Source organism: Sphaerodactylus townsendi, linkage group LG10, assembly GCF_021028975.2.
Source record: "Sphaerodactylus townsendi isolate TG3544 linkage group LG10, MPM_Stown_v2.3, whole genome shotgun sequence".
Taxonomy (NCBI): domain Eukaryota; kingdom Metazoa; phylum Chordata; class Lepidosauria; order Squamata; family Sphaerodactylidae; genus Sphaerodactylus; species Sphaerodactylus townsendi.
Genome location: NC_059434.1, coordinates 56,174,161 through 56,448,170, shown reverse-complemented (window position 1 = coordinate 56,448,170; position 274,010 = coordinate 56,174,161). Strand labels below are relative to the sequence as shown.

Here is a 274,010-nt window from a genome sequence, read left to right as displayed (position 1 = left end):
CCAGGATTCATGACTAACTGTTCAATGCATATACTTTTTTGCGAGCCAGTGATCATGATGTCTGGGGGAATGAAAGACAATCATATATCTGAAGCATTCCAAAGTGCTGAAGCATAATTTGCAACATATATATCAGCACACATTGTAAAATATGTTAAAACGTTACCTATGAAGAGAAAATATAGAGCTCCCACTTCTGTCGAGAAGCTTTGCATGTATCCAGTGAATGTTTATGGGCATGTGTTTTGCCTCATGGTTCTTGCAGCAAATATTACTCCATCTGTGGTAGATATGCATAGGAATTACAGTTTGGCAGCATTGTACTTGAATCTCCCTTCAAAATTCTCCTGTGGTCCTCTTCAGGGATTTTTTTATGCTGAGACAGGCTTGTGTAGTTTTGCTGTTGCTTGTGTGGCTGCTGCTGAGCTTCCACATATTAGGTTTTACCATAATTTCCTGCCCCAGTTTCCAGCAGCAGCCATTTTCCACTTCCTGCCAGCAGGGCTTTTCCATATTTTTTAAAACCAGCAATTGAATTTTTAAGTAGAACTAGCTTAGTTGGTGGAAGAACTCTGAAAGATTTCAGAAAACAGGGACAGAGCTGAAGTTCAGATACCTGAAGCAGAGAATTCCCTCAGGAGGTGGAAGAACATAAGAACAAGCCAGCTGGATCAGACCAGAGTCCATCTAGTCCAGCTCTCTGCTACTCGCAGTGGCCCACCAGGTGCCTTTGGGAGCTCACTTGCAGGATGTGAAAGCAATGGCCTTCTGCGGCTGTTGCTCCCGATCACCTGGTCTGTTAAGGCATTTGCAATCTCAGATCAAAGAGGATCAAGATTGGTAGCCATAAATCGACTTCTCCTCCATAAATCTGTCCAAGCCCCTTTTAAAGCTATCCAGGTTAGTGGCCATCACCACCTCCTGTGGCAGCATATTCCAAACACCAATCACACGTTGCGTGAAGAAGTGTTTCCTTTTATTAGTCCTAATTCTTCCCCCCAGCATTTTCAAGAAGCCTGAGAGCTGAGGAACCTGCAGACCAGGGAATGTTAAATAGTCACAGAGAGTGCTAAGCCTCATGAACTTGACTACAGCCAGTCTTAACGCAAAGTCCAGAAAGGGAGTGGGCGGAAATGGCGCCCAGGGTAAAATGGCACCCCCTGAACCTCCACACTCCAGTGGCTTGAGGGGCACACTGAACGCTCCAATGGAGGTGGGGTGGGGTGGGGTGGTCCACAAGCAGCCTGCTGTGGCCTGGCTGGGCACTCCTCAACTCGAGAGGTACCCAGCGGGCCTGCAGAAGACTGCTGGCATCCCACACTTCCATCAGAGCCTGCCGGGGGGGGGGTGGTCTCCCCCACTTCCATCAGAGCCTGCTGGGGGGGGGGGTCTGCTTTCCATCTTGCTGCAAATGCAAACCTGGCTGCTGTCACCATATATCTAAACAGTTCATTATACACTTTTGGTAAGTTTCAGTTTAATCTTTCTTTGCACGTTTTCTTTAATCTTTTTTGCAATTGTGTTTAAATAATGTGCCATTTTGACCGGTTAGGTTTATTCCCAAATAGTTGACTCAGTTTGATGTCACATCACAGCCAGTTACTCCACTAAAGCCTGCTCTGATGGAGGTGGGGTGGACTGGCCCAAGGAGGAGGCTGGAGCACCCCTATCTTTCTCTGAGAGGGATGCTCCAGCCTCCAGCCTGGGCATTTTTTTTAAAGCCAAGATTGGTCTCCAGCCTGGGTGCTTTTTTAAAAAAAGCTGAGTGAAGGACACTCTCTTGGCTTGGAAAAAAGCACCCAGGATGGAAACTGGAGTGCCCCTCTCTCTCTGAGAGCGAGGGACACTCCAGCCTCCAGCCTTGGTGCAGACCGGGCAGCCTGCTCGGAGTCAGCTGCAGCTGCGCCGCTTCCTGAAGCCTGAGCAGGCTTCTCAGCTTCCAGCTGGATAGAGATCAAGCAGTCTGCTTGCAGTGGAAAATGGCATGGCCATGGATGGAGCGCTCCAGCCGCGGCCATGCTGCTTCCACGTTGACTGATTGCCGTGTGTCTGGAGCAAATGACTCCATATGTACCCATGGCAGCTACGCCATTGATGCTGTACCATTCACTGTATATTTAGGTTTACTGTACATTTAGATTTACATTTCCAATGCTTCTGTATAACATGGAAAACCTTCGTGCACATAGAAAACTAGTATTTGGAGGGAAAGCTGAAACAGCAGCACATTTTTTATTTAACTACTTTGATTTCCACTTTTGCTAGAAGCACTTGTTCATGAAATACTAAAGTTATCATTGCCATTGTTTCTTTTTCAAAAAATAATACTGATTTCCTGAAGGTAATTGGAAAATCTATTATATATTCTGCAATGGCACTATTCGTCTTTTCAGAACTGTAACATTAATTATATCCCCCTAGGAGGCTGAAAGAATCAGAGATTGCTTACTATGTAGTGTAATGTCAACAAGTAGGATGGTATGTTGAAAACTGTTTTATTATTTAAAAATTGTTTTCCCACTAACAGATTTAAATGTTGTCTCTGATTAAAAAAAAGAAAAACAAAATAACACCCAATCCCAGTATGTTTTTTCTAGTTGTCAAGTGCATTGATTTTTTGTAAAAAAAAAATGACAATACAATAACATGACAATGATAAACTCTCCAAATAAACATATCTAATTGCCCTATTCTCTGCCCTTTCTAATCCTGCTCATTCCAATGCCTGATCAAAATGAGGGTGGAAAGGGGATTGTGGCTAAACCAGTATTACAAGTCACAACTGCAATTCCACTACGTTGAACCCTTATGGTTCAGAATTTTGTTTTGAGATATGAACATGCTTATCTAGGACGTTTAAGTATTGTATGTAATTTTGTTTTGTACCCACAAGTTTAGCATATATTCTGTTTAATGTTCTTATTAAGTTTCTTGACGTACAGAATAGAAAAGCTATTTAGTTAGCAAACCAGATGTAGAGGTCATATTTTGGAACTGTAAAATTAGATCTTTAAAAGAAATTTTTATGCAGATTGACAGAACCAAGTTGTGCCCTAGCCAAGTTGCATGCTATGTCTATGACTTATGCCCTTTCCAGCTTCATGCATGCAACCCAGGACTTCTCACGGCCTGAGAAAAGTTTAACTGTTCAACCCCATTCAGTTGTGTTAATTAAAACCAGCCCCTTTTATTAGTACTGAAACAGAGCTTGTTCAGACTCTGTCTAATCTAATAGACTTCAGAGATGAAACACGTATGGAGAAAGCCTCGGGAAAGACCTAAGCTGGTACACAGGCTCATTCTGGACCACCTACATGGTAGGTGACAAATTTGATCAATTGAGGGGAAAAACAGATCTTTTAATCAACAGTGAGTGAAACAGCCAATGGATAATGGAAAATTATCCAGTTGTAGTCTTTTTATTTATTACCTATGGGTGGTATGTGATGCATTTTCAGTTAACATTAAGATGGCTTAACTATTTCTTCCTTCCATGTATGGACTCAATCTAAATCGAAGCGAAACATGCTTGCAATTTCATTGTTATGACAAATGGAGATGTGTGATTTTTATCACATTTTTGTGGCATAAAGTACACAATGTCTAAGTTCAATTGCTGTCTCTAGCCTCCCAGGGGGGAAAATAAAACTTTGGGGGAGAACTAATCACTGTGATAGTGCAGAGCTAAAACCAGAGTGGCACATATATCAGAAGTCTCAGGAATTCATCCCACTCCATTTTCTTTTAGACAGCTTCCATCCAGACACAACTCTTTCACATTCATTTGGTTACTTTCCATTTAGCTGCTGGTTGGTTTTTATTTGATAAGATTCATGGATCAAAGTCTATTTTTTTAAAGTCAGACAACTTTTTCCCCTACAAAGTGGCTTTCTTTACAGCAGTCACTGAGAAAATTAGAAATAAGGAAAATGTTAATTTAATTGCTCTCTTGTGTTGCAGAGATCATTTGCATGAGTGTTGCAAAGTACTCTGGAGATTTTCTAATGAGTCTCCTATATTAGATAATGACCCCTTCATTTTTGTAATCGTACTGATATTCATGGATATATTAATGGAGATATTAATTTTACTTGCACATATTCTTGTAATATATATTTTTCTTCAGCATGTTCTTTACATGTGCTTTAAAACCTTTGTGATGAGTTTCGGTTGTAAACAGACACATATGACTGTCTTGCTGAAATCTGGCTGCTTTCCAGTAGCTGCTGGTTATTTTGTTATATTATAGGAGATTTGTTATCAATTTCTGGCTGTACCAGCCTCCCAGTAGCATTGGCACTTGGCTATTACACCAATATAAGTGACAAGGAGGATATTTAGTTGTTGATGACTTATCAGTCACTCTTACAGTAGCAAGGAGCACAGGGCAGGATATAGACTCTAAGCCCTTCTGTTGTGCGGCATGATGATGGGAAATCCAGTTCCTCCTGCTCATTGTGTCTCCCCCATCATAGAAACACCTGAGGTGAGACAGAAACTAGGGTAGATCGTCAGTTAACCATTGTCAGCATACTCGGGGTTGGTTAATATAGTTAGGCCCCTGAAGCACTTGCTTCCCAAGTAAAAGAGCAACTCATTTCTCTTCAGAGATCCAAACAAATTGTGTTCTTTAATATCAAACACCAACTCGATGACAGCAATAGAAAAATGCAGAACTGGATATAGGAGAATTGTCTTTGCGTTTTTTCTGTATTCATTCTAATTTACAATCTTCTGAGGCCTTTTCTGCCAACGTTCTCATGGGGAAGGGAATCTCCTGCTCCCAGGACTTTGATATCACAGCTCCCTTTCTGGACTTTGCCTTAAGACTGGCTGTAGTCAGGTTTGTGAGGCTTAGCACTCTCCGTGATTGTTTAACTCTCCCTGGTCTACAGGCTCCTCATCTCTCAGGCTCCTTCCACCTCCTGAGGGAATTCTCTGCTGCAGGTATCTGAACTTCAGCTCTGTCCCTGCTTTCTGAAATCTTTCAGAGTTCTTCCACCAACTAAGCTAGTTCTACTTAAAGGCTGAAGGGAGAGTGAAACATCTAACTTTTGATTGGTTCCTATTGTAGGTTGCTAAAGGAGCCAATAAGATTGCTACATTCTCCTGGTTTTCTGATTGCTTCTTCTCTTAGGCTAAAAGATCAATGCAACAGCTCTATTTTCCCTCCTTCTATATTTGATTAACTTTACAAACCCTAAATTTGCACAATTGTTCAATTTTCCAATACACATAAAGACTTTAAATTCATTCTGCTACATATACTTATCTGTTTAAAATTATATATACATACACACATATAGGGGTTTTATTTTTTCATAACCATCATAAGAATGGTTATACAGGACTAGCGGGCCCAGCCACGCGTTGCTGTGGCAATTGTCCTTCTCATCACAGTCCGCAACCCACACAGATGTCCGTGCAGGTCCAATGATCCCCAGCATAGCCTTTTGGGGTGATCAAATGGTATTCCTCTTTCCCTTTTCAATGCACATCGTTATATGGTGCTGTCTTGTTTTTTTTAGTATAAGGTAACCCTTCCCATTCCACAACGGAACTGTCCAGAGTGTGAATCCTGCTGTCCATGAGGCTGGTTGACACGCACAGTCCTGGCTTGGGTAAGGCAGAACTGGGGCAAGCAGGCTATCCCAGTCAGGCAGCAGAGGCAGGGTGGTGAGGCGCTCAGATCAAGGCCAGCTCCCTGGGTTCGTAAAGGGCCGTGTGCAAAAGAAGCGGAGCAGGTAGTGTTGGTTCGCCCCCACCCCGCGGATTTTCTTAGAAGAAAAAGGCAAACTCCAACTCGCTTTTAGTAAAAGAGAGCTGCGGCGAATATGGGTGAGGAAGTGGATAAGTGGTGGTTGGATGTGAGGGAGGGCAGAGTGAGGTGTGTGAGGATGAGCTGGATGTGTGTTGTGTGGTAGCAGTGAGTGAGGCACAGAGAGCGAAAGTTACCTGCGTGTGAGGTGGGGGAACCCCACCTGACGTCTCACACGGCAAAGTGTGTATGTGTTTCACTTCCACTCGTATTACCTAACAGTGTTACCTATTTACTGCTTTCACTGCTCATCTCTGCCCATCTGCACGAACATTCTAAGCCCTCAGGCCACAGACAGACAGGCTGCACGAACATTCTAAGGGTGACAATTAAACAGAGGCAGCTTCATGACCTGGTGCACCAGGAAAAAGACGTTTTACCTGGCTCAGGTATGGACTTTCGGCTGTTTGAAGGTCTGAGTACCTGCCAGCAACAGGGAGGGACGTCATGTGAAAATTTGGGGGCGATCCGATCAGCAGCTTCTGAGGGAGACCATCAGGGACAAACACACTGTTAGATTTTTATATCTATAGATAACAGGCAGAGCTTTTACTGAACCAAAGCAGTGGCAGAATAAGTTTTGAATGGAATGTTATTGCTGGCTTTTGCGTGTGTGTCCTCAAAGGGATTATTTGCCTTGGAAAACGAACATCAGACAGAGGAATAACAGAAACAGTTTACCCATCATTGCATTTCTGTTCTGAATATGGCTATATCTGTTACATTTCCATGTGCCATGCATTCTGAAAATGCCCAGGAGCCTTGGGAGGAAAATTGTTGCAACTAGAGTGGAACCTTTGGTTAATGGCTTACATGTCACAAAGTCTGGTGGTTTAAGTACATATTTCATTTCCCTCAAGGACATCGCTGAAATGGGTGGAGAGGCATGTTTAGGTAGACAAATGCAGCTTGTCTATCAGCTGTGTATTTGACTGAAGGACTAGCCATAGGAATTTTAGGTCTTTGCCTGATGAATCTTTGAAAAAATAATGCAGAAATCCTGTAGGGTAATCTTGATTATTTATAATTCAGGAAGGTGGAGAAACAGCATTCAGGAAAGTTTGAGGCCAATTAAAAGAGATGTGAGAGATGAAATGATAATGGTGTTAATGTTGCCTTGTCCCAGCCACATCACTCCTGTTTACCAAGGTCCTGTATTATGTCATTATAACACATTGCAATTTCCTCCTGCATTAAGGCCAGAGTGAAGGAAAGGCAGAACGTATGCATTGGTTACTGTGATTATTTATGTTCTTCCTAGAACTGGTACGTTTTCAGTTTGTATAAATTTAGCCAATGTTAGTATAATTAGCCTCATTCATACACAACCATGGCAGCTGCTTCTGTGTAGCAACCATACACCACTTCAGTAATCTGTGAACCAAGAGGGTGAAGGTAATTGTATGAGTCTTCTACTCAGTTGTTGGTCTAGCCCAGTGATGGCAAACCTATGGCGTGGGTGCCAGAGGTGGCACTCAGAGCCCTCTCTGTGAGCACGCGCAAACAGAGTGCCCCCTCCACGCATCTAGACTGGCCTGGGCCGCTGGGCTCAATTATCAGCATTAAACCTAAGACCTAGATTTGGGGAAGTAGTGTAGGTAACCCTGTTAAGCGCTGTTAAACTAAATCGCTATCCTTTACCTGGGATTAAGCTCAGTTGCTGGCAATGGGGCTTGCTTCTGAGTAAACCCTCCTAGGGTCCTGATTCACCCATTGGAAGAGTTGCATGGTTGCTTCAAAGCAAAGCCATCAACTACCACCAAGCTTGCTCCTGAGTAACGCACGCCTCGGAGCCAACTGTTTTTTCTAAACAAAAACCTCAGTATTCAGGTTATATTACCGTGTTGGCACTTTGCGGTAAATAAGTGGGTTTTGGGTTGCAATTTGGACACTTGGTCTCGATTTCGCCATCGCTGGTCTAGCCTGTTGCTTTCAAGAATATTTAGGGATAAATAAAATGCATATGGAGTATATGAGTTATTGTGGCTTGGGGAATATAGAAGACTACACACAGACTGCGTTTGAATGTTTTGGGTTGAAAAAAAAAGACTTCATGCTTGATGATAGCTAAAATGGAAGGTTTCAATCCTGCCTAGGTCTAGCACTTTCAGATTCCACTGATTTCCATTGGATCAAGTCAGGTATTTATATTTCAGCTAATAAAAGTTGTGTGGAAACCAGTCTGTCTTAGATTAGATCAGTAAATAACTACATAATAGCTACGACTACACTCATTCCTCCTGCTCTTTTAAAGAATATTGTTTATGACATGAAATAGAAAATGAATTAGAAACTTTCAGAGGATATAGCATAAAAAGCAGTGCCATACCATTTTATAATTGTGCACACAATTTGTTCAATGTATTTTGGTCTGTTTTTATCTAAATGAGGCTTGTGTGGCATCACAAAGACTTAATAGTTTTTATTGTGGAATATTATTAAGTGACCTTAAGTATGCACAACTTGTGCCCAGCAAGTCAGTCCCAGACAGGCTCCAAAACCAGAAGACTTATGCCAACCAGAAGACTTATACCAAGCAAGGTGACCAAGTTGATTTTGGTCACCACTAGTGTGGTATATTCAGCCAATCTGCTCAGTAGAGTTTGAAAACTTCCTCCAACGTAAGTGGCTCGGAAAGTGGCTGTTTGCCACTTTGGTTGGAGAAGGCTCCTTAGACTGGAAGAGGTCTTCAACCTTTGTTGAGCAGAATATCTGAATCCTTCCCAATAAATTAGTTAGCCTTTTATAGGTCACCTGTATCTTTTGTTGTTCTTGTTTACAATTGATTAAGGGTGCTTCCTTATTGGCCCCCAAGACTGCAAAGGATGTTATGTGTTAAGCTGGGTGACCTTGGGCTAGTCACAGCTCTTTGGAGCTCTCTCAGTCCCACCCACCTCACAGGGTGTTTGTTGTGGGGGGAGGGGAGGGGGAGGGAAAGGAGATTGTAAGCCCCTTTGAGTCTCCTTACAGGAGAGAAAGGGGGGTCTATAATCCAAACTACTCCTCCTCCTTCTTCTTCTTTTTCAGTGGCAGGTCCTGCCCTAACCACCAGCAGGGGATGGTGGGGACAGTTACCAGATTCAGGTTGGGAAACTCCTGGAGTTTTGAGGATGGAGCCTGAGGAGGACAGGGACCTCAGTGGGGTACAATGCCATACAGTCCATCTTCTAAACCATTTCCTCCAGAGGAACTGCTGGACATGAGGTATAATTTCTGGACAGTCTGGACATGAGGTATAATTTCAGTTCCCACCTGGAGGTTGGCATCTTACTGGCAGTTAACTATAGCTAAAACTTGGGTGTCACCGTGGGGAAGGCAGATACTGCAAGAGTTGCTTTGGGAGTGGTTTTACCAAGTGTTCCAAGAGTCTATTTATTTTTTCAATATTCTGTTGTCCAAATAAAACACAATATTCTGTAGTGTGTAAATAAAATGTACATTATAAAGTCATAAATCTTCATTTATCTTTCATCTAAAGGGAACTAAACCTTGTAATCCTGTTCATAGATTTTTTTTTCCCGCTCAGGGAATTGGAGATTTGATAATACTGACTTGGTGGGTGGGATTCTTTCTTTCTTAAATATGGAACTGGCAAGTGAACTATAATGGAAAAACAGGAAACACTCATGAAAGAAATCTGAGAGGTTCAACAGTTGTCTCTGTAGCAAATAGAGGACCTTAACATGTGTGGAAATCTCAGAAGTGCAGCTGAAGCACACCTATAATTGTACTGTGAGATGTGAGTTTTGTTCATCTGGCAGTCAACAGCAGTCAAAGCATCTTCATTTATTTATGTGTATCACTTTTCCTTAAAGGGTTTAAGGCAGCTTACTAGAAAGCATACTTGATGGTGTCCTCAGAACAATGTCACCCATATTATGCTGAAACCAAATAGGTTCAAAGCTAAAATACTTAATATCTGATACAAATGGATTATTAAAAATCCCTAAAATAGACATTTCTTACAAGCAACTTGTGAGCAACTATCAGTCTGCAAGCTGCTGCAGAGTAGCTTGCGCAGCTTCTAGAACACTCAAGAAAATATCACAAAAATATCTGCTCTAGGCCTTTCGTTAAGCTTTTATTTTATGGAGCCTTCTTCTGTGCTCCTTAACTGATAAGTTTCTGGTGTTCTTGCTAGTCCTTTTTCTAGGACAAAACAAAATTTGGTAACGTGGGGCAGGGATGTGTGAGTTCAAAGTAGTTATCATTACTACTCAGAAATACCACTCATTAAAGGAAAGGATTGCAGCCCCTGCCCTATTTGCACCTGTTCCTGAAAATCAGAACTGAAGGAATCCTTTTTACTTCCTGTTGTAGGTTGCTCCTTGGGGCAGATACAGATTCCAGCAGGCAAGAGCTGAACAACACTGCAAGGAGAGATGGCAGATAGTAGCCAGTTGGAACGATGCAACTGGCACACATACAAAGAGACTGTTCTTCAGGCATTTGGTTCCTATAAGAACCAGCACTCATAAATAATTGTAGAGATCCCAATCCAGTTCTTGAATGATGATGCAGCCAGTACCTGAGCACTATGTTCTTCCACAAGCCTGCTGGCAGTGATAAAAATGACACACGTGAAGAATGGCTCCAGGAACAGTGAAGGTGCTAGCAGTGAAGGTGATGGCAGTGATAATTCTCTATGTTCCTTTTGTCACTACTACAAATACAAAGGTATTTGCATTGGCATTCTTCACAAGAGCAGAGGCATGGTAGGGAAAATGGAGCCCGGTGCAAAATCTGAGTTTTGCTGGCCCCCATGTTCATTTGTGTTTTTTGTATTTTTTAGTGTTTTTCAGTTTTAGGCCTGTATGGGGTGCAGTTTTTAGGCTAGCAGCATCTGCATTTCAGGGTATCTTTAGGATACTATCCTGATGATACCAGCCAGGTTTGGTGAAGTTTGCTTCAGGGGGTCCAAAGTTATGGTGTCTCAAATGGTGTCCCCCATCTCCTATTAGCTCCCATTGGAAACAATGGGGGGTGGGGCACCCCCTTTGGGAGCCCATAACTTTGGACCCCCTGAACCGAACCTCACCTAACTTGGGTGGTATCATCAGGAAAGTCCCCCGAAAACTCCCTGAAATTTTGGTGCTGGTAGCCTAACAACTGCGCCCCCTGCAGGCCAAAAACTGGAAACACTAAAAAATGAAAAACCTGAAATTTTTGCTGCGCCCCCCCCCCGGCGAGCGCTTGGTGCAACGTGCACCCCCCAGTCCCCTTGTAGCTACGCCTCTTGCATTCATTTCAGCAGAAAAACTTGGCAGCCTAACAACTAATCTAAATCACTGTGATACAAAGCACAGCCCCTTGGGACAGGTACCCTCAGGCACCCTCAGCTAAGAAATCTGCTATTTCCATTGCCCACATTCTGTCATCTTGATTCCTGTGGGCTGTGTGATTTCAAACAAGTATTGCATTAGCAACTTAAAGAACGTTTGAGAAAGCATAAGAATTTGGTTTGGCATCTTTTTATTGGTCCTGCCGTTATGCCTTTTTTATATTATCAGTCTATCAGTGGCTTAAGTTACATTCAAATTACAAAGGCCTTTCTCCTGTAATAGCACAAGATGCCTTCCAGCCTAGATGGCAGTGAGTAGTTAGAGACTAGTCAAAGCGGACCTATCACCCAGTGCCCTAATGGTCCAAAATAATGCTCAGGCTAAGTGTTCTGTCAGCCAAAGGATACAAGACATTGAGCCACAGCAAGATCTGATGAAGTCATCTGACTTTATGTCTTCTCTGACATGAAGATTTTATATGGTTATGGCTCCATATCTAAAGTATCTAGATGTCCATCCCCTTTACCCTAGCTAGGTATGCAGCCATGCCAACTGCTATTCTGCAAGGCGGATATAAGAAGATCCCTAATTCTGAAAGATTATCCCCTCCTGCTGCAGGTGAAGTTGAGATGATGGGTCAGGCTTTCTTCCGCTGCCCTATCTATAAGGAAATACAGACAAAGATTGTTCTCCCACTCCTTGACAAGTTTCCAGCTTGTTCAGACAAGGTTCTCTTAGAAAAACTGTTAGCTGATGAAAAGCCAAATATCTCAAGGCAGGTAGCAAATTTCTGTGCCTATGTAATTAAAACTCACGGGTCATATTGCTTTTTAAAGCTGGGTCATATTGGTTTTTAAAATTAATATTGCTACCTTTTAAGAAATATTTTTGGATTTAAAATAGCTTTATTGTTCAACTATATTTTCCTTTTATTTCTCTAAATATTTCTATAATGAGTTTATAATTTTATTGTTTTTATTGTTTCCCTTGAACGTCTTCCATTGGATTATTCTGGAACTTGGCTTGGCTTTTCAATGGTGCTGGTCTGTGACTGCAAATAAATAAATACTGATACTCTTATGAGATTGAGCTACCTAGCAGAAATTAAGGATGTTTCCCCTGGCATGGAGAGACAGAGGAGGGAAACCACATCACCTGCTTAAATTCTGCTGATCAGGCTACTGTTAAAAGCCTTAGGAGTCCCATCTCTCACCTTCCAGAATAAAAGGGGCAATTCTAGTACTGCTGTAAAAAAAAAAGATGGCTCATTGGTACTAGACATGATTAAAGTAAATTCACAATAAATACTGCTGTAGTAAAAGATAAAGTATATGGTGTCCTTGCCATCTTTACCTGCTGAGAATGCTGCAACGTTTTCGCTCTGTTTCAAAGTCAGTATAACTTCCATTACCTAAATGCTAGTATTCTGTAATGCCCTTGAGAAGAATTAGCCCAACCAGAAATTTCAACTGATATGGAATGGGGTGGCTTAGCTGCTGGTAGCAGTGTGGTCTGAGTCGTGTGCACTGTACAAGTACTGTTGAGGCTAAACTGCACATTATGCCAGAGAAACCTCCTGGCATTTTTAAAAATAGATGCAATTGTGTGTGGGTACATATGCAAGCATACTGCAAATTGATTGGGAAGTGGCATGTAGACTTGAGGGATTTAATTGTTCCCCCAACATCATTTGTTTGTATCTAAATGCCCCCCCCCCACCCCGGGTTGGTTTGGTTTGGGTGGGGGGATACAGTTGCATGTGTTGTTCCTTTTTTAGCCTTCCAAAACAAATCTTCACTTGAGGAAGGCCTTCTATAGTGCAGTTCTATGAAAGTGTCAGTGTAGTCTAAGCCTTAGACTGGGTTAACTCTGCATAGGATTGCATTGTTAGAAAAGAAAAGTGATTCAGTTGGAAAAATCAGTCATAGGTCTCCTGATAGTTTAACCTTTGATCTGCATTCCCTGTTATCATATGACCATGATACAGTTTGTTTGTTTGAACTCATACAGTTTCATGACTTGGACTCTGCATATAGCTTCTTCTCTATGATCTCACCCACAGAGACCTGCTTGAAATGCTTCTTCTCAAGAACAGCCATGTGCCAAATACTTGCAAAACAGTTACTGTCTACGCAACTATGGATTTTTCTATCTCTGGAGACTTCCCCAGGCCTAAATCTGAAAGATTCTTCTGTTTCGACTGGTTTTGGTAATCAGAGTATTTCATGTATTTTTTATTTAGCTTGACACTTAACTGGTATTTCTTTACATTCACTTGTTATTAGAAATGTGCCCCAGAGAGCTGGTTGTACTCAGAATCCAATAAACAAGCGAACAAACCAGAACAGACATGTTTACCTTGCAACAAACTGCAGTACACACTATCCAAATAAACAGTGAATAAGTTGCCGGAATTCAAACCCTGGTGAGCAACATGTGTGGGCACACTGTGGAGTTGGAATAAGTGAAGGGCCTCATGATCAAAAATGCTTTATCACTTGTTTACGGGCTGAAGTATCCTGCTATCCAGCCTTTAACTCTTCCCTCCAGACCATACTATATGCTACTGAATAATATTCTAATGCTTGCCAGGGTTCTATGCAAACATCTACATATTTCTTTGTTTTTGAGTATAAATATTTTCCATTGCAAATCTCCTGTGGCATGTATGAACACTTTGGCTTAAACATTTCTATATAACATTTGCTTTGTCAAGCTCCATCCAGTGGCTATGTAGGCCAGATGCATCTATTTATATGCCTTAACTGATTATTCACCAAATGCTACACAGGATTCCACTTCTGCATTCATAATTAAATTGGAAATATCTCACATGTTTCTACTTAGACTATAAATTTCTCACAGTGGGGATCTTTTTGCTTATATACTAGATGTAAAATTCCTTGAGCAATAAACAAAATTAGTAAATGGGAACAAGAGTGTCCCATTTACAGAAACTGAGTTTAAATCTGGGTGTTATGATCTGGCCCTGTTCCGTCCGGATCCTGTCATTTCTCCCAGCTGCGATGTGGGGTCCTCTGCCTGGAACTGTTATCTCTTGCCTAGTTCTTAGTTTCACTTTTAGGCATGGGCTAATAAGCTCAGACATCGCTGCCTCTACACTTCAAATCAGTGGGGAGTATGGGTTATTTTGTTTTGGTGAAGGCCTGCTCTGCCTTCCCATGAGAATTGAGGGGCGCTGCTCCCCCTTGGAAACTGGTGGTGAAGGGTGGTGTCAAGTGACGTGGAAGGGAAAGAATGGAGTAAGGGTATAATGGAAACTGTTTTGGCACTTAATTCCTTGTCTGTCAATGGAAGTCTAAATGCTTAGTCGTGATGCTGTTTTCAATAAAAGAAATCGTTTGAACATGAAGTTTTGTTATTGAACAGTCAAAGCCGCATGACATGGGAAATGGAAGCCCTTTGCCTTCAGCTGTCTTTGGAAAACTGCTAAAATTCAAACACTGTCAATAATATTAATAGGAACCAAAATACAGAAAAAATTCTGAATGTGTTTGTCTTCCTTGCTTGTCTGTCACTTGTAAGCTTACAAAGCAGCCCTGAATTAAACATTAAGCATAATAAGCATCTTCTTAGGGTGCAAAGGGGAAAGGGGGCACCGCAGAAAGTTTAAAAGAAGCACCGGCGCCACAAAAAAATTACTGTGGCTAAAAGGATGTGTGAAAGTGGGGCACCACCATCACCAAAAAAGTTAGTTTAGATTCAGGGAAACTGGGATCCCATAATAAAGACCTCTATCATGTAAATGTATATCTTACAGACAGAAATGCAGCCAATACTTTTAACTAAATGCATCAAGATCGTCTTAGTGTCGCCACCTAGAGAATGTGAATATTGGCAGCTAAAGTTACTGACAGCTCATGCATTGATATCATAGCAACCACTGGGAGCAGCCAGTTTACATCACAGTATCAGTACAGGTATATAGGTAAACAGGCACCTAATACATGAATTATTATTCTTGCAAATAGAAGGGCTGGGGCGCCCAGGTTGGACTGTGCTTATGGCATTAGTTGGACTTAATCCAGCCCTATTTACAAGTACTGGTTTATTCTGAAAGTTGTTTTCAAAGTTGTCATATTTGCTCATAAATATGCACCCATGAGTATTCCCATGGCTATGTACAAGAAAACTATCCTGGCTAACTGCAGTGCAGGTGTGATTGTCCAATGTACTCCCATGAATGTAAATTAGTGAATGACTTGCTGCTTAGAATAGACATCAAGAAAGGAAATCCATCCTATATTTTCCATTAGCACACAAGTGTACATAGTTGGGCTAAATGACTGCAGAACCAGTATGACGTATGAACCTATGGACTTCCTGAAGGAATCTTATGTTAGTACAATAATATGAACTGGCATTATTATGATATTGTGCTGAACTATTGAGCTTTCAGGATTGCTGTGGATTAGCATTTTTAAAGCTTTATTAACATATGATCTGTGATTTTATTGCTCTTATGTTATTGTCTTATATTTTAAGTAATTTTCACTATGTTTGTGTACCAATTTGGTGTGTGTTATTGTTAATTTGGGTGATGAAAGAGTTTATGTACTTTTGTACAACTGCAGAAAAATTGATTTTATGCTATTTAACTATGATGCAAACTGCCTCAAAGACCTTTTAACGGAAAGAGCAGAATACAAGAGTTTAACAGTGCCATCCTAAATAGAGTTACACCCTTCTAAGTTAATTAAAGTCAGGTGTAACTGTGTTTAGGTCTATATAGTTGAATAAATAAATAGGGCAAAGAGGAGACAAGTTTGGGGCAGGTCTAGAACTCCCCCTCTTTTTTCTGAGTTGTTCTCATGCATTTTCTCAGGACTACCGCTCTTTAATATATGCTCTATTACAGGTTGGGTTCTCAAACTAGTGTTTTCCTTCATTATAGTTCAGGCATAGTGGAATGGAGGCTTGCACTGGGAACGCCCATCTCCCAACATGCTTATTAACTGCTTACCATGAGACACCAGTATGGAATTCCAAAGGCATTTCAGCCACAGAGTCAGTCAGCAATATCAGCATAATCCTTTACTTTTTTTCATATAAATATAAACAGAATAGACATTTAAAATAATCAAAAACAAATATTACAATTATATCAGAAGACAGAAAAAAGAATATTATACACAATAATCTGATAAACAATATTTACTTAATGTATTGTCGAAGGCTTTCACAGCTGGAATCACTTGGGTATTGTGCAGTTTTCAGGTTGTGTGGCCTGTTCTAGTAGCATTTTCTTCTGATGTTTCGCCTGCATCTGTGGCTGGCATCCTCAGAGGGTCTTCAGCCACAGATGCAGCAAAACATCAGGAGAAAAGGCTACTAGAACGCGGCCATACAACCCGGAAACCACACAACACTCCAATATACACATAATTATAGTAGTTTTTGCCAATAGCGAATGACATAATACTAGACATGAAATAATGCTTGTCATAATCATCTAACACAAATCATAAAATACCTTATGCAATATACAATAAACCAGATAATGATATTAGATAATGTTACAATATAAATTCAAATAGATTAAGTAGATAAAAATAACTATGTAATTCTCTCATATTAAACATTGAATATATATGTTTATTATCTATTCATAATATATTTAATGTGTCTCCTTCCCTTTAGACCCCTTTTCAATATTTAGCATATTGTGAGGATTATTGATAATTTATGTACAACATTTCAACAAACTTTTTCTCAATGTCATTTTTAAAGAATAATATACATAATATACTTTCCATTTATCTTGAAATTCTTTGATTGGTCTCTTATTCATACAATGAACTAATTTTGCCATTACTACATATGCAGCTAGTTTACTTTCCCAGACCTTCCAGCTTGGATATTCTTCTGCTTTCCATTTTGCTGCGAGTATAACTCTATACCCTTTCTCCGGAAAAGATGAGAGGAGACATGGATTAAACCATCATATCTTCTTCTCCTGCCACCCACGAGATTCTCTGTAAAGATTAAAGAAGCTTACTTATGCACCAGCTTTATCAGAGCTGTTATCCTTTGCAATGGTAAACACAGTGGTTTGATCAAAGAGCTTGTATAGTGCTCTGGACAGCTGTATAGCAACACTTTTGCTTTCTACAGTTGTACCCACCATTTTGTGGGCTCCATGCATGATGGTGCTGTGGGAAACAAAATGGCAGGTCCAACTGTGGAAAGCCAAAGTGTTGCTATATAGCTATACAAGCTCTTTTATCAAACCACTGCGTTTACCATTGCAAAGGATAATAGTTGTGACAAAGCCGGAGCATAAGTAAGCTTCTTTAATCTTTACAGAGAATCTGCCCTACTTCTCAATGTGGTTGTGAGCTGCTGCAACTTCTGATGCAGCACACACGACCACATTCTCATCTTTTCCAGAGAAAGGATACAGTTGCTGTTATCATATATCAAAACAGTTCTTCTAAATTTTTTGGAATGTTTCTTGACAAAATGCCTAATTACATGCTCTTGGCACAATCCTGAATGTCTAGCTCCTATATAAGGAAGGTTTTTAAACTGACACAGTTTAAAACTGTGCACTGTAGGAGGAACTTGCTTCCGTTGCCTTCTAGATGATATCAGTGGGGTTAGTTAAGGAAATGCCTGTATCACTTGTTTCTCCCATGATGAGCCCTAGAAAATATGGGGAAAACATGGAGCTGTTTGCACAAATCCTGGATGGAGTCAATGGCTGAGCATATTCTCTCTGCCTGTAAAAGAAGCCAAATTGGGAGAGGGAGCTGCCTGCCCATAATATAATTTATTTCTAAGAAACACTGAGGTCATTTCCCCACTGAGAAATTAAAGCTGGATACAACCAGGTTTCAAAAGAAACGGCACCTTTTCATTGCGGTTTCACCCTCCCCACTGCAGTGTGCGTATGATGAGGACATTGATGTCTATCACGGTTTCAAACAGTGCAGCACTCCCCACGATTGCGCGTTCTGCTCAGCAGCTCTTTCTCATCCTGATTGGCTGTTGCGCTGTGTTGGTGTGGGAATTTAAAAAAGTTTTTTTTGCACAGCCATGTCACCTTGTGCACACGTAGATAGAATGGTAGCTGTTTTTGCGCTAAGCTACGTTTATGCATGGCTTCGGCACTCTTTACCCATGCAGCTGCGCTGGCATGAAAGTCTAATTTTAGTTTACAGTTGGCACAGAAATCATGTTCCACACAGCCACATTTCAACGCAGCTGCCATCGGCGTGAAACAAAAAACCTGCGCTTTGATTGGCTGGAAGGCTCAATGTCACTCCCAACGATGGGAAAACAAACCTACATACAACCCCTGAACTTCTCCACCAATCCAGGTTCAGCGCATGTTTTTTAAAAAGGTGCACTTCCATGCAGGTTCTTTAAAAAACATATGATAAGGGGGAGAGGGAGCTCCAAAACCGGGATGAATCCATGTTTGGCAGTTAAGCAGTGGCGAGTTCTTGCTGAAACCTTGATATTTCGCATTAGTATCACGCGATTAATTGACCTTGGGGAATCGACCTGAAGCAGTAGCTTTAGCCACACCCCACATGTAAATATACTTGCTAATGGGAAACTGATGTACTTATTCACTGATTAATTGCTTTGCTTGGTCTGCCAGTGTCTCAGATTTCTTTCATTGCCATACTCTTTACCTGTATGTACTTTTAATACATGAAGAACAGCCCTGATACTATTACAGTATAAAGAAGAATGATACTATTGCAGTATAAAGATGGACATATGCTTGGGGATTGCAGGGCATGTCTTGATCTGTTGTCTAATGCTTTATGCTCTGTCATAGCTAGACATATCTATGGGCTTTTAGGGATTAATAATACTTTTCCTTCTATCTTGGAGCTTATTTTCAGAAAGGAAAGATGGATTTCAGGAATATCTTTGCTTCCTCACCTTGCTATATCCATGAAGATATATGAGTATGTGCTGTGTAGTGCCTATGTGGAGTTCTATATATTATCTGGGCATAGTTCTGATTAATTTATTGTTCATCTTGACTTGTCGTCATTAAGGTTGCGCTTGCAGTCTTCTGCCACATTTGCATCATTCCATACATATTTCTAGAGTCTAAGTTTTGCTGTTTGCAAGTCCAGCAATTGTTTGAAACTTGAAAAAAAAAGCATGTTTTTGTCAAGTGAATACTGAATACACAGTATTGTTGTATGTCCTTTAGGACAGCTTGAGATTCAACAAGTTGAATGTAGTCCACCACCAGTCAGGTACTGCAGCTCTTGAAGCTCAATAATCCTTTTCCTGCCTGTTTTGGATTGGAAAAAAAATGCTTTGGGGAGGAGTGCTGCTCAGCACCTGGCAGACCACAATACATATTGTGGACTGTGTTCCAGTTTCATGGGTTAAAACAACTTGATCAGCAATACAGTCGAAGAACTGATTTTTTTATAAGGTAGCTTGACAGTTTTGACATAGAACTGTAAAAAACCTTAACAAAACAAATGGTCATGCAACTTACCAACTATTTAACCTGCTGTGTTTGTTCCTTAAACTGCCTAAGTACATTTGTTTTAGCTCAGCAACCGCTCGTTGGCACAACTGATACAAAGCGAGCTTGGAGTTTCTGTGGCCACAATAATTTCACATTAATTTTTAGTGGAAGGAGATGAAATGCAGGGAGCAAGGAATGGAATCAAAATTCAGTTGAAATGAATGTCTACATGTACATTGAATACATATGTGCTTCTAAGTGCACAGGATTTAAATCAGAATAATTTAGAGGCAAAATTACAGTCCCAAAAGTACTTACTAAAAAGTAAAACTATTCAAACTGCTAAAAAGTAAACTCCATAGAACTCAGTGGAACTAATTTCTGAGTAAATGTTTTTAGGAATGAGATGTAATTTATTACATTTTTTCTAACCAATATTAATGCTTGCCTATACTGTATAAAATACCAGTGCTTGGATTCTGTGTTTATATTTTGACAGAGATTTATTCTGTCTGATTTTTTCTTTTAGGTTACAAAGGTCCAGGCTTGTTTTGCAAACTTTTTTGCCATGGAAATATACAATCTCTCTGCTTATTAGGAAAGTACCAATCAAGCAAGGAGCATGTGAGAACTGACTCATAACTTGGCCTAGATCCTCATCATTTTTGTTTGGGTGGAACATGCTGATTTCCTGTAGCTTTTATGTAGTTTCACAATTGCAGTCTTGCTCCCCAGTTAAATTCACCATTTTTAGTAATGCAAGAAATATTCAGACTATCATAGTTTCTATAATCCTCATAAATGGGTATTTGTTTCCCCTTCCCTTCATAAAAATGACATATGCATAAATGTGAATAAATAGAGACTGAAAAATGGGACTCAGGGATATATTTTGAGGAACAAGGGGTCTTCGACCTAGGAACCACTCACCTTGGTAATGTGGTAAGCACTTTTGGCCACCTGCCCCCTCCCTCCCCCTCACCCACAGGCCAGGAAAGAAAAGCACCAATGGTGAGATAGTGGGCGGCAGGCTGCCAATTGAACAAGAAAGGTGAGCATGGCCCATAGGCTCCTCTCTCATCCCACCCTCACGCCTACCAGCCTCTATGTCCCCTGCCAAGCGCTGCACTCCTCATCAAACTTCCAGCTTGCACTCTAGTGCATGTGCATGTTTAAGTGTTCATTTGGGTCCTTTTCATCCCTTACAGCAGCAAAGAGGCCCTGATTATTACTTTATTACTAAAGCCTTCTTAACAAGCCTACTTTTAATGTGGTTTCTGCTCTTTTCACTCTCTGATGAATGAGTGATATGTAAGTGTACCTGAGCTGAAAAGTCTGGTTGGCTCTTTCTTTGTGGGAAGCTTTAACCAATTTGTCACAAATATCTACTGATAATCTGTTCAGAAGCGCATAATTTTTCTCCCACTCCCAATCAGGACAATTACTGCCTGCTTAAGGCAATCTGACCCAAGCTACGCACAAGTAGCTTTACCTCTTAAACTGCACACTTCAGCCCTAAGAAATGAACATGCAATTGATTTTTGCATTCTTGTATTCCTTTATTGGGTCAGGACTTGAGATGTTTAGTATGTTTTATTCAGGGCTAAACAGAGCACAGTTATGACCAGCTAAACTAATTCAGAACTATGCAGTTAATGCCAGTTTAAGTTCATTGAAATCAATGGGCAATGCACAATATACAAACCATGCACAGGACTGCTGTGTATATTTGCTGAAATAAATAATAAGTTACATTCAGAATAAACTCACTGATTGCCCTCACTTTATTAAGATGAAGTACTGCTGGGTTTATTGGCTCTGATGCAGTTAAAAGTAGTTGTGACTTTGACCCCACTGAAAGCATTGGGATTAATTCATGACAGACATGTTTCATTGGATTCAGTGGGTCTCGGGCCAGTTAACTTTAATAGAGATAGATTGAGACTTTTGGCAAGGTATATTGACATTTCTATAACTTCAGTCTCTAAGCTGAATTTCTATATTTAAAAAACCAGATTTTCTGGTTACAATTTGTACTCAACATCATGCTTTGCACCTAAGAAAAAAATGATCAAGCAGACAAACAAAAAATGAGACAGGTTGTAAATATATTTTAAAGTTCTGCTGAGACCATAAACCACTCCAGTTTTACCTCCAGAAAGCCCTGATACATTTATCACTCTGCAATAATATAGAGTTATTTTTTTTCAGTTGCTCTGTATATCTATTGCTTTCTCAGGATATGAATGAAAGTCAAAATAGACTGATGTATACTTACAGTGATGTAGATTAGATTGTGGCCATGATCTACAATCATCTTAGAGCAAAACATATACCCCTAAGTGCCTCATAAGGCAGGATACATGACTGTAAAGTCAGGGCAAGAAAACTGTCTGCTGTGCCTAAGGGACATGAAAACCCTTAAAGTGAAATCTGGGAAGGTACCCTCAGTTATAATTTGCAATAACTTTGGATAAAAGGTTCATTTGTAATCATGAATACATAGCACAGATAGTCTGAGCTCTGCTCTGGCTTAGCACTTCTTTTGCTTAGTGCAACAGGGGCCCCAACAAGGACTCACAAGAGAAGAGGAACTCAATGTTTTGCTGGGGGTGATTTGTGAGAGATTTACATGCTTAATACCCACTTGCATTGGCTTGGAACTGTTTCTCAGGCTAACAACCTACCTCATAGGGTTGGTGTGAGGACAAAATTAGGAAAGAGAGTTGGTGGGGAGAGGGCCATGTATGTTTTGCTGGGGGAGGGAGGTGTTTTGTGAGCTAGTGCAAAAATCATTGTGTGGTCGTGGTGGGGGAGGGTGGCCGCCCATACGTGGTCGCCAAACTCAGGTTTTGTCTCCGGGCTCCAGTTTGCCTAGATATGCCTTTGGTTCCACCCTGCTTTTACCAGCACAATGGGTAGAGGGGTTACTTCTCAGTCTGTATGCAGCATGACCACATTAAGTGATAATAAAATAATGTTGCTGTTGTGTTTCCATTTTGTTGCTTTTCAAAGTGTACATTAAGACACAAACACATATTTACTAAGGCCTTTTGTTAATGCTTCAGTGAAATTTTCTGGTATATACTCTGTTCCACATAGATATTAGTAGGGTTGTATATTCCTCCTCCTCATGCTGGACCGTCTTTGTTGTAGAATGCTCTGCCTGGGTTCTAGTGCCTACCTAGCTCTGCTCTCTGCCTCCATTTGAAAGTTGAAATTCATTTTGGCATTCTGTTTAATTATATAACATTGGCATCCAACTCAGTTACCCACCTTTACTTCCAGCTGGCCTTCCTCATGCCAATGGTGCCCACCTGCTCCCCAAAATCAACTGGCTGCAAATCTCCCTCACCTGGATCCAATTTAATGGCCGTGAGCGACTGCCAGACGGACCCACAACCCAGCAGCACTGGAAAAGGGGACCTGCCTGTCTGGATTTAAAATAACAGCAAGGAGTGTTCGCTCCAGAAGTAAACATGCTTGCTCCTGCTCTGTCAGCCATTTTGCCAAGAAAAAGAATGATGTAGTTTGCATTCCTTCTCTCCCTATTGCTTTTTCTCACTGCACCCCCTCCGCCACGTCCAATTCCATGTTATCACTGAAGGTCCCTGATCTCCAGGAATAGAAGGGGCTGGTGAGGGTGCAGGGTGCGGACTGTAGTGAAAAATGGACATAAAAGGTGCCGAGTTCCACAAGGAAGGAAGGAAGGTAATAAATGTTTTAAATAAATAAATCCCCTTCCTTCTGCAAACTGGTTCCATTTGTGGTTCAATATGGTCTAACATTATGGCTCCTTCTTATAAAATCCAAGTAACAGGCATCCAAGATCTGACTACTGGATGCAGAACAGAAGAAAGTGGGGGGGGGGGGGGGATCCGTCTCGACCATCCTTTTCTGTACAGATTTAAATACCAAATCTAGTATCTGTCAGTTCAGGAACTCTGCACATTACAGCGCCATTAACATGTTTAAGAACACCTTGTTGCTTAAGTATCGCTGTAATTGACATTGACGTTAACGCAGTCATCCTTTCAAACTGTTAATGAAGAATTTTGAAGACAGGAAGATCTCTTCTCCTGAATTGCCATTTTCAGTTGATTTAATACATTGTTTTCCTTCCATTCGTTCCATATTGTCTCTCTGTGCTTTAGTGTCATCCCACCCCAAGAGATATTTAGGGTATTAGTCACAATCTTACGAAGGTGTTAGTCACACTAGTAACAACTCTGATATGGAGCTCTTGTAAGGCAGCAATTTTAAAAGTGCTCGCTTATCTCTGAGTAATAGCAGGGCAATCGAAACTAAAATGCTAATATAAATTAAAAATATTGATTCCTTCCCCTCCCGCACCCAAAGTTATTCAACAAAATCAGGAGTTCAATGAAAAGGGGAAAGAAGGTTAAAGGCCATGGAATGTTTAAAAATCGAAGATTCAACATTAAACATTTGTGTTCAGAAGTGCAGGGTGGGAAACCAGTCATGTTAAAGAATTGGTACTTGAATGTCTGAAGCTACTACCTATATATGGTAATCTAATTATTTTAACTCATGCAGAATGAGTCTAATTAATACTGACCCATACAAATTACATGAGCCAATCATATAAACAAACAACAGCTGAAAATGTGCACACAGAAAAGAATCATTGTGTTTTTCACTGTTCACTATTTCAGTCATTTCAGAATTTGCAGGAGTAGAATGGGAAAGTATGCACTGTACAAATGAAATAAGTGAAAGTACAGAATGGCACATGGTCAGTGGTGTACCTGCAGAAAATGGCACCTATGACAAGTATTGAAATTGTGCCTCCCCCAAAACTGCACCCCCAAGGACAGGTGAAGGGAAAGTGTGCCCTCAACCTCTTGCCTACTTCTTGAAGAGCAGCAGTATGAGTGCGGCAGGGCACTGGTGCCCTGCCCATCAGCAACAGTGCTGCCCAGCAGCTGATTGAGACCAGCCATAGCAGCACTGGCTTTGGCAAAGCCCACCTTACCAGCCAGGGAGCATGCCGGCTGGGGAAAAGGTGGGCTGGCGGGTGAAAGGAAGAAGGGGGCGATGGCAGCAACCTGAGGTAGCAGGTGGTGGGCAGGCTGAGGCTAATGGGTGGGGGTACAGGAGAGGCAGTGGCAGCAGGCAGTGCAAAGCAGTTCTCATGAGGGAAAGGGGCAGCCGAATGCACCACCCTATTACACTCGTAAGTGGCATCTGGGGCGTTGCCCCAGAAAGGATGAAGATACTAAACAGTATTCTACTTTTTATTTTTGTAGCGATTTTTATTGCATTTTTAACAACTATACACACAACTAAAAATACACTACAAAGCTGAATTCAGTGGTAATTATTCCCAACTAAATGTGTCTAGGATAACAGTCTAGAGTAGACTGAGCTTGTTGGGAATAGATATTTCTATCTCAGGTGAATCCTGAGAGCTGTTGGTGATACTGGTTTCCCAAGGTTAGATTAATAAAGGATACTCACCGTATACCCATTTTATGACATTTGGTTATAATCTTCAGATATTTATTGGACGATTTAGTCCAGAATGTTTATAGAATCCCACAGTAGCATTCAATTCGTTTCTACGGGTAATTGGTGAGTTTTATAGTTGTCTCTGTCAAAGCACTCCATTGGCATAAATTAATTTGAAATTAATAGTGCTTAATACAGCATTTTAAGGATTATAGCTTCTCCAGCTCAGTTATCAGGGCCTACTTGCATAACTATAGGGTACATAGTAGTAGTGGGAAAAGTGTCTACATAAACATTTAATGTTAGTTCACAGCCCACCATGGCAAATGAGTTTGGCACATCTGTCACCATGTACAAAAACAGCTGTTGCAAAAGCACTAGCTATAGACACAACACAATAAGCAGGTCCACCACATCTCACACAGAAATGCAAGAGCTGACCAGGGGTGGTGTGAAAGTTTCTTGTAATATGTCTGTATTAGTAAGTCAGCGCAAACATCTGAACATCAAAACACTGCCAGTTTTTGAATTAGCAGCAATAAAAGTATGGAAATTCCAGAAGGGTAACTGCATTACCCTGACAAAGCACTAAAAAGCAAAACAAACAAATAAACAGTAACAAAAAATCTTGCCCAGAGTCTTATGGTACCTTAAAATTTAACAAATCACAGGCCACTTTGTCAGATGTCTCTTGCTTGGCATGGGTATCTAGAAAAGATGGTGATAGCCAGGTATTCTCCACTCTTAGGTATGTTTTAGTGCCATAGGTTAATAGTTTTGTAGATTATTAATATTTTATTATTTTAAATGATAGTTATATTTAAATTGTATCAGTATGTGTTGGAAGCCCCTCTGAGCCCGCTTCAGTGGGGAGAGTGGGGTACCAAATTGAATACTACTACTACTGCAACAATACATAGCAGTATAAGAGATAGTTGTAGAACTCAGATGAAATGAGACCCAGTCAAAAGATCCACAGGGGGTTTGACCCATCTGGAATGGGAAGATGTCATGTTGAAATACCTAAAGATGGACAATTAATTTTGATAGTGAGCTTACGGTAGCTATTCTTGGTATCTGTTGAGCTCTTGTTTTACCGTGCCATATCTGCAAATGAAATCTAGTCCAGCAACAAGGTCAGAATCTCCTTTTAAAACTTGCATTGAACTTTTATCAGCATCCAAATATGTTATAGAGGTTCAGAGAGAATGAAATGCCTTCCCACAGTTTTTATATATTATTTTAAATTTCTGATTTGAATCTGTTTAATGTTTTGTTTACAGATAGTTTAGCTTATGAAGCACATTGCTGAGTCATAAAAGTAGAAGAACACTGCTGACACATAATGGCATAAGTCAATTAGAAGTTGAGCAAGTGAACAACCCCTTGATGCTTCAGACGATAATGTTGGATCCCATGGTTACCTGAAGCACTCCCTGTTGCTTGCAGGTGAAAGGGATTGTTTGATTGATTGATTTAATTTGCTGAAGCTGAGTCAGGTAAATGATAAAACTGGATTGTGTTAACCTTTCCTGCCCATCTAAGTTTTCTATAATTTGGTAGGTATTGTCTTTAGATTTGTGATTCATTGTTCGCCCCATATGGTTTATCTTATTTAACAAAATGCAATACATTCATCAGGTTATTTTGCTTTGTTAATGTTCGTTTTTCCAAAACATCGTTGTTAGCGTCTGGAACCTTTTTTACTCTTTCCAAAGCAGGACCCACACTGTATAAATATGTTTTTGCTAGCCATCTTGTACAAAACAATGCTGTTTTTCTCAAAGTGACCAAAAGGTGGCAGCTCTATGCACAGTAAGAATTTTCAGCGGCACATATCCATTCTGTAACGTTCAGCTTCTACTTTTTGCCGCCTAGATACTGGAAAACTAAACAAGGAAAAAATCCTACTATGACAGCACTGAATCCAGTGTCACTTTTTATTGGTTGAATGCTCACCACTTCAGATCTGCATCAAATGTGCCTTAGAATTATTAGATGCATGCCAATTTTCTGTAAATTACATTTCACTCACCAACCTTAGAAACTCCTGGAAAAATCTTTATCCTATCTTGCACTTTTCATTGCTGGCACACAAATAGACTTCCACAATCTGCCTACCTTCCCTTGCTAGTTCCAGGAATGGATTGCAGAGCAGACCTGCTGGCCTATGTATAAAAACGCCAACGAATAAAAACATTGGCACTGGCTCTAAGTCACCCTCACTTGAATTTGGCACAGCATGGCCACTTGCAGTCGTCTTTTGTTTAAAGAATTACAAAATTTAGTGGTCACAAAGAAAATTTTCAACTGAAGGAAGATGGTTTGAGATAGAACCAAATTTATGGGTTTTTTCTTGTTCCCTGACTACTATGTAATAACACCCATTTTAACTCCCATTCTTTTCCATAATGCAGATTCTAAATCAATCTCCAGCTTTACATATGTAAGGACTACCACATTTTTCTTCTTTTCTCAGTCGTTTAAGGACTAGTGTTGCCAACAAGCTTGGAGAAAAATGGCCGGTCTCTTTAATAAAGGCTTCGTGGGATGCTGTTCCCTTGCATGCTTTGAAAAGCTTCAGCTGCTCATTTTCGCACACGAAGCCTCTGTTAAAGACACAGGATATTGCTTTCTCTGGGGTGTTGACAACTCTATTAAGACCTGTGTATTCTAGTTAGAGCTGCCAGATCTCTTGCTATGGCAGGAGATAAAGATGCTAGTGTCCAGGTGGGGCCTGGAGATCTTTCAGAATTACAGCTTATTTCCAACTACAGAGATTAGTTCTGCTGGAGAGAATGGATGCTTTGGAGGGTGGATTCTATTGCACTGTATACAACTCTGTCATTTCCAGGCTCGATCTCCAAATCTCCAAGAGTTTCTCAACTTGGAGCTAGCAACTCTAACAACCCCCCCCACCCCACACACACACACATTTGTCAGTGGCCAGGTGGGATCTGGCAATCCTGGTTACAGCTTGTTTTGCCTTCTGTCATCCACAGTAGCAGTGGGAGAATTTTTTAAAAAAGAGGTTATGTCAGCTACATTATGGCATCCCTTCCTGGGAAAACCTGTATTGATGTAAGGTAGCTCTAGAAATTATTGGAAAATCTATGGTGACTTAGCAACATAGCAAGATGCAATGGAGGCTGACTTATCTGTAATGTCCTTTCTTCCCCCAGCTTTCTTTTTCATTCTTTAAACACTTTCTCTGCTCCATTGTTTTAATTTTATTGCCTTTGACTTTATAAAATGATATGGAACAATTTTCTCTGTAGTACCTCACGTACTAGTAACATAGTATAGCAACATAGCACGTATAGTATAGTATAGTATAGTATAGCATAGTATAGTATAGCATAGTATAGCATAGCATAGCATCATAGCACGTATAGCAACATAGCAGATATTGTGTGCCCCTTTCACCTTAACCCAATATACGTCCTGTATTATCAACAATTCTGAAAGTAAAATTCAACATGGAAATTAAAATTTGAAAGGAATTTTGTTTGAACTGGCCTGTGGATTTTTCTGTTATGTATGGAAATTCTGGTTGTACATGTTATAAATACCCAGGTGCAGTGATTTGTCAGCTCACCTTTGAAGTGATGTTCTGTAAGTATGTCAGTTTTAATAAAGTATATCTTCTTTCTGACAAGCAGGCATGAACATTTGCTAATTAGTGCTATGTAATGTTGCTATGCCTAACCTTTTATTGCAGATAAAGCTTCATTGTGCTTATAGATTATTGCCATTTTGGGCTAACGTGAGGTACTACAGAGAAAATTGTTCCATATCCATTTATAAAGTCAAAGGCGATAAAATTAAAACAGTGGAGCAGAGAAGGTGTTTAAAGAATGAAAAAGAAAGCTGGGGAAGAAAGGACATTACAGATAAGTCAGCCTCCATTGCATCCTGTCCTTGTATCTGAACACATTGTTTACTGTACTTCTCAAAACAAAAAAAGTAGCTTGTCAGCTTTTCTCCATGTTTAAAAAAATTAGACATGCATCCCAAAAGGTGTGCTGTGATATTAAAGTCCATTTTATATGCTCGGTAAAGTTTCCCCCTGTGGGTGATTGTAGCCACATGTATACTTGGAAAGTAACCAGCGATGTTGATTCCTTTGTAAGTTATATGAAGCTGACATGGCTGAAATCACTTGAAGAACTGGGAAAAGACTGGAAGATATATCTTAAGATTGGCTTCAAGCTGTGCTTATGAGTAAATAATATTAATCCCTTTAGATAGGTTTATTAAAACCATTTCCTGAAGACACACCTAACACAGTATTTAATGAAAGTGCCATTGCCATTGACTTATGAGTGTCTGCCTCCATGTTCAGAATAATTAGATGCTTCTTTATTTGTTATTCTGTAATATGAATATTGAAGTGGAACAGAGGCATGCAAAATGGGCTGCATGAAAACAGTGACAGTAAAATTTTTTTAGCAGAAATACCTCAAGACATAAACAGGGTTCTTGTAGAGACAACCCCCTGGAAAGCTAACCCACTCCCAGTAATCTCATCCAGAGGTATCATATAGAGATTATCAAGCATACCCGAGGTATCATATAGAGAGATATGATACCCAGAGGTATCATATAGAGATTATCAAGCATACCCGAAGCCTTTCACACTTCTCTTTTGCCTAGTTGCTCACTACAAAGGACATCCTCACACAAGTGAGGAGGCCACTGGTTCAAATGTGACTTTATTTTACTCCCAGCAGGACTGTAATATTTGCACACTCCAAGCGTGTAAATTTCTGGTTAGAACTGATAATAAGATACTGAGGTAGTGCTGAACTTCTGACTGACATACTTCTTGTTTTTAGGTTTAATTTTTTTGTATTGTCATACATTGCTTTGTGATGATGAACTGCCTTAGCGACCCACTCTGATGCAGAGGCAAGGCATCTTTAAATAAATAAATCAGGAAGACATTTTGGCTGAGTTGGAAACAGGATGATAGATTTGAAGTGTTACCGTAAATTCACAGGCAATGGCAGAGTTCATGAAACCGACAGTTATGCTTTGACTTAAAGATATGCTTTGAGAAAGGCAAGTGAGGGTATGATTGAGGCAATCTGAACATGTCTCCATGAGGCAAACAAAGGTGGTCACAGTTAAGGCTTTGATGTTGAAAATTCTTTTGTTCTTACTACATTTCTCTGTGCACATAGTTTCTCAGTGATCATCTGAGGGTTGATTCCACATCATTTTCCTTAGCCACACTGCCTGTGAGGCATTGCCTTGTCCATCTTATCTTTTCAGCTGTTTCTCAATTCATCTAACTGATGAAAAGTCTGGTTTCCCCCCTGACTGGATCTTGTGGACCAGCCCTAAGCTATGTTGGGCTCTTAATCACACACTTCTCTAACTTTATTCCTTCAAAGGCTTGATGGCAACGATTACAGAATTGCTCTGTAAGTGGCTCATTGATTTCTCCAAGGGCTTTGTTTTGTCAATATACACAGTGGGATATCAGTACAATTTTGCAACTTTTTGTCAGCTGCAGGTACTTTGTAACACGAGTAAATTCATGAATAATATATCACAATGAATAAAATTCTGTCTCCTACCAATGAAAGGGAAAGGGGGCATTTTTTTTCCTTCAGAAAAGAAAACAAAACCCCAACAAATTTCTACTCAGCATTGCATTTAGGACTCCAGTTAAAATGTCCCACTTATAGCTGTTTCCGTTTCCATTGAAACAGCTATAACCCAGTGGTGACATAAAGTTCAAAATTGCCAATTTTGGGGGAGATTTTTGTTGACTTTCAAGTAAAGAAACAATTGCAGTGAATTGACAAAACAGGAGATAGACTTGCCCCTCCTTCTTAATTGTTGTGATTATTTTTAGTATTAAAATCCCACATTAGTATGTAAAAAATTTATGAACAGCATTTGCTCATCTTTTCTGTTAATTTTTGTGTGGAAAATCTTGATGGATAGCTGTAAATGTTGACTGGTTGTAAAAATCTGCTGAGTTTTAGCATCTCCTTGGTGGTCTATTAACACCATCTTGGGCCTGCAAAACTTGATAGGCTACTTTTATGCCAGACTGCATACATGGTCATCAGAAATTGCTCCATATCAAGATATCCTGACTGGAACACTATCTCTCTCTCCAGCCCGAGCACAGCAGAGTATGCTACAGCTATATATTATTCAAATTGAGAATAATAGGAATAGAAATGCATTTGGAAAACTGCTGTAAGTCACTCTGAGTGGATGGAATAGAGTGGGATAGAAATCTAATGAATAAAATATATTGACTGGATTACTGGAGTGGGAAGCTAATTCTTGCTCTGTCATGCAGACAGCAAAACTGAGTCAACTTTATTCATGCCAGAATGTGCTGATATAACAGTTGTGCGTAGGCCTTAGCGATGATTAGTGGTGGATTAAATTTTATTTCATCACAAAATTGCAAGATACAGTTTTGTAAAGAGATTCCTTTTAATTTTAAAAAAATTAAGGGTGATATTATTGGCTAAACCCCAAGTTTATCCATTTCAATGAAAAATATTTTCATAAAGCAAACACCAGCCTGACCCTGCCCATTTCCAGAATTTAGGGCAGCCTTCTGAGTGGGAGGCAGAGGCTGGGGGTGGGGCGCAGAAAGAGGAATCAGCAGGGAGCTCAATGGTCCAACTCCTCACTCCTGGGGTGGGGTGAGGGAAGCAGGCTGGCGGCTGAATACAAAGCGCCCCATGTGATGCACAGAAGTTGCGCCCCTCCATCCCCCTCACAATTCCTATGGCCAAGAGGCAATATCAGAGGAAGGCTTTGACCTATGTGCTCTTTGGGTTGGTACAGTCACAACACCGGCTGTGGATCTGCAAACTCTTTGCAAGGTCTTTGTCCTTAGTTAAGAAAAGCTAAGGACTTGTAGACTTGTTCCCTTGTCCATTTCTACAAGGGTTATTTGCCTTGAATTTGATGCTATTTTCCCCCTGATTCCCATAGTATTGTGGTACATGCACCTCCTAGGGTTTCTCTTGGTTTTCTTCAATCTTTCCCAAACCTGTTTTGGGAAGGTTTGGGGAAAGGTTTCAGCAAATCCTGGGTGGCAGCTTTGTGAACAGGAAAGTTTGATCCCCCCCCCTCCTGCCCACACAACAGCTATTTTTCTATGCCTTTGTCCCTGCAGTGGCAATTCCACTCCCCATTATGGGGAGCTTTTTTTGTATTTTTTAAAATCACAAATTGAATATTGATATCATTAAAACAATCTGTTTGGATTGTCACCTGCAGGGTTTATAAATACCTGGAGATTTTAGGGGTGAAGCCTAAGGAGGCAGGGTTTGGAAGGGGCATCATGCCATAGAGTCCATTTTCAGTGGGGTATCATGCCATAGAGTCCATTTTCCAAAGCTGCCATTTTCTCCAAGTGAACTGATCTCTGTCACCCGGAGAGCTGTTGTAATAGCAGGAGAGCTCCAGCTGCTACCTGGAGGTTGGCAACACTACAATCTGTGCATCAGATTCTCTGCATTCCCAGCTTTCGTTCTTTAAAAACTGTGTCTTCAGTCACATTGCAGTGATGCAAGTGGGAAAGGACAGTTTTACTAGTCATTCCAGAACAAGTAATGCTCAGATCTCAGTTACCTAAGATGGGTTAGTATTTGGGAATGTGCAACGTACCCTCTGCCCACTAGCGCTCTCAGGAAATCCCCCCCCTAAAATTCCAACTGTCATTATGTGCAGTTTCTGAACAATTCTAACTGTCAGGTTATAAATAAAAATGTAGCGTGTGAGGGTTGACGTTTCTTAATATTCCCTTAGTTTTCCCACCTTAGTAATAACATTAATTAAATGGGCTTCTTCAATTCAGATTTTAGGTAGACAGCCGTACTTTATTTGAACAAATAAAGAACAGAAACCTTTTTCCTCAGGCAGAAATCAAAAAGAAGGCACCAGAGGCTTTTGTAACATTATAAAGATAAACTAGAATAAGCTTTTATTTATAACAATACAAATACATTTTGGCAAAGTAAAAAGTAACTTGAAAAGTAAAGCAGGCTTGTTTAGATATCATATACAAAAGCAGCTCATGTTGCTAACTTACTATTTTTTTTACAGTTCAGTCCAGTTCTTCAGATAAAGATATTGGCTTAAATCCATTCCTACTGTGTTACACTCAGGCCCCTTCTTCATGGGCCAATAAAAACGGGCTAACGACGGTGTAAAACCTGTTTTGGTGGGGAACTCCACACGGATCCTAATATGAGTCTGCCCCGTGTCCCCCGCCCCCAAGTTTTTCAAGAAGTGCACTATCTGCAATTCTTTTGTTTTAACGTGGCTTGCAGCCAAATGCGAGAAAATGGCTGCCTGGGAAACACTTTACTTGACTGCGCTTCCTTTTTCTTTTCTTTTTTACAGTCCCTGCCTTCAGCCACACAGGGGCACAGAGACATCAACATGGCTGTGGAGGTCCATGCCTGCCAGCTCATGTAGCTACGCAGTGGAGGGAGATGAGTGGGGGGGAAAACCCTACCTCCGTGCGAAGCACGATAGCAACCCGCATTGCTTCCGCCGTCTCTGGTCACTGCCTGCACGGAGGCATGAGAATATGGTCAGTAACCACTCTTCATTCCCTGCTTGCCCTTTCATTCCTTGTTCTACAGTGCTGCTGCACTGCTATATAATTCCAGAACTTGCAACTTCAGGAAGTCTCCCTAAATTTTAAGGCAAAATGAGGTGAAATTACCTTGAACATGTTGATGTTTGTGACTTCAGGTTGGGTGAGGGCTGCCAGCCTCCAGATTGGGCCTGGAGAGCTCCCAATATTACAACTGATCTCCGGTTAATAGAAATCAGTTCTCCTGGAGAAAATGGCTGCTTTGGAAGGTGGTCTCTATGGCATTATACCCTGATGAGGTCCCTCCCCTCTCTAAATACTGCCATACACAGCTCCACTCCCAAAATCTCCAGGAATTCCCTAATATAGAGAAAGTAACCCTAGGTTGGATACAGCTACATTGGCTCAAACAGCCAAAGAGAAATCTGGACTCTGCCTTCAAAACTTGGACTCCTGTTTATGCATTCTCACACTCAGGATCAAATTATTGTTCCATTAATTTTCATTGAATAAGGTGATGTTTGGTAGCAGTCAGCCTGTATGGGGTGCCAGAAAGATAGGTAGCTGGCTCAATTTTGTGTAGAACTCAGTGGTGAACTAGTGTTCAATCTGAGCTTTCTGTGCTACTATTATAAATACTTTTTTCTGGTAGTAGTTTCCAGTTTTCCAAAATTATACTAATAGGGAAGATACAATTAACCTATCCTGCAGAGAATAAGATATCTAAGTACAATTGTAGCCTGAGTTAAAATTTGTACTCCCATGTTGTCATCTTTCTTCCTTAAGTATCGATGACAAAGCTTCTTCCTGTTTCTTATCACAGAGAAGATGAACACATCTGTAATTTCACACAAACTTTATATGTGCCAAATTGATTAACCTAGACAAAGCTGTGGATAATTGGATTTAAAAAATTCGAAGTATCACTTGTGCTGAACTTGACTTTGAACTATAGCTATAATGATATACTGTGTATTATAAAAGTTGATCACCATGGGACAATAGGAAGTTTGTACTAGTATTAATTAAACATTTTCGTAGATTAATATTGCCTTTTCCAAATTACCAGACAAAATTTATTAGACATAATTTATCCGCTCTGCAAAATATATGTTCACAACTTGGGATCCTGTGAAAATTCCTGTAGGAAAGGAAGGGAATTACTCTTCTTCAAATTTCTCTTTTTGCAGTCTTTTATGTAGTTCTGGGACAGTATTCCTCTTTGCCTCACATCCTTGTGGGGGAGGAGTATCCTAAGAGAATATACACTATAGATCATACAGTCTCCAAGTCCATCCCCTTCCCTTTGAGCCAGGCTTGAAAAGTTGTATTATTTTGGCCCTGAACTGGCCTAGTTATAGCCTCCAACTTTGAACAGAATTAATTTCATACCCTGACTCTGTGTAGTTTGCCATTAGAATTTGTGACTTTTGCTGAGACTCCAACATTAACAGCGCTTGGTGACTGTTATGCCTTCCATGAAGAGCATCTACCTGCCAATAGCTGTGAACACTGGAACAACACTTCTTGATATTGAGATAAAGTGTTCACTAAGGGAGAGGGGCAACTTATCTAAAGCAACTTGTCGAAATGGAGTATGGCAACAGAAGATAGAAGACCTCAATGATGTTTGACCCTATATGATATTTTCAGGTAAGGAACCATAGATTGCTGCACATTTTATCTTATTTTGGCCTCTTCCACAAGCACAGTTTACCACAGGTTTACCCAGTGATCAAACTTTATGTCTGAAAAACATTTTCTGTGAAATCATTCCACACACCTCCATTCTTTCTGTCGTTTTCCTTCTTGTCTCTTTAGTTGCATTTGTTCCACATGCTACTGCTGAAAATGTAGTATTCCTAATGTTAGTGGAATGCCATCCATGGTGCAGAAGAATGACCCTCCCCCCTTTTTTCTTTTGCACCGACATTCTAATGTGCAGCAATTAAAAAATATCTCAGCCTCCATTTCTTCCACTGAAAACTACCTACACAAAATGGAAGCAAAAAACCCCCAACCACCTTCTGGAGCAGGAACCATTACCTGAAGAAACAGAAATATACCTCCTCCAGCCCTGCCCACAATTTCCAGCCAAATTAGAGCTGCAGTAAAGCACAATTGTTAATGTGGCAGTCCCCTGTCAATGTCCTCCTGCAAAAGCAACTTCCCTTGTCAATTTCACTGGCTTCTAATTGTGGACACAAAGTATATCTTTGCCTTAAAGTTACATCATTAATGCAACATGACAAAGAGAAAAAAATTAAAAATTATTTTGAAAATGGAGGAGGAGAGGGAAGTGAAAATGAGTGAAGGGGAGGTTGGGCAACTACATGGGGGTACAGAGTAATTTAGAGCACAGGGTAATGTAAGCGCTGGGTGATCACTTTGTCATTATGTTCTATCACTAATTCTATGTGACAAATAAAAATTCATTTGCAGTTGGAGGGGGAGGAGAAAATAGCTGAAGGGAGGTGACTACATGGGGCATGGATAAGAACCAAATGTTTGGTGGAGTTTCAACATGATCACACACTGAAGGAAAGCTGGCTTCAAAACAGATCTTTAAAAAACCCATTGCAGTACCAGTGCTCAGGAAAGCAGTAGAGGAAAAATGAAAGGAAAATTTTTCCAGAACCAAATGGAGGAAAAAATATGTGGAATTTAAAGGGGGTAAAGATATGTTGTAATCAACTTGTGCGGAAAAGGCCTTTTTGTGATTGTTACTGGGAGAATCTGTGGATTCACCTGGAGAAGCCCAGAATCTGGTGTGTTAAGTGGGATATTAACCTTGTCAACTATACTAAACCAGCTGCTGAAATATTATGAGAATCAGATGATACAGGACTGTGTTCCACACATAAGATGTAAGATATCTCCAACGGTTAGAATATGCAATCACGTTATGCAAGAGTACTTTTCCTTGAACCCTAGCCTGAAATTCATCATTGGAAGCTCCAGAATGGGCTGCTGACCTAGCATAAGACTTGACAAAAACACAGCTGACAAACACCTGCAACTCTGATGAACAAGATGACCAGTCCCATGAGTGACAAGTTGCATTTGCTGTTGCATTTGCAATCACATATACCCCACCACACAATCACTCATCACTGTGCTACAGAGAGAAACTCATCTCACCATGACGTGCCTCTGAAGATGTCAGCCAGAGATATGGGTGGAATGTTAGGAGCAGAAACTCCCAGACCACATCCACGAAGCATGGAAAACCCACAACAAGATTTCATTCCTTGTTTAGGGTGAATGTTGGTGCATATTTGATGGTAGGTTTGGTAGTGATAGAAAGTGTGGCCAAGTCACAGCTGATTTATGGGGACCCCTCATGGAGTTTTCAAGGCAAGAGATAAACAGAGGAGTTTTCCATTACTTGCCTCTGCATAGCAACTTTGGACTTTCTTGGTGTTCTCCCATTCGATTATTGACGAGGCCAACCCTGCTTAGCTTCTAAGATCTGATGACAGCAGGCTAGCCTGGCTCATGAGAGTTCTAGCTGATGTAAATTCTAGTATTGCAATGATAGTTGTCCCTGGATAATAACAAATAAAGTGTGTACCAAGCAGAAGCTACAGTAATACAATGACTGTGCAATTTTTCAATCTGTATGTTTACATTTTTTCTGTCAGCGAACTGTACTTGGCTATATCTGATTAACCTTATTTAGATAACATTGAATATAAAAAAACCATGCTCAAAGCACTGCTAACACTATGCTGCCTCAATGATCTTTTTCTCAGTCTGTTTTCTGTCACTGAAACTTGTTTTGCATAGTAAATATTTCAAGATCACATATTTCAACATAACACCAGTCTTTCAGATTTCCAAATATGTGTTTCCTTGCTAAGAAAATGTCGGTTTTTATGAAATGAAAAGCAAGGAGGAAACTTGATTTTATGGTTTTAAAAATAATTGCCTTGCCTTGCTATGTACCCAATATATTCAAGATGTTTAAACCACTCTCAGACTCTTTAGAATAATTGAACTGGCTGTATCATATGCTAAGTAATTTAAGAGATACTTTCAGAATGTCCACTTTTCGACTTCAGAGTGTGAATCAATTTAAGAATATGAAAGCACTAAACATTTGGAGCGAAAAAGACCTAAAGCTTTTGGACATGATAGGACAATAAAGTAAGAAATAAATCCATTAGGCAAAAAGTAGAAAACTCAGAGACTGCAGAATGGATACTCACTGAAGAAAGACAAATGGTTTGACACAAAAGACCATTTTATTTATTTAATCATTAAAAGATATATAGTTTCTGCTACTAGAATGACATATAATTGTAATCCCTTGAGTCACCAAGTGTCAGGTTCAAAGTCTAGGGTAATTCTAATAAACTCACAATGTAAATCCAATTTATTAAAATACAACAGACACCTTTTGTGCAACCATTCCCAAAAAGATTAACATTGGTTCACTAACTACTATTGTCTTATAGCAGAATCCTCTTCGCAGTCCTTTGCAAAAGGTACAAAGTGAGTGGGAGAGATTCACCTGTGGAACCAGTGCAGTGACAGTAGATTTGCCCTCCTGGAGGCCAGTGACGTAGGCATCGATTTTTTAGGAGGGGTTTGGGGGCGTGGCCACATTGGGGGCGTGGCCCCAGCCTCAGTGCTTATAAAAGCAGCTCCCCAAAGCCAGGGATGGCAGACTCCCCTGCCCCCCCACCCTTCCCCCCCACTGGCAGGGCTCTCAGCCAGTAACTGGCAGTCCCTTCTGCCTTCCCAGCCAGGCAGAGTTGTAGCTCAGGAAAATGGAGCCTGGTGCAAAATCTGAGTTTTGCGGGGGGGGGGGGGATGGGTGGCCACTGTGATGCTGGGATCCACCCCCAAACAGAATAACTTTCAATGGTGTTTAAACTAGAGAGCCCAGATTCTCCTTTTAAATCCACATTAAAGGGAGAATCCGGGGTCCCCAGTTAAAACAACATTTAAAGTGATACTGTTTTGGAGTGGATTCTCCCCCTTGGAGTGGATTCTCCCCTGGGGACCTCAGATTCTCCCTTTAAATCCATGCCGAAGGGGATGGATTTAAGAGGAGACTCGGGAGAAATTTGGGGGGTGCCTGCTATCAGGGTTGCAATTGTTAAGCTAGCAACACAAAACTTTTAGGGTATCTTTAGGAGACTCTCATGATGATATCACCCAGGTTTGGTGAAGTTTGGTTCAGGGGGTCCAAAGTTATGGACCCTCAAAGCTGTAGCCCCCATCTCCTATTAGCTCCCATTGGAAACAATGGGGGATGGGGCATCCCCTTTGGGAGTCCATAACTTTGGACCCCCTGAACCAAACCTCACCAGACCTGGGTGGTATCATCAGGAGAGTCTCCCAACAAATCCCTGAAATTTTGGTGCTGGTAGCCTAAAAGGTGCACCCCCTGCAGGCCAAAAACCAATTAAAAAAATACACAAAAACCACAAACAGGAAGCGGAGCTTCGGACATGTAATGGGGGGGAGGTTGAACCCAAGAAACCCCCCCTTACTTACGACCTTGCTGGAGGCACTTACCCATGGTGGGATGATTCAGGCAGTGTGTGGCTGCTGCCATCCTCCCTGGTGCTGGAACACCACACTGGACACCACGTCAGCCTCCTAGGGCCCCTGCCCATTACCCTGGTGGCCGGGGCTTTAGAATCACATCACCCAGAAGATGGTGTAACTCTATTAAGGTACAGGAGTTTTCAAGGAAGATAGTTCAGCTCTTCCAGTTAGCAAGTTTGACTTTTTGTTCAGATCTTTCTAGATCCAAAGCTTGAAAAAGAAGCTTTGCTCTTCAGGGAAGACCATTCTCAGTGCTCCTCAATCAACCCCCCTTTATTCTTTTAGTTAGCCTAGTCATGTTTTATGCCATCTTTTAGTGTTATGATGCTCATTTCAAAAGCATACTCCATGAACTTTTGCCAAATATGCAAATTAACATAAGTTCATGCACTCATCAGCTATCTGCTGGTCTGTTCTAGCCTAGGTTTGCAAACTACATTGTAAACAATGCCCTCTATCAAAATATTTTTACTCACCCTGTGAATTTAGACACAGGGTAAGTGAAAGCAGCAAATGGCAGACCCATAAAATACTATCAGTCAGAACAAGATTGAGACAAACACATAGTTCTAATCTGTAGCAAAAGAGATCCTTTCTTAGTAATATCATTAATGGTACTTTCAAAACAAACTTGTGGGTTCCATTTGCAGTTGATCTAATAATATGAACACATGGAACTCATAAATGGATTTGGAAGAAAATTTCACATGAGAAAAAACACAGATGCAAGGCTATAATCTCACACCTGGAAATCTCCCACACTTCAGTATTGCATATTTAAAAACCACAAAGGGATGTAAATGGCTCAAACAATTGATCATGTGATTGTGAGGAATACATTGACTCTGGCAGTGAAAGATCTGTCTGTATCAGGGGACGTTTTTGTTGAAATGTCCAGGAAGCACACCTGTGAAGTACTTGGTTCTCTTTTCTCTCTCCTGGAAGACATATTTGAAGTGCCTATTTGTAATACATAGAAAGAAGGCAATACTGCCTAAAAAGAAAAAAAAGGATGGATTTTGCTTGGAAAAAAATGGGATAGGTTTGACCCATCATTTCCTATGTAGTAAATGAGCTTCCTCAGTAGAGTTCAATGCACTCATGTGGGAAAGTAATACATAAAATGCTATCATGATAATGAGGAGGCAAACTTACTATAAAGAAGATGCATTAATCAATATTTCTGATAGACTTCACACACACAATGTGGAATATCTTGCTTTAGCTCAGGGGATTGGACCTGATCAGAATTACTCTACTTTGTTTAAGGTGGACCATACAGAAAAGAGCAGATAACTTGAGCAGAAGATAGAGGAGCTCCAGAAGTTTATGCTTTCGGTGGCTGATATATGTAGCATCTAAGGCTGCCTATTTTTAGTAAAGCTTCTGTCTGTTAGAGAATGTCTGCCTTGGCTTTTTAGACTGGCCATATCAGAGCTGTCAATCCCATAACAGCCAGAGCTGAACTGAAGCTATGCTAGAGCTGAGCTGAAGCTAGAGTTAATGCTTGAAGCTAAAGCAGTGACCTGAAGTCAGCAGGCACTTACTGTCTAGCTTCCTGTAAAGCCTTAAAGAGAAGCTTGGATTTCTAATGCAAAGGAGAGGCCCCAGGTGGCCAGCCATGCACTTCACCATCTGAGGTCAACTTCCATCTGGGCTTGCTACCTTCTGTGCTCCAGGGGTTCAGGAGTGACCTTACAGTCTGTGTCCATACAGTAATCTCCTCAATGGGTTCTTCATCTAGCATACTCATGAGTCACCTGAGTTTGTGGCCCAGAAGCCATGGCTGGCTGTGTTTCCTGGAGTTTGTTTATAGTCAAAGGACCCAAGAACCTTAGGGTGTGCCAGAGTTTTGACCTCATCAACTCACCTATCATGACATTCTCTTCTTCTGAGGTGGATCCATCTGGCTTAAACTTTAAAAGCTTGAAGTCTGAGACTTGAAGCAATTTTAAAAGCCAAAAACATATTACATTATTGTTGCAATATTGTTGCATCCTTCCTGGGTCCACTAGAAAGACTTCAGTTTTGGTGTGTCTTACAAAATCTGTGCTCAGAACTTGATTTCCATGTTTATTGGACCGCAACATGCAGCAAAGGGTATTTTCCCAGTCTGAAATAGCCCTGGGGAGTGGTTGTTTGCACTGTTAATGAAAGATACATGTAGCCATCAGTACAAATAAGTTTCCTCAGCAGTGACAATTTCAAGTAGGGAAACTGACTTGAGGGAGGGGGAGCTGAAGTCCTTTCCTGCAAGCTGTATTCCCCATCTATATCTCGCCTACCCATTCTTGGGAACTGGGAGCAGGGAACTCACAAGGACCTCTATTCAGATCCTTTTGAGGGATCTGGAAGGATGTGAAAGTAATGTAGTGTACAGAATCAAATAAGGATGAGTTGAAAACTTAATTGGATTAGATGGTCAGGGTGTAACAGTCTTTCCTTGGTGACATTCTTCCATCCCAAGCATGGAACAGATTTATATGCATGCTGTAAAACTAGTAAGCAGTTTGAAAAAGACAGAGAAATGGAAACAGCTGTGAGCTGACTGAAGGTCATGCTGAAGGTACTTTGGGTATTTCGGGTGGTACTTCGGGTGCTGAAGGTACTTTGGGTGCAATATCTCCCTCTGGGGATCTGCTATGGGATAGCGGACCTGCTGTCCTCCAGGTTTGCTCCCATGTACATGCTGTTTGTATAGTTGTAAGTAAAGCATAAAATGTAAACTGCATTAAGTTTCCAGAGATCTCTCAGGAAACTGAACCTGGTAAGCACTGTGCCTGGAACCTGTCACTGTTCGGGGAAGCAGGGAATGCATGATTAAAAAGGAAATAAGTGGTTTTTTAAATTCAAATAGTCTTTTAAAAGAAAAGGATATTCTATTGTTTCTCACAGTATGAGGACTATAAGATAATCAATAGATAGGCAGAAATATCAAGCTACTCTTGGTGTTTTGTAGAAACACCACTGAACTTAACTGGGTTGGGACCAGTAGTCGTTAAATATTCAATTATGTACACACAGCTTTGACTAAAGTTTCACATACAGCATAGTAGGAATCTGCTACCATTTGCACTTTTTGCTTGTTGGTGTCTCCTCTTCTCTCCTTGGTAAGAAAAAAAAAGGGATATGATTAATAAAGTTTTCCTAGGGGGAAAAACACTTTTTCAGACATTTGAGAGAGGAAAAGTAGCTTCAAGTTCGAAGAGCCTCCAGAGTCAGTTGGATAACATTTGGCCTGCCACCAAAGAAGAAAGCATTCCAGGGCCTGAGAGGAAATAAAAGTATTGACTACCAAAGCACAATGCAAAAAACAAAGAGCAATGAAGAACTGAGAGCCAAGTTTCTTAATTATAATGTAAGGGGAAACAAATTGATGACCTAGAGACCACAATATTTAGAACACCTGGATGAGGATGTGGGATATAAATTTAGAGTAGATAGAATACATTTTTTCATTCAGCAAGTATTTATTGCTGAATCAACTTTGAAGAAGATGAACAATATCTACAAAATTATATTTAATGATAGATGAAAACCAAATGTTCATTGACTGGGTTGGATCCTATCTAAACTCTGTGCATGGAAGTATTATTTCCTTCCTCCCCACTTTTTGGTCTGAAATACATCCTCCCCGGTTATACTATCCCTGTGGGACAGGGGATCCCTAGAAGCAGCATGAGGGGGCTTCAGAAGGTCTGCCATAGTAAGGAGGAAACTGGAAAAATCATCTTTCTCTTTGTATGCATGTGGCTCCAACCCACTGTAACCCACTAATATCAGGATGCAGTCAAGAAACTATTATCATATCATATCACACTGATTAAACACATTGCCAAGTAGGATATGCACAGTACATTCTTAAACAGAATTATTGACAGTATTGATTTCAATAGGCTTAGAAGGTTGTGACTCTGCTTAGGATAGCATTGTCAGGGGTGGAGGGGAAGAAACTGGTTTTAATTGTGACCTGGCCATTATGTTAAGATTTTTATATTCATGTGGCAAAAAGATCAATCAGATTATTTGATGAGATTCTTTGAGTGCTCCCAGAGGCTACATATCTCTGGAAACCACACTTCTAACACTGAATACCTATGGGCATGGCCTTAAAAGCCACCACAAAATCCCTCTCCCAGAAATTGCCCTTTTCTCGTACAACTACAATAAGGTAGAGAGTGTGCAAAGAAGCCGATGAAACTGTAGCTCACGTACTCAGCTGCTGCACAAAGATCGCCCAGAGTGAGTACAAACAGAGGCACAACTCAGTGGCCGAGATGATCCACTGGAATTTATGCAAGAATTATAACATCAGGAAGTCTAAAAACTGATGGGAACATTGTCAAGAGAAAATAACAGAAAATGAGAAGGTCAAGATTTTGTGGAACTTTCTAATCCAAACAGACAAAGTGTTGGTGCATAATATACCAGACATTACAGTGATAGAGGACATGAAAGTGGCCATCATCAACATAGCAATACCTGGTTGATGAAAAAGAACATTGTCACTAAATACCACAAGCATAGATAATGGTTTTGTTTTGGGAGGATTTAAACTCCCCCGATGTATTTTTAATATTATTAGATTTTTCTGCAAACCTTGCGGTTTGGAGAAAAATATTTCTTGCAGTATAGGCCCAATCTGCAGATTGTGGTATCTGCAGATCTACTCACACTGGAAAAATAGATTCTCATAGAATCTAACTGCAGTGGTTCTGGTGTTCCAGTCAGCTGATATCCCCCACCCTTATGTAGCTCTGCTTAGTTTGTGCTTATTTGATTATCTAGCAATTTTTCTGAAGTGACCTCTATAATGCTTAAGATTTATGATAAAGTGTACTTCAATTATGTATGTGTTGCCATGCAAAGTCACTACATCTTTGTCTCAGGAAGAATAGAATGCTTTTCAGAATAAGCCGTCAGCATTATTTTAGAACATAAGTTCTTGATTAACTAATATGAAGAAAAGTCTTAGGGTTTTTTTTTCCGATTCAGAGGTTTAAGTGACAGCTTTTCCAAAAACAGATTGCTGTAAATTGTAGGTTTATTTGACTGGCTATTGACTTGAAAATGAATAAGAAAACTGATAGTTTTCTTCTAATTACCTTATTCTGAAAATGGTTTTCCACAAACAATTAGTTTGAACACATCTGGAAAAGCATGAATAACAGAATACTACAGAGGATAAAGTTACTAGGGCTGCACCAGATGTGTGCCTGTTTCAGTTTTGGAGTAGAAAGTTGTGGGATTGTGGAGATATTTCTCCAAACTGCTTAATGGTGTGAATATTCACTATTCAAAATCTTGCCTGCTATAATTGTTTTCTCAATCTATTGTCAGATTGAGATTGGTCTTCTTCCTGGCAATAGTTACACAAGTGATCCAATCTTGAAGAAGATGATGTCACAATCCTGAGTAGCTGATCAGAGTTAGCTGCGTGATGATGCCACTGAGGACAAAAAAGTTCCAATGGAGAGTTATAGGAATACTTCCTGGAATAATCAAATGAATAATCCCAGCTAAATATGGATCACATATGGTGAAGGATATGTTATTAGAACTCCATGTAGCCAATCAGATTTAGCTATGTGACACCATTAAATTAAGGTAATTTAGAGAGAGCAGTGTTTCTTGAATTTGCAAACATTTTTGAATCCTTATGCAGAACTCAGAAAAAAGTTGATGAAAGGGGCATAAGTATTTGAAGCTACTGGGAAATTAGGGTTCCGTAGCATAATCTGAGGGCCCATTTCTTCCCTCGACCTCCACCTAGAGTTCAGTATTTCCCTGGACATCTCATTGTCTGGTTGATACTGTTCCCAACGCTTTGCTTTTGCTTTTCTTCTCCCACTTTTCAGCATAGGTCACTAGACTCTCATTAGATCATTCTGTTTCTAGATCAGGTAATTATAGCTTTTTATTCCCCAAAATCCTTACCTATTCCAAATCTCTACCCTCAACACTTTCAAAATTGTGGGACTGTGTAAATTTTCTGCTGCTTTGACTAATGTGCTTGTAAGTTTATTGTTTTCATCTTTTATTTTAAATAAAAAATGTTACTCTTTTATTCTTGCCTCCTGTGGATTCCTTGCAGAAACCCATCTTTGCAAATTTTGGTAACAAAGAGCTTCAGCTTACTTGTACTCTTGCTATACTAGGTCGTGCTAATTCCCCACTTTAAAAGGGCCAGACATCACCATTTCAGGGAACAATAGTGTGTGTGTGTGGGGGGGGGCGGTATTTTAGTGCTCCCTCATTGGAAAACTGTGAATTTTAAAAAAAATCAGCATACATCAGAGTTCTCCCCCTCCCCTTTTCTTCTTTTCCCCCCTGCAGCACTAGTTTTCCACGTACTGTATATACACGCATATAAGTCGACTCATATATAAGTCGAGGCACCCAATTTTACTTTAAAAAACTGGGAAATTTTATTGACTCGCGTATAAGTTGAGGGTGGGAAAGGTCCATTAGGAGACCGGGTGCTGAGCTGGCAAAGGAGCCACAGTTGGAGGAAAGGAGCGCCCCAGAAGCCTTTGGGAGGCTTTTTAAGGAGGGGCGAGGCAGGCTTGTGCGGGTCTGGGGAGAGGGAAACCCGCTGAAGGCAGGAGAAAGTGAAACAGAGAATGCCTCGTCCCCCTCACTAACTCACGCTTTCTTTCTTGCAGGCTCTAAGTCTAAGGCTTGGCTTCAGGGAAGCTGCCACTCGGGGCAGCCTGTCTCTATGGTTTTCTTAAAAGGGTAATGCTCCAGCATTGCCCAGAAAACCACAGAGACAGGCCGCCCAGAGCAGCAGCTTCCCTGAAGCCAAGCTTTAGACTTAGAGCCTGCAAAAAAGAAAGCGTGCATTAGTGAGGGGGACGAGGTTTCATGACTTGCGAGTAAGTGCTGCGGCTCCATGGGGGGAACTTGCGTATAAGTCGAGGGGGGCATTTTTCAGCCTAAAAAAGGGCTTAAAAACTCGACTTGTATGTGAGTATATACGGTACATGGAATTATTAATGTAGGGGAACTTTTTAAAAAATCAATTCTTCATCCACAGCATTGTATATTCTGCCATCTAATTTAGCTGTATGTATAGATCAGACCAATGACATGACTACTTCTACTCAGAGTGATCTAGTTACCAGTCTTCCCATTTATGCTCTAACTGCATGATTTCTCAGCAATGGCACCTTTAACCACACTCAAATTTGATATGTAACTATGTGGCAAGGAGACTGGTTGCAATATGTGCAATACATTCCCTACATTGGGAAGATAAAGAAGTTAGTCTGATTTCAGTTCATGCCTACATATGGTATACTGTGCAAAAACCGTTGTATGGAGCACAAAACTCCCCTGAAATTGAGCTCAGTTCTTCAGTTTTGTACATTTTTATACAAGGCAGTGAGTATACTTCCATAGCAACTTGAATTTTGAAATAATATCTGTCTGGACTTACCTCAAGCCTCTGCTGTGTCTTCATGTTTTGTTCTAGGAAATGCACATAGTTCTAGCAATGACAGAATCTTGGCTTGGATATTGAATTTTGTTCTAAAATTAGTATTCTTCCTTTCACTTCTTTCTGAAAATGGTTAGCCCTCTCATATTTTCTCCAGCTTATTTGGCTTGCTGTAGGCTCCCTGTTTTTGAATTCCTTTCCACGACCATGTTAAATACAGCTGCTGCTTTAAAAAATGACCTTCACTGAAAGTTGTCATACTTACAGGTGGAAGGCAAACAATAATAGCTGTGGATAGTACTAGGAACTCTGCTCATTGTTACCACCATTCTACCCAGTCTTATGCATGGTCATTTAGAAATTCAAGTGAGCGCAATGGAACTTGTTTCCAAGAGAAGTATACAAGATTGCAGCTTAATTAAACCAATGGAATTATTCCTGCTGTTTTCTGTGGATCGATTTCTGAAAGCAGACTCTCATGAAAGAACATGTTCCTGAGGCAAGGGTACCACTGTGGAATCTTCAGGTCTGTTATCAACAAAGCATTCAAATAACTTGCAAAACAGCTGCCAGGTAGATACAATATAAAGAGTGAACAACATATTTTCTTGTATAATGTCTTAATTCCTTGAAAGCAATGCCATTTACATTTTTCATCTGGCCTTTTACTAACACCCTTGACAGGCAGACATGTAATGCTAGCAAGTGAGTTTTATGTAATAAAACCTCTGTTCTGAGATCTAATGGTTAGATGGGTAGCATCTGGTCTGTGAATCAGATATGTATGGATGCTTAAATAAGTCTGATTCTACGGAAATATCAATGGATCCAATGGTTGTAGTTCTGTAGCAAATGTGTTTAGCGCTTAGCATAGCCAGTCTCCAGATGGAGACTGTAGAGCTCCTGGAATTATAACTACAGGCTATGGAGATCACCTGAAAAAAATGGCTGCTTTCGAGGATAGACTCAATGCTATTGTACAACTTCGAGATTCCTGCCCTCAAACCTCAACACCCTCAAGCTGTATCCCCAGATTAATGTCCAAACCTGGAATTGACAACCCTATAGCACTGCAATCTTGATATGGAACCATCAGTGTCCATGGTGTTTAACTTAGGCTGTTTCTGCACAGGTAAGCAAGCGGGGGTGCACCGACATAGTTGCAGTCGGTGCACCCCTGGGGCCATTTGCATGCCATTCTGCAAACGGCTCCAGTGCCCCAGGGGCCTGTGGGGCCACCTTCGCACGAGGCATGCTGCTTCCCCCCCCCCTTACCTCCCCTCAGCTGCTGTAGCGTAGAGGCCAGGGGACACGCCCCCCTGGCCATGGTGATGCCTCCAGGGACAGAGACCAGGAGTCGTGTCCCCTGCCCTCTCTACGCTACAGCAGCTGAGGGGAGGTAAGGGGGGGGGAAGCGGCGTGGGGAAAATGCTGCCTTCCTCCCGATGCGTTTCACTTGGCTATCTTGAAACTCTTGTGGTAAAAACATTGGGTATAAATGTTTGAAATCAATTGAATGAATAGAACCTTAGTCATCCCAGTTCAATATGGGATCCTAAAACCTAACTAATGTTTTTAGTCTCATAGCAATAGCAAGAAAAGACATATTTAAAATCCTCAGGAGCCCAACTGGACTTGGGACAGCTGGAGAAAATATGAGTGAATTATTCCACTCTGGCCATTTAAGCTTAGGAAAGCGGCTTGGATGGGGGGGGGGGGGTCAGGAGCCCTTCCTCCCGCAACACTCAGGGGCTTTAAAAATGCCTTTCTCTACCATATATACCGGCCTATAAGACGACTTTTTAATGCAGGAAAATCTTAACAAAAGCCGGGGGTCGTCTTATAGGCCGGGCACCCCCCACCCCCTGCTCGGACTTGCCACCGCCTAGCCCAAGGCTCTTTCCTGCTTGCTGTGCGGGTCTTGCCCGCCTGCCCACCGCTGCCGCCGCCGCCACCGGCCCCACACATCCCCCTCGGCTCAGGCTGGCTCCAGATTGCCCTTTAGGCAGTCAGCCTGAGCCTCTGTCTATGATTTTCTTAAAAGGGCAATTCCCCAAAGACTGCTTAAAGGGGAAAGTTTCCCCTTTAAGCAATCTTTGGGGAATTGCCCCTTTAAGAAATTCAGAGCAGAGGAAAAGACTGACGGGAGATCTGCCCTCTTCCCGGCCAGGCGGCCTAATTACCAGAGAGGAGCTCCCAACTAGCAGCTTCCATACGAGGACTGCAGGCTAGGGCACCCCTCGTTTCCACGGAGGCTGCCTGGCTGGATGGGGAAGCGCGGGCATCTCCCCTGTTCCCCAGCCCAGCCAGGCGGCCTCCGTGGAAACGTCGCCTGTCCCGTCCCCGCAACAATCAGCCGGACTCCACCGAGGCCAAGGAGAGCTCCCGCCGGGGAGTGCCACAGCTGCTCTGTCCCGCCCCCCCCCCGAGCGGTCGGTAAATCCGCCAGAACCAAGGAAGGCTGCCTGGGGTGCAGCCGCTTCTGCTCTGTCCCACCCCAGGACAATCAGCCGGCCTCATGAGGCCAAGGAAGGCCATCCGGGGTGCCGCTGCCGCCGGGGCTCTGTCCCACCCCTGCGATGATCGGCCTGCCTCTCCTGAGGCCGAGGCCACACAGGGTGTCGCCACTGCCTCTGCTGCAGGGGGTGATGCCTGTATGGCGAGTATGTGCCAAAATCTATATTTTAACTGGAAAAGTAGGGGGGAGTGGAATCTTATACCCCCAGTCGTCTTGTACGCCGGTATATCTGAGGTATATCTGCTGTGTGACTGGGGAATGTAATGTGTAGTTGGCTTTTATTTGTGGTGGATAGGCTGAGGCAGAGTGACTCACCTGTAGTCATCCATTGAGTTCAGGTCTCAGTGCTGGATATTGTCACCAGCTGGAGCAGACCTTGATTGAATCTTGGATTCTTATGCTGGTCAAGCTTAACTACTTGGTGCACATAACTGAGGTTGTGTTCAGGTCTCCTTTCATTCAAGTGTGCATTGGAAGTAGTTTATAGGAAATCAAGTGGTTTATGGGAAATCAGTCTCCAGGGCTCAAAGACCTAATTCAGTTTGGGATCTCTGTACCACTGTGTGCAAGGAGAAGATGCTTAAGTCTTGAATTGAAATGGCCCTGGATGGTGCTGTTTTTTCCATTGTAGAAGCCTGCAAGTGTCCCTTCAGTACACATAGTTTCCCCAATGGGGCAAGCAGCCCCTCAGGGCCATTTCAGGTTAGGGAAACGGTGCAGGAAGGCAAGACTTAAGCACCCTCTCTCTATATGAACTAGTGGTCCTGACTCAAACTGGACCTCCAGAATCCCTAAATAATTTCAAGAGGTGCTTGTTTATTGCAGCATGATTTTCAAGATTCAGCAGGGGTTAAGCAGTGAAACAAATATTCAGCGAAACACTTCTTGAAAAGGATACCTAGAATCAGATATTCTGTTTTGAATCATACTAATCTCTCATGTGAATTTTTAAAACATTAATATACAGCAACACCCCTGACATAAAAAGGTGATCTGATCTTGCAAATCTGAACCACATTTCTTGAAAGAAGCATGAGCGAAGAAGTATTTAAATTAAAACCAATAATTACCACTAATTTTTTCCTGATTGTTTACAACTGCTTATTTTCTTCAGAGAGGAATTAACTCCAGCTGAGTATCTGTTTTAGCGAGTCCTACACAGCCTGGGAAAGGGAAAAGAAAACACACTTCTTTGCTTATTATGTCAGTTGTTAGATGGTAGGCAAATGCATGCCCAGCTCAGTTAGCCTTTCAATCTAACAAGAAATATACTGATCATTAAGAGGAGAAACTGAAACCACATGATATGTTTTAGCATAAATCATGGCTTGTTTTGAAGCATTAATATTCATATTTGAATTTTAGTTAATGCTATGTAAAATACACAGTATTTGCACCCAAATTCCCCAGGTCCCTCATCTCGTTGGACAAGGAAGAGATCACTTCTGGTGTTTATTCAATAATGGCTGCATTTAATAATTGTATATTTACTATGTAAGTAGAGGAGGTGGAGCCGAAGAATCATTCTAGTAGGAAGCAAATGTACTACGTTACATTGGATCCACAGAGAAAGAGTGACTCCACTGCTAGGTTTTTCATTTTCATCCAACTCGGTTCTCTGGCTGCTTACTTTTCTTTCTGTCGTCGCAAAATGCTGTCCTGCCACACATGTTCCCACATCCATTTCCTTAATACCTTCTCTGATCAGACCTTCAACAAGAACATTAATATCAGGAGACAGGGTCACCAGTTCCGGGTTGGGAAATACCTGAAGAATTTGGGAGTGGTGCTGAAGGAGAGGGCATAACCTCAATGGAATATAATGGCACAGAGCCCAACTTTCAAAGCAGTCATTTTTTTCAGGTGAACTGATCTCTGTCACCTGGAGAACAGTTGTAATAGGAGGAGATAACCAGCCAACACCTGAAGACTGGCAATGCTACGAGGAGATCATCTCCTGGCAACTAGCCCCAATGAGGAAACATTGAAAGGAATTAGTGGCCTATTATACATGGAATGCTTATCTCGGGACTTTTCACTTCCGGTGGACTTGTAGTGGGGTATCCTTGTGTTTCTCTGTTTACTCACGAGGAGGCACTCACTCCTGCCTCGCAGTTTTTCTGCGGACAACTCTCTGGGACTTCTGCCTCTCCTGTTTCTCTTAACTCCACCCATCAACTCAGCCTGAAAGGTACAGATTTGATCACTCCCAGTACTGCCAAAATTTGGCTGGATTTGTACAAGCTTTTAAATCACTGTTATATTGATATTTCTGTTAATTCAGTTATATTGATACTGTAGCCCTTCCCCAAAATAATCCTTCCATCCAAAACGAAAAAGGCAAAGCAATTCCCTAGACCACATGCTGCTGAAGAAGGGGACTGTGTCTAGACCTGATAACGCAAGGGAATGTGAAGGGTGGATCTAGGTAGGCTGGCTGTGGGTGGAAGGAACATGTCTGGGGCAAAGCTGTGCTCACTGGCAAATCTGCCTGCTCTGGCGGCAAAGTAAATTAAAAGTCACTCTAGAAGTGGTGTCGCTTGCCACAGAGAGATTGGAAATATGTCCAAACAAGAACTGTTGCCACGATGGACATTTGCCCCCATTGTGCACCAGATACCTTGTTCATAATTAGCCAATTATGTTACTTTAGCAGATTTAGGCCAAACAATCAAAGCAATCAGACAGCAAACCAACAATAATACCTCTATATTGTGCTGTCCTGCTCCTCAAGTGCTCACATCCAACCAGGCTCACTTCCAGTATCAGACTCTTGGCTGAAAGCAAAGAACCTACAAGGAGGGGCTATGGGCAGGATGGCTCAACAGTCTGCCTCAGGATGGGATAATACTTTTAAAAATCTTATCCTTTCAACAATCCTGTATGTTCAGTCACTACTATTCATGTTGCACAAATTGAGAATAGAAGTTGTGGGAGGGTGAGCAGCACAAAGCTATCCAAAGAGTACACAAATGAGCTGACATTGAAACCCAGCACTAGCTCTGTTATCCACTGGGTCATCCCTGCACTCTTCTAATTATATTCTAATTACACTGCTAATTTCATTTCTTATCCTTCCAACCTAGACTTCTTATTAGCAATCTATTTTTTATGACAACAAACAGTTCATATGCTCAGAAGAAAATTCTTCTGAGTCTTCTTGACAAGACTAAATAATCCACTGAAAACCCTCTCTTTAGATGGTGGATACAATTAACAGAATGTAATGGACAAAACTGCGACTCTCTTGAAGTTGCAACAAAGTTCTACTACACTTCAACGGGGTCACGGTGTTATTTGGAGATACTCTGCTAAGAATACTTTTGGTTTGTTACTGACAGTATGATTTTATTTGTTATGCAATAGTGAGCAAAGTGTGGAGTTCTGTGACCTGTGAGAAACACAGCATATTGAATTAAGATATAACCCTGAGAAACTCAGAATCGCTTGCCTATTTAATAACTTGTAACACAAATTACTGATTCTTCCACAATAGAGTTTTCAACTGTTGTCCTGGAGAGAACAACTCTAACAAATAAGCCATTATGACATGGGAGTCAGAAAGAAAGAAAGAAAGAAAGAAAGAAAGAAAGAAAGAAAGAAAGAAAGAAAGAAAGAAAGAAAGAAAGAAAGAAAGAAAGACTGTCAAAAGATAGCCTATATTACCCTACTGTGTAGCTTATAGGATAAAAAGTACATTTGTAACTAACACTTGTTTCCCTTTCATCCTAGCCAAGTCAGATGATCTCATGGATTTATTACTCTCTGTCTAAATATTCAGGGCCAAACTACACAAGGTACTTTTTTAATGAGCAAGGTCCAGACCCAACCCGCTTTCCCTGCAGACACATAACATTTAGGGGAAGCACTGTTTTAAAAGTCCACAGGGCCCTAATATGGCTCACAACCATGGTGCAGTAGAAGAAAAGGCTCATGCCTCCCACCCTCAGTGCAGTTTTCTCAGCTGAAATGGCTCTGTACTGGGCCATAGTTATTTGCCTCTTATATGTAAGCATACACATAAATTTCTCTCCTAGATCCATCTAGGGTAATGGCTACCACCTAATAGGAATTGGGGACAGTGACATGGGGTTTGGTGCTGTTGGTTTCTGGAAAACCCAAAAATGATCACTTGCCTATCTAGAGTTTCTGGCAATTCCTAGACTGGTGTGACATCATTTCCAGGGTTTTTCCAAAAGTGTCAACAGTGATTTTTAAATTAATTGGAGCAGTGGTGGGAAGGAAGATGGCTCCTCTGACACCTGTAGTTTTCATGTTGTATTGTTGGACAGAATGGGAAGTTGCTTTTGAATTGAGTAGGTTTGGAAGTTCTGGGGCATGTGAAGATGTCAGGTTTGGAGTCCAAATATTTAGGGTTGCAAGTTTACACAAAGTCACCACCATGCCTAAATTTCACTGAAGTCAATGGCAGAGAAGCAGTCTAGGTACATGCATGGATTGCAACCAAAATCTTTAAAAACCAAATGCTGAAGACAACTTGGCTTGTTGGGGAAATGGAATTGTCAAACATTTCATTCCATATGCTAGCGAAGAAAATGTTCACCATAAAATAAAACTATTTAAAAAGCTTATGATTGTTTGCAGTTCAGATGCAGTCAAATCATTGCAGGAGTATATGTATGTTCTGGTTTCATAAGTAATTATTATTTTTATTCAGATATTGATGCCCCACTTTTCTCTCTAAAGTTGCACAGCTTTATATTTTGATAGAGAGAAAAAATTACACTGTACAATATTAAGCAAGATTCAGTTGTTTCAAATAGATATTTGACAGTGATATGAAAGGGTGATGAGAAATGAAGGAAAAACTGTTTTATACTTTGATACATTCATCATGCCTATGATGGTTTTCTGTGGGAGGCTGGTTTCTAGATTGTCCCCTGAAGTGTCTTGGTTACCATTCAGAGAATTTAGGAGTCCACTTTGAAAGCTAGGTTGTATACAAGGCATGTCTAAAAATAATCCATTTTTCAGTGCTGAAGTAGGGTAAGTGAAGTGAGTGGCAATTGCTCTATTATACATGACAGATTACAAGGAAGTTATCCCACACCATTTTATATATAAGGCTATTCACATAGGCTTTGTTTGGGCTGGCTATAAGGGAAACAAGTAAATTCAGTACATTTACCAAAGTGTACATGAGTGTTTTGTTTATGTGTGCTTTGGAGTGCTTATGTGTATTAATGTAAGACAAATATACTCGTTCCCTTTGCTGACAGTCCAAGAAAGCTTTCCCCAGTGAAGAAAGAAGCTGAACTAAAGGGCTGTAGCTGACATCCACTTGAGAGTTACTGATATGACAGTTCTGTGGCTGCTAATGACAGGATTACTGTGGCTGTTTTTACCCAGAAGGGTTTTTTGTGTTTTTAGCTGGCAGAATATACGAAAGGCAGGGCGAAGCGGAGGGGCTGTGGGTTGAAGGCTGCTGGCTTTGCTTGGTGTTGATTGCAAGGAGATCTTTTGTGTAAACTGAAGTTTGTCACTGTCACTGGGCTGCAGACAGCTTCCCTGTCTCTGAATAAAGAGCTATGTTTGATGTGAAAACTGTAGGTTTACATCACCTGGAGTGGGGGTTTTGTGCGTGTGTGTGGAGGGGGAGAGATCTTCTCATTGTGGGCGGCATGGAATCAGCATTTTTAATCATCTGAATCCAGAGAGGACACATTTGCAAGATGCAGGGTGGAACATTGTTTCCTTACAAGAAAGGAGGGTTCAATGTATTGTTGAATGATTTTATGACCGGAATCAAGTGGGGCTGTGGGTTTTCTGGACTGAGTGGCTGTGTTCTGGTAGTTTTTGCTCCTAACATATTTCCTGCATCTGTGGTTGGCATTAGAGCCACGTCCAGAGGTGGGATCCAACCAGTTCTCACCACTTCTCTAGAAGTGGTTACTAATTTTTTTCTGAGTGCCGAGAAGTGGTTACTAAAGCAACCTCCCTGCCCAATAGGGACTGGAGGTGCGTGTGTGCGGCTGCGCCACTGTTTGAATCCCACCACCATTGGAACCTGTTATTAAAATTTTTGGATCCCACCACTGTCCATGTCACTATAAGATGTGTTTCTATGAAGAGAAATACATCTTACTGTGACATACTTCTGAAAATGCCAGCCATAGCTGCAGGCCAAATGTTAGGGGAAAAACTGCTGGACCATGGCCACACAGCCTGGAAAACCTACAACACCCAAAGGAGAGATCCCTTAGATTGTCCATGCCTGTTGAGGTAGAAAGACTATGTTTGTCAACTGGACTTGGGGCATTCCTGGGGAAAGTGAATAATTTAGTTAGTTCCTCTGAGATAGGTTGAATTCTGAATTCTGATGGCAGGACCAACCTTGGGATCTTAACTGACAAGCAGAAATTCAGAGGTGATGCTTGTCTCACCATACTGGTGCAGTGATAGGGAAAGGGAAAGACTCAGGCTTTTTATGCACTTGTGGTCTGCCTTGCATTAAGCAGACATTCAGGTTGAATTCTTGATTTTGAACTCATTTTGGCTTCTTCAGAAGTCACCACACTGTCAGATCAGAGAAGTTCCATGGTTTCTGAAACCAGGCAAAGTGTGACTTTTCCTTTCATTTGCAAGGAAGACAAAGGAAATTAGGGTATGTTATGCTTCTACGGGTTTTCCTGTTCCTCCCCACCTTTCTCTTCCCCACAAGAATTCTTCCAGCCAGGATCAAAAGGGCTTTTTAAAAAAATGGACTGTAGGTCTATTGATAATATAAAAGACCTATGAAATTGACATAAAAGTGATAGATCCAAGACAGCACCACCAAAAAAAATGTGGCAGGCAACCTCTCCAAAAGGAGTTTAAATGGAGATGAAAAAGAAGTGGCAGGCAGGCAAAATGGTGATTCAGATTGGTGTAGTTAGGGATGTTTCGCAGAAGACTTCCCCTGCAAACAAAAAACCATGGGCAAACCACATTGCACAGCAAACAACTGTGCCACAACTAGTAGGTACACAAAAAGCCTATGTGGACTTTCAGGAAAGGGAAAGAGGAAATACTGGAGGAGGGGGAAGTGTGATGCCTCTTGATTATTTAATTTCTATCCCATCTTTTGATCTAGAAAGATTCCCCTTCTTTGACTCAGCAGCACTCTAGGTTGGTATCCTTCCCCAAACTGCAGTTCTCATTAAATCCTCTTGGTTGTTTACAACTCCTTTCATTTGTGGTCCTGGAGGACACTATTCAGCTCACTGGGTAAACCCATGTATACGCTCATGGATTTTAGCAGAAGGCCCATTAGCTGTCTCTGGGCCATTACTGGTTATGAAGGTGATACGGGAGGAAGAGTGAAACCCCTTCTCCATGAGCACCACAGTCAAGATCAGAATCAGAGACTGCATAGTAGGGAATCGAGGAGAATTCACAACTCATGTTTGAGTTAGACTTATTACACAGGACACAAGATCGGGACTCTATCCTGTGTAGAGACCCTGAGTAACTGCTGGCAATTACACGGTATGTTGTTAGGCTCTCTGTTTTTACTCACTATCCTTCAGGATTTCTGGTCTTTTCACTGGAGGAAGGAGCCAGGTAGTTTTGTGTCAGCTAAGGTGCTCAATGATAGGCATTGATAATCATGCTGTAAGATGCGTATTCATTTTCCACTCCCCAGGACTTTTGGCTCACTATCCCAAGATACAAAAAAGGATGAGAACCCCTTTGTTTCCCTTAAATGTAAAAATTTACAGGGCGTTTCTATTCTATTAAAAGTACATCAAGTAATTTTAGAAGGGAGTAGATCTGAAAGATTTCTCCTCTTAAAAACGTTACCTACTTTACAATGTGAGATGGCTTATAAAGATGTAAATGCCATTATCCTGCTGCATGGTTCAGCTCTTCCATAAAGTGAAAATAGAACAGTGACTAAATAAGTGTAATGACGTATTCTGATAGCAAAGTAACTGCTGAAGACCTTAGATGATCAGTGACAACAAAAAAGCATTGGAAGAAGTTGGAAAATAATACTGTTTATTATCATTTATCTGAATGGCACCCATTCACAGACCTAGAAAGCTACTATAGTAATGCTAGCATTATTATTCCTGCTGTTGACAATATGCAATTCTGGGTTATTTCTTTAGTATTTCAGTTATTTGGTTGAGGAAGGAAATCTAAGTAAAATTGACTGAAAATTTGGTTAATTTATAGATAGCTTAAAAATAGTTCATAGCTAAAAGCCTTCCTTCCTCTAGTCTACACCAACCTGTCAGGTAAGATCTTCCTATGAGACTCCTCTCTGTAGAAATCTTCTGAGGTGGCAGGTTATGGTCGGAGCAAGGACCTTTTCTGTAGTAGCACTTGAGTTTTGGAATGCTTTGTAAGTATGTGCACATGGTACTCTCATTATTAACAGTTTGAGCAATCAAGTATATCTATTTGGTAATAAGTCTCAAGTTATTCAGCAGGATTTAATTCCAGGAAAACTATTCTGAGGATTGTGGACTCAGGCACCAGGCAGCCTATCCCATTCTCTCCCACTTTTTAAATCCTTTTGTTTTGGTTTGCTGTTGCTTTTATCTATGGCATTCATTGCTGCTTTTAGTTGTATATACCTGGTTTACGGCCCAATCGGGGGGGGGGGGTAATTTGCTACTTGAATGCGGCATGGGACCACACCAGCGCATTTGTCTCATCTACTGGTGTAAGGGGCACCCCTGCTGGTGGAGAGGTCAAGGATGCTGGTGTCAGGGCGCCCCACACTAAGAGACAGCAAAACCTAGAAGTGGGTGCTGTTGTGGAGCAATGTTGGTGTCCATGTTACTTTATTATTTTATTTTCATTTATTTTTCATTTATTCTTTTACTCGTCCCTAAAACACTTTTTATAAATGGTTTTAAGGATTTTATGTCAAAAGGCAGAGTAGACCTTTTATATATAAATAGGATCTAAATGGAAGTAGCCAGTTCATATTTTCCTGCAGAGGCATGGGATTTCAGTATCAGGAATGAGTTCCCATACTATAGAGGTTAAAAACATTAGCTGTGCTCTAACCCCAACTGTGGCTTTCTTAAATAGCAGTGCTTTTGAAAGGCATGTGATTAGTTTTCCATCAGAGGTGATATCCTAAATGATTTTTTTCAAGACAGTCTCTGTGGGTATTATAGTCCTATTGACAACTGATCATGAAATGAGTATTTCCAATTTCATTTTATGTGTATGACTTAGTGAAAATCATTCCCAAAATTCCCAGGGAAGCAAATGCTAGTAAAAACTGTAAAAAGGGGGTGATTAATGACTTATTTTTCTTTTATGTGACATGTTTGTGAGAAATTATATACAAATGGTTATATAATGTACACCTATAGTTAAAGTTGTCTGAGAAATAAAGCTGTATATTTCAAAAAGCACATAATTGAATGATGATGAGAGTGGTTTTTAGGACCTCCAACTCTTCTGAGTAATTTTGTATATTTCTTGCAGCATTATTACATACTAAAAAGTGCATGCCGAAATTTCCTCTTTTACACAACTTTTAATGATACTGGGCGCCTGTTCTCTAGATTGCATTTGGTTGTCCCATTGCAAATGTATGACAGAAATCACTGTGGATTCCCTCATTCAGAGAAAGTGATATTGCGGCTACTTGGATTCCTGTCACTAAAAACCTAATATCTTGACCTTTTAATACTCTGTATTTTGTTTTATGTTCTCTATTTTATTATTACAATGAGATATTATATATCATATAAACATTTGAAGGTTTTTGGGAAAACGTCGTACAAATTAATAAACCCAATCAAGCAGATTTCAAGTAGTAGACATAGCCTCTGATTTGGTGCAGATGTAACTGTATAATCGCTTATTGTGACAAGAACAAACCTGAGGGAGACATGGGCTCATGCGTTGCCTCCTCCTGCTCTCTCATTTCCTGGGAAGGGACCTCAGTGAGGTACAATGCCATACAGTCCATTCTCCAGAGCAGCCATTTTCATCAGGGGAACTGATTTCTGTTGTCTGGAAATTAGCTGTCATTCCAGGAGAACTCCAATGCCTACCTGAAATCAACCTTTTTTCCAGAAAAATATCATTTGCCATGACATTCAAAGCAGCAAACTTGTATGTACTTAAACTAAGACTGAAATCCTGGAACAAACCTTGGGTTCTGCTTTACAGGCTATGGGCAAACCATAGTTGACAATGGCTAGCCGTGTTTGTCTGTAGCAGTAGAAAAAAATTGAGTCTTCAATGACTAACAACATTTCTGACAGGATTTGAGCTTCCATGAGTCACAGTCATGGTATTCTTCAGATCAGAGGCGTAGCTGGGCCAGAGTGCGCCCAGTGCGCACTCTGGCTTTTTCGCCCCCTCCCCCCGCAGCGCCCCCCCTGCGTTGGCACTCCCCCCACTCCCACTTACTTTAGAAAACTGAGCAGGCTGGAGAACAGGCCTTCCTGTTCTGCTGGGAACTACATTTCCCAGGGTCTCCTGGGAAGGCCTGTTCTACAGCCTGCTCGGTTTTCTAAAGTAAGTGTGTGTGTGTGGGGGGGGGGGGGTGCCGCGGGGGGGCTGGGGAAAGGGGGAGGGGCTGGGGGATTTTGAGCCCCCCACATGACCCAAATCCGTGCGCCCGGTGTGTCGTGCACCCCGCATCCCCTGGAAGCTTCGCCACTGCTTCAGATACCACCATAGTTGGTTCATTCAGATGTTTTAAGCATTTCACAGTTTTTCGTAAACTTGGAAGTAACTAATTAGCTTGTGCTGCATGATGAAAGTCTTAGTGTATGAGACCAAAGCATCTCCCCGCCCCTCAGCACATTCATGAAGGGTTGTGCCATGGTCTGGCATTATGTCTGAACCAAACCTCTGCTTCTGTAAGTGACTGCCCCAATCCTAAATACTAGGCATGAAAGATCTGTGTATGAGGATCAGTAGAGACTTGTATGCATATAAATATATTTAGAACTGGACCCAAATTTCATCTATTTTATTAGCTTTTTTGCATTCCATTTGGCAGCCTGTCCTTAAGCATCCATTTTAAAAACTCATGCTGAAAAGAAGTAACATATTGAAAATAAGTATTCTTTATTCAGTGTCTGTTCTGTAAATGTAACTGCTTTGTTTATAGCCATGGAGACATATGCCGGCTGCTAATGTTATACCATATGTGAAGAAACAAAATGCCTTTATGCAAATAGATGTCTCATTCTTGTTACAAGCTAAATGTTACATAGGACTCTGAGAAGCTGAAAGGGGTAAAAATCTGTATCTGTTTAGATTTGCTGGAATTTGAGACAACTGAACAACAGGGGGGAAATTAAATTTCTAATGACTGTTTCTAACAGTGACCAAGTAACATTTCCCTTTTGGTGAGACTAGTGGAAAGTAGTAAAGCCACTCGAAAGGAATTTGTAGCCAGCATCTTTGGTGCTAAAATAAGCAGGTGCTAGAGAAACAGTTTTCCAGTAATCACCACATTGAAAACTAATGTATTTACACTGAACAGTTGAGAGAGGCAGAAAAAGAGCTAGGTTTTTTTTTACAGATTTTCAAGCAAACAATGATGGGAAAGCATAACCTCGTAAGATCTGTTCCAATGGCTGGGCTGATTTTTTGGTTGCCAACTCTAGGTTGGGAATTTTCTGGAGATTTGGGAGTGGAGCCTAGGGAGGACAAGATTTGGGGAAGGGAGGGGCCTCATCAGGGTATAATGTCAGGGTATAACCTTCACCCTCCAAAGCAGCCATTTTCTCCAGGAAAACTGGGTGCTGTAGTCTGGAGACCAGTCGTGATTCTGGGAGATCTCCTGGAGGTTGGCAACCTTAGCTAATTTACTCACCGCCCAATCAGTTTATGAAAATTGGGATCCACCACTTACGCGAGAAGAACTGCAGTTTGTATTCTGAGAGAGGCTGTGTTGTGGAAAGCTTCTTCTACATATTTTGGCTGAGATTGAACAAAAAAGGAAATAAAACAAAAATGAAAAAATGGGAACTACCAAGTTAAGTCAATAACATACTTTGCTGTGCTTCTTGGCCTTTTGACTAAGATCAAATGTAGAATCTGTTCAAGTGTAATAGGGCATTATTTGTTTTATTTATTTCCATCCAATTCAGGGTCACCTAGGCTGTAGACATTAGAACACTTCAAGCATTAAAAGCATTTCACAGTGCAATCCTGCAAGGGAATGAAAGGGCTCTGGATGTGGCATGATCCCGTTATTGGAATAAGTGGCATCTACACCAGTGCTGGGGCACTCACACCAGCACCAGGGAGCCATGCAGCTATGCAATGGCTGAACACCAATGCAGCCACAGTGCGCCAGTGCTCCTCTGGCACAAGAGACTGCACAGGTGCTGATGGGGGATTCCTGAGGCAGAGCTGACTTTAGTTGACTTCCTGAACACATTCAGCCTGAGATTGTCCCTTTTTGCTGGCATGGACTTAAGTCAGCAAAAAGGGTGGTGGCACCCATTGACTACATAGGGGCTTTTCACTGCCGTTGTAGGAGGTTGCCTGTTTTCTTGCTGTATGTGGCTCTGCAAACCTCTTTGGAGGCAGCAAGGCTGCACCATGCCTAGCCACTGCGAACCTACCCCTCCCCTCAGGATTGGCTTGGACAACACACAAAAACACACACAGAGAATATTTAAAATAATTAAAGAATGTATATAAGCACATAATTAGAGTTAGTGAGGGAACACCAAACCAAACAAAGAAGTCTTCCCTGGCTGGTGGGACGTAACGCTAGAAGGGATAACACTGGGAAGGGAGATACAAATGTTCAGTGCTATAACCGAAAAGACTCTTTCTCAGGTTGTCACCCATCTAGCTTCAGTTGGTGGCAGTACCTGAAGCAGGACATATTTTGAGAAAAATGAAAGAACTGGATAATAAGAGAATGTGTACTTAAACACACACGAAAAATAGAAATAGGAAATAAGTACATGCTCATCACACTACTAAGGATGCCACTTTCTATACTGGTATAATGTGGAGGTACTGTGGCATAATGCCCCACCAACGCAACAACCTTGTGAGGCAGGTTAAGCTGAGTGGAAGAGCAATTGACTCAAGGTTAACCAGTAAATTTCATGGAGGAGTAGAGACTTATGCCAGAGTTTCCCAGCTCCTAGTCCAATACTCTGTTAATGTCAAATGTAGTGCTGGCTGTTCAATATCTTAGGTGGAAACAGAGATAATGGTTTGCCTACTTCAAGCGTGGTAAGAGGACAGCTGGCTTCCTTGGAAAAGGCCATGATGTACAAGAAGGAGATGTGACATTTCTATGTAGAACTCAAATATAATCAAATTAATCACAGCTGACCAGTTACAGCAGCAATAATTGGTAGTCACAGATAAGTTTGACAAGAAATGCTCACACCCTGTACTTCTTGCATTTCACCGTAACTTAACTCCATTGTTTACATTCTTTCTCTGTGTATGTGCAAAATGGAAACCCCCTTATGCGTTCCATGTACTGAATGAAGTGGGATCTAGTTTATGAAAGCATATGCCAAGGTACATCTGTAGGGGACATTAAAAGTCAGCTATGCAGAACTGGCTGAGGGAGATGACTTCCAGGTATATCTCCCTGCTGTCTGCTGTTCCCCAAACACAGTGACTTCCATTCAGGCAGGTAAATGAGAGTGTATTTTGCTACTAGTGTAATTGAGCCATGATGATCTTAGCTAGGTCATGGTGACCTGAAAGACAAATTTGCTGGACTTGGGACATGAGAAGAGGGAACATTTTGTGCTGCCCCTCAAAAAAACTGGACATGTTGTGGTCAGACTTATTATACCCCCTCTACACATAACAAGGCCAAATGCCCAGAGCCTGGGTCAGCAAAGTCAACTGAAGTGGAAGTATTTTAATTTTCCTCTTTACCTATCAGTCTGCAGTACTAAGAACACACACCTGGGAGTAAGCCCCACTGAATATAATTACTCCTGTGTAGATCTGCTTGGAACTATTGCAATTACAGCTGAGACTGCCACCCCAGGCAATGGAGGCAGGAATGACAGACAACATAGGCAAGAGAACCTTTCACCAGGTAGAAGGCAGACTTCCGATTAGGGAGAAGAAACATCTGAGTTCTCCTTTCTTACTTCAGCCCTCACTAAGGAAGTCCAGGCAATTTCTCCTGCTTTCACTCCCTTTTTATACCTCTACTATTCCCATAGTTCATAAATTCACCCAGGGAATTCCCATGGGGAAATTTCAAGCATGACCTGTAGCAAGGAGATCATAAGAGGGAGTAGCAGCATGATCCCCTGCAACCCTCAATTGAAAGCATCAAGACTGAAGGGGAGTGGGTTCTCCTCAGACACTCCTTGCTGGTCTAAAAGAATCTTCACCATATAGAAAAGGAGAGGCTGACTTAAGAGCTGAGCACTGATCCAGAAAATTCCATCAGGCCCTCAGCAAAAGGAGCAACCATGGTTGCAAATGGATTTGGGACAGGAACCCTGGTGCTGTTGCTTCTGCAGACACAGGTTGCCTTTATGGAGTGATGGAGGCAGCCCTACTCATTGCCATCAGGCGCCATCCCCTGCTAGTAATCAGAGGCCCCACTGCTGCCCACACTCGTCTGCACTTTGTGGCCCTAGAGAATAAAGCTTCTTGAAACAGGGAGTTGATGGTAGTAGAACACTACTAGAGGCATTCAGCTAAGCCTGCTTCTTGTTAACAGTGACCCTCTCGGTCAGAAGGCCACTGGGAACTTTCCTAGTAAGTTAAATGACTAGTCCTTCCAGTTTCTGAGTCCTTAGTAAGGACTCAGGCATCCTAGGAAATAAACAGTGTAGCCTTTTAGAATTGCCAGGTTCTGGTCCTTATTTCCTGCTTTCACTATAACAGCTGGCTGAAGAATTTTTTTTAAAAAAATTACTATTAACTGATGGTATTATATAGCATCCAGGGAGAACCATACAAGTTTCTGGCAATTCCTACAATGGACTGCTCTCACTTCTGAAGAGCACCCTAGGGTTAAAATTCCTAGGGGTTCTGATACCTATAATGCTGTTGAGCATATTTGCAGAATTGTCCCAGGCACCAAGATCCCTGGAAAATGAAGCAGTTGGTAAAAACCTAGAAGCTATGTTTTCCATGGGCCTTTGCAACCACTGTGCTACTGAAGCACTTCCTTTCATAGTTCCACTTGAGGAAAGTTAGCTGGAGCAGTGGGGAAGTCTGGTTCCATGTGAATCATGAGTTGAACCTAGACTTCAGAGAAAATTGGTATCAGGGCTGTAATGCTCAACTACATACCAAAAATGAGTATTAGAAACCTCCAACACTCATACTCTGAGCTCAGAAACTGTGAATTTTTGCAACAGTTCTAAGTTTTACTGTTTGTTTAATGATGTGAGCCACCACAAGGGTTTTGAGAAATCTTGTTCGGAAGGTTATACATTTTAAAATAAACAGGAAAGTCATAAAATTGTTTTTAAAAACCTTGAAAATACGCGAAACCATCCATTTTTCAATAATACATCCTTATATGTTACCACATGTGAATGTTGTTGGCTTTCTGCCCAGTTTTGAAAGAAATAATTTATTCTGAGAAGGTGTAATGCCAAACCCTTTGCCCGCAAGATATTACAGCACAACCTGATCTGAACAGGATCTTAGTGTGGTTTTCAGATTTATCTTCAACATTCCTAATGTAACAACTATTTTGTTTTGCTTTATCTGTCCTCTAACCTACAAAGAATCTATAATGTTGCAATGTTACTGGAGACTGACAAATTCTGCAGTCTTTTCCTTTCATTCAATCTCTGGCGAATGTGAAAGTTGAATCTGTGAATCTAAGCCAAACTCTGTAAGAAAATGAATTCCTCAGGCTCAAAGACTCTTGCCCCTTGTTTGTAAAAAGGACTGGAGAGGTTTTGAATAGTTTGTGCCTGTACCTTTAAAAAATTGCTCTGATCACCAAAGCCTGATGAATGATGTACAGTATTAATGTTTACTTGAAGTATTTTAGAGACTCACTTGCTCTATCATTCTGCACTGTTGAAAATGGCTGTATTTATAGCTGGCAAGTAGGAACATATAGGTCAAGATCTGCAGAATCAGCCCATTTTCATTCTGCAAATCTTTGCAAAGCTCGTTTTACCCCCTCATCCTTCATAATTCAGAGAAGAATTGTTATTACTTGTGAAAGCTGTGTCATCTGTTGTAGGAATTTTTTTTGTCATCCTTTATGGCCATGTTCATAGTGAAGCCACTTATGGTTGCAGGTTGTCAGTTAGTCATTGTGATTTAAGACTGGCAGAGGAAAAAAATAAATTACCTTTATGTCCCACACCTAGCACTGGCAAGTATGTCATATCTAGCACTGGCATAGCATGCCTTATCTACCAAGGGAAAAGTATACCGCCTTGTAAGTTGAAATATGCACCCAAGAATATTGGAGGTACTAATAAGGTGGTGACACAGCATTTGATAGGAATATTGGATTTATATTTGATATGCCTGTATGGGATGATTGCTTGTCTTTTCAGATAGTTAATAGGCACGCTATTTGAACACACATTAATAGGCACAGTAGCTGAACATACTGAATCAGATCACTTGTATACCTCTGGTTGGGTATCATCTGGATTGGCTGACTGTGGTTCTCCATGATCTCAAAAGTCTTTCACGTGGCTTTTACCTGATAATTTCAACTAAAGATGCTCATGATTATACCTTCTGCATGTGAAGCAGATGCTCTGCCACTGACATACAGCATCTCCCAAATTCATTTCTTTAGGCAAGGTTACCCTCTTTGCATTTAATTCTAGATTACAAATTCCACATTTACAGTGCAGTAGGTAAAAATGCCAATTCACGTGTATCGGTTTGAGGTCCAGTTACTTTATTCATATATTTATGTATTTATTTAAACATTTATATCTCACTTTTTTGTATGGTTTGAGACATCTTACAATAATAGTTAACAACATTTTCTGTTAAAACTAAAAATAAAATGTATTGTCGAAGGCTTTCATGGCTGGAATCACTGGAGTGTTGCGGGGTTTCTGGCTGTATGGCTGTGTTTCAGTAGCGGCTGCATCTGTGGCTGGCATCTTCAGATTAGATATGCAATGAGCTGTATTACATTTCCCTGCATTTCTACCTATACCAACATTCTTTCCACCACTACATCTTCCCATCCCATGCACACACACACCCTGTCTGAGACAGAACAACACACATGCTGGAAGGCAGCCAGGGCAACTTCCCTACCCCAGATTCTCAAGAACTACCACTATAAGGGGTGACACTGCCACCATACAATTCCAAGCATTAGATCCAATAAACAGTTCCACCAGCCATCAGAGTTCCCCAGGGGCGGAATGAGGGGGAACTGCAACCGGGGCATGGCACGCCCTGCGACCCTTCTGCAATGCCGCATGCCCCTGCCATGCCTCCCACCCCTGACACCGGTTGTCCGGGACATCGTGCACCCCTCGCCCAATTAGCGCTATGCCACTGGAGTTCCCTGCTGGACGGTCATGCCAGACACACCTCTGGTACTACTCTCAACAGCAGGGCTGTAATATAAAGGCTAGCTGAGCTGGAAGGGACTGGTTGCTGGTAGAGCAGAGTCAGCATGCTTCTCCAGATCCAGACAGTGTCACAATTATGTACCTCAGGATCCCTCTGTCTCTCACAGTCTCTTCAGCTATCCTCTCACTAACCAAGTGTAGCCCATAGCAACAGGAGGGTGGGAGGACAAGATTTATATTCTCTTTTTTCTTTCTCAAACTGCCTGGACAGCAACAAGCACTCCAAGGACTGAAACTCTGAACACTATAGTACTTGGAATCCAGTTTTTATGACACTGTAATATAAAGAGTGCAATGATATTTACATTTTTTAAAAATTGTATCTTCCTGGTAATAGGGAAGCTGGGCATTATTACTCTCATATTATGAGGATCCCTTGTGTGCATGTGTGTGTGGGATACTTTCATCTAGTTGTAATGTGACACTCTTTCAATGTTGTGGTTCTCTAATTTTAACAATAGGGATAATGATGATTCACCTCTTAGTGCTGTGTGAGAATACCACAAGGCATGTATTATAAAAAGGAATGAGTAGCTATTTGCAAAACAGGCATTTGGAAATCACCTGCTGCTCACAATTCAAAACAAACAGAACTGGGTAGTTTTGTGTCTGAATTGTGGCAGCATTTAGCATTGTGACTGGCTGAACAGAGCTCAGGTTGATGCATGCACATAATTTCCTGGTTTGTTTGGATTACCTATGACCCAAGGTCATCACTGGTAAGGTCATACATATTTTAGAATCAGCTGTGTTTAAGTGTATGTGCTGCATTTGCTCCTGCACAGTTGGTGACATTGACCATACTCAGAACGGTCTGCATCAAATTGCAGTTCCTGGGTAGAAGTGCAAGAGCACAGTACAGTTGAGACAAGCAAATATAGCTGCCATTGGGAGTCAGGCAGAGAGGTGAAATGGGCAAGGCCGGAACTCCAGACAGATATCACACAGCTCCCTTCCCACTGGCATGATTAAAATAACCAAGGGAAACACTTCTTTTGTGAGTTAATCTTTTTCCATTGGGTCAGTTGGATCAGACCAGAGTACTCATGTTACAAATGGTATCGCTAGACTAGAGACAGAAGACATGCAGTCCCACCCACCACACCCAAGCAGGATTAAAATCTAAAAAAGAAAAGTTTTTTCCCCAACATCCAGCAAACAGAATAGATGAGGGGCAGGAATGCAGAAAGCAGCATAAAAATGTGTAAAGACTGAGCATTTGCAGTGCAGTTTCAAACACTTTAAAAGAAGTAAGCTTTTTTAAAAGAAAAAACCCACCAAGATTTCTGTGCATAGTTCACAAACAGATTATGAGTTGAACAGAGGACTGATGTAATATTTATGATTACAAGTGATGTATTAGTACTGGCTCCAAACTTTCTATACTTTTTTTTAAAGGGACTAATATTTGGCTTAATTTTTTCATTTGTGAAGCTCCATTCACAGGAAGAGGGTCTGAACACTGAGAATAATTTGAATGTAGTCTGGCCTTAATTTTAAGACAATGCCTCTCAACTGACATTCTTTGTATTCACAGTTTGAAAGTGATCAGTCAGTTGTTTTACAGGAAAAAAAACCCCTAAGAACAGAAAAGAGCCTTGCTTTTGCCTTTTACCTAGTCTATTATTTTGGGTTTGCAATAGTAGCTAGCTAGACAGATGTTCTTTACCTCTCTCTTCAGATTTTCATGAAACCACCTATCATTCTTACTGCATTCCAGTGTAAATATTGAAATGCTGAGAAAATTCCTGTTGTTCTCCTAAAATGGTGCAGTTGTGAATGAATACTAATGAATGGGAGCAATGAGCATCTTCATAACAAGATGGATGATTCTGAACTTAAATGTAACTGGTTTTATTCAATATTAGTTTCTAACAATTCATAAACACTAAAACGCACATAAGCACTTGGATTTGGTGACAGGGTTATAGAAGCTGATTATGATTCCATTCATCTATTTAAAACTCCACCTGAAAATGGCAACTGTATCTAATAAGAAAGGCAGGCTACAGCCCTGGATATAATGATTAACTGGATAGCTATCCTTAAATGTAGTGGTCTTTAAAACCATCTTTAAAAGGTGTTATTTCACAAAATTATTGCCCTTTAGATAATTCTGCATTGCTACTAACCCTTTAAAGGGTAATATACCAATAATATTGTTCCTTCTTATCTGCGCTAATGGCCTGATATTTCATTATTTTTCTTTCTTTTCTTTTAAGTGGACTCCCTCACTCTGGTGCTTCAATACACCCTTCTCTAGATTTTCCAAAGAGGCAAAATATAGCACTAAAGCACTTGCCTATAGCACTGCCACGCTGTACCCATTACAACAAGGATACCACACACACTGGATATCTGGGCATGGGATATTCCACTTTTGGTGCTGGATTAAAGATAGCCCCATTAACAAGTGGATTTTAAAAATATCTGGAAAGCTCCCATATAGGAAGCAGGCTCTTCTACAATGAAGATTTAGTATTTCACACAGATGAGGTGGTGTAAAAGTTTGTGGCTTGGGGACATAATTGCAACTAAGGCAAGTTTTAACAGGCTAAAGAGTGAAAAAATGTTTAAAAGAGAATACTGAGAGAGAGAGAGAGAGTTAAAGTAGCACCTACTAAAATTAGAAAAAAGGAGTAAATGAGAAACACTCATTCCTTGCACAATAACATGGCCTCTCAGACACTGTTAGGCATGCAAGTTGCAACTTAGGAAGTCCTCTTTAGAGGCTGGGGGTGGGGAGAAAAAAATTTTCCCCTCAGAAAACTGATAAAAGTCTCTCAGTACTGACATGTAAAACTTTGGTATATATGTATAGATAGAACTTTTTGGAAAGGAGAGGAGGGAAAGGAGTGTCTATCCTTCAGTTCCCTCTGCTGCAATGGAGAGGTTACTATCCCTGTAGCTCTGTTTCCATCGTTTTAGCACTTTTTCTTTCAGGCCAAACTTTTCTCAGCATCCTTTGGAAAAGTGTTAAAAAGCTTCTCTTTGGTCTGCTATGGGTCAAAAATTCTTCTTTGAAAATGTATGATCTGCAGAAGTATTATAGTCATTCCACTGCTCCTTCTGGGGAAGGACATGATGTCTCTATGGCCTGTTAGCAGACAATTTACTCCCAAGTTAAGCTATGACAGGACTTCCCATTGTGGAAAAAGCCTCTCCAACTTGGCTTCCAAAGGATTTGTCCATTTATACTCTAGTGGGCCTCTTTAAAAGCAGATTTTACCAGTGTCATTTTCACTGGTGCTGAGATTGGTTCTGTTACCTGCTTCAAGCCCAACTGTGGTTCCCGATCTAACTGAAGCTCCCACACCATATCTAAAAATCTGAGCCCAAGCATAGGGAACTGTGCAAAGATTGCTGTTGCTGCTTCTATGCTGCTTTCTGACATGAGCACTCAGTTTTGGTGAACAGTTGTGGACACTCTTGGAAACAGGAAGGTAAGGTAACCATTTTCCAGAGATGCTCTCTCCCTTCCAGCATCTTTTAAAGAGCAACCAGTCCTTCCAATGTAGGAAGGGAAAGGTCGCTTATTTATTCCAAAGCTACAAGTTTGGTTCCTAGACCACTTGTGGCTCCTTGCTTGTTGGGGGCTTTTTTTCAGGCTCAGTCATCTCGGCAGTCTCAAAAATCCTACGGCAGTGGGTATAACTATCACGGGGATTCTCAGTCCGTTGCTGGGATTCTCAGTCCATTACTACCACCAGTGCCAGTGATATGACTGGCATCCATCTTACAAACCCAAAATAAAGAAAATGCACTCTAGGTACTCTCCATGGACTCATGAAGAGATGTGCTATTCAGATCCATAAGGAACCAAACATTTTGGTTCTACAGAGGCAACCACTTCTGACCTTGCTTGTCAATACCAAAAGGTACTCCTGGTTAAGGAATTCTTCCCCATCTCAGTCTACAACTCTGAACTTGAGATTGTCCAGACATACTACACCCAGTCTGAAGCGGATTGGGTTTCAGAGCCATCCTGAGAGGACATATCATGAAACACATTGGTTGTTTCAAGCAAGGACTTTCAACTTTATGAGAAGCAAAGTTTCTGGCAGAAGAAGCCACCTTCTTGAAGAAATAGGCATCAAGCAAATTAAACAATGTTTTAGCTTTCACTCTAGTTATTTTCTGGAGGGAGAAAAAAGCATAAAGGGGTGTGTGTGTGGTGGTGGTGGTGGGGGAGATGTTCTCAACCTCAGGAACCTATTTTTCCCTTTCTAATTAAAAAGTTCAGAATGATTTCAGTGCTCGGTATGCTTCTTATCTTGCTTCCAGTTGTTTGGTTTGTGACACTAGATTTCCTGGATACCTATTTTTATATCACATAAGGTGCAATTTCAGGAACTTCCTAAGCTTCTAATGCAATGAGTTCTTCCTCTAATTCACAGTTCTGCTTTTCAGCCTGGGTATTTGCCTCCAAGGTCTTTACAAAGATGATTGCTATGGTTGTGGGCTATTTAAGGAGATTGGGTTTCTGTATCCACCTTGACACCTAGTTGATAATTGCCACTTCAAAGCATTGGCTGCTCTTTCAGATTCATGTTATTCTACACACTGTAGAAGACCTTCATGTGCAAGTCAAGTTTGACAAGTCTAATCTAGAACACTCCCAAGCAGACATTATAGAGATAACAATACATTCTTTTCAAGCCAAAATTTATCTCCCTCAAGAAAGAATCCTTGTCATCCAGGCTTTAATTAACAGATTAAAGCGTTGGAGTCTGCAAGTGGCTTTCTTGAACCAGAAATTACTGGGCCTTGTAGCTACCAAAACAGTTGAAACCTTTCATGCTAGACTTCAAATGAGGCCCTTCCAGCTGTGCTTTATAAGGAAATCCAGTCCCTTCCTTCATGACTCAAACAGGAGGTTCAAAATTCTCAGAGCTGTTCTCTGCACTCTCCAATGTTAAAACTGAAGATAACAACCTGGTGAAGGGTAATCTTTTCAGAGTTTCACTCCCTGACATGAATCTGACCACAGATGTATCTCTTGCAGGATTGGAGGCCGGGGAGCATGCTGCAGTCACCTGATTGCCAGTGGCAATACTATGGTCCACGGGCCTTGCATTCACACCTAGTTGGGAGGGTAATTCAAGTAGCAACCAATAATTGAACTGCTCTGTGGGACAGCCCCTCTAGCTGTCCACCATGAAGTAGAAAGTATATGGGACATTTTAAACCACTCCATATCCCAAACCATTCACAGGCATTACGCTCTACCTAGCAAATTTTATCAGTTGTGACTCCATAGTTCCATATGAATTGCAAATTCATATGCCTTACCTCCATCCTGCATTCAGCAATTGGGGTCATCACATGGTGGACCATTTTGACATCAAGGCAAACAGAAACAGATCCTTTTGATCCCTAGTGGCTTGGGATCTGGAATCTCTGTGAATGCTGTTCATAATGTGTTCGTTGGTTACCTCATTTTACATTTCCTCCCCATTCTCTTATTATCTACAAGATAAGGGAAGAGAATGCCTAAGCCATAGTGATAGCTCCCTTTTGGCTCAGGGCAGTGTGGCCTTGGCAAACTACCAGGGTTAGTATCATCCTTTCCTCTGAAAGCAATCTTCTTTCCTAGTCTAGACTAATGGCCAAGCTTTAAAAACTAGGACTACTATTCCATTTGTTCATTATTAAACCTTTTCTAGTAGCAATATTTTTTTACCTGTAGATTCTGTGAATTGCAAGCCCTTCAGGATGCTGGGAAAATAGCAGCTCCATGAGGCCATTTTAGGTCTGGAAAATGGCATAGGGAAGAAGCTTTAGAGCCATTCCTTCCTGTGCCTCAGTCCTGATCCAGATTTGAACTCTACATGCTTGATTTTGAAAACAAGCAAATCAAAAATAAAACCTTTTCCCATTGGTGATAAATTCTGGAACTGTTTCAGATTTTGCCTAACAAGTAGCATGTGACATGTTGCTATCATGTTCTGTGTTTTCTTATTCCATTAATGTTAATTGGTTACCACTTATGGGAGAGAAGAGACTCTGAATACAATATTGTATCATGTTTTCTTTTATTAGAAGAGGTTTGAGTTGGCAAGCAACCACACATTCCATGCCATAAAATTAAGTAAATTAGGATGAGAAATGCACAGGAATTGTGAATTTCATAAGGTCAAAACACTCCATTGTTTTGAAGACATGTGAAGAACTAAGTATTAATAGCCTTCATAAATAAAAGAAATGGACATAAAACTGAAAAAAAATTAAATATGTGCTCCTAGATCATGGGGAGCATTAATTCATTCTGGAGTGTAACTTGAACTTTGGGGCCTTGGTTTGTCTCAGGAGGCAGCAGTACTTAAGGCACCAGACGTAAGGTCTTAGTTTTCATAGACAAGAAGCCAGTCAGAATGGTCAATATTGGTTAGCATTGGGCTAAGATTGAGGAGATTTGATTTTGAAACTGGATTATATTTAGCTAGTATCTCTTCCTCTCTCTAAGCCTGACCTCTCACCCAGGGTTTCTGTAGATAAAATATGGGAAGGAAAAATACCACTTCTCTGAGATCCTTGAAGGATGAGTGGGATAAAAATGTGATAGTGTGGCAGCTTAGCCATCAATGGAGACAGTTTCTTCACTCATCAGCCACAGTGCTACCCATGAGCTCTTAGCAATCACCTTGAGGATTCTTAGTTGCTATCTTGACATCTCTGATCAGCTCCGTCATTTAGTGGTAATGGGACTTCAGAGTTCATGCATCACCAGTAAAGGCCCCTGCCTCTAACCAGCCCAGTGTGGCCTTGCTGTTGCACTCCATATTTAAACAACAACCACCCTGCATCCATACATGTTTTTGAGTTTTCTCTGAATTAATTGGCATTTTAAATTCTCTGTTAGTATAGTGGAGAGGTAATTTTCAAAAGTCATCATGGACCCTACTCCTAAACTATGCCATTCCAAGTTACACTTCCAAGCAAATTAGCATGAATTAGCATGTGAGAAACAGAAGCTGCACATGTGTAGTAGATGATTTGATCATAGTGCCTTTTCAAAAAAAATTGTTACACAGAGATTATCACTGTGTAGCAAAAGACAGACACCATAAGTTATGAAAGTTCAATCAAGTATTTTTGAGTCTTGCATGCAAAGCTTGGGCAGCCATAGCATAGGGTGGCTGAATCAAGAATCCACAATCAAACGCAGTGAACAATGTGAACTATGGCAGGGAAGGGCTGGCTACATTCTTGTATCGCCTACTTAATAAACAAACAAACAGGCAAACAAACTAGAATCTCCATGGCTCACTGCTGTGCTTTACACCTGCAAATCAAACTCCAGATCTCTTAACCATTCTTGCACAATTGAGCTATGTTAAATGATCTTAAATCTACACTCGAGGATTATAAGAAGTGCCTTTTTCAGCCACACTAAAGTTTACCCAACTGAGCATTCTTTGCATCTTGACAACCAAAAGGTGTTAGGTAGCCCTTAGGAGACTGCCCAGTGTTTTGTCTTTCTTTCTGTGCCTGGCCTCTGGTGTTTCAAGACAGGGAAGCTTCAGCTGCAACTAGTGCTGTACTTTACGGCTTTATTTTCAAGGCATTTTTACATAAGTGAGCTTTTAACGTAAACATGAAACCTGCATTTAAAAAGATGTACATTTAGTTCTTCCTCTGTGTTCTTCCTACATTAACATTCAGATGTGACACAAAACTATGAGAGAAGCTCAAATACATTTTTGCACTGTATCTTTACTCCAAAGAAAGTCTCACTGGGTCTTACTCCCAAATAGGCACACACAGGATTTCAGTCTTTGGCTGCGATTACCCACTGCGGATCTTACGGGAAGATTCTACAGCTTCCCTGAATAAGATGCCTTTAAAGGGGAAAAAAGAGAGATGCTTTACATGTCAGTAAACCCTTCCCCTTCTGCACCTCCCAAGTAAATAAATGAGAAGAGACTGGGAGAAAAGATCTTCGCCAAATGCAGTTTGGCACATCAATTTGTTGTATAAGCAGTATTTTCTGTGTCACTTTTATTGTGTGCAATTAATCCAACAAGAATTTTATTAGAAACAATTAAAATGCCTATGGGTCAAATAACTACGTTGGATCACTTCCTTGCAATTGTGGAGGTAAGTTATGAAGTTTAGTGGAAGAATTAATGCCTCCAGTAAATTAAGGAGACTGTGCTTTGATTTTAATGTTCACTGATATATGTCACAACACCCTATTTTCTTGAAAATCTTGGAACTGTTCTGGTTGCAATGTAGTTTGGATTCTCAGTACTTATTTCCCTGTCAGCAAGGCCCATTGTTTAATTGTAACCATGATCAGGTGATATGCCTACCCTTCATGACATTTATTTTTCCATTTGGTTTTATGAAGAATAACAGTTTAACAGGCATAGACTCTTTCAATATAGATGAACAGTCGTGTGGTCTTTTCACTGGAGGACTCAAAATGTATAGAACAAGCCTGTAAAAGGAACATAAGAACATAAGAACATAAGAACAAGCCAAAGTCCATCTAGTCCAGCTCTCTGCTACTCGCAGTGGCCCACCAGGTGCCTTTGGGAGCTCACATGTAGGATGTGAACGCAATGGCCTTCTGCGGCTGTTGCTCCCGATCACCTGGTCTGTTAAGGCATTTGCAATCTCAGATCAAAGAGGATCAAGATTGGTAGCCATAAATCAACTTCTCCTCCATAAATCTGTCCAAGCCCCTTTTAAAGCTATCCAGGTTAGTGGCCATCACCACCTCCTGTGGCAGCATATTCCAAACACCAATCACACGTTGCGTGAAGAAGTGTTTCCTTTTATTAGTCCTAATTTTTGGTTTTGGTTATGCAAAACATTGTGTTTGGTTTTGGTTATGCAAAACATTGTGTTTGGTTTTACCGGGGCTCTCTGAAACACAAAGCCTCTAGATGGGAAAAACCTTGAATAACTTGGCATAAACACTTGCCATTCAAGATGGAAATCTTATACCCTAACTTTGCATCAAGATTTCTGTTTTGACCACTGCTCCACTTCAAAATACAGAAGTCAAATAAAGGAAGTCCTTTACAATTATTCCAGTATATGTGTAAACGAGCCAGTATGATAAGTGGTGGGGTTCAGCAGGTTCGCACCACTTTGGCAGAACCGGTTGTTAAAATGGTGCTTGTAAACAACCAGTTGTTAAATGATTTGAATCCCACCACTGAGTATGATGTAGTGTTTATTGTCAGACCGAGATCTGGGGAACCCAGGTTTGAATCCTCACACTGCTGTGGAAGCTCACTAGGTGATCTGGGGCAAGCCATTCTCTCTCAGCCCAACCCAGCTTACAAATGAAAAAAGGCAGAAGAATGCTTCCTGGTGAAGAAGATGTCCAAGGATCAGGTTTAAAAAGGCCTAACCTGCTCTTGTGCCTTCAGTGTAAGCCCAAAATCAATAGGTGAGGAATTTCAGGGTATGGAGCTAAAAAACTGTCTAATGTATGAAGTTAATTTATACCAGGTCAAATCACTGATCCATCTACCTCAGCATGGTCTTCTGTGGCTGTCAGTAGCTGTCCACAGTCTCTGTTAGGGAACAGTACCAACACTTACTGCCTTAGATTTTTTTTTGAATTGAATATTCCCAAGTTTTGTTTGCAAAGCAGGTACTCTGCAACTGAGCTTCAATCATAAGCAATTACTGAAGGCCATATTGTTGTTAAAAGACCACAGAGCCTATTCAGACATTGGTGCTCAGGAACAGCAGCAGCAGAAGGCCATTGCTTTCACATCCTGCATGTGAGCTCCCAAAGGCACCTGGTGGGCCACTGCGAGTAGCAGACTAGATGGATTTCTGGTCTGATCCAGCAGGCTCTTTGTTATGTTCTTATGGTGCACAAAATTGACAATGGAAGTGCTGACTCCTTCCCCAATGGAAGGTATTACCTCCTCGTTTGCATTAAGTGATTGAGTTGTAATTTGTTCTTACTTCCTTTGAATCATATTTAGTAACACGTTGATGCTCATTGTCTGAAAGGCAACAGATCTTCAAGGTCTTCAGCAGGGCTCTTTCACAACACCCAGAGACTGACTTTAACTGAAGATGTTAGAGATGGAACCATTGATCATCTGCCTACAAAACATGCATTCAACCTCTGAGCTTCTGTTCCTCGCTCTAACTCAATGTACCGTAGACCGCTTTTTGTTGTCTTCCAATTGTTGGTGATGCTGGGTGGGCTTTATAAGGGAGAGAAGGGTCACTATTTTATCAGAGGCTTCCATGGTACCTTGGGATCAAGCCAGGAACTAACATGATTCTGCTGTTTCGTTTTTATTCTAGTTGTTCAGCCTCCAGACCATATACGACTGCACAATGTTGACATTGTAAACTAATGGCAAATTGCATACTATGCTTGTAGTTGGAAACAGGAACTGAGAGCTCAAGATCACATCAGGAGGTAGAGAGGCTGCTTAAGTGTCTCTCTAATGTGTTGTAGTAGGTATCCTTGGAGATATAAGGAGCGCCACTAGGACAAAGTCCAGGAACTATTACCCCAGGTTGTTCACTTACCCTTCTCACTGCTAGAGTAGAAAATCGTGGAGCTTTATCTCATTAGAAGGAAGTATTCTTCCAGAAATCATCCATAGAATTCAGAATGGGGCACAGCAAAGTAATAATAGACTGTAGCTACCAAGGAGTGAAAGAGGAGCAATGACTGAGGGCCAGGGGCAGTGCCAGCAAGAAAGGAGCCTTGCAGATACCCTCCAGAAGAAGCTTTTGTTTACCATGATCTACTTTGGATGTAACGGTGGCAGATGTAAGAAGTGTGATACACTTGGGACTGTGATCTTGCTGAGAATAGATGCCATACCTAAATTTTCTAAATGCTAATGATATTATTAAGGGAGTAGCTTAGAAACAAAGTGTCATTCAGCTTGCCTCCTGTATTCATGGAAACGCATATTCATATGCACTATTTTCCCTTCTTAGATGACAAATCTGTGTGAGCATCTGATTCATAACTGACACCCTCTTACTATTTTTCTGTTTTATTTCTGGTGAAGTATAATAAACAGTGAACTCAAGTATAAACATCTATAAAACTGGAATGGAAATCAATAAATTGAACAAGTTTAAGAGTATATTCAGTTGACAACTGACAGTCTGTGGCATTTGCCATGTTCCTTAAATGTATCAGATCCCTAGAAAATGTAATAAATGCAAAAGTGTTAGTCACACTATGCCAGAAGAAAAGTGAATTAACTTCTGTGAGTTATATGGCTTTAGACAGTGCAACTGAAGGAAAAATGTTTGCCCATTACTAAAAAAAATCTGCCAATATGAACCGATCAAACATTTTCTTTGAAAGAAAGTACATGCTGGCTGCCAGGCTGTGTCTGTTTGCAATGCAAAAATATTACTTTGAACCAAAACAATGTAGGCCTGGGAATCTCACTGCCAGACGTGTAGCAGCAATGGGGACATCCGGGGCAGCTTGTCCTGGGTGCCGCCATTGCTGTCATGTGTCAGGGGCGGGGCATTTCCGGGGCAGGGCAGGGCGGGTGTGGGAGAGGGTGCGTGGGCAGCTCATGCCCCGGTTGCAGTTCCCCCACCTTTCGTCACTGCTCACTGCCTGCTCCTGAATGAAGTTGAAATTCTCCAGTGGGTATTCCTGCCTTGTGAGGCATATCCCTGGGCATGTTCCATTACAAACCCTCCACTCTGGCTCAAAGTGGACCTTCATAAACTTCAGCAACCTCAGAATGAGCAATAATAACAAAAGCCACTAAGTTCTGACCCCTGGCTGGCAGGTTCTCTGTAGCATAAAATCTCCCAGTTCCATCAACTCCTTGGCCTTGAGTTGTTACCCAAATTAGAGGAATCTGTCCCATTTTAGGTTGGGGAATTAGCAGGGACAAACCTTGCAATGCGAGAAGATAGGCTACGGGATCTCTACTAATTTACACCAGGGTTTTTCCCTTTAGAAATTCGCAGGAAACCAAAATTTGGAGAAGGTTAACAGTTTTATTGAAGAACACAATAAATATTACACACGCAGTCTGACAAAAAATACACATACACACAGAGGCTCATTCCGCACATGCAGAATAATGCACTTTCAAACTGCTTTCAGTGCTCTTTGAAGCTGTGCGGAATGGCAAAATCCACTTGCAAACAATTGTGAAAGTGGTTTGAAAACGCATTATTTTGTGTGTGCAGAAGAAGCAGAGAGAGATTCAAGAAGCCTAGGATTTAGATAGAAGTTAAAAATAGGGTTTGAATAGGAGAGGTTGTTGCAGGAAGGTTGATAATCATTTCATCTAGAAGAGGAAGGTTCAAGGAGGCAGAGTCCAATGCCTGCAGTGGACTAAGAAAAAGAGGGGCGACGTCAGGCACACAGCTTAACTGAACCAAAGGCAGTCCATAGAACAGTGGGCAAAGGGCCTTTTTTTGGTCAAGCTAGTTACAAGAAAATCTGATCCTCTGGCAATGCTAAGAGAGGCAATCTTCCTTGACAAAAAGGAGTTTCTGTTCTAAGCAGAGAACAAGGCAGTGGATGATGGCTCAGATGAATCAGAGCTGGGGATAGTCCGTTTTTTATTAGTTTTTAGGTAGAGTTGATGAATTTAGAACTCCAGGATACTCCAATTCAGAGTAAGGTTTGATGGTTCTCTAGTAGTTGCACAGGAAAGGCATGATAGGATCAGCTAGGGAAGAAAAGGACTCAGGAGAGCTAATTGAGTTAAGGTTGGTTGGTATTTGCATATCCTTTGTGGGCTAGAGAACAGGTGTGTCTTTTCCAGGGCTGGGCTTTTGTTATCGAGATGGCAACAGTCAAACCTGCAGGAAAGATGTTGCTAGCTACTACATATATTGATTGTGAGTGGGAAACATGTTCAGGCGAAACCCTTCTTTTGGTATTAATTAAGATTTGGCATCCATCTTAGCCTGAATTGTCTATGACAAGAAATACATGTCTGTAAACCAAGTTTACAGGATTCAGAATATAAGTTACATATCTTTTGCACATGGTTCCAGCTATTTAAAGTGATGGATGTGATGTATACAGCTAGAATGAAACAGAAGCCAACCTTCCATCTTATCAGATCACCAGCACATGCTACAATCTATTTAAAAACAACAAAATTGACAATGCATAATATAAAATCTATAGCTCAGTCTTTGATGATTAAAAACTAGCAGGCTCCTGCACATTATTACACAATTTTTTGATGCGTGGTAGGAAATTTGGAGCCTGATATTAAGTGCCATGGAACTTACTCCCACAGAAGATTGGAGTTCTACTTTCAAATTTGTATTGTCATGGAATCACTAGAGGGTCAAGTCATTATCTGACGACCTCAATTTCTTTTGACAAATCACTGCCAGAGTTGACAATGGTGCCATTACTCAGAAGCCATGTTTCTGAATAATGGCACCTGGTCTGTCACTTAATAAATGAAAGGTGAAAGAAGGGTGTGGAGACAAGTTATAAACTATTGAGGGGGGTTATCGTCCTTCTCATTTTTAAGTAGTCTTCTAGTTGCTTACAAGGACTCTAATATTTTTCTTATAGTACAAGTCTGTTGTGCAGAAGTCAGCCACAGTTTTGTTTTGATCGCATGTATTGCCATCTGCTACTTAAATGGTGGTCTGGATACCAAAATGTGTATTTCAAGTATAGGGCTCATCAGGCAGATTGGACAGTAAAACGCTAACAGCATATCAGTATTTGAATTTCTGTGAGACTATCAAAACAAAGAGTCCTGTCACCTTAAAAGATTAAGTCAGATGTTTAATTCAGATATTTGAGTTTGGGAGCTAACTCACAACTCAATCCTTTGGGGTGGGTGAATGGGCTTGTGGAACTGGTGCGGGACCACGCTAGCACATTTGCCCATCCCACCAATGTAAGTGGCCCTTATGATGATGGAGAGGGCAAACTGGGAGTATTTCCTCCCGGTCTTCACTGGATTCCTTCACAAAACAGGCAACCATGCGAAGGGAGAAACTAGGATACAACAGATCCAGATTGTAAGAAACCGGTTGTAGCCAGGTATGATTCTGCCATGCAGAAATGGCCTTTGAGAATCTGACATGAAGCAGTGGGTACACTTTTCTTATCGCAGTCTTATAAACCTCTATGTAGCTGTTTGTGCTCTGCTTTTATGGTTATAACTATAGTGACTTCTACAGAAATGTCACAAAATTCTAATATACTCTTTCCTTCAAAGTGGTGTCCCTGGAACACCACACTATTTGGAGAAGTAGGTGATGAGTTGCAATATATTTCCAGTGCCTGAGTTTGTTTACCCTGCTATTTATTGCATTCTCCAGAATTTATGTTGAAAGAAAAACAATTTTTCTTGCTATTTATCAGGTAGACATTGATCAAGTCCATGTAAGTGACTCTGATAATAAAGGGCTGGGTGACAATTTGTGAATATGGATAGGTGTAGGTATTTGATTTGCTAGGATAAATTACTTAGCTTATTGTGCTTTATAAAGAGCAGTTTCTTTGTTGAAATATAGGTCCTGCAAACTGCCTAGCCTCCCTTTCTTACATGAAAATCTGTTCTCAACCTTCTTTAGCACCTTTCGCAGGGCCTTCTGGCATCACTGTATTAAATAAGGTGTGATTTTTTGGGGACAGGGAGAAAAATGTATTGCCAGAGTGGGTATATTACCCTCTAATTAGTACACATTTGCTGTGCTAGAGTTTTTTTTCCCCACAGGCAAATTTATTTTTTCATTTCAAGATTATGATGAACCTTGAGCAATGAACTTCGTTAATTTTGCAAGAGATGCTTTGCAAAAGACACACACACTTTTTTGGCCAGGGGGAAAAAATGTAAATTCATTGATTACGGAAAAGTGTTTAAAGCTTGCCAGTTTTACATTCTATATTTTTTAATATGGGAACTATTGATGTTATGACATTGAGATAGGCTATATCTTGGAAGTGTACCATTAGAAGATGGCAATGTGATGCAACTTGGTTGCCAATGTTTTTACCACTCCTGTTTCTGTGTTTTTAACAGCTGTTAAATCTGCACATAATACATACATATATGTTGTCAAGCTGAAACTGACTTACAGCAATCCCAGCAAGGTGCTTTCAAGTCAAGTGAGAAGCAGAGGTACCTTCCCCTACAGAGTCTTCCTTGGTAAACTCCCATTCAAGTATTGACCCTATGTATATGACAAAATCGGGCTATATTATGCAATCTCTACCCCCCCCCCCTTTTAGTAGGTAATAAAGATTTTCATGGCATGGTGAGAGACATTGCTTTAGAATCCAGCAAATTTGCAGTCTTTGATAATGTTTATTGATTACTTTGTCACTCTTTTCTGTTTTAAAATATCATTTGTGTTGCATATAGTTCCTTTTATTCTATAAACCACCTTAAAGGTCTGTTTTGGTTGAGAGCAGAAAAGTGCAAGTTCCCAAAATAAACATAACTAATATATATGATGTATTATTTACTTTCAGAGCAAGAGAAAAATGGGAAAGCTTCCTTGCTTAATCTGAACCAGGGTTGCTAGTGTAGGCCTTTGGAATTTACTTCAGAAACTGGTTCTAAAGTCCCTGAATGTATTCTCTATTTCTTTTTGTTTGGAAAGTCAGATGAGTCTCCACATGTGCCCTACCCTTACTACTGAGTTACGATGTCGCCTATCTGAAGTTACGATATCGCCTATTTATCCACACTAGGGAGGTGGGGTATTGGGGCAGTGCAAGATGGGCTTCAACAGTGTTTAATTTCAAAAATGGAAGGAGAAGATGTCAGAACATGTGTAAATGTTTAGATGAGCAAAATCTAAATGACAGCTGGACCCTCCTTCTAACAGGTGCCGTGTGCAGATTAGTACCGAGTGCACAGCTTGTACCGTGTGCAAACCTGATAAGGTGAGGACACCTGATTGGTACCACTTTTGTATATAGTTAGCACAGACAGCAGTGTGATGTGTGCCTAAAAACACCTGTGGTCTGGCGAAGCACTTTGTTAGTAGATAGCAATAAATAGAACTGCACTGGTGACTGTGTCTACTACCAGTTCCCCAACTTTGTCTTTACATTCGTCCTACAAGAGTCGGGGTCGAATTACTCGAGGTGCAAATCCACTGCTTCAACAGAAGATGCCTGTCAGTTCCATACTCTGACCTTGGAGACTGTCTCCACAATTTTGGATTGGTGGAGGAGGAAGAGAAGGAGAAGAGGAAAAGGAAGAAGAGGAGTAGGAGTTGGTTTTTTATACCCAGCTTTTCTTATCTTTAAGGAGTCTCAAAGTGGCTTACAATCACTTTACCCTCACCACAGCAGACACATTGTGAAGCAGGTGAGGCTGAGAGAGTTAGAAGAGAACTGCAACTAGTCAAAAATCACCCAATAGGTTTCGTGTGGAGGAGCAGAAAAACAAATCTGGTTAACCAGTCTGCAGCTCTTAACCACTACGTCACACTGACTGTTAGTATGTACTGATCCAGGAGTGAGATATTTGGCACATGCTGGTTCTTCATATACCTGGGACTTAAAATATGTTGTGAGCCTTTATTAAATCTGAATTCTGAGCTCAGGCCCTAATACCTTTTCCCAACTTTTTTTTTTTTTGGGGGGGGGGGGGTCTAGCCTTGCAAATACTTTATTAGGAGGTGGTTGCACAGTTCTTCCCGTTTAACTAAGATACTCCTCCATATCCCTCACTGCCATGACCATTTATGTTCTTGCAAATTTATGCAAGGTCTCTCTCTAGTCTTAGAAGCAGGCACCAAGTCATGTGTGCATTCTCCATGGCTCTATGTGACGTGGTTCTCCATTATAGCACCTGTGAACAGGACTTTATCTCCCTCTCAGCCTTTATATATCAGGTCAGAAGGGAAAAAGAGAGTCTCCAGAGCACAGTCCTCTATCAAATGCTGGCTGGGTTGTTGAGAGTGGAGCTCTCTTTTTTCTCCATTAATCTCTCATGGACAAGTAGCTCTTTAGGTGGAAAGATGTGCAGTCATCACAGCACAGCCTTCCATAAATAAAGCACTATGGCAGCTGCCTTCATTGCTCTCTCCCTATGACAGCATGGAAATTCCAGTTTAGAGCTATTTATTTAAAAATAGGCAGGTATCTAATTACAAGTGTGCATATTCAACCCAACCAACTAGAAAAACACAGTGACAGAGTGAAACTTAGATTTATATTTGAGATTTATAATTTGCCACTGGTTTACTGTACAGATTTTTGCAGACCTTTTCATATACCTCTTTTACTGTCTTTAGGAAAAGGTGTTGTGTCTGTTCCATAGATATAATGAATCCCAAAAGAAATATAGGCAGAGGAAGCATATTATGATTGTTGATTATAAGATTTACCCAAGTTCTCAGTGTGCTATTATTGCATAAAGTGCTGGACTTGTATCAAAGGAATTATTGTTGGTTCTAGTAAAGTTTGTCCATCACTGGTAGTTACTTTCTATAAAATGGAAATAGTTTTACCAGATTGCCTTGATAGTAAATGAAATTAAATTGTGGAATTGTAGATGTGTTGTTGGCCAGTAGCATTGATGACTTTAAAAGGGGATTAGCAGTTTCATGGATGTTGGGTCCATCAATGGCTACTAGCCATGGTAACTAAATTTAATTCCCTCATTCAGGGCAACAAACCTCTGAATATTAGTGCCAGGAGGTAACATGACGGGAAGATCTTGGCCTCTATGCTTGATGTGTTGGGCTCCAGGGTGACTAGTTGGCAGTTGTGTGAAACTGCATGCTGTACTAGATGGATCACTGGTCTAATCCATTTGGACTCTTCTTATGTTGTTACATGGAAGTGTTGCTGTCTGTGAAATAACTTTTTACACTTCTAGTGGTTTTTTTTATTTTGAATTTAAAGGCTATAAAGACTACACTACCAACTCTACAAATTGCGCTGCCAAATTTAACCATCCCCACCCACCACATTATATTGTTATTATACTTGCTCCTAGAAGCAGGTCCAACTCCACACAGCAGATAGATCAAGCAGAGACTAATGGATTTCCCAAACCAAACTGAAAATTAAAAGACATATATTACTGTAGTATTTCTAACTCTATGCTTATTCCCACATTCCGCATCTAAATCCTGCCAGGACAGTGGGCATGCACACTGGTACTTCTCCTGAGGTAGAAGAGTTTGGTTTGTACCCCGCTTTCCTCAACCATAAGGAGTCTCAAAGCCATTCCCTTCTTCTCCTCACAACAAGCCCTTTGAGATAGATACCCTCTCCCCACAACATACCCTTTGAGATGGGTGGGGCTGAGAGAGTTGTGGCTGAGAGAGAACTGTGACTGGCGAAGGTCACCCAGCAGACTTCATGTGTAGGAGTGGTTCACCAGATTAGAGTCCAGCATTCATATATGGAGGACTGGAGAAAAACTGCACCCTTCCTGATTCTTTCTCACAGTAACATTTCACAGGCATACCAACAGTACGAGAGAAACCTGGTGATTATGTATGAAAAAGGCTTTATGGGCATGGCCACGGGGTGCTTCAGAGGTGCTTTAGAGGCAAGCTGGAGGGGGCACCTGAAGAAGTCACGATGTGGCACAAGGTTTCAAGCACTGACTTGTGCTGTACTATTCATCCCTCATATCAGCAGACGATCCATTCAGAATATGTATGGAACGCTTTGGAGAACAGATGTGCTAAATGAATGCGTGCAATACTTAACACCATACGTGGATGTTACTTTTGTGATGCAGTGGCTATATTATAAACGGAACAGACCAAAGATATGCCTGTTGCTTTTGAAATTAAACGTATTACCAGTGGGAATTGAAATAGGTATAAGGAAAATCACAGGGGAAGGCAGAATGGCTCATTCATACAACCGAATGAAAACCTGTTCGAATTAAAGGATTTCCCCCTGCATAAAAAGTATCTGTGAGCCACTCAGCTTATAGCACGCATCAAGCAGAGAATCGTGATCCAGCTCCCGATTCTCTATTGCTACTTTTAATAATGCTTTTTAGAGCAACGTCAGCCCAAAGGCAGCGACTCCTCCTTTGAAAAAGCTGACAGTTTGAGATCTGTGTTCAAAATCTACTGGCTGCTGCCCTTGGCGGGTGTGAAACGGGCTTCCTATCCAGAAAGGAGGTCCCTTGGAGCAAACCTCCGGAAAAGAGGGAACCTCCTCCCTGCCAGTGTAAGTGGAGCGTGACATCTCCCGCCTGGGCTGTAAAGAGTTAAAGCAGCCAGTTTCCAAGTGCAGTAGTCTCTCTCTCTCTCCCTCGCTCTCTTCCTTAGCCTCCTCCTCTCCACCCTGTTTCTCTCGCTCCCCCCCTTTCCCTAGTTTTGGCAGGGGATTAAAGTAGCTCCCCCCTGTGGCAGCAGTGACCCAGAAATGAGTTTGATTCACAGAGTCCTTCCTCCATAACAAGTAAAAACGTCAGTCAGAGTGAGAGTGTCTCTGTCTGTGTGTGTGTGTGTGTGTGAGAGAGAGAGTGTGTGTGTGTGAAGGGAGCCACAATCTGCTCCCCCTCGCCAGCGCTTGCCTGAACTCATGAGGCAGCGCGGAGCCCTTCGCGCCGAGAAACTCCAACCTCGCTGGCAACCATCGCAGCAGCAACAGCAGCAGGTAACTGCGCCCAGGCAGCTCCCGACTCGCCTCCTCGTCGCCGCAGAACGAGCCGCCTGCACAGCCATATTTGATGTGTGGGTTTGGTGTGTGTGGTTTCTCTCTCTCTCTCTTTGGTTGCTTAGCTTTGGAGTTCTCCAGAAGCAATTGAATGCCGAAGGTCGCTGCCTAGTGGAAATAATCTAGTACGTCATTAATATGGCGCCAAAAGATTTGCTTCTCGATAGGGAGCAAAAGGAGGAGGCAGTTGGAGTTGCTGCTTCGCTATCCCATAAGCAACTTGTGCATAGCTGGGGAGGAACGGGGTGGGGGCGAGGGGAGGAGAAAATAAGGCGAGAATTTGGGAGCTGGGCGAACCGATCCGAAATGGGAGGGAGCAAAGGCTGGGCTGCGTTGGCCATAGCTGCAGACTTTGCTTTTGGCAAACCGGGAGCTTTTTTAAAAAAGGTGAACTCCTGTAAGGAACCTAGTTGGGGTGTCCCCCCGCCCCCCAGTGTCCAGCCTGAAGTGCTATTTTGTTCTGTACCCAAATACTTTTGCCATAGTTTTCTTTGTCGGAAAAGGGGTGGTGGGGATCTCTACCCTAAAGTGCATCCATGCTGGATCGATCAGCCCTACTCGGAAAGTGAAGCATTGTAACAACTTAGGAGACAGATGGCAATGGCAGAGCGCAGGTCCTTTCCAGATAGAGCTCCAGCCAGGGGGAGGGGTGGCCAGCAACGAGGATCTGTCGCCGTGTCACCCCACATGCTCTAAATATCCATTGCATTAATTCAAGGGCAGGGAGCATAGGAGATAGGGAGCTGGAAGGGGGGGGGGAAGAGGGAGAGACGCGGCTTATCAAAATAAATGCACCCTCCCTTCTGGCACACGCTGCGCAGGTCTTAATGGGCACGGTGTGCTTAGCTTGGAGGACACGGCCGATTAGGTCGAAGTCTTATTTTACAGGCGTGCTCGGGCACTTGGTGCAGCGAGGGGGCATTGTGCAGCTGGAGGCTGGCATTTGGGAAGGCTGGCAGGGGGGCGCTTCGCTCCGTTTGATTGTCGCTTTTGAAAAACGAAGCGTAGGTTCTCTCCTGTCGGGGAGCAACTTGGGAGACCCCCCTGAAGTGCACGTGTTAGAGCAGTGTGAGCGTATGGATCCGATGGAAACAAGGGGTGTGTGTGTGTGAGGCAGGGAGCGCGCGCGGCGGAGCTTGTTGTTTGCCTGCTGTTCTGCTGGGTGGCAGCAGATTCTCTCAGCGCTCGACGCTGCTGCTACTGCTGCTGGCGCGGATGATTAATGCGGGGAAAGGATGGAATGTGGAATGTTGCCCTGGGATTCGAATCCCTTTGGAACGGCCTCATTTGCTACATGCGTCGGCTCCCCCTCCTTCCCCCCCTTAAGGAGGCGGGGTTTTCTCTTTGGGCTACCCATTGAGCCTGGAAGCCTGGGCGAGCAGGCAGGTGCACGACGTCGGCAAAAGCCTCCTGAACTTCTCCATTCTTTTCGGGCAACCTCCCCCCTCCCCCTGCTCCGGAAAGCGCAAATGCACACGCGGGTGCCGCCAAGCAGCAAACACTCGCAGGTGGTGGGTGCAAACTTTGCAAAGACTACAATCGAGGGGTCAGCATCTGCCCTCAATTTCCCTCTGTCACAGTCACGCGGAGAGGCCAGTTGGCTTTGAGGTGCGGGGTGGGGCGGGCAGGACACTTGGGCTTCTCCGAGTGCAAGGCTGGGTGTTGTAGAAGGAAGTCTGGCCAGTAGGCAGCTTCATGCCTCTTCCACTCGATCCAGCAAAACCTTTCGGCGGCAGGTGCGGTGATTATGTAATAATTTATATGAGCCATATCATAAGGTGCTCTTGGGGCTAAATATCACCAGGTGCTGACCGCTGCAGATAGGATGATAGGACAATGCTAGGAATGGGTGGCGGCGGCAGCGCTAAGTGTATATACATGGTGCTTACACGGGCGGAAGTAGGAATCGGTTGGGAGGTGAAGATCCGCTTTTCCTGCTCCGCATCAAGGCTAAGAAAAAGGGTGTCGGTGGTGGAGCTTTCAGTTAATCGCGTCATTGCCACCTAACGGTCCGTCCTGTGTATCCCCCCGCCCCCCGCGGAGGCGAGAGACTGTTATGCCCCCTTTCTGAAATAGACAAAGCCGCCCCGGCGCTTTTTCTTCCTGCCCAAATCGTTGGGCTTTCCACCTTCAGCCCTTTTGCAAGACGTTTAAATTGTTTGTCGTCATCTCTCCCATCCCTCCCCCTTTGTGGTGGGAGCCGGGATCGCTTTCCCGCCGGGTGGAGGCCGGAGGGCATTTGTTTGTTTGCAACCGCCGGCTGGATGGTTTCCTGTGACCAGAGGTGATCCAGTTTCCAGAACTGTCGAGGAGTGGGAGGAGAGAGGCAGATTGGGGGGGAGGGGGGAGGAGAGGAGCAGCTTCTCCAAGTCTCTGGTGCTGCTCAGTACTCTAACCCTCCCCTCCCCAGACATTACAACATGGAGATCGGGGGAGGGAAAGCAGGCGATGAGGAGGGTTGCAGAGCCGCTTTCAGCCACGCAACGAAAGGTGGATTTGGGAGAGAGCCGTACTGGGGGCACCAAGTTTGATTTGCAGCCGGGATGGAGCGGATTGGTGCAGCCGCGACGAGAGGGCGGAGCGGAGGGAGGGAGACAGGAGCAGGCGATGAGGAGGGCTGGTCAGTTTCAAATGGAGACAAGAAGCGGTGTTGCAGCTCGGGTTTTTGCTGTTGCACGGAAAGGGGCCATCGTCGGCTGCATTTATATGCTTATATCCATACTTGCAGATAATTATTACTGAGACCTTCTTGATCTGTGGCTTGCTAAGGAAATAAGGCAGCCCTCCTCCAGCATCTCACTCCCCCTTCCCCCTCCTGTAACCCGGTAGTCCTTTGCTGCTTTTTTGGATCTCGAAAAACAGGAACGGCTAAGCTTGCAATCCCTGGGTGATTGGATTGCCGGAGGTGCGACAGACGACTGCGCCTTTTGTGGATTGGGGAAAATGGGTGGGCGGGTTCAAGAAACATGACGGTACCCTTCTTAGCAGCTGTCACCCGTGCCGACTGGGCAGCTGAGGAAAGCATCAAAGGAGATTAATTTAGGTTTTTAAAATGGCATAGCTCATTGCCAGTTAAGACGAGGAACAAACTCCTGTTTTTGAAACAAGAGTCCCTATTAGTCTTTTTTTTTGGAGAAAAAGTCTTAGGGAGATGAATATATGGAAACATACAGTATGTACAAAATGGTTGCAGTTCAAAATTTGGTGGGACCTTCATTACAAAATACCCCCTCCCCTAATTTAGATGGGATATTCTCAGGCCCTTGTTTCTGGTGTAGTTCCATTGAAATGGACAATGCAAGGTATCTTGCGCTCAGATAAAGATGGGCATCTTAAGATGTGCGCATAGCATGGAGGAATTAAGTCTCTGCATTTTTGTGGCACCATATTCAATAGTAGGATATTTAAAGGGCAGGTTTCCCTCCTCTCGGACTTTCATACTTAGGCATAAAAAATTATTGGCTGCAGTATAGAACTTGAATATATAATCTTTAGTTATTGCAGGTTGACTGATGTGGAGTAGAAGGCTCTGTGTTTCACTGTGTGACATCACTATGGGTCTGTGTGAGAGAGAAATCTGTTCCTTGCCACCAGTTAACAATTTAACATAAAATGTGTAAAAGACGTTAGAAGTGACTGATTGGTTGGGTTTCACAGTTTTTTATTAGATGCTGAGGGATACCCTGAGTGTGTGGTTTGACATATGACAATACAACTTTGAATGAAACAGATGGTTAAATAGTTGTCAAAATAGGGCTGGTGACTCTAGCACAAAATCGTGCATGCCTTAAGTCTGTTTGCACAAATGCTCATAAACTGTTCATTGGACTGTGGTCTGTTAATGAAATAAACCATCTCCACCTTTTTCATGTGTTTCCTCCAGCGAAGCTATGACTTGAATTAACTTCTTTTGCAATAAGTGCTGTATGTGAAATAGACTGCCCAGATTTGTGTTATCCATTTGGTACTCTAAAATATTCCCAGTTCCTACAGTATCTTTGACACTTTGGGATATTATGCTACACAGGAAGAACTGTACCTGTTATGATAGGGCCTCTTTCCAGCTGCAGATTCCAGGTCAGTTCTTCTGAGATATTTGTTGACCCATATTTTTGAAATAAAAAAAATGCTGCTCTTCTCTCACAGTTGGAGATTTCCCTTCCACCTTCACTAGTTTTATTCCCGGATTGCAAAACTATTACACAGCAAAATTCAGTGCCTTCTCAATGCGGCTGCTGCTTCATCATGTGGCTATTTTCTGCTGAAATGGATTCAGGTGACATCTCCCTCCACACTGAGATTACCAAATAAGTCTGATGGGTGAAAGTTAAATGAACTTTGCAATCCTATACATGTTTACTCACAGTGAGTTGTATTTTACTCAGTGTGGCTTACTGCCAGGTAAGTGCTTTTAGGATTGCCTAACTTTGATAGCTGCTACAAGCAAAATAAATTGTCTACTTCACAGTAGAACTTTTGTTTTACAAATACACCTTTTATAGTGGTACAAACTTGGAAGGGAAAAAATCTACTTAAGTCAGCTGAGTGTAACCACAGGGCACTTTGCATCTATGAACCTGTAGGGCTATTTCATTAAAGTATGTCCCAAGTCTCTATATAGTGTACTTACCATGGATACAAAAATGTTCAAATTGATCTCTAGGATAGGCATGCTAATTAGTTCTCAGTATAGTCAGTATCTCTTCACCTCATGGACTGCTTTGGAGAGAAGCTAATTTCTCAGTCTTACTTCAGGGGGTGCATTTGCATTCTCCCTGGGCTGTCTCTGTGAGGTTGTGTGCAGTTTATTATAGTGGCACCCGTTAACACCGTTATAGTTAATGATCTGTCAGAACTGGAATTATAAATCCTGTTTACCTAAGGGTTTATGGAAGTCATTAAAAGTTCTCTGGAAGGAAACACAGGTTATAAAAGCTTTGACCTGGGGATGCACATTTAATGTCCATATGAAAATCTGTTTCTCTTCAGCTGTTAAAATAATAATTGCAGCCACTTTAAACTATGTTTTCTTCTTGTACTTTTCAATCTGCATCATGCTATGTTCAAGGCATATTAATAGCATCTGTTTTTTTGTATCCTTGTGAGGTAAAAATATTTAATTTTTATATGCAGGTTTACATGATGGTGCCTGCATTTCTGTTTAGTGGGTATTAGGTACCTTGTATAAAATGAAAAAAAAAGGGAGCAAGAGGCTGTCCCCGTAATGAATTACTGTTCTTTAATATAAGATTAACTGTATAGTGCCATGTCAAAGTGTTGTGACGTATTGTTGCTGTTTGTATTTGGTGCTGGACAGTGATGGCTAACCTTTTAGGCTTGGTGTGTCAAAAATGTGGAAAATGCCTACTTTGACTCTGCTGCTGTGTCAACCCCCCTCCCAAACAAAAGAGAAACAATTCTTTAAATATGCATTTATTTTTAAAAAGTACAGTCCAATTGTGTGGGGTGCTTTGTATAGTATAAAGAAACATCCAATAATTACAAAAATGATTCAGACAGGGAGAATAGTTGTTGTCAGGTATTTGTGAATGCTGGTGTGTCACCAAAAACATGGCATGTCACCGTTGACATGTGTGTCATCGGTTCGCCATCACTGGTATAGGATGTGGACGTACATTAGGATTCTCCATATGACATATGAGTTTTTAAGCTGAGCAGGTCACACTCAGCCTAATCTACCTCATAGGGGTTTGTGAGAACAATATAAGCTGCTTTGAGTTCCTATTGGAGCAACCCCCCCCCCCAACATGGGTATAAATCTCTAAAATAAATGTTGAGTAGGAGAAAACACTTTTGTTGGGCCAGTTTGTGTTTGTCAGTGTGAGTCTGTGCTAATTAATGTGGGATTTTAGTTGCCCCTTCATAGTGAATTCGGTATTCGGTAATTTGGTATATGCTTTCTTTAAGACTATCATGGCTGATTGATTATCATTGATATATCCATCTAGCCAATTCTGAAAACTATTTTAATTAGGTGTCACTATTATATCTCATGGCAGCAAGTTCCATAAATGAATAGTGATTTGTTATTAATAAATATTCACACAGTGGATGGCTGACTTGTGGAGCTCTTTGCCATGAGATGTGGTAGTGATTGTCATTCAGTTAGAAGAATTTAAAAGGAGAGTGGGTAGATATCTGTTGTTGACTTTAGGCACTGAAAGTCAAATAGGACTTCTGATTTTAGAGGCAAAATTCCTCTGATTTGTCCTATGCTGAGGGGTAGACAGAAGATAAAGGCTGTTGTAAGTGAGCCTGGTATGTGTGAGCCCTTTGCAACATCTGACTAACCAATGTTGGAAACAGGCTTCTGGATGCTGGACAATTGATCTGATCTGTTCTGGCTACCCTTTTGTTCTTAATAAATTGATAATGTGAGGTGTGAAGTACTTTCTTGTTGCCTGTCCCTGGTTCTCCAGCAGTCTTTGAGAAAAACAAAATGTTATCTCTGGCCGTTTCCGCACGGGCAGAATATGGCAGCCTGGGGATGGCAAAAACGCATAGGCCCCCAGGCTCTTCGCTTATTCGCAAGATACAGAGCGCTGCCACCGGACTGCATCACAGCCTGCGACCGCTTCTTATATGCGCCGCATGACCGGCGCCAAGCCCGGGCGCTTTCCGGAGTGCGCTCCGAAGCGCACTTTCCCGGGAACACCTAGCTTGAGACCGCTGCCGTGGTGGAACGTACAGCGGCTTCAAGGCTGCTCCCTAACACTCTCCCTCCTTGCCGTTTACCTTCGTTCCCCAGGCCTCCAACGTGTTGCCGAGGCCTGGGGACACGCCCCCCTGCCCTGCGATGCTGGAGCAGGCGCACAGGGCTGGGGGAACGTGTCCTCAGGCCTTGGCGATGTGCCGGAGGCCCGGGGACATGCCGGGTCAGCCGGGCGACGGCACTCTGCGGCGCCGTCGTCCCGCCTCTTTCTGGGACCGCCTCCGTGCGGAAACGGCCTCTGTCTGCTTTCTCTTCAGCTCCTTGTCTTTTAAACAGTATGTGAGTTGCAAAAAGATGTTTCATTTCTTAGCATGGTCATCTAAAAGACACAGGAAAAGCCTAAGATCCAGGATGACTAACATTTGATTCCAGTGTCTGGAAATCTGAGCTTTTTTCTGACTGAAGGTATCAGCAGTTTTCTGAAAATCCAAATACCGTACATTAACTGGGTTATTCTTTCCTACATAATTATTGACAGCATCAATATTTTAATAGATTTTTGCGTTATAATTTTGCTTTACATTATCTATGATTACTTTATCCCTCGGATAAAATGTTCAATTTCATTCTTAAACTACAGTTTTCTGCATTAAGAAAATTATAGTAACTAAAGTTACTCTTCAACAACAGGCACTCTATGAAAGCCAGTATGGTGTAACAGCTTCATAGAACAGTCTGGGACACCCATGTTTGAATTTCCATCTCTCTGTGGGTGCTTGCTTGGTGATTTTGTTCTTGTTGTGTACTTTCAACCTAACCTACAACTCAGGGTTGTTGTATATAAAAAATAAAAGAGAAGAATAATGCCAGTTGCTTTGGTCCCTGCTATGGAGAAAAGTGGGATGTAAATGAAGTAAATAAATGTATCTGAAAACAAGAGGCAGATAAAAGCTGTGTTGTTGAATGGTTGAGAGAATGAGGCTAGGAAAGCGGAAAGGAAATGGCAATTGCTGGAGAGGGGGATACATGGGAAAGTGAGACAATCCCTCCACAAGTGCTTGAGGATTGTCTACTATGCAAGGGAGGCTTGCTCAGTAGCTGACTCCACATAACTGGACCAGAGACTGAATGTGGGGAGAGATGGGAAGGAAAGCATAAGACAGAGGGACAGATGGAAGCATATTGACTGATGGTTGGTAAAGGACAAGGAAACTGGAAAAGAGAAGCTATGGATGCTTTCAGGAACAAGGAAGAGGAAATAGTGAGGAAGAGAAAAATGAGAGTCCTTGCAGGTTCCTGCTTGTCTTATTCTGAAAAAGAATTCAACCTTATGTCCGTTTCCTTGGAAATAAATCCCACTTTATTCAATGGGACATACTCTCAGAGAAGTAGGTTTAGTATTTCAACCATAGGATTTGACCCAGGCAGCATTTTCATTCAGTTGCATCTAATTTCCCTCCTCCTTACAGCTCCCATCACACTTGGCTTTCTTTTCATGCAGGGTCCACCATCCCTAGAATAGCCTTTTATAGGACAAAGGAGATCCTGTTATATCTTTTAGCAGTGAAGAAGCAGTTTGGATCCACCTCATAATTTCAGAGCACACCAAGGCTATCATTAATTGGGAATGTGGTCTTGAACTTTCTGTGTTCAAGTTGAGCTATAAAATTAGAAACATGTGAAGTAATATTTGATGTGTGCATGTTTTTGGATGATTTTCCATGTACAAATAAAAGTTGCCTACTGACAAGCGTTGCACCAAGGAGAAGACTACTCTTATAGTCCAGGGCTAGGTTTCCATAAGTTGGGTGTTTTTCTTCAGACTGGGGACTGCCTTCCTTGTGTGTATATTGCTTTTGGGCATCTATGTTATTCTCATTAGTATCAGTTACAAATTAATTGCAGAGTTAGAATATAAAGCCACATTAGAAAGCAAAGAAATTAAGAACTGAACAATTCAATAGCCAAAACAATCTAAGTACCCTCGCTGGGGAATAGATTTATATAAATGGGATGCAAGTGGCTAACAATTGCATAGATAACATACAATTGTAAAAATAACATACAATTATAAAATTTTTATAAAGATGGTACAAACAAATCTCGATTTAAAGATGGAAAAAGGGGCAGGAGGAAGGAGAGAGGGAGGCTAACTTGCTAGACATCTCAATTCCATTGCTGCCCTCAGCTCTACACAAACTAGCAGTAAAGCCTGTTGTGCGAAAAAATACAGTGGACTGTAAACTGCAGCATTCGGTGGGCCTTGCCCCTTTTACATTGCACAATGTATTTACATCTGTTCGCCTTACCCCTTTTGCTCACACACCTGTGCAGCTCTTTAAAATGTGAGTCGTCACCAATATGCCTTGGCTTTCATATAGATAAGTTATATATGTCTAATAACAATGTTTCACTTGACTGAAAACAAAAATCTTGGTTGCTGGCCTGAGATGTATATTCACAGTAAATCGTAGCCATTTCTTGGATTGGACAGTGTGTGTTGAATTTTTCTTTTAATATATTTATAGTTATATGGAAGTTATCTTGGTAATGATAAGCTGTAACAAGGTGTTTTATTTTTACGGGATGAATATGTGCTTATAATACAGTATTTGCTAAAACTGAGATGTGTATGAAGTAGCATATCAAATGTTTGCAGTTGTTGACTTAAAAAAAATTGACGCTAGGTGCAGAATAACACTCGGGTGACAGGTATAAAGATCCTTTTAAAAATGGCCTAGTAAATCTATAGACAGTTCATCATTGTCCAAAAGTGGTTCAAAAGTTTTACTCCGCTATCCTGTTTCCTTTACATCTCCATTTCTTGGTTGTGGCTAGTATTTTGCTTTATATCTGTGCACTGTGTTGTCAGTGATTTAAACACAGTGCTTTTCCATGCTTTCAGTTGGAACAATGGAGAGATGTAGGGAGTGGTGTCCCCCAGGGACCGTTTTGGGACCAGTGCTCTTTAACCTATTCATAAATGACCTGGAAGTAGGGGTGGGTACCGTGGTGGCCAAGTTTGCAGATGATACCAAATTATGTAGGGTGGTGAGAACCACAAAGGATTGCGAAGAGCTCCAAGCGGACCTTGATAAATTAGGTGAGTGGGCTAAGAAATGGCAAATGCAGTTCAATGTAGCAAAATGCAAAGTGATGCACATAGGGGCAAAAAATCCAAGCTTCACATACAAGCTACAAGGGTCAGTGCTGTCAGTCACAGACCAGGAAAGGGATTTGGGAGTCTTAGTTGATAGTTCCATGGGAATGTCAACTCAATGCATGGCAGCTGTGAAAAAGGCAAACTCTATGCTGGGGATCATTAGGAAAGGAATTGAGAATAAAACTGCAAAGATTGTCATGCCCTTATATATAAAAGCAGTGGATGCGCATCGCATCTCTGGAGTACTGTAATGTCCAGTTCTTGAATTCAGCTTTGCTATCTCAAAAAAAGCTGATATTGAGGAGATAGAAAGAAAAGTGCAGAGAAGGGCAACAAAGGATGATTGAGGGTGGGACTGGAGCACACCTTCCCTATGCGAGGAGGAGGCTGCAGCGTTTGGGGACTCTTTAGTTTGGAGATGGGGCCGGTTGAGGGGGATATGATTGAAGCCTATAAAATTATGCATGGGGTAGAAAATGTTGACAGAGAGAAATTTTTCTCTCTTTCTCACAATACTAGAACCAGGGGACATTCATTGAAAATGCTGGGGGGAAGAATTAGGACTAATAAAAGGAAACACTTCTTCACTTAGCTTAACTTATGTGATTGAGTGTTTGGGAATATGCTGCCACAGGAGGTGGTGATGGCCACTAACCTGGATAGCTTTAAAAGGGGCTTGGACAGATTTATGGAGGAGAAGTCGATTTATGGCTACCAATCTTGATCCTCTTTGATTTGAGATTGCAAATGCCTTAACAGTCCAGGTGCTCAGGAGCAACAGCCGCAGAAGGCCATTGCTTTCACATTCTGCATGTGAGCTCCCAAAGGCACCTGGTGGGCCACTGCGAGTAGCAGAGAGCTGGACTAGATGGACTCTGGTCTGATCCAGCTGGCTTGTTCTTATGTTCTTATGCTCTTATGAACCAGGGTTTATTTCCCATCAGGATCGGTACTTTCCTGCTTCAGCTGCAGTTGCTTCCTGAAGTGCTGGGGCTCCCAGATAGATCGCAAGAGATCCAGTTGGAGGTCTGCACTGGAAGGGGTTGAGGGAAACTGCAAAACTCAATCCCTCTCCCTTAGTGGAAATCCCTCTCCTTTAGTGGAAACCCCTTAAGCCTTCATATCATTGATGTACATTTCTCTTGTATTCTTAAAGTTCTGCTTAAGATAAGGCCCTGATTGGATACCTTCGGAACCGTACAATCTTGTCTACCTTTATCATTTGAGATACATAAAAACATCTGAATGATAAGAATTTCTGATAATAAACGCGAATTTCCACTCACTGACTGACTTATCAACAGAACTCAAAAACCACCGAAGCCACACACATGAAATTTGGCACACCTGTTCCTTATGTACTTCAGGTGCTAACTAAGAAAGGATTTCCCAAAATATTCACTTCCACTCGATTTATTACCATTTACTGTTTTCACTGCTCATCTCTGGCCATCTGCGCAGATATTCTAAGGGCAAACCAACCGCTCAGTCCACAGAAATGCTGCACGAACATTCTAAGGGTGACAGTTCAACACCACCAGCTTCATGTCCTTCACCATGGTGCGCCAACTGCACTCTAACATTGCCCGCCACAACGCATTCTAACCTATCCCTTCTGCTGAAACCGCTACAGGGAGAAGAGGAATTAAACGCAGAAAGCGCTTTGCACACTGCATTAGAAAAAGATTGATTACTGTGGAGACAAGTTTATTGCTCTCGGCTTCCGATCACCCTGTGCTTGGTGTCGTGCTCTGAAGTGGCGGTATGAGTCCCCAGGAATGTGCTGCAGTGGTGGTACAGTCCAGCTCCCTGCCCTTCAACCCTACCCTGAACCTCTTCACAGCCTTCTCACTCATCAGCATCCAATGGCAGAACACTTCCTTTCTGCATCCCGAAAATACAACGGCTGCTTCCACAAGACGTCTTTTGGAGCCCACCAGGTGAAAGAGAGCAATAACACATTGCATTATAAAAAGACTACAGGAATCTGCTGCAAAATATGTGAAAACAAACCCGTCATTCCACAGGCAGGGCTGTGAGGAAATATGCTGCATGTCACCCCAAAGTTCACAAACAGGCTGTAAAGAAGTATGCTGGTCACCCCGAAATTCACAGAAAGGCTGTGATGAAGTATGCAAAGTGAAGCACGGGCACTCTGCTAGTTTCTGATAATAGAAACTCCAGTTCCTTCAGCCACAAAGGAGAAAAAAGGACATAACAAAGAGTGTGGTGGGTCAGGACTGCTTATACTAATGTGTGTTCCATAATGGATGTATTTATGCATGCGTTCTGTCTTACATTTCTGTTTCTTTATGTAGACATCTCTCTCTTTGTTCAGTGATTGCATTACAATTAGGCATATTTTCCATATGTACTTGACTATGTGTCTGTGATGCAAAAGCTGGTGGAGCAGCCTATCAGAAGTTGCAACTTGTATGTATATCAAACTAGTTCAGTTTCTGTGCACCACACCAGATGCAAATCAGCTTGGCAGCTGATTTCTGAAACCGCACCTGGAAGGCATGCCTTGGGATTTTGCTGCTAATGGTTTGGCCAGCCCTCATTGTCACTGGAACTGAAACATGGCAAGCCAAAGCCTCATGAGATTTGATGCATGTCCTAGAGGACTTGTCACTTTAATTCACACTGAACATGCTCTGCTTTACTTGTTGTGTCACGTTGTTTCCGCTTTTTTGCTCCTTTCCTATCTGCCCCCCCCCCCCCCAAAAAAAAAAAATCCTGGCCTTATAGCTCTTGGATGCTCAGTGGCTATTTTTATTTTGTAACTGAGAGCCAGTATTTATTGCATAATTTAGTGCTTGGGAGTATCAGTTCTACAAAGGGGATTTGCATCAAGATAGAGAATTTTTCACCTGAAAGGACTCCTCCTCACAGTCATTTAGAATGTTATGATGTCAGCACACAGATACTTCAACAGATTTATAGCATTTTACTAAGCATAAAAACTGCCCTTATTCACTGAGCTCACTAGGGGAAGGGTGGGTAAAAATATTCCAGACAGAGAGTTCCCATTTAAAGCCTTCTAAATTAGTGGTAATCTCTATATCCTGTGCCACTGAATTTACAAGTTAATAACATGTTGAAGCATTACTTCCTTTTTTTTTGTCTGTCACATCAGTTTCACTGGGTACTCCTTATTTCTACTATTGGGGGAAAGGGAGAAAAAGTCCTGTCTATCCACTTTCTCTACTTCAGACATAATAGTCTATCATTTTCCTTCTTAGTTCCCCCCCCCCCCTTAAACTGAAAAATGCCAAACATCATATTGTTGTAGGTGCTCTTAATAATTTTAGTTGCCCTTTTCTGGCTGTTCAGGTTGCTATCAAGTTCCTAATAAATCCTTGGAATAGAATTTGCCTTTTTAGTTGCACTGAGTCAACATGTTCATAGATCTTTGCATTAGGAGCCCAAGATCTATTTTTCCTGATGTTCCGTGTTCATCCAGATTCCATCAGTATTCAAGTATTTTTGTTCTACCATGCCTGACTATTGTTTCACTGAATCTCATTAGATAGAACCTTTTTGGACCATAGTTTGGTTTGTTATTCAGCAGTCTGAGTGATTAGATACTGTTTACAAAGTTGGTCACTTCTCTGCTCACCTTCAATTGTATAAATACTGAATTGCTGTGGAGCAATATCAGTCCCTTAGGATGTCAGTGCTAGGTTTCTTTCATTGTGAGAAATGTCTATTTATTCTTAATTTGTATTATTTTATGTATACGTTTAGAATATTTACAACTCGCATTTTTGCCAGAGAGCTGAATCAGTTTGTAATGGACAAGAGAATTCTAAATACCCCATCACATTCTCAGTTTTGGGTCTACACCTTCTTTCCAAGATTTTTTGCCATATGGCGAATGCAAATGTAGACCTGAGCCCAAGTCTCACCTAGAAGTTGTGCAGGCATGTTGTGTGTGTGATTTTCAGTGATTCTCACCAGGTTATTTTTGGGGTTCCCCTTCTCTCTCTCTCTCTCTCTCTCTCTCTCTCTCTCTCTCTCTCTCTCTCTCTCTCTCTCTCTCTCAGATTTATATATATCAGATTTAATATACCACCCCATCCCCAAAGGGTTCTGGGCAGTGTACAACCAATAAAACCATCAACCTCCCTCTTAAAATCAGATGATAACATAAACAATGACAAACTCATCGGGCAGGAATCTCCTAGGAACAGCATTTTGGGGAAGTTACAGCCTGCTGTGGGAGGAAGAAATGGGCAAAAACTGTTCAATCTTCTTCTGTCCTCGGTTTACAGCATTTATGAGGAAGGTGAAGACATTATGCCGACTTAATCACTAAAACCACCTAGAAATATCAGTTGGTTGTATAAGTATCCTTACTTATCAGACTAATTGGAAACCAGACACACATTTATAGCATGTCTATACTGAGCTTGGCTGCTTTCCAAAGGTTATGTAACATTTATGTCGTTATTCCTAATAATTAAAATGCTACACCTGGAAAGAGCATTGCTGTTGCGTCTGTTGAAAAGAGCCTTAGCTGTGGTCTTCTCAAATGTTCAGAAATTCTTGGCAGAAGTCTGACTTGCCAACAGCTCTTTATAATGTTTATTTTTCTAAAATAACTCATTATCTGGTATTGTAAATTCCTGTAAAATTTGTGTTGATTGATTCAGTGGATACAGTTGTTAAAGATCCCAGTAGTTGTAGGAAATGATACAGGAAATATGATCATAGATATGTATGAGGATTGCCCTTGTAGCATTTTTTTTGACAAATCCAGAACAGCAGATCAAAAATACCCAAAGGTTGATAGATAGATGGTTGCCGTACGTTGCGATGTTATTCAGTGTTTATCACAAATTATGAATTTTTACTATGTTCTTTGCTCCTTGCCATGGCGACCTTCTTGGAACAGAGTGATGAAGAGGGCCCAGCATGGATCAATGTTGTGAGCCAGCTTGGTCATAGTGTGGAAATTTGAACTCATCTTCATTTATGGTATTGACTTTCACAGTTCAGATTCATGTGGATATAGGCTGAACAGCAGACTACAAAGTGAATGAACTATATTCAATATCTAAACCTCTCCTGTTTTCTGTTCCTGGAATCATGTTTTCTCCCTCTGAGGCAGGAAAACATCTTGATGATTCCCACCCTTTTACTCAGGGAGGTAGGAAATAAAATATTGAACTTCCTGTTTCCTTCAGTGGGAATCATCCCCTTTCAGTTTCTTTTCCTGCCACAGTCTGGGGGAGCAGCATTAGGCTCAGGTTCTGACTCCTGAGAGAGGAGGGGAAATCCTCTCAGATGAATTGCCAGAAGGGGTAACAGAACACTCTGTTAGGCTTTTGAACCTGAGGGTTATCAATGCCTCATGCCAAAATTGCCCCTCTGTTGGCACGGGGAATGCCCCGATGCAGTCGGGAGTTTTGCACTGCACTGCCCCCAGTGTGGCTGCCATGTTTCTGCCCCAGAGCTGCCCCGCGGCATTGGCTTTGCTCCTCAAATTTCCTTAACTGCAAAGGTTGAGGTCCTTTTGAAATGCCCCTTTGTTGCTCCAGAGGCTTCCACGGCTGTGCAAAACTCCTCCGTAGCAGAAACGGGCCCAGTTTTCCCGCCTCACCACTCTGGCCTGCCTCACCAGGCACTGAGAAGCAGTGCCCCCCTCCCTTGCAGTGAAAAAAAAAACCAGAGGGAGAAATCTTGATTTTTAGAAAGGAGGGAGAAACCTTGGGCAGAAAAGTAGCGTGTGCAAACGCCGCGAATGAGAGGATGGTGATTCTTTCGCACATGCAAGGATTTTAGATGGCACCATTGTCAGCACCTGTTTTGTGTTCAGAGTCATGTAAAACTAAAATAGTGAAAATGGGTGGAGGGAATGGGGCAAGATTCAGCCAATCCATATGCAGAAAATGGAGGCCTGTGCATGTGTGAAAGAGACTGCGGAAGAGCTTGCAGTGTGTATGGGAAGCCCCGGGCTTGTGGGGAACCATTCGGGGCTTTCTTCACCGGCCCTGACTCAAGCGAAGGAAAGAGCCGGGCAGCAGTGGGGAACTACAAGCAAGACGAGAAGCCCCGCAGCAAGTATGCTCCCTGGCTAAGCCACAGAGCATTTAGAAAGTTCAAAATCAGCCTTAGTTAAGTCAACGGTGGCCTTGGATCCTCAGGAGGTTTCCCTAAAGAAGCTTCAGTTTCTCCCACAGATATCACCAAAAATAGGCCTAAGGAAAACTCTCCCATGTACCAATCCCACAGAAAGAGTGTTCCCTTTCCCTATGTTCTTTGGAATGCAGCTAAAAAAGGAGCTAAAAAAGCAGTTTCCATTATTTGTTAATAAGCTGTATGTTTGAGCTGAATTTATTAATAAGCTTTCTCAAGTCCCTCTAGTACAGGGGTGGGCAATTATTTTTTCCATGGGGAAACAGAAAATATTCTTTTTTCCATAAGAAACAGAAAATATTGTGGAGGGCCGGGCCAAAAGGCAGGGGGGCGAGGAGCTTTTGAAAGCCCCGCAGAAGCCGGCAGCCATAAGACAACCCGGGCTCTCTAAGCCGGGCTTTCAACAGCGCCTCGCTCCCAGCTAGCCACGGCCAGGGCCAGTCAGGGTCATCTGGCTGAGGCCGGATGCGGCTGGCAACAGCCAAGGGCCGCAATGCCCAGGTCTGCTCTAGTAGGTGTCCTGGTATCTGCTCTACAGTGCAGTGATCTTGTATTTGAAGGATCCATCTGTGCTGCTCTGGACAAGACACAGTGTGTCCAGTGACACAGTGTGTAACAGACTTCCCTCTGTGATACACCTCTGAAGATGCCAGCCACAGATGCAGGCAAAACGTTAGGAACAAGATCTACCAGCCCATGGCCACACAGCCCGGAAAACCCACAACAACCAATTCCATTTTATGTCTTCTACGGAATGACAGGAGCCTGTTGATTGGGAATATTTGTATTTATGTTTCCTGCTTTGTGGATGGATGGCTAGACCTTAATCACCAGTCTTGTCCTTCTGATGCCTCCCAAAGCTGTAAACACCTCTCCAGGAACGAGCTACTAAATGTAAATATTTATTATGTGGTAGTCTTGTCGGATAGTATGACTGCAAAGCATACTGTTGAAGTGGCTCTAAAATTGCTAATATCAAAGGTACAAAACCCCATCTTCAGCAACCTTGGGACAAGCATGGCTTGTGGACTCAGCCATTCTCAGATACTTTTCTTTGGAGATGTGCGCTAAATTACACATCTCCAGGATATTTACTGTTTGTTTTTCATATGCTGCTTAATACTGCTTGCTTGAATTTGTGAGCTCAAAATCCTGGAATGCCACTCGATGACTGTGTGTTGTTATTGTGAGTTAACTCCTTTTGTATTGCTTCACAGGCTGCCTGCTGTTTCCCGGGAAGATCATGAAACGAAGTCGACTTCCCAGCAGCAGTGAGGATTCTGACGACAATGGCAGTAAGTGCTCCTTTTGTTTTGCTTGGATCACACCAGGGTTAGGAGTTTGGCTTTTTAAAACACCACTGTTTTTAATTTGATGCTTTGAATAACAGAGGTGATTTGCATATCAGTGGGCAGCATTAATATGGAGAAAGCTTTTTGGAAATCAGACAAGATTTTGTAAGGTGAACTGCAGGAAAGCATTACAAGGCTTTACTACTGATTACACAGCATGCAATAATCTCTCTCTCTGTATACACAAACTGAAGCTTTTTTTGTCACACAAAGTGCAAGAAAATTTACACAGCACTAGTTAGAAATGTTGTCAAGTCTTCAGCATGTAATAAAGGGATCAAAGTTTGATCTGGGGCTGCTTGTCAGGCTGTTCCGCCATACTGCCGTTGAGGTTCATAATGCTTCTCTTTCAGATGTTTACACTCAAACTCTCTGTCAAGAGGAAATCCCTTCCTTTACTGTTTAATAGTGTTCAAGTTTGTTTTAAGGCTCTGCTTCCTCAGTGACAGGTTGCAGGAAGTTGTTGGAGTAGCAACTTTTGCTGCAAATGATGAGACAGAGAGAGATTTTTGGTAGAAGAATTCACATTCTGGATCTTAATTTAAATTTGAGGAAATATTTTTAGCCTCCTAACTTTGATCTTCAAGTACAAGATGGATTTGAATTTGAAATACTTCAATTTATGCTCCAAAATTGCCATAAAAATGATCAGATTGTTTTGGTCATTTGGGGTCCCTGGATTGCAAAATAAAAGCTGAAGTTGAAAGCAAAATGGAGAGCAGTCTGTGTGTTTAGTTTTTAAAATATCACTAAAATACTTTTGGGTGTTCATACAAAAAAAATAAAAGTTTGTACATATAATATATAAATTTTCTTTAAATGGATTCATTCCAATGAGGGTTCATATTTAAATTAAGTTTGCAACTGTGAATTGTTGGTTTATCCCAACTCTTGATGGTATTTGAGTGTTGGGATAAATCTTCAAGAATGCGTGGGTAATATTTGTTGCAATAGGCTTTGCTTAGGGTGAGCGTATCACTAGAAGAAATTATTCCTCAGAGACTAGTTTTGTTTTCTGTCCAAGGAAATGATCTTATCTACAAGAGCTTTGGTTGGTGGTAGACTTTGACTGAAGAACAACCAGAAAGGGCAACAGCTGGCAGACACCCGCTATCCTTTTCCCTTACCTGTGCTGTCCTTCTCCCACCGTTGTATTTTCTCTGCCCCACACCTTATATTGTGACACTATCTGCTGCCCCATTCTGCTTTCCCCAAACAAATCTCTAACCAGCAGGTGACACCAGGAGAAACAACCACACTGAAACACTACATTCCAATTGCCAACTCTCACTTGGATCTAGACAAGACAAACAAATCCAGGGACACCTTCCATCTGGATCTGGTTAAGACAGAAATATAAAGACAATCAGCTCTCACTTGGTATATGACAAACAATAGAATGGCATACTTCCTCCCTTCTCTCCTGTACAGAGGCTCAGTTGTCTTCAGCCAGCTCGACTGTACATAAGAGCAGTAGGTAATAAAAGTTTATCCAAAGAATCTCAAGAATATTATCCATGTTCTAAAAATTATGCACATATTTTTGCCTTATTCTATTAAATAGCAGAGCAGCTAAATACTAGTGAACCTCCCAAGGACCATAATGACGAGTAAGAGGCTTTATTAAAGAGGAACTTTGAGGCTTGTACTACTCTATCTCATACTTTTACAACCTCCTTTTTTAATCAGAAAGACCTGTCCTTTTTTTCAGATGGTACAGGATCACATTTACAGAAAGGATTAGCCTTTACAGAGGCCTTCACTGCAGATTCCATGTTGGCTGCTATGCTACTAGAAGCTATACCTTTATATATGACTGGCACTGGCCGGCTGGGTGAATGAAGGAGCGGTGGGGTTCTTTAAAACTGTAGCAAGGATGTTTTAACGGGGCTTTTAACCCCATTATGTAAGCAGCCCTGGGACTTCGGCGTCGGGCAAGGTATATATAGAATGAATGAATAAATAAATAGATAAATAATGGACAGCCACCCAGCAGCCACAAGAAGGGGGCAGGGAATTCCCAAAGGCCACAGAGCCAGCCAGTATCTGCCTTGATTTCTCCTGAGCTTCTCTGGAGGAGGTGGGTTTTCTCAGGAAGAATGCACTACTGGTTATAAAGTGGACAAAACTGCAGCCTACGGAGGAAGGTGAGAAGCTCTTTTCTTGTTTCAAGAGAAGTGCCCTCAAAGAGGAAGAGGAATACAATGGCTACAATCCTGTCCAATCTCAGCTCTGAGGGCTAGCAGGTCCCCAAGATCAGTTAGTGGCTGGCACAACTAGAGCAGGGGTCTGCAACCTGTGGCTCTCTATTCTGGCAGGGGCTGATGGGATTTGTAGTCCATGAACATCTGGAGAGCCACAGGTTGCAGACCCCTGAACTAGAGGGTTGGTTGAAGGTTACCACACCACAACCCCTGAGAAGGGTGGGGTCGTGTTGGTGACCCACAATATAGAATGTAGTGAATAGGAGGAATCTCTGACTTAGGACCTAGCTAATTGATGCTAAAATCTGAAAGTTAAGTTCAGCTTTCCATTTCAGAGAACAAATGAAGAAAAGCCAGCTACAAAATCCTGAATGTTCTATTCCTCGTGTTCATTTACTTGTATTCTAGTTCCCATACGTGGAACACCATCAGATCCCACAGAACCGTGTTCTCCTTTTTTAAGGCAGTATGCCAGAAAGTTCCTTTTGTTGAAGCAAGACCTTATCTTCAGTGGCATGGTCAGTGGCAGAAACAGTCCTGTCCAGTTGAATCAGCTTGCTCCGGAAGGAATGATCTTCACTATTCAGAAGAGAAGAAATTTCATAGTCACTAGTACAATTGTCCAAACAATCCTGCTCAGACCTCTGGAAGTACTCAGCACTTTGGTCACTTGCATGAATGCCATTCTTGCCCTGACGGGGTGGGCATCTCCTAAGCTTGGTTTGGAATGCCAGTAGCAGACCTCTTTTTGTCAAAACTGAACCACCAACTGCCATGCTTCTTCTCCCAATACCATCACTCAGAAGAAGAAAAAGTGGACTCCTTGACATCACCATGACCACAACAAGTACTGTATGCCTTTCCTCCTTTAACCTTCATTCCCAAGATAATCAGAAATCAGGAAAGAACAGGCATTAGTCATTCTAGTACAGTGATGGTGAACCTTTTTGAGACCGAGTGCTCAAACTGCAACCCAAAACCCACTTATTTATCGCAAAGTGCCAACATGGCAATTTAACCTGAATACTGAGGTTTTATTTAGAAAAAATGGATGGCTCTGAGGCGTGCTTTACTCGGGAGTAAGCTTGGTGGTAGAAGGTGGCTTTGCTTTGAAGCAACCATGCAACTCTTTGAACGGGTGAATCATGACCCTAGAAGGGTTTACTCAGAAGCAAACCACGTTGCCAGCAACTGAGCTTACTCCCAGGTAAAGGATCACACTTTAGTTCTTTGCATGAAAATCAGTGAGGTTTAACAGCGCTTAACAGGGTTGCCTATACTGCTTCCCCAAAACTAGGTCTTAGGTTTAATGCTAATAATTGAGCCCAGCAGCCCAGGCCAGCCTAGATGTGTGTGTGTGTGGGGGGCGATTTCCCCCCACATGATGAACTCTGTTTGTGCGTGCCCACAGAGAGGGCACCCGTACCATAGGTTCGCCATCACTGTTCTAGTATTAAGGCAGGCACTCGCTATTCTTTCACAGAACACAAGAGATCCACATACCCTCATTCAGTCCTGACCCGGTCCATCAGAGGGAAAAGTCCTGGCATACCCTTGATCTGCTTAGGGCTCGGTCTGCTTAGGAGCAGCAGTGGCATAGTGGTTAAGAGCAGGTGCATTCTAATCTGGAGGAACCAGGTTTGATTCCCCGCTCTGCCGCTTGAGCTGTGGAGGCTTATCTTTGTCAAGCACTACAAACTAAACACCTGGTTATTCGTTGATGCAGCCTTTGGTTGCAGAATGTTACAGCAAGTGGTGGGTAAAGTCTCATTCCTCCTGAAACCATACTGGGAAGCTGCGTTTGGATGTCCCAAACTTAGAAGATGCCCTCCCTTTCAAAGCGAGAATGGAACCTTGGATTACTCACTGTGAAGGATGTAGAAGTTTTCTGTAGAGTTTCTGATTCTGTGCTTTGGTTTGATTTGTGTCTGTTTCTAAAGAATAGTGTAGGGGATGAATCTAAAGAATAGTGAGGCAAAAATAGAATAAAAGGCTCATTTCTCCTGAAGCCATACTGTGAAGCTGTGTTTGGATGTCCCAAACGAGGCTCGGGACCCTTGTATCTGCGGGACTGTCTTGCCCCATATGTCCCGAGTCAGCCTCTATGCTCAGCAGAGGCCAATTTGCTGGTTGTCCCTGGCCCCTCAATGATGTGGCTGGCCTCCGCTCGGGCCAGGGCCTTTACAGCCCTGGCCCCTGCCTGGTAGAACGCTCTTCCTCCTGCTGTCTGGGCCCTGCAGGATCTTAGTGAGTTCCGCAGGGCCTGTAAAACTGAGCTGTTCCACCGGGCCTTTGGGGAGGCCGGCCGCTGATTTGCCCCCCTTTCCTTCATAACATCAGTGGACCCTGCCGTCCCCCTCTTAGGGGGGTTTAGCTGTGGAATGCCATTCATTGTGTTTTGTAACTAGAACGCTGTGTTTTAATGGGGTTTAGTTTTAATATATACAGAGCCATAATTTAATTATTTCTGGTTGTTTGTTGATTTTATTTTGTGTACTGCTTGTATATTTTATGTGTTCACCGCCCTGAGCCTTTCGGGGGAGGGCGGTATACAAATGTCATCGTAATCGTAGTAATAATAATAAAGATCTGGCAGCTGTGAAATCTACCATAATAATAATAAAAAAGAGAGATGGTAAACAAGAAAGTGGAGTAAGTGCGACTTGTCCATGAAAAAGGCAGTCTAGAGGCAGTATACTCAAGAACTGGTACAATAGTACTGAGGAAGGATCTACTTTCCTAATAATACTTTTCATTACTTTTTCCTCTTGACTTGTGGTGCATGTTTCTTACTCTTGAGCTCTGCTGAACTCTTGATCCGGCAGCTTTGTAGCATGATAATACTCTTACAGAACTAATTGACAAACCTCTGTTGGCTTTTATGCAAGTGAGCTTCTAGCTTTTAAACTGTTTATTCTGAGGCTGGAAGGCTTTTCAGTTGTGTTTTTGTGGTCAGGAATTGTTGCATCAGACTAAACTCTGGTCATGCATAATTTTAACTTCCCTTGTAAATTAATGTGCAGCTTAATTCCATAAATCCCACTGTAAAAGCATTTATGAAGTGAGAAGTCATGCTGAAAATAAGGGAAGCTAAAGCCAAGTTGCTGAAATCCAGTATAATAAAATAATAAATGACCATTTATTATTATTATTATTATTATTATTATTATTATTATTATTATTATTATTATTATTATTATTATTATTATTAAATAGACTGCCCACCCCCAAAGGGCTCTACTATGACTATATAGATAATGTAAACAATTGTGTTTGGGTTCAATATGAAGGAACAGGCTTGTTTAAAGAGGGACATTCTGCTTAAAGAGAAATTCTATATCAGATGCTGTTTTGCAAAGGAGAATCAGCCTGGTGTGAAGAATAAAGTGTAATGTATTGAGCAATTTTCTAGTGAGACAGTATTAAAGAGCATGATCCCCAACATGGTGATTGTAGGTACCCTGATGCCTACGAGTGTATTTCCTGGTGACCTTTTGGTGCCCTACTTTCTGAACTCTTTCACATTCCTTCCTCATCCCTTTTAAGAATATAAAAATAACTTATTGGATTCAAATCAGTGCTCCATCTATTGAAGAAATGTGCACAAGCTAAACAAGGTGGGTGACCCCTGTTAAATATTAAGAGATTATCTCAGTTTGTAGGATTTAAGAATGTGAATTAAAGATTTTTTTTCTATTGTGGTCACCGGGTTAAATGTGTATCAGTTTTGAAATTTGTGTCATAGCTAGCAGGTTCTTTTTCCTTTTAGACTGGCAATCTAGAAATTTTGGTAGTATTCCAGTTTGAGAATTATGTTCTCAATTGAATTGTTAAATCCATATTTTGAGTATATGATAGTGACTGTCAGTATAACAGCTGGAACAGGATTGTGATTGTGCATTTTAGTTTTCTGTGTTCAGATATAAAGGTGTGCACGATCATTCTTTTAGTCCTCTATAGATGTAAACCAGAGCGCAGTAATACTGGCTTCTGCTTATGCAGCAGAATAGTTAACTTGACTATTGCAAGTACAAGCATACATAGCACACAAAAAGAACAAGATGACTTTAACATCTGAATTTGGTGTTTATTCAGATAGCCATCTCTGCACACTTTACACTTGGAATATCTGTCCATTTCCCCGCAAGCAGAATTTCTGATTGTGCCCATGCAGAACAGGTCTGTCAGGCCTCTCTGATTTACCAGGGGGAATTTACCCAGTTGGCCCAGGTCCCAAGGGACTAGACCAGTGGTTCTCAACCTTATTAATGCCACGACCCTTTAATACAGTTCCTCATGTTGTGGTGACCCCCAACCCTATCATTTATCCATTTTACAGATGGAGAACACTGATGCAGAGAGTCTTAGGGGACCCCGTGAAAGGGTCGTTTGACCCCCAAAAGGGTTGCAACCCCCAGGTTGAGAACCGCTGGACTAGATCATAACAAACAGTATATCTCTACAACCTTGTTCTACTACTCAGAATATGAACCAGGATTGAAAGACCTACTTGCACTAGCTCTTGAGCCCTGCGCAGAACCAAGTCCAAGATAACTACCCACTACCCCTCTTGTTGGCTCTGTAGTAACTGTTCCAGTGCACAGTCATTTGTGACGTTTAAGAATCTCATTTCTGCAACATGATTCAAGCACATGTGTATCCAGTCAACTTGAGGGGAGTTGAAGTCACCCACTATCTTAATATTATCTGCTTTAGTCACCTCCCTTATTTTCTTCATTTTGAGATCAGTGTCGAGGAATTGATCAAATGGGTGACAGTACATCCCCATTTTTAAATAACTCTTAGGACCTAGTGTCTCTGCACATAACGATTCTGCCAGGGAGTTCATTCTCCTGTTGCTTTCAAGCTTATTTGACTCTATGCCCTCTTTGATATAAAGCAATCAAATTTTAGACCAAAAGTTCCCAACCTTTTTGAACCTGTGGGGACTTTGGAATTCTGACACAGGGCAGTGGGTACAATCACAAACTAGCTGTCATAGGAGGCAGAGCATAGTACAGAATGGCTGCTGCAGGAGGCAGAGCCAATCACAAAATGTCAAGGAATGAGGTTATATATGATAGTACCTCTTCACAGTCAGCCAAAAGTCCCACTTGGCAAAAGCCCTCATAACTCTGATCACTTCCCAAGAGCACTTGAGAAACAGGAAAGGTGTTGGAGAATACCTCCAATGGGCAAAGAGAAAAAAAGGGCCACAGCAGCACAGGAGTTAAAAAAAAAACACCAAGGCTCATAGCTCAAAACAGGTAAAAATATGTTTTATTGCTCAGTAGTTTATTAGTCTTATACTCTTTTAAAAATAACTGCCAGACTGACAGATAACCCAGAAGAAGCACCTTGTGTGAAATGTGTAAGGAATTTTAACTAAAATATATTTTTTACCTATTTTGCAACACTGGCCTTGGCCTTCTATTTTATTTCATGGCACAGATGGGCACTGTGCTGGGGACCTATGCTATAGAGTTTATACCCAGGGATAACTGTATCCTTTTGGGTTTTTCTGTTCTGAAACTCCGCCTCAAAGTAGAAACACCGCCTCAATTCAGAGGATGTAGAAGGACTTCATAATTGACAAAGAGGGATGTCACTTGATTTTGACTAAAACGTAAGAAATGATTTACTGCTTTTTTCCTCTTACGGAATTATTGATGAACTTTGAAATTTTGTAATCTTGATTTTGTTTGATGAAATTTAATAAAAATGTATTTTAAATGATTTTTTCAACTCCACCATGTTTTTGAAACATCTGCTATATCTCAGTTGTCAGCACCAAGCTCTCCATGTTCCCTATCTTGAACAAAATCCAAAAAATACAAAAAAGTTAGAAACAAGATCCACCAGACCACGGCCACAGAGCCCGGAAAACCCACCAGAACCAGTTGAATCTGGCCATGAAAGCCTTCAACAATACATTTTCCCTATCTTGACTTTGAGGTTTCTGGCATTGGCACATAGAAATCTATAACACATTTCCTTAACCTATCCTCTCCTCCCTGTGCCCTTTTGTATCCACACATGATATTTTCTTGTCATCCTACCTACATTACCAAGTTCTGTTTTTGCGACTACACTGTTGTCCCTTCGGACTCCACATCTCCTGCTGTCTTCCTCTTGAGCTTAGTTTAAAAGCGACTCTGCCGCTTTTTTGATATTTCATGCCAGCAGTGTGATTCCTGTTTGGTTCTGGTGAAGCCATACAGGTTTGACTTGTGCTGGAAAGTTCTCTAGTGCCTAACAAAGTCAGACTCTCTTCTCAGCACCACTTTCTCATCTACTTCCTAATCTCAGAAAGTCTAATTGGCCCTGCAGGTAGAACTGGTATCAACTCTTAGAACACTACAGTTGAGGTCCTGGCCTGTAACTTTCTCCTGAGTAACCTAATATTTTCTCCAAAAAACACAGACCTTCATTTCACAATGTTGTAGATGTAAATGTGCTACTCAATTGCTGACTCCCTAGCACTGTCAACCTATTTAGACAGCACATGTCTGCAGTCTTTGCAACTGGAGTCATGTGGTCAAAATGCCTGACACAAACCTTGCTCTATATATTTCACCCATTACCAACTGCCCATCTTTCCCCAACCATAGAGCAGTATCCTCGGCACATGATAATATTGGTCTATCTTCTATGGAATGCTTCCCATCTTAGGAAACATGTCCTTCCTCCTTAGATTGACACTCTTCAACCTCAAGATCCTCAATTTCTTTGGCAGTTGAAGTTTCTGAAGTTCTCATCCACATGCTTTTTTCTCTCAGTTTTTTCAGTCTGGAAACCCTAGCTTCAAGGCAATCCCTTGAGGGCCCAGAATTTCATGCATTGAGCACACATCCACATTTTCCACCAATTGGACAGATAATCATATGTATGAGGCTCCCTTCAAAACACTGGATAGCCTCCCACTTGCTTTCTACTGTCCTTACTGGTTTGGTTGTTTAATGATGCTTTAGGGTTAAATTAGTGTGCTTATTGGAATCGGTGCAGATTTCCAGGTACACTGCCTTCTTTTTTGGGTGTGGAAATTGCATGTTCTCTTTTTTTGAGAAACTGACTTCAGTGTTCTTCTCCTTCTCCCCTTCCTGCTCAAACATCCCCACTGAACTTCCAAGCTCAAATGTCCTGTTAAGAAGCCTGTGTTCAAAAGCTCTGATGCAAGTCTGCAGTGCTTTCAAACGGGCTTCCAACAGGGGAGTTGAACAGGCCTCCAGGAAACCTGAGCGCCTTTGTAATTTTTGTGGTGGAACAGCTCCATGCTGAGGAGTGTAGACTTAGAAAGAAAGAAAGATATTTTATTTAAATTTTATTTATTTAAAACATTCTCTACCTTACAACCTTATAGGAGTTCCAATAAGCTTACAATGTACATAATAATAAAATACCATAAAATATATAAAAACTACTAATTGAAATCAATAATTTAAATCTGCCAGTAGGCAGAACTGATCAAACACCATTATTTATTTAAAACTACAGCTTTGTGACAGATTAATTATATCTATGCATATATACTACCTGGAAGTCATAAAGTTTTTAGAAGTGTAACAAACAGATAGAGAGTGGGAATCCTAGATTACAATGATAGCAGAAAAAAGCTTTCATCTGCTTAAAGATAGTGGTAATGCAATCTTTTCTGTTAAAATAGAGTGAGTATTATTATATTGTATCCTCCAGCCCTTGACAAGAGAAAACAGGTAGGTACTCTTGTTGAGTTAATTAACGAAGGCCTCTTAGTGTGGTTAGTGAATGAGCTGCTTCCAGGAGAGTTTGGCAGAATGCCCCACCTCTGAGAAGTTTGGAAACACTACATTCAAGATGTGCATGTTCTTTCAACATGTCTTAATGGTTTACATATTCAAAGTGTTGCTCAGCTCAAGATTCAAAGATAAAACAGCAATATTCTCTCATAGAACTGAAGGAGACAGGTGAGAGGAAGCGTTTTCCATCACTTTAACCCCAGACTTTGAAGATAAGACAATTCAGGAGCCTTTTCTTTCCATTGCCATTCCAATATGTAAAGTAGACAAGCCTTTCCCTCTCCCCAGGTCTCAGTGACCCTCACAGTGCTATTCTAATCTGAGTAACACCATTCTAAGCCCACTACTTTCAGTGGACAGGAAGCTACTTGCTTATGAATGCACTGTCAGTAGGGTAAGGGCAACTACAGATGTTGGTTGGACAAACGATCGCTGAAGAACCTCTAGAATTTTTGAAAGGTCAGTCTCTTGTGACAATAATGTGCTAGTAAGTGTAAGTTTAAGCAATAAACTTGAGCCTCTTCAGCCTGAGGAAGTGTGTATCATGAATGTCAAGACGTCCTCCTTCCTCTGCACATCCTCCACCCACCAAAACCCAAACTGTGCTACTAGAAGGATGGCAAGCTGCTCTCCCACTCGCCCTGCCAGAACTCCTCCAAATTCACTCGCAAACCTCCCCAAAACCCAAGCACCTACGGGCCCTGGCAGAAGCCCCCATCATTCCCTCCCGCATCTCCCCCTCAAACCAAGCTGGCCTCTCCACAAGCCCTCCCCATTCCCCCATTCCCCTACGCACTCTCAACCACCACCAAAAAAAAAAAAAAAGCCCAAGCCATGCTACTGGGACATGGGCAACAAGCCACTCTCTTGCTCGGCCCGCCATAGCCCCCCCTCCATTCATATGTGTACTCTCCGCCCATCCCAAACACCTGACCCAAGAAGCAGCACACAGTGCATTGTGGGGGGCCTGGGATAGGTTGCAGAAGCCCCAGGAGATGGTGGGTAGGGGACTTGTCTGGCGCTTTCCATCCCCCCCTTCCTAAAGCCTATTTTATGGCCTTCTAAAATGGGTTTTTACTGCTAGTATACCTGAATGGACCAAGTTTTGATCCTTGTGCGTGACTTCGGCAATCCTTTTCTTTCCAGTTGCCCTTCTCCTTCATACTCTCCAGCTCCTCAACCATTCAATTTTTCCCTAATGCCTTCTAGTTTTTCTTTGTAACCCTGTATCTTGTTTTTTCCACATTTCTTTGTTATTTGCACTTCCTCCTTTTTGAAAGATGTTTCATGTGGCTCTCAAATTGCTTTTTGAATTTCCTAGGTCTGTTAATTAGATGAACAATTTTCATTGGCCCCCAACATTCTTTTGATTTAAAATAGCTGACTACAGTGAATCACCATTCAGCAACGATGGGTGTGAAAGGGAAAGTGTTTTAATTGGGAAAATACTGCTTGTTGCATAGAATAGGAGAAGGGGCAAACACAAATCTCTATATTTTACTATCATGACTAAATCTACTGAATTGCCAGATGCCGCAGTTAAGTTCTTAACCACATATACACATGGGGGGAAAAGGCTAGTTACGGACTAGTGAAGCTCTGACTGGTGTCTTTACCACAGGCTTTCTGCCATATGGTTTTGGTCTACATGAGTATTTATGCAGACTGAGAAAACCAGGCCACACTTATCAGATAAGTAGAAAACACAGTGTAGTGTATAGAAACATATCCTGCTGTATAGAAACGTATCCTGCTGTGTAGCAGCAATTGAAATAGGAAGCTGTTGTGCTGTTGAACAAGTTTTCTTAGTCTCGTATAAGCCACATGCCTAGTGCTCTGTGACAAGTAAGAGTCTTTCACAAACAGCCAGTTCTGAAGGTTGGTGTAAATTTGACAAGACTGAGCTTCTCATTGCAGGCTGTCAAAGTGCCACAAATGTGTAAAGTGTAGGCATGAGTTGACAGGCATGCTAGTATCCTCTCTGGGTGTGTGTGTTTGGACCACTGGCTGGGTTCTCTCACTCTTTCTGCCTTCGTTGTTGCAAGAATTAGCTGATGAATAATAATGTTATATACTGCTTTAGAAGAGGCAAACTGATCGCAGATTTGCCAGTGGTAAAGGGCCTTGAATGTGTATCTGTATCCCGAGCCTTCTGGACATCAAGCAATTTATGGGCAAGCATATATGATATAGCTGCACATTATAGTAAGTGGAGTATTTACAGTAATCTTAGGTGCATTGAGGTCAACGCAATCCACGTTGGACTTCTGTCTTCTGGTTTGGAACTATTTATTTTGCAGGCCGTTTTTCACAGAGCACTTGCCCTTGGACTGTGGCGCATTGTGCTTTGCCTTGTGTGGGACCGATGGGTGGATTGTCTGTGATTCTGTGATCTTGGCAGGCTGAGGCATAAGTCTGAACTAAGGTTTTGTGATGAGAGGTTGGCAGCTTAGCCTGTTCTAACCACTTCAACTTTCTGCTCCAGCTGCATGGTTTTTCAACCCATTGTGCTGTTGGCAACTGTGCCCACTGTCACTCCAAGAGTGCCCAGAAAGAGTCTTGGCAGATGGAAATGTTAGCACTAAGAAGCAGCAGCAGCTAGGCGAGCATCTATGTTGGAAACTCTGTTGTGCTATCTGATTTAGCAGCGTTAGCAGCATTGTATTTACAGAAGGGGAAAATGTGTGCAGTCTCCAAGAGTGCTCAGGCTTTGAAGTGTCAATGAAATGATAGCAGCCTGAAGCTCTCTTGGGACATGGCTGGATGCTCTGTAGCTGGTTTGACAACAGTGTGCCGCATTATCCGCTCTGTAGCTAATCTTCTGCCATGCAGAGTAGCATATTGGTTGCTGGGTGTGCTCCCTGGGACACTGGATATGCTCTGGCAGCTCATGGAGACTTCTTCATTTTTAAAAATGTTGGATCTCTATCTCTGTGTCCTCTGGGAAAAGAAGTCTGTATAGAAATATTTGCAACAGAAAATATATAGAGTGATGATGTTCAGTATATGCTCAATTATGCATTAATGAGATGGAGTGATTTTTCTACTTGTACATAGTACAAGTGGCAGGTTATTAGTGATAATTAATTATGTTTGTAAACTTTCTTTCCTAGTGGAAACTCTCCCAAAATCAGCAGAATGAGCTGTTTTGTTGCTTTCTAAGCCAAATGTTATCAGTTGTTGTTTTCATTAGATGAGTTTAGTCTTTTGTGTGTGTATGTGATTGAAGTTTTTTAGATCTTTTATTATAAACCTTTTTTAATTTCTAAGTTAAATTAAATAGATTTGAACAATGTGTCATATTAAGGGCTACCTTCCCAAATCCATCCTTGCACACACAAAGTGAGGGACCTGCAAGAACTTGCAGTGGTGGGGAAAATCCCCCTCCCCAAATCTATGGACAGAAACATTACACATGAGGAAAAAGCAGACTTGAAGTCGGCTTCCAGAAAATGTTTGAAGCAGTATGAAGGGTTCATAACAAAGGCAGTATGCAGGGTGTCCATAACAGTGACTAGAAATTCAGTCTCCCTTAATGTCAATGTCCACCTAAAAGCGCAATGTCCCGTTTTCTTCCAGCCCCCCCTGCTTGATTCTCCATCTGTGATCTTTTGGCGTCTTAGTTTTAATTTTGGACACTCAGAGTTTTTCCTAATATCCTGTCCCTGCTGCTCACCAACAAGTGTCTGTGATGTGCTACTGCGGACCTTACCTGCCAGGGATTATCCATCAAAACCATAGTGATAAAATTAACTTCCAACAGTACTACTGTGGGGGTTTTTTTTAATGTCCTTAAAGCTCACAGTAGATGATAAATATAATTAAAGGATGCCTGTAACCGTATAAAGATCCTCCCTGGAAAAAGTGAGTGTCCTTAGAAAAACTGGGCTTTCCCCAGACAGGGACTGAGAACACTGGAAAATTGATTCTCTTGGAGCATCCTTTCAAAGGAAAAAGAAAGCCTGAGTCATATAATTTGGCAGTCTTGTAGTTTCGAGCATTATGAGAAGACACAGGGCAGTATTGCAGATCTAAGTCTGAAAATGTTATTGAAGCTAGCGTGCCTCTCTTCTAAAACTCTACAGTTTATTGTCTTGTAATTTCAACCATTATAGACCATTTTTAAAAAATTTATTTAAACCACAATTTAAATAACTCATCAGTGAAACTAGATTTAAATCATGGTTTTCTACATAAAGACTCATCCTTGCTGGTATGGATCTTAACATTTACAACCAGATGAAGGTATCATTTTTACAATAAGAACTTTTCAGATTAGTTTTACAATTATATCAAAAATACTGATTTGGTTATACTATTAGACATATACAGTTTACCTTGCAGTAGCTTCATAATTATCTATCTTCGGTTTCATTTGGGCTACCAGGCCTTGCATTTCTTTGTTTCACTGTTTGCGTTTTGCATACGTATATGCCTCACCCTTAGTGAGAGGAATTTCGTTAAAATATTCCCAAACTTTATCCACCCAGCTAAAGATAAAATCAGACATGATGGCCCCATAAAAATTTAAGGCAACAACAAAGCGACTCTTGCAGAGCTTCTGCTGTCCAACCTAAGAATGTACGTTTAGGTTAGAATAATTCTGCTGGATGGATTTCATTGTTATTTTCCTATCTGTACAAAAATTTGCTAGTAATCAAATATTTCAGCAGTTATAATTGATCCACATAGGGAATGTTTGCCAGAAGAGTTAGTTTTTGTACCCTGCTTTTCTCTACCTTTTAAAGGAAATTTAAAGCAGCTTGCCTTCCCTCTCTTCCCCACAGTGAGGTAGGTGGGGCTAAGAGAGTTTGAAGCAAACTGTGACTAGGCCACGGTTATCTAGCAGTCTTCATGTGAAGGAGTGGGAAATCAAACCTGGCTCTCCAGATTAGAGTCTACTGCTCTTAACCATCACACCATGCTGGCTCTTTTTACCTTTTAATTTAAACAATGATTCTTCCGCTATCTCTGAAACGGTGGCTAAGTACCTGTGCTATGACATTAAGTTGCAACCATGATTGTTTTACTCAGTTATTAGTACTAATCTGTATTGTTTATTATGCCAATAAAAGGTTTGATTTGATTACACCTTACAGGCTCTCCATGCTGACTCTCCTGACATGTCAAGTATGTAGCTTAACAACAGCTTATGTGCAACAACTTTCTTAAAGAAATAGAATCAAAGTTACTATCAACATACTTCCTTCTAGTGATTGAAACCTTCAATCATTGGAAAATAATTAAGACAAGTAATTTTCTATGTTAGAAGGATCACCGATAGCCAGATTTATTCTTTTTCCATGGAGAAGTCATCTAAGGTGAACATTTCTGAACATCATTGAGAGTCCATTAATCTACAGGATTAACTCTGGAAAATTCATTCACAATCTAGCACACTTGTTGAGGGAAAGGGGCTTATAGTTAGTTTGTTGTCCCAAAAAAATGTGTCCTGGGTGAGTCTGAGAAAAAACATCTGCAACTGTATTGCTTCAGAATGATTACAGTGGCAGCTAAATGTTAATATACAGATATTAGTGTTATATCAACAGTAGTCACATGAATTTACCAATTTGTGATACATGTTCTTGGTCACACAGATTCCTGATTTGGTACATAATCTGCATTAGCTGGAACCAGCTTCAAGACGTTTTTAAAGTACCGTAAATCTTTCTTTTTGACATGACAGTCACTGGCACAAAGTACAACAACAACAACGGCCTTTATTGGAATACAAAACCAAAACATTACAAAACAGATATGTATAATAAAGAAAAATTACAAGTGAGAAAAAACACGATTAGAAATTACTGATCTCAAGAATGAAATTTGCAACATTCTCACAAAAAAAGTGCATCAAAACTATTCAGGAGATATGGAATTTTATAACACTCTTGCCATTGGGAACACTGCAAAAAATGGAGTTCATGTATTTCATCCATATCTTATCATGTTTGGGGCATACAAACAAAGAATGATCAAGTGTTTCAACAGTATCTTCGGGACTGCCAGTATCTTTGGGACCACCTTACCCCATATGTCCCTACATGGCCTCTGCGTTTGCTGGTGGCCCCCGGCCCCTTAATGATGCGGCTGGCCTCCACCTGGGCCAGGGCCTCTACAGCCCTGGCCCCTGCCTGGTGGAACACTCTTCCTCCATCTGTCTGGGACCTGCGGGATCTTGGTGAGTTCCGCAGGGCCTGTAAGACCGAGTTGTTCCGCTGGGCTTTTGGGTGAGCTGGCTGCTGATTGGTGCGCCCCCCTCTTGGTTGTCCTGCCTACATATTGGGACTTTTATCATCTATGCAACCCACCATTCTTCCCGCCTCTCTGGGGAGGGTTTTTATTGAAATTTTAATGTCCGATGCCTGGAAGCTGTATGTAATGTTGTATTTATTGGAGTTTTAGTGATTTTAGGACTCATGGAGCCTATTATTTATCTATAATTTTATTCTATTTGTGCTCTATTTGTCTGTTTACTTTGTTGTTCACCGCCCAGAGCCCCTTGGGGAAGGGCGGTATATAAATTTAACAATAAATAAAATAATAAATAAAAATATAACCAAATCACAAGAACAAACCCTTTTAGAGCATTCCACATTTTTGTATCTCCCATCCAAAAGAGCTGATGGTAACACATTACATCATTCGATAGTCAAGGCTCTCCTCTGGGTGGGGTAAATCAAGATGTGGAGATATTCTGCCGTAACTCCTTGTTCACATGGAATTAATAATGTGGTAGGGCAGGGGTTGGGAACCTGCGGCTCCCCCACCCCTGCACAGCAGCTCCAGACACAACACAGCTGTCCGGGAGCAGAGAGTCTCTCCTCCCTGGACCTCACAGAGAACGCTGGCCCCAGCAAGTGAGAGCGGCTGGCAGCAGCCCTCATCCTTCTGCTAAGGTCGACAGCAGCGGCGGAGCGGCAGGCAGCTACCGAGCCTGGCCCCAGTCAGCTGGCTGGGACCAGAGGAAGGACAGGGCCTGCGGCGGCGTGGCGTGGAGCCTGCAGACTTGGCCAGGGTGGTGGGTGGCAAGGGGAGCTGCGCCCGCGCAGTGGGACGGCGGCCCCAGCCACAGAAGGCGCCAGCAGGCACTGGAACTGACACCCGGACGGGCGAGGAGGAGGGAAGCAGGAGGAGGAACCAGCGCCCAGACGGGGCCGAGGTGAAGAGAATTTGGCAAGCTCCGGAGGGGATAAAAGGTGGAGGGCTGCATGCGGAAGAGGGCGGTGTGCTGAGGAGTGAGACGAAGAAGGTGGAGGGCGTGAGAGACCAGGAGAAGGAAAAAGGACGAGGTGGGGGCAACGGAGGAGGAGGTGGTGCCAGGGAAAGTCAGAAAGAGGACAAAAGCAGGCAGGGAGCACTCTGTGCCAGACAACTCAGAGGTCCTGGTGTCCCAAACCTCAACCCAGCTGCCCAGGCAAGCTGTGGCCACAACGCCTGCCATAGCAGGCATTCAGCTGCCACCACTGAGCCATCCGCTACAAAAAAGGGTCTCCTGCACACCTTCTCTCCCCCCAGTGCACGTGCCCACGAGGCTCCACCCTTTCCCCGCACACCCCCACAAAAAATGTTCAAAATGTGTTCTCTAAACAAATAAAATAAATTTTTCTCTGTAGCACCCCATTGACTCCACAAGCAACACACTACAACTGTCTATACAAAGTGTAAAGGCAAAAAACCCAACATATACAGTGCTATCCTCATTTCAAATGTCAAAAAGTATCTGTGGCTCCAAGTGCCCTCTGCTCCATGGAAAACTGGTCCAAATGGCTCCCTGGGTGACAAAGGTTGCTGACTCCTGTGGTAGGGGAACAAGTTGTCTGAACTGCAAGGATTGAGTTATGAAAGTCAAGATCCTAGAGTCTGTTCTTGACTAATCTGCAGGCTTCCACATTCGTAAGCATGCAAAGTGATTCCGAAGGCAAACCAATTGCTTTCATCTTGCTGAGAATCAGAGTATACCACTCTGAAATAAAGTGATCTGATAACAGAAAGGAAATATAGCTATTAGCGCCTGCTTGAAAGTGTATAGGCAGCCAAAATTGTATGGCCCTCATCCATGCCAAAGTTTCAAGAGTAGTTTGGCCCTTCCCTATGCACAGCACAGTGTAAGTCACACATCTAGGGAGCCCCATTAGTTTCTGAAGAAACTTGGAATGTAATATATTAAGTGATTTATTTATTGCCGAAATCCAGATGGGGGAGCCATACAATAACAGGGAACCAATCCTAGCCTCAAAAACTTTCAGGACAGCAGGAATGTATTGGTTATCCTTACTATAGAAAAAGCGATATATTGCCGTAATGTTTGTATGTTCAGAAGTAATTACTGCATGTCGCTGTGAGAGCCATGACAAAGTATATCTAAAGCAAGATATCAAAAGTATTTGATCTGTTCTATTTAACATAGCTAATTTCCAATTTATTCACTTCACAGTAGTTGGCAAAGCAGTGTATTAAGCTTTTAAGGCCAATGCTGGACAAAGACAATAACACAGCATCGTCTGCATACTAAGGGAACATGGGTAGAATGTAGTTTAGGACTATGACCATTCACCAGTGCTAAAGCATGAGGTAGATTGTTCAAAAATAAATTAAATAAAGTAGGAGCCAATATGCAACCCTTCTTAACCCCGCATGTGGTACTAATTCTACTAGTTAGATGACCTTCATTAGAGCATCTAATTTGACAAGCAGTATTGATGTACATCTGTCTAATCAGAAATAGTCTGGGGTCAACATTCAATTGCCTCATCTTGTCCCACAAGAGATTTCTTGTTTCAGAATCAAAGGATCCTTTTTAGTTAATAAAGGCAGCAAATAACTTGGAAGCTTTAGGAGTAGAATATTTATTTGCCAAATGTGAAAGTACTAAGCAGTGGTCCAAGGTTGATTTATCCATACGGAATCCAGCTTGCTCAGGTCCGATAATTTTAGCCCGATCCAGCCAGGTTTGTAACCTAATTAATAAGAATTTTGAATAAAGCTTTCCAGTTACCGATAAAAGACTAATTGGCCAGTAATTGGAAGGATCGGCAAGGTCACACTTTTTATAGATAGGTACTGTAATGGCAAATCGCCAGCTATTTGGTAGGATACCCGTATTATTAATTATGGTGAGCACTGCCGCCAAGAGAGGATCCACAAATCTGGATCTAATTTCAAAATCTCTGGAATAATTAAGACAGATCCAGCTGCTTTTCCATTTTTTTAAACCAGCTGTCAAATCTGCAATTTCCTGTACTGAGACAGGAGGACTGGCAGAAGATGTAATTTCTACATTAATTACTCTGTTTTCCCTCCCCCTCAATTGTTATATGCCTTGAACCCAACAACAACAACCACCTTTATTAGGCATATAAAATAGGCTCTAGAGTGTTACCAGACATTTGAAGTACAAAACAAGAATACATTCAAAACACAGACAGAGAAACTGTATCTAGTGCTGTGAACCTTTAATTTGGGACAGAAGTTAAAACTGAAATGAAATTACATGGCAGAACTCAGCCATGGTTAAGCATTCTTAAGACCCACTCTTAAGACCCATTGGGGATTGGGGGAGGTTTAAGTACATGTGTATTCTTTCCCTTTTGAAATAATGTTATTAAATGGGTAATTTTAATTTATATTATGTCTATGAAAGTGGATACATTATTGTATGAATTGACAGAAAGGGGTTATTGTGAAGATATGGTATGAAAGGAATCCTTGCTATGGTGCTAACTTTAAGATAGCCTTATGTGAGAACAAAATGTAGTATTTTTTGACTGCGCTTATGGAACTCCATATGAGGAAACTCCTAACAAATTAAAATGTCTAAAGTTCTTGAGCAGCTTATAAAAACTATAGTCATCTGAGCAAATAGATTTGTTTTTTTTAAATCATTTTTAAAAAGTTTTTTTGTTCAAAAAGGAAGATTTTATAATGCTCAGGAGCCCTTTATCAGAGCACATGTTTTTGCAGCAGGAGGGAGGAAATTGGAAAGGTCTGCCGTGCATGTGGAGCTTCACTCACACTTCTTTGTCCCACCTGTTAGTAAGCAGCATTTTAAAAATAGGCCAGCTGCAGTGTACATAATATTTTTAGTTTGCTTGGAGAACAGCTTCCCCATGCTTTTCTTCAGTTTTTGGACTTTGCACCTAAGCTTAAAATTAACATCATAAGAATTACATAGAGATGCTTCAAGTATAGCACATCTGTGTTTATTGGGAAGCACACCAGCTAGGAGATGGTCATGCCCCAGTATTTGCCTAGTGTCCTTGTGTTTGGCTTATGGGTTGGTATTCAAAATATTTGACTTTCTGTGTGAATAGACCTGACTGTCGTTATGCACATTCCGCCTGGACATGTTGAATCAAAAGTCAAGTCCAGTAGCACCTAAGAGACCCACAAGATTTCCTGGTATCTGATGAAGGGAGCTTACAGCCAATTCCACATTGGGGGTGGGGTGGGGGGGTTGAGCTTGTCAGTGGCTGGGGATGGCGCAGCAAAGGCAGCACTGCACTCCCTCCATTGCAGCGCTAGGCGGCGCTGAAAGCTGCAGGGAAAAAACACCTGCTGCCACCTAAACAAACCCATTGAGGACAGAGATTTGTACTACCATGGCATAAATCTGAAGTCTACACCTAGGCCCACCCCCAGACGCATTGGCATCCATCTTTAGGCTGGTGCAGCTCTGCAGGCAGAAGCTGTTCCAGGTTGGACACTGCCGAGCTGTGCAGTGCCCATCTGCCACTCAGTTTGCTGTCCCTGCTGCTGTGGTGCCATGCAGCAGGCCGGGTGGGCAAATGTGCCAGTGTGGCCCCACACTGCTTCCAGGAGGTTCTCTCCCCCCCCCCCCCAAATTGGGCTGCCCAACTCTCAAAAACTTATATCCTGGAAATCTTTTTGGTCTGTTGGATTAGAACCTTACTTTTCTACTATAGCCCTACACTGACACCCACCTGAATTCATGTTGAACCAGATGGTTATGAAAACAGCCAACAACTATTTAATCCTGATGGCATTTCTTCCTGTTACCATGCTGATAGATGTTACTACATGTTGTATCTGTATAATCATTCAGGTTGTATGTTGTTTGCTTGAGCAGGAGTCCTTTTATGTAGAAGAAACCACCTTATATAAATTGGTCCAAAGAACACAATTTAGTAGACATTGATGAATAGGACATTTATTAATTGGGTTTCCTAGGTATCAAAACACTGCATTTGCAGCATGGGTAAAAATAATCCCATGTGATTTTACAAGCTTTTTTAATGAAATCTCTCTAAAAAAGATTTCCGGATTTGTGGTTATCATAATTAGTATAATTTAGTTGAGATGTGTGTAGTTCATTATCTTTTTGAGAAAGCCGTCTGTGAAGATGAGATATGTGTATGCATGTCTGCATAATGTATATGATATATATCTGTTGATTTGATTAAAAATAGCCTGTCTACCATTTAAAAGAAAAATGAAATGCATTGCACTTTCAAATATGGAGAAACACAAATTGTATTACCAATGATCCCTGGAATTTGGCTGGAAAATCCCCACCCCCTTTCAATGTATGTGTGTGCAGTCTGTCTCTCCCCACCTCATTTTCTTGAATTTATTTCTCAACCCCAAAACTGTCCGACCAGTTTTCTGTGGACTGGCTGAGAGTGTTTCCCTCAGTGCTAGCAAATTCCCAACTTTTTTGTGTCAAGTCCTGAAATGACTTCCTTCACCAATGCAAAGAAGTTCATCTAGTTATCTTCTGAGATACTGACAGGTTGCAAATAGGGTGTAGATTTTCTTTAATCCTGGTTCTAAAACATGTTAACTGTATCTGTGCAATGTCGCAAACTCCTCTCTCCAGTCCTCTTTTGTATTATCGCCATTTGTAGTTCTACCACAATATAAGCCATTTTTCCAGCTGTGCACATTTTTAATATTTCTGTTGTTGGTCTGCGTATTTTGCAGCATGCACTACTTGAGAAGCTAGGCACTGTACAATATATGAAGCTGTATGTGTTTGTCAGGGTTGGTTAAAGTAGTTAGACCTTAGGCGTGTTCTTCCCAAGTAAAAAAACAACAACAACTTGCTTCTCCTCAGATCCAATACAAATTCTATTCTTTTAACACAAGATTGACAAGAACAATAGAAAAATGCAGAACTGGGTCTTAATACCTGTAGTCATCTAAGCCTTTTATGTCAGCGTTCATATGGAGGGATGAGGGAATTTCCTCTCCCCTAGACCCTGATGTAGCACCTGCCTTTGTGGACAACGCCTTGAGAATGGCTGTTGTCAAGCTTCTGGGGCCTTGTTCTCTTCACAGCTCTCTAGTCTACCGTTCTTTCAGCCCTCAGCAGGATCTCAATTTCAGCTCTTTTCCTATTTCCTAAAGAGTGAGGTGTGGAATGAAAGCTCTTGCTTTAATGATATAATCCCATTGAAGTCTATTGAAATGGCACGTGTACTGGAAGATCTATGCAGAGTTCTCATGTATGTGTTTCTTCCCTCTCTCCTAGGCTTGTCAACCTGGTCCCAGCATTCTAGACACCAGAGGAGTTCATGCTCCACACATGAAGATCGAAAACCATCAGAGGTATTTACTTTGAAATGCTCTTGCATCTTGCTAAAACACACATGTGCCTCCTTTTCCTAATACTTGTTTTCTTTCCTTTTCTGCTCCGTCTCAGCTGGCAACCAGCAACCTTTCTTCTGGCCAGGAGATCAGGGAGCTCAGCTGCTGCCACAGTCCCTGCCAGCGTTAAGATAGAATTTAGCCATGAATAAGTTTAGTTTGGTAATCAAACCCAACCTTAGTTTTCTTCCCAAACGAAGGTTTATTTTATTTCTACGTGTATTGGGGAACCTGTCTCTCTGGACGGCGGTGAACGATGAAAATGTATTTTAGGCATGTTTTCTGTAGTTTCCTAGCCATTCATGTGGCATGAATGAATACTAGTCTTTGTTTGGAAAAGTGGTTAAACCAGAAATTTTGGTCTCGTTCAGTGCTTCATGTGCGTTGGTTTGAGAAATTCAGATCATAGGAGGAAATTCAAATCAGTTTGACCTTTTCGAGGTGGACAGCCAAGTGCAGCATGGCCCATGCCTTACAAATTGGCAGATGTCCCTTGGGCCACATAAGAAAGCTAGAAGAAAAGGAGCTTTAGAAGGCCGACTTTTTTGGACCATGTTTGGGGCTTCATAACCAGATAAAGATAACCAATGCTTGGGGTCTTGGTCTGTTCAGAACGGTTTCCCCCTATTTATCCACAGTTAGTCTGCTGCCCAGATGAAGAAACCCATGTGCACTCTTGAAAGTGTGAACTATTTCATTTTTTCCGTGGCTAAAGCAGACACACGTGTGTAAAGGAATGCATACAAAAGTGTGCTTTTTCCATTGAAATAAATGGGAGAGTGGTTGCTGATTGCACTCTCATGCCTGCCATATATCACTGAATAGGGTTGGTTTGGTTTCCTGCTCTAAGTGGTCTTTTTTCTCCTCTCCTACCTCACAATGCCCATTTTGAATTACCTTTCATTTACACTGAATGCTTCTCTTCTGATTCCAATACGTTGACTGTGAAATGTCACTTGCATAGCTCAGTATATGTGACGATCTGTGTGCCAGTCAGTCTTTCAAACATCAGTGATTCTGCAGTGTTGGCTCAAGGCAAGCTGATTGCATCTGCAGAGCAGCAGGGATGGCAGTACAAGGTGGTGATTCTTGGAAATTATATCCTTGATGTTCCATTAAATCCTTTGCCTTGTAGCCAAAGCAACTCACAGGGCGGGAGCCACCACAAATGTTCAGGCTCAAATATGCTCACACTCTGTTTTTCCCCAGACTTTTTGAAATCAGCAAGAAGTTTGGAATTACATGTTGCCATATAAGTACACATATCCAGTAGATGGTAATGTGTTTGTACTCCCACCACCCCAGTACAATGTTAAATCATGTTTTATTTCTTTTTCCTGAACATCTTTTTCTAGTTCATCTGGAATGGCTGTACAACTGTTCTCAATCTGTAAAGAAAATACGTTAAGGCTTTTGAGGTCTCTGGAATTATGAATCACCGATTATGATGCAGCTTCTGTAGAGAGACAAGAGTAGTTATTAAGGCCGCTGTGACCTTTGCCTTGATCTCTTTCAAGCCTTGTATGATGTGTCCTTTTTTTGCACAAGGAGGCATAATGAAAATCTACCAATCACAGCTGGACGAGTGACTTTGTGGTTCCCCTGTCCATCTCTTGAGTTTGATTGGTGATACTTAAAGCCAGTGAGTCTCTCTCCCTGTGACATTTTAAAAGGTTTATGCATCACAGTGCAAAATCTGTCCACCTCCCAGAATGAATCTGCCAGAAGGATTACTTGTATCTTTCTTCAGATATACAAGATGAAATGAACAAAATATATACATTCATACTTAGTGAGGCGATACTAATTGCAGATCCCAAATCTGCAGAAATCCATTAATCTTGAAGGAATAGAAATGTCTGTACCTGGAACATACCTGTGTGCAGGGCCAACATGTTTAGGGAAAGAAGGAACAAACGTGACCACCCCCTTCCACATATATTCGGCTGAATATGAGCACACTGTCTCCCCATGTGCAAGCTGTGCTCATATAGGTTCTGTCCTTATGATTGAGGTCAGATGTTCCTAGAATTTGTACTGAGACATTGTGTCCAGGTAGTGGGTTAACGTGTGCGGGAGGGGGCATGGCTGGTGCTTCCCCTGTATGCGTATTGTTCCTGTACTCAGATATGTCATGTCACAGGGCTGGAACTAATGCAGAAAGGCTGATGACACATAGTTGAGGAAAATGGATGGGATATATAGGACAAGATACATTAATCACATTTAAATTAGCAGCGGGATTTATAAAACCATGCACCACAGTCATAATTTATTCTGGACCAATTGCGCTGACTCACAGTAAGTGGTTTGAGGAAATGCATCCACACAAATCTGTTTTGCCCCTGTGGCTATCTTTTTCCAGTTGAACGGTGTGTGGAGTGGAGCTGGTTGTGTGCTTTGCTTGGCAGTGCCTGCTATAAACAGACGTCTTCATATGGGACTGTTTCAGAGCTAGTATCTGTCTTGTTTTCTTTGCTAGCTCTGCATGGGCAGATTTTGTGGCAAAATGACTGTGGCCTTCCCCGCTGCCTCCTTAAACTCTTGGTAAATACCCTGCATGTAGCATTTGGCAGGCAGTGTTCATGCAGAGCCTTGAAGAGCAGCGGTGTTAAGCATGCATTATAATTGTTGCTTTGTAGTCTTGCGTTGGGTGGAGTGTGTCTGGAGTAGAGGAAGATGGTTAGGCCTGCATGGTCTTGCCCCTTTAATACTTGCCACAGCGTGGGTTCTATTTTGCTTATGAGCAGTGACAAATCCGACCTGATCAAGTACATGCAAGAACAGTCTACTAGGTTTTCTTCAAAGATCCATTGGCTGTAGTTCACAGTGTATGCCAGGGTAAGCCTAACACCATCCCTGTTTGCTTGTGGCTGATACTTTCTTGAAACTTCCAAGATATTTTACTAGTTTCAGAAATTCTTCGTATTCAAAGCAAAGTTGAACTGTGGCTGCAGAACAGTTTTAAATCTGGATGGCAGATGGTGCTTTAGTGGTAAGCAATATAGAGCAGCAGCAAGAGTTTCTGGCCTCGATCTTCCCTGGCAGATATTCTGATTTTAAAAAGAGAAGCCACTACATGCAGCATGTCCTCTGGTGGTTGGTTTGGTATACAACATTGCAGTGGTGCTGTGCTGAAATTAATGCATTAGTTAATCAGGTATTAATTTGATGTACATTGTGAACGTGCTTCTACTTTGTGTCTACCTGAATAATATCCTCACTCTGTTTAGGGTTTTGCAGGGCTGCATGTGCTAATTCTACAATTCGGTGCAGAATTATTGCAGTCTTATCCCCTTCTGCGTTATATCTATTTAAGTGGGTACACATTTCTCTATCCCTAGCTGTGCAGCATAGGAATGTATCAAAATGCAGTTGATGAGATGTCAGTTAAGTTCTCATACTACTTTTTCAAAAGTCACCATGAGGTGATTTTTACCACACTTGATTCACAATGATAGCATTTTGTTTAGAGGTACCATTGCATGGTTAGAGCTGATATTTATGTCCTGAAGAGAGAATGCTGAAAATCAGACTTTCCCTTGATGTAAGAAATACCACTCTGACCACTTGAAGGTGCATTAAAATAATATATCCACCATGCAGAGTGTTTTCCGTTAGATATCAAGGCTTTAGTTTTGGGAAATGAGACATGCAAAACATCCTGTTTCTTTTGCAGCTCAGTCTTAGGAAGTGCAGGATTTGGTGGGTAGGACCAAAGAGCAGGAATGTGATTGCTTTTAATTGTCAAATTCTGTTGCCAAGTATGCAAATATAATGGATAAGCATTCGTGACACATTAGCTACCTGTGCTACTTGCAGCCCTTACTTATATCCTGAGACTCTTGAGTATGAATGGAGAAGTTAAAAATAATGACAATTGGGCCATGAGATCAGAATTCCCATAATAATTGAGCTGAGGGCTTGTAGAGATACATGTAGCTATCACCGACTGTTTCTGATCAGTGGCCCATTTGGCTCAAACTGGAATGCCTTGACTAGCAGTCTCCCTCAGGCAGTGAGTGACCTTTGCTAGTTTCTATAAATGTTGGGGATCAGATGCAGACTTAGGATGTGGACTGGATGTTTCTGCAGACACAAAAGTTTCCACTCACAGATTTCCCAGCTTCCACCTCCCACGGCAGTCAGGAATGCCTCCCAATTTTGTTATTGGAGGACAGGGAACTTTAGGAACAAGATTTTAGAAGGCATTTTCGGCTGCTCCAAGAATCAAAAGATGGGAAAACCATGTTCTGTGCATGGACAGTCTTGTGCCTATAGAAATAGCTGTCTGGATTCAATCCTGGGATGTGAAGTATAAAAAGCAAATAATGCTCTGCCATGTGTCTATAGTGGGCTCTGGTTTTGTGAAACCTGGAAGGCATCTTTGAAGGAAGATTTAAATAAGTAACCCACGATTCTAATAGTGCATGGTGTTTCTCTTCTCCTTTGTAATCCATTAGAGGTGCACATTCTGCAGACCTGGTAAAGTGTGCCTTCTCACACTGAAGAGTAGCTTGTTTCCAAATCATGCTTCTGAAATCTGGATTGAAAATGGTTCAAATCAATGATGAATTGTGCCAGGAAGGCAGATGATATAACTATGACCCTTGAAACTACGAGTGACTCCCACCCCTCTTTTACCATTCTGATGTGAAGTTAACTGTCTGGCCTCTTAATAGACCATGTTAGTTCTAGTGCTGATACAGTGACCTTGTTATGCACTGTGCTCCATGGTTACCTTGGAGCTATAAATCACAAAGTATAAATATCAAATGTCAGTGTCTCATCCCTTTTCCTTTCCATTTTTTTCTTTGCAGGTGTTCAGAACAGACTTGATCACTGCCATGAAGCTACCTGACTCTTACCAGCTGAATGCTGACGAGTACTATGTGCTGGCAGATCCCTGGAGACAGGAATGGGAGAAGGGAGTTCAGGTGCCGGTCAGTCCAGGGACCGTCCCAGAGCCAGTAGCCAGGTATACTTTGGTGCAGCCGTCAGCCCCATGGGGGAAACCTCTCACCAGCTGCACTTTAGAGCTACTTGGCTTGCACTTTTTCGGTTTATATCGAAGCAAACATGTTTTTTTTTCCTCCATCAAGGTTCTGTATGGTTGGAAATGCTTTGCAAGACCAGGTTTTTCTGAATCAAAAAGAGAAAAATATGTCATAGGTTTTTTCCAGTACTTCCATAAATTTCCCAATTTTTTCAGCGGAAAAAATGAAAAAGTCCTTTGGGGGAAAATGTCCCCCTGATATTTCCCATACCCCGAAGGGTGATTTTTATGTTGTTATTTATTGTTGTACAGGAAGGAGCTGTATGAGCTTAACTTACAAGTAAGCGCTACTTTTTATTATATGAAGCGCACATTTGTATTGTGACTGGGACTCCGGTCTTCTGCTTGAAATGAAGTCCTTCCCAGTCAGCTGGTTTACCAGGATGTACTGTGGATCAACTGTGGTTCAACTGTTAAAGACCTACGTATGAGTAAATTCTTCTTTTGGCAAGCTTAGGTGCTTGTGTGTGAGCCGGCATTTTGGCTAATGAAGAGTTCTTCACTGCCACATGAAATGAAACTCTTCCTAGCTTGCAACCGAGCTGATGTCTTGTGATGTTGCTCAGATGTTGGGGGAAGCATTCCAGGAAAATAGTTCGTAATGAGGATCTTGCTTTCCCACAACCAACGTGGAAGCTGGACAGTAGTTGGTGACTCTATGACAGATATGTTGTGAACTGAATGAGCTGATCCGTGAATGTATGAATGCATCCTTGAGTCATTACAATTCTTCCTTTAGGTTATAAAGCACAGAGATGTTTTCTGTCTTCATGGTTGCTGAGGAAAATAAGCACACATTGACTCTATGCTGGCAATTTCCTCTCAGGGTTTCCAAATATAGCAAGAAAGGAATAATGTTTCTGAAAAGGTTCTGGACTAAAGCAATATTTCACTCTGGTTCTCAATTCCTATGTCCCTACATAGCTGGTCGCTTTTTCTGTTGACCGGAGATCCCAGTGCTACTTACACACAGTTAACAAACTCCAAAGAAAGAAGTATTCTGTGATTTCTACATTTTCTAACATACAGCCAAAATAAAGTGATTGTGGAAAGCGTTCATAAGGATTCTTCCAATTTGTGTCATTTATTTAAACAGCAGGCTAGACTTCTCATTGTAGAACACGCAGTTTCTTTCTGGAAACGTTTGAGGCAATTGTATAGACAATCACTTTATTATGTCTGTGACCTCCAGCCTTCATTCATGAATGTTTCCATGACCTTTTCAGACCAGATTAGTGTAAATGTTGAAAATTTATCTTGCCTCATCGGTAAACTTTTTGGTCAAATCCATTTTGGTGTAAATCCCAACATTTTAATTTTGATTCAAGAGGAAAGAGTGCTTTACAAAAAATAGAAAAAAGATTTATGATTATAAAATCAAGTGACAGTTGTTACGTCTGCCTTTATCTCCTATCCTCACATTTGTACACTCTTGTGTTTATATGATGTTTTAGATAAAAGTTCCCCATCCAGCATTCCCTCACAGTTAGTGCCATTTTTCTCATATTACGAGAAGAAGAAAAGACTCCTTGGGAGCTGTCGATGCTGTTGAAGTGGACTGGATCATCCCTCAGTTTTTAGAGCCCTATTACACTTTCTCTTTTCTTGTCCTTCATAATTCTTAAGAGGAAAAAGGAGAATTAATTCTCAATCTTTGTCAAGAGCCAAAAAAAATCTGTCATCTGCTGATTCCTTCCCACTACCCAAGTATAGAGACCAGTGATAGCTAACCTTTTCGAGACTGAGTGCCCAAATTGCAACCCAAAACCCACGTATTTATCGCAAAGTGCCAACACGCCAATTGAACCTGAATACTGAAGTTTTAGTTTAGAAAAAATGGCTGGCTCAGAGGTGGGCGTTACTCGGGAGTAAGCTTGATGGTAGTCGGTGGCTTTGCTTTGAAGCAACCGTGCAACTCTTCAAACGGGTGAATCATGACCCTAGGAGGGTTTACTCAGAAGCAAGCCCCATTGCCAGCAACCAAGCTTACTCCCAGGTAAAGAATCACATTTTAGTTCTTCGCATGAAAATCAGTGGGGTTTAACAGTGCTTAACAGGGTTACCTACACGGCTTCCCCAAAACTAGGTGTTAGGTTTAATGGTAATAATTGAGCCCAGTGGCCTAGGCCAGCCAAGATGACAAACTCTGTTTGTGCGTGCCCACAGAGAGGACTCTGAGTGCCACCTCTGGCACCCGTGCCATAGGTGCGCCACCACTGATATAGACTGTAGCAGATTACTAACTTTGTGATTTCTGTAGCAAGTCGTAGAAAGTCACAGCTGGCTTATGGCGACCCTGTAGAGTTTTCAAGGCAAGAGCTGTTAGGAGGTGGCATGCCATTGTCTGCCTCCATGTGGACTGAGAGGGTTCTGAAAGAACTGTGACTGGCTGTAGGGTTACCAAGCAGACTTCATGTGGAGGAGTGGGGAATCAAACCCAGTTCTCCGGATTAGAATCTGCTTCTTTTGATCACTACACAAGCTAGCTCTCAACAACAGAATACTCCACCAGAATTAATCTATTTACTTTTTGGTATGGTATGCTCCCCCAGCAACAGGGCTTCTGTGGGGCAAAGTCATTAATCATATCCCAGCCCCATATTAAAATGATGTTCATGGTCTGAGCATTTAAGTCCTCTTGAATGATCTGAGCTTCTAAGTCCTGTCAAATGAGCATTGATGACTTTCAGTTTTCAAAGAATGCCTTTAAAGGGGTTGGAAGAATGTTACTCCAAAATAAACTGAATCTCTGTAGTGGTGGACTGTTTAACATCTTGATCAGTGTCTTCGATTAGTTTTTGGAGTGGAGGCCTGCAGGCAGGATTGAGTCCAGTGGTTAATTTCTACCAATTGAGAACTATTCTAGTATAGGAAGGCTTCTTTCACTGGAGTTGTTGAATGGAGTTTTCCTTCAAAGAAAGATTCTCACTACAGAAGGAAATTATTTAACCTAGCTTATCGTAATTTAGCTCCTGGTAAAACTTGGACTTTGTTTTAGAAAAAGTCAAAAGCATAGTTGCCCCATTTCAGAGCAATTTATGCAGACCTTCTACATGTGAGCAGCTCTTTAAAAATCGGTGTGTTGGGAGGAGAGGTCTCAAGCTAACTGAATCCATCATCCAGTTGTCCCTTCTCAACAGCTGATAGTTTGATGTTGACATTTTTAAAAGCTACATGCACATTGCACAGACTACAAAATTGGTTGTAATTGTACACACAAGACTGTATCACAGATAGCTTTCCCTGTGTACTACATGCACAGAAGCTGTCTGAGCACATGTATTGCATTGAAGCAAAGGTCTTTTGATATTTTTCACCAGACATATGAAGTAGGCATTGAAGCTGTTGGATATTACATCCATATTTAGAAATGTGGGGGAGGAGGAAGCTGGTAAATAATTATAGACGATAGGGCCGAAGGTTAAAGAACCATACAGACTAGCTATCAACAGCTCTGTACGCTTGAGGAATATTTTCTTTTCTTTTCTTTTTTCTTCGGTGGACTTGTGCTGTGTTTGTATAACATAGTGTGCGCTAAGCTTGTTAAACAGTAACGGTTTGTAGTCTTCATTTGTGTTGCATTTTTAATATTTCACTGGCCTTCTGCAACTGCAGTGATGATTTTCAGTCAATAAGTCTGATAAGAGACATCAGTTGAGGATTAACATTTTTTTAAAGCTGTGCAAGTTAATTTTAACATAAATATCTTTTTGATATTGTTCTCTGGGTACGTTTTTATTTCTCTAGCCATTCTTGCTTCACAACTGGAAGATCAGTGGGTCATTTTGTAGTGTTTTAATAGCAATCACGTAATCTGAAGCGACTGGCAGCAATTGCACAGCAAGAGGTTTTGAAATTTCAGGGAGGATTAAAACCTGGTATAATTAACGCTGCTTCTTTACTACACTTTCAGGGTTGTGTCGGAATCAAAAGCAGTTACATTTATGAGACCTCGGAAATACATCCTTTCCTCAGGTTCTGAGCCCCCTGAACTTGGTTACGTCGACATTCGAACGTTGGCGGAAAGTGTTTGTCGCTATGACCTTAATAACATGGATGTAGCTTGGTTGGAATTGGCCAATGAAGAATTTAAAGACATGGGTAAGGGCATAATCTAATTACAGTCAACCTTGTTGATCTATGAGAGAGGCTTAGTATTTACATAGGTCAGGCCAGCAGACAGCTGCAGCTTCATGTTCTGTATGACCAAGCTGAATTTTCTGGCTGGGAGGGGGGAACATGTGTATTCCTCTGTGTTTCTGAATGTGGAAATGTGGAGGGATTACTGGGATGCGGGGATTAGGTGTGTGGAAACAAAGATCAGCACAGATGGGCACAACTCCCCCACCTTGTAAGCAGTAGACACCTTTCCAAGCTACAATTCCTAGGATTAAATTGCGTGGTGAGAAGTTGTAGGAGAGTGACAGGAGAGATACGTGAAGTATAAACTGTCCCTGTTTAAATTTATCTGTACCATAATGGAATAGTTAGTGATCTTTTTGAGCCATTCTAAGTTGTTCAGAGACTGTACAACTTTCCAGATATTTATATTTCTCCAGAAATTGACACAAAATACTTATGAACTTAATTTTTTGGCCCTGCTAACTGTAGACACCAGACTTTGGACTACTGATAAAAGTTTCAACTGATCTTTTTGTACCTGTACCTTTTTGTTTCTTATGACCCAACAATCCATTGTTGAAACTAGTCATTTCTGAAGGCATCCAGAAGTATTTTTAAAATGTTACATGCAATTTTGAAGCCTGAAGGGGGAGCTGTGAAATTGTTGTGGTCCAGTAAACGGTTTGGAGTTCAGTCTCTTCTGTTTCAAAGCTTAGGGATAGAGACATATGACAGAGGTGTTTCTGAAGTAATAAAAGTTGGCAGAATAGTCCCCAAAACAGCAGGCTCTTCAGACAACTGAATAACTTGAAATAAACACTCTGTACTAGAAATTTAACAACCCATTAAAAAAAGGACAGTATAATGATTCTCAAGGGTTGTTTTGAGTTCTCTTCTTTCCAAGGCATTAGAAGTGAAACCTGCTGTATTGATCTATATTCTTCATGTATGTTTGCCATCAGCAGTTAATGACTATCTACCAACCATTTTTTTAAAAAAGGTGATCCATAGGGCTTGTCGAGTTAGCCATAGTCATGTTTCTTAATGCATATAATGCCTTTGGTATTTTAAACATGATAACCTTTGGATTAATTTCTCAGGGATGCCTGAATTGGATGAATACACCATGGAGAGAATTATGGAAGAATTTGAACAACGATGCTACGACAACATGAATCACGCTATTGAGACTGAAGAAGGACTTGGTATCGAGTACGATGAAGACGTTGTCTGTGATGTTTGCCAGTCTCCAGATGGTGAAGACGGCAATGAAATGGTGTTCTGTGACAAATGCAATATTTGCGTTCATCAGGTAGGCCAGTCCAGTAAAACAATGCTTGGCATTGGAATGAGCTTGTATAGATTCCTCATTGCTACAAGGTGGTAATGGGAATTTTATACTCATCTGGTGCATTTGCAAATGGTTGCGAGTCTTAGGTGAAATGTACACCATGACAGAGATGAGGGAAATAATTTGATAATTGAATAAAATACATTAAAGACATTTCTGTCTCCCAGATTTCTAAGTCATACCCCCAAATAATGTGCCTTTGATTTTTTTTTTGTAACTAAATAGGCTGGATACTTAAGATTTTAATAATTACCCTTGATTGTTAGAAACTGCCAAGCCTAATTAACAACTACATTTGTTTCTCTGTGCTTGAAAATATAAAGATTTCTAGATGCTTTCTTTAAAACTGATTTTATATGAAGGATTTATGGAGGAGAAGTCGATTTATGGCTACCAATCTTGATCCTCCTTGATCTGAGATTGCAAATGCCTTAACAGACCAGGTGCTCGGGAGCAACAGCCGCAGAAGGCCATTGCGTTCACATCCTACATGTGAGTTCCCAAAGGCACCTGGTGGGCCACTGCGAGTAGCAGAGAGCTGGACTAGATGGACTTTGGTCTGATCCAGCTGGCTTGTTCTTATGTTCTTAAGGTGAAATCATGAAACAATGAAAAATACTTGTCCGTTAAATGCTGCAGTCTTTTATTGGTTGATTGGATACCCTTTTATCTTTGCTTTGTACTTTTGGACATGTGCTTTGATAGTTTTATTGCGTTACCTGTTTATTCATTTTCATCATATTCCTGTTTATTTTCATCATATTCCTGTTTATTGGAAGACCTACTGCTGGGAATGTTCTGTTCCTACAGGCCTAAAAGAAATGCATTTCACTATTCAGAGTTCACCATTCAGAGATCAGTGATTTCTGGATGAGGTATCTTCACACATGCATCTTTCTTTGCTTTGGCAGTTATGTGGAGCAAGCTTCTGCATGTGAATTTTCCTAGACTGAGAAAGGAAAGATCCACATCACCAGCTTCTTCCACAAACTTTCCCATGAGCTCAGACTTGATTTACTTTAGTGCAAGTTTCAAGGCAGCATTGACATGTCAACCTAGAGCCGTCAAAGTGCCATGGTTAAGAGTGACAGAATCTAATCTGGTGAACCGGGTTTGATTCTGCACTCTTTCATGTGAAGCCTGCTGGGTGATTTTGGCCTAGTCAGATCTCTCTCACCCCACCAATCTCATAAGGTGCCTGTTGTGGGGAGCGGAAGGGATTGTGATTGTAGGCCACTTTGAGACTCCTTAAGGTAGAGAAAAGCAGGGTAATAAAAACCTACTCTTCTTCTGTAGAAACATGGCAAATACTTTTGGCGAGGAAGAAAAATGTCACTAGGTATTTTTAGCATATCAAATTTGTAACTGGCTGTTCAGGAAAATTTCTCCAAATAGCCCCCCTCCTCGCCCCCGGATGTTAAGCAGATCTTTTTGCAGCAAATCAAGTAGTCTGTGTTTTCTGAAAGTGTGAGAGAGGATATTTTTTTCTATTTTGGTACTCTGTTGGACAAAGATAAATGAATTATCAGATCATAGACTAGCACAAGGATAAAGGTGCATTAATGGATTTGCACATTCAATAGAATAGGCTCCCTTTTAGTCTCTTAAAACCTGCCATCTTGGTAAATAGTTTGCCATTCCTGTTGTACTGTGATTTCATTGGAACATACAAGGTTTCCAAAGGATCCAAACTAACAGCAGCTTGGATAGAGGCTTCTCTAGATGTCTCTGCTTCAGTAAGCAAAGCTACTAGGGTGAAAGTTGAGAGTTGAGAATAGGGAGAGTTCTCTTAGCAATAGAACTGTGCACTTGGAATACCTCCCTCTGCCGCCCCGCCCCCCCCCTTCTCGTCTTTCTGATGGACATGGATATAAATATGTTCTCTGCTGTTATTTTAGTTTCAGAGTCTTGGCTTAACTCCAGTTGAGATAATCATCAACCCATCTAGTAGTCTGCTGTTGCAGCAGGTTACGGTCATCCTCTTTACTTCCTGTTGCAGGCTCCTGCTGAGTGTAGTATTAGACTTTCTTTGTGTCTAGTAGAATTTGAAGGTTGATGAAAATGTCACGGTGACAGGATTGCCTACTGCTAAAAATGAGTTTTGCGTAGCTGTGGTGTTCTGGCTTGGTCAGGTCTCACCATGTCACATTTTTGGGTTCACTCTACATAATCCGGCTGGTACTTGGTGTTACCACAGCTGTGTGAAGTCTTGGCCACCTAGAATTCATTTCAGTGGTAACCATTCAACTGCAGTAATCTTTGAATTGACCCCAACTTAATTTAAGGAGAAGGCATGTGCTTGTAGGAAAGTAACATATGTATGGCCAAAGCTTTGCTTCGTTATTTGGCTGCAGCAATTTCTGCTGTCTAAGGAACGGGCCAGTTTCGTGTATGTCTTATCTCTTATGCAGTGGTAAAGGCAAAGTGTGGCTTTGTGACATTGCGAAGACACCGTTGATATGGCAGTGCTCACTACACTGAACCAGCATATCCATTTTTTAGGCTGATGTATTGACCTCCCTCTTTATCTACAAAGTCCTTGAGAGGTTTTGGTCAAATCAATCTCTTTCAGTTTCCTATCTGTGTTATGACTTGTGAAGATGAATAAGTAGATCATTGTGATAAAGTCTCATGCCGAGAAGATGGTACAGAAATATTAACAGTCACCTCATACATATTAAGTATCCCATTATGAAAATGTTGGTATTTTAACTAGATTTTTAAATCTCAATTTTCCTCTTGTACTGTGAGAACAGGCATGCTATGGAATCCTTAAGGTCCCAGAAGGCAGTTGGTTATGCCGAACCTGCGCTCTTGGTGTTCAGCCCAAGTGTTTGTTGTGTCCCAAGAAAGGTGGAGCCATGAAGCCAACTCGAAGTGGGACTAAATGGGTCCATGTTAGCTGTGCCCTTTGGATTCCTGAGGTGGGTGTTTTGAGAAATCTGCATTTATATTCCAAACTAGGTATGTCATCTTTTCACACCTTGTAGTAAGAGACATGTGAGGAACCACAGAGTAACACCAGAGACAGCATCACAGATTCACAGCAATAGGGGAGTATGTCTGTATTAACCTGGTGGCAGGTTGGATCTCTCTGGAAACGGGAGATGTGGCAAGGCAAGGAATGACATCCTGGTTTTCATGACATCAGGAGTGCTGCCCGACATTTTGTGGCTGGCAAACCTTATGAGACTTAAGCAGCAGCCCCTAAGTAGGTCTACTGAGCAGCAAGTTCCATTTTATTCAGTGGGGTTTGTTCCCCGGAAAGTGTTCTTAGATTGCAGTTGGTGTAAGATGCAAGTCACTGGCAAAATGCTTACCTGTGCAGAATGTCACATGATGTATTCTATTATTCACAATGGGGATTTTTTATGTATGTGCCAGTTTCATAAGGTGTACCCTTAGCACCACAGTGCATCTTCCCTCTACAGCTTGTTGGCATCATAATAATAATAACAACTTAAGAAACCAGTTGATGAGTCAAAAACATTTCTATGAATCCAGTATAGGCAATCACTTTTTTGGACCCTCCTTGCATAAGAAGCAGCAACTTGACTGGTTAAGGGAAGTACCTGAAAGGGGAAGGTTGCATATAAAGGCAGGTACACGGTGGCTTAATGAAGATTCTCCCGAAGCTTTGCTGCAGTAGCCAGTCAGACCTGAAAGGCAGAGAAAGACTTGGGTATAGTCGATCTCTTCCTTTCTCTCCATTCTAGGAGTCTCCAGACAGCCATCTTTATTTACAAGATGCACAAATGTAAGGAGATTCAGTACAGCACTTGCCATTAGGAAGTGGGTAAAAAAAGTGAAGAGAAATGTAGCTGCAGTGGAGATGGCAGTTCTGAGGCTTACAGTCTAGCAGTTTTTCAGACACTGGTAGGGGAGGACAGGATTCAGCATATAAAAAACAGTGCAGATTTACTTTTTGTTTGGAATCCAGAAAGATAGAGAATGGGCATAATGGATATTTTTATTGGTTTTGACACTCAAATACCAGTGTTGAATTCAGCAGACGGTCAGTGTTGTATGGTACTATGGATTGAAGTATGGTACTATGTTGGACTTGTATTGTGGAGATCTGTGTTCACATTTTTGATGAACCATGAAACTGATTGGATGACCTTGTACTACTTCTGTCTTCAGATTAACCTATTTTACAAGGTTGTTGGGAAGATAAAGTGGGGCATGTGGGAAAGAATCGTGTTTGCTGCTCCACATCTGTTATAGATCAAACACAATTTCTGAATACTTGTCTGTCTTTAAAATGACTTTGACACAGTTGTTTTCATTAACATCTGAATGTTGCGACAGTTAATTTAGCATTTACTTATAAGTAGTGAAAAAACTTCAGGATGTTTCTCCTGTTAGCATTTACTGATTGTTCTGTTTTATTTTTCACAGGTGAGCATTGGCAGCCCAGAAAAGATGGAGCCTATCACAAAGGTCTCCCATATTCCCAGCAGCAGATGGGCTCTGGTGTGCAGTCTTTGCAATGAAAAGGTTGGGGCATCGATACAGGTAAATGTCTTGACTTGGGTATTAAGAATATGTTGTTGCTTCCAAAAAGATCTGCTTTTCCCCAGCTGTTGCCACTGGACACTGTAGGGATGTTTCTTTTGTAACTTTGCTTCCTATAAAGAAATACAGTGTCACATATGGCAACCCATCATGCCTTTTTATGGGATCTTAATATTTTAATATTTAAGGGCCTGATCACCAAGTTTGTGTAACTTTGCCCAAAACAGGAACCTTGCTTTATGCTCTTAGTTGCAGACGCTTGCTCTTAGGTTCACAGTATGTGTATGTAAAGTTCACAGTATGTGTATGTAAAGTGCTGTTATGTTGCTGCCGACTTATGGCTACCCCATAGGATTTTCAAAGTAAGAGATGTATAGAGGTGGTTTGTCATTGTCTTCCTTAGCGTAGTGACCTTGGGTTTCCTTTGTGGTCTTGCATCCAAGTACTGACCAGGCCTGACCTTGCTTAGCTTTCAAAATCTGAAAAAATTGGACTGACCTAGACCATCAAGGTGAGATTCATAGGAGGCTAGGGCTCCAGTTTTGCTTTGGGATCCTCAAAGAAACCTGGTGCGCTTTATGGTGTCTTTTTTTACCTACTTCTGTCATGCTTTGACAGCAGTGGCGTAGGAGGTTAAAAGCTCGTGTATCTAATCTGGAGGAACCGGATTTGATTCCCAGCTCTGCTGCCTGAGCTGTGGAGGCTTCTCTGGGGAATTCACATTAGCCTGTGCACTCCCACACACGCCAGCTGGGTGACCTTGGGCTAGTCACAGCTTTTCGGAGCTCTCTCAGCCCCACCTACCTCACAGGGTGTTTGTTGTGAGGGGGAAAGGGCAAGGACATTGTTAAGCCCCTTTGAGTCTCCTTCAGGAGAGAAAGGGGGGATATAAATCCAAATTCTTCTTCTTCTTCTAAACTTCTTTGTCCTTTTCAAATGGTGCTGCGGTATGTCATGCATTCTCATCTCCAAGCTTCTTTGGGCTCATTAAAAACCATTCAGGATTTAGGAGCGATTTTCAGGTATCAGTTCCTACACTTCAAACTCCCTATCATCTGTCGGGTTGTTATTTTTAAAATCTTTTTTAAAAGTTACAATAAATCGTTGCATTTTCATGAATATTTTCAACCGAATGCCAGTGATTAAGGAATACTAGGCATCTCTGCTGTACCGCTAATAGATATTCATCGCAAAAAATTATATGGCATTGGTTTAGCTAAGACTTGCTTGAGTGTTTTCTGAGCCAAGTTTGGCCTGAGCTAATTTCTTAAAATAAATTTGGAGATCGGGTTAAGGCAGGCTGATCTTGTAAAATGAGGCCAATTCCAAGCCCAAGCACAGCTGCTATGAAGTTAGCTTGGTGCCCAGTTCCTGATGAAGATAAACCAACAAATCACCTTGATGAGATGTTTGATTTTTAATTTTTTGTGGGCAGGGGGTTGTATCACAGCTAATAGGTGCCATCCTTTCCAGGATTTTGTTCTTCAAAGCCAATAGACTTAGAAGGGTATAATTCTGCCTATCATGACCTATAAGCTTCTTTTACTTCAAGGCAGATCCTGTGGGAAGCTACTGAGGATGAAAAACCAAAGATTCAGTCTGTCCCAGTGAAATCAATAGGATTTGTATTTTTGAGTAGGTTTGCTTGGGAACAGAAGAGATTTGGGGGTGGGTTTGGCAGAAATTGTTAGGAGAATAATTTTAAAATGTTGGTAATGGTCTGAGATTCTTTTGGTCTCTCACTAGTATTTTAAGACTTGGGGAGTCTTTAACAATTATTCATGCCTCAAGATGCCTTTCTGGAAAGTTTTAATATACATCACTTCCTCTATGCGGACAATATTACCTTGGAAGTAGCTATGCAGAATCCACATCCAACTGACCTACCTTTGAGTAGTACAAACATTTTTCTAACATAATTTTTATAGGACATTTTCATACACAGTTGGTTCTGGCAGAGGGTTTCAGAATTAAAGACCAGATTTCAAGCAGTCATTCCTCTGTTGTAGTATTTTGTTCCCAAGTCTAAGTAACTTTGCCCCTTATGTTCTTTAATCTATCGATTTGGTTGTTATTGTTGATCAAATATTGTTTTCTGTTGTCTTTATGTTTTATGGGTGAATTGACCGCAACAACAAATAAATAAAATAAATACACAGCTGGTATGCAATCCTAAAATGTAGGAGATCAAGTAATTTTTACACAATCTGTCATTAAAAATAGTTGAAGAAGCTGATGAAGAATCTAATTTTGCGTGCTGATATACACTGATTTATGATATCTTGATCTGTGTTCCATTCCCAGTTTTTTTCTATAGAAGTTTGATCTTAACTATTTATCTTACCTTAGTATATTGTTACCTTAGTGTATTGTGATGTTGGTCCTAACAGAGGTGGGGGGAAGGGGTGCACTTTGCACCGAGTGCACCCCTAGGGGGGAATCCCCCCCCCACATTTACCTTAGTGAAACAGTGCAGGCTGGAGAAGCGACCTGTCCTCTTCAGGCTGAAAATGGCCTAGTGGGAGCTACACTTCCCAGGAGACCTTGCAAGCCCCAGGGCCTCATGGGAAGTTTAGTTCCCACCAGGCTGTTTTCAGCCTGAAGGGAACAGGCCACTTTTCCAGGCTGAACTAAAGTAAAGAGGGGTGGAGGGGCAGGGCGCCGCGGACGGGGGGGGCGGGGGCGGAAAACACAGAGTGCGCACCAGGCACACTCTGGTCCAGCTACGCCTCTGGGTCCTGATTACAAGTAATTTTCTCTGGTGGGGCAGACAGTGGATCTCCAGATCTGAGGCGGAAGGGTAACTTGTAGTCTTCGCCATTTAAAAAGTCCTTAAGATTCCTATACTCTTTTTGCATATCTTTATTCAGTTAGTTAAGTCAAAGTTATTATGAATGTGTACACAGGTATACTTGTATGTATTTCCTGTTTATTTATCATAGAAATTAAGAAAAGTTAATATGGACAAAAGAAAAATTGAAATAAGTACTTCAGATGATGCTGGTACAAACTTTAAAGGTAATTTTCTGAGGCTAGTGATGCCTTTGTCGTCCTGCAGAGCTAATACTGCCAGAGCACGTGATGCACTAACTGGTGCACATTTGGTGCGATTATAGAGTTTTGTGATTTTTACCAACCTCTCTTTATATTCATATTAGCCTTCCTGGCATCTTTTGCTTATGATGGGTTTATAGCACAAAGAAATCAGAATGCCGTGATGTTTTCTCACTTGTTCAGGTAGCATCTCTTTCATGTCTGTGCATAAAATAGTTGCTAATGTAGAGAAACCACTTTGCTGTGCTTGGCTTTTAAAACGCTAATAAATATTTTATGTATAAGCATGAAAGCACTGCTACCTGAAGAATGAGCAAACATTGCTGTATTCTTTTTATTAGCAGTATAAAAGAAGCCGTTGCTTACATGGAGAAAAGAAAATGTAGTCTTACAATGTCAGTCTTCTCCTATTTCGGGGAAGATAGGGGTGTTTTCTGGGCCTTGCCTGTGTGCCTAGGGTCCCTTCCTCACATGCAGAATAATGCACTTTCAATCCATTTTCAGCGCACTTTGCAGCTGGATTTTACTGTGCAAAATAGCAAAATCCACTTGCAAACAGTTGTGATCTTCTGAAGATGCTAGCCACAGATGCAGGTGAAATGTCAGGAGAAAATACTACTGGAACACGACCATACAACCTGAAAAATCCACAATATCCTAGTGATTCTGGCCGTGAAAGCCTTCGACAATAAATTGTGAAAGTGGATTGAAAGTGCATTATTTTGCATGTGCGGAAGGGGCCTGGGAAAAGGTGAACTCTGCTTTAGGGTGAGTCAATTGCTGGGTATTTAGATCCTTTGGCTGATGCTGCCCCCTCCTTTTTGCTTCTCTGCTTGCTCTGAATCATTGATAGGCCTGGGAGTCAGCAGAGAATCCCTGCAGCTTTGCAAGTGCTTTGCCAAAGGCTTTGTTTACTGCTCCCCCTCCCAGGGAAGTGTAAGACAAAAGCGTCGAATATGAATCATAGGAATCTAATTGGTGCCCCGTCCATTAATAAATAAATAGCACAAGCCCTTGCAGACCTCTCTGGACTCCCTCGAGTCCACGCTTATGTAACGGGTGAGATCACATCACTGATATTGCTCCTCCGACAATTGCTTGGAATAACTGTGTAACGGCTTCGTTCCAAGCGTAGACATCTGTGGGTGTTACTCATTGTTGCGTTTTCCGAATTGATACTTTGAATGCAAACAGATGAAAAGGATGCTGCTATCCCTTCGGAGAAGAACAAGTTGCTTAAAAACACACTGAAGAGAAAGGTCTTGGTCCCTGTTCTGTGGCATTTTTCATGCCCTGTTGGCTGAGTTTCAACATGATGCTCTGTTTTTATCTTGCGGGAAGTGAAAGCATATGCAGAGAATGGGACGATGTCTTAGTGCTTTCAATGTGTGTATTATTTGCGGCATACACTGATCAAGTAGCTTTTAATCAAGTAGTTCTGTTGTTCCCTGGATTACATCAGGAGGGTTTCATGTCATTTTAAAAAAATCTCTCAGGATGTTTATAATACTATGTCAGATCAAGATCAACTGGAGCTGTTGAAATGATTTTGTAGAATAATCAGATTATATGGGTGCCGATTGGCATATCCAAATCCTTCAACATTGAATAATGTAGGGATTGTTATACTTCAAAAGGAAAAAAGGAACATGTGATACAATTATCTGTATTCAATAACATTGTACCACATGTTATATCATGGTTTTCTGTGCTAGATGAAAGTTAACCTCCTGATCTGTGAGACCTCTGTGAGATGAAAGTTAACCTCCTGATCTCATTAGAAGAAGAAGAGTTTGGATTTATATCCCCCCTTTCTCTCCTGAAGGAGACTCAAAGGGGCTTTCAATCTCCTTGCCCTTCCCCCCTCACAACAAACACCCTGTGAGGTGGGTGGAGCGGAGAGAGCTCCGAAAAGCTGTGACTAGCCCAAGGTCACCCAGCTGGCATGTGTGGGAGTGCACAGGCTAATCTGAATTCCCCAGATAAGCCTCCATAACTCAAGCGGCAGAGCTGGGAATCAAACCTGGTTCCTCCAGATCAGAGTGCACCTGCTCTTAGCCATTACGCCACTGCTGCTTCGTAATGAAGGTTAGGAACCTTCCATTGTACAGGAATGCTATCTCCATTGTTTTATGCCCAGTATGCAATATAGGAAACTCACATATTTCTTTGCTATTTGTTTCCAAAGCTAATTGTAAACTATATAAATTCTCCTGTTCCTCCTGAAGCTGTGAACAGACCACCTCATCACAGCTTACAATGTATAAAGCATTTATCATTACAATTAACAGTTTTGCAGTGATAGTTTAAAAATCAGGAAGCTTGATTGTATAGTGTCCGTAACCTAAACAGGGCTGATATAGACACTCCATGTGTCTTTTAGGATTCTCACAACTGGACCATAGTTTCCTAGGTAAAGTGTGCTGAGGGGGTGGGGGTTTAGGGAGAGCTGTAGACAGAGGTGCAGCTAATAGTAGATTGACTATTGAGTAGGAAGAAGAGAATGAAGCGGGGGGGGGGGGCGGAGAGAAGAGGCTGTGGGGGCTTTCAGGAAAAGGAGAGAAGAAGCAGTGAGGAAGGAGGAAATGAGATGCCTCATTCAAGTCCTTGAAGGTTCATGCTTGTTGTGTATGAAATTCAAGCGTCTCATAAAAATGCTTGTACTCTCTCAATTTGTTGTTATAACCTGCTGAAGGTTTCAGTTTATATATTGAAAGTTTGTCATTTATCTCTCCCTCCAAGTGTTCGGTGAAAAATTGCCGCACAGCTTTCCACGTCACTTGTGCATTTGACCGTGGCTTAGAAATGAAAACTATTCTGGCTGACAATGATGAAGTTAAGTTCAAGTCCTACTGCCCAAAGCACAGTTCCACGAAGAAGCCGGAAGAGGAAAACCTCAATGAGTTCATCAGCCAGGAGAATGAGAATGGAGCACAGGACAGTTCTCCTCCTGCTCACCTGGAGCCATTTGACAACATGGATCAAAACCAGGAGGAGGCGCATAGGGTGAGCGTTCGTAAGCAGAAGCTTCAGCAGCTGGAGGACGAGTTCTATGCCTTTGTCAATGCTTCAGAAGTAGCCAAGACGCTGCAGCTTCCGGAAGACACTGTAGAATTCCTGTATCAGTACTGGAAGCTGAAGAGGAAATCTAATTTCAACAAACCTTTGATCACCCCAAAGAAAGATGAAGAGGACAATCTGGCCAAACGGGAACAGGATGTCCTGTTCAGGAGACTACAGCTTTTCACCCATCTCCGGCAGGACTTGGAAAGGGTAAGCAGCTGTGGAAGAGAAGATGTTGCTTTGGTTGCCAAACCGCTTGACAGTCCTGTTGGCCCCAGAGTACCTAAAATCAAGTTAATACTTACCTTATTGGTTCTGGGCAACAGAGGAGGTACATAGGATTATCTTCCTTAATCTTGCCTTATTGGCTCTGTTTCTACCAAGTGCATAGGGAAGAGGAGTTCACTGATAGAGCTCTGAATTGTATATACACCTGCATCATTGTCTCTTTCTGCCACTTTGTGTAACTGCATTCTGTGTACTAGAAGGTGAAAGAGACAACTCACATTATGTGAAGAGACAACTCACATTTCCTGCTCTCCCAAGAACTGCCTGAAAGGCAGTCATTCATGGCAAATTGTGAATAGGTTAGCAGTTGCAAGGATAAGATCATGAGTCTGCTCATGATCTCTAGAACCAGACTTGGTCGAAAGGAGCAGGCCTTCCAAGTTACTTCATAGTGGTGGGCATTCCCAAAACCTTGTTCCCTTGTTCAAGCAAGAGCTTCTTTAATAAATAGGGAAACCCTCCTGCGAAGAGGGCTGTGAGTGTGTGAAAGTTCCCGTGTTCACAAAGTCACTGTGCACCTTCTGTCTGTGTGTATATTTTTAGGTACGAAATCTTACGTACATGGTAACACGACGGGAAAAAATTAAAAGATCTGTTTGCAAAGTCCAAGAACAGATTTTCAATCTCTATACAAACCTTGTGGAACGTGAAAGAGTTTCAGGTGAGTTCTGTTTGATCCCTTTTTGTGTGCAGTACAACTTGAGAAACTGTAGGCCTGAGGTGTCAAACTCGCGGCCCTCCAGATGCTATGGACTACAGTTCCCATCATCCCCTGCCAGCATGATGCTGGCAGGGGGTGATGGGAACTGTAGTCCATAACATGAAGCTGGCAGGGGGTGATGGGAACTGTAGTCCATAACATCTGGAGGGCCGCAAGTTTGACACCTAATCTGTTGGCAGGTGGGGTCTGGGATTAAATTGAATTCTGTGATTTTATACTGCGCTATAATAAATATAACTGTCCCACATTTCTTGGTTCCTCCATGTAACACTTTCCACCTGCGGGCTGGGGGAAGAAAGTCTCCATAAATATTCGGTATATGAAAAGGCCTGATTCTTTCCTGGATTTAAAGGCCCTGAGGATGGTCAAAGTAGGTGTTCATTAAAAACCACTGCAAGCAGACCTATTATATAATTTGCTGCTTGTCATCTCTTTAAATATTTTTGACTGGGGATTATAACTTCATTGCCTGAAAAATGAGCACATTAAGTTTTAACCTCTTCCTCCAGCTCAGATCTATGCATTTGTGAAAAGTTAGCATGGCAACCTGACCTCTCCCCCAACCCTGGTTAACAACACTTTTTAAATTAAAAATTTAAAGCAAAATAATAATTAAATATTTGAGAGAGATCCTCAGGCTTCTTTCTGTCCCTAATACTGAGCATATGCTTGTCCCTCTGTAGATCTTGCAGTGTTTTGTTTATATAATAACTTTACAATCTGTTGCTGTTTATTTCTGCCCAGGACTGAATTCTACCAGTTTCCACTCTTTATTTTTCTCCATTATTTTAACCTCTTTTACTTTATGCTATCTTAGATCTTATTCCTTATTCTTTATAGTTCCTTGTTTTTGACTCACATCCTACTTAATTAGAGTCTGGAACTTTTTATGCTGCCCGCTAGTGTCCTGTTTGAGGTTGCTAAAAAGTAAACACTGTACTGTAAAACATTACAGATTATCAATGGGAAAAAAACCCAGAGTCATTAAAACCAAGGACTTATACTTGCACCATAAAATAACAACTGAACAACCTAAAAATGTTCAAAGAGGCCTCTGACCAGAAGCAGATCATAGAACAGTTTAAAGATAAAAGCCCCTTTGTCATAAGCCCTGGAGAAAAATAAATGTTCTAGCACTGAAAGACAATATGATAGGTGGCAGCCTCAGGTGTTTATGACATGTTTGATATGAAATTGCTGATAGCCCATGTCCTGTTGAATGCAGCTAGGCTTCTGCATTTATTACAGGGCGATCTTGTTCAGGGTCACACCAGTGTAAGCCTGTTGACCTTAATGCGCTGAAACAACTGTGCACAGGATCGCACTGCCTGTCCAGCCAGCCCTTTCTTAGAAACTTCTCCAACTTTGTAAAGTTCTGTCCTTTTGAAATTAAATACTTTAACTGCAGCATTTGCTCCAGTTGGCTCTGGATCTGAATTAAATGAAAATGATATCTAGTTACTGGTCAGAAATTCAAGCACCTATGTGCCAAAACATGAGAGCAAATTTTTAAAATATCCAGATAATTAAATATTGAAAACAGTTGTCTTGTATATATATGTGTGTGTGTAAACACATAGGAACGCTAGATTTTGTTCACATCTGTAATAATCTTTGCAGTTTATTAGTGGCAAATCCAGTACAGCTTTTCCTCTTTTAGGTTGAGTAGAAATTAGGGTAGGGTAATTCAAACAGTATTTTTATCTGAAGATCAGTTTAGACTTTGATTGTTAAATTTGCTTACTTTAAAATTGCCATGCTTGTTATGTTTAGTTTTGGGCATAAGGTGGATTTTCTTTTGTTGGCAATACAATAGTACAAACAGACTTCTATAAACGACAGCCCTTAAAAAGATACCCGCAGCATGCTCAGAGAAGGCATAATTCCAAAATTCAAAGGATCTCCGTTTGCAGAACTGAATAATCCAGTTCTGTTGGACAAAAGGAAAAAGAAAGAATTGATTAAATGTTTGTTTTCACATAGGCAACATTTCCTCATTTTGTGATCTGGATCATGAAGCAAGGTGTACTACTTCTTCTTTTCTAGTAATGTTCATTTTGGAAGGGATTTGTTGCTTCTTCATAAAGTTAAGTGACATAAGTGTCATCTTATAAACGATATATGGTGCTTACTGGCCTCTTCACAGCCTCTTACAAATGGTTGACACCCTGACTCTTCAGCCATAATCAAAATGCATCAAACACCCAAGGAAACAAAGTCTGTGGGAGGACTGAGTTTCATGTGTCTATTATGTTACAAATGAATTGAGCTAGAAAAGTCTGTCTTTTTATCACATTCTTTACACTGAGTGTTTTGCGCTGACAAGCTAAGTACTTCAGAGACCATCAGCAACTAAGTGGAACAACGACCTTTCTTTAATGCAGCTCGGCAGTCAGAAAGTGCTTTAGAAGCGTATAAACCCTGAAGAACTAACTAGCCAAGTTGTAACTATACATTTTCCAGAGACACTAGCACCCATTCAGCAGAAAAATGCTACAGCTGAATGACCTTCATGTTTCAACCATTAATCATCTGCCTGGATTTGGCAGCCTTTAAACCCCAATGATAAAATACTGAAGCTAGTGTAGCTATCTGAGGTGCTATTGAAACAACCCTTCATTGGTGAAACTATACTGGCATGGCTGATTGTCTTTCTGCTTTTCTTGCACAGTGATCTGGTCTCTGCTGAGCTATGAAGAGCGTAGTCAACCTACCAACTTAATTTCTGTGTTGTGTAGAGGGTTATAGGATAAGGCTGCCAGCTCAGTGTTTCACGTTCTTAGCTTGCTAGTACAAGCTTGTACATGCCATGACCATCAGCCTTCCATCTGCTAAGTACTTAATATGCCTTTGGTTTTGGCACCCCAAGGTCGGCAAAAGGAACTTAAGGCTGTAATACATAGCTGATGGGATTGTTCAGCTGGGGTCACAGGTTGTGTGCTGTGTGGTGTAGTGATTAAGGGTGTGTGGAGTCTAGTCTGGTGAACCACTCCTACCCATGATGACTCTCCGAAATCTATCAGCCCTACCTACCTCACAAGGTGTCTGTTGTGGGGACAGGAAGGGAAGGAATTTGTAAGCTGCTTTGAGACTCCTTAATACAGAAAAGCTGGGTATAAATCCAAACTCTTCCCTTCTATGTTAGAATGATGCTGACATAACTGTGTTTCTTTTCATCTCGCTAAAGTTGATTCTGTGCAAGTTGCATTCTGCTCAGCTTAGCTATGCTCAGGGCATATTTAAAAAGAGAACAAGATCTGCCGTCTACAGCTGTATTTGTTTACTTAAACAGCAACAGAAACACTTTTATTTATGTAATCAATCATTCATCCCACACAGTCAGCTATACTTGGCTCCCAAGGTGGCTTACATAAAAAATTAAAAACCTGCAGTTTAAAATAGTTAAACTATATAACAAACAAAAGCACTGAAAAGCAGCAAAAAAAATCATCAGAGTCTGCAGCGTCAGATAGTTGGTGCTAAATAAAAATATTATCAAATTGCAGGCAGCAGACCATTCCACAAGCTGAAGCTCCATAAAAGAAGCCCCCTTCCCACCAGCAGGTGGCCACACCTAACTTCAGAAGATAGGGGAAGATGGAATAGGGCTATATTAAATGCAGGATTTTGTCCCTTTTTATGAATTCTGAAATGTATGTAGTTAGCAAAGGGAATTCTTGGACTTGAAGGGTTCAGTTTGTGTTCTTAAAATATATGCATTAACAATAATGGATCCATAAATATGCTTCCGTTTATTTAACTGAAACTTAACATAGACTTTGATGAGCATTATCTAGCCAACAGTACGCTCTGAAAGCCCCATAGACTTCTGCACAATAGTTAAGCACATGTTTCACCCTGGCAAAAATCAGTAGGATTTAAAAACAATTGTTTCATTGGGTGGGACCTTTGTCCCACTGAAATTAATGTGAAAAACACACTGGTGAGTGCTTACAGGCTACAATTCTAAGTGTGCACACATAGATGCTAGTTTGATTTAAATTGACTACTTTCAAGCAGTTTGGACCGTACTCTTCCCTGGATTTTTTTTCTCCTATGGATTAAGTGTAAGTAGAGTTCTGCCTGCCCCAGTGCTGTTGGATTCTAGAAGTATTTAACAAGCATATCAGTTATGTCCAAATATACCAGTGTACAAAGCAAGGTCTGTACAAAGGCATAGTGTGGTGGATGCAGTCACAAAATGGCTGCCACAGCTTATCTTCAGTCTCACTGTGGAGTTCCTTGAGCCGTTTTGGCAGGGCTGCCAAAGTGACTTTTAAAAAAAATCTACACAGCCAACCAAATCTCCAGTGATCACTCAGAACCATTGCTGTGCAGAGATCCTATCTGGCCCCACCTAGTTTCTGAGAACACTCAGGTAGGCACCAGGAAAGTTCTGGGTGAGCTCTGGGGCATCATGTTGGGCATTCCTTATCTAACCCACAGCTTTATAAAAAGGTGGTATAAGATGTGAATCAAAGGTAGATGCAATCAGCTTTTGGGTAACTATCAAATGATTTCTGTCTTTCCAGGTATGCCCTCTTCCTTTTCTACCATGGAAAATATGGTGCTGTTCAACAGTTCACCTTCGGGACCAGATGCACCTAAGATAGAGGATCTGAAGTGGCATTCAGCTTTCTTTCGGAAGCAAATGGGCATGTCTTTGAGTCATTCACTGAAAAAGACACAGAAGAGAGAACGGATGAGGCATGATGACAAGCCTTTGCTCAAGCAGCCCAGCCAAAGGGAAGACCTTGCAACTCCAGCAAGCTTTTTCAGCTTTGAAAAGTCCTTTGCAGAAGCACAAATCGGATCAGCACAACAGAAGAATGGGGTTGTTACAGCAGACCACAGGAAGAGAAGAGACAATCATTCCCATTGTGACATGATGAAGGTAGGACTGAAGGAAAAACCTTCCAAACACATCCCCAAACCACTGAGATCTAATGAACTGACTCAGAGGCAATTGGAAAACAAGAAGGCAATGAACCACCCGAGTGGGAGGTCAGCGCCCGGAACCAGGAGGGATACGGTGCCTAAATACAATGGATCCTTTTGCAAAATAAACTATCACCCAGCTCCAGTAAAAGTGCCTACTACGCCAAGAAGCCCTGTAAAAAACTGGGGAGGATTCCGAATTCCAAAGAAAGGGGAGAAGCAACCGCAAGGGGAAGGGCAGGAGGACACATGCCGACAAAACTACCATTACTCGGGCTTGGGCCGAGTTTCGCCGAAGGACAGGGCAAAAAACAACCTAAAGGTGGACAGCGAGAATGACGGGTATGCCCCTGATGCCGAAATGAGTGACTCAGAAACTGAAGTGGCTGAGAACAAGTGCCGGCAGCAAAGGCTTGGTTCAAACAGTACTATTGCTAGGAGGACAGACATTATTAGGAGAAGCATCCTTGCCTCCTGACTGGAGGGTGAGACACAGTAGTAGCACTGGAATGATGTCAATGATGTACTCAGCCTGGGAAAAAAAATCCACTCTGCATTAGTTATTGGTGTGACGGAGAGGAAGGTTCTTTCAGATATGGCTACAAGATCAAACTGCAAACCAGTCCCTCTCCCCTCCGGCAGTAGAAACATGTTTACATGTACTTGACACTAAGAGTTTGCCCTCTGCTTATCCCCTTTTTGTGCGATTTGAGCCTCCTTTGTTTGCAACTGTTCTGCAGAAATCATCAGAAATTTTTTTTGACCCTATTAGATCAATAGGCTGAAGGCTTAAAAAAATAGCAAGGGGGGCAGATTTTGGGTAGGGGTGGGGGAATACTTGAGATGGATAGCACTGAGGGCTTTTTCCTCCCTGCCCTTAAAAGCACAAGCTGTTGGTAAATCAAGTGTACGATGAACGAAATAAGTTGGGTATTACCATCGCGTATTGCTTAACCCATTCTAAATTGTCACTTTTGTCAAGCTGTGCCAGGACTGGGTCTTAGCAGGCTAGTTTTTGTTGTTGTTGCTTTAAAATTTAAGGGATGTGGGCAGCTGCAGATCTTTGTAACTGCAGAAGGTTTCTCATATGAGGCCTGTCAAATAGGTAAGAAAATCTTATGGGGACTACTAGAGAAATCTAAAGGGACAGATCAAAGCTGCCTCATAGTAAAAGAACAGCAGCAAATAGTGCTACTCAGAAGGGACCCAGACTGAGACACAACTCCCCTAACTGGGTGAGTAAAAATGTATTTTAAAAACTTTATCTTATTCTAAGGAAAGCAGGTTTTTTAGCTTGCTGTCCTCTCCTGCCCATCCAGGTACCTTCCCAGCTAGAATATGAGAACAATTCAAGTGGGAAAGACTGAGGGCATGTCTGTACTGCAAATATAAATAGGTTTTGCTGTTGTGTTTCCGTTCTCTTTGCCACTCAAGGATCATGGGAATTGTAGTTCTGTAACGAGCAACAAAGTTTTTAGCAAATAATTATCTTCAACTTTCCCAAACTGCAGTTCCCATGTTTCCTTGGGAAAAGCCATGGCAGATTAACGGGTTGAAATTTCGTGAAGATATGCCCAAATTTCTAAAGGCACTGGTCAGTAGCCTTTCCCAATGTGCACTAATGGTATGTGTTGGATATGCAAATTTCTGACACATAAGGGTTACTTTAAATAAGAGAAGGATGTAATAAATATATATATATTTTTGAAAAAAAAATGGAAAGGCAATAAGATGTGGTAGCGCTTTACATTTAAGCCAGTTTAACAACATGATTTCAAGGATACAAATTAGATTTGAATAAGAAGGCGCTTGTGTTCTGATTACATAATTTCAAAAATATTGCAATAACTAGAGAGAATAAGCCATCAGCAATAAGTAGATCAACAGATCCTTAGGATTCTATTTTCCATACCCAAGGGGGTGCATTTATGGTACACAACACAACAACTGGTAGATTTAGGCTGCTGTGAGCTTTAGGACACAACTCTGCTATAAAATCAGACATAAACCAGTCACGTGAAAGTTTAAGTAACAGATTATTGAAAAGCTATGAACATCCCTCCTCCCAATCCAATAAAACATCATTATTCAGTCTTGCACTATTTTCTTTCTAAACCCTTTCCTAATGAGAAGTATGTTTCTGAAATCTTGCAATTTGACTCAAGTCTTCCAAGGGGGTTTCAGCTGAGAAAAACTGGATTGGTGATATTCCATCTTGCTATGCGAGCCACTAGATGGTTAGCAGTTGAGGCAGTTGACACAATACATTTTTTCCTTCTGTACATGTGTTCCTGAGTTTCTCAGGATTGAGAAATGTAATGTGTGAACTCGCAAATAATACTTAGTAGCAATTCCCATGAAATCATGTTATGTGTGAACCAGCCCCCTTGGTATTCATTCCCATTTGCCATTGGAACAGAGGTTGATCATCCTAAATACAGCAAGGGTGCAATTCAGACAGCCCTTTGAGCCACAGTTTAGGAATGACCTACGGGCTCTTGCCACCATCATCATTCTCTCCTCATTGCTTGTTTCCCTTTTGTTTCTTGCAGAGGCGTAGCTCCAAGGGGGTGCGGTAAGGGCGTTCCGGGGTCGTGGTGGGGTTGTTCCCGGACGGGGGCAGAGGATACACCAGTGCACCAGGCACTTTCCCCCCTTGCTACGCCTCTGGTTTCTTGTTTAGCATTAACTATTGTTTGGTCTGATTACAAATGATCCTGTTAAAGTACAGTTAGCTGTTGCCGTCCAAGCAAGAACAAGAAACCGTGGTGGGCCTGATGATTTTTTTGATACCATGACAAACTGATGAATATTATTAAATAGGGAACCAGAAGGAGAGATGCGAGGGCATGAGGCTGTGGCTTGATGATGATCCTTCAGTTTGAACATCTGTATAATAACCCTTGCACAGTAGCTGCTGTCACATGCTGGGACTTCAGTGTAATACACAAGACAGTTCTATGTGCTTCACTGCATGAGAAAGTCCCAGCATAAAATGGAGTTGCCCACCTGGTGACCTCTGTATTTTCGGTGGAGTCTTTCAGATCAGGATGAACAGGATTAGCAAGTATGTTAAGATCTTTGGGTCCCAACCGTTTTCGGATACCACTGGCGAAGAAAAATGGTGGCCCGCTTTTGATCAAGACTACGCATACCTTGCAAATTTGTTGAGCAGGTTTGCTGCTTGAAAAGCAGTCACATTCTTATTAAAGTAGAAGATTAAGGATATGAGAAATGTATTTGCTTTTTCATAGTTCATTTCAGGTGAGAATTGAATAACATGTTATCAGTTGGATTGCCCTATAGGGAGTTATTCATCAAGCCATAAGGAGGAATGAAACAAATTTGATTCTATTTGAAACATTATTCAATGTTACGACCAATTTTGAAAGAGTTATCAGATAACATTTGCACTATTAGGAATGCTAGCATTTGTGCAGAAAGAATGCCTTATCTGTTTTGCTCCCCACCATGTTTAGGTTCATAAGCTTTGTGATATTTTGAATAATGCTGAACCAAAAATAAAAAAAAATGAAAAGAAAAAAATAATGCTTTCCCCCAACCTCTATTTGCGAAAGTAGGGTAAAATATCAGTACAACCAGCTGTATAAGTTAGTTTCACGCCATACTTAGTACTCAACAAATGAAGGATCGTAAATAAATCAGTAATCTTTACCTATCACTGAGTTTGTTTAGTTAATATGGAAATGGTTGATGATTTCTTGTAACACTTTGCCTTTTCCTTATGCAGACTGCCCAAGCAATCACTTTGATTATAACTGGTGTACTACATTGAAATGTAGACTAACACACTTCTATAATGTGGACTGGAATGTGGTCTGTTAGGTACTGGGCATACACCAATATGACATGAATGAAAGATTATAAATGTCCCATGTGTAAAAAAAATCTTAATTATTTTAAAATTTTGGAAAAAAAATCATTGCATTTGTAAAACCTTGTACAGAGGATTTTTCACTATGTGCCTAGCTTTGGTGTCCATTTGCTCAAATCTGAAAACAGGTGCATGATGACAAAACAGATAGAATCAGATATAAAATATATGTAGAGATGACTATTTTATATTACATGGCCCAATCCTGTATTTATTTTCCTCCCCTTTTGAAGTATTTATAAAGACCTAGTTGAAGATGGCTGTATTTTTTGTTAAAATATTTAGTAGAATTGTGCCTTTGTCTGTATGTGAATAAATGCTGTACATTTTGCAATACACTCGAGTGCCCTGGACTGACATCTGTGCCGCCCTGACACTTTCGACCCAGACTTGTCCTTGAGTAAGTGCTTCTGGTCAAATGGGAAATGCAGACAGGCATTCATTTTTCCTCCTGATCCATAACCTCATGCCACATGATGCCTCCCCTCATGACCTGGAGCAAACTTAGATCATGCAGATGGCAGATTCTTCCAATTGCAGTTTCTTGGGTTCAGACCTAACAGCCCAATCCAGAGCCTTGGGGTGGTCAAGGACAGTGCCGCCCCACTGCCTCAGGAGAACTTTTTGGCAGTGTGGGGAAGCAAAATACAGAACACCCCCCCCCCCCGACCTGCTGATCAGTCCTCCATTGGGATCAGTGGGCTTATGCCACCCAAAAAGGGTGGCATTTTAAGTCTTTTCCTGGGCACCAGCATCCTGGTAGGCAAAACCATGGTGGAAGGTTGGGTCCACACCTCCAGAATGCCACTGCTGAGCCGGCAGGGGTGTAGGAGTGCTAACATGATTCTCTGTGCTGCGTCTGGCCATTATGGAAGGCGACAGCAGCTACCCACTGGCAGATCTGCCTCTCCGCTAGGGTAAGCACCCAGGGGAGGGCAAATTCGTTGGCTTAGGGACCCGCCACCTCCACAATTCTCTTTGGCTGTTCCTGGGCCATGAGTTTGGCAAGCAGCAACTGGTGTCAAACTTTTATGAGAATCTGTTGTGACTGAGAATAGGCCTGAGGGGCAGCAATGTTATAAGTGCCAGGTGAACACATCTGATTTTCTGATTTGTTTTCCAGTGAAATAATAACATGTGCACAAAAACCATTTAAAAGACACATTTATTCATAGTTGAAAATTATGTAAAACATAGACAAACCAGTTGTGCAGTAGTAACAGTTTCCAATCCAGCAGCAGGTATGTCTGCCTTTCCACTTTAAAACCATGGAACAGACAATATTGTGCAATGCAATGTTTAATATCATGTGCTGAGAAAGGGAAGCCAGCTTCCTTTTGGGCCCTGCTCTAATTCATTATGTATTTTTGTAGTTGTATTCATAGTATTTGAAGAAGTTGTAATCTCTGCCTTTCTGAGTTCAAGCAACATAAAATTGCCACAAAAACGCTATACTTTGTGCATGATAGGTCTTAATGGTCCAATGCGATTCTTCTGCAACAGCCTGAACTTGGAAATTGTACAAAAGAGATGAGCTTCATGTTTAAATATTTTCCAGCTCTATCAAGGAGGCAGCTTTTTTCCTCTGCATGTTAATAGTACTGAGCTGTAATAAAAAAACCACACTGATTATTAAACTAATTGGATTAAGCTACAACCTGAAGTACAGTGAAATGAAGGGATTATTTTATTCTACCCTTATGATCTATGAAGGTAACCCCAAATGGTCAAGACATTTTTGCGGATAGTTTACTACATGAAAACCAGTAAGGCGCTCAGTTTCAACAGAACCGTACCTTAACCCAGCAAATTCTTATTATTCCAATAGCAGCAAAGGTTCCCTGATTTTTTTTCCCATTTGCAACTTTTTTCCATTTTTTTCAATAGAGAAAGTTGATCTCTTTACACATGTGGGCAGATGTGGATCTACTCCTGCCAGAGTCTAGAATGTGTATAAATGGGGCCCAATGAACTTTTGCTTCTTTTTTAAAATCAAGCTTCAGCAATACTAATTTTCAGCATCCCCTATGGTAGATTTACAAGACTGGTTATGCTCTAATATCCATATGTGAATTCAATGTGTGGTAACTACAAAGATTTGCAGGCAATTCAGCTATTACCACATGCTGATAAAATTTGTATCATGTCTCTGTAACTAGAAGAACAGCTCTGGAAAGGCTGATTGGTTTTACAGCTGGATCTACAGGTGATTGACAGTTGCCATGTGATATGTATTTAACAAGAAGTGTTAGGGTACAAACAGTCTGAAATCACGATTTGGAATCCATAAGGCCTAGAAAGCTGTTCACGTAATTTGTAACTCTGTTTGTTACTATAATAGTTCCCATAACTATCTCTTCATCCTGAGAACCATATTTCCCATCTCTCAGCAAAAGAAAGATTAAAAGGCAAGATTGTCATTTCTAAAGATTTCTGATTATACAAATGTAATGAGGGCATTTCCTGATACATATTTAGATACCTGTTGAGATGCTGTGGCTGCCCTCTCTTCTGCCTGACTTAGCCGTCTTTGAAGCCTGTTGACTTTTTCTTGATGTTCCAGCATTAATTTTTCATTCTGCATAAATGAAACAGCTCATTACAAATGTAAGATTCTGTTATCAGATCATACATATTGCAGAAAGCAAGCTTTGAAAAATAAAATTAATCAATGCCAAATACAGAACGATGCACCAAAGGAAGACAAGACAGGCTGCTAAGCACACTGTTGTCTAACCTTGAAAGGAATTTCCAGCTTTCATTTTTTTGGTGACTCAATTTTGGTATGATATAAATACAAGTGTAAACTTTTCACGTGGCTGGTAGTGAAGCTGTGGTGGTGGGGAGATTGGCATAATTCTGCTGTAGTGCTTTTATCAGTCAACCCCTGGAAGAGAAGGGGCAGATGCTTAGATCTGAAAGAGCACTGCAAACATACAGTTTGATGTCATTGACGAGGCTGTATTCAGGTACCCAGTTTAACAGGTCAAATAACATGCATTACCATGGCTTGGGCCATGCTCACATCTCCATCTAGCTCTTATGCCTTCATCCATTTCCCCTGCCCTTTCAAATGGAATGCAATGGAAGAATGGTAGCTTGGTTAGCTGTGATATATTAATGCAAATGCATGGAATGACTTCAGCTAAACACATGTCTGCATTCAGTTATGTATAAGCCTTATTTCTTGAGATCCCATATGCATAATGAACAGAAATCACAAAGATGATGGATCTTGAAACCACGTTTCTTGGACACTATTGTGAAATAATCACAATCAATGGAGAGAAATCCCAATACAGAAGCAAAGAAACAGCAAGAATTTTGCTGAATAAGGATATTTAGGCTTCAGCCCAATCCAGGGTGGAGGGCGGGTGCCAGGGGAGGAGAAATGTTTTTCTCCCCTGGGAAAGCCCATCATAGAAAATAATTTATGCTATCTTTTTTTGGTGGCATAAGTCTGCTGCTGGGAAGCGGTGCTCCTGACCTAAAAATCTATTGGGAGCTGACTAAAGTTGGCCAGGCCTCCTGAATACCCTTCTCCATGCCAGCATGGACATTTGTGTGCTATGGTGGCTGACTACCAAGGTAAATTACTTGGCACTGGTATGCCTGCCAATTTGCACAGTGCAGGCACAATCCTTCCACCTCGTCCAGTGCGGCTTCAGTCCCTCCCCCACCCCCCTTTGGATTACATAGCAAATTACTTTAGCATGTACAAAAACATTTGATAAACCAGGTCTATTTATTTTATATTTAGAGACTGGATGCAGCTGAAACAAAGATGCCTCTTTTACTTTAATTGGACAATGGATGAAACAAATTCAGTTTCTACAAATAGAGGTTTACTGAAATTGTATATCTTACATACATAATAATCTTAGGCCATTTAGTGGCAAAAAAGTAATGAAGGATGTTTTTAGAACATCAGTTATACTATAAAAGAAATTATATGAAGTGCAATGAAAGTTAAAATCACAGCCAGCTTCTAACTAGGTTTAAAATCGCTGCCCCAAATCAGACATAACTAAAATATATATACTTGGGTTTTAAGAGTGAAGTACACTGACTTTTCTAGCATTTGTTTAACATACAAATCATAAACAGGATAGGCATTTCTAGCTGGGAGCTTATCGTAAGGAATCCCACAATCTTCTCAGCAATAAATGAACCAGTGATTCATACCAATATAGTTCAAGTACAATTACATGATTTTGAAGCATGGCATTTGAATGAAATTCAATCTCTTACCTCTATGGTCTTTTCATTTGCTCTTTCCAGCTGACAAAGTAACTCCTGTGTGTGCATTTTCTGGCGATTCAGCTCACTCCTATGAAATGAGATCAAAGAAACTCATTAAATTAATGCAGTGTATCCACTGCCCAGAATACCACTGGTCAAAAGAAAGTCAAAATGTTCATGCTCGAGCTTCCACACTTCCATTTACCTATAAAATGAGAACTGAAATGGACAGAATTTTTAAAAAGTGTAACAGCACATGTTGATTCTTAAGTGTCATACGGGCTAAATATGTTTACATTGTAAAATGTCAGAGCCTAAGCGTAACAAATGTAAATTCCAGATGTCAAGGCATATGAATAAAATAAAACAGTGACCTAAGAATAATCTCTACCTAATATCAACCTACTAAATTTTAGATAATTTCTTCCCATGCAGATTGGAAAAAAAGCCTTCAGTTTTCAAAACACCACCGTGCTTTTATCAAGAGTATCATGTTTCCATGACATTAAAAATGAGCAAACCTAGGGTAGCTCTAAGAATTCCTGGAAACTCTTTGGTGATTTCTAAAGCTACCTTTTGTCACCTGTGGATTTTCCCTGGAAGTGACACAGTGATGCAGTTGTGTACTCCCCCCCCCCCTCCACCAGTGGCAAGCAATTGAGGCTGCTAGAGCAACTAAGGCCATAGCAGGAAGCCCTAAAAGAAAACGATTAATTAGCACCTTCTAGGCGCAGCTGTATTTGATTGGGAGAAATGAAGGAATATATAGACAGAAAACTGCAGGAGGATGCAAATCCACAGAGTTTTTGTGTGCAAGAATACATTCACTGGGGGATTTTCTGACTTTGCCAAACAAAATTTCCCTCCTTCCTCAAAACAGATCAAAAGCAGTATTTTGAATCTGAGAGAGCTTTAAAAGCTTTTCATAACATGGCAGGAAGAGACTGCATTTTAGGAAAAATGAACTCTATGTGGATTTCTCAACATGCAGCTCTAGACTGAAGTAAGAAAGTGAAAAGCCAACAAAGAAAAGTTCTTTCTGCTGTGCTGTTTCTTCACTGGGTATTCTAGATTACTAAGAGACAATAAGTACAAATGATTTTAATGCTAGTGATTTCTAATTTATATTCCTGCTCTATATTCAAAGCTCAGAGAATCATGAGTGGGAAATCAAGAACAGAATTCATGTTAATGCTAAAACAGCATGGTGACTTCAGGCTAGGAATATCCACAGTACTAATGGCTTTGAGACTACATTTGTGTCTGTGAAATCATGTGTCCAAATGCTGTGTCAAGGATGCCATAGTGACAAAATGCTCACAAATGAAGGCCTTCTCCGGACAGGATAGTGTAGCTATGAGGCACTCAAGGATGAAGGCCTAACCGAGGCCCTTTCTGCAAGGGCCAATAAACACGGGTGAAAGGTGGGTTACATGAACAGATTCTCGCCCCAGCCAGTTTCCATGCGAGCGGGGTGCGCACATTTGCATGGAGGCGCGGGTTTTTTTGGTCCCTGACTCCCTCTGAAGCATAGCTTCAGGGGCTGGCATGACGGACCCCCAAAGCCATGAAACGGCCCTTTGTCCCTGCATGGCTCCGCAGATGGGAGCTGGAGTCTGCAATTCTCTTGTTCAATCACAGCCACCTAACGCGCCCCACAACCGCGGCCATTTGCTTGCCATGTCTGCGAGTTGCCTTAAAGCCAAAGAATAGCAAAAATCATGATTTCCAAATAACCTGCCCTGTGAGATATAGCACGAGGGCTTGTGTTAGGAGTGGGAACCGTGTGAAGTTCCCACCCACCATGGGTTTAATCGCACCTTTAAACGTTTATTGGCCCATGCTGAAAGGGCCAGAAAGATGTTTCCCTTCCAGCTGTGGTTGGGAGGTTGTGGCAACGAAGTGTTTATGGACAAAGGCCTTGACACAGCACATTCACTTCCATATAAATAGGAGAACAGAAGTCTGTAGTACGTGAAAACATCTTTCTTCTTTTAGAAGTTGTCCTTTACTTGAATCGCCTCCACTGCTTGACCCCTATACCTGTCTTCTTTTGGAGGCAGGCAAAAACTACTCGTTCTTCTCAGGCATATAAGCGAGACAGGTTTGAAATCTTATCTTGTTGCTGCTCTGCCTGTTCTAGAGTTTATCACTGTGGTATTACAATAGATATTTTCCATTTTAATGTAAACTACTTTGGAAACAAATTTGAAAGTAGCATACTATTTTTAGTAATCGTACTTGTAAGTGGGAAACAAAAAGTGAGCTGTTGAGTAATAAGGCAGAGGTGATAATAAATCTTGCAGCTGTGGAGAGTCATGTGATATATACAACATATTCCAGATGTTTTGCTGTTGAGTTATGCTGCAATATGCTTCAATTATTCTTAGTAATTATATATTTTGTATGTTGCCAGTACCTGCAGCTGTTTCTCATTCTGGTAACATTTTTAAACAATATCTTAAAATAAACAGTTATAGATGCCAAATGTTACAGAATTCTAGTAAAAAAACATGTGGCAGGTATAAAAGGAGCCCCCAAAATATGATGTAATATATTTAATAGACTAGATAGTGTATCAAAGAATGTTGTTCTGGCTAAGACAAAGGGTCACAACATGGTGCTCATGGGCATCATTGTATGATATTCTGACCTAATTGAAATCTGTGGTTACAATGCCACAAGTGGCTGGGGTGGAAAGTGCATAGGATTGACATCTTTTTTCAGGTCTGCCTCTCCCCCCCTTTCATCAGCAAGCTGAAGTGCAAAGCATGTCAGACATATTTTCTGCTCCAAACCTGACATCTGCATGCTTTCCACCCCAAGCCTCCTTTGTCACTGCTAGCCAGGTGATGGGGAGGGCAGGCAGACGGGGTAGTTTGGAACAGAAAGCACACCTTGTATACTTTCTACTTCAAGTCTAGCCGTCCATAACGTTGCTGGTATTTGCTTGGGAGAGGGGAAAGCCTGGAGAAGCGGATCCTGTGCACTTTCTGTTTCAAGCCATAGTTTATCATACCGCAGGGGCCCCAGGGGCTAGGGTGGGAAGGGTGAATAAAACGACTCCTCCCTTGTGAGACTTTGCTGGTCTCCTGCTCATTCCCTTCAATATTTAAATTGTTAAGTGCTTGCTGTTAGGCAAAGCTGTGCACAGACATAGTACATAAGAATGTAAGAAGAGTCATGCCTGACCAGACCAGTGATCCATCTAGTCCAGGAGTCTGCAACCTGCAACTCTCCAGATGTTCATGGACTACAAATTCCATCAGCCCCTGCCAGCATGGCCAATCACCACATTTAGCAGGTAGCTTCTACTCCAGAGCCAGCAGCAGTATACAGAAAAATGTTAAAGTTTGAAGATTTTTTTAAACCAAGGAAACAAAAAAAAAGTGTGGGTGCTGTGTGGTTTCCGGGCTGTATGGCCGTGTTCTAGCAGCATTCTGCTAGAACACGGCCATACAGCCCGGAAACCACACAGCACCCAAGTGATTCCGGCCGTGAAAGCCTTCGACAATACAAAAAAAAAGTGTGGTCATTGACTTTAACATAGAACAAAATCTCAAGGGCAGCTGAACATCCTTTAAGAGAAAGGGGGAAAAGGAAACAGGAGATGATGGTGAAATTATAGTGATGTGGATCCACTGTTTGCAGGCTCCAACCTGAAACTCAGCAATCCTAGACTCAAAAACTGGACTGTGAAGTCACAGATCATTCTTAGAAAAGGCTGCCCTGGAAGCCTTCTGGGAGTTTTTGAAGAGCAACAAAGTGACCATTAAAATAACCAGTTTTCATATACATATCCTTAGTAAAGTAAAACAATTTCCAACAGATACACAGAGGTCACTTTATAATATTATGGAGTGCGAACAGTAAGCATGCGCTGAATCAGCATTATCGAGATCTAAGCATCTTAAGATACTAACAGTAACTCCCTCAGAGACTTGTTAAAATTGAGTCTGGAAGTACTGCAAGATTTTCTTGTTTTAATGCCTGAGGCCATTTGACTATATACGCTTTAATGGGTATTTTATCTTGACTTTATCTTTTCATTTTAAATGTCGCAGACTCTAGGAATACTATGCATTACAAATTGAAGGGGTAGAATTATGGTGCAATTCTACACTGCATTATGATTGAGGGAAAGATTGCTAGTAAAACACTTGTTAGAATCAACTCCAAGTTGCAATATCTTTAGAAACAATGTTATGCCATTATAACTAAGTAAGTGTGACTGTTACGTTGTCAAAATGACAACAGAATAAGGAAAAAAAATCTGGGGTTGGGAAAGGGAGGTATGGGAAGGAAGAAAAATGGGAGCATGGCTAACCATAATGGGACAGATGGTTATCCAGAGCCCTTCGGGGGTTGGGCGGTATATAAGTTCGAAAAATAAAAATAAAATAATAATAACTTATTTAATAGTGCATCATCACCCGGGATTAGGTTCTGCCTCTCTACCAGGTGAAGTTATGGCAACAGAACTGCCAAATAATCAACATGTATAAATCAGCGGGGTGGTAATAGTAGAAGAGTTGGTTTCTATACCCTGCTTTTCTCTACCATAAGGAGTCTCAAAGAACATTACAACTATTTTATTAGATTTCTATACCGCACTTCCCCGTTTGGGCTTGGGCTGTTTCCAAAATAATATACATAAATACATATCAATTACAAATGTCTCCTATATTATAAAATACTTTTAAAAATGTACATCGATATACCAAAACCAGAAGGTCAAGTTTCTACTCTATTGAGCCCCTATACATCTTAAAGAAGGGGCAAACACAACAGCCTTGTTGCTTCAACATAAGGCATGCTCAGGGGGGCTGAAAGGGGGAGGCCCAAGATGGTGAGTGTTGCTGGCTTAACCATATGTCTGGTGGAAGAGCTCTGTCTTGCAGGCCCTATGGAACTCCATAAAATCTCACAGGGCCCTGGTCCATTAGATACAGCATTTTCCCAGGCCAGTTGAGGCCAGCTGCACTTCCCTCACATCAAGGACCATGGGCAAGTTTTTGCTAGATGATTGAAGTGTCCATCAAGGGACATAATGGGACAGATGGTTATCTTAGCCCCCCCCGCCCAGCACCTTGTGAGGTAGGTGGGACTAAGAGAGTTTTGAAAGAACTGTGCCCAAGGTCATCCAGCAGATTTCATGCATGGAACCGGGGAAGCAAACGTGATTCACTATATTACAGGCTGCTGCTCATGTGGTGGAGTGGAGCATTAAACCTGGTTCTCCAGATTTGACACCATCACTGTTTATGTTCAGAAATTGAATTATCATTTAATAAGCTACCCAAACCACCTAATCAGAGTGTGATGATGAGGGATTGCTGCTCCACCCCTTGGCCTCCAGCTTTTTAACATCTATGCAAAGCTGATGGGAAAGGTCATCCAGAGATCTGAACATATTGCCACCAACATAATTCTCAGCTTCATCTCATGCTTCCAGCATATCTCAAGGAGGCTGTAGACACCATGAACAGATACTTTAAGGCAATTTTAGAATGGATGAGGACAAACAAACTGAAGAATGGTTGTTGTGGGTTTTCTGGGCTGTGTGGCCGCGGTCTGGTAGATCTTGTTCCTAACATTTTGCCTGCATCTGTGGCTGGTATCTTCAGAGGTGTATCACAGAGAGAAAAATACAGCAGATGCTACGCTCAGCAAAGGATAAGAGAGACCCCGTCACTTCTGCAGGAGTCTATCGCATACCTTACAGCTGTGGAAAGGTCTACATTGGAACTATAAACCGCAGCATTCAGACTCGTATTAGGGAGCATGAAAGACACTGTCAGCTTAACCATCCTGAAAAATCTGCAGTAGCAGAATATGTTTTAAACAAAACTGGACATAACATTTTATACACTGACATTCTGGACAACTCGGACGGTTACTATGTCAGACTACACAGGGAGGCCATTGAAATCCACAAACACCTTCAACAAGAAGGGAGAAACTTTGAGAATTAACAAAACTTGGCTACCAGTACTTAAAAACACCAGAATCAAAAGCCAAGGGCATGCTGGGTTCATGGACAATGGACTCCACCCAGAGACAGGGTGTTTGCATTCACACAGGGTTGCATTCACTAAGACTGTTGCTGCTGCAGGGAATGCAAATGTGAATCACTCCCTGGACTGAAAAACCCCACCTGCATTACAATGCAGTCAACCACACCTTTGCATAGAAAGTCCCACCCAAACACTACTTATAGGTTTCCTACCCTGGGACATGGACAATATATACCCCACCAAACATTCTCTTCTCACTTGGCAGAGTGTATAACAGACTTCTCTCTGTGATACACCTCTGAAGATGTATTTCCTCAAGCCCCGTTTCCAATTTCCATTCTATCTGCGGCAAGTGACACCTCAAGGACTTTAAGCGTGACTTCAATTTTCTTTGCTGTCAGTGGGGAAGATCTGCCACTCTCACTCCCTTGCACACCTCCCAGATTTGTTATTACTTGAATTGTGATTTATTATATTGATATGTCGATATAATCAGAGAAGCACTGCAAAGTAGCTGTCTCATTGCATTTGAAAACGAGGAGAGAGAGAGAGAGAGGGAGAGAGAGAGAGAGAGATCAGGGTGGGGGGCAAGAGATCAGTTTCAGGATGTGTTCCCCTTCTTCAGTAGTGATTCAGGGTACTGCTTTGCCTCCTTAATTTAGGGGGCTATTATTGGAAAGAGGCTACAATAACAATATAACTACAATTTAAAGAGCTTTAACAAAGCCCCTTATTTTGCAGCTACTGGGTGTGATCAGATCAGTCCCTTTAAGAGGGAGGTGATGGGTGAAGTTAAGAGAACCAGGAAAAGCACAAGCCCACTGAAACTTCAGCAAGCAGCTGCGGGGCAGGTACTGGACTGCCTCCTCACATGTAAACAGAGAAATGCAAGGAGACCACACTCCAGCCCCACTGTGCAGCTAAGAGCCCTAAGGTAAGAATCTTCTGTATAAAAGGCCTCACTCTTATTGGCCCTCTTCCCTGGTTGTACTTGTATATATGCTTTTATTGAATTATTAAATGTTTTTTATGTGCATCTGAAATGCAGTTTTAGCAATTTAAATATTTTAATGTTTTTATGTTCACTACTTTGGGGACCCTATTTTGATGGAAGTGTAGCAGTGAAGTACTGTATATACTGCATATAAGCCGAGTTTTTCAGCCCTGTTTAAAGGCTGAGAAAAGCCCCCTCGGCTTATACGCGAGTCACCATTTTCTATTAATCACAAGGAGGCTGGGGGCGGGGCTGGGACAACCTTCCGGCCCGGAAGCCGCTTGTTGCTGCCCTCATGGAGAGTTAAGGGGGAACCCCGATGCACCCTGGCTGGCTGGGCTTGTAGAGGGAGTTCTTATTTGGGCAGTGGGGAGTCACTGCCCAACAGGAGCCTCTGCCTGCTGGCTAGCTGGCTTGGTCAGTCTCCAGTTAAATAGCAGGCAGAGGGAGCTCCTTATTTGGGCAGTGACTCCCTGATGTCACTGCCCAAATAAGGAGCTCCCTCTGCCTCCCGGCTTCCCACCCTTGGCTTATACCTGAGTCAATAAGTTTTCCCAGGTTTGGGCAGTAAAATTAGGTGCCTCAGCTTATACACGGGTTGGCTTATACACGAGTGTATACGGTATTTTAAATAAATAACCTCCCATCACGTACCAGCAAAGGAATTATAGAACAATGGAACCACCTTTGCTGGGGAATACCTAACACTCCACCAATTATCACTGCTTGTCATGATTCACTTTTCTATACCAGACAGATGAGGAAACTCTTCTACAGGTGAGTCACAAACCTGTGCAACACATTGTCCAATTCATCCCACACAGTGGAAATTCACAGATAAATATTGGTAAACAAGAAAAATAAAATAATCTAATAAGTTTCTGTCTTACTTGGAGCATGATAACCACCCAAGTGACAAGAATGTGCATTAGATTTATAGTTTTTAATAAGGAAGGAACAAAATCGTTTACTTCTGTTCATCAACGAAACCGTCTGAAACTCCTATTACACTAGGAAATAGGGTATTAAATCTCTACAAGTTATCTCCAGCTTTCATAGCATGGACAGTTTCAGATACAGAGGACATTTTGTTCTTAAAATAGTGTGCCATCATTCTCCACAAAGGTTCAAGGGCCAAAAGCAGACATGCCAGTCAGGTCTTCAGGTGTCATACCATTTTTGGCCCTATTTATTATAAGTGCGTAAAGAGAGGCAACAGTTCTCACAATTACTGAAACATCATGCCAACTCAAGCTGGCCTACAGAAGCAGCACTTCGGCACCCCTCCCTGGACTCTTCCTTAGAAAAAGGAGTAATGACAAGCACTTCACAGCAGTCATCCCCACCAGCACTAATGCCTTAGTTGGTTTGGTACTCCAAGCCACCCCTTGGTGGGGAAATGGCTCTGTATGACATGTATCCTACTACTGATGGGGTTCCCACCCTGAAAAGGAACCATTTTAAAAAGTACATCTTCCATTTAGCTCACAAGTGATTGAAAGCTGATCTCAAGAATCCAAAGGTTCAGCTGATAATTCATTTGAACCAGAAAGCATATCTAGCAAGCATTCCAGTTGTGACAAAGCCTTTCTAGTCAAGCTTTTACAAAAGACTTGGTGACAGTCAAAATAGTCATTATAGCAAAATTTTAAAAATCAGAAGCCCCCCCCCCCAAAAAAAAACAAAAAACAAAAAACAAAAAACAAACCCTGCCATGTTGTGTTGAAATATGTTCTGGGACATAGCTGAAATCTAAGTGTGTTCTACAATATAAAATTGGAAACCTTTTTTTTAAAAAAAAAACCATCCAAACATTGTTATCAGTTACACGTTCAGAACTGTGTACTAAAGCTTAAGTTCTCTAACCACAAAACCCAAATTTGGTTATTGGATTATGAAAGAACTAAATCTTCATACCAACAGTTATCTCCCACAGGTCCCTTCTACTGGTCCTATTTGATGATTGAGTCCAATCTACTGTTGAATAAGCTGCCACAATATCTCTGTAGTATGCAGATGAAGAGCTTCTCTTCCATGCGCGGGTGTATACTGTTATCATTACAGGAGATCGCCACACATTTGCATAAATTATCATCATGGGTGAATGCACACAAACATGAGAACATTCATGAATGAGTAAAGTACTTTCTGGTAACTGTTTTAACACAGTTCCATGAACAGACATAAGACACAATCACCATATACTGAATGAACTGACATGTAAGAGGAACATAAGTATTTGCCACAAGTAAGCAGATCATTGCCTGGTCCTGGCTTTTGGAAGTTCCAATGTTATAACATACCCAAGCCACTCTGTGATCAGAAGAGGTTCAGGCCGCATATCTAGTGATGCCAGTAGGGACCAGGGTCCCGAGAAAAAGGTCTGAGCTTTTCCACACCCATTTTGAGGCCAAACATTTCACCTGAGCTCCAAATCAATTAAACAAATACAAATAAAAATCCTACCACACCCCACTCTTATTCGAGCAAGACCACCCAAAAACACAACTTCATATTGAGGATTTCTTGTAGAAACGTGAGCAGATAGCACAATGCATTGAACGTAAAGCTTCAATGTTCAATTTTCATTAGTGTGTGATTATTTCCACATAAACTGTTCACCTCATTTATTCAATATATTCACTTATCTTACAGTAAATTATTACACAATTGTTTCCTCAGCGAGGTCTCCCAATTTGGGTTTTCCTGTTTGTTTTCAGAGAATATTTCATCAACTTCTCTTATACCAGCTCTGAACCTTGATGGTATGTTACAAGAAGAACAAACTCAACATGAATAAAAATACAGTGATGATTAGAAACATTCATGCTATAAAAGAACTGCAGTAAAAGAATTCAGAACTATATACTGATTAAACCAGAAGTGAATTCCCAATCTCTTTTTGTCAGCCAACTGATCCAGCATCTTTGTTTGATGCTATGCTTTGGCTCTTGTAGCAGAGCTGCACAAAAGACTGATATAGTTCCACAACATCTTTGATCACTGCTGTCTGAAACTTTTTCAACCACAGGCACTTTGAATGCCAATGAAAATGTGCCATGTTCTCATCTCAACTGATAAGAGGGACAGGTGGTTCTTCATCTGCCAGAAATAGAACTGCTCCTGCAGCTTTAACAGACTCAGATGATATTCTGTTGGCAAAAGGTTTTGAACTGAAGTGGAAGGAGAATTTTCAATGGAGATGCATTCTCTTTGAGTACTGGCTATCTGCTGGTAACATATTTGTCTTATTAAAATGATACACTCATTATTTTTCCACTTAACTGTCAAATAACTAAAAACTGAATGAAAGCCACACAGGAACAGTATCATAATACATTTTACACAATATTGCTATTGCTAGCTGTACTTTTCTAACGGACATATATCCCTGTCTGCTTCAATGAATGTGAAACAAAATTATATCCCTTACTTTAAATTATTTATTCTGCTTTCAGTATTTTCTGTAAGTTTCTTTGTCTCCTCTTTCCACCGGTTTGTTGCTTTCTGTTGAGCGATCAACAAGCGCCTCAGCTCAGAAGTGGAGCTTTGGTTCACCTCTTCCATCTCTTTCAGCCGAACTTCATACCCATGTTCTTTTATTAAAAGCTCATTCTCCATAGTGCTGATCTACACGAAAAGTAAAAATTCACATCTCCACAAGATTAACTTTTTGTCTTTTGACTGTATGATTGAAGCTGGCAAGCATGGACAGACCAACATTCAGTCTCTGTATCAATAAACAAGGATTGTGCAAGTTCTAGTAGTACTCTCAAAATGCTAATGGGGAAAAGTCATTTTTAGAAAGATTTTACCCATCATTTACTGTCTTCTTATACGGAGTCAAATCTACAAACTGGTTAAGTCAAACTGTTTTTATTTACATCCTACAATTCTACAGAGACATGCCAACTGACATGTTTGATTGCTTATGGTGAGTAATAATTGCTTTTAGAAAAGCACCAGATCTTTCATTATTAATTTCTTCTCTGAATTCTCAAAGCTTTACTTTTGAGACTCAGGAAATCACCATGCAACAATATGAGAACTAGGTGCGTGCATTCGGCAAAGCTGAACTGAACCTCCCACCCAACCAAACAATACCTTACCAATATTTTTGTGGGTTTTTTAACACCCCAAAAGACGACAGTTTAAAGGGAGCCAAAAAGTGGATCCCGAATCATGCTGAACCTTTTAGCATGATTTAGGCCATTTCAGCCCCACGGTTTTGTTTTTAAAAAGAATTATCTCACTTACCCGCTAGGCAGCTCCACTACATGGCCTCTGGAGTCCGTGTGGGATTCTGAGACAACAGCAGGTGCAGAATTCCACTGCTGTGGCCTCTGGGTTCCACATGGACTTGGAAGACCACAGAGCTCCATTGCTGCAGGATTAGGAACATCTGTAGAAACATTTGCTCAACTATAAAGCACACTTAATGACTACTCTCTCAACCTAATTTACCTCAGAGTTGCGGTAAGAATAAAAAGGAGAATAATGAAAGTCTTCCTAAGCTCCTTGCAGGAAGAGCAAGATAAAATGTGATAGATTTTATCTGTCTGCCTAACTGCTGTTTTCTCACATTTGCAGCGCCCCTGGTTGATTTTTAAGAAAAGGTTATTATTTCCAATATGCTAATGAAAGGCAAGCCAAAGGAATTTAGATAAATAGTAAAGACAATAGCATAAGGGGTTAAGAATATTAGAAGTGGGAAGCTACAACAAAAAGTTGTGGATTGCTTTCAGTTTGTTCAGCTTTCTCCTAACCACAGCCCCATAGGACAATTTCCTTGAAGTGCAGATTGAATTTTAGGACTTCAAAAGACAAGTTGCCATTTCTGAAGTCAAAATGCAGCAATCTGCCTTTTCATGCTCTGAAGCTCTAGAACTGAGACCTACAGAGAACCTTCCTTCTCATCAGTCTCCTCATGCACACTGGGAGGTGTTTTCCCGAGGAGGGAAAACAAGCATTTTACATATTTCCCATCCTCAACCCAGAGCTCCCCTTCCAGGATATTTTTGGAACAAGTACAATGTTCATTTTCTGTCTTTCTGCTTTCATAAAGCAACTGTCAAAACTTCGGGAGGGCAATCAACATACTCACTACTTATTAGATTTTGTTTTTTTGAATTTACAATGTTAATATTGTTCTACACATGGAAGAATCACTTGTGTTGGGGTGGTAGGAAAAAGTACACCATGGAGATTTTTATTTCCTTTTTCTATGACTTGCATCTTGACTTGCTTCTATGACTCTTGCATCAATTCATCTTGGTCAATGGTGTGAGGTAACCTTCCTACTCCTTACTACTGGCCCTAAAGTGGTGGCATTATGACCAGTGTGGAGCTCAGCCTTTTTACTCTTAGAGAGAATAACTGTTTTGGTGACAGTTGTGAGAAGAAGGTAGATACCATTTTCTTAGAAACTGAACTCCTTTCATTCATTTCCAAGAAATATTCAGTCAAATCTGAAATATTTAAAAAATACCTTTAATTTTGCAGTTTGTTGAGCTTCCATGGCCAGTTTTCTCAAACTCTCAATTTCTTTTTGCAATTGTTCATTTTCCTGCTGGATTTTTAACCTTTCTTCACTAACTGAGCCACAGTTCTCCCTTTCAGAATCCAGAATATTTTGCAACTTCCGAATCATTTCCTGGCAACGACCTTGCTCTTCTTCATGACTTAAAATGGGAGAGAAAAATCACGAATACCATTTGGTAATATTGCAAGCTAAATTACACCCATGTTATAAGGTTCCTTAACTATTTGCCTGAATATTCAACATATTATATAAACATGAATGCAGAATACTTACAACATTTACTCATACAGACTTCGCATATTCAGAAAGTTCTCCATAATTTGCTACTAACTGTTTTCTTTTTGTCAATGCAGATTCAACAATTAACTCCGAATTAATTAGCTAAATGTTTTTAAGGACCTTGAATTTCATTTTGATTTATTTTATCCTGTTCTACATTTTAGGATTAGGATTTTATGATTATCTAAACATGTGTTTTGGATACTACTACATAAGGTAATATATATGTGTATATGTAAGAACATAAGAACAAGCCAGCTGGATCAGACCAGAGTCCATCTAGTACAGCTCTCTGCTACTCGCAGTGGCCCACCAGGTGCCTTTGGGAGCTCACATGCAGGAGGTGAGAGCAATGGCCTTCTGCAGCTTTTGCTCCTGAGCACCTGGTCTGCTAAGGCATTTGCAATCTCAGATCAAAGAGGATCAAGATTGGTAGCCATAAATCGACTTCTCCTCCATAAATCTATCCAAGCCCCTTTTAAAACTATCCAGGTTAGTGGCCATCACCACCTCCTGTGGCAGCATATTCCAAACACCAATCACACGTTGTGTGAAGAAGTGTTTCCTTTTATTAGTCCTAATTCTTCCCCCCAGCATTTTCAATGTATGCCCCCTGGTTCTAGTATTGTGAGAAAGAGAGAAAAATATGTGTGTGTAAAATGGCTGCAGAGTGTTGGATAGAACAGAATACATGGTTCAAACTGAAACTCAGTATTCATGGAATGAACTGAAAGTCTGCAGGCTGACAAAATTATTTTTTGCAGTTCAAGCAGAAGTTTCCAGGTGAGCTGCAGGCCTAGCCTAAGGGATGTGAATATATTAGTGAAAATGCTATGGAGCTCAACATGAATCCTTCACCAAGATACAGGCAAAGGAAGGACCTTCTGTTTTCTAAAGTTACAGTGCTGCAGGGCCCCTCACAGAATAAGAGATGTATTGAAACCCCAGTAAGGATGTCATTCTTTTCTCTTCCAGTTCCAATAAAAAGAATACTTTGGTCTTCACAACATCTGCCTTCTTAGCTGATCTCAAGCTTGGTGCTGTCAGCAGCAATTAAATTCTAAGAAAAATGTCTGAAACACCCTCATCTCTCTCTCCCCACAGCTCCTCTCTTCTTCCAGTCTGTATGGAAATAGGAATCAGGTTCCACTGTGCTGTAGTTCTGTCATAAACATTTATTTGATGCGGACAGTTTGAATATTATACTGAACCCATTAATAAGAGCAGGTTTCAGAGGGATATGTTCTGCAGATCATTCTTGAAACACACCAACAATTATAATCGGAGCTATAACCTCACAGTTATGAACTCTAAGAATAGAAATGTTTTTCAACTTTTAAAATATTTGCTTATCTAGAAAGAGTGAATGTTTATTTAACTCCCATTTAATTATTTTCCAGTTTTGTTCAACACACGGGCTCTGTTACAAGGAGCCACATGGCGAGGGTCTTGCATTCAAGATGGCTGCCAAATCTTGCAAAAATTAGAATGACAAGCTTACACACACACACACACACTCCCCACAAGTCAGTGGAAGGTCAGCTGTGATCAGTCAAGCAGCAAGAGGTAGTACTTTAAAGAAAGCAATCTGCACAAAATGTGGAACAAATGTTCATGTTTTTGCTTATGCTCTTTAGGTTATTAGCACTGACTGTCCTAAATTACCCTAAGCCAAGCAAAACTCTTGGTTGCCAAATTCCAGCCCTGCCCCAAAGATGCAAACGAAGGGCCAACTAGTTTTGTAAGATAGGTTTAGTTGCTTAACTAGTAGTATGGTAGCAGATGGGTTCACTGAATGTGTATTGAAGCCACAAAACAGCAAGCAAATACTGATAAGTCATTAAACAGAGTGCAAGAATTTAGACGGAATACGCTTAAACAGCAAGAAAACAGATAACCTCACTAGCCTCAACAGAAGACCTTGTCTAACACACTAACACTTGTCTAATGACAGACAAATGACAAAGCTTTGTCGATAGTTACTAGTCCAGCTCATCTGAGCTTCATGACTGGCTTCACACAGCTCATGCCCCCGGCCCTTCAGTGAAAGGGAGAGCTCCTGGTGCCTCTGGACCGCTGTTGTAAGGTTTCACAGAGCACACCATATCCCATGTGAGGTAAGACCCCAGGGCCAATCACATCAGCTGTCTAATTTAAGTAAAGTTGTTGATGGCATTGTCTTAAGATACCTCTTCCCCCACAACTAGGCAAAATCAGGGATGTTTCCATAGGGCAAATGGCCCATTTCCTCCCCACACACACCTAATACCGGAATAACCAAATTATTTACATTATATGACTGGGAATAAAGCCAGCAGAGGGAAGTGAGAGGCCAGGCTGGACATATCTACATTGCAGTTTTATCACATCCAACAATTAAGTATATAGTAATGCAAGGTCACCCCTTTGCTGCTGTTAGCCTTTTGTTATCTCACAGAAGACAGGAAACGATTTTCAGCTTACACTAAAAAAATAACTTCACAATATCTTCCCAACCACCACCAACATAAAGGCAGTAGCATATAGCATGATCGTAATCAGAGGGGGAAGTGAAAACACGACACAAAGTCTCTTAGAAAAAAAGAGGCTTCATGACACTGACAGTGAAGAAAAAGAAGGCATTCAGTAGAGGATGAACTGTTTGGGCCTGTATGTTGATTTTATCTTGTTAGTGACGTATGGAAGTGTGTGTGTTTTTGTCCTTTATTATTTACGAAGATGCAGAAGGATATATTTTAAATAAAGTAATTATCCCGGGATGTCAGCTAGGCCCAGTACCAAGGCAGGCACTGCCACCCAGGACTTGGAGCCGCTGCTTGCCAGAAAGCCCCACTGGGTCCCACAGAGGCACCTCTGAAGGCGCAGGAAATGCCACCAGGCCTGATGTTCCTCACTCCCTCCCTCATTTCAAGCCCCGGGGAGACTCACGGCTTGTGGTCACCCAACCTTGGCAGGTGAGGACGGGCACCTGTAGGCGCACTGACTGCAGGCAGGAGGAGCAAGCTGTGGGCCCAGGCATGACTCCAGACGCAGCATCAAGCTGAGCAGCTTGGCACAGGGAAGGAGGGCCTCAGGCCAGCCAGAGACTTCAGGAAACACGGCCCAGTCAAGCACAAGCCTCATGACACCAGCAAGGCTTTGGTGTCAGCGTAAAGAAGGGGGGAGGGGAACAGGCAGGATAAAGCTGGGGCAGGAACAGCAGGAGAGGAACAGAGGGAACAGCCAGTGTGGCCAATAAGGGGTGGGCTTGGCCCCTATCCCAAGGCCCTGACTGGTGGGGAGTGCTCAAGGGATAGGCCAGCACGGTATAAAGGACTGGATGGCCATGGCCAAGGAGAAAGTTCTGTCTTCAATACCCAAGACTGGGGAACTGCGTAGACCGTGAGTGAGAGGCAGTTAGTGAGTCCTCCTCCCTCATTTCTGAGCCCAAACAGGGGGATGGAGAGCCAAGCAATTACACAGGCAATGGAGAATGCCCTGCCTCCACCAGGGGCACCACAGGAATCAACTATATGTATTGATTTCACCAGACAAGTGACAGCACAGAAAACTAGCTGGAAAGAGGTCCTTGCTCAAACGTTGCACACCATGGTTCAGCATGAAGAAATTATTTCCATACAGTTGTAACAAAAATGTTCTCTTTCTTACAATGCTTATTTAAAATATAAAATTGATTATTTTCAGTTGTCAGTGTGAACCACTTACTTCATGGCCAGTTGCCTAATTTTGTTTTGTGCTGTTTGCAGATTTAGCTGAAGATCATCTTTTGCACGTTCAGCCATCAGGCATCTTTGGTGAAGTTCTTCTAGTTTTCTATAATCACCTTCATTTCCTCTGCCTTCACGGTACACCTGATAATCAAGAAATCGCACGTTTTTAAACTTACGTTCCTAAAAATATTAGCTTTGCAATGTATGATAACGACTCTGCCTACCCAAATTTAAGTCCCAAAAAGTACAACTTCCACCAAGCGTACTTGAAATGATGCATTACATATTCTGTAGTACTCATAAAGGTCATCCATGCTACCACTACTACTATTATATTATAATTAAATTTTGTTCAATATCACAGCTGCCAGTTTTTTAGCTGGTTGTTGGCCTTTCATTTCAATTCAAGCCTCACCCAGAGGCCTAGGACATTGTAATGTATTGGCGTAGTATTCATGTGGATCCCAGCAGGGCTGCTTTCTATATCTGACCAATGTTGATTTTGTTGATTTGAAGATGTTTCAAGTGGCGCCCTAGTGTGTTTGGAATGGCACTCAGGGTGCCAATTACCACTGGGATGACCTCAGCTGGTTTGTGCCATAGTTGCTGAATCTCGATTTTCAAATTGTGGTATTTTGTGACCTTCTCATGTTCTTTTTCAATGACCCTGCTGCCACAAGGAATGCTATGTCAATGATGGTCACTTTCTTGTCCTCGATCACTGTGATGTCCAGTATATTATGTGCTCACAAGGTGTAGTGAACTGTCATAAGCTTCTGAGTTTTTCTATTCAGTGCATATTATTGTAGATTTCACAGCTGCCAGATCTTTGTGGTTGTTGGCCTTTCATTACAATCCGAGCCTCTTCCAGAGGCATAGGAAGTTGTAATGTATTGGCATAGTATTCATGCGGATCCCAGCAGGGCTGCCTTCTGAATTTGACAGAGGTTAATTTTGTCAATTCGAAGATGTTTCAAGTGCTGCCCTAGTGTTTTCAGAATGACGCCCAGCATGCCGATTACCACTGGGACGACCTCAGCTAGTTTGTGCCATAGATGCTGAAGCTCGATTTTCAAATTGTGGTATCTAGTGACCTTCTCGTGTTCTCTTTCAATGATCCTGCTGTCACCGGGTACTGCTATGTCAATGATGGTCACTTTCTTGGTGATGTCTGGTGTATATTATTATTATTATTATTATTATTATTATTATTATTATTATTATTATTATTATTATTATTATTATTATTATTATTAAATTTTGTTTAATATCACAGCTGCCAATTCTTTAGCTTGCTGTAGGCCTTTTGTTACAATTCGAGCCTCACCCAGAGGCCTAGGAAGTTGTATCGGTGTAGTATTTGTGCAGATCCCAGCAGGCATCATCATCATCGTCACTGTTGTTTTACATTTTGGTTGCTCTGCTCCCAGTTAGCTATCTTAAAGTTACTTCAAGTTTTTGCTTTCAGACATTAACTAGCTGATTCATTATCCACATGTTCACTTTCAGAGAATCAACTTATTTGGAGAACAATTGTTTTTCTCAAAGAGATAACTGCAAGCAAAATCAAACTGCACATATGCTCTGCATACGGAAAGCTGTTCTACATAGCGAAGTATGCTTGCACACGCGCATATGAAAATGCATGAGTAGTATTCTTCTTCCACTAACTGTAGTTGTTCTTTGACTGCAAGGCATACAAGGTGCTATGTAAAACTGCTGGTTTAACCAGTGAGCCCTGTATTTTCAAAGAGGATTATTTTATATTGGTTCAGAGGGAGAGCCAGGATGTTCCTAGGTCAAATCCAAACTCAACCATAAATACATAATGTGGGTAAGGCAAGTCAGTCACTCAGTCTCAACAATACCAGCTTACCTTACCAGGCTATTCTAGGATTTTTACTGAGACACCATGAAGCACATTTAACACTCAAAGATATCATGAAATTATTATTATTACTGACAAAACAACAAACACATTGTATCACAACCTCCAGATCACTGGTTGGTGTTGGCCTTCTATCTGCTTCGAGTTCTGCCCTGGAATATTATTGTTGTTGCTGCTGCTGTTGTTACAAACGGAGAACCCCAAGGACTTGCACAGACTCACTTCATCTTCCCTTGTAACCCTTTCCCACACTATTTCACCAATTAACCTTTTCATATGAATCCCCATGTTCAGTTTTATTTAATTACTTTTTTTATGTCCCACCTTTCACCTCAATTGGGACCTCAAAAGCAGCCTACATTGTTACCCTCTCCTCTATTTTATTCTTACAGCAACCCCATGAGATAAATTAGGCCGAGAGACTGGCCCAAGGTCACCCAGCAAGCTTCCATGGCAGAACTGAACTTGGCTTTCTCAGTTTTACAGTCAACCCACTATGACACAATGGATCTCAGACTTCCCTCCCCTGCCAGCATCTCCCTGGGAAAAGTCTGGCCAAGTTAAAAAAGCTAACCCTAACCCTAATTTACTAAAAACAGAATCCAGATGAAATTCTTCAATTTGTAACATAGCTCTGAAAATTTAGACTAAAATCTGTTTTATGTCCATTCATGAATAAGCCAAGAACATGATGTACATTCTACATTCTCCCAAATATTTGCATTCTTTCAGTGTTTCAAGCTTTTCATACTAAACCATCACCTTTAACCTCATCCTCACCATGCAGTGACAAATTCCTCAAATTAATATAACCTTGATGAAATAAAAATGTGCAGCTCAATGTTTTTGCACACTTCTGTGTTACAAGTCCTCCACTGTGCAATTCTGATGCACAGTATAGTCATATATACATCAACTTATTAGTCCATTGCCTCTGGATATACAACTCTACAAGATATTCCCGTCTCAGCAGTAACTGTCAATTTACTTCAGTGGTGTGAAGGCTCTGGTATTAGTAACTCCGGACAACAACTAGACTTGGATCCCAACTAGATTTTCCATCAGCAGAACAGGACTTCTCTGAAACTTGCCTCCCTCTGCGGCCTAACTGATCTCTGGGGGATCTGCTTCTGGGGGAAAGGGGTCACCCAGGAAAGACATGAGTAAGAAACCTCAAGCATATAATTCCACATAAATAAGTATGCTACAAGGTTATCCATGCATCATAGAAAAGATGACCCACCTTCTCAAGTTCTTCTTCCACAGCTCGCTTTTCTCTAACAGCCCGCTCAATTTGGGCTCGCTTATCTCCACATTCCTATCAAGGAAATAATTGGTAAACATTCAACATGTTTGCAAACCACAGCACCAATACAGCAAATGTCAGATATGATCACTGAGCGCACTGTTACAAACATGTACACAGTTTGGGGCTATGATGTAAGTACATATTCTACTCATTTCATCTTTCATCATCTTATACATACAGCCATGCCCTTGTCTGCGCATACAAACTCCCCCCCTCTCTAACACACACACACACACTTCCAAAAGGAACACAAATATCCTCCACTGTCCATTTCCTTTATATCCCATATTAGCTTTAATTCTATGATAACACTTCATCTTGCTTCCTTATCTATTTGTTGAAGAAACCAACAGTCAATAACGATTGGAGATTTGGAGTGGGCTGGTAGGAATTATGACATTTCCCTCCCATGCAAACCTTTAACTCAGGGGTAAACTGCCTAAAAATGTCCAGCAGAAGATGGATTGGGTTGCCAGGAGAGAATGCAGCATAGTGTGTGCCTTTTTGCCAACAACTCTCTGTTCTCCTCAACCGAAGGAAAATCAATGTGTTTTGTGCTTTTTTTAATGGTGTCAGAAGCACACTCTCACCTCTCCCTTCCCCCTCTGCTGCCCCCAGCTAGGGAGTGGGAAATAGGTCTGGGCTAGTGGGATTGTGTACTGAATTGAATCCAAAGACATTCCTGTTGGAATCAGGCATCAAAGTGAGCCATGGGGTCTTTCTATTGTCTGAGGAAAGCGAATGGCTACATTACTCAGCCAACATTAAAAGGAGAGTAAACAAACAGGATTCACACTCTGTATGGGGTGGGCTTGTCACTGAAAGCCTGTAATTTCGCTTTAATTTTCCATATCATACAGAATACTGTTTAACAAGCACACTTTATAAAGAAAAGGTGGGAACAATTCACTGAGAAACCATATATAAGAGATGAAAGAGTGACAGATTCCTTCTAAGAACAATCTTTTGAAGAAAAACCTGCAATTTTACAAAGTGAAGTGAAAGCTGTACTCAAAGCACTGGGAGGGGGTGAAATCATCAAGAGTAGATGGGATATCAACAGAGCTCTTTCAAGATTCTGAGTATACCAACAAACATGGAAAATAAAACAATGATCCACAGACTGGAAACACTCAAACTACTGTCCATTTTTTTTTAAAAAAGGAGATGTCAAAAACTGAAGCAACTATCGGACCATAACATTAGTTTCTCATATAAGTTAACAGATAAGTAAAGTGATGCGCAAACAAAGACTGTCACCATATAAGGATCAGGAAATGTCAGGTGTTCAAGCTGGATTCAGAAAATAAAGTCACTCTAGAAATTAGATTACAAATTTGCATTGCCTTGGAGCAAACAAGAGAATTTTTAAAATCAATTTGTGTTTCAAAGATTAAAGTAAAACTTTTGACTGCATGGATTATGAAAAGCTATGCTTGATTTAAAAAAATGGGTGTGCCTGACTGCTTGAAATATTTTTGAACATTGCCTGTAATAATGTTTTTGAAACACAGCAAAGTTTGAAACACTGGGCATATTTCAGCTCAAGAACTCCTAAAACTCATTTATTTTAGGGGAAGACATTTAAGCATGAGTTTAACTTTTCCACTGGAACCCCAGAGGACACAGCAATACTGAAGTCTGGCTGGATTGCACCTTTAGAACTCTGCCTATTCTAGTTATAACATGATTTATTTTCCCCACCAAAGTAATCTTATACAATAAACAAACATACCATTTGAAGTGCTGCAAGTTCTTCTGTTAACAGAGAGATTTGTAAATTGAATCTCTTCCTTTCATTTTCTACCTAAAATTTTAGAGTAAATGACATTTTTTTTGTTATGTGAGCACTAGTTTTTTTATAATAACAATATATTACTAGAGCGACTGTAATTCCTAGGTTTTTCTAGAAGATTTAAGTTGGAAAACTTTCTACTTCAAATTTAAATAAATTGTGCAAATGTTGAAATAATGTTAGCAAATTATGTGAGAGCAACAATAAAGCCCACTGTAAATGCGTTAAACTTAGCTCGGGTGAAACCCTAGATAGGAGGGACAGGGTGAGGGCAGGCAGGGGACTGATCAGCAGGCTGGTGGGCTTCCTGGAGATGTGGGGGAGGCAGGAGGGCTTGCTGGGGATGGGTGGGGGGAGGCAGGGAGGGCTTGCTCAGCCTGTGGATCCTCTGATCTACAGCAGGGAAGCTTGCTGGGGGTGGAGGGAAAGCGGAGGGGCCTTGCTCAGCCCGTGGATCAAGAGATCCACAGGCAGGTAAACTTGCTGGGGGTGGAGGGGGGAAGCAGGAAGGGCTTGCTGGGGGTGAAGGGAGGTGGGGAGAGCTTGCTCTGCCTATGGATCAGAGGATCCATGAGCAGGGAGGCTTTGTGGGGGAGGTGGGGAGAAGATTCGCAGGCAGGAAGGCTTGGTGGGGGTGAGAGTGGGGGAAGGCTGGGAGGGCTTGAACAGCCAAGGAGCAGCGGGATGGAATGCCCTCCACCAATGGGGGAACAAGACTCACTTTGCTCCCTAATTGGTGGAGGGTTCGTTGTTGAAAATTCCATCCCTTAGCGCGTTATTATTGGTAAAATGTTAGCAAAAAAAAGACAACTGTACACAAACAAGCTCTGAGGCTTCTTCGTGTTTCATATGTGGAACAGGAATTTTTACATGAAAAAATACAGCAGAAATTTTTCTACACTACATTATTGGCTTTCTTCTGCATGTTGTGGAGCTGTATGTCCTTCACTTCTGCTCATTAAAAATGCACTATTCCATAATGTTTTAAGTTGGGACGGCAGATATACATCACTGTTAACATTAATAAATCTTAAATATAATCTTGTCAATCCAGTTGTACCTACGATTATTCCACAACTCTTACCAACTACGGCTATAGCCTCATTTACAATGCAGTCAAATGTGATTTATTTGTATTAGCGTTCATTCGAGTGAGCAGAACTCATTCTTTAGAGGGAGCCATAAACTTTCCTGTGTTGTCTCAACCACTAAATAAAGCTATTTAAACTATTCTAACACCAGTCTTCCAGATGGAAATGAACACTGATTAAAATTGCTTTTGAAAGTGATATTCATATTATTCATGCTGCTAAATCTAGAACTGAAAGAAATGGCAGTAAACTATAAGCGTGATGACTCACTTCCTTTCTAGTTCTTGAAGCAGAATCTTGCCATAGCTGAGAAATTGATTCCTTCATATTGGCAATTTCCTCTTCTTTTTGTTTCTCACCTACCATTGCCTGCCATAAAATAAAAGCAGCATAAAATAAAATATCTTTCCATGAAAAACAAGGCAGAATACAATGCCTGGTAGCCAATAGTTGCTACTAAACAGTAAATAACATGACAGCTCCCTAAACGGCTCCATAAATACCATTCTTTCACAAATATATTCAATTACTATTGTCATTTTCTACACTTCTTCATGTGGATCACTATACTAGATCTGCGACAACCTAAGTTTTTTCCAACATTTTCTCCATCAAAAGATGACAGTAAAATACCACAGAAGAAACCCCAGAAGGGATTTCCATGCACATTCTGGTTATGTGCCAAGATAAATTTGGCATACCTGATTTTCTGAGCCTAACTAAATTTGGGCTTGAGATCAGAAAGTGTGTTGAAGCATTCATCCTCTTCCTAGAAACAACACATGTCGTTCCCAGATATAATCTCTTCACCTCACTTGTCAATTTTCTGGTTTTCTGTAGTTTTTAAAACACTATTGTGAGCATAGTTGTGATCCTCTTACAGTTGAGTGATCTAGTCTGACAAATGTCCCAGGTAGGTCGATTCTGCATGGCAAATGTATAGCGGGCTGCAGTCGTTACAAAGGAACCTGCTTTCCTTTTCCACGTTCACATGTGTGCCGTGCAGGCAGTGATTGGAGCCCAGGAAAACAAACTGGGTTGCTTTTGTGCCTTCGCATGGAGGCACTTGTCTTTTAAAAAATATTTCCTGCAACACGTGTAGCTGTGAATGAAAAAAGTATAAAATATTTCCTGCAACACGTGTAGCACAGAAATGAATCCCCACAGCCATGCCAATCATCCCACAATACGATCAACTGAACCTGTGTGCATATGCAACACGCAGAATTTAAAAAAGAAAAAATGGACCTCTCTGTAACGACTGGGCAATAATGAACATATTTGCTGTGGCAGGCAAATTCTCCCTGACTGTGAATGGCATAGTGGAAGGGAGGAAAATAGTGCCTCCTGCCTGGCCATTCACACAGGAGTAGCTCCAACCCAGGATTTTGCAAAAAGATTGCTGGTTTAGCGATTTTCAAAAATCTCCGGCTGAGGAAAATGAAATGGGGCAGACTTGTTTTGGGGACAGGATCTGAGCAAAATCACCCCTGCCAACAGCTTGTATTGTGTCCTACACCTGTTATATTTACCCTGTGTGGGATCCACCATAAGCAATTCAGATTATAATAATATGTGGGATGATCCAACCTCTTACCACATCCTTCCCCTCCTAAATGCTGGCTACTCTTTGCACATAATCCTCTCACTACTAACCTCCTTCCACTTTTAGAAAAAAATCTACAATAGATTAATGAAAAAATGTGATGGCAACAAATAGGCCAGCAGTACTTAACCTTCCTAATGCCGCGACCCTTTAATACAGTTCCTCATGTTGTGGTGACCCCCCAACCATAAAATTATTTGTGTCTCAGTTCCTAAGACCATCGGAAATATGTGTTTTCCGATGGTCTTAGGCGATTCCTGTGAAAGGGTCGTTCGACCCCCAAAGGGGTTGCGACCCACAGGTTGAGAGCCGCTAAAATAGGCACCATGATTCAGATTTTTTAAATGTCTGATAATGGATTGGATCCAACAGATTTGTTCAGTTATTAGAGTGGCACCATCCCCTGAAGTGTCTTGCAGTAGAGGAAACTTCCAATTTTAGCAGAAAGATTTTCAACCAACAAGTGATTTTCTCTCATTAAAATGCATGCTTTAAAGGAAATGGAAGCTGTATTTTGTTGAAATAATAACTTCTGACATGTTTTTGATCGCTCTGCGTAGAATCGTTCAACCTTTTCTGGAAATATGAATTACACCAAATTGAACAGAATTCTCATTTCAAGAAACTGCATAACAATTTTTCAGAAGTTGTAAAAAATACTCAACAATTAACATTTAATACAAGACACAACCATCATTACAATTTAAAAAGCATGAACTTGTAAGTCAGCAAAATGTCTATGTTCTATTTTTGTATGGTTTCATAACAGTGATCCCAAACATAAAAATGGCATAATACTGGTCATACTGCTTTATTTACCTGACTCTTTTGCAAATTGGCTTCTTCTAAGTGCTGCATGATTTCATGGACCTTAGTTACAGCATCATATTTTTCCTGTTCTATATTAGCACATTTCATTTGTAGCTCTGCAATTTCCTTTTCTAGGTTTGTTCTTTCTGTTCTTAGCTCTTGAGAATCTTTGGTAGTTACACGTAACCTGTATATCAAAATGAAGAACTTTTGACTAATTGAAGCGGAATCTGGACAAGACTAAAGCAACAGTTTTCACGTTCCTGTATTACAGTAAAGGAAAGAGGAGCATATCACTGATGCAGTTTATAGCTCCATCCCGGAACGGGCTGCTCATCTCATATAGTCATGCCACTAAACTCTCTAGGTGGAATGGATAATCTGCTTTGCTTCAAAATCCAAGGTGCAGTAATGGCCAGGGATGACATTCATTAACTCCTCCTAGCAAGGTCACATCTTCCCTTTTGATCCCAGATGAAGGGACTTGTCATTTTTACCTTTGCAGCTCTGAGTATTATAACTTGAAAGAAACTTGACATGGGCCTGTGTTTGCTGACTACTTTAAAGTACCAGATGGTATACAAAGCACTAGTCAGATTGCTGGGAACAATTAAACAAATTTAACAAATTAAATCAGCTACATTCACATATCTTCCAGATTCAATTCAAAATAACTGCCATCTTAAACGCCCAAAGTGCTTGGCCAAAATATTGATAAAGATCATCTTCAACGATGACCTTTCACAATATCAAAGGTTGATCAAGAATGGATTTCACATGTTCATCACCTGGGTAACAAGTTAGGACTGCAATAAGCACACAAAGGCCCTGGGATAATAGCTGTTGCTGTAAAGCCCCCAGGCATGAAAGTTCCATCTTAACACCAAGCAAATACAAAACAAGCTAATAATTTAACTAAGCAGTACAGCTGCAAGACCAATCTAAATGTGAATGCAACTTCGAGGTACAGATCGTCTTGGCCGATATAATAAGAGAAAGCGAAAGGATATTGGCAAAATAAAACCTTGTTCCCCATCACCAAAGCTGAATTCACGGTGAACTTCCTAGATTGGGACAGCTCATGTGCATGCTGAAACCCAGCACAACCAGAATTTGGGGTTAATATCTTTCAGTGGTGGACTGAATCCAGCCAACCTCTTCTGCTGCCATCTTTTCACTTTCCAACAGGTGAGCAATAAAATCAAAGCCTAGGCCCTGCAGATCAGTATTGTCTACTCAGACTACCACTGGCTTTTCTTGATCTCAAGCAGAGATTTTCACATCACCTCCTACCTGTTCCTGTTAACTGGAGATGTTTAGGATTAAACTCTGGACCTTCTGCATACAAAGCCAAAACTCACAGCCCCTAACAAAGCCAACTGTCGTCATGTAAACAGACATGTGGATAAGGGGGAACCAGTGGACACTGTCTACTTGGATTTCCAAAAGGCTTTTGACAAAGTTCCTCACCAGAGACTGTTGAGAAAACTCAGCAATGAAGGAATAAGAGGGGAAGTCCTCCTATGGATTAAAAACTGGTTGAGAAACAGGAAACAAAGAGTGGGTGTAAATGGGAAGTTCTCACAATGGAGAGATGTCGGGAGTGGTGTCCCCCAGGGATCCGCTTTGGGACCAGTGCTCTTTAACCTATTCATAAATGACCTGGAAGTAGGGGTGGGTAGCGTGGTGGCCAAGTTTGCAGATGATACCAAATTATGTAGGGTGGTGAGAACCACAAAGGATTGCGAAGAGCTTTAACCGGACCTTGGTAAATTAGGTGAGTGGGCCCAGAAATGGCAAATGCAGTTCAATGTAGCAAAATGTAAAGTGATGCACATAGGGGCAAAAAATCCAAACTTCACATACATGCTACAGGGGTCAGTGCTATCAGTCACAGACCAGGAAAGGGATTTAGGCGTCTTAGTTGATAGTTCCATGGGAACTCAATGCATGGCAGCTGTAAAAAAAGGCAAACTCTATGCTGGGGATCATTAGAAAAGAAATTGATAATAAAGAGCTGCAAAGATTGTCATGCCCTTATATAGAAAGCAGTAGATGCGACAGCACTTGGAGTCCTGTATCCAGTTCTGGTCGCAGCATCTCAAAAAGGATATTGAGGAGATAGAAAAGAGTGTAGAGAAGACAACAAGGATGATTGAGGGACTGGAGCACCTTCCCTATGAGGAGAGGCTGCGAAGCGTTTGGGACTCTTTAGTTTGGAGAGGAGGCGGCTGAGGGGGGATATGATTGAAGTCTACAAAATTATGCATGGGGTAGAAAATGTTGACAGAGAGAAATTTTTTCTCTCTTTCTCACAATACTAGAACCAGGGGGCATTCATTGAAAATGCTGGGGGGAAAAATTAGGACTAATAAAAGGAAACACTTCTTCACGCAACGTGTGATTGGTGTTTGGAATATGCTGCCACAGAGGAGGTGGTGACGGCCACTAACCTGGATAGCTTTAAAAGGGGCTTGGACAGAGTTATGGAGGAGAAGTCGATTTATGGCTACCAATCTTGATCCTCTTGATCTGAGATTGCAAATGCCTTAACAGACCAGGTGATCGGGAGCAACAGCCGCAGAAGGCCATTGCGTTCACATCCTACATGTGAGCTCCCAAAGGCACCTGGTGGGCCACTGTGAGTAGCAGAGAGCTGGACTAGATGGACTTTGGTCTGATCCAGCTGGCTTGTTCTTATGTTCTTATGTTCTTTTTGCTGGTATGTCTATGGATATGAGTGTAGAGACCATTGTATGTGCTGTGTCCCGTGATTTTTTAGATTACAGAGGTAAGAGGTCTTGCATTACAGCATCAAAGTAAAAAACAGAAGCTTACCTGAAAAAAGGTTAGAAACATGGTAATTTACGATAAGAAAAAACCACCACCAACCTAATAGACAAGCTTCTATTAAGCTCTGTTTGAGCACAGAGAACATATAAGCATACAAACAAGAGTACTTATCAGAAAGTTACTTTTTTTTAACAGAAGAACAGGATCTTTGCACTGCTTTTTTGGACTCCAAATCTCAGCCATACCTTGTTTCCAATTGTTTAATGCTAGACTGCAATTGCTGCAGCCGTTTATCTGATGCTTCCTCTCTTTCTTGAGCAGCTCGAACTTCTTCTTCCTGAAAGCCACAAAAATTATTCAAGATGCTTGGGAGATCTGTTGCTCAAATATATGGCACATGAGCCAACAAAATGAAGGCCAATTAATTATTTAAACCTGCAACAAGAGGAACAACCTTAACTTGTCCTGGAATACCTTTTTGTCCATCTGGGTCTGAAAATCCTCGATCAGCTTGGTCATTTCGTCAACTTTTGAAATGGCAGTTCTCAAGTCAAATCTGGATTGCCTGCACACAAATAACATAGATACGCGTCACTATATTTCCCGGATTGTAAGAATACCAGTAGATTCTTCAAACGATCAATCGCCAGAACTGCATCTCCCATTTTAACACTGCTAAGGTATTTGGAAAAAACCTTCAGTTGTACTCTGAAGTATATTCATATCACAAGCCACATTCCAGCATATATTGGCATAGTAAGTGTCCAATGCCAAAAACTATTTGTGGTGGCAAAAACATGGGGTTTTACTATACCCAAATACCCAGAATCTGAAAATGTTTTCACACGAGGCACTAAACATTTAACGTTAATAACTGTTAATGCTGATTGTGTCAGGGGTATTTTGCTATCCCAAGAATGTATCTTGTTATGACAAAGTAAGTGCTCTTCAGGCTATTAAAAAAGGCCATCAGGGAGCGCTGGATTCTTCCAGAGCACTTAATACCATTCCTAGATAAGTGGTTTTTTTCTTTTTAAACAACAAACTTAAAAACCCTTATGTGGATATTTTTGTACCCCAATATGATTTGGGGCTGGGGTAACAAAGAACCCTGATAACAAAAATCAATGGATTTTGGTAGTTGTTTCATACCATGGGGTGTTTTTTTTTTTGTTTACCATGAGAAAACTAAGTAGTTAATCACTATATCTTAGGGACAATATACTAAGAGGAAACATTTCTATAGTTGCTTCTTTATGCTCTTTATGTCACAAAAATACAGCTAAGATAGAAATTCACATTAGCAAGGATTTTAAAAGCAATTTTGTCATTAAAAAACCTGTTCCCAACATAAAGCAAAATATTTATACTGAATCAGTGAAAAGTCTATCACTAATCTATTTTGTTTCTGAGGGTCACCCGATATGCAGTGGTAGTAAGATTACTACTAGGAACTGTTGCTATGTGGCAGGAACTACATGTAAGTACTACGGTATTTGCAAGTGGCTTTTTTTGCTGTCAAGTCACAACTGACTTATGGCGTTCATGTAGGGTTTTCAAAGCAAGAGACATTTGAAGGTTTGCCATTGTCTGCCTCTGTGTCACGACCCTACTATTCCTTGGAGGTATCCCATCCAAATATTAGCCAGAATCAGGGCTGAGAGTACAATAGGACCAAGGACACCCTGCAAGTTTGCAAGTTTCCATAGCACAACTGGGAATGTGAACCTGGGTTTCCCTGGTCTTGGTCAGACACCACTATACACCATGCTGGTTCTCTTTGCAAGTGGCTCATCTCATAGAAAATCTTCCCTATAGCTTCTGTTGTTCACAGGGAAGCATAGCATGAATTTGGATATTTTCTGTCTAGCAAGCCCAGACATATATTAAAGTAGGTCTGAGCAATGTCAAAGAAAGCAGCTATCGACAGCTACCACTGCATAATATATGAAGCCTGCCTTGTTATTTGTGGGGGGGGAAAGCTGTACATACACAGCATGACAAAGGAAGGCATTCAGTTCTATTAGAAAGTGTTTACCAGAATGTATGGCCTTCAGCAAATATTTATTGTTGTTATTTGCATCCTTAAAGTATTATTTTCAAATATCTATACAATGCTTAATAGGGTTACATAATTTTATAGCAATTTCCATACATAGTTTAAAAAATCCATCAGATATGCACTAAGCCACTATGTTTCTGCACTTAACTTCATTGTATAAATAAAACCATTATACTAAAATATTTAAAATATTTATTCATTCTCCTTCAATGCTACTTATGCAACAAAAAGCTCCAAAGACGGTGGCGATCAATTATTTATGCATGTATTTTTCTGACTAATACAGAATATTCTAATTGCACTTTCAATTTCAAGTGTAATTTTAAAATCTACCTAAAGTCAACTCCAAAAGGACCGCAAAATGTAATTCTTCTATAAAGGTAAGAATTTTATTCTCAAAATTTATCACTGTGCAAATTTTCTTTGTTAAACCCCTCATACATGCAAAGCAGACAATAAAACGATAAGGAAATAACTATTATAAAATTATACAGCTGAATATATTGTAGTATTTTATGTGTACTAAAACACCGGCAGTTTTTGAAGAAAGAACAAAGGGACAGATATGCTCCTGTAACCTGAACACGCAGCAGACAATCTGAGTGCACACATATACGTTCCATACTTCACATACCACACATATAATACACTCTCAGGCACACCCATGAACAAGGATAGTAAAGAGGTCCTTTTCGTCCACTCTCAAAGGTGTAGGAAGATGTGTGTGTGTGTGCAAGCAAATATTTTAAACAATATGCTCATTTTGCAAGTTATCCTGTTACAGATTCTTTATCAAATAGGGTTAAAAGTAACTGGGGGAGCATTTTCAATATGAGAAAACCAGGAAAAAAGGATTAAACACTTCCATTTCCTAATCTACCCACAATTATTTAGTCTATGCTGGGAGTTCTAATCATCATGTATAGCTTAATGCCAAGGTCAGGACAATTATCTCCAGATACACTAATAACCATAATTGGTATACAATTGATGGCATGTAAATAATACTAGCTTAATGAAGCTAAGAATTATTACAAAATGCAAAGTTTTAGAAGTCTCATTTCTACCTCAGTTGCTTACGCTGTTGTTCCAGTTCTACATTCTGTTCCTTTACAGTCTTTAGAAATAGTTGATTTACCTACAAGAAAAAAAGTTTTAAAATACATTTCTTACCATATTATGTCAAAATAGGTCATATTTTATACTGCAACAAGCATATTCTTTGACACCAAGTCCAACTCCAGATGTTACTTTTTAATGGTCATGTATACACATCTGAGGCCCTTTCCGCATGGGCCAAAAACGACGGCCTGGGGGCGGTAAAAACGCCGCCCCTGGGCCGCCGTTCACACAGGTGGCACTGCTGCAACGCAGCAGCGCCAACCTGACTGCGCTTCCTTCCCCCCAGGGCGGCGTCAGGCCGCCCTAAACAACAACCCTTTAAAGGGTTGTTGTTGGGGGGAAAGCGTCTTCCCGGCGGTGCGGTGCGAACCGCGCCGCCGGGAACACGCTGTCTCCCTGGCCCGTCCCACTCACCTTGTCCCCGTCGTCGCCTGCTGGCCGTCGAAGCCCCGCCCACGCTGTCCTCCGACCCCTGGAGGTCGGAGGGCAGCGTGGGCGGGGCTTCGACGGCCAGCAGGCGACGACGGGGACAAGGTGAGTGGGACGGGCCAGGGAGAAGAGGCGGCTCCGTGCGGAGCCGCCTGCCGTTTGCCGGCCTCTGCTGCGGCCGCTCGCATGCGTGCATGCGAACGGCCTTCGCCTCCACGCCGGCGGAATTCTCGCCGGCGTGGAGGCGACAGGGAGGCCGTGCGGAAACGGCCTGAGTGTTTTGAAGCAATAATGTAACATTTAAAAATCTGCTCTATTTTGACTACTGATTCTTCTAAGACCTATGCTCAGCCTTTACCATTTGACAACTTGACTATGGCTATATCCACCTAACTAATATTTTTCATTTTAAGCCTCATATTTATCTCTAAAACCTAGCTGTTTGCATAATTTGGCCTACCCCTTGGAAATGTATCATTTTCTTCCTACTGCTTTTATATCCAAAATAAACAACTCCCTCCATGTATTGGTTTAATATGAACAGAACTGCCTTTATTCACTTTGGATAGTTCCACTCAAACTCTCTGTTCCCATTATACTAACTGAAGCTCATTCCGTAAAGCCCAGATCATCTAACATGCCTGTAGCAGGGGAGAGAAAGAGAACAAAAATTGTAAACCAATGCTATAGCATAAAAATTGTAAACCAATAAAATTATGTTCGACAATTATGGTGTTATTTCACATACAGAAGCAGTATGTCACATCCAGTGGTGGGATTCAGCAGGTTCGCACCACTTTGGTAGAACCGGTTGTTAAAATGGTGCTTGTAAACAACCAGTGGTTAAATTATTTGAATCCCACCACCAGAACCTATTGTTAAATTGTTTGAATCCCACCACGGGTCACATCCTGACTTTATCTTCTAGAGGAACTATCATGTCATACCAAGCAGTGTCCTGGTCAGGGTGTGAAGGGGAGGAACATAAGACAGCCCCAACAGTGGCTACACCACTGATGGCAAACCTTGTGGACTCAGTGTGTCAAAAAATCGGAAAATGTCTAACTTTACTGTGCTGGCATGTCACACCACCCCCTGAAAAAAACAGAGGCAATTCTTTACATATTCATGTAATCACCAATCATAAGTCTGAGGATGGCAGATCATGTGCTGATATGGATGGTGAGAATCTATTTTGGGTGGTGCAGAGTCGCATATTTCTTATATTTTTGTTTCTTCAGTTTCTTTTGTAATGCAGTCTTTTTTCCTTAAAGCTACAGGCATGGTTTCTATTATTTGAGGGTAATTCCAAATAATTTTTAATTTCCATATTTTTCAGTAAACTTGGGGCTTTCTCAGGTTTGTAGAAATATTTGTTTTGTCTATTCATTGCTCCACTCTCTGGATTTAATTATCCACAGATTTGGCCACATTGAGAGTCCCATATATTAATGGGATATTAGAAGTGTCCAGAATATGTTCTGGGAATGTCTGCAACTGCTTTGTCTTCCTCTAATGAGCATCTGGATGACCTAAGCTAAAAAAATCATATAATGTTCAGAATTTTTCACTTACTGACTCTGTTTTTTCATTGGCTAAATGCAGTTTCTTTGTTAGCTGCTGAAAGCTTGTCAATTGACCCTACAAAAGAAGATGCACAGCATGTAATTACAATGTAAAGAATGTATCACCCTATATAAATCTTTATGCTAAATATCTAAGTATGATTATTACAGATGAAACCATTAGACAGATATTTCAGAGAAAACACAACTGAGGCACATTCCATACAGAGTTGCTGTAGATTTTTATGGGTCTGAGCTTTGGAGGAGGGTGCCTATGGGCCCTTTCATCTTTGCTCACCTTTCTCTTGTGTACCTGAGACCAGTGGAAAGCAACTTAATTCTAACAGTACCAGCAAAGCTAAAGAGTCAGAGCTGTGTTCCATTCACTATGCTTCCTAGCAGGATTATCTCAAAAGCCCTAACAATATTGAAGGTGTGAGTCCCATTTCCTGATGGCTCATTGGAGATGGCAATAGAGGAGAACTGCCACATTTCTGTTAGACACACCACCACTGCTGTGGCTAAAAGGAATCCAAGAGTAATATTCTGCTTCTTTCAGTGTGGCTGTAATTTGGGTTGAGGCAAGACTACAGGGGCCTCTGGGCTAGGCACCTGTGCTTCAGGAGGCAACCCAGCTTATGGCAGTTGCTCCACACCTGCCTGACACTATACTGCCCTTGTATCTGCAGTGGAAGTGGGTTCTGTGTCAGTCAGTGCCATGCAGCCAACACTGGCCATGATTCCATCCCCCTACTGTTCAGAATGCAGGCATGTAGGCTTTGTGAAAAACTATTCAAAGGGAGGGGCTGGGACATAACCAATGTAATTCTTCAACTTCATGCATGTCAATTCCACCAGAACCAACAATTCTTGGACTTTTTTTAGATACTTAAAGAACTGAGTAAATCAACAGTGGAATCATATGACTACCCAAAGATGGACCAAAATCTGATGCTCTAAGATAACAAACATATGCCACTTCTAACATCTGGTTTTCAAAATGTATCAGATGCTTTATACATTTAAATGAAAGTTAGATAAAGATGCTGTACTGAAAAACAAAGATCAATAGAAATGGCATTACCTTTTGCTTCTGGCTTTCAGCAATATGGATTTGGGCTTCTGTCATTTGCTTATGGAATGTCTGCTGCAGCTGCTCCAGTTCCTGTGAAGCTGTGCGCCAAAGTTCTAATGCATGCTCCTTTTCCTGCAAAAATTAAAAACTAGTTGAGTATCCAAGAAAGCAACTTTACTTCCATTTTGTAATTACGTTCTTGTTCAGAAAGTGGGCAGCACAGACTTCCTTATTTATAGAATATACACTGACTTCAGAGAAAAATCACTCTGCTTCCTACAAAAATGATGTTTCTCTGCTTCCCATGCATGTACTGGCTATGTGTCCTCTTTAAGAAGCAGCAAAATATTAATCGTAAGAAACATTTCTATGCATTTGCATTTTTTAAATTTTTAGAATTTTGCCCATCTTTGCTGCCACTCAAGGGGAACCCAGAGTTTACTGTTCCATCTCCAAGACATTGAAGAACTTAGCTTGGGAGGTGTACTGAACTTCACAGACTTGACATTAGCTTGTAAGTCCTGCAATTAAAAGCTTGTTTAACCATTTTTTTAAAAGAAGCTATGCATATGACCTCTGGCAAAAAAAGGATGCTTTCACAGATAGAGGATTTAATAGAGCAATCTGGCATTCAAAAGAGACAGTCAAAGTAATAAGGAAATATAAATGTTTAACTCACTTTATTTGCAAGCTGTAACTGTTCTTGCAGGTTTTGTACTAGGTTTTCATCCATAAAAATAACATCTCTTGAAGGAGAACCAGATGGTAGAGTCTCTAAATGCCTTTCAACAGCCTCCTTCAGTTCTTCATGCAACCTGTAAGCAGAGGAATAATCAATTGCTTTCAACATAGTGAGCATAGCTTATTTGTATCTGCTAACTGAACATCAGCTACAAATGAAATACTTTTCAAGTTTATAATTATTGAAATTTTTTGTAAGTTATAAGCATATAGAGACATGCAGGAGGCATGTGCAAGAACTGAAAACATATTTATGACAGTATTATTGTAGAGATACCTGCAGATACCTTATTGACCATGATTTTAACATAGCACAGAAATAATTAATGTGCCTACAAGCAGCTATTTGAATATAGTAACTTCTACTGTGTGTCAAAGAAATAAGCTGAAAGTCATCCCAGTAGTAACAACTGTTCCTAGGGAAGTTGACGCAGAGGCACCAGGTCAGCACATGGATCTCATCCATATAGTCTGTGGAAATATAGCCCACAACCATAGGCACTGGATCATTTTTGCCTTTGCAAAACAATAGCAGAAGATTGTGCTGTCAAGAAAATGCTGAGGGCATCACAGTGCCAATTTTCTGTTCTGCTCTTACTGAAGTGAATTCCTCTTCTCTTACTATACTCAGATGCTGTGTGTTTTGCTGTTGGTTCCGAAAGCAGGATTCACTGTTAATAGCCAAAGGAAGACAAAAGCTATGGGAAGGGAGATTTCTCCAGGATAAAAGAGTGCTATTGGACTGTCATCTATTCATTCAGCTTGAAACAACTATTTTCAGTAGTGTGGTTTAAAAGCCAATGATCGTATGAACAAACTTACATTGGTTTTTAAACCACACTACTGCTTTTATGCCTACGTTTTATATGCTTGATTAAAAATTAAAGGTAAAGTTAAACCTGTTAAACTCCTATTTTTATGCAATGGAATATCTGAACTAAGGTGACATTTTATCAAATTCTTCTCAAAACAATATTTGTTTTACTTTAGATCACAGAACATGAGTAGAACATGTATTGATAAGTGAACCTACCTTTCATTTTCTTTGGTGACTTGTCCAAGTTTTAGTCTCATTTTGCCCATCTGTTCCTAAAGGGAGTCACACAGGACAGGTAAGCATTTTAATAGGTTCTAAGAGCTCGGATCACATACAGTAAAACGAAGAAGAGAACCAAAACCACAAAGATGCTTCAGTATCAATAAAAAAAGAGGACAATTTACAATGCAGTAGCAAGAAAACAAGATTTAGTATGTTTAACATTAAAAACACTTTCATTTGAAAAGATCCTAAACTTTTAGTCTTCACTGTCTTGCTGGTTTACTATTTCTATGTAGAACTCATACCTGACAGTACCGTAGTTGTTCGTTCATTTCTTCCAAATGTTTATCATATTGAATAAGCAGAGGGGATAATATGCTAAAAAGAAATATAAAATTAAGTTGTCAGTTATGCCAACTGAACCAATAACTGTTGATATTCAAAATAATGTGCTTTCTTGTACTAACTTTTACACAAAACAAGAATATGACAAGAAGAGTACAATATTTACGTTGCCTTGGCTTGGGATAGTCCAGGCTAATCTGATCTTGTCAGATCTCAAAGGGTAACCCAGGCACGTATTTGGATGGGAGACCTCTAAGGATAGAGGCAGGCATTGGCACACTGCCTTTGAATGTCTGTTATGTTGAAATCCAATCCAAGAAACAATGTTTACATACTAAGAACAATCCTACCAAATGTCGGTAACGTGTGGAAATATTTTACTAATCTGAGTCCATTGCTTATCTCTTCTTGGTGTGTTCATGGCAAGCCTCTTACTTTTCTAATATTTATTCCCCTTACAATAGGTATCACTCTTGCACCTGACATGTGATTTCCTTAGCAAACACCATGTATGTTTTCTAAGCAAATCCCACCCCCAGCCTTCAAAATGCAAGTGCTGAAAAGAAAACACTCAGGGCTGACTTTGCACTCTAACAGGAGTGGCAAGCTTAATGACTCCTCCTTTCCTCAGGGTGGAGACAAAGGGTGGTGCTAAGGGAGAAGGTATTGGTCAGGTATTCTCTTGAATTTGGGGCACTATATTTTCAGTTTCAATTACCAATTAAATTTTAATGGTCAATGACCAGAACAGTACACAAAACAGAAATAATAATAAATCAATTGCTATCAAGGAAACCAGCATTATACATTTCTAGAATAGTACAGTATATACAACCTTACCCACGCGTAACTGAATACTATGCAAATCAGACAATCTCTCAGATTTTAAAACCTGGAAGAAAATTGTAACATTCCCCCTTTTGGGAGAAATATTTTTCTAAAAACCTACAGAGCTGACAGAATACGTAGTGTGCTGCGGCCTAGAATCCAGCTGCCTCCCACATTTTCCTGTATTTACATACGAGTGCACAGAACCGAGCTACAATGCCTGTGATTTGGTGATCTCTGCCCAGTAGCAAATGGTCCAGTTTACACTAGTAATTTCTTCCAGACAATCTGGACAGCAGAAGGCATATACTTTTGTTGCGAAACTTTTGATAAAAAGAACATTTTAAAAAACATACGTTCAATTGTATCAATTTTTTAAAGGGCAGGCGCAAAGCATCTTCTCATATGGAAGAAGGCAAACAATTACTTCTAGCTAGGGCAAACACTCTCCCCATGGTGCTGACTTCCAGAAAATATAGATAAGCTGCTGAACTAACCTTATATCTTAAGTTGTCCAGAGACAAGTACCCTGGTGAGATCATTATGTCTGTTTGCTACTTTGTATCATAGACTACCTGTTTAACTAATGCTCTTGCCCACTCAAGTGCCAAATCTAAAATGGCGGGGGGGAGGGGGGAGTTCTCATTTTTTGAAGAACACACAATCTATGCCAGCTAGATTGTAAATTACCTTGGAGAATTAACAGAAACAGCCCTTAAGGGTTTACAGATTGAGAACCTGTAACTAGTCCAAGGTCCTCAAGTGAGCAGAGTGGTGATTCAAACGTAAGGCTCCCAGATCCCAGTCTGAAAATCTAACCACTACACTGCACTAGCTTTAATGGCCTGGACCCCATAAGTCTTCTCTAAAAGGCCCCAATACATCTAAAAATGTCCCTTTCCCCTACCTCTATCCTTTACTGACTGTAACCATGATTTGAATCTTGGCAAAACTGTTACGGTTGTCTAAAAATAGCCACAGAAGGCATCTGTTTCTTAAAAGCTACAGGAGCCTCACTGTATATTTTTAAAATTTCAAACTTATCTGAAAACCTGGGGCTTTTCTCAGGTTTGTAGAAAGATATGTATGGCCTATTCATGGTTCTAGTCTTTAGAGGTTATAGTCTTTAGATTGGAGTATCCACACACAGGGTCACACTGAGAAATAGATTTATTTATCTGGAGGATTACATAGATAAACTATTTATGCTTGCCAGTTTAGAATCAAGCTTTAACATTTGAACTGAACAGGTTTGCTTAGAAATACATTGATAAAGAATTTAGTTCTACTACAAGTCGTGAGACAGTCTCTTTTCAACAATGTAATTACACATTTATCATACTGCACATAGAAACTTCTTTCAGATACATATGGTTAGAATCAAAATGAAATATAACCAAATAGTTTTCAGGCATAAAAATGAAATCTAAGTTGCTGTTTGAACAAAAAATACATCAGTTAAACCATATTCATTGTAACCACATTCATATTTAACTGAAATTGAATTAGAATATCATGTAAACCTCTTTACCTTTGGTCTGTCAGCCAGGACTCCATGGTATTATCAGTTCCAAAGGTATTTTTCTAAAACAGAGCAAGCTTGATTTAATATACACATGCTGTCAAACTGAATAATTTTAACCTTTTACATTTAATTTCATATCTAAATATTTTGCCAAACAGCTCCATATGGACCAGATCAAATCCCTCGAACGCAAGTATACGTCCTGTTTTTTGCACAAAAAGATGCTGTTCCATGCTGATTCAATTCATCTTGGAATCTTTTTAAATTTACAAATACATTGACTCTTTTACAGTAAAAAAAATGCTTCCTCCTAATTTATGCATGAAGCGAGGATTATACACATGGTAAATTATCATCAGAAATCAAAACAGAGTATAATATATCAAGCAGTTTATTTGTTCATTTATACCATACTATTTTCCCCAATGGATACGCAAACCCTTTGAAGTAGATTAGGCTGGGTGTGTGACTGGACCAAGATTACCCAGTGAGCTTCCATAACAGACTAGAGATTCGAACGGATTGTAATCCAACATTCTAACCCAGTGATCCCAATGCAGTGTCTATTAGCACCATGGCACCAGTCAACACCTTTCCAGGGATCTGCCAATTGTTGTTAAAAAGTAGTCGGGGACAAATGCTTTTTGAGTATTTTACTGTTTATGGTACAACGTAGATAGTTACGTTATGTAAAGTACTCCACTTGTATAAAGAACAGACTGATTATCTAAAAACAGTGTGATTTGATAGAGATTAAACTTGATTGGGCTGCATGGCTAAAATGCTTATTGTACCTTACTGGAAATACCTTACTGGACATCATCAGATCTTCGTAATTTAAAAGTATGTTTTTAGTTCAGGTGGAAGTTGATAACATAATATACGCAAAACTTACTGTCCTACCAAACTAAACTAATTTTATAACTTAGCATATAAAATGGTAGTATTTGACATGCAGATGGAATACTTTAGTTTTGGACAAGCAAATTACAAATACACTCAAAACTTGAGTGAAAACTGCAACAGATGACCTCTATGCTATCACAGCACATGAACCTGATATTTAGTTAGAAAGAACTAAGTTCTCAATTAAACGATCAGTTTTTCTGAGGCTTTGATGCAATTTCTACCTCACCACCATCTGATCCTTTTTCTCCCCCCATAAGGTACAGCAATAAGCTATTTTCTCACCAAGTAAATGTGTCACAATAGTTTGAGGGAAAGTTGAAAAGGCCAATTGCATTAGGTCAAAAAATCAACAAATGGCATGCAACTGTTGAGAAGCGATGAAAGCCCTGCATGCTCCCCTTTATGAAAAGTAGATAATTCTTCTAGGTGCTGAAATACTTTTTGGATTCATGTCCGCAGCATGCCCACTTTCAGCTTAATCCAGAGTGGGCTGGAGGGAGGTGTGGGACGGTGCCATCCTGGGGCCGCCCCGCTCCCTCCAAAGGGCTTTCCCGCAGCGTGGGATGTCCAGAAAAGTAAACATAACATTGACCAGAAATCCCCCATGGGGGAAATAGAGATCCGAAAATCAGAGCTTGGCTTGAGGTTAGCTGGGAAGTGGAGGCCAATTTAAGGAGGTCTTTTCTTCCTCGGCTGTCTGAGCAGAACCATATTTTAAAAGGAGTTAGCTCCACCCCCCTGGGGAACACCATGGCCGAGATTCCCCCTTCCCTGGCGACCTCCTACTCGCCGACTTACCCGATGCGAGAGGAGCAGCCGCCGGGTCGGGAAACGGGCGGGCGGGCGGGCGGGCGGGGGACACAATTGACGCCGGCCACCAAGCCACAAGGGACAGAGCGACCGCGTCGGCAGTTCAGGCCCCCGCCCCGACGACAATGCGCGGAGGGGCGGAGCCGAGCAGCGCGGGGCTCAGGGGCGGAGGAAGACGGGCCCGGGGACCGCTACAAACGGCCGGACCGACGCTGGGCCTGAGTCGCAGGGCGTGGCCGGATCCGAGCGGGCCGGCTCAATGGCGGGCCGGGCCCGCGAAAGCTCAAGGGGGTGGGGCGCAGAGTGGGAGGCGGGCCTAACACACGGGAGGAAGGTGGTGGATGGGTACCAAAGGGAAGAGGCTGGAAGGTCGGGCGGTGGGTGTGTGGAAGGAGAGGAGAGGTGTGAGTTGGAGAGGAAGCAGAGGAGAGCGGAGCGGAGCTACAGTAGGAGGCCAGAAGAAGGGGGCGGAGGAAGAACGGACCGGGCCTGTACAGGAGGAGGAAGGGAAGGCCGGGGCGGAAGACTGGCAAGCAGATGCAGCAGTAGGGCTAGGCACATTTCCCACAAGCAAGCTGTGGGTCAAGAAGCTCAGCCCATCTGACCGTCCGCAGAGACCGAGGGCCAGGACGGGTCGACCAAAGCCCGGGTAAGGGACGGAGGGTTAGAACAGGCCTCCAACACCGAGGCCTTGCGGGACAAGCCGTCACAGTTCAGTTAGCCAGTTCCCCTTCATCCACTTTCCTCTCAATGCTCACCTTTCCCCAAAACCGTTCTATTTATCTCCCTTTCACTTGCCCTACTTTCCTTGGCTGCCTTGCCCCATCCTGCCTGCCTGTCTCCTCTGCCAGCACTCTCTCGCTAGAAGAACCGCTGGTTGTAGGAGAGGGGGACATGGCCACTTTTTGCTGCAGACTTGTCTGGCCTTGAGGCCCCAATCTGCCAGCTGGGAATGCAACCTGCCTGAAACGGTCGTTGATGTGCTCCCGGTTGTGTCCCACCCCCATTTGGAGGATGACGGTCAGACAATCTGGGTCTGTTGCAGCATGTCAACTCTCTCCATTCTGCTGCAAGTCCCTCAGGCTATCCCAACCCTCCAGCGGCGGCAGCTCCTCCTCCAGGTAATGAGACATACCTGGAGCACAATGGGTCTGAGCAGAGACACGCCCCAAACAAGTTGCTATTCCGGCAAAAAAAAAAGCCAAGTCAGTCTTTGAACCAAGTACTCTCTTTGGTCTGATGTAAACCAACTCCTCAATAACTTAATTGGATGCACCCTGTTTTCCTGTCCTGTTAGACAAAGGAAATAGGTTTTGTCTATTCACTTTTACAAGCTATGCATAATTTTAAACTCACATCACAGTTCCCCAACTTGAAAGCCTGTGCACTGTTTTGGGTTTCTCACTGTACTGCACTATATTTGCTGCTATTTTTACTCACTCAGCACACAAAACAAAATGGATTTTAATGTAAATTAATGAGCAACTTACTTTGATCCCTCGAAATAGCTGTTGTCAGTTGACAACTGTAGCTTACAAATTTCCTTTACACTAGCAGAAGTTCAAAATCTACAGAAATCAAATGTATATAACTTCAAATATAACATTAATTTTCTTGTATTATTTTTAACTTCAATTCTCTTCAGAATTTGGAAAAAATTCTGTTCTTAGCATGTAGTACAAAACAGCCCACCTCTTAAATATACACATTTCCATATATTCCATCAAAAGCTCTACAAAAAACTTTCTTGTGTGTACTTCAAAGTTCCAACCGTCTTAATTTATAAATTTACAATATTGGTGTTTTCTGTTCCTCATCTGGGCATTAATGGAAAATTCTACTGTCAAATTGTTTTAAAATGTTGCTAGAATAAGTAACTCAGAGTACAGACACAGTGGCAAGCCATATAATGTTAAAAAGTACATTCAAGAGCCACTAGCCAAAAAGACCTTGAAATAATTAAACAACATCCTTTTATGTTTTACTAAAGACTCAGACAGCAAAAATCATGACACTATTTTGACAGTTCTTGATATAACTATTCAGAGGGGCCTTAACTAACTATAAAAGACACCCCTTCCAAAGTCCAAATATACAGTGCAATCTTATGCAGTATTGAAATCAATGGATTTAGTTATATTGCATTATCATTATTCTGTTCATCACATCTCTACAGACAAAACCCAGTGCATTTAACTCTTCACTTCTCCCCTAGCATATTTTCTTTTTCCAGTAATAATGTAATCCTACCTAACAACTGTTCATTAAGTTATGTCTTCCTCCACCAAATCAAAATTACCCCAGTGTGGCATCCTGCCTCCCCAAGGGCAGTTTTGAGCCTGGGTCCCAGCCCACCCCGGGTGATAACCTGCCTGTCCTCGCTCCCGGTTGTTGAGGAGTGTTTGAGCTCGACCAGTTTTCTGAGCCACACGTTGGAGGACCCGTCTTACTATCCCTAGTACTGGGGGTCCTCTTCCGGCAGTACCTAATCTTCACCTAGTCCTAGGCCTGCCTTTCACCACTTCCCCTAGCTAAGGGGAAAGTTGGCAGCCAGAATCAAGAGCTATGGGGTTTTTGAGTTACATTGAGACAAGGGATAATAAGGAAGCGGTTTGGCTTATCACTGGTTTAAGCGAATTCAGAGCCTAATCAAAGGTAATGTGCCTATCAGTGAGGACAATAAAGATTCACTCATATTTCTCAAAGATGGTCCTGTCAGGGGTGCAGATCCCCCCATTCCCGATATTTCCACTGATTAAGATTAGGAAGAGAGCCTGCCTAGCATGAGTCTGTGTTGAAGGAGCATTTCTTCCAGTTTTCATCATCCACTCTGTTTTCATCCATTCTCCTTTTATGGGATGCTGAGGCAAGGTGGGAAAGTTAAGGTATGTGCCACCATTTTCCATGGGGGTCTTGCCGTGGGGTACAAGAATTGAGTATTTTATATTTTATGTCTATAAGTATTGGTCTATACAAGATTAAAATATTAGCTCAGTACAAATTAATATATTTAGCAGAACTTCCATAGAGGATTTTGGGAAACTTTTAAAAAGAGTGACCCGGTGTTTACCAACTAACAAGAACACTCATTGTATGGAATTAATAGATCACAGAATTATAGTGGGAAGGGACCATACTGGCCATCTAGTCCAGTGCAGGGTCAGTCTAGCCCTAGAGCATCCCTGACAAGCATTTGTTTAACCATTGCCGGAGAGGAGGAGCAACAAACAGCCTTTCAGATACTTCAAGAGGGCAAACTTCCTCAACTTCCTCTTTTTCAGATTATACATTCCCAAATTGCTCAGCCTTTCCTTGTAGGGCTTGGTTTCCATGTCCCTGATCATCCTTGTCCTAGACAACACTCAGTATGAGTTTTGCAACCGTTGATGGAAATGATGTGTGAAGGGGCTGTGGAATGTGGGGCTGGGGTTGTTTGACCCTAGAATTCAAATGAAGGTGAATCTTTTATGTTATGCACTAATTTGAACTTTTCAGCAGTGTGTAAAGACAGCCTTAATCACATGAGTTGGGAGTCTGTAACTGAATTTTTTGGGTATTTTTTTAAATTGCAAACTTGAACACAACCTTTCATCCTCTGGATTTGTTAACAGTTTTGTTTAATCCAAGGATAAAGTTCCCACCAGTATTTCTTGAGGAAATATGCCTTTCTTAGGAAGATGGCAATAAATTTGAATATTTGTAAGTTAGCTTTTTGATCACTGTGGACACCATGTGGTGAAACTGGGCAGGAACAGGCAGACACTTAAGAAAACTACAACAGCACAAGATATTTGTGAGGATAGCAGTGTGAGGATAGCAGTTAAATATGGAATCTGCCCATATGTGTCAGTTAGCCTCTAATGCAGTAATTCTGGAGATGTCAAGGTGTGAAAGGGAACATTTCCCCCTGATTTCCTGGTGTGTATCACTTTCTGTTTTTCTTCCGACCCCTGTTCAGTATTTTTAAAGATTCTTCAAGCCTTTTGCCCTGAGGGGGGAAGTGGAAGACTCACATCCCTAGTTGGGCCATTGTTTTGCTGACAGATTGTAAAACATTTTGGAGATCATAACATTTCAGTTAAAATACTATTTATACAGTCAAGATTTTTTCCTTGCATGTTGTATTTTGTTGCTGTGTCTAGCTGTGTAATATTTCTTTGCCATTGCAACAGTTCTATGATATATGAATAGAATTGATTTAGAAGTGATACAAATCTGTAAACTAGCATGATTACTGTAATAAAATATTTGTATTGGAAGTATGCAATGTCCAACTCTGGCAGTGGGTTTGCAGTTGATATTTTAAGAGATCATGAGGCAATGGTCATAAGAGTAAATATTACGGCAGAGCAAAGTAATCCACAAGCTTTGTTGCCAGACGTCTTAGTGGTATTTGTGGTAATGAAATCTAAAATGGTATGTTTACCTCCAAAATATTCAGATGGAGTTCAAAATTGAGCATACATGGAACGGCTTTCCGGTGTCTCTCGATCCAGTGACAATCAGGCTGGCTCCTGCCGATGCAGGACTCTTGATGAATATAACTGCTCCATTTTATAATGATCCTCCAGCTCCTCCCAGTGATCCTGGAAAACCATTCAGTGGGTTGTGGGATTATGAGGGTAAGTGAAATAGTTTATTGGAGTTTAAATTTAGGGTACTCTAGCCATAAATCCTTGCATAGAGGTTGGTATTACTGTCAATAAAAACGTCATCCTCACATTGCTTGAGTGGGTAAATACATGGACTAGTTGAGAATTCTGAACAGACACTTGCTTTTAAAGCACTTAGGGTAGAAGAGAGGGATTGATTTCCTTTTTATTAAGATGTTTGAGGTTATATAGCTCAAATAAACAAGCATCAAGCAGCGTTATGTATTGATCATTCTACTTCAATCAATCGTGAAACGTGTCCTGTTCTCATACAACCAATGTCCATTTTTATTGTCCTCTGTGCAGCTCTGCCTGTTTGGTAAAGGGACATATCAGTGTGGCTTTCGTGGCATTGTAGCGTAAATAATATCAGCTAATTATTCCATTCTGAATTTCAAATTATGTCATTACCGTAAGATTCCTTGTGAAAGTTGGCACACAGCTTGTGCTTCAGAAGTTCAAGAAAAATGAAGTGCTATGAGAACTGTAGTGACAACCTATGATACAGAAGAGAAAATGGATTAGCAAGCTGTTACATGGCATGTTAGTATGTTTAAAGTATATACTTATTAGCAAATGTGTAAATCGGAGCTCTCTCAGCCCCACCTACCTCACAGGGTGTTTGTTGTGAGGGGGAAGGGCAAGGAGATTGTAAGCTCCTTTGAGTCCCCTACAGGAGAGAAAGGGGGGGATATAAATCCAAACTCTTCTTCTTCTTCTTCTAAACTGAGGACCTCAGATTCTCCTTTTAAATCCATGCCGAAGGGGGTGGATTTAAAAGCAGAATCTGGGGAAATTTGGGGGGTACCTGCTGTCAGGGGTGCAATTGTTAAGCTAGAAGCACCAAACTTTCAGGGTATCTTTAGGAGACTCTCCTAATGATACCACCCAGGTTTGGTGAAGTTTGGTTCAGGGTGTCCAAAGTTATGGACCCTCAAAGGTGTAGCCCCCGTCTTCTATTAGCTCCCATTGGAAACAATGGAGGATGGGGCATCTCCTTTGGGAGTCCATAGCTTTGGATCCCCTGGACCAAACTTCACAAAACCTGGGTTGTATCAGTAAGAGACGCCCCTGATGATACCTCCCAGGTAGGTGAAGTTTGGTTCAGGGTGTCCAAAGTTATGGACCCTCACAGTTGGAGCCATCATCTTCTATTAGCCCCCATTGGAAACAATGGAGGATGGGGGCACCCCCTTTTGGAGTCCATAACTTTGGACTCCCTGACCCAAACCTTACCAAACCCATGTAGTATCATCAGAAGAGTCCCCTAAACAATCCCTGAAAGTTTGGTGCAGCTAGCCTAAATAATGCGCCCCCTGCAGGCCAAAAACCGAAAATACACTAAAAATGTTTTTAAAACCCACAAACGGGGGGAGGGGGGCAGAGCTTCGGACATGAATGGGGGGGGGGGTTGAACCCGAGAACCCCCCCTTACCTACGTCCTTGTCAGTTACCTTTCTATGATAGAACCAGAAGCCCAGACTTAAAATTCTGAAAGCGCAGATTCAGGCACAAACTTAATTTTTGAAAGGTTTGCCACTGAAATGCTCCAAGTATTTTTTTTTTTACAAACCATATTTTTTACAACTGATGACTGGAGTCTGCAAGAGTTTCAGCTGACTGCTTAACCACTGTTAGAGGAAATATAGAGGATTTTCCTTTGTAACTTTGTTTTTATGGGCAAAGAAGAAATGATTCTTTTGGAAGCTATTTGCATTGTATCGTTACTACATTACTCTTTCTGTTGACCCCTGCTGAACTGGAGCATAGTAAAAAGTAGCTTAAGTAGGTTTTTCATGAATGTGGATGAGATTCATTTCCCAGTTATTTCATATTCAGTCCATTGGTTTAGGGGTACATTACACCAGATTCCTGTAGTTAAGGTTTTTACTTCTGGTGATTACTCAGTTCTGCTCAATTTCACACTGCAGGCCTCCAATAAAGAGTTCCTAAGCTTCATATACCTTAGTGACAGCTTGCAATCCCTTCCCTTTTTCTATCATCTAGGTGGCAGAATTGATCTATTCTTTACTTTCTGTCAGTGGATTTGTTGTAAATGTAGTTTCAGCAATAGTAAAAGTAATTAGAGCTATGATAGTTAGTGGAATCTATATCTAGAATAGAAAGTAAAACTAAATAACTGGCACGTAAAAATAATTGGATGAAATAAGTACTTGTGGTTTATGTATTCTTAGTTGTAGAAGCATTCTTCCTGAATGGCCAAACTGAGCAGTATCTAGAAGTGGAGCTCTGTCCGTAAGTAAACATTTTAAAACTTACCAATATTTTCTGCAGTTATACATTGCAAGCTTATTGTTTAAGTGCTAACTTCAGAGAATTCCCAATTTGAACAAGTGAAACAAAAGGACCTAGTTCAAGGAATTTCTGTATCACTCCTGTTAATTCCCATATGTTTGGAGCTGGTCTGGAACTTTAGAACTTTAGAAAATAATAGTTGGTTCTATATTTTGAGTAGAAGGGAATGATGGGGTGTGTCTCTGTACATACGCTGTCCTTGTACGAAAGGGAAAAGGCTAGCAAATCAAAGCTGTAAGTACACGGTTGTACTTTGAGCAAAGAAGAATTACAGAATAGGTCAGTGGTGACGAACCTATGGCACTCCAGAAGTTCATGAACTACAATTCCCATCAGCCCCTGCCACCATGGCTAATTGGCCATGCTGGCAGGGGCTGATGGGAATTGTAGTCCATGAATATCTGGAGTGCCATAGGTTCGCCACCACGGGAATAGGTGATTAAAGCCAGATCCTTCAGTAGAGGAAAAGTTACACGTATTTACATTTTTCTTCTAGTTAAGATATCCGTTTCTGAAGGATATGGGGTAAGGACAGGCAAAAATGCTGTCATTATTGTCTTCAGTATTACTTACATGAAGTGAAAGAGTGATCAGTGTCTTTTACCAAGTTCCACATTGGACAGGATTCTTCTGTCTTTTATGACTGATGTGAACATGTTGGCAGGTAGAACTTCTCATGAGTTCTGCAATTGCTAAGATTTTGCTTTTAAATAGCTATCAGTGTTAATTTATCATTGAAAATACTCCTTATGTCCCACTGCACACTTCAGAGAGAACACACAAAGCTAAAATAATGGATTACTTTTTTCACACAGTTGTAAAGTAGAATGATTTAAGTCAGTGATTAGATCAAGGTTCTCCCATATTTATGTGGATACTTTCTAAACAAAAGGTAATTGGTTGCTATAATCAGAAACTCATATATTTATTTGCGTTATAACCCATCTATTTCATTGAGATTGATTACACAGAATAAGACAATGCGATCAAATAGCATTAGATATCAAGCAAACTAAGATTCACACAAGTAGAATCTTTATGTCATCTCAGAGCCTACACTAATAAAGCAATACAGTGTAAAGTTGGTCTCTGAAATATTAGTTATTACAGTAGGTTTAGACGAGAGTAACTGCATAGGATTGCACTGTGAGTTTTAAAAATATTTAATCTCAGTAAATGATATACCATATTGTAGGTATTGTAGACAGGTGCTGATGGAACACATGCTTTGCTTTATTTTAAAATTGGTGTCCCTTTCTACTGTAGTCTGCCTTCTGTTCCTTGACATATAGCTGCCCCACCCCACAAAAGAAAATAATCTTAACTAGAAATAAGTACTGTTACGTTACTAGTCTGATCACTGTTCTGCATGAGATTGAAGGTGATGTCTATGTTGCTTGCTATGGATAAAAAATATTTAGAGTAGTTCAGTATCTGCAAAGATTAAGCAGTGCCTGTGCATAAAACAGAAATAAAAGATCCCCCTGATGAATCAGTGGGAGACATATTTAGGGGGTTGCTATCCTTGACCCACATTATCAAGCCACAATATGTGCATGAATGTTGTAGTTACTAAGAGAAGAACTTATATATAAAAATGTTGTTTTCAGATGAAAACCCTGTTCTTACGTGGTTCAGACTGTGGCAAATGTAATCCTATATATTAGTTCTACGTAACTGATTTTTTTAGAAAATGTGTTTACATTTTGTTAAGTAAAATCATGTGCATCTAAGAGCAGTAATACATTACTGGCTTGCAGGTATGCTTGTAAACGAATTTGCAGTATGATTGTACCATGTTTTCATAGGCATGGGCAGTATCTCATTTTGTTACTTTGTGGCAGAAGGAAAGTGTTGAAAGTAAGTGACCACTTCGTTTTCCTTGATACCTAATCGTTGCCTACTGCTCGGAAAATCAGGCTCAATCTTTCTTTTCCTTTAAATACAGCAAGAGCTTCCGTTAAAATTTGAAGTCTCAAGAACCAGTACTCACTGGAATGGCAGAGCTCATGTTCCTTGGAGCTATTTCCCACCAGCTACTGACCAGTTTAATGCTTTTGCAATCCATGGGTCAGGTGAAGCTAGAACATATGAAGCCCTCTATCCTGTACCACAACATGAGATACAGAAAGATCAGCAACCTGATTTGTAAGTAGGTCTGAAAAACTGTTTTCTACTATGACAGCTGAAAGTCGTGATACTTTATTGGCTTTTTTTTTTAGAGTGAACTAAGAAGATAAAAATGACCCATGAAGATCAGTTTTATATTATAAATTATTATGACAAGCATTCACTTATCCCTTCTAGTCCATTAAACAGAATACTTCCTGTGGTTAGGGCCACTCTGTGTGTTTCAGGTGCATCCAAATCCGTGGAAGGAAAAGGCTTCACCAGTATGAGTTACTTGCAGTGTGCTCCTCCGTGTTAATTATGTGTTGCTTAAATGTCCACATTTTTTCAATAATCTACTAATTATTTTTGTACTCTTTGCCACCTAATCTGTTTTGTGGCACTAGATTTGGTTTAAATCAATTTTATATTAATTTCCAGTTTTTCTGCATGATTTTAAAAACATTTGGCTGGCTGCTTCTTACCCTCCCTTTCCCCTGAATAAGGGAACTATTAGAGCCTGGATTGTTGAGAGAAGAAAAAATTGTACATGAACTTTTAGGGCCAAGCAAAGTATAGGGCTAAGCTAGATGAGATGTTGGCAGTCCAACTGCAGACCTCTGATCCCTTTCAAAGTAACTATAGAGAACTTAGGCTGGAACTGTTGTGGTAGGGCAGTATATTTTTGATCAATTCTGTATCCCAGGTTTCCACTTTAAAAGGCAGGTACTAGCAAACCACTTCTGTTTGTCTTTTGCTTTGAAAATCCTAAGGGTCACCATGAGTTTTCTGCCACTTGATGACATTTTCCTCTACCACTAATCCCCCCCCCCCAATGCTGTTCCCTAGAAGGTGAAGTAGCACTAGAAGAAGGTTCGCACAGAAAAAACAGCATGGGATGGTGAGGGATAAACCAGTGTTAGTCTCTTAATTCGTTGGCCAAATCAAAAAATGGGAAATTCATCAGATTGCCCAAATATCTTGTCTAATTTCAGCCTGAGAAGTGATTGTTTACAAAATATTTTAGCTTTGTTTGGACAAGAATTTGTTATCTTTGGAGAAGCATTTTAGAATGAAAAAGTGCTTTTAAGGAGACAGTTTAGATTTTTTTAATGTCATGGAAGTTTAAATTAGACACTCAAAACGTTTAGTTCAAGAGATAGATTAGTTTGTAACAAATGGTAGAATACAGAATTGTAGATTATTTTATAAAAATTGAACCTATATATCTTCAATAAAAATAGAAAAAATCCCTCCAGCTTAATACTTTTAGTCCTCTTGTCAAAGAATATTGCCTCAATGTAAAACTATATGTAAAAATAATTTCATTTTCCATGCACATTTATGCCATGTACTTTTGTTTCAAAAGACTATCAGTCATTCCAGATATGAATGTAGGAAAGTATGGGATGTAATTATGCAATTGGTTTGGCTAACAATGAGCATATACATATAAAATAAGATGCCATGTCCAAAAGTGGTGAGGGACTGTAAAAGAATGCTAGTATTCAGTTGCCACTACAGATTATTGTTAAATATCCAACAAGAACAAAAAGGATAAAACATACATGTTTCTTATCCCTCCTAATGTTTTTGCCTCTTTTTTAAGTCATTGTCTAGAATATTTCAAATGCTTTAACTTGAAGATGTTAATGGGAGAAGACTGGAAGCAGCCGGCATCAGATTTCTGGGCCCCACGCAAAAAGGCCAGCTAGGTAAATAAGACAAGAGGGTAAGGTATCTAGAAGTTCAAAAGTGGCATGACTCAAACAGTTTCCATTATATTATGGTCTGTGCAAACATATAATCACTTTTAAAAGTGGGTAGGTGCTTAAAAGTTGAATTTACGCTCAAACAGTGTGACTTGTCATCAGCATGATATAGTGGCTAAAGCAGGGGTAGGGAACCTGCGGCTGGGTGGGGGGGGGGGGGGGTGGGGGGGGGGGGGGGTGGGGGGGGGGGGGGGTGGGGGGGGGGGGGGGTGGGGGGGGGGGGGGGTGGGGGGGGGGGGGGGTGGGGGGGGGGGGGGGTGGGGGGGGGGGGGGGTGGGGGGGGGGGGGGGTGGGGGGGGGGGGGGGTGGGGGGGGGGGGGGGTGGGGGGGGGGGGGGGTGGGGGGGGGGGGGGGTGGGGGGGGGGGGGGGTGGGGGGGGGGGGGGGTGGGGGGGGGGGGGGGTGGGGGGGGGGGGGGGTGGGGGGGGGGGGGGGTGGGGGGGGGGGGGGGTGGGGGGGGGGGGGGGTGGGGGGGGGGGGGGGTGGGGGGGGGGGGGGGTGGGGGGGGGGGGGGGTGGGGGGGGGGGGGGGTGGGGGGGGGGGGGGGTGGGGGGGGGGGGGGGTGGGGGGGGGGGGGGGTGGGGGGGGGGGGGGGTGGGGGGGGGGGGGGGTGGGGGGGGGGGGGGGTGGGGGGGGGGGGGGGTGGGGGGGGGGGGGGGTGGGGGGGGGGGGGGGTGGGGGGGGGGGGGGGTGGGGGGGGGGGGGGGTGGGGGGGGGGGGGGGTGGGGGGGGGGGGGGGTGGGGGGGGGGGGGGGTGGGGGGGGGGGGGGGTGGGGGGGGGGGGGGGTGGGGGGGGGGGGGGGTGGGGGGGGGGGGGGGTGGGGGGGGGGGGGGGTGGGGGGGGGGGGGGGTGGGGGGGGGGGGGGGTGGGGGGGGGGGGGGGTGGGGGGGGGGGGGGGTGGGGGGGGGGGGGGGTGGGGGGGGGGGGGGGTGGGGGGGGGGGGGGGTGGGGGGGGGGGGGGGTGGGGGGGGGGGGGGGTGGGGGGGGGGGGGGGTGGGGGGGGGGGGGGGTGGGGGGGGGGGGGGGTGGGGGGGGGGGGGGGTGGGGGGGGGGGGGGGTGGGGGGGGGGGGGGGTGGGGGGGGGGGGGGGTGGGGGGGGGGGGGGGTGGGGGGGGGGGGGGGTGGGGGGGGGGGGGGGTGGGGGGGGGGGGGGGTGGGGGGGGGGGGGGGTGGGGGGGGGGGGGGGTGGGGGGGGGGGGGGGTGGGGGGGGGGGGGGGTGGGGGGGGGGGGGGGTGGGGGGGGGGGGGGGTGGGGGGGGGGGGGGGTGGGGGGGGGGGGGGGTGGGGGGGGGGGGGGGTGGGGGGGGGGGGGGGTGGGGGGGGGGGGGGGTGGGGGGGGGGGGGGGTGGGGGGGGGGGGGGGTGGGGGGGGGGGGGGGTGGGGGGGGGGGGGGGTGGGGGGGGGGGGGGGTGGGGGGGGGGGGGGGTGGGGGGGGGGGGGGGTGGGGGGGGGGGGGGGTGGGGGGGGGGGGGGGTGGGGGGGGGGGGGGGTGGGGGGGGGGGGGGGTGGGGGGGGGGGGGGGTGGGGGGGGGGGGGGGTGGGGGGGGGGGGGGGTGGGGGGGGGGGGGGGTGGGGGGGGGGGGGGGTGGGGGGGGGGGGGGGTGGGGGGGGGGGGGGGTGGGGGGGGGGGGGGGTGGGGGGGGGGGGGGGTGGGGGGGGGGGGGGGTGGGGGGGGGGGGGGGTGGGGGGGGGGGGGGGTGGGGGGGGGGGGGGGTGGGGGGGGGGGGGGGTGGGGGGGGGGGGGGGTGGGGGGGGGGGGGGGTGGGGGGGGGGGGGGGTGGGGGGGGGGGGGGGTGGGGGGGGGGGGGGGTGGGGGGGGGGGGGGGTGGGGGGGGGGGGGGGTGGGGGGGGGGGGGGGTGGGGGGGGGGGGGGGTGGGGGGGGGGGGGGGTGGGGGGGGGGGGGGGTGGGGGGGGGGGGGGGTGGGGGGGGGGGGGGGTGGGGGGGGGGGGGGGTGGGGGGGGGGGGGGGTGGGGGGGGGGGGGGGTGGGGGGGGGGGGGGGTGGGGGGGGGGGGGGGTGGGGGGGGGGGGGGGTGGGGGGGGGGGGGGGTGGGGGGGGGGGGGGGTGGGGGGGGGGGGGGGTGGGGGGGGGGGGGGGTGGGGGGGGGGGGGGGTGGGGGGGGGGGGGGGTGGGGGGGGGGGGGGGTGGGGGGGGGGGGGGGTGGGGGGGGGGGGGGGTGGGGGGGGGGGGGGGTGGGGGGGGGGGGGGGTGGGGGGGGGGGGGGGTGGGGGGGGGGGGGGGTGGGGGGGGGGGGGGGTGGGGGGGGGGGGGGGTGGGGGGGGGGGGGGGTGGGGGGGGGGGGGGGTGGGGGGGGGGGGGGGTGGGGGGGGGGGGGGGTGGGGGGGGGGGGGGGTGGGGGGGGGGGGGGGTGGGGGGGGGGGGGGGTGGGGGGGGGGGGGGGTGGGGGGGGGGGGGGGTGGGGGGGGGGGGGGGTGGGGGGGGGGGGGGGTGGGGGGGGGGGGGGGTGGGGGGGGGGGGGGGTGGGGGGGGGGGGGGGTGGGGGGGGGGGGGGGTGGGGGGGGGGGGGGGTGGGGGGGGGGGGGGGTGGGGGGGGGGGGGGGTGGGGGGGGGGGGGGGTGGGGGGGGGGGGGGGTGGGGGGGGGGGGGGGTGGGGGGGGGGGGGGGTGGGGGGGGGGGGGGGTGGGGGGGGGGGGGGGTGGGGGGGGGGGGGGGTGGGGGGGGGGGGGGGTGGGGGGGGGGGGGGGTGGGGGGGGGGGGGGGTGGGGGGGGGGGGGGGTGGGGGGGGGGGGGGGTGGGGGGGGGGGGGGGTGGGGGGGGGGGGGGGTGGGGGGGGGGGGGGGTGGGGGGGGGGGGGGGTGGGGGGGGGGGGGGGTGGGGGGGGGGGGGGGTGGGGGGGGGGGGGGGTGGGGGGGGGGGGGGGTGGGGGGGGGGGGGGGTGGGGGGGGGGGGGGGTGGGGGGGGGGGGGGGTGGGGGGGGGGGGGGGTGGGGGGGGGGGGGGGTGGGGGGGGGGGGGGGTGGGGGGGGGGGGGGGTGGGGGGGGGGGGGGGTGGGGGGGGGGGGGGGTGGGGGGGGGGGGGGGTGGGGGGGGGGGGGGGTGGGGGGGGGGGGGGGTGGGGGGGGGGGGGGGTGGGGGGGGGGGGGGGTGGGGGGGGGGGGGGGTGGGGGGGGGGGGGGGTGGGGGGGGGGGGGGGTGGGGGGGGGGGGGGGTGGGGGGGGGGGGGGGTGGGGGGGGGGGGGGGTGGGGGGGGGGGGGGGTGGGGGGGGGGGGGGGTGGGGGGGGGGGGGGGTGGGGGGGGGGGGGGGTGGGGGGGGGGGGGGGTGGGGGGGGGGGGGGGTGGGGGGGGGGGGGGGTGGGGGGGGGGGGGGGTGGGGGGGGGGGGGGGTGGGGGGGGGGGGGGGTGGGGGGGGGGGGGGGTGGGGGGGGGGGGGGGTGGGGGGGGGGGGGGGTGGGGGGGGGGGGGGGTGGGGGGGGGGGGGGGTGGGGGGGGGGGGGGGTGGGGGGGGGGGGGGGTGGGGGGGGGGGGGGGTGGGGGGGGGGGGGGGTGGGGGGGGGGGGGGGTGGGGGGGGGGGGGGGTGGGGGGGGGGGGGGGTGGGGGGGGGGGGGGGTGGGGGGGGGGGGGGGTGGGGGGGGGGGGGGGTGGGGGGGGGGGGGGGTGGGGGGGGGGGGGGGTGGGGGGGGGGGGGGGTGGGGGGGGGGGGGGGTGGGGGGGGGGGGGGGTGGGGGGGGGGGGGGGTGGGGGGGGGGGGGGGTGGGGGGGGGGGGGGGTGGGGGGGGGGGGGGGTGGGGGGGGGGGGGGGTGGGGGGGGGGGGGGGTGGGGGGGGGGGGGGGTGGGGGGGGGGGGGGGTGGGGGGGGGGGGGGGTGGGGGGGGGGGGGGGTGGGGGGGGGGGGGGGTGGGGGGGGGGGGGGGTGGGGGGGGGGGGGGGTGGGGGGGGGGGGGGGTGGGGGGGGGGGGGGGTGGGGGGGGGGGGGGGTGGGGGGGGGGGGGGGTGGGGGGGGGGGGGGGTGGGGGGGGGGGGGGGTGGGGGGGGGGGGGGGTGGGGGGGGGGGGGGGTGGGGGGGGGGGGGGGTGGGGGGGGGGGGGGGTGGGGGGGGGGGGGGGTGGGGGGGGGGGGGGGTGGGGGGGGGGGGGGGTGGGGGGGGGGGGGGGTGGGGGGGGGGGGGGGTGGGGGGGGGGGGGGGTGGGGGGGGGGGGGGGTGGGGGGGGGGGGGGGTGGGGGGGGGGGGGGGTGGGGGGGGGGGGGGGTGGGGGGGGGGGGGGGTGGGGGGGGGGGGGGGTGGGGGGGGGGGGGGGTGGGGGGGGGGGGGGGTGGGGGGGGGGGGGGGTGGGGGGGGGGGGGGGTGGGGGGGGGGGGGGGTGGGGGGGGGGGGGGGTGGGGGGGGGGGGGGGTGGGGGGGGGGGGGGGTGGGGGGGGGGGGGGGTGGGGGGGGGGGGGGGTGGGGGGGGGGGGGGGTGGGGGGGGGGGGGGGTGGGGGGGGGGGGGGGTGGGGGGGGGGGGGGGTGGGGGGGGGGGGGGGTGGGGGGGGGGGGGGGTGGGGGGGGGGGGGGGTGGGGGGGGGGGGGGGTGGGGGGGGGGGGGGGTGGGGGGGGGGGGGGGTGGGGGGGGGGGGGGGTGGGGGGGGGGGGGGGTGGGGGGGGGGGGGGGTGGGGGGGGGGGGGGGTGGGGGGGGGGGGGGGTGGGGGGGGGGGGGGGTGGGGGGGGGGGGGGGTGGGGGGGGGGGGGGGTGGGGGGGGGGGGGGGTGGGGGGGGGGGGGGGTGGGGGGGGGGGGGGGTGGGGGGGGGGGGGGGTGGGGGGGGGGGGGGGTGGGGGGGGGGGGGGGTGGGGGGGGGGGGGGGTGGGGGGGGGGGGGGGTGGGGGGGGGGGGGGGTGGGGGGGGGGGGGGGTGGGGGGGGGGGGGGGTGGGGGGGGGGGGGGGTGGGGGGGGGGGGGGGTGGGGGGGGGGGGGGGTGGGGGGGGGGGGGGGTGGGGGGGGGGGGGGGTGGGGGGGGGGGGGGGTGGGGGGGGGGGGGGGTGGGGGGGGGGGGGGGTGGGGGGGGGGGGGGGTGGGGGGGGGGGGGGGTGGGGGGGGGGGGGGGTGGGGGGGGGGGGGGGTGGGGGGGGGGGGGGGTGGGGGGGGGGGGGGGTGGGGGGGGGGGGGGGTGGGGGGGGGGGGGGGTGGGGGGGGGGGGGGGTGGGGGGGGGGGGGGGTGGGGGGGGGGGGGGGTGGGGGGGGGGGGGGGTGGGGGGGGGGGGGGGTGGGGGGGGGGGGGGGTGGGGGGGGGGGGGGGTGGGGGGGGGGGGGGGTGGGGGGGGGGGGGGGTGGGGGGGGGGGGGGGTGGGGGGGGGGGGGGGTGGGGGGGGGGGGGGGTGGGGGGGGGGGGGGGTGGGGGGGGGGGGGGGTGGGGGGGGGGGGGGGTGGGGGGGGGGGGGGGTGGGGGGGGGGGGGGGTGGGGGGGGGGGGGGGTGGGGGGGGGGGGGGGTGGGGGGGGGGGGGGGTGGGGGGGGGGGGGGGTGGGGGGGGGGGGGGGTGGGGGGGGGGGGGGGTGGGGGGGGGGGGGGGTGGGGGGGGGGGGGGGTGGGGGGGGGGGGGGGTGGGGGGGGGGGGGGGTGGGGGGGGGGGGGGGTGGGGGGGGGGGGGGGTGGGGGGGGGGGGGGGTGGGGGGGGGGGGGGGTGGGGGGGGGGGGGGGTGGGGGGGGGGGGGGGTGGGGGGGGGGGGGGGTGGGGGGGGGGGGGGGTGGGGGGGGGGGGGGGTGGGGGGGGGGGGGGGTGGGGGGGGGGGGGGGTGGGGGGGGGGGGGGGTGGGGGGGGGGGGGGGTGGGGGGGGGGGGGGGTGGGGGGGGGGGGGGGTGGGGGGGGGGGGGGGTGGGGGGGGGGGGGGGTGGGGGGGGGGGGGGGTGGGGGGGGGGGGGGGTGGGGGGGGGGGGGGGTGGGGGGGGGGGGGGGTGGGGGGGGGGGGGGGTGGGGGGGGGGGGGGGTGGGGGGGGGGGGGGGTGGGGGGGGGGGGGGGTGGGGGGGGGGGGGGGTGGGGGGGGGGGGGGGTGGGGGGGGGGGGGGGTGGGGGGGGGGGGGGGTGGGGGGGGGGGGGGGTGGGGGGGGGGGGGGGTGGGGGGGGGGGGGGGTGGGGGGGGGGGGGGGTGGGGGGGGGGGGGGGTGGGGGGGGGGGGGGGTGGGGGGGGGGGGGGGTGGGGGGGGGGGGGGGTGGGGGGGGGGGGGGGTGGGGGGGGGGGGGGGTGGGGGGGGGGGGGGGTGGGGGGGGGGGGGGGTGGGGGGGGGGGGGGGTGGGGGGGGGGGGGGGTGGGGGGGGGGGGGGGTGGGGGGGGGGGGGGGTGGGGGGGGGGGGGGGTGGGGGGGGGGGGGGGTGGGGGGGGGGGGGGGTGGGGGGGGGGGGGGGTGGGGGGGGGGGGGGGTGGGGGGGGGGGGGGGTGGGGGGGGGGGGGGGTGGGGGGGGGGGGGGGTGGGGGGGGGGGGGGGTGGGGGGGGGGGGGGGTGGGGGGGGGGGGGGGTGGGGGGGGGGGGGGGTGGGGGGGGGGGGGGGTGGGGGGGGGGGGGGGTGGGGGGGGGGGGGGGTGGGGGGGGGGGGGGGTGGGGGGGGGGGGGGGTGGGGGGGGGGGGGGGTGGGGGGGGGGGGGGGTGGGGGGGGGGGGGGGTGGGGGGGGGGGGGGGTGGGGGGGGGGGGGGGTGGGGGGGGGGGGGGGTGGGGGGGGGGGGGGGTGGGGGGGGGGGGGGGTGGGGGGGGGGGGGGGTGGGGGGGGGGGGGGGTGGGGGGGGGGGGGGGTGGGGGGGGGGGGGGGTGGGGGGGGGGGGGGGTGGGGGGGGGGGGGGGTGGGGGGGGGGGGGGGTGGGGGGGGGGGGGGGTGGGGGGGGGGGGGGGTGGGGGGGGGGGGGGGTGGGGGGGGGGGGGGGTGGGGGGGGGGGGGGGTGGGGGGGGGGGGGGGTGGGGGGGGGGGGGGGTGGGGGGGGGGGGGGGTGGGGGGGGGGGGGGGTGGGGGGGGGGGGGGGTGGGGGGGGGGGGGGGTGGGGGGGGGGGGGGGTGGGGGGGGGGGGGGGTGGGGGGGGGGGGGGGTGGGGGGGGGGGGGGGTGGGGGGGGGGGGGGGTGGGGGGGGGGGGGGGTGGGGGGGGGGGGGGGTGGGGGGGGGGGGGGGTGGGGGGGGGGGGGGGTGGGGGGGGGGGGGGGTGGGGGGGGGGGGGGGTGGGGGGGGGGGGGGGTGGGGGGGGGGGGGGGTGGGGGGGGGGGGGGGTGGGGGGGGGGGGGGGTGGGGGGGGGGGGGGGTGGGGGGGGGGGGGGGTGGGGGGGGGGGGGGGTGGGGGGGGGGGGGGGTGGGGGGGGGGGGGGGTGGGGGGGGGGGGGGGTGGGGGGGGGGGGGGGTGGGGGGGGGGGGGGGTGGGGGGGGGGGGGGGTGGGGGGGGGGGGGGGTGGGGGGGGGGGGGGGTGGGGGGGGGGGGGGGTGGGGGGGGGGGGGGGTGGGGGGGGGGGGGGGTGGGGGGGGGGGGGGGTGGGGGGGGGGGGGGGTGGGGGGGGGGGGGGGTGGGGGGGGGGGGGGGTGGGGGGGGGGGGGGGTGGGGGGGGGGGGGGGTGGGGGGGGGGGGGGGTGGGGGGGGGGGGGGGTGGGGGGGGGGGGGGGTGGGGGGGGGGGGGGGTGGGGGGGGGGGGGGGTGGGGGGGGGGGGGGGTGGGGGGGGGGGGGGGTGGGGGGGGGGGGGGGTGGGGGGGGGGGGGGGTGGGGGGGGGGGGGGGTGGGGGGGGGGGGGGGTGGGGGGGGGGGGGGGTGGGGGGGGGGGGGGGTGGGGGGGGGGGGGGGTGGGGGGGGGGGGGGGTGGGGGGGGGGGGGGGTGGGGGGGGGGGGGGGTGGGGGGGGGGGGGGGTGGGGGGGGGGGGGGGTGGGGGGGGGGGGGGGTGGGGGGGGGGGGGGGTGGGGGGGGGGGGGGGTGGGGGGGGGGGGGGGTGGGGGGGGGGGGGGGTGGGGGGGGGGGGGGGTGGGGGGGGGGGGGGGTGGGGGGGGGGGGGGGTGGGGGGGGGGGGGGGTGGGGGGGGGGGGGGGTGGGGGGGGGGGGGGGTGGGGGGGGGGGGGGGTGGGGGGGGGGGGGGGTGGGGGGGGGGGGGGGTGGGGGGGGGGGGGGGTGGGGGGGGGGGGGGGTGGGGGGGGGGGGGGGTGGGGGGGGGGGGGGGTGGGGGGGGGGGGGGGTGGGGGGGGGGGGGGGTGGGGGGGGGGGGGGGTGGGGGGGGGGGGGGGTGGGGGGGGGGGGGGGTGGGGGGGGGGGGGGGTGGGGGGGGGGGGGGGTGGGGGGGGGGGGGGGTGGGGGGGGGGGGGGGTGGGGGGGGGGGGGGGTGGGGGGGGGGGGGGGTGGGGGGGGGGGGGGGTGGGGGGGGGGGGGGGTGGGGGGGGGGGGGGGTGGGGGGGGGGGGGGGTGGGGGGGGGGGGGGGTGGGGGGGGGGGGGGGTGGGGGGGGGGGGGGGTGGGGGGGGGGGGGGGTGGGGGGGGGGGGGGGTGGGGGGGGGGGGGGGTGGGGGGGGGGGGGGGTGGGGGGGGGGGGGGGTGGGGGGGGGGGGGGGTGGGGGGGGGGGGGGGTGGGGGGGGGGGGGGGTGGGGGGGGGGGGGGGTGGGGGGGGGGGGGGGTGGGGGGGGGGGGGGGTGGGGGGGGGGGGGGGTGGGGGGGGGGGGGGGTGGGGGGGGGGGGGGGTGGGGGGGGGGGGGGGTGGGGGGGGGGGGGGGTGGGGGGGGGGGGGGGTGGGGGGGGGGGGGGGTGGGGGGGGGGGGGGGTGGGGGGGGGGGGGGGTGGGGGGGGGGGGGGGTGGGGGGGGGGGGGGGTGGGGGGGGGGGGGGGTGGGGGGGGGGGGGGGTGGGGGGGGGGGGGGGTGGGGGGGGGGGGGGGTGGGGGGGGGGGGGGGTGGGGGGGGGGGGGGGTGGGGGGGGGGGGGGGTGGGGGGGGGGGGGGGTGGGGGGGGGGGGGGGTGGGGGGGGGGGGGGGTGGGGGGGGGGGGGGGTGGGGGGGGGGGGGGGTGGGGGGGGGGGGGGGTGGGGGGGGGGGGGGGTGGGGGGGGGGGGGGGTGGGGGGGGGGGGGGGTGGGGGGGGGGGGGGGTGGGGGGGGGGGGGGGTGGGGGGGGGGGGGGGTGGGGGGGGGGGGGGGTGGGGGGGGGGGGGGGTGGGGGGGGGGGGGGGTGGGGGGGGGGGGGGGTGGGGGGGGGGGGGGGTGGGGGGGGGGGGGGGTGGGGGGGGGGGGGGGTGGGGGGGGGGGGGGGTGGGGGGGGGGGGGGGTGGGGGGGGGGGGGGGTGGGGGGGGGGGGGGGTGGGGGGGGGGGGGGGTGGGGGGGGGGGGGGGTGGGGGGGGGGGGGGGTGGGGGGGGGGGGGGGTGGGGGGGGGGGGGGGTGGGGGGGGGGGGGGGTGGGGGGGGGGGGGGGTGGGGGGGGGGGGGGGTGGGGGGGGGGGGGGGTGGGGGGGGGGGGGGGTGGGGGGGGGGGGGGGTGGGGGGGGGGGGGGGTGGGGGGGGGGGGGGGTGGGGGGGGGGGGGGGTGGGGGGGGGGGGGGGTGGGGGGGGGGGGGGGTGGGGGGGGGGGGGGGTGGGGGGGGGGGGGGGTGGGGGGGGGGGGGGGTGGGGGGGGGGGGGGGTGGGGGGGGGGGGGGGTGGGGGGGGGGGGGGGTGGGGGGGGGGGGGGGTGGGGGGGGGGGGGGGTGGGGGGGGGGGGGGGTGGGGGGGGGGGGGGGTGGGGGGGGGGGGGGGTGGGGGGGGGGGGGGGTGGGGGGGGGGGGGGGTGGGGGGGGGGGGGGGTGGGGGGGGGGGGGGGTGGGGGGGGGGGGGGGTGGGGGGGGGGGGGGGTGGGGGGGGGGGGGGGTGGGGGGGGGGGGGGGTGGGGGGGGGGGGGGGTGGGGGGGGGGGGGGGTGGGGGGGGGGGGGGGTGGGGGGGGGGGGGGGTGGGGGGGGGGGGGGGTGGGGGGGGGGGGGGGTGGGGGGGGGGGGGGGTGGGGGGGGGGGGGGGTGGGGGGGGGGGGGGGTGGGGGGGGGGGGGGGTGGGGGGGGGGGGGGGTGGGGGGGGGGGGGGGTGGGGGGGGGGGGGGGTGGGGGGGGGGGGGGGTGGGGGGGGGGGGGGGTGGGGGGGGGGGGGGGTGGGGGGGGGGGGGGGTGGGGGGGGGGGGGGGTGGGGGGGGGGGGGGGTGGGGGGGGGGGGGGGTGGGGGGGGGGGGGGGTGGGGGGGGGGGATCCTCTTTGATCTGAGATTGCAAATGCCTTAACAGACCAGGTGATCGGGAGCAACAGCCGCAGAAGGCCATTGCGTTCACATCCTACATGTGAGCTCCCAAAGGCACCTGGTGGGCCACTGCGAGTAGCAGAGAGCTGGACTAGATGGACCTTGGTCTGATCCAGCTGGCTTGTTCTTATGTTCTTATGTTCTCCCTACCCCCACAGGTCATTTCAAGTGCTGAAATAGCTGTGGAATTTAGCGCTTGAAAAGGCATGGGCGGGGGGGGGGGATGGACAACAATAGCACCTCAGTCTACCACATTGAAGGGCCAATCACTTTGAAATGGTGGTAGAGTCCTCATGGCAGACGTGAGGGTGCTATCACATCTAGTTTAGCTCTGTGTTCAGCTGCTGGAGTGTCTTTCTACTCCTCTAATATCTGTAACTTGCTGTGCTGAGACACTTAGAGATTATTTATTTATTTATTTATTTTTTAAGCTTTTATACCGCCCCATCCCCGGAGGGCTCTGGGCGGTGTACAGCAGAGAGAAAACAATGTAAATAATTAAATTAAAACATTTAAAAGCAGCGACAACCATAAAACATTCCTAATAATATGTTAAACTACTGTAAAATAGATGGCGTTCGCTAATCTACTATAGTAATTTCGTCACCTCCCCCAAAAGGGGGGGCGTCCAGCATTCTAACCTAAAAATTCCCTCCCCCTTCCAAAAGGGAGGAATGGCGAGTCTGAGATGACAGCTGGCCCAGATGTCATGGGAGCTTGACCAAGTATCAGGAGCAGACCAGAGTGGGGGCACCATCAACGGCTGAGTCCTCCAAAGTATTTTTTTTTCCTCTGCAGTTTGAAATTTCTTAACCATTGTTTATTGTTTTAGTAAGAAAGAAATGATTTTAGTCTAAAGCTATTAAACTCTCCAGGTTATTGCAGCTAGCAAGTTTGCACTGGTTTAATGCTATCTTGAAAATACCCTTTGAAGTATTTTCTCAGGATGTTTTTGAGATGGCTCTAAGAGTATTTCCTCAAGAGGGCTTTTGACCTCTAATGATTTATATAGTAGGACATGGTTTGCACTGGTAACATGGTAGATATTAAATTTTAGGCTTATGTAATTAGTTTAGCATTCAAGTGCCCAGAAACTTTTTATTGAATTTCAGGTGTTCTAAAAATTCTGAAAATGACTGTCACCAATATTTGCTGAGTTGTTTGTTTGTGTAAAAACATTTATTGAAAGCTGTAATTCCTATTCATGATTATACAGATTAGAGAAATAATTCCACAGTAAAGCAATTTCTGAACACAGTAGCTATGTTCATAAAGCTGAGATGGGAAATTACTTTAACAGCCCTCCGTTTGATACCATTAGATGACTTTTTAACATCCCTTTCCACAACTCCTTTCAACTTCCTATTGCTTAAAAGATCTAAAACAACATAACCTAAAAATGTATGTACTTTATTATTTACTTAGAATGGATTGGATTCTACTGTTCTGTTTGGCTAAGTGTAGAATTCTCTGCCAGCAGAAAGAATCACCTTGCAGAGGAACGCTCTGCAAGAAGCAGAATCCAATTTTATATTGATAGACCACATTTTAGCCCTAAGGCGATTTGCAGTAATGCAAGTTAAAATGATTCACAATTTCAACACTCCAAATCCAAAAGCAAATTTAAAAGTTCATAGTCTTAAATGGAACATTTTAGGCAATGGAGCAGGATAAAGCTTGGCTCTTACAATCTTGCCATCTCCATGTGAAGTGAAGAGGGAAGGGGAAGTTTCTGGCCACCAGGAAACTTTTTTATCAGTGGACTTGAACTTCATGGGGTTTAAGCCCACATGTAAGAATTTCAGGCAAGATGAACTTGTATGGTCAATATTACAAGGCCCTCTTTTAGAGCAAATAACAATTCTGATCCAATTACAATTCTGATCCAGGAAAAGTTTCTACACTTCCTTTAAGAGAAGCCCATGTAAAGTACTTTGTAGTAATCTCATCAAGAAGTTGCTAAGGCATGAGTAACTGCAGCTAGATCCTAGTCTTCCAGTAAAAGGTGCAGTAAGAAAGTCTGGCCCCTTCTGCACACGCAAAATAATGCGTTTTCAAACCACTTTCACAACTGTTTGCAAGTGGATTTTGCCATTCCGCACAGCTTCAAAGAGCACTGAAAGCAGTTTGAAAGTGCATTATTCGGCATGTGCGGAATGAGCCTCTATAAGTTTTCTGAGCCACAATCATTTCCTGGATATTGAGGGGCAATGCTGAGTCCAAGTCTGTTTACAAACTACAAACTTGGCCTGTAATGGAGAACAAGAATTTACTAATTTATTGGAAACAGTTATAAGGTAGATAATTACACGGTTCCAACTTCCAGCTGATTTACTTACTTGTTGCTTGACTTGTGCTTTGCACTTTTAATGAGTGTATCAAGTCCCTTAACTATGTACTGTAAAGGAAGTCTCTTCAGAAAGCCTTGAGCATACAAGCCTTGTTCTTCTAAGCAATCTTTAGGGTTGTAGATCAGACTGATATGTAGTTCCTAATGTTATGTACCCCTTCCATCCCACACCTTAAAACACGCATCCAAGCCGGGATATTTATAAATACAAGGTATATGTGAGATATATTTCTGAGTTATATTAAGGCTAACAGATATATATGGTGTGGCGCAGGATAAAATGGGCTAACAGCAAGCCTAAGGAATAGCAAACAGTCAGTAGAAAATAAATCTACTCATTTGCTCCTTGATGTCCACACCCAAGCCAGAACTACAGTCAATAGAATTGTAAATGTGAACTATCCCTTGAATTGAGATGCTGCACCCTTCCTTCCCTTCAGCTGTTCCGAAAAGCTCCTAAGTGCTCCCATCCCTGATTTAATCTTGCTGCCTCAGCTAAATTACAATATCCAGAGACTCGCTCTTCCGACTACCTATTCAAGGTGTTGCTAATGTAATCAAGGAAACAATTGGCTACCAACCCCTGGGTTTAGGACAATAGATAGAGATGCTAATTAGCTCAGCCCCTGCAACCCAGCACAGTTGCAGGAAACGAAACCTAATGCAATAGGTCTCTTTTCCCGCCAAACTAGCGATCCATCCTATAAAAGCCCTGCTCACCTTAAGCTCATTGCTCATTTCTAACCTGAACCTCCCTTGTTCAAGTTGGTGTGAGACACGATATCGTCCTTCTCTGGAATCTCTGTGCTGGCATAGAGTCCCTGCCTTCTACTTCATTTGCTGCATTGGAACCATTAGGTAACGTAACCCTGCTGCCTTCCCAATTCTCTCTCTATCATCCAAACCTATTTTTCTCACCTTTTTATATCTCTAGGAACTTGTGTGTATGTGCCTCCATTATCTTCTTGTATGTGTGTTTGAAACCAAATTTATATAAACATTTTAAACTCGATTTGGACTCCTTGTGTTACTCTGCGGAATGCTCTATGCTATATTTCCCCATATACATAGTCTAAAAGATCCCCTCCCAGTCTGCCTCTCGCTTTGCCAAGCCGAGTTATTTTCCCCATCGCCATTTTAAAGATATTCGTGTGCTGTTACACGATTAGCAGCTGGTGGAGATTCCTTAAAAATACGTTCATAACCTGTTAAGCTGGGTAACACTAAAGTGAAAAGGGGAGTTTCTAAACTATCAGAATAATTGTCCTAACTGACTGTAACAGGTCACTGAAAAAATCTTTGTCAATTATTAAAACACTGTCAAGGCCAGTAGGTATTATTAATAACCTCTTTTTGATAAGTCACTGGGCTTTTGAGATACTTACTATCTAGCTGTGTTAATATGAGTCTATATATACAATGTGGTCAACTTGTGCTGCCCAGTACCTTCACAAAATGAAGCTTTGTTTTGTTTTAATACTTGCATCCTTTGTTGATTCTGCGCAGCAGTTCATACCAAGCAGGTACTGCAAAACTAATCTGGTATTTAAAATTTTTTTTAAAGAGGTTTTCTTTTCCTGTTTATTTTCTTTTCCTGTTTACTGTACAGTGTACAGTATTTGATTTTCCTTTTCATAGAAAACAAGTTGAAAAAAAACTAAGCCAATTGTATACGGGTAAAACAAATACTTTATATCATGGTCTGAGATGAGAAAGCTCTGACAGCAATACAAGCAACTATCCTGTAAAAACAAAACAAAAATGATTTTTGGTAGTGTTCTTTTAGATGAAAGATTACAGTACAGAGGGGGTGTGAAAAACTGCCCACTGAGGAGCCAAGCTTAACTTCAAAATATTGCAGATGACATCTCAGGTGTAGGTCATAAATATGATGGTGTTGAAGTTTGGACAGACATTTTTCATTCTCTTTATTCTTCCGGAGAATACTATCTATCAACAAGATCTTTTTCATTATTTTTAATTCACAGTTTAAATTGAGTACTAGTTGGAAAAGCTTTCACTAGCTTAAAGTGTAAATTGTCTTTAATTTTAAGCATTGTGGAGTTCTTTAGAGGGGTATTGTTTAATGAGCTGAAAAGTGTTTTTGAAATTTTATATGTGTGAAAATGTTATGGTGCAAACAGAAACAGTTGGTGTCATTCAAGTACAAAAGGTTTTGCATTTATAATTGAACTGCATAAGAACACATACTATAGGACATAGTAGTAAGAGCAGTTTTTACAGAGTTTTAGATGAATAAACTTATTTTCATCTCATTTTCCATTTTTTTTCAATTCCCACCCCTAGATGCTGTAATATCTAAGAAAGGGAGGAAACATTTCTCTTCCTGTAGTAGCTCCCATGCCTGATTTACTAGGTCCTTTCCACTCTCCAGTCTCAAAACACTGTATCTACAAAGAATGCATCCACCTCCTGGAAAACTGACTTATGCTGTTCTACCCTCCCCTCAATAGTATGGATTTTTCTTGTGTGAGTAGCATTTTAGATTTAGTCTGATAGATTCAAGTCCAGTAGACATTAGACACCAACAAGATTTTTTAGTCTATAAGCTTTCAACAGTACAAACTCCCTTCATCAGATACTGAGCTTTGATTCTTGAAACTTTATATACTGAAAATCTTTTTGGTCTCCAAGGTACCACTGGACTTGAATCTAGCTGTCCTTCTACAGACCAACATGTCTATCCTCTGAAACTAGATGTTTACTAGATTACTAAATCAGAATTGCAAAGGTACTGGATAGGGTAGTGGTAGATGAATGAGGATGTTTCTACTTAATAGGTACTATGGTTTTTTCAAGTTTAACATATTAACTTTGCTGTAAATTGAAAGATGATCTCTCAAAGGCTGATTTTCCATGGGTAAAAATGCCACGTTGTTAGCACAAAAAATACTCTGGTGCAGCCAGAAGTTCTCCATGGGTCCCGGTGCTGCACCATGTCTGCCACATTGTTGCCCTGGCGCTGCCCCAAAGCATTGGCTTTGCTCCGCGAATTTCCAGAAATGCCAAATTTGAAGTTCTTTTGAAATGCCCCCTTGTTGCTCCAGTGCCTTCTGGTGGAAAACTCCACGGCAGCAGAACCGGGGCCATTTTTCCCACCTCACCACTCTGGCTCTCCCCACTCCACCAATCAACAGGCCCACCCCCACCTTTTGCAGTGAAAAAAGTAAACACGGTGGGAGAAACCTTGGTTTTTAGAAAGAAAAGTGGCGTGTGCAGGCGCTGCAAACAGGAGGGTGGCAATTCTCTTGCACGTGCAAGGATTTTAGTCGGGAGGGTTGGAAGACAGCGATTCCCTCGCACATGCAAGGATTTTAGACGGGGGCACAAGGGCGCTGATTCTCAGAGCCTGTTTTGTGTTCAGAGTTATGTAAAACTAAAATAGTAAAAGTGAGTGGGGGGAACGGGGGAGATTCAGCCAATCAAATGCGGGAAACAGAGGTTATCCGTACATTGTGGAAGAGCTCACGCTGCAAATGGAGAAGCACCAGGGCTAGTGGAGAAACAGTTGGGGCATAACATGCTGGCCCTGCCTCAAACCCCAGGAAGAGCCAGAAAGCAGTGAAGAATAAAAAACAGGGCAAAAAGCGCAGCGGCAGGTGCACTCCCGGATCTACCATGGGGCATTTTGACCATGAAAAATCGGCCTGTGTGCCTTCAAGTGGTCCTTTGCTTCTTAAGTTAGCTATAAATGTGATACTGTTAGTGTGCTTCCATTGGCACAATTCTTTCTCCCTCTGAACTGCATATGCTGCAGGCTGTAAGAAGCAGTGTTTAACTTCATAGAGTTATGACCTGAAGAATAAAAAATAGTTACTTTTTTCACATGCCCTGTGCAGTGATCTCATAAGAGAAATCTGCACAAAAAGGCAAGCTTCTATTCATTGATCCTCTTTAAAGATTGAGAATCTCATGTGTGCTTCAACGGTCAAGTCAATCTTGCATTGTGAATGCGAATCCCCTTTCGCACCAACCGCCTCAGGTTAATAGGCTGTGAAGAACACTGCCGTTTCAGAAGCCTATTTCATTCTCAAAGTCTATACTATGGCTATGAAGAAGGATTCCTTTAATGTCAAGAAGTGCAGCATTATGTGCCAGAGAAATTACCTGTTTTCATGGTAGTGATTATTATTCACAGACAGACTGTTTTATTGTATACTGCAAAATGTAATTAATCTAAGTTTGGCCGAGTTGCTCTCTCACCCACCCTTTAGGTTTATAAAGATTGTGCTTTTTGGATTAGCTGTTTCTCATTTTTATTCTCTCAACAAGCTTTGGAGTTTGTATTTATAAACACTTTATGATCCCAGCAACATTGACTTTTACTGCTTCTTGCCACTAGATGGGAGAATAAAGTTATTCTTCTACATATCCCTAATTTTACAGTGAGTTTGTAAGCTAGTAAAGTATATATATATTTAAAATGCTGCAATATAGATTAATGCAAGCAGATTCTAGTTGTCTTCTAACCTTATTTACATTTTCTTCCTAAAGTAAAAGTGTACCCTTCAGAGATCATAAGTCAAAATTCTTGAAGGATGGAACAAGGGAAGTGAGTATTGGTATATATGTCTCATTATTCAAAATGTCTCCATTTTAAGAAAGGAAGGTAGCCTAGGAAATATTTTCAGAAATGTCCCTATCAATCAATGACATTATTCATAATATAATGGATAAATTCTTCTATAGTCATCAGGCTTTTTATGCCATTCGTAACCCAAAGAAGAATAAAGTGTTCAATGCAGTGATATCAAAAGGAAAAAAGAAGCTAGTTCACATTAGTTTTAGATATTTTTTTTTGCACTTTCTGGATTCCTTCACCTGGGTGAAGTGCTTATAGCAATGACTTCTTGACTTCAAAATAGTCTGTGAAAATTTGTGACTTTTAAATTAAAATATATATTCACTAGCATATTAGAAACTCTTGCTGAAATGGCACTCTGACTGTATTCAGCAATCAAAGAATAGTTTGACTTGTGTTCCAAGTTCTGATTAGAAAGGGAGAGCCTGTAGCTTAATGGTAGGGCATCTGCTTTCAAGGAGAAGATCCTTGGTTACTGACAACACTATTTAAAGGGTTAGGCAGGAGATATGAAAGGCATCTTCCTGAAATCCTAAAGAGCTGCTGCCGGGGTAGACACTTCCCTTGATAAGCCAGCGGTTTGGCACAATATAAGACAACTTCCCCAGTGACCTCCCAGACAAAAGGAATAAACCTGTTTTATGCAAACCCTGATTTGTCCTCTGTATACAGACATTTCTGTGTCAGCTGACTGTGAAGGACAGCACAATTCAACACACTGTGGATTGTGAGTTCAAACAATAACTAGTATAATGCTAACTACTAAAACTCAGTTTGTTTCAGCTAATCAGAGTTTGATCAGACTGATATCTGAATGCCGTTTATATTTAAAAGTTTAGACACATGGTCATAAATGTAAGGAAGAGAGCAGATGTGACCCTACAAATAAGCATTCATACACTGCTGGAATAAAGTAAAAACCAACCGCAATGTTCTAAGAAACATGTGTTATAGTAACAACTTCCATATTAATTGCAGCTTAATTTGTTGGTGCCAAATCACATAATTCTTTACTATTTCTTTTGTAGATTGAATATAAAATTTCAACTACCTGGGACAGCATGCAAGTTATGCATGCACCAGTGACAATCAAATTTAAACCAGGTGATCAAGGCTTAGTTATGGAAGTAAGCTCTTTGTTCTTTGATGATCCTCCTGCTCCACCTGGACAACCTGGGAAGCCCTTTGATGGACTTTGGGACTATGAAGGTGAGGTTTAGTGAAAGCTATACAACACAAAAAACCATAATAGGTTTTCAGTCCTAACGTCTGGGTAAGCAGTTGCTTGTTGGCATCCTTAAGAGGTAAGGTGGTCCCAAAGATATGTGGCCTCTGTGGAGAGGGGCTCTGGTTTTGGGAAGACCATGCAGTGGGTGGCGGCAGCAGCAACAGCTTTCCTGTGGCCCACCCTTTCCCTTTCCCCCATCCTGTTTCCTTCCTAATTCTCTCCATTCCCTTCATTTTGCTGCCCTTTCTATTTTCCTTTCTCTCCCTTTCCCCGATTCTCCCCTTTCTCTCATTCTACTGCCTTTTCTCCCCATCTCCCTTTCTCCCGATTCTGATTTTCCCCTATTTCTCTCTATTCCCCATATTCTTCCACCCCTTCTCTCTGTCCCCCTTTCCCCCTCATTCTGCCACCATTTGGTTCCCGAAGCCAGGTCTACCCAATGTTTTCAGTGGGCAGCAGACCCATGTTCTGAGCAGATAAGATTCTCTTATGTGTTTCTGCATACCTGCAAAGATAGCTTCTTGGAATCTCTCTCTCTCTCTCTCTCTCTTGCTGGAATTGGCAGGATGAGCTGAGTACAACTGTGTACTTTTAGGGCCAAAAAGGTGCCCAGGATCAGAGCCTGCAGATCAAACATTCCTCAGTAAATAGCAACTTGGAAGGGGAGGAATCTCTTCAGCTGCACCAGAGGCATAGCAAGGGGGGAAGGTGCCCAGTGCACTGGTGCGTTCTCCACCCCCGGAACACCCCCACAGGGGTGCATGCCTGGTGCGTTGCATGCCCCCCTTCCTCCCCCTTGAAGCCATGCCTCTGAGCTGCACACAAAATGTTGGGTGCAAGCTGAGAGTGAAACTGACCAGAGGACAAAACGGGGAAAAAATCTCTTTCCCCCCCTGACATCTTTGGTGTCGGGAAACAAACCAGCGGCCACTTCTCTTTAAGATGTAGAAAGAAGCAGTTGCCCACAGACATTTTTTTTTCTGCTGTTGCAGAACAGACCCTTCACAGATACATGGTTTGACTGAATAAAAGGCAGATTTGTGTATTGAAGTTTCCTTCCCTTAATGCGAACTTGATTTTTCATTACATGGGAATTGCCGTTATGTGGCCAAATTGGTGTATAAAATGGGAAACAGTTATGGCCAACTAAGAGGGAATATTTTTGATTTGTTCAAATATGAATACAATGCCATGATTGATTTTTTTCCTGTTCAACTGCACACAGAAGCATGTTGTCCTTTATATCTTTTACAGTGGTTGAATCTTTCTTTCTGAACAGTGCTACAAGCAACTACCTGGAAGTGGAACTTTGCCCGTAAGTTTTGACATGGAAAATATCTATCTTATTCAGCCTATACCAGAAAATTTCAGATACTCAAAATGGAATTTCCGACATCAAGGAAAGAATAATTTGAGTTTTCTTAGACCTATAACAATACATCTTACTTGACTGGTAGCACTTGCTGTTTGCTTTTGGTCATAGAATCAAGAAAGTTAAATGACTGCATTAAAGAAGGGTGTCAGGAAGACACATTTTTTAGCAAAAGGAAGTGTTGGCATTTAACTGGCCAGATTGGCAGTCATGGATGTAGAGCACAACCTGTTATGCTAAACTTACTTAGCAAGGAGTCATTATACCTTCTTCCTGAAAGGACATTAGGAGACCTCCCCTAGTGTGGGATGGGTTAAAATGTACCCACTCTAGGTATCTGCACTTTTCTAAAAGCCGCCTTAATAGCTGAGAACCCATATTTGGATAAAGAGGAGACTACGTGTGCCCTCTGGGACCAGTGACCAGAAAGCCAATGGTCATGTGGGACCTACTTTTGGTAAATTTATTTAGTGGGTAGTGGTCAGGGCAGGAGGCAACAAGTATGACAGCATTTAGGCAAGAATTTGATATTCTTATTTTTAAAACTCTCCCATTAAATGCCTTGTGGATAGTTCGAAATGAAAGACACCTACACACATGACTACTAAGGTATGAGACTTCCTGGGTAACTAAGGCCTGTTACTCTATTACTCTAGCCTGCCTTATGGGATTCTTTTGGTGACAAAATGGGATAACCCATATGAGTTCCTTAGAAAAAAGGCAAGATACAAATGAGAATTAGAGCTGATGCTATTATGAATTTACAAATACAGGGCAACTTAGGCTACCATGTATTTGCAAGGAGCCATCTGATCTTTTGAGTCTTATTAAGCCGTGTACAAAATGATGATTTGCCTTGATCATAACACTTTAAATGACTTTAAATTTCCTTTCAAAAAGGAAAAAAAATTACAAATGGAGATTGAGAGAGACAAAGAAAATGACAGGTGATAACTGACTGTGGAAGGCAATAGCAGGAGCAAAATGCATTTGTTTAGGATCAAGAAGGATCCTATGTAAGAGGGTTGTTATTTGAGAGTCCTTCCCTAAGGGAAATAGCTTCTGAGTAAAGGGAATGCCCCTAACCAATCATAAGGGAAATAGTTCCTAAGGGAAAGCAGGTTATCCTAAACCAGTTTTTAAAAAGAAAACTGGGAAAGTTGTGTGTTTGTTCCTAAGTCTTCCAACTAAATAAATATTGTTTCAAGAAGCTAATGCTTATTCAGTTAAGCAGTGATTGCCAAATGAACTCTGGTTGTTTCCCCACTTTTAAAATGACGTCGATACTCACCGGTTTTGTTTGCTCCAGGACTTTTTAGTGCAGAGTCATGTTCCCCACCGCAGCTTCCGCCCTTTCGTCCAATGAGCGCGGCAGCCACGCAGCAGCCACGCAGGACTCCTCACGGTCCGCTCAGGGGGTGTCCTGATTGGCTGCTGTGTTGTGCTGCGGCGGGAATTTTTTTAAATTTTCAGCTGGACGAATCAACGTCCCAACGAACCCACGACTATTTGTGAACACATCTATGCTTATGTGCTCTTAAAACGGCATGCAGACGTGGATCCCTTGTGTTAAAAATATTTTTTTAAACCAGCTGCGCGTGCATCGCGCATGCCCCACCATGCCCTGATTGGGTGGGAGGGTCCACGTCACCAAGTGGCGGGAAAATGGAACCTGGGGTAACCACCCGAGCTTCCCCACTATCCCGCACTCTGCACGGGGTCATCCAAAATGCGCTGTTTTGAACAGTGACAGAAATGACACACGCTGAGGGGGCGCGAGAGCTGCAGAGTCGGGGCGGCTGCGTTGTCGCCGCCCCTCTAGTGGGGAGTGCCGCTGGACCCTGTGTAACTTGGTGAGAGTAGCACGCAACAAACGGTGTGGGGAAACAGCCTCTGTCTCAGTTCTTGTCCAAAGCATTAACACCTTCAGTGAACTATATCAGATATTTCTTGATTACAAACTATCTTTGGAGTATAAATATTCTATGTTCTTTATTCCTGTTTTGTTACCAGCCAAGTTTACTTTCCAAAACCTCCTTGCTAACATGACTTTTCCATTTCCCCAAAGGAGACAAATAAATAAAACAGTTTTAGATTTTTATTTCAATAAGTCTCTCTTGTGTCATATTTTGATTTTTCTAAAAGGAAAGAGTTTTGACAGATTCCCGAAGCATTTTAAATGTGAGACAGCAAAACAACAAGAGACAAGGCCGTATGTCTCTGTAGTGATAGTGGTAGTTGCTGAGGAAAAATAGATAAAACAAAAGGAGATCCATCATAGGCAGTTATCTGAGTTTTATTACCTACAAGCTTTCCGTGACATTTTGTTCTTTCCATACTGTGCTCTGAAACTTGCTAAACATTTCCTTGACAATATTGTATTCCTATTAAACTTGTTTTGATAGTGTCACTGATTTTTGTTTTTTGTTTTTTAATTTTTTTTTGCTAGGCATGGTCAGCATCTTGTATTACGCCTTTCTGAAGGAGATTGTCTTGAAGTAAGTATTCATTTAACCATTATTATTATTATTATTATTATTATTATTATTATTATTATTAGTATTAGTAGTAGTAGTAGTAGTAGTAGTAGTAGTAGTAGTAGTAGTAGTAGTAGTAGTATTACTACTACATTTAATAGACCGTCCTACCTCCGAAGGGCTCAGTTTTGGTTATGGTTATTTCTCTGAATTTCTTGTATTATGTGTTGTAGTTATTTACAGATTATCTATGCCAACATTATTAAATATATATATTCACCAATAACTTTGCCCTTCTTTATCTGAGTGGATGAAGGCTTCTATATTTCCCAGCCAAAATGTTTTTTCCTGCATTAGCAGAAGTGTTCTTGTGCCAGAGCAATGCACAAATTCTGACAAAAGAAAATGCCAGTATTCAATCCACTGAATGCACGAAAGGTGTAATTATTTCAGTGTGATTCCTTTAAAACACTGATAGTGAGACTAGTGCAGTATTTAAGTTCATAGGAGCATTAAGTATGAAGACTAGAAAGCTGTAAAATGCCCTTCTTTTTAATGGAATGCATTTGCACTAAGTTATTTGATTATTCTTTGACAGTTGTTTAACTTATTAGGAGGTATGGTGCCCAGCATGATCCGAAATGTAATAACTACTAATTTTCAATGAACGTCCAATGGTAATTACATATGAGTAACTGTGGGAAATAAATGGCACCCATGTCTACTAGTTTCTCAAGTCATTTGGTTAAAGAATTCTGCAAGGGATTGCAAATCATGGCATAGTCAATTCACAGTTGCATTAAATTAATGAATTTCCATCTTTGCTTTGTGAGCAGTATTTAAATAGCCAATCTTCCCCTGACCCTCTTTTTTCCTCTGATTTTTTCCTGTTGTAGTAATTACAAACCATAAATTTCATTTCATCATCTGCATTAGTGTTTGCAACATAAATCATACTAATACAGTTAAGTAATTCCAGAACATCTGCAAATCACTGACAAATTGGTTCCATGGAGCTTGTTCTAACAAATTAATTGAAACCCTTACCTGTTGTCACATCCGGTGTGTTAAATCAAAGCTTTTATTAAACTATAAATTTATTTTGGACTATTTATTTTCCTATTTAATACTAAGTCAATACTTGAATTATACTTGAAACAATTATAAGCAATACATATCTATGTATTTCGATACAATGAAAAAAGGTTATTTTACATTTCAGAACCGAATTATGTTGGGATGTTATGGGAATACATAGCAAGCTATTTGCATATCAGCACTTTATTTGTGCATCATCATTTTAGAATTTTGTACAGCATCCATATGGTAGCATATTATCTCGCTAATGATACTTATTTTGGAAAAGCAGGACACTAGTTATATCCAATGTGATAGGAATTATATGGCATAAATTAAGACTCTAATACTTCTTTATTCAGTTGAGTATGATTTACTTGTCCTTTCAGAACAAGGATTAAGTCAGCTAGAAATAAGAATAGCTTATTCCAAAAACTCTTCAGGTTGTAAAAATGAAATCAATGCAAGTATTCTTTATCATTACAGGAAATATTACCAAGCAAATTTTAGAGCAGATGTTTCATATGGTATTGGACATTGGATTAGTTTCGCATTTTGGCTTATCCCTGAAGCTAGATATATTTATCAAATCACAATAGGTTGAACCTTTTCACCCTAACACTCAATTCACGTGCTTACAACACCCTCTGTCCCACATGGCTTTTTTCAATTCAGGTTTCATGATCCCCAGAATAACATTTTTGGTGGTCTCAAGTGACCTATTATGAGCTCTTCTCAAATGAACACTGTGATTCCTGCTGTTATTTATTTGAAGTAGTGTTGGCTTCTTCTGCGATTAGGCTCCTTTTTATATATATTCTGTTTGATTACCATATGGTGGACATATTGAAATGCTCCAAATAATGTGGTCCCCAGACAAAGTATTGAACAAACTAAGTCTGTTGGAAATCTACCTGCTTTATATCTGTACAGGCATATGATTCCATCTCCTGAAACTCAAATATATAATGCATTGGATCACATTTTAAAGCATTTTAAATGTTATGTCCCCATTGTGTTTCCATTCAAGGTGCTTCCATATCAAAAAGAAGTGGATAAAAAACCTTGCATTATAAACATTTATAAAACAGTAGATGACCTTTTTTAGCAGATGTATTAACAAAACAGAATTTGAACTACAGCAATTCTATGTGAACTTAATAATTAAACATTTGGCTGAAGTTTTATTTGAAGTGTTATTTAATGTGCTTTAGTGGCTCCCTATGTTCAGTTTGTTAAAATAATGAGGATGATATTTTTATAGTGCATTTTTTCACCCTGTGTATAGAAAGGACTTGAGCTGGCATTTAAAGCAGATATAAACTGGGGCAACTGGAATGGCACAGCAATTATTCCTTGGGACTATTTTCCCCCTGGTGTAGACAAAATGAATTCATATGCAATCCATGGATCTGGGATTGGCAGAATTTATGAGGCACTTTATCCAATACCACGGGAAGAGATTAAAGAGGGGCAAGGTCCTAATTTGTGAGTACAAAAACATCTTTCTTAATTTGATGTCTGTCTGTTGCTATAGCTTCTTTTAGTACTTGGCTGTAACTACTTACATGACAAACTTGGAAAATCTTTCATGCATTAGTGGAATGTGCTGAAATATTCTGTTTATGCATCTTTTATAGGGCTATAAAATTTCTGTGGCTTCAAATATTTCAGGAAAAATCTGTGGGTCCCCCCTTTTTTGAGTAGAGAATTAACAGAAATTTAGAGAAAAATTGAAAAAATACGCAATACTTTCTTATCAAAACTAAATATCTTTTAATGGCTGACCAACATAAAACAGTCAAAATATAAATCTGTATTGTTTGTGTGTGTGTGCCATCACGTAGATCGCTTCCCCCTTCTGTGGGCCTTCTGTGGGCCCACTGATCAGCTGAGAATTTCAAAGTAGATCCAGTAATTGGTGGGCAATTGTCTGCCAATGCCTGCTAACCGGGAATCTTACATGGCTCCCACCGTGTTGGATGGTTTGCCTGAGGAGGTCCCATAGTTCTCTCATTCTTAAGAATGTGCAAAACAGTCATGTTCAAGGAAGCATTTTAAAATAGGGATTAGAACTGCAGTAGAATGGACAGCGCAGGAAGACACCATTGAAGTGGAGTCCAAATGTTATCCACAACTATGATTAACGTATCATCTGTTTTGTATTTCACCTTAGAATCCACTTCTGTTATTGTTTATCGTATACCTTGCTTTAGACAGATTACTACTTGCATTGTTTCTAATTCTGTAATCCTAGTACTATCACAGTATACTGTCATTGTTTTATACTGTTTGTCTATACTGTTGGGGTTTTTTGAGGCAGGAAGGTGTTTGTTGATCCTGTAATCCACCTTGAGTCTCAGTGAGAAAGGTGGACTATAAACAAAGAAAAATAAATATTAGATAGAAAGATGGCAATCACTGATGGACACAGGCTTAGTTGTGACCTGAACTCATAAAACAAATTCTTCTACTTCCAAAAGAGCATAAGACATTTCACTAAATGAAAGCTCCCCTACCCTGACTTTGCCATAACTCTGATTCTGCAGGGAGAACATGATTACATCTACAGCTAGTGAACCCATCTAGCTTCATACCCTGTGGACTACTAACCATCACCACTTTAATTTTGAATGGTTGATCCTAATATACCCTAGCACAATTTTAAACATGTATTAAGAAATGTAGTAAAAGCACTTAGAAAAGTTTGTTGTTGCAAAGCAAATGGTTTTTCAATCTTTGGGTTATTAAACTATCCACTGTAATTCTATTAATTACAAAGCTATGCAATTCATGTGTGATGCTCCAGTTTTTTTAAAGCATGCAATAAAATAAGTTCTGTAAATTGTAGTTATAAGTTATTTCTATATTTAGGCATAAATAATAGTATGCCTCATTGATAGGGAAGGATAGGGCAGCTAGTTATAAGTTATTTCTATAGTTTTTTATGTTGTGTCCAAAATACTTTTTAAAAATTGTATCACTTTAAAAAACTTATGTGTTTTAATAATTTAAAGTTTTGTTTATATGTTGTTAATAGCCATCTTCTAGAATACTTCAAAGATTTCAACCTAAAGGACATAATGGGAGAAGACTGGAATCAACCTCCATCAGATCGATGGATATGACATCAAGACATCAAAGACATCAAGAAAAGAAAAGCTCAAAAATACACAATAAATTTCTAAACAATAGGTATGAAGACATTTAATGAGTTATCTGTCATGATTTAATGGCTTAGCTAATTAAAATAAATGCATGTATTACTCTGTCAGATACATTGACTTATCACTCTTCTTCCAGCAGATGCAATAATTATAATCATTCACACACACACACACACTTTGCGGAGTACAAGAAGACAAGTCACTATCCCAAAGAGTCACAATTTAAAATCTGATGTTTGGAAGACATCCTGGGGTGTGAAGTGTAAGCAGGATATGTTTGGGGAAGAATCTCCATTCACTTAATGTATGCATGCTTGATGGTATTTTCAGCAAGAGTGTTTATTCTTTATGGGAAAAGTTGATTTTGAGGACTTATTTAAAAGAAGGCATCACATTGGTATTCTGGGAAACCATTCCATGCATAAAAGATACCAAGGTTGGATTTGTTGAATGCCTGAGGGTGATGGCCCTGAATATCATGGATGGGGTAGGTTGTACTGGAATACAAGATTGGATAGATTAGTGGCAGGGCATGGTCATAGAAGGAAAATGTAAAGGATTCAATGGTGTTGATGGTGAGGTAACCTTGAGTGCATTCCACAGCCCGGGCGATGGGCCAGATGCATCGGCGGAGACTTTATCTTCTTGCTTGGGAGATGAAAACCCTCTGTTCCCATATAGGAAGCAGGAAGGGGGATGGGAAGGTGACTGGTATTATAACCTGTGCTTCCTGGCCGGGGAAGTGTCATTCCCTGCCACTGCGCGTCCTTGAGCTTTCTAGGATGTCTTAATAACTGGCTGTTTACTCCCAAAGCCTTTTATTTCTCGTCCTATGGAATTCCACTTACATTGTGGCAGGAAACTTAATTCATCTATATTCCCTGTGCAGTGGACCTCTTGTCTTGCTGATGGAAGGTTGAATTTTACTCTTGGAAGGTCGCGGTAGCCCCAAAGAGGCTCCACGACCTTTCGCCTTCTGGATCTGGAGGAACCAGCCTGGGAGAGCAGACTTTCGCTGGTGGCTCTTTCCCGTCCTAAATTATCCAGCCGCGAGTGCTTCCCTTTACTCCCACGTTGGAGCGAGGAGGTGTGGCAGCGACCATGAGGGACTTCCATGGAGTGCGTTTGAGAGGCGTAATCTATGAATCGGCGCCTGTGGATCCAGATCTCTACCCGTTTTCATGGTGGATTACAAACCTCAGATGCAACCTGTCATGGAGGGAGCCAGGCTTAGCCACCTTTCATGAAGGCAGCCCAGGAATCCATTGAGCGATTCCTGGACTTCGTTATTTTGGTGATGCTCCCCAAAGAACCACCCGTGGCACAGCACTGGGGCCCGTCCAAGAGACGCGGGACTAAACCTGGAATTGGGAGGGTATCCGTGCAGCTTCCCAATCGGACCCCTAATCCCAGGCCATTGTGACAGCACCTGAGGTGCCTCGAGGAGCCACCGGTGGCTCGCCGGCGGCTACGGTGTCTCTCGATGCCTGCAGCTTCCAGGCAGCCGAAGAGTCCGAAGAAAGCCTGCCTTCCCAGCCGGACCCGGTTTCCCTCTCCCATCGAGGGAGGACTGGGATGAGGAAGTGGGGCGACTGCGAGAGGCCCAAAGCGGCTTGGAACGTGGCGCCAGCTATGGGAGGAGGAGCAGGCTGCAATTTGTTACACCCAACAAAAGATGGCGAAAACCTGCAGAGGGCCGGGAACAGCAAGCAAAGAGAAGTCCAGCTTCGAGTTGGACCCGTGCCAAGAGCGGCAGCTCAAGCGACAATATACCCCAGAATCGGTCAGTCCGCGAGTAAAGTCCTGGAACAGTCAGATTGGATTTACAACTGACGGCAGCGTTCAGGCTCTCTTGCCGCCAAAGAAGTGGACTCACTGAAGCCCTTAAAAGCGGGACGAACTGGCTTAAAGTGGAGCGAGAAAAGCTGCTTTGCATAGCACCAGGATGCATTGACTGCGCCAAGGAGGGATCTGGCTGCGTTGGAAGGGAACTAAAGGAGGCAGCAGACTGGGAAGCTAAGGTTGGAGTCTATGCTGGTACTGATCATGCGGTGCCAGGGCCCCCCGCGTGCCTGGGTCCTGCCACTTAATGGCGGCATGGCGCGCCCGATTCCGGCTCCCCATTACAACAGCTGCCTGCCCAGCCTGCTCAACCCGGCGCAACCACCTCCCCAGCAGGCACCAAGAGCCGTCGAGAGGCGGGGGGCTACTATAGCCTGATACCAGCCCGTTTTGATGGGACCGCTTCCAAACTTCCTACCTACTTCATCTTGCAACTCAATGCCCACTTGAAGACTATGATGAGTCTATACCGGTCTGAGCGGCGAGAAAAAATAAGGGACATCGGCTCCAGTCCCTGGATGGGGCAGCCCAGCCGACGCTGGTTAAGTGACTGTTTTGGGTTGCAGGATGAGGACTCTGCGATACAGTGCCGCGTTCCTCCAAGCTTTAGGCTGGCGGCTTTCAGGATCAGGCGCCGAGGAAATGAAGCTATCCATACCATCAAAACCATCCAGCAAGGCAACGCCGTTTGCAGAATTTGTCCGTGAATTTAGATGCGGCGTGACTGCTTCAGGACTTCCTCTAGAGTGGCCTGAAGCAGCATGAAATCGCGAATACTTCTCAGATGCTGTGGACAACAAACTCGATGAAGCGGTGTTTCCTAGTTCGAGTTCCACTCGTGCCATTCGCGGATTGGATCCAGTTGGAAGGGTCTCAGAGTGGCGTCTTTCGTTTATAGATCGGCGCTTTCGTCAAGGAGGCAGCCCGCCCTAAAACCACTACTGTGTCCCACCAAATCCAAAGCCAGCAGCTCCTACAGGAAAAAACCACCTCTGGGCGCCATTCGCCCGACTTGGGTTGTGTCTTTACCTGCGGAGGAGCCAGATCATCTAGCCGTAACTGTCCCAAGAAGCAAAACCAACAGCTCCAGCTCCAGCAGCACTCCGTGCTGCCAAGCCACCGCGCGGAGTCGGGGCCAGCCTCCCACTGGCTTTCGTCAAAGCGGTGACCGAGGCGACCAGAGGAGGGGGAAGCAGCTGTTGCCTTTCTTCAGCCCCCATGGACGATGGGCCCTACTCTGGCCTTGGTGAGTGAAGGCGAAGGCGCTCCACGTACTGTTCAAGCATTCCTGGCCAACCCAGCTAAACACACTGCATTATAGCCTCGGCCCTTGTAGATTCCGGCTGCTCCGCACTGCTTAATCATTTAGGTGGCAGAGAATTTCGGAAGGGCGGTCTGGACGAATTCCCCTGGCTAAGCCCATACCATTCACCCAAATGAATGACAGCCCCCCCTCGGAAAGCGAAGGGCCGGCCCAGGTTAAAACACAGCAACCCGGTTCTCCTCCATCTGCGCCGACCATTAGGAAGAACAATGGATTTAATTTTGAGGCCAGTGGCCTGGAAGCACTCTCCATAGTTTTAGGCATGCCTTAGTTATTATTACATGAACCAAAATTCATTTTGGAAGAAAGGATCCGCAGGAATTCACTGACCCTCCCCTCGCGGTGAACACATGAATTGGGAAGAAAAGCCAGCGTCTCCTGACACATCCCCTCTCCTGGCTTCCTCAGTGATTGCTCTCCCGATTCTATTGGCATCCCACCTGCATATCAGGACCCTGGCAAGAGTTTTTTCAGGAGCGAGGAATGCGATCAGTTGCCACCCACAGAGACGCCTGACTGTAAAATTGTCCGCATGTACAATAGGCGCAACTGCCCAAGGGTAGAATCTACCGCATGAGTCCCAATGAGGAGAAGGAACTCCGTTGCGGCTTAGACCAAGAACAACACTTGCTGTGGTTTCATCTGTTGAGGGCTACACCAAACTTCGCAGCTGCTCCGTTTTGTTTGTCAAAAGAAAGATGGAGTCCTTCACGGCTTTGCACAGATTGCTCGAGGAGTCTCAATCGCGGTCTCCCTGTCCAATAAATATCGCTTTGCCTTTGATCAAAGACCTTTTAGATGCACTTTCGGCGAAAGGGCGCATTTTTCACTAAATTGGACTTGAGAGAAGCTTACTACAGAAGTCCAGAATTGCTGAGAGCTATGAACACCCTGACTGCGTTTAACACAAAGTTTGGACAGTTTGAATATTTAATAATAATGCCATTGGCGGGTTAAGTGGGGCCCCGGGCTTTTTATGGCCCCTTATCAGCGAGGATTCTCCATGATTTACACTGTACGAAAGGTTGTTGTATACTTAGATGGCGTTTGATTTGCACTCACAAACCATAGAAGAGCATGAAATGTTGGTTGAGGAAGTGTTGAAGCGGCTTGCTTGACAACTCTCTCTTTGCCAAACTTTCTCAAATGCTGTTTCCATCAGACCTCCATTGACTATTTGGGTTACGGATCTCGCCGAGGGGCTTAAAATGGATCCCTGCTAAAATTATTTGATCCTCAATGGCCTGCCCCCCACCAACCGCCAAGGAACTCCAGTGTCGTTTCTTGGTTTTGCTAATTTCTATGATCGACTTTATACTGATGCGGCTAGACGACTCTCCCTCTCACAGACCTCTTGCAGCACTGGGAGTAGGATCCACTGTATCCGCCAAGCCGGGCCCCCCCCTTTCCTCTGGTCTGAGGATATTGTCAAACAGCCTTTCAACTGTTAAAATCTGCTTTTACCCTGAACCTGTCCTAAAGCACCCTGACCCAGATCTCCCGTTTGTAGTTCACGTGGATGCCTCGGACAATAAAGCACTTGGGGCAGCCCTGTTGCAAGAAAAAGTAAAGATGATGGTAGACTGGTTCCGTGTGCTTATTTGTCTAAAAAAAAAAAAGTTCTCTGGTGCGAACTCCAACTGGACTGTAGGAGACAAAGAGACTGCGGCCATCAAATGCTTACTCTCTCACTTAAGCCACACTGGCTGGAGGGGCTAAGCACCTTTCAAGTTTAGTCCGGATCGCAAAAAAAAACCTGGCAGCTCTTTCCACCCCTCAAGATGTCAGCAGCGAAACAACGTTGGGCGATTTCTTTTTCTCGTTTCTCTTTTTTACAGTCCACATTTTTCCCAGGGAAAACCAGCAAACTGGCTGGCTGGCGGCTCAGCCTGCCGGAGGGAGTGGAGCTGCCTTCATTGTAACATTCCACGCACTGTTCATAACCTCCCCTCCCAGTTGGGGTTGGCTGTCACTGCCGATCTCAAGCGTCCAGCTTCTCCTCCACCCCCATTCCCGGTCCTGATCTCTCCCCTTTCCTGCGGAAGGGAACTGGAGGAGGCCCGAGGGCTGCCTGAAACCTCCAGCAGCGAAGACTTCCCAATTAGCGTTTGGAGAATGGAGTTTGGCGGAGGGGGGAATGTTGATAATGCCTCCCCTCCATGCCGGCAAGGTTCTTGAAGGCTTACCCACGATGCCCGTTCGGCAGGACATTTTGGCACGAAAACTCTGCATTTAGCCCACGCGGCAGTTCTGGTGGTAGCGCCAATGCATAAAGACGATGAGGCATACATTAAAGGCTGCTTTCGGTTTGTGCGAAGCCAAGAGACCATTCGTCGGAAAGCCCCATGGACTGTTGAAACCTCTCGGTAGCCTCCAGCCCACCAGGAGGTCATCTCTATGGACTTTATTACAGACTTGCCGAAGAGTCATTGGCAACACAGTTTTATGGGTGGTGGTGGACTTATTCTCGAAGCAAAGCCCATTTTATTCCATGTGCTTCCATTCCCTCCGGCTCCCTAAGTTTAGCGCGGCTGTTTTGTTCCAACATGTTTACCGTCTCCAGTTCCGCCCCGTTAAGTGGCGGTGCCGACCCGCTGACCCCAATTCATCTCAAAATTCTGGAAGCGTTTTTGGGGTTATTTGGGGGCCGCCCGTATTTCGCCTTCGCCCTACCACGTTCAAAGTGGCGAGGCGAGAAGAGCGAACAAGGAACCCTAGAGCGAGTATTTACGTTGTTACTGCTTCTGCCACCAAGGTAATTGGTCGCGAGCTTGTTCCGTTTGCGAATAAGCCTATAACAATGCGAGTTCATAGTAGTACAAAGAAACCCTTTTGAAATTGTGTCTGGTGGCTCCTTCCGCCCGTTACTTACAACTACCGCCCAGCTGCTTTGGACCCCAAATTTCAACAATGGATTTCATCCTATGCGAGGGATGGAAGTGATCAGACCGCCTTACAGCAAGCAAAGGACTCCCAAAACTGCAAAGCGGATAAACACGGCTTTCGGATTTTCCTCTAGATGTGGAGAAGAATATAAGGTGTATTTATCTACAAAAATCTCAGAGAGCGATGCATAGATATTCCAAACTTGGCAAGAGATTTGTGGGACCTTTTACAGATTACTAAAGTGATTAATGATGTCACTGCCAGCTTAGATTTTACCTAACTCTCTTAGTAACATCCATCCTGTCTTCCCGTTCCAGCTTGCTCAAGGAGGCTCCGCTTCCGATGCCACAACGCGATACGACCGGGAGAGGCCCCATTACTATTATTGGTATTGCCACAAACGCTTTCTGATTGGCTATCCTGGACTCTCGCTTTTAATGTAGCGCTTGCAATATTTGGATTTCTTGGGTAGGATATTCCTCTGGGTGCATAATCAATGGGTTTTATTCCGAAAACATTGAAGCCCCCCACCCTTATTGCTGCTTTCCACAGGCGCCTTTCCGCTTTCAAACCCGGAAGGGGTCTTCTTTAACTGGGGAGGCAGAGTGTAAAGGATTCAATGGGTGTTGATGGTGAGGTAGCCTTGTGAGTGCATTCCACAGCCGGGCTAGATGGAGCCAGGTAAATGGCCCGGAGACTTTATCTTTGCGTGGGAGATGAAGCCTCTGTTCCCATGGGAAGCAGGAAGGGGGGATGGGGTGACTGGTATTATAACCTGTGCTTCTGGCGGGAAGTGTCATTCCTGCCACTGCGTGTACTTGAGCTTTCTAAGATGTCTTAATAAATGGACTTTTACTCCCAAAGCCTTTTATTTCTGCGTCTATGGAATTCCTTACAGAAAAGAATCAACAAGGAGTTTGTGCTGGATCCACTAGCAGACTGGAAATCATTGTAATGACTTAAAGAAGAGTATCTCTTGGTCAAGACAATGAGAGATAGCAAGCAGTGGAGTGCTGTATTGAGATAAGGGGCTGAGGTAGACCAGAGAGGAGATTGTGGTAGTGATGGAAATATCGGAGGAGTGTAGGTAAGGTAGAAAGGTAAGCAGGGTTGACACTAGTATTTGGATGGGATACCACCAAGAAAGCCTAGGCTTGCTAGGTGCGCATTGCCAAACTGCCTCTGAACATCCCTTATCTTGAAAAGCCCTCAGTGGTTGCCTCTGAACATCTCTTATCTTGAAAACCCATCTATGGTTGCCTTAAGTTGACTGCAACTTGACAGTACTTTCTACCACAAATATTTTTATAGGATCGGTGGTTGTTAGTTAATATAAGAGGTGTAAGATGAGAGGAAGCCTTGGGCGAAACACCAGAAGACTGAATTCCAGACAGCAATGGGAAACATCCAAGTATACATAAAATGGACAAGTAGATGTGTAGAACTGGGGGGACTACACCTGGCTTTGTCATCACATACAGGTAATGCCAGAAGTCATGCAACTTGATGACACCACTCAAGGACAGCGTGTAGAAAGTAAATAGGAAAAAAGCCAAGTATAGACCTCTGGAAGACTACAATGGAGATCTGGAAAGTACAGGGAGAGCATCTACCTGTGGCTACACCAAAAGGACAATATTAGTGGAAATCTAGGAAATGTTGTGGAAAGAGTGATCAACTTTATCAAACAAGCAGATAACTCAAGAAGGAATGGATAACTCAAGAAGGCTGTCTCTCTGTGTGTGTTTTTTTAGTGACAGCAGTTTCAACAGAGTACCAGATTATAAGAAATCAAGAGAAACTGGAAGAAAGAAAGTTGAGATAGTAGGAATAACAGCAAGGTTTTGAGCGTGCAGGGAAAAGATAGAAGACTGGTTATAATAGAAGGAGGAATAATAATATATATAATGGAAGAAACAGTGGCATGTTTAAATGCAAAAGGGAAGAGGGTCAGATAAAATGCTTTTATGTGGTGATGGGAAAATTACTATCAATGGGGCATATTTTATCAGGTTAAAAAAGATTAACCGGATTAGCAGCTCCTTGAATCAGAAACAGAAAAAGAGCCTTTGACAATACAGAAAAAGAGATCTAGAAAGAGGGTGAACTAGAAGTCAGTGAATATGCAAGGAATGCAAATAAACGAGAATAATGCACTTTCAATCCACTTACACAATTGTTTACAAGTGGATTTTGCTATGCCGCTCAGTAAAATCCAGCTGCAAAGTGCATTGAAAATGGATTGAAAGTCCATTTTTCTGCATGTGTGGAAGGGGCCTCTGTAGATGCTATACCATGAAGACCTCACTCTACCTACCCGTATATGTCATTGTTTGCCTTTAATTACCACTGATCTTAGATAATTTTATAAACATTAATGTTTTTGTCCCTTTGAAGCCAAAAATATAGTACATGACTGGGTAACAGTGTGTGAACTCTTAATGCTAGGTGACTGCTTATTCACAACCACTACCTACTGCTAATTGACTTGAATGAAGTTATTTTTAGCCCTAGATCTGCTACCAACACAGTTTTTGAATCTCATCATTGACATGGAGTTTGCAGACAATGTGAACACTATTGGTTCTGTTTATACGACTCAGTATTAGTGAGAATCTCAATAAAGAATTATTTATATTTAACACAAAAGTTATCTTTTTCTTTCCAGGTTGCTTTTATTTATTTGTCTGTTTTGTAATGAATTTCTCCCCTTTGAGAACAGTCCCAATCAAAAAGAATGGACATGTAATGTAACACACTGCAATCAACTGACAGCTCTTTATTGCACATCATAATTAGGAAAATCAGTGGACATTTCTCTTTCTTCAGTATTAAATTATCAATCCCGGGGGGGGGGGGGGTATTGGATTTTAAAAAAAAACCTAGAGCCCTTAAAACCCTGATACTAAGGATACTGGAATTAATATACTGATCACCTATCAGTGCAACCAAGTGTCAACAAAGTGAGGAATGCAATTCCCTTATTTAGATCAAATAAGAAAACAGTCACAATTCCAAGCAAAATGAGCTTGGAGGATTAATTTGGTCCCTCATCCCTTAAGCCTTCTAAATCATCCCTTTTTAATTTGTCATGTAAAATGTGAGTTGAGGAACTTTAAAGTGTATAAAGTTTGCTTTGCAGAGTATTATTAAGTCGAGGGATTCTGGATTAATTTAGCAGCCAGGTCTGCTCTTTCAGCCATAAGCCATGCTGTCAGGGAAACCTAATTACACTTTAAGTGGGATGCAAATGAGTTGTGACACTACATCATTTCACATGAAAGGTTCATTACTTACATTAAGTTGCACAATGCTCTTTCCTAAGCATGGAACTGATTACAATCCCCCCCTCCCCCGTATTTTAACATGATCAAATGTGAGTGTGGCATTTTCTCTTAATATGTACCTTCTTAAATATAACTTTCCCTTTTAATCATTTAAGCTTAAAGTTGTTCAGGTAGTGAATCAGTATAAAACGAACTAGTTTTAGCATGGTTAAATATGAACTGGGTTCATCCTGTGAAGTTTAGTAACATATCAACGTTTCTCTTTAATCATGTTAAGCTTTATGCTTCTTAAGATGTTGAATAAGTAAAAGCTGAACTACTGGCTCCACACACACCCTGTCCCCGTCCCAATATTGCTGGAATACTTTTAATATATAGAGTTCCTGCCTAATTTTCTGGAATATTAAGACTTCACATTTGCCATCTTTTTAGAACCTTTGGGAACATAAGTACTCTATTTCGACATATCTTTGACTATTTCAGACATATTTGGAAAATATTCTAGAAAACAGTATTTACTGGTGGCTGGAGAAATAAAAAAAGCTGGAGCCCGGTTTAAGCCTTTAGTGAGAAAGTAAAGGTACCCTTGATTTTCAAGAAACCAACAAGCTACGCAAAATATTTATTTGTGATGATGCTCCCTTCTGCATCTCTCAAGACTGCCTTATATCTGTATGGGTAATGTCAAAAGAGAGTGGATTTGTTCCAGGAACAAAAGTTAAGTTGAGCAGAAAAGGGGACAATAAATCTAACATCAAACAGGTCCCACAATGACAGAATGCAGAAAAACTTCACCTTCTCTTCCAAATTTATTTTTTTTACCCCACCCTTCCCAATCAACGTTGGGCTCTGGGCAACCAACAACCAAATTAAATACGATTACAAAATAGGTATATTATGTGCTGTAATTATAAGTCTGTATTGTGCTGAGGCCATTTCAGTTTTTCAGTGATCTAAGTGGCATTTTCAATGATGTAATGAACCTTGGCTCCTAATAATACATCACCGAAGCAAACAAGACCCTCCCCTACTGGAGCCATGTAACATACTCAGATTCATGCTGATACATTTATTTTTAAAATATTACATTTTAGACTATGCCATAAAGAGAACATGCAAATTACAAGATGTCATAAGCAGACCCTATTGGACTATGTATCATAAGAATGGTGGCCCCCAAATGCATATAATGTTAGTTTTGTCATGAGATACCACCCATATGGCTGGCGAAGGCAGTGGGAGGCAGCTGATTCTCCTCCTCTCTTTGGCTCTCCTTCTGTTCAGCCTGAAGGAATATTTGTGAGACTTCTCACTGGTCTCCATCCATGCTCTTTCAAGGACAGCACTTTAAATTGCACAGCACTGTAAATCACACCTTGCTATTTATTCCCCACCTCATGAGAGAAAGGTAGCTCATTTGAGAGGCAGGGAGTTGTTTTCTTTTTTGCATTTCTGGGACTCACCTCTGTGAGCCCTGATGCCTCTTCATATAGTTTGTGGGCCATATTTTGTGCATCCCAGACCTAACAGAACCTCAGCTGCTGATGGCAATAGGTGTTTGCTGTTGAAATTTGTTATAAAAGTAATAGAATGGTCAACATTTCCAGAAATCAAAGCTCCTATCAATAGTAATATTTTTTAAAAACCCTCAGAGGTTGCAAAACCAAGCCTGATCTTTAGTGAGTACCAGTAGATTTATTTAATGGTCCTGAAGGCTCAGGTTTTGTTGGAATAGAACTCTAGTTGATTCCTTGTGTCCACTGGTTTTACCACAGTACCCTTCATTTTCAAATGAACAATTCTAATTGCCCTAGAATCAGTTCAGTTGAAGTGAGTTTTTCCTCTTGCAGAGAAGCTGATAAACTATTGAAAATCAAGCTGAGTTGTGAATTGTTGTTCTAGAAAGAAAAAAAATCAGAAATGGAAGTAGTGCACATACAGCAAGTTAGAAAGTTGGAAGAGGGAAGTGATGGTTGGAAATTGTTGTAGAAAAAGGGAGAATTCCTATAAATCATGTGTCACTATAGATAATAGAATACTGAATCATTTTCTATCAGCTAACATAAAGGTTATGCACAGTTTCTTACTCTGAAAGATTACAATTTGACCAGAATGGTTGCTTCTGTTTTTCACAAAGATTACAGCACAGACTATGTGGTTTGCACGCTCAGGAGAGCTCATATGAGAGATGCCTACACTATCACCTGTAGCAAATTTAAGGGCTATAGCTGCTTTTCAAAGAACTTTGGGGATTATTATTCAGTGATGAAGCAATGCTCTGTAACAGCGAATTCTTGACCCCTTTACAGTTCCAAGAGTTCCTTTTGCAAATCCAAGACTGTATTAAGATGTCACAGCTACAGAACGTTGTCAGCTTCAATAGGCAGGATCCCAACTTGTTTGATGTGCTTGTATGCATACCTCTGGTGCCTCCCTAAAGCTCTAGCATGTAAAACTTGATTGAACATTTCCTGTTTAATCATGCACCTATTTGCCAGGCAGTCTGAATGAAAACACTATGGGGAACTGGCTTTCTCCCATAAGCTAGCTTTCTAAACTTTAGTTACATTGCAGTCAAGGGGCTTGTTTCTAGTCAGCTCAGCTCAACCCTTGGAACCAATTTGGAACCAAGGGTTGGCTGAGCTGACCCCTGTGTTTGAACCTCTTCAAGGGAAGGGGAGTGAGGGAGGGGAGGCATGCAAGGGGGGGAGTGAGGGGGAGGGCCCCCGACATCTGGACATGGCCCACCCACCCTAGCGGAGGGGGAGGGAGGGAGAGGGGAGGGGTGGCATGGAAGGGAATGGGAGGGAGGGGTGGCATGCAAGGGAGGGGAGGGAATGCCACCCCTCCCTCCCCTTCCTTTTAAGCCACCCCTCCACTAGGATGGGTGGGCCATGTCCAGATGCCGGGCCCCCTCTCTTCCCCTCCCTTGCATGCCTCCCTTTCCTCACTCCCCTTCCCTTGAAGAGGTTCAAATACAGGGCTCAGCTCAGCTCAACCCTTGGAACCAATTTAAGTGTGTGTGACCTCAGATTCAACAAAAGACCCCTTCTATATTGGTCTGATATATCTTTTTCCTTATGAGCACAAAGGTTTAAGGGATTATCTATGCCATGGATCTGGTTTCATTCATTCATTCATTCATTCATTCATTCATTCATTCATTCATTCTCTCTCTCTCTCTCTCTCTCTCTCTCTCTCTCACTCACTCACTCACTCACTCATTTCCTGTACCACCCACTCATTTGGTATAATAGACTAACACAAGAACAGAAAGCAATCTTTCACTTTTATACTTTGGAAAGAAATTATTTCAATTTTTTAAATCATGAGAATATATAAAACTATTTTCTACTTGGCTGGAACATCTCAAAATGCTATAGAATGCCATCCTATGGAATAATTATGTCTTTGTTGTGACTTTGGTGAGAAAGGTAACTGGAACAGGCTGAAAAATCTAATCTGTAGCAAATCTTAGTCTGTTGACTGCAAATATATTTCACAACACTTTGAACAGAAAAGGCTTTTTCAGTGGCCAGCTTGACTGGCTCAGAATTGGAGATGTCAGAAATCACCAATATTTACATTTCAAAAGCAATAACTTGAAAAAGCAACTTCAGTGTCTCTGCAGGCAGCAGCCTATAATTATGGACAGAATTATTTCTGTATAAAAACTTGAAATGAAAGTTGCAGTGCTTGACAAATTAAAGCAAAATTGGAACAGGCAGTAAGGCCAAATTCTGGGACCATTATGTTGTGAGCTAAATTGTTTTTAATCGAATATAGGGTGGTGTGAACTGCTACTGACTGTGTGAATGTGACAGTATTTAGCATGGATCCAGCCAGCTTTTTAATTCAGGCTCACCCAGTTCCCCTTCTTATTAAAGTCACCAAACCACACAGCTGTTGTCATCATCATTATAATCTCTAATGGCATAAAAAGTTAAATACAAACGTTAAGATCAGTTTAACTAATACTGTTGTTCCCAGAGAGAACATTTACGCTGACAGAAACTTGCCCGCCCACCCCCTTGGATTGTGCTGTCTGTCTTATATCTGAGGCAAGAAATGCAGCTACTGTATTAGGAACAGTTGGGTTAAAATGCGCTAATAAATAGATCACAATTCTCTCATCAAATGAGGTGCTATATGAGTTTATCAGAGGGCGAATTAAAGCTTGCATAAAAGCAACAGCACAAAAGCAGATGCTGAAGAGTTCATAGTTCCTCAACGAACAAGGACAGAGTCTGTCTTCAAGTGGGATTTTGCTAAATGTTCCCTGGAGGAGAGCGAAAGGTAATGTTTTCATTGTGGCTGATGAAAAGTCGTGTCACTGTTGTGAGGAAATTAAATTATTAAGGTAAGGGACTACTGATCTGTAAGATGGCAAAATGCCCAGCAACTGAGGGGAGCATACCTCTGGTGCAAGGGATTCTAACTTCTGTAATTCTATATCCAGCAATTGTCTCTTAATGATGCTATAGGCTTGGTTTCCCTACAACATGTACAACAATATCAATACCAAGGAACTTTATCTTCTTAACGACCAACTTGGTCCATTGGAACTGGGTGGTGTCTTTGCATAAAGAAAAGATTAAACTGAATGAATTGGATCGATAGTGAAGATGAAGCCAATATTTGACCGTTTGTATCCATGGTTTGGTCTCCAAGAGATGCCAGCCCATCTTCATACACAGGGGCATACCCTATTCATGTAGGACCCCCCCTTTTTCTCATAAAGGACAATTGCACACTTTTGATGTTATTGTTAAATGCCTTGATCCATACTGGTATCCCAAAGAGCAGTTGGGCTGCCACTTTACTATTGAAACTTGAAAGGTCGGAGTGGGAAATTTAATTATTCCCTGTTTGATGAAAAACAAAAGAATTGTTGCTGCTAAGCTACGTTTGGTTAACATGATGGCATACATGTCCTGCCTGACCTATCAGTGGTGGATCCTGCATAGCAAATGTATAACAGGTTACAGTCATTATAAAGGAATCCATTTGTCTTTCTCCTGCTCACATGCGTGTTGTAGAGGCAGTGATTAGAGCCCATGGAAACAATCCAGGCTGCTTTTGCGCCTTCGCATGGAGATGCTTCTTTTTGTTTTAATTTCCTGCAGCACATACGTACCCTGTTTCCCCGAATATAAGACATCCCCAGAAAATAAGACGTAGTAGAGGTTTTGCTGAAGTGCGAAATATAAGGCATCCCCCGAAAGTAAGACGTAGCAAAGTTTTTGTTTGGAAGCATGCCCGACGAACAGAACACAGAAAAATAAGACATCCCCTGAAAATAAGACATAGAGCATCTTTGGGAGCAAAAATTAAAATAAGACACTGTCTTATTTTTGGGGAAACACGGGGTAACTGTTCAGGCATACAGAACCCCCTCAGACATGCTGGTTGTCCCACAATATGATTGGCTACACCTATGTAGCTGTGCACGTGAAAAAAAGAAAAATAGAAGAAACAGAAAAAGGGACCTCCTTGCAACGAACATGTTGCTGTTGATCGGTCATGCTTGTTGCCACAGGGAGAACACATGCTTGGGGAATTTGTACCCTGCGGGGCCCTCAGAGAATCTGTCCACAGCCTGCTGCATGACTTGCACAGAATGACAGGCAGGCAGATTCTCCCTGACTGTGGATGGCATGGTGGAAGCAGGCAAACAAAGCGCCTCCTGTCTGGCTGTCCATGCGGGAGTGGCTCCAACCTGCGATTTTGCAAAAGGTTTGCTGGTTTAGTAATTTTCAAAAATCTTGGGTTGAGGGAAATAAAATAGGTCAAAGTCAGTTTGGGACGGGACTTGTGTGACGTCTTCCCCAAATGGTTTGTATTGCACCCTACAACCGTTATATTTGCCCTGTGTGATCCACCGGTGATTAAATAGCAAGGTATTTGTACTGTTTCAGTTGTTCAATTGCCCAGTGTAGTCACCTTGGGCAGTCAGTGGGGAATCATTCCTTTCTTTTTTGCTAGAGAAACAGCTGATTGGATCCAACTTTCCATTTCTAAATAAGTTTCCCAATCTGATTTGTCTGTCATCTTCATTTAATTTTTTAAAAAATGATTTCTTATACACATATGCCATGTGAGCAGTGATGGTGATCTACACAAGAATTTACTCTGCTTCGTATGCTTGAATGACTTCTGAAACATCTGCTAGGTCTCAAGTTAGAGTTACCAATGTCAATGGTGCTTAAGGTTTCAAAAAAGTCTGGTAGCACTGAGTAAAATTATTCCTATGATTGTTCTTGCATAAGAAACCAGTTATTTTGCTTTCCTAGATATTGTATTCACTGTACTTTAAGAGCCATAACAATGAGTCAAGTTGTAATACCCTATATTTTTCTTCCAAAAAGTGGATTGTAATGTTCCATCTTATTAACAGAGAACACTGCTTTAAGATGTTATCAAGATTTAATAAAAGGTAGTGCCCTTTTTTGAACAAATGTTTTCAAATACACATTGTCCAATATCTGAAAGTAAAGATAATCTATTAGTCCCACAAATACCATCAGCAAGATACCATCAATGCCATGGTGAGATCAAAAGCTAAATTGATAAGAGTCCAGAATATTGATGGTATCTTGCTGTGCCAGGAATGGGAGGGAAGCCACATACACAGTTATAATTTACTTTTAAAAAGGAGGTAGGAGAAATGTAGATAAGAGCTTTCCCAGCCAGCCTCCAAAGTAGATTTTTTGAACAGCTGCTGCAGAATGAAGACTATCCAGGACCCAGTACTCCTAAATTAAACACCGTGTTTGTGTAAAGTGCCGTCAAGTCACAGCTGACTTATGGTGACTGCTTAGGGTTTTCAAGGCAAGTGATTAAGTAGGGGAAGTTTGTCATTGCCTGCCTCTGCAATGTTTTCCTTGGTGTTCTCCCAACCAAGTACTAGCACGACATAGCTTCCAAGATCTCACAAGATTGGGTTATGCTATATCATTCCACATCCAAATGAAGCATTGCCTGAGCCAGAGAGGATATGATGCTTTCCCAGCTGACTTTCACAAGCTTGCATAGGCCCAACTTGTAAGCAGTCATGTTGACAGTACATCTTCTGCTTGAATAAAAAAGACTAGTTGCAATATTGTATCAAGTGTGTGGTGATCTTTGATATAACTACAATCACCTGAAAACTTACCTTGCTCAACTCCCACTATTAGATGCAAAGTTTTCTCCTGATTGGATTGACCTAATGGTTGTTGTCTGTGTTGACAGCCCTGTTCTTTCAAGCACATGTGAGAAAGCAGTGGAATTATGCTAAATAAGCACATCCCATTGGGGGTGTGAGATTCTAGGCTGCCAGAAGGTGCTTTCCTGCTGCTGCTTGCTGGCTCACGAGGACAGAGCCCCACCCCCAAGCCCCTCTCTCTTGCTAATAAAAGCAAAAGAGCTGAGGACGGAGCCTTTCAGTTGCTTCTGCTCTCCCCAGAGGGGAGGGCAGAAAGGACTGCCGGCTTCTGGCTGGGAGCTGGGAGGGGGGGTGAGGCTTGGTGGAGTGGTGTCCTTGGGCTTCCTTGCCCCCCATGTTGATGAGGCAGCAGGACTTCCAGCTGCCTTGCCATCTTCCAGCTGCCTTGCCAGCAGCTGCCTTCCAGCTGCCTTGCCAGCAGGACTTCCAGCTGCCTTGCCATCTTCCTGGTCATGTGGGGGACCGATTTTGTGCTCCCCACGTGACCAGATTAGTGGTGTCTGGGGACAGAGGGTAAATCCCATCCCTTGGCAGATATGCCACTGCCTAGAATCATCTCATTTTGAGATTCCTAGTTTTATTTGCCAATGAGTTATGTCTGCCACAAATGGACAAACAGATGGACAGGTGGATTCTTATATTGTTACAGATGCATGATAACAGTCAACAGTCAGTCAAGTGATTTATTTTTATATTTGTTATGGAGCAGGGACATATGGGGTGGTGGGTGGTCTAGATCAGGGGTAGGGAACCTGTGACTCTCCAGATGTTCAGGAACTACAATTCCCATCAGCCCCTACCAGCATGGCCAATTGGCCATGCTGACAGAGGCTGATGGGAATTGTAGTTCCTGAACATCTAGAGAGCCGCAGGTTCCCTTCCCCTTGTCTAGATGGAATGTTTGTCCATGGATCTACAGAGGCTTTCAGCAACTCTATATACAGTGTGTGCCTGTGTGGAGGGCATCTGTACACCCTTCCTTGATTTGCTAAACTGTACCTGATTTCAAAATGCATTTGCACTGGAATGACAGGTGGCAACATGTAAAACCAGAAAAGAACTGAGCATGGCTGTCAGGGATAGCAAAGGGCTACTACTGTGCTCTTGGCATTGTTCCTTGCTCTTACCTAGTAATCACTGAGGTTCAGTTTCCAAACTGTTCCTTTTCTAGGTTCACTCTTGCTATACAAATGGCTTGTTGCTAAATGGTGGAACAGTGTAAATTTATGAAGCCAAGCTGGCACACCCACTCAGTCTAATAGAAACCGATAAATTCTTCGGCAAGTAATTGTTCTCTCAGTAACGCAGGCTTCAGTCTTAAATATAAGTGCCTTTGAAATCAGTATGACTTCAGGGTAAATGTATTTAGAATGAAGAAATAAATCAATAACCAATCATGTGTGCTTAGCATGCTGCCATAACGTATTTCACAATGTGCAGTGTGATAAAGTGCGCAAGGCCATGCCCTTGCTGGTTTGCTGCAAGGTTTGTGTAAAAATGTAATCTATTGCACTAATTCATAGTAAATGCTGCACAAACTCCAGGATACTTTATATAAAAGTATCATGTCTATCTGTTTGTCAATTAGATATTGCTAAGAAACCATGGGTCCTTGCTTTCATTTACTACCATCATTAAGGCGGTAATGCTTTTAACACTATTCATAAATGCTTTCAGCCATTTGTAGTTAAAAACAAAAGGAATGTCAGCAAAGCTCTTAATAGTGACAATTTAGTTTTTATTCATTCCCTTGGTGTTTACTGCATCAGTGTTAATCATGTGATATGAATGTGTGCTGTAAATATTTGTATAAGATTCTCTCTATAATGAATTGACTAAAATTACAGCCCATTATTTTAAAAGTACTATTTTTCTAGTTGAATGAACAGCCTGCAAACTTCTGCATCTCTAAATTATCTTCATCTTTGTGACTGCTGTTCTTTTTTGTTTGGCTTTTTAAAAATGTGCAGACATATTTCAAAGGAAAATGTTTGTCTCTGATGTAACCTATGCAATCCATTATAGATGTTTGTTCTCCCCCCTCAAAATACATACCACAGCAACCTGGAGATGGCAGCAAAGTACACATAAGTGGGCAAAAACCTGAATTCTAAACAAGCAAAGCGATTAATGGTGCTGTGCAGAGCTCCTGATGATTCTGGCTAAATGCATTAGCCTAAACAGATAGGTGCTGTATTTATCAAGTAGGTTAAAAAAAATGCTGTGTTCCATCCAAAAAATCTTTGATTTTTCTGCATTTTCTCTTTGCCCAAACTTGTGTGTTCCTTCTTTTACATCCTCCCTCTCCCCATTTCAATTTTGGAATGATTTTGTATTTTAATCTTTTTTGTTAGTGTGTTTTCAGTATCCATAAAGGATTGATTAACAAGATGTACCATAAATAAATGTGGCCAGGTCAAGCATGGCAGGAACTCAGTTGGGGAGGGCGATGTCATGTGCACAATGATGTCATTATTGGAGAAAACCTGGAAGTGATGGCAGTAGCTGTAGGAATCATTGGAAATTCCATGGATTCCATTCATATTGGCACTCATCACAAGTATAAAAATGTCATCTATACATTGACCAGCTTGAGGAGGAAGGGATTGCACAGAAGACAGAGCTTGTTCCCTTTGGCTGTGCGCCAGATTATGCACTCCTAATTTCAGTTTTGTACCCCTTGCTGGTCATTGGTTAGGCTTGTTCAGGGGCTGGGCTACTCTACTCCTTTTGACATTCCTGAGAAACAGTATTCTCCTGGAATGTCTCCTTGATATCTACTGTATTTCAATAGAAGAAGCCAAGTTGAGCTGTCTCTGCTATCTCCCTCTTAAACTGCATTCAGTGTCAGGCAAGGAGCTTCTTAGACTCTGTATAGATATGTTCCCTTTTACCTAAATGAGCACGTTTTTGACTAATGGGTAAGAAGTGTGAGTGATTATGACCTGCCTGCAATTTAATATTGAGGCAAGCCATTTGGCACAGGAAGAATAAAGCAAGAGATCACAAAATGGCAACAATGTTTAGTTTGGAAATCTCATTCCCAGCTTTTGGGGATTCCTAGAGCTACTGCTATCACTTCTGGGTTTTCCCTGGAAGTGATTTTACCTCACTCATGATGCCAGTAGGTTTTTTGTTTTTCCCCTGATGCCACTCCACCAACAATGGGCAGAAATCTGCACCCTGATCAAGAACTTGGCAGGCCTATACACAAATGTTCTAATAATTATCTATTTTATTTTATTTTTAATACACTTACAAATTGCCTTTCCTGTTCAAGGCAGGTTACAATAACATCAACATCATATGGGACAGTCAACTGAGTTCTTTATTCCAAAGTGTACACACACCACCTGCACAGCAGATATATATTGTAGATTATCTTGATTACTGGCAACTGTTTCCTTAGTAGATGCCAATTACCACTTCATACAAATGAAAATCGTAGGGTTTGTTTTGAAGTTACCACTGACTTCTAATGTTTTCTATTTTCTGGGGTAACTAGAATGACTCAAGAGTTGTTAGATAGGTCAATAGTATGAAAGTTTGTTTTGGTTAAAATTACATAGGAGAGATTTCTTAGAGGATGGTGTGTTATTTAATTGATTTGATTTGATTTACTATCCCATCTTGTGTGAAAAGAGAAATGTTGGGTTTCGGATTTTATGGAAACCATGCTCTCTGTCCAGAAAGCACTGTGTACAAGCGTTCCGCATATATGGAAATTGGCAATGAATAATCACTGGTCAGAGAAAGATATTATGCATACGTTCAGAAGCACTTTTTTCTACATCGATTCCATCACCTAGTTCCAGCACTCAAAACAAGTTCCAAGCCATAGCTCTAATGCTTGTGGCCATTGATTATGGTACAAATACTGATAACTAATAACTGAGTGAATTCAAACATATGAGATGAAGCCATCAAGCAATGGCATTTATATGAACAGCCCACTAGTCTCTAAAACAAACAAACAAACAACAAATAGCTCAATGGTCAAATAGCAGTGAACTAGTTAAAATGTTGCGTTGACTGCATGGTGATATACTTTTTACTGCTGCAATAATAAATGTTAAGTGCCTAAACAAACATTTAAAAATTATTTGCTGTGTTATCAGTGATATATATTACACTTGTAAAAATGATCACATCTGGAATCCAATGTGGTGCAGAAGTTAGAATGTTAGACTGAGGTGTGATCTACACAAATAGAATTGTGAGGAAGCACAGAGGTGGTAGAATCAACTGTACCACTTCTGATAGCACGTGAGGAATCACATTTTTCAAAGTCCCCCCACACTGATAATTAATAATACTAGAAAGCCAGGACAATGTGTGAAAGGCTACGGATACACCATTTCTCCATGACAGGATTTTTTATATTCAAGGAATTTTCAGTATGGGGTGTTCTCCCTTGGCCCACAATCTGTAGTAGGACAGGCCATTCAGCCACCTCATCCAGCCACACGAGTAGACCAAGACAGGGATTGGCAAGCTCCATATTCAACACCCTCCTTCTTGTGAAACTAACAGGGTAACCTGTCACATTCTGTCAGTGTAACCGATCTCACAGGCCAGTCACATTCTCTCAGTCTAACGATCTCATAGGGTTGCTATGAGCATAAAATGGAAGGATTGTGTATGTTTCTCTGAGTTCTTCGAAAAAAACATAATAGTTTCACCCTCATAGCTGTTGGTCTGAATAAGGTAGAATGTATGTTGTTTTGTAGTCAGAAGAGCTTACTTTCTTGTACTTACATCAATATTAGTACAACATGAGTAGCATCTGCTTAGTGTCACTCAGAGATGATATGTGAGATTAACCCATGTGAGCTACACGAGCTCTGTGTTGCCGAGTGAACAGTGGGTATGTCCATCTGGCCTCTGAGGAGCTACTGTTATCAGGCGTTCTGCTGTTCTGGCTACTGAAATGGGATAGGATGTGTATAGTGCTTTTTCTCACAGACAAGTGATTTTATTTTCTAATAAAAGCATTGTACCCACCTCTATATTCCAAAGAAGCATAAATTAATGAGTACATTAAATACCAGTTTGTGGGACCCAAAGCTGGGAGGTTAGCAGAAGAGCTTTTATGTCCATTCACTGTTCAGTTCCTCTGTGAGGATAGCTGTGCTAGTCTTAGCATTATTAGGCATAGCTTGAATGTGTATTGCGTGCACGTGTTTCCAGCAATTAGATGGAGATTGTCAGCTCAGTTCACATCTGCCACTTTAGAGGGTTTTTCAAATGCACAGTGGACAGCCACCCAATACTAATTCAAAATGTGAGAGCTGTACACATTTCAGATTGATTCCTTTGAACCTCTCCCTATAGCACTCATTCTAATCATATATAAGCATTGGATTTTTGTTCCCCAGTCAGATTTGTGACTCTCCATTATTAACCAACCTTCAAGGACTGAATGCTTTATGAAGCCCAGAGCTGAAAGCAAAGAATGTTAAGTACTGTGAAATTACTTGGGAAAAGAGGGCATTGTTGCTACACGAGGTGGGCTTCTGTAGTCAGATTTACCCATACAGCTCACAAAATGGCTTGTACTATTTCAGACTGCATACAGGAGACAGATGTTTAAATGCTAACCCCTTATTTTTTTTAAAAAAAACCCTCCTTGAAAGTAAAGAATTAGCATAGTATGTAGAGAATGTCTAGCTTAGCTCCCTTGCTGAACTGTTGCATTCTATGAATAGGGAATAGTTTATTTAGGGCAGGGGTCGGAGGGGGGAACTCCAGCTGACTCATGAAGCCGCTGACATCGCGGCCTCTTCCGCCGCTGTTCTCGCGGCTCCAGGAGCCGAGAAATCGCGGAGTCCCCATCTTCACACTCGCCCTGCAAGCGGAGCAGTGCGCGCTTCACTCGCCTTTCGGCCCGGCCGAGCTTTCAGGCCGAGCCGCCCGGGTCCTGCTTACCCACCTCCTGCAAGGAGCAGAGTGAGCGCTTTGAATGTCGCCCGGCCGGCCCGGCCCAGGCCGGAGCCGCCCGGAACCCTCTTCGGCCAGCCGCCCTGCTCCTTGCAGGGCGGCGCCTCACCTAGCCCGGCTGGCCAGGCCGAGCAGCGGGAACCCTGTTCGCCCGCCCTGCTCCTGTGCATGGCGGGCGGCGCCCTGCCAGTGACCCGGCCGAGGCGAGCCGCCCGTGGACGAAAGCCGCCTATTACGCCCGCCTCTGCTCCTTGCAGGGCGGGCTCCCTCGGCCGGCCGGCCAGGCCGAGCCAGCCGGCGGGACCCTCTTCACCCGCCCACCTGCAAAGGAGCAGGGCGAGCATCAGCCTCGGCCTCGGGCGTCCGGCCAGTATCGGCCGCCTTGAGCCGGGTTCATCTACGCTCGCCATCGCCTGCCTGCAGGCGAGCTGGCCGAGAGTGGGGCGAGCGAGAGCAAGTGGGAGGGGGAGCGGGGGAGGGGGAGCCAAATGGCTCTTTGAGGGGAAAAGGTTCCCGACCCCTGATTTAGGGGGTATTAAAAATGACTCTGTCCAACCTTAGAACTCTGCCATTTTATCCTGGTGTGAACCTTCATTATTCTGCTTTCAGGATGCATAGTCACTTCAAAACTGAAAAGATCTTACTACTGTACTTCATTAAGTTGTTTTTGTTTTCAATCATGATTGCATTCACTAGCATAATTGTTATATACAATAGAATTTTCAGGTAAGTTGAATAAAGAAAATGTGCTTCTTAAAAGGAAACTCATTAAATAAAGGTTGCAAATATGGCTCATATGTGTGTGACTTAGGCTTCAATACTGGAAACACTTTACTGGGAATAAACCCCACTGGCTGAATTGGGACTTAATTCAACATAGACCTGCTTAGGATTTCTCCTTTAATGATCCAAGCATTAGTTCTTACATGAAAATACTAACAATAGACACAGGTCAGATTTCATCACATCTGTATTCTTTGTGGCACCTATGGTAGTCAGGTTTCTGATGGCGAATGTTCTGAGGACTGAATGTTCATGAACATGGTATTTATTATTATGAACTTCATTTATAGCTCCTCTTTCTCCCTGGGACTCAAATCAAGTTACAAAATATGATAAAAACAAAATGTATGCTAAAAACTCAAAGATCTTTAATAAACAAACAATACTGAAGGGCTAGGATTGAAGTAGCCTGGATATCCCAGGCTAGCCCATCTCTTCAGATCGCAGAACCTAAGACAGGTCTGCCCTAGTTAGTAATTGGATGGGAGACCACCAAGGAATACCAGAATCATTATGCAGGCAGACAATTGAAAACTATCTCTGAACCCCCACGGGGTTACTATAAGTCAACTATGACTTCAGCCTAAAAAAGAAAAGATTGAAGAGCTGGAAAGCAACAAAGAACAAGTAGTGTAAGGAGACAAAGCAATCTACATAGGCAAGGAACTCTCTAAGGCAACAAAATTGTCTAAAGTTTGACAAAACTTACTGAAGAGGCTATTACAAATGTAAAAGACATTGAATTGCAGTAAAAATGTTGGTGATACTACAATAAACATTGCAATATGTTATAGAAACAACTTCATGAGCTGGTTCATTATGCCAGGAGTCCTCAACATAGAGCCCTTAGGCATCATGGTACCCACTGTCACTGTTGTCAAGTGTTTTTAGAAAGTAAGTGGAGCTGTTGCCTAGCAAGACTCTTGACTGGCAAGTATCAATTGGGCTCCATCAAAAATGGGGAGCACCATGAATATCAGGACCTCTGCTTTTACAACCAACAGTACCTCCATCTTGCCAGTGCGTCCTAAATCACACCAGTTAGGCATTGATTCAGGATCTCTACAGCATAACCAGGCAATTTGAACAGAGTTGGGTCTCATAAGCATATTGATGGCAATCTATTTCTAAAATCACAAATGATTTCTCCTAGAAGCTTAACCTAGAGTAGAATAGCATGAGGCAGGTCCCACATTGAAGACAACTGGTTCTCAACAGCAACCCTCTGAATTCTGTCCATAAAGACCAGTGTAAACCAATCCGAAGCACATCCCTTAACCCCTGATTCTAGTTCCAAATGCCTCTACATGATGGCATATTCTACTGTATCAAAGTTCAGTAAAAACAGCAACAGAAAGGCATAGCTCTCATCATTTAGATGGAGGTCATCAGCTAAGACCACAAGTGCTGTCTCCATCCCATAACCTGCTCTGAAACCATACTGAAAGGGGTCTAGGCCAGATGTCTAGCTGCTCAGGAAATCAAGCTGTTGGAACAAGCGCAATACAGCCTTTTTCAAAAAAGTAAAAGTTCTCACTTTGGTTTCATTAAAATCTTGTGCAGCACCTACAGACAAGATTCTTTTGGGGGCAGACTGCAAGCATATAAGGTGTTGGAGGAAGATGCTAGTAAGAAGCCTAGGATGACCTTTTCTTGCTTTTCAACATTGCAACTTAGCAATTTTAAGTTGAAGACCAAGTAGCAGGAAAGTGTTGTGAGGAGACAAAGATTAATTTTTCACATATATTTGAACTAGTATTTAACTTTTCGGCTCCAGACTTCAAGTTTTATTTGGACTTAATGCCTTTTGGTTTTGGTAGGTCATATTCTCAGGGCCACTCCCCACTTACCTCGTCTGAGTGCAACCCCGCAGCGACCCCTCGTAGAAAAGCCTCCGTGGCTTTTGACAATGGAGACATTTGTTCCCTACTCATTTTCCTTTCAGGATATAGCGTGGGGTTCCACATCAAGAGTCAAAGAGGCAATCGAGCGTTCTGATTGGCTGGCACGCGTGTACATCATTTACACGTGGGAGTTGCAGCCAGCCGAAGGTGGGGCTCCATTTTGATTGGCTGACCCGAAAAGTTCGTGTGGATAAGCTGAACACATTGTTTTAAGACGTCTGCACATGCTGACGTCACTACCTGTTGCAAATTGCTTGGGCAGAAAAATGAAAGTAAATATCAGTTTTGGTTTACACCGCCGACAACCCTGTGCTCAGCAGCACTTTGCCAAGCTGCAAAACAGTGGAGCTCGAGCAAAAAAAGAGCAAAAAAGAGCAATGTTGGCATGTCTTGTTGTGCACATGTCTCAATTTCCGAGCACTTTCTGACCCTCCCTAAACAAAATGGCGGTTCCTGTTTCCTGATTGGCTGGAAGTTGTGTGTCAGAGCGAATCAGCCGCGCATAAACAGCCGAGGTTCCCCACCCCCCTGCGGCACCTGCGGGGTTTTTGAAAATGTTGCTCTTTTCAGAGGACCTAATTTGCCGCGCGACAAGGAGGTGGGAGAGCGGCAAATTAAGGGCAGCTGCGCAGTGGGCGCTGGTGACGTGGGGAACGTCCATCCTCCTTGTGTCTTTTAAAGAGGTGACCCCGCGGCTTATGGTGAGTGGGGAGTGGCCCATAGTTGTGCTCTGGATAAACCAAGGACAGTTTCTTCTCTAACTCTTGCTGATTATCTGAGACCAGCTGTGGTAAAACTGGTAGCATGTTTCATTATCAGCCTCTGACCCTTGAGATTTTTTAAAAAACATCTTCATATTGTGTATTATATTTTCAACTAGTTTTCGTGGTGTGTAACAAATCTCTTATGTGGCACTGTCAATAAACAGAAAAGTCTTCCAACTTCGATTTCTGGCTATGTACTGTATGGGTGTTAAAACATGCCCAATGTAATGAAAGAGAACGGCAAAATTGTTGAGACTCTGAAGATGTAGATCTTCTGAAGATGCCAGCCACAGATGCAGGCGAAATGTCAGGAGAGAATGCTGCTAGAACACGGCCATACAGCCCGGAAACCACATAGCACCCAATTGTTGAGACTATTGACACAGTTTAAAGACAAAACAGGAATAGCTCTTCCACATATGGCAGTCAAGACTTTAAGTAGCATGCACAATTTTGTGAACTGCATTTTAAGACAAATATAGGTAGAAAGGAGATGATAAACGAAATGTAATGCCAGTTGGCATCCTGCACACAGTTAACTCCTAAGCAAAACCAGTGGGCTCTGTGCTCATGTAAACATGTACAGGTTTTTTTTTAACAAAAGGAAAAAAACAAGGATAACTTGGAGCTCTCAAAATATTGCTAATTAGCAGCAAAGCCCATTCTGGGGGAGATGCAATGGCCCATAGCAAAGAGTGGAAGAGAAAGCATCTTCCCCTGCAATGGGCCTTACTGGGCTGTAGGAAGCCCCGCCCCTGCTCCTGGTGCAAGCTTGCCACTTACCTGGTTTTGGGTCTGTAGCTTGGGGGTGTAGAGGTAGAAGAAGTGTGGCTTGGGTAGGTGGGAAGGTGAGGATAGGGGGAGGGTGGAGAAGAGTGGCTTGGGGTGTGGGTGGGAAGCAAGGTTTGGGGGTGGGGGAGAATATAACAGGGAGTGGCTTGGGGTGACAAGAGAATTGAAAGGACAGAATTGTGTGCAGGAGTTTGGGGTGGCAGATTGGGGAAGCATGGATTGGAGTGGGAGGAGGTCAGGTGGGAGGAGGTCAGAAAAGTGAGGGTTCTGGTGATCTCCAGGGCAAATTGGTTGCTGGGGGCAGGCATGTGCAGGACAGCTTGTGCGGCCTGCGGATCCTGATCTGCAAGCCAAGGTGGTTGCGGGGGGTGGGGGGAGGCAGGAGGGCTTCTGTGGCCTCGGAGCAGAGGCGCAAAAGTGCCACTGCTCTGTTGATGGGATGGAATGTCTCCCACTCTCCATTGGTGGAGGGTTCATCATCAGGACATTCCATGAAGGGTTCATCATCAGCACAATTCATGGGCCTACCAAGCTGACCACAACCTACCAGCATGTATGATGGCCCTGCATCCTGCTTTGGATGTCAAAAAGAAAGCCAGAAAGAAAAGTATATAGATGTTGCATAACTGGAAGACCCCACTGTAACTCTGGGAGATTCTGCACAGGACCTTTAAAAAGCATTAAAGGGGAGAATTTCCCACAGAACTTGTCCCCAAATGCTTCTAATCCATTATATTTGGCTGAAACCAGATTAAATGAAAGTTGCTAAATTGGCAATTTTCCCCCTTCAACCTGGGTTTCAGTCACTTCCTGCTTGCCTCTAGGAACTAAGGCATTCTATCCCTCCTTCTGTCCATCATTAAGGCAGACAGCTGCCATTAGAGTGGATTTTCAAGGCTGTTGCCATGTTGTGCTGGTAAGTAAGTGGGTGGGTGGGTGGGGATTCTCAGGTGCGGAGAATTCTCCGGAGTGCAGTTCACAGGGAAACACACCATTTCCCATGAAAACTGTGCTGCCTCCTGACATTGGGATCCCAGCAATCCTGTCTCATCCCTGCACCTGCCGTGCAAATGGCAGCACAGGCAACATGAGTTCATTTAACCCACTAGTTTTGCCTGTGCAGAATCAGCTTTAGAGTGTCACAGAGCATCACATGGGGCAGGGCTATTGTTGAGGTGGTGTTTGGTAGCTTCCTTGAAAGTGTTAAAAGTTCTTATAAGAACATGAAAGGCTGTCTGTAAAGGGCATACAGTCTGCTTTGGACTATTTTTTTGGAGGAAGGGTAGGTAATTGTCTTCCAGGAACTGAATCTTCCCTCAGCAGAAAGGATTTTGAGTGGTTCTCTCTTTGAGCTCCTTTCGCTCCTTAACTAGGTGCACCTACAGTACACAGCAGGCACTTTATTCTGAGGATGATCTAGCCAAATTGCTAGATTATGTTGTGAGCTCCTGCTCTCTCAACAGTCCATATTTGGCTCTCTGATTCACCTATGACCATCAATTTTATGAGTAGCAGCAAGAAAGAGAATGAAAGCACATGGAATGGTTCACCAATTAAACTGCAGGGCACTAAAATGCTCTAACGTGAAAGTGTTCTGGCTTCTCTTGGAATTACTTGCAATTTTCAGAAAGTTTAAAGCACTGATCTTCCAAACCACCTACAAGAAGGTGAAAAAGTGATTTAAAAAAATAGCGAGAGCGAAACAAACTTGGGCAACCTCTTTTTACCTCTTTTTTTCTTGCTATTCCCTTGCAACAAAATGCTTGGCTTTATGTATCCGTTGCTGGTGAAAGATGTTTCAAGCTTTTTACACACCAGAAGACACTTGCATGGACAAGGTACCCCTTACTATTTATTAACAATTTGCCACTGTTCTGTTTAGTGTGGTTCTAAACGTATCTGACTTATTTGCAATAAGTGCATGGCAGCTTATCCAGCCTGACAGCACTTTATCTTTGAAAAGCTTCTTTTCTTCCCTGAGTCCAGCAGTTGAAAGACCAGCAGAGCAATCTCATGCAGAGTTACTCCGGTCTATATCCATTAGAACTGATTTTATTAGACTGGTGTAACTCTGCATAGAATTTTATGGCAAGGTTACTATACAGTATCAATTTATGCTTCCGTTCATCACTACTATTTGCATGGGAGATGCATGTTCTCCTCCTCTCCTGTTCTGTGCATAGATTAATATATGAACTATATTAATATATGAACTACATTCGAAAAAGGACAATAGAAAGTTCTTCGGAGTGGCTCCAAGCAATGTGCAAGGCAATAATAACCACAAAGACAGGTGCTACTTCCAAGCATCTATCTGTATGTGCATGGCACCGCATTTTCAACTGCCTGATTTATGAAATTTTCACCTGCCAATGACATTCATCAAAATGGCTGAGTTGGCTTACACCCTTATATTTCACTCAGTATGGTTGTATCCATATTGCTTCTTCACCTGGAGGATTTGCATCATATGCACCTGCTGCAGGAGAGACTAGGCTATATTAATTGCTGGTGGAGTTTATGGACCCCCATTGCATGTGAACCTGTGCACAGTGGAAGGGACATGCACTCATGTTTCTCTGCCACACAAAAAGGATTGATGGCCAGTGAATGTGAACCAGAAATTGGACCTATGCCCTAAACATGGGATGAGAATAAATCTCACTGTCGTTTTTGCTTTGTATGATGCGGAAAATGAAATGAAGTTACTCAGTGTGCTAGGATGGGTCTTGAATGATTCTCTCAGCCATCTTGTATGGCCACCAGTTGCTTCTCTGGGTAATTTACAAGGCTCCCTGCTGTATGATAAAGCACAGGTGCTAAAGCTCTCATCCAGAGCAGTGATTTATTAGCTCTTGTGGTAGTACAGCCCTTATATAGCAGGCACTAAATCAAGAGAACGTATACAGAAAAAATATGTTTTCTAAGATGACCCGTGGAGACTCTTTAACTGTTCTTGCCCTTTTACCACTGCTGTTGATTTTGCCATCCCTTCTCATTATTTTAAAACCCACAGGATTCAACTTCTGTCTTAATTCTTAAGCAGCCAAGACTGCTTCTGTGCTAGTTTTATTGCTGTGGATATCTAGTTGAAATGTCACACCACTAAGGAGCTAAGGAGCCAAGGCTAACACAGAAAAGAAGAGACACCCCAGGGCGAAATGGGATCATAAAGAAATTCTGAAGGCAGCAGCAAATCTTTCCTAGGATGTCCTCCTTTTGGCATCACTGGCATATGGGGAAAATTTGTCTGTGTTCTGTTCGAGAGCATATTTTCTACACAAGAAAAGCTTCTTGAAGGAAATCTGTTCAAAGGTCTCATTTTCCAGTGTTCATTACAGTGACTATCAATCAAAGTCATTGCCTGTTGATTATCTGAGAAATCTTTAATTACTATTAAATGCCTGCCAAGTGTGGACAGAGAGGGGAAAAAACCTGTCAGTCAGTCAAAATGCAAGTCTAGTGTGGATGCTGCATTTTAATGAGAAGGCATTTGGGAGAAGGAAGTAAAATAAAACAAGATGAGTTAGGTAACGGAGCAGAAGAAATTCACAAAAGAATCAGGACTAGATCAGAAATGAAAACAAGGATGCCATTTGGTGATCACTTTCTGTCTCACTTGTGATTTTGTATTTCTATGATTTTACTTAAAACAAAACCCATTTAGAAATAAGTGGATTTCACAGTGTTTTATTACCTTAGAAAAACACCGAAACTTCTGCACTCCAGCCTAAAACTTATTGGTATACTTGCCTGTCCCTTAAATCCCTAGTGCTCCTGCTTCCTTTTAAAAAGAGTATCAAACTGACATATTTTGAGTTAGCTAGCATCATGGTAAATTGCTTGCCCCTGAAGAAGACCCTTTTGGATTGAAATATATTAGGTCACAAAAAATTGTTTGAGAGTACCTCTTTAAGATTCTTGCCTCTTTTTCATTTTGTTTCTTTTTTGTGACTCATGGTGCTATCCCCTCTTTTCTTCTCGCAGCTGCCTTTCTTATACACTCAGCCACATTACTACACTATACCACCATTCATCTCCTGAACTCTGTACTTTGTATGTACTTCTGTTTCTTCCGCCATGTCTAGCCTGAAGTTGCAGGATCCACAGTAACTGTTAACTCATGATCCCAGCCTGCCTTTTCCATGGTGCCAGTAGCAAAGCAATTCAAAACTAAGCCTTGATAGTGAGGGTGTTTTGACAGCCGATGAGCTGTGTGTGTCCCCTACAAACTCTATTACATGATCCCTTAAGGAACCCCCAAAAGTGGGGATAATGGACATGCTGGCTATGTTTTCTCCCCAGTGGATCTGGCCCAATTCTGTACTGCCAAAAGAGGTGAGCGAGAAACTTATGTGACTGAGCCTCTGTTTAACCTGACGAAGTGAACCAGAGGGAAAACTACATCTTGAGGTCCACCAGCCAGAGCTCTGCTCCTAGTCAGGCCAGGCCAGCACCAGATTGACTCGCCAGGAATGTGAGACATCAAGGCTCTGTGCCACCTTGAAGGCCCCCTGCAACACCAGTAGCCACAGCCATCTGCACCCACGGTTCACCTGTCTCTCATCCCCTGAGCCCCTGCAAACGTCCTCAAGTAAGCCTGGAGCTTGTGCTTATTGCCAGTAAAGCATCCAAAATTGTATGTACCCTCTTGGTGTAATCACCAAGATTCTAGCTTCTCTAGAGTGTCCAAGACTCTTGTTGTAATCACCAAGAGTCTTGGACACTCTAGTGAAGCTTGTAAGCTTAACAACGTCAAAGAAGAAAGAAAGAGGATCATTATAGATGAATTGTTTACTATGGTCATAGACTATCACACTGTAGGTCTATATTCTCGAATAGTTAGAATTTACAACATTACTGAGAATTTTGAAAGCAAGAGACAAACTCCACGCTGTGTCACAGAGAGAAACACATTGACTGTGACATGCCTCTGAAGATGCCAACCATAGATGTGGGTGAAATGTTGGGAGCTAAAAGTACCATACCATGGCCACACAGCCCAGAACACCTACAACAGCTAAGATACTAACTCCTGACTAAGTTATTATAAGACATGTTCAAAATTTCAGTTGTATTTTACCTGTATATGATCAAATTTAGATCTGCAATGGCTGTCCTTTAAAAAGTGTTTTTCAAATGGTATCCTAGGGAACCCTATGGTTCTGTGTAAATTTTTTCAGAAGTTTATCAGTGAGAAGATCAGTAATGGTAGATAAGTTTCATACAGAGACATCAATGCTACCACCACCTCTGAAGTGTGCTGATGTAGGACGAAGTTGAGTGTGTTTCATGATGTACTCTCCACTCACACAAGGCAATGATGGGGTTGAGGAACAAGCATGATCTAACTGTATACTTCATAGCATGCTCCAGGTTCACTGGGATTCTGTAGAAAATATATAAATAAAAGTGGGAAACCCACAAGGACTTGAAGGGGCATATAATTTCCCCTCCCCCACTATCTTCCCTTTGAATTCCCTGAAAGTCCCAATAGCCTCTCTTTTTTCCTCCTTTTTTTCTCTCCTTCCCATATGGCAGCCTACCTACATCTACCCTTGGCTTCAGTTTACATCATTTTCCTCTTCTCAATTGCATCCTCACAACGACTATGTGAGGTAAGTTAGATTGAGAACTTGTAACTGGCCCAATGTCACCTAGTAATCTTCCATAGCTGAATGGTGATTTGAACCTGAGTCTTCCAGATTTTAGTCTAAAACTCTAACCACTACAACACATTGAATTTTTTGAGGGATGCTGTTGAACTGTAAGTAGCTGGGTCTGGGTGAATCATGCAAGTTGTGCTGTGGCAAGTTGCTTGATGGTTGCTGCCAGGTTTGGCCCTGGTAAATTCAAAGGGCAGCATAGCTTCAGGAAAGGCACTGCCCACTGCCTGGCTAGTTTTGGTGATTTTTTTTAGTACTGGTAGCCAGGTTTTGGCTCCCTTTTTGTCGAAACTGTCTTGGTGTTTGCAGATTTTAGTGATTTTCCTGTATAGTCTGCTAACAGTACTAAAAAAAAACACCAAAAGGGAAAAATGAAGGACTTTTCAAACACTATTTACAACCCACCAATCTCACCCCCAACCTCTGAGATGAGTCACACACACTCAAACCACCAGGACACACACACATACATGAAACTGCAAATGAATTCCACCCAGACTCATGTCTCACCGCCCTCCCATGTTAGAAGGGGGCAAAACAAATACCCAGCTACACAAAACTCTCCACACTGTGCCACAGAGTTACACACATTTTGCTGTGACATGCCTCTGAAGATGCCAGCCATAAATGTGGGCAAAACATTAGGAACTAAAACTACCAGATCACAACAGTGCAGCCCGGAAAAACTACACAAGCTGGTTGATTCTGGCCATGAAAGCCTTCAACAACACAAACTGAGATTAAATTAGAAAGTTTTAAGTCACACTTGTTTCATTATCTCCAGGCTGATAATTTGGTATGATAATAGGAACAGGAATAGTGGTGGTTCAAATAAAAAAGACATGGTTGGTTTATTGCATACTATATGGAATTAAGACATATTTCTTGATCTGAAACAAAGTCCATCCCACATAATGAGAAACAGCTGTGAAATATCTGAGGCATCTCTGAAGCATCTCTTAACTATTGGCTGGAGTGAAACCAGATTCACAGAGGCAGAGGGACTCCATAAACATAATTCACCCAAATGAGAGAGGTGATAAAAGGCCTTTTTTGTAGCCATTTGCAGGGATAAATTATAGAAATACTCTTTTTCTAGCTTCAGATGAAGTGGGTTTGTATAATAAACATTTCTGTAACATTCAGCTACTTTAGCCCAGACAGCTCAATTAGGACTGTGCGATAAAATACAACTTGGGCGTACTTTCTGAGCACTTAATGTGACTGAAAGCCTGTTAGCAAGAAATCTCACAGAAAATGGGTCCTGTCAAGTGTTTAAGGAAATTGAATTGGCACTGTATTTAACTCACAGATCTGAACGCCAGCAGATAAGCTGGGATACTAAAGTAATTTAATTATATTGTCATATTGGAGTTCTCATTCTTGTTGGGCCTTCTTTATTATTATATTTAATACATCAAAAAGCTACAAAAAATAAAAACAATAAGGAACAGCACAAGTACAAGGAAATTATTCATACAAGCTGACAAACCTCTAGGTGCCCCATGGACTTGTGAAAGCTGCCTTAGTTTTTGGTTTTCCAATTGTGAAGGAAAAAGCATGAAGATTGCGGGATTTTGAATCCATGCCTTGCTCTTTTTGTATCAGCCAAATAAGCAGAGGATCTGTGAGTTATGTCCATATGCCATAGAGCTAATCTAGATAGGTTTCATTGAAGGGGTGAACTTGAAAATTCCTCTCTCCATTAATACATGGATATGTTTCTAATAGTACTCATACAGCAAGTTTTGATGTGTGTTTTTCAAGTCCATAACTTTGAATTTCATAGAATTTGTTTTCTAGTAACACAGCTAACAAATTAACATAATCTAATTGGTCATTGTTGCCCAACACCTGGTAGCAGTGCCCAACAAATGCATAGTTTCAAGGAATAATCCTTTTTTGTTCTTGTCAATGAATTAGAAGGGAGTCTGCCAGTTTCACATGGCTTGATGATAACTAATTTTAAAATATAAATGGTCTGACTCAATCCTCTGTGTGTACATGACTTGTGCATGGATGGATGCATTGCTATGAGGCAAATGGAGGCTTATCTTGCTTGTTCTCTTCCATTCCTCAATATCACTCCTCATCGTTCAGGAATAAAAACTCTGAATGCACTTCCCATATCTTAACCTACTAGCTTCTTCCATTCAGTCAAGAAATCCTAAAATATAATTCAGTAAGATTGGAATGCATGGTGACGACTTGCTCTCATCCAATCCCTGATGAGGCTCCAGCACATGAGTGCAGGAAGGCTTCAATGTCTGAGCTGTCTGACACATGCTAACTGCCTTCCCCTCTCATGAGAGGACCAACTACAAACATGAGCCAGCATCACTCTCACCCAAACCACGATGAGGTTCCGGAACACAAGGACAGAAATGCTTCAATGGCTACCTTTCATCAGAAAAAGAGGCTGTGCAAATGTGCTGGTGGAGGGAGAGGTGTTCAGATATCCCACAACTATGTGTGCTCATGAAGAAAAAAAGGTTAAGATCAATCAGTGTGTGTCTCTCATCCCCTCCTTCAAGTTTTGTAGCTGT

At 43.3% G+C, this 274,010-nt stretch overlaps 4 protein-coding genes across 12 annotated transcripts; 3 read left to right on the top strand and 1 right to left on the bottom strand.

Annotated features, from left to right (window-relative positions):
* The first annotated feature begins 86,038 nt into the window (after nt 1-86,038).
* Nucleotides 86,039-157,566, top strand: JADE1 (jade family PHD finger 1). 5 transcript variants are annotated; one of them, XM_048509384.1, is made up of 12 exons: nt 86,039-86,239; nt 103,497-103,574; nt 126,107-126,183; nt 126,278-126,349; nt 131,040-131,200; nt 135,192-135,379; nt 136,501-136,712; nt 139,508-139,675; nt 141,153-141,269; nt 147,066-147,596; nt 148,218-148,335; nt 152,928-157,566. In XM_048509384.1, exons 2-12 carry the CDS (start codon nt 103,523-103,525, stop codon nt 153,809-153,811), a joined length of 2,580 nt encoding a protein of 859 aa, XP_048365341.1. In that variant the 5' UTR covers nt 86,039-86,239; nt 103,497-103,522; the 3' UTR covers nt 153,812-157,566. The 5 variants fall into 5 exon arrangements, with proteins under 5 accessions (XP_048365341.1, XP_048365339.1, XP_048365343.1 ...); XM_048509382.1 differs by lacking the exon at nt 86,039-86,239 and adding an exon at nt 86,259-86,325; XM_048509385.1 differs by lacking the exon at nt 86,039-86,239 and adding an exon at nt 87,722-87,810.
* Nucleotides 157,567-158,376: 810 nt separating this feature from the next.
* Nucleotides 158,377-202,009, bottom strand: SCLT1 (sodium channel and clathrin linker 1). 2 transcript variants are annotated; one of them, XM_048509286.1, is made up of 20 exons: nt 201,743-202,009; nt 200,042-200,094; nt 197,643-197,715; nt 197,332-197,387; nt 196,237-196,372; nt 195,567-195,689; nt 194,493-194,558; nt 192,434-192,504; nt 189,779-189,869; nt 189,550-189,641; nt 186,521-186,698; nt 184,366-184,464; nt 182,945-183,016; nt 181,144-181,218; nt 178,008-178,153; nt 173,970-174,162; nt 171,915-172,111; nt 161,480-161,558; nt 159,711-159,806; nt 158,377-158,834 (listed from the first exon to the last, which is right to left on the bottom strand). In XM_048509286.1, exons 2-20 carry the CDS (start codon nt 200,065-200,067, stop codon nt 158,772-158,774), a joined length of 1,932 nt encoding a protein of 643 aa, XP_048365243.1. In that variant the 5' UTR covers nt 200,068-200,094; nt 201,743-202,009; the 3' UTR covers nt 158,377-158,771. The 2 variants fall into 2 exon arrangements, with proteins under 2 accessions (XP_048365243.1, XP_048365244.1); XM_048509287.1 differs by lacking the exon at nt 201,743-202,009 and adding an exon at nt 201,227-201,622.
* Nucleotides 202,010-202,073: 64 nt separating this feature from the next.
* Nucleotides 202,074-212,713, top strand: LOC125439927 (UPF0462 protein C4orf33-like). 4 transcript variants are annotated; one of them, XM_048509290.1, is made up of 7 exons: nt 202,074-202,403; nt 204,626-204,639; nt 206,196-206,376; nt 208,602-208,662; nt 210,531-210,582; nt 210,671-210,870; nt 212,441-212,713. In XM_048509290.1, the coding sequence occupies exons 3-7, from the start codon at nt 206,196-206,198 to the stop codon at nt 212,544-212,546; spliced, it is 600 nt and encodes a 199-aa protein (XP_048365247.1). In that variant the 5' UTR covers nt 202,074-202,403; nt 204,626-204,639; the 3' UTR covers nt 212,547-212,713. The 4 variants fall into 4 exon arrangements, with proteins under 4 accessions (XP_048365247.1, XP_048365246.1, XP_048365249.1 ...); XM_048509289.1 differs by lacking the exon at nt 204,626-204,639 and having other exon boundaries at nt 212,441-212,712; XM_048509292.1 differs by lacking the exons at nt 202,074-202,403; nt 204,626-204,639 and adding an exon at nt 204,671-205,210 and having other exon boundaries at nt 210,671-210,874; nt 212,441-212,546.
* Nucleotides 212,714-230,171: 17,458 nt separating this feature from the next.
* On the top strand, nt 230,172-239,053 carry LOC125440102 (UPF0462 protein C4orf33 homolog). The gene is made up of 5 exons (XM_048509674.1): nt 230,172-230,957; nt 232,231-232,291; nt 234,798-234,846; nt 237,191-237,390; nt 238,943-239,053. The coding sequence occupies exons 1-5, from the start codon at nt 230,810-230,812 to the stop codon at nt 239,028-239,030; spliced, it is 546 nt and encodes a 181-aa protein (XP_048365631.1). The 5' UTR covers nt 230,172-230,809; the 3' UTR covers nt 239,031-239,053.
* Nucleotides 239,054-274,010: the final 34,957 nt, after the last annotated feature.

What these genes read in the sequence shown, in the direction of transcription:
- JADE1 (XM_048509382.1), top strand. An exon ending in GGATTCTGACGACAATGGCA is followed by an intron (nt 103,575 to 126,106) that starts GTAAGTGCTCCT and finishes CCTCTCTCCTAG; the next exon opens with GCTTGTCAACCTGGTCCCAG. An exon ending in GCCACAGTCCCTGCCAGCGT is followed by an intron (nt 126,350 to 131,039) that starts TAAGATAGAATT and finishes TTTTTTTCTTTG; the next exon opens with CAGGTGTTCAGAACAGACTT.
- LOC125440102 (XM_048509674.1), top strand. Translation starts at nt 230,810, where the DNA reads ATGCAAGTTATGCATGCACCAGTGACAATCAAATTTAAACCAGGTGAT. An exon ending in TGGACTTTGGGACTATGAAG is followed by an intron (nt 230,958 to 232,230) that starts GTGAGGTTTAGT and finishes TATCTTTTACAG; the next exon opens with TGGTTGAATCTTTCTTTCTG. An exon ending in GAGGGGCAAGGTCCTAATTT is followed by an intron (nt 237,391 to 238,942) that starts GTGAGTACAAAA and finishes TGTTGTTAATAG; the next exon opens with CCATCTTCTAGAATACTTCA.
- SCLT1 (XM_048509286.1), bottom strand. Translation starts at nt 200,067, where the DNA reads ATGGAGTCCTGGCTGACAGACCAAAG. An exon ending in CAACAGCGTAAGCAACTGAG is followed by an intron (nt 189,870 to 192,433) that starts GTAGAAATGAGA and finishes ATTTGTGTGCAG; the next exon opens with GCAATCCAGATTTGACTTGA. An exon ending in AACTTGCAGCACTTCAAATG is followed by an intron (nt 181,219 to 182,944) that starts GTATGTTTGTTT and finishes TTTCCTTGATAG; the next exon opens with GAATGTGGAGATAAGCGAGC.
- LOC125439927 (XM_048509288.1), top strand. An exon ending in CTAGAAGTGGAGCTCTGTCC is followed by an intron (nt 208,663 to 210,530) that starts GTAAGTAAACAT and finishes ATGTTTTCATAG; the next exon opens with GCATGGGCAGTATCTCATTT. An exon ending in GCAGAAGGAAAGTGTTGAAA is followed by an intron (nt 210,583 to 210,670) that starts GTAAGTGACCAC and finishes CTTTAAATACAG; the next exon opens with CAAGAGCTTCCGTTAAAATT.